This window comes from Perca flavescens, chromosome 18 (genome assembly GCF_004354835.1).
Source record: "Perca flavescens isolate YP-PL-M2 chromosome 18, PFLA_1.0, whole genome shotgun sequence".
Lineage (NCBI taxonomy): Eukaryota > Metazoa > Chordata > Actinopteri > Perciformes > Percidae > Perca > Perca flavescens.
Window position 1 is genome coordinate 1,401,086 of NC_041348.1, and position 288,358 is coordinate 1,689,443.

At 41.8% G+C, this 288,358-nt stretch overlaps 6 protein-coding genes across 7 annotated transcripts; 2 read left to right on the forward strand and 4 right to left on the reverse strand.

Moving 5' to 3' along the window:
- Nucleotides 1–14,264: 14,264 nt before the first annotated feature.
- gpr63 (G protein-coupled receptor 63) lies at nt 14,265–21,906 on the reverse strand. Its single transcript, XM_028605519.1, has 2 exons — nt 21,407–21,906; nt 14,265–15,921 (listed from the first exon to the last, which is right to left on the reverse strand). The coding sequence occupies exon 2, from the start codon at nt 15,804–15,806 to the stop codon at nt 14,607–14,609; it is 1,200 nt and encodes a 399-aa protein (XP_028461320.1). The 5' UTR covers nt 15,807–15,921; nt 21,407–21,906; the 3' UTR covers nt 14,265–14,606.
- Nucleotides 21,907–25,491: 3,585 nt separating this feature from the next.
- On the reverse strand, nt 25,492–32,732 carry ndufaf4 (NADH:ubiquinone oxidoreductase complex assembly factor 4). The gene is made up of 3 exons (XM_028605238.1): nt 32,525–32,732; nt 32,242–32,339; nt 25,492–26,529 (listed from the first exon to the last, which is right to left on the reverse strand). Exons 1-3 carry the CDS (start codon nt 32,667–32,669, stop codon nt 26,224–26,226), a joined length of 549 nt encoding a protein of 182 aa, XP_028461039.1. The 5' UTR covers nt 32,670–32,732; the 3' UTR covers nt 25,492–26,223.
- A 6,224-nt stretch (nt 32,733–38,956) lies between these two features.
- Nucleotides 38,957–65,851, reverse strand: dse (dermatan sulfate epimerase). 2 transcript variants are annotated; one of them, XM_028605219.1, is made up of 6 exons: nt 65,545–65,851; nt 61,371–61,833; nt 53,441–53,694; nt 45,545–45,784; nt 42,080–42,287; nt 38,957–40,912 (listed from the first exon to the last, which is right to left on the reverse strand). In XM_028605219.1, the coding sequence occupies exons 2-6, from the start codon at nt 61,787–61,789 to the stop codon at nt 39,163–39,165; spliced, it is 2,871 nt and encodes a 956-aa protein (XP_028461020.1). In that variant the 5' UTR covers nt 61,790–61,833; nt 65,545–65,851; the 3' UTR covers nt 38,957–39,162. The 2 variants fall into 2 exon arrangements, with proteins under 2 accessions (XP_028461020.1, XP_028461021.1); XM_028605220.1 differs by lacking the exon at nt 65,545–65,851 and having other exon boundaries at nt 61,375–61,457.
- A 5,644-nt stretch (nt 65,852–71,495) lies between these two features.
- On the reverse strand, nt 71,496–187,771 carry nt5dc1 (5'-nucleotidase domain containing 1). Its single transcript, XM_028604809.1, has 12 exons — nt 187,402–187,771; nt 181,465–181,556; nt 175,347–175,418; nt 175,150–175,259; nt 174,936–175,015; nt 174,758–174,839; nt 121,167–121,341; nt 115,641–115,738; nt 109,674–109,795; nt 94,673–94,846; nt 78,830–78,995; nt 71,496–73,476 (listed from the first exon to the last, which is right to left on the reverse strand). Exons 1-12 carry the CDS (start codon nt 187,531–187,533, stop codon nt 73,364–73,366), a joined length of 1,416 nt encoding a protein of 471 aa, XP_028460610.1. The 5' UTR covers nt 187,534–187,771; the 3' UTR covers nt 71,496–73,363.
- col10a1b (collagen, type X, alpha 1b) lies at nt 167,983–174,562 on the forward strand. The gene is made up of 3 exons (XM_028604808.1): nt 167,983–168,065; nt 168,681–168,807; nt 172,077–174,562. The coding sequence occupies exons 2-3, from the start codon at nt 168,696–168,698 to the stop codon at nt 173,930–173,932; spliced, it is 1,968 nt and encodes a 655-aa protein (XP_028460609.1). The 5' UTR covers nt 167,983–168,065; nt 168,681–168,695; the 3' UTR covers nt 173,933–174,562.
- Nucleotides 187,772–190,761: 2,990 nt separating the features above from the next.
- frk (fyn-related Src family tyrosine kinase) lies at nt 190,762–211,323 on the forward strand. The gene is made up of 8 exons (XM_028605222.1): nt 190,762–191,433; nt 193,407–193,528; nt 198,722–198,885; nt 199,413–199,581; nt 201,780–201,938; nt 207,659–207,840; nt 209,079–209,244; nt 209,453–211,323. Exons 1-8 carry the CDS (start codon nt 191,018–191,020, stop codon nt 209,659–209,661), a joined length of 1,587 nt encoding a protein of 528 aa, XP_028461023.1. The 5' UTR covers nt 190,762–191,017; the 3' UTR covers nt 209,662–211,323.
- Nucleotides 211,324–288,358: the final 77,035 nt, after the last annotated feature.

Consider the following 288,358-nt stretch of genomic DNA (forward strand, 5'->3'; position numbering starts at 1 on the left):
AAAAAGTTATAGTATAGTATGTTGATAAAAGTCTTTTTTTCTACTTTTTTTGACATACTATACTATGACTTTTTTGACATACTGTACTGACATGACTTTCTGATGATTTTTTTTGACATACTATACTATGACTTTTTTCGACATACTATACTATGACTTTTTATAACTTTTTTCAACATACTGTACTATACTATGACTTCTTTTATGTGCTATATTACGACATTTTTCCGACTTTTGTCGACACACTATACTATAACTTTTTTCAACATACTATACTATGACTTTTTGATGATTTATTTCAACATACTATACTATGACACACTAAATGCTTGCTCTTGAGGGAATTATGCCGCCTTCACACTGGCAGTTGAAATCAGCTCCGATACGGCTTCAAAATGACCGGAAGTCATTCATTTCCTCTGGAGATTCGCAGACCGCATGCGAATGGGTCCGAACCGGGTCCGAACGAGTGCGGTGCGAAAAAAATTGTGTCAGTTGGTCATCCGGATTGCGTTGCTATGGTATTGATAAACAAACCTGCTAATGCTAATTGGTTAGCTAGCAACAGACATCTAACTATTGACATTATGCCGCTATATCACATTTAACCGACGTGACATGTCAACGTCCTGGGCAACTTTACTCCACGCAGCAGCCTTTCTATTTATAGCTGTATAAGAGAGGTCAGAGAGAATCGGACATTCAGACACTTATCAGTCCTTCTAGTTGTTCTGCCATTTTTGTAAATCGCTTCCGAAGATTTCAACGGTGTAGTACGACGTCCGCTGGGGGCGTATTGCGTATTACGGAGCTGATTTCAACTGCCAGTGTGAAGGCGGCGTTACTGTAATTGTTGGGGCTTTGGAAATAATAGAGTGTGGTCTAGACTTACTCTATCTGTAAAGTGTCTCGAGATAACTCTTGTTATGATTTAATACTATAAATAAAATTGAATTGAATTGAATTGACATACTATACTATGACATTTTTCGACTACTATACTATGACTTATTATGACATGCTATACTATGACTTTTTGTCGACTATGACTTTTTTTCTACTTTTTTTGACATACTATACTATGACTTTTTTCGACATTTTTCAACATTCTATACTATGACTTTTGTATCACTTTTTTTGGCATACTATCCTATGACTTTTCCCACATACTATACTATGACTTTTTTCGACATACTATACTATGACTTTTTTTGATATGCTATACTATGACTTTTTTTTGACATTTTCGACATAATATACTATGACTTTTTTATCACTTTTTTGGGCATACTATACTATGACTATTTTTCACTTTTTTCGACATACTAAGACTTTTCTCAACATACTATGACTTTTTTGACATACATTCATCATACTATACTATTCAATTCAATTCAATTTTATTTATAGTATCAAATCATAACAAGAGTTATCTCAAGACACTTTACAGATAGAGTAGGTCTAGACCACACATACTATTTATTTGCATTTATGGCTTTTTTCAACGTAATATACTATGCCTTTTTTAACATACTATACTATAACTTTTTTAACATACTATACTAAGTCAGCTAGCTCAGGGTGATAAGAGAATGATTGGGAGACTAAAAGTTTTGTTTTCAAACCTTTTGTCGCAAGTGTGAGTTTTTAGGTCCAACATATTAAGTGAAAAAGACTATACTATGACTTTTTTATGAATTTATTCGACATGCTCTACTAGGATTTTTCTCTTCACCAACTGCTCCAAACAGCTCTATTGTAGTCCAGCCTTTACTTCAGAGACCAACGTGGTCACTTTGTAACACACGTTATAATGCTCGCCTAGCTGCTAGCGTGGCATGCCCTCATACTCTGCGCCTGACTGGCTAATAGTCCTTACCTAGGTACTGTCAGGGCACGCCCTCATACTCTGCTTCTGACTGGCTAGTAGTCCTTACCTAGTTACTGTCAGGGCACGCCCTCATACTCTGCTTCTGACTGGCTAGTAGTCCTTACCTAGGTACTGTCAGGGCACGCCCTCATACTCTGCTTCTGACTGGCTAGTAGTCCTTACCTAGGTACTGTCAGGGCACGCCCTCATACTCTGCTTCTGACTGGCTAGTAGTCCTTACCTAGGTACTGTCAGGGCACGCCCTCATACTCTGCTTCTGACTGGCTAGTAGTCCTTACCTAGGTACTGAGCATGTGCGACTCCCAACAAAGATGGAACAGAAGTGAGATGTCTCACTCTGTAGCTAAAACAGAGAGCTCAACACATGCTGGAATGGGTAGTTACAAACTGGGACCGCTGATTGTGTTTTTTTGTGTGATTTACCCACGTTGTGTTGAGCACACACAAGACATCTTTAGCAAATGTTTTCAGGCATTGTGCTGGTACCAATGGAGTCTCAGTGCTGAGCAACAAAATCAATCGTACCCATCTTTGAAACACGGTCTGGCCCATGTGAGAGTTTAACCACCTAAAGGTAAACAAGGCTTACCTCGTAGACCCCTCCAAACACCTTCTGGGTCATGTTTTGACCATGCAAACGTTTCAGCAGAGCTTGCCATAAGCTGGATGTCGTTGAGAGATATATGTGGATCAAAAGGTGTCTGTAACATCTAGGGATGCAGGCTTGGACCCAAAGTGCAGAGACGAGGAGGCAGTGGAAGATTTAGAAGATTTATTAAATAATACGGCTTACAACAAAGGAAGTCCTAAGGCAGGCAGTCAGGCAAAAACACTCCAAAAACTAAAGTCAGGAATCAGAAACACTAGGAACTGCGAGACATAGGGAGTAACAAACACAATGATCTGACAACAGACAAAGACAGCACAGAAACTAAATACACGAGGTAATGAGGGACAGGTGACATGAGGGCTGAAGAACAGGTGAAACGCATCAGAACAGGGCAGACAATCACAGAGGGCGGGAAAATACAAGGCAGGAAGTTAGATAAGACATGACACAGGAGAAACAGACACCACAAAGTAAAACAGGAAACTGAAGCATGGAACATCCACACGGATGGAACTAGGAAAACATAACAGAGAACACAGAAAGAACACGGGTAAAACCTAACTATGAACAAATAACAGGGATACAGTAACACACAGGGAATGAACTGACAAAATAAAATAGGAAAAACCACAACTGAAAACCACAACCATGACAGTATTACATAGAGAAATATCCAACACCAGAAGGTAATACCAGGCTTTTGTGTTTGGGTCAGTCAAACTGGATTTTTTTGGCCTGAATAAGTGATGATCACTGGTTTGAGTTAGTTTTTTTTGGGTTTCTGTCTTTGGGGAGAATGTATTCACGCTCCAAAACAATGAACAACGACCACGGACCATGAAACCAAGTGATACCCAATGAATAGTAACAACGCCAGGCTGGTACACACAGTTGGATAACCATAAGTGCCTCTTTGACTTTACCTCATCTCCTTAGGTGAACATCACTCCACCCACCGTCCCCACGCATCCTTCTGAGACATCTGCAAGTTCCTGTTGCTTAGTAATAGTCTTCAGGGCTATGATTAAAGTGAGCTTCAAAGCTCTGGGGACGCTTATTACTCACTGCTGGCTGCATAATGAATCCCAGGAAGGATGCTGATTAAGAACGCCATCCTTTATAATAACAAGCGTGGAGCGAATCAAACTCGACTGGTCTCAGCACTCGGTGGAAGTGCCTGTACCTGACCACGCTCCAGAGGCTCACACAGGTCACTGGAGGTCTCGCCAGTTTGTTAAAAACAACCTTGACCTGACCTTTCCTGGACGCCGGCGTTTTCCACGTGACGCTCCAAGCTGCCAGCAGCCTCATTTGCTCCGCTTTCATGTCTCACGGTCCCCACAGATTAGCTTCTCTTTGATGTGTGGGGTGGGCTGCTTTCAAAAGCATTCTCTTTCAAATGAAATGTTAACTTACAGCCATATTCATTACACAGGCAACACAACATGGGCAGGCAGTAGGGCCAGCAGGTAGCATTAACAAGCAATAAACAGATATTAAAGTGTTCTCAGTTTTCAGTATTCTTCTAAAATACAACAAATTACTTACTACTAAAACAAATGAAAGGAAATCATTTCCAACTTTCTTTTACTGAACAAATTGAACATTGATTTGAATATAAAAGTCAGCATTAAAAACAGTTTTCTACTGGTATTCTCTATTAAATAACACAAAAATAGATTTTGCTGATGTGTTTATTGTGCCAGTTGATATCGCGATGACAAAAAAACAATATATTGTGCAGCCCTTATATATATAATATACAGTTATTATATTATTTAAATATATATATATATACTGCGACAATGTTGCTGTTTTTTCTAACTCCTGAACTATTCTAACAAATTGGAGGTGTGGTATGTGGTATGTAATGTGGTATTTGCTCTGCTCATCTTTAAAAAAAAAAAAGGACCACGGGTCTGGGTAGGACTCAATCCCCGGCCGCTGCCGAAGACTCAGCCTACATGGGGCGCACACTCTACTGGGTGAGCTAAAGGTCACCCCACTCTCCTCATTTTTAAAATGTATGGTTTCATTTCTATAAAGTGGGAGTTACTCAAGAGGCTCAAATGTAACTGTACACGATTAGCAAGAGTGCATGTGTTCCAGAGTCTAACTCAGCGCTCTGAACAGGCACAAATGCTGAGTGCAGAGCTCAGACACAAACCCGTCGCTGACTGGCCCAGTGTTTCTGATCACAGACCTCCATCATACCGCAGCACAAATCTCACACACATTGATCCCAACCTGGACAAGTAAAGCCAGACGGGTCGATATAGACTACTTGCATGCATAGGAAAATAGGGTCCAGGTTGAAAAACCAAACGAAATTACTCTTTAACTCTTGTTATTCTGGATAAGTAAATATGTGTCTAAACTCATGCTCCTACAAGCTGCAATACTGAGGCACGTTCATCCTTCACTTCATCCTGTTTATGATCCATATTTGTGTTTCAACGTTATCATGAGGCACTAAAATGTGATCACAGTAGAACATAAGACCGTGGAGTCCCATACCCTTAAATCTGTATGTATGACAAGTCATCTTTAGAGACTAAATGCCAAGTGTATCCAGTGTAATTCATCCACTCCCAATCAAGCGTGTGGGTATGATAGCATATGCATTGCTCTGTGTGTGGAAATACATTTGATGTGTAAGGTGTTACGTCTGGGAGCCGGGTGTGTTTATGTAATGCCTCGGTGTAAGCTCTGCGTTAATTACCATCCTTCCAGTGTGTCACCCGTGTCTGTTCTTACCACCCAGGGACTCTGCTTCCTGTCACAGTCTCAGCTGAGTGCTCTGCGAGGGCGACATACGCCCGCTGTGCATTCATGCATTGCTCCTCCATACAGTGATTTTCCCCAAGCCTGCTTTTATTTAGAACGGGCCTGCCAGTCATAGGCTTCACAGTCGAGTGGTCAGCGTGTTGTGCCATGCAGCTGATTATGGAAAATGCCAGGAAACTGTATTAGCGGCCGTGCCTGACGACCCCGCCTCAAGTCTGTTCCCAGTCTCACACTTCAGTTTGCTGTTGCCAAAAGCGTCAGCTCACATTTCTGTTTGCACCACAGAGTTAGAAAGCAGTGTTCAAAATTCACTTTTCGTCCACCAGCCAAACGACTAGTGAATGTTCAAATTTTACCAGCCACTCTAAATTAACATTGTTGTTTTCGGCAGGTGAGTGAAGCAACTCTACCAGCCACTTGCATATTTTACCAGCATTTGGCTGGTGGATGGGGCTAAATTCGGACGCTTAGAAGTGGATAAAAGTGAATGTGTATTATATATTTTCAGCCAGGCAAGCAACTGCCCCCGGGATAGTCTGTATGCACTTTCCTCCGGATGTCCCTCTTTTCGGCTGTATGTCCGTCCCCTTCCTCTTTCTCTGTGGTGGCGTTCTAACCTCCGGTGGATTTGTGAGGACTATGGTTAACTGCTCCTCAGATCTCTGCAGGGTAAATCCAGACAGCTAGCTAGACTATCTGTCCAATCGGAGTTTTCTGTTGGTGGAACATACACCATCCATCCATCCATCTTCATCCGCTTATCCGGTATCGGGTCGCGGGGGGAGCAGCTCCAGCAGGGGACCCCAAACTTCCCTTTCCCGAGCAAAATTAACCAGCTCCGACTGGGGGATCCCGAGGCGTTCCCAGGCCAGGTTGGAGATATAATCCCTCCACCTAGTCCTGGGTCTTCCCCGAGGCCTCCTCCCAGCTGGACGTGCCTGGAACACCTCCCTAAGGAGGCGCCCAGGGGGCATCCTTACCAGATGCCCGAACCACCTCAACTGGCTCCTTTCGACGCAAAGGAGCAGCGGCTCTACTCCGAGCTCCTCACGGATGACTGAGCTTCTCACCCTATCTCTAAGGGAGACGCCAGCCACCCTCCTGAGGAAACCCATTTTGGCCGTACCCTGGATCTCGTTCTTTCGGTCATGACCCAGCCTTCATGACCATAGGTGAGGGTAGGAACGAAAACTGACCGGTAGATCGAGAGCTTTGCCTTCTGGCTCAGCTCTCTTTTCGTCTGGCGGTGCGATAGATTGAATGCAATACCGCACCCGCTGTGCCGATTCTCCGACCAATCTCCCGCTCCATTGTCCCCTCACTCGCGAACAAAACCTCAAGGTACTTGAACTCCTTCACTTATGGTTAAAGACTCATTCCCTACCTGGAGTAGGCACTCCATCGGTTTCCTGCTGAGAACCATGGCCTCAGATTTAGAGGTGCTGATCCTCATCCCAACCGCTTCACACTCGGCTGCGAACCGATCCAGTGAGTGCTGAAGGTCGCAGGCCGATGATGCCATCAGGACCACATCATCTGCAAAGAGCAGCGATGAGATCGCCAGCCCACCGAACCGCAACCCCTCCCCACCCCGACTACGCCTCGATATCCTGTCCATAAATGTTACGAACAGGATTGTTGACAAAGCGCAGCCCTGGCGGAGGCCAACCCTCACCTGAAACGAGTCCGACTTACTGCCGAGAACCCGGACACAGTTCTCACTTTGGTTGTACAGAGATTGGATGACCCTGAGAAGAGACCCCCTCACCCCATACTCCCGCAGCACCTCCCACAGTATCTCCCGGGGGACCCGGTCATACGCCTTTTCCAGATCCACAAAACACATGTAGACCGGTTGGGCATACTCCCAGGCTCCCTCCAAGATCCTTGCGAGAGTGAAGAGCTGGTCCGTTGTTCCACGACCAGGACGGAATCCGCATTGTTCCTCTTCAATCTGAGGTTCGACTATCTGCTGAACCCTCCTTTCCAGCACCTCGGAGTAGACTTTACCAGGGAGGCTGAGAAGTGTGATACCCCTGTAATTGGCACACACCCTCTGGTCCCCCTTTTTAAAAAGGGGAACCACCACCCCGGTCTGCCACTCCTTTGGCACTGTCCCAGACTTCCACGCAATGTTGAAGAGGCGTGTCAACCAGGACAGCCCCTCCACACCCAGAGCCTTGAGCATTTCTGGACGGATCTCATCAATCCCCGGGGCTTTGCCACTGTGGAGTTGTTTGACTACATCAGTGACTTCCGCCTGGGAAATCGACGACAATCCCCCGTTATCTTCCAGCTCTGCCTCTAACATAGAGGGCATATTAGTCGGATTCAGGAGTTCCTCAAAGTGCTCCTTCCACCGCCCTATTACCTCATCAGTTGAGGTCAACAGTGTCCCATCCTTACTGTACACAGCTTGGATGGTTCCCCGCTTCCCACTCCTGAGGTGGCGAACAGTTTTCCAGAAGCACTTTGGTGCCGACCGAAAGTCCTTCTCCATGTCTTCTCCAAACTTCTCCCACACCCGCTGCTTTGCCTCTTTCACGGCAGAGGCTGCAGCCCTTCGGGCCCTTTGGTACCCTGCAACCGCCTCCGGAGTCCTCTGGGATAACATATCCCAGAAAGACTCCTTCAGTCGGACGGCTTCCCTGACCACCGGTGTCCACCACGGTGTTCGTGGGTTACCGCCCCTTGAGGCACCTAAGACCCTAAGACCACAGCTCCTCGCCGCAGCTTCAGCAATGGAAACTTTGAACATTGTCCACTCGGGTTCAATGCCCCCAGCTTCCACAGGGATGCACGAAAAGCTCCGCCGGAGGTGTGAGTTGAAAGTAGTCACTACCCGTTTGGGCTTACCAGGTCTGTCCAGAGTCTTCCCCCACCCCCTGACCCAACTCACCACCAGATGGTGATCAGTTGACAGCTCCCCCCCTCTCTTCACCCGTGTCCAAAACACAACAGCTTCTCCATGTGTCTCCATCATTGCCCACGTGCGCGTTGAAGTCCCCCGGCAGAACAATGGAGTCCCCCACTGGAGCCCCATGCAGGACTCCAGTCAAGGTCTCCAAGAAGGCCGAATACTCCGAACTCTTGTTTGGTGCATATGCACAAACAACAGTCAGAGTTTTCCCCCCCCACAACCCGCAGGCGTAGAGAGGCGACCCTCTCGTCCACCGGGGTAAACTCCAACGTAGCAGCGCTCAGCCGGGGGCTTGTGAGTATCCCCACACCCGCCCGGCGCCTCACACCCTGGGCAACTCCGGAGAAGAAAAGAGTCCAACCCCTATCCAGGAGTATGGTTCCAGAACCGAGACTGTGCGTAGAGGTAAGCCCCACCAGATCTAACCGGTAGCGCTCCACCTCCCGCACCAGTTCTGGCTCCTTTCCCCACAGAGAGGTGACATTCAACGTCCCCAGAGCCAGCGTCTGCTGCCCGGGTCTGGTCCGTCGAGCCCCCTGACCTTCACTGCCACCCGTGTAGCAGCGCACCCGACCCCAGCGGTTCCTCCCACAGGTGGTGGGCCCATGGGATAGAGAGGGAGTTGCCACGTTGCTTCTTCGGGCTCTGCCCGACCGGGTTCATAGGGACACACAAACCTCTTCACCACGATAAGGAAGTGGAGAGGTAACATAAACGTTCCACCAAAAAAAGTTCCTTCCTGAGACTATTTAGCGGAGGCACCGTGGCTCCGTCTGGCGCTTAGCACCGCCCAAGACGATTGTGATTGGTTTAAAGAAATGCCAATAAACCAGAGCACGTTTTTCTCCCATCCAAGAATGCTGTGTGGACTAGCCAGACCCTCCTCCACAGCGCTCTGGAGGAAGGTCTAGCTATGCGAAACTAGTGACTAAATGTCTATGCTAACAAAAATATTTCATATTGGTCCAGTATTGAGGAATAACTCTGTAAGCAGCAGCCATGAACCGGGCTGGAATGTAATCATATAGACCACGGGTCTATATGAACCCCTTAACGAGAGACAGAGCACGGACCCCTACTACATATATTGTATAAAATTAAGTTGCATATTAAACTGGGCCAAAAAACTTGCATAGAATACTAAGCTATTAAATTAATAATTGTTGGAATGATTTCATAAATCATGTTTTAATGTTAAACATACATGTGGCACAGTGAGTCCTTAGGATGAACTGGGTCTGATGGCTACATTAGTGACTACCTCACCTTAAGCCAGTTAGCCTATCATCAGTGGGAATTTAGATTTGCTGGTAATATGTCGGATTCATTTCAGGACTTTTCTAATTTTTGAAATAAACTGATAAAAAAATGTAACCATAATTTGGAGGCCCCCCTGCATTGACTCTGAGGACCCCCTAGGGGTCACGGACCCCCTTTGACGATCCCTAATATTGGGCAAATGTGCATCGTGCATGCTGTTTTTACCACTGACAGGCTCAGATTAATATTCAATTTTATTAATATTAAGTGTCAGACAACATTATGGAATGGATCCCTACACAGTGTGAAAGAGCAAAACGGCTCTGAGAGCACTATAGCCAAACTTACTATAACTGAACATCCAACACGTCATTCTAGCAAGCTTCAAAAGAAGCTGTGTCTCTTTAATGTCACCGATGTTTAAGGTCACGTCACAATGTCTCCTGTGCTTTTTTTTTGTAAATTATCAAATGAATGATGGCTGAATTCCATTTAGCTACTTCAGTTTCAGGGTCCTCACATTGCACACGCTGGCTCACTGTCATGGGTTACTGGGACACTGAATTACCCATTGTTAATGGGATTAGTAAAACATGGATTTCCAAAATGGCAATGTCTGTGTTTGACCAATTTAGTGAATATCTGAAAGCCTCAGTTTATTTAATGTTTTTTTTTTTTTTATAAAACACTTTCTCACTGACATCCAGTGGTATATAACTGCAAATAGTGTAATATGTGTGCAGGTATTTAAGTTGTTATGAGTCATATTAAGTTGTTTCTAGCGGAAGCTTTGGCGCCTCTGGGACCTCATCTCCCAGAGTTCCTTTTGAAAACAATCAGTGACTACTGTACGACGTCAGTGATTGGCAGCCCTCAGCTGCAAAGAGTCAATCTATAGATTTTTTTTTTTGCTTATTTGCCCTTCATCAGTTTGTTTAGTTTTTTGTTTCTTTTTCTTTGGACTTGAAGTTGAACAGTCTTCTTTCTCTGTCTCAACAATCGGAAATGTCAATATCTGTATGCTAAGTAAAATCTTAATTGTTTAACTTTGTTAAAATTACGTTTTTAAATTCCAAGAGCCGTTGTAGATATTAATTTATCTGAGAATATGGATAGTAAACCACAGGGAAATGTGTTTGCACTGAGTGACAGATGCCAGTGGAATGGCAGCCCACCCATCAGGCCTTGTATAGTCTCCCGGTACACATGTGAGCCTACCAGCCTCACCAATGACCTCGACAAGGGATGACCGAGTGACCCACAACCGAAAAAGCCACTTAAGACTGTTTACCAAGGTAAGAAATTCCTATTTCTTTATTACATTCAACAGTACAGTACACTGAAATTGCACATTTTCACCAGATATAGCAGCATTCTGACTGGCAAATGGACTAATCAATAGGCACATCCAAAACATTTAAATAGAAATACACGCGTACAGATGTGTCGGGGCCACTTTCTGACCATATTCAAATTCCATTTAAGCTATTAATTTACATGCCTCATTAAAACACATCCTACACAGCTAAAACACACGGTCCTTTCCCCAAGGACAGACGTATGGTCAAGTCAAACCCAGCAGCGCCTGTCTTCAACAAATAGAACAATATGAAAGGAAAAAAAACAACTCACCCGTTTAAACCCTCAGACAGTACGTGCCAGTCAGTGCATTCCACAAGTTCTAAAAGCCTTCGTTTGCTTTCATGGTTTCCTTCAGTCGACTACTTCACTTCAAATGTTTCCTTTATTACCCAAAATGAGAATGCATCACCCTCAGAGAAGAAGTCATATTTTGGGTTGAGCAGGTGGAGAAAGAGCCATAGCCATAGCTACAGCCCTGTCTAATAAAAATTATATTCCCATACAACCAAACTGCATTCTTAATTATGTTTTAAGGGAAATGTATTTTGTCTAGGATTGTGTTTGTTTTGGACGAATCACATTTCTTTTTAAAGTCTGAGTTCGACAAAGCAAGTTCATCCACGGTTGGATTCTGAGCTGGAAAGGTCTCGCTGCTGCACTGCATTCTGGTCTACCGAGTAGAGCTGGGTATCAAATTGAAATACATTTGACACCGAAAGCAATGGGTTGGTAGAATCAAAATCTAAAAACTGTCAAGTATCAAAAGGTGGCATAAGGTAGTTTTGTATTCTTGATAACTCCTGACTTGAACAATAATTCGGACAGTTTTTCACTGTATTTAGGCAAAGATCTTGTGCGGTTGCTTGGGTTTAGACAACATGCAACTTGAGAGAAAAAAAAAAGAACATTCTGTAAAAAGGTACCAAGTCTATTAAGCCCAGTTCAGACCAAAGATTCGAGACGAGTTAAAGCTTGCAACTTCTTGCAACACGTCGGTCTGCAGCGTTGTGAAAGCTGCCAGGTCACACCAATGTGACGACACCAGACGGCGTATCCTCTCCAGAGCAACAACTCTTTGAACTTTTTGTAGATAAATATATCTTTTGTTGCCTCTAAATGTGAATGTGGATAACGTCAGTGATAGTGAGATGCTTGATACAGTTACTGTACATCTCTAGTGAGGAATCAGCAAAAACAGGTTTTATTTCTGCGATTCCCTGATTTGTCCTAAGCGCTCCCTCGCTCTAGCTCGCTCCACCGTACGTGCTTGTTGGCGCACATGGAGCCTCCGTTAACAGTTTGACAGAAATAAAATGGATTATGGATCATTTTATTGTAGAAGATTACAAGCTGACTTCTCTATTGGCTGTAGAAACAGGAGACGTCTCTTACGTTCTAAAACCAGCCTCTGGAGACTCCACCAGCTGAGTCGCAGCGACGCCATCAGCTGGTGTGAGTCGAGCTGAGCCGGGCCGGTTCAGACCGCTGAAACTTTCCTCTCATCGCGAATCTTTGGTCTGAACTGGGCTTTAAAGAGATACATGATTGTTTATCTCCAATTACTTAATCAAAAGGCCAACGTACCGGTGGTTTGGTCTGCTATTTGAGACAGAGACAAAACAGCCAGCTGCCTCAGTTGGTACTTTGTGAAATTCAATAAACTGAATGAAAGAATCTGCACAGACTTTAGGGCAACTGGACTTCCAGTGTACAAGACAAGCAAATATGTTGCATCAGGATTCAAGTCCCAAACCTATCAATTCCCATATTATAGAAAACGAAGCACGGCACGGCAACTACTTTCAGTACAGCCACCACGTTTTCCCCTTTGCAAATGTCTTTTATACTTGGCCACAATTAGAGAAATTAAAGCTGGAGGTTTCAGCAGTGATGAAGCCTCTTTGGTTAGATAAAAAAAAAAAAAACGTCTTCCACACGGTGAGTCCAGCTGCCTTGACCAATCTGACATCCCATGGCCGATTGAGGATCCACACACACACACACACACACACACACACACACACACACACACACACACACACACACACACACACACACACACACACACACACACACACACACACACAGTTGTTGAACCTCAGAGTGAATCTGTAAGTCAGAACGCCATCAGCACTGCGTTAAAAACACTGCGGGGGTGTCGATGCACGGAGCACCAGCAAGGAAATTAAAGGCTGTCCGGTTATAAAGACAAAAGATTGACCCTGACTCAACTCTTGGAATGCCATCTGGCAACGCAGTGAACTGGCCAATCAAAGCGCACACTAGGGCTGAGCAATATCAGGGTTCTTCCTACATAGAGAGTTTTGGCGCCCTCCCAAAGAAGTTTTAGCCAGCGCAAAAGGAAATTCGTGGCAAAAACATTCCTTCTTAGTAAAAACGCCGTTCATATTTTATTTATTTAGAATTTTGTGTTCTCCTTGACATAAATTAAGATGTTTTCACCATAAAGTTGTGCTGAAAATGTATCAAAATGCAGGAAATTAAGTCTTTGACACTCAAAATTTCCTGGGGGAGGACCCCCCCAATTTTAGATATTGTAATATCATGATATGAGCCTTTTCCTGGTTTTAAAGGCTGCATTACAGTAAAGTGATGTCATTTTCTAAACTTATCAGACTTACTAGCTGTTCTATTATTTGTCTTTACCCACCTAGTCATGGTATCCACATTATTGGTGATTATTTATCAAAAATCTTTTGTTAATATTTTATGAAATCACAAATAGTCAACCCTACAATATCGCCGCAATATCAACATCCATGTACTGTAATTGGTCAATAATAATAATAATAATAATAATTTTAGCTACTACTGTATCTGTAGTACATTTCTGTCAAATACCAAAAGCTTTTTGAAGAAACAATTCGCACATCCAACAATTCTTCTGCGCAGGTTGGAAAAGTCACAAACTTGGAAATAAGGAAAATCCTGCACTCTGCTCTTGCTTATAGCAAGACTATTTATTAAACCACCTAAACATTAGATCTCTTTAATAAATTGTGATGTTATAAGCAAGAGCAGAGTGCAGGATTTTCCTTTTTATCAAGTACACAACGCTGACATCCAATGTCTAGTAAGTGAAACTTGAGTTTAGATTATTTTATCACAGACATATAGTATCCCAATTTACATTAACATCTTTCTAATTTTAAGCTGTATTTTATTTAGGCAAAGTTGTGTTTAGCTGTTTAGATTTAACACTTGACAACTTTGGCTTCTTTTGTAAAATAAAAAAAAGAAGGATTTTGTAGAAAAGAATGTTTATGTTCCTAAAGTAAGGGATCAAGAATGTACCGTTTCAGCACGGAAGCTCGGGTAGCAAGCTCAGTGGTTGAGTAGGCATACACATGTTTAGAGGTTTATGCCTCGACGCAGCGGTCCAGGGTCTCCCCCCCTCTCTCTCCCCCCTTTGTCCCCTGTCCTGTCCATTAAAGGCGGAAAAGCCCCAAAAAATAATCTTAAAAAAAAAACAATATTCAAACAATACAGAGGTATAAAAATCTAATAATATCATAAACCATGGTGCACAGGTGTTTCAGTATCTGATGAGCCTTTAAACTCCCGGATGCATTTCATTTTCTCACTGGTACCTGTAGCAGCAGCAGCCCCTTGCCTATTTTGTAACGCAGTGCTGTTTTTTTTTGCTTCTGAACACATGCCGAGAGAAGTATATCACCAAACAACAAAACGGGCCTGGAACTGCATGGTACATTATGTAAAGATGCGTTTTAACAGTGTGAAGGTGGACTTTTCCTTCAGACCACAGAGCGATGCTCTCCGCACACGTACACGGCGCTCGGCTGGATGCGCCTCTTGGTGTTGCCCGGCAGCTGAGGAAGAAACTTGAAGTACTTGGGCATCAGGTCGAGGCAGGCATCGCGGAACTTCTTGATCCGCCAGTAGTAAATGAGAGGGTTGAGGGCTGACTTGAGGTAGCACAACCACAGGACCCATGTGCTGATTTGGAAAAAGCTGTCTTTGTGGTAGAAGCTGTCACTGAAGGTAGCTACCAGACTGTAGGCAGTGAAAGGCGCCCAGCACACTGTAAACACAGAGAAGAGGATGAGGATGGTGGTGAAGGCACGGGTCTTGAAGCTCATGTCGATGTTCATTTGGAAGGGCCTCTGGAGGCTCAGCAGGCCCAGTTTGCTGGCCTGGCTCAGACAGATGCTGTCCGTGTGGCTGTGGATGCGGATGGCGTTGTGGCGGATGGTGTTCAGGATCCCCATAAACGTGTACAGCATGACCATGAAAGGTACGAAGAAGAAGACTAGCAGTAGGATCAATACGTAAGTGTGGTAACCAGGCTCAACGCTGTAGCCAAACACACACTGAGGGGCCCTGGGAGGGATCTGTAGGGGAGGGGAACCAACAGCCAGCGGGAAACAGAAAACCAAAGAGAGTCCCCATGTGACCACTATGAGCACTTTAGCTCTCTGCGGGCTCAGCTTATCTTGCTTCTGGACAATAATAAGAAAACGGTCTATGCTTATTATAAGCAGTATGGCCACGCCCTCCATCACAAAGAACCAGAAGAGCATGGCCGAAACTCGACAGAAAACATCTCCGAAAATCCACTGGGTGGTCATGACGGTGACCAGGGCGAAGGGCATGTTCAGGATGGCCAGCATCATGTCCGCAAACGCCAAGCTCGCCAAGAGGATGTTGATGGCCGAGCGCATGGCCGATCTCTGGTACACCATCAAGCACACCACCATGTTTCCCAACAGGGCCAGAAGCAGGATGGCGACCATGGCGAAGCAGAAGAAGACCTGCAGTGGTAGGCCGACGCCTCGCAGGCTCGCCGGGGCCTTCGCCGTCGGCGTGGCCGGCTCCGCGGAGACGTTCTCCATCGGCGGCCTCTCGGAAAGGTTCAGCAGCCCCGTAACGAGGCGGGAGAGACTGGCATTAGTGTCCCCTGCCTCTGGAAGGGGAACAGTAGTGGAGTGAACCATTCTTCCCCAGGGTGAACCGGCATCGTTGCTGCTGAGCTCACGCTAACCATGATGCCATAGGTGCAGGTATCCCCAGCTCAAGGCAACATGGCAGCGTCCTCATGGCTGTGAGACCCTAAGACACAAAAATGTAGTTAATGCCAAGGAGACGAAAAAAAAATGTGAAACCACATTACACGCTAGCATCATTTTAATTACAATTCCCTTGGAGTTGTAATGGCAGGGACAGTGAGTCTGTAATCCAGTCAGGGTTATATGCCTGCATCTCCCCAATTAATTCACACGGCCATCTCTCTCACACCTGCAGAGTCTACCAGAATATGACCAATTATTAGTTTTTGACACTGAAAGCAGTGTTTAGATGCTAAATATAGTTTCAAAGTGTTTGAATTTGCTTTACAACCATTTCCAACTGATTTCTATGCGGACTACTTGCCTTCCTTTTTACAGAAGCTGATCACAATTTGTTCAACTTGTATCAAAGCACGACAAACTCAATTATAGTGTCATGACGACTAAAGCTAAAATGAACCGTGGAACTTGGCACACCGAAGTCTTCCCTTGGTTTTTGTAGTCTTCTCTACAATCGAGTACATAACAAAATGTGTGTAGGGTAAGCTGAAAGAGTTTGATGACCTTCAGGCAAATTAATTCAGAATTTGACATTAATCTGAATGCTTTACACATCCGAAGTAAATAAAGTCAAACTAATAGTTCAACATTTTGGGAAACACACAGATTCACTTTGAAAGTGAGTGAGATAGATGAAAAGATCTATACCAATCCCATGTCTGTGTATTAGGTAGCGCTTTGCAACTCATTTGTTTAATCTAGAAGAACCACAAGTTGTCATTTTACGAGGGATGTGTGGACAGGAACTGTATCTCGGCGCTTCTTAGGCTGGGATGCCACCGGGCGCAGATGCGCCGTGTTTTCATTCCCTCATACCACACGGGGAGCGTTTCAGAAGCGCAGGGATTTGCCTGCCCGACTTGCAGATTTGGTTCTTTCTCCTGGATCTTTGTGCTTCTACCATAAAAGGTAAGGAAGTCTTCGCAGTTGAATGGTTTCTTCCATTTAGTGCAGTTATGAACGACATGGATCAAAGATGTATGGCTGTTTCAGTTGTTCAAATATAGAATGCGTAAGGGCAACCTCTAGCTCAACCAGTAGGGTATGCGCCCCATGTAGGCAGAGTCCCTGGCAGTGCCCCAGGTTCAAATCATCCAATATTATAATGATAAAAATGATAACTTTGTAATTAAAGATGTAAAAAGGTATGGACATTTCAAAAAGGGTAGGACAAGAAAAGCATTTTGCTTCTTCATCCTACTCCCTTTCGGACTAGAGTATTTATTTGTTTAGCTTATTCTTACTTTTTTTTATAGTGAAATACATTTTATACTTGTATTTTAAGTTGTGTTTTTCATTCATAGTGAAGTGGTGTGATATAAAGTACCATTGAGGGTCTGTACAGGGTGTTTATTTTGAAAATTGACCGGATGCTCTTGCCGTTCTACTTCCTGTCCTGCCTGTGCAGCTCTGTCTAAAATGGACCTAGTGCGTATTATCGCGATCGCTCCGATGGCCGTGGTCGGCCGGAGCGTGACGCAGACACACCGGGGATTTGGGGGTTAAGAGTGTTGTGGTCACGGCGAGGTTGCCAGGTTTGTACCATCAAGATGGACGCCAGAAAGATCTGGAAAACCACACTGTAGCCAGTGGACCACCAGAAGATGAATACACTGCTGTTACTTTGCACAACTGCCTCTGAAAATACAAATAGTCATTTTTACATCTCTGTTTGTATACGAATTAAACAAACAAGATGCAACACAGTATTTATTGATAAATTGAAAATAAAAGTTAAAAGAGAAAAAGCATAAGGGGAAATGTCACAGTTCAAGCTGTTTTCACTGTTGATTTGTTTAACGGTTTAGGTTAAATAATTGAAACATCTTTCTAACAGTCACATCATGTTGAATAATCGTGATTTCAATGTTGACCAAAATAATCGTAATTATGATTCATTTCCATAATGGAGCAGCTCTACTTAACACACAGACTATCAGTGCTGTTAATCTTCTCATTGCATCCCAGAAAAAAGGGTATTTCCCAAAATGTTGAAGTATATTATAAACAAAAAAGCGACTGGAAAACGTGCCTAAAAAGAAGTAAAACATCTCTTCTGTTTGCCTGAAATGTGTTCCTACCTGCTGCCGGTAACCAACAGCCAGTGTTCAGCTGGGGACAATAAAACCCCTTATCACTTGTATAAACATTGGACAGTTATTTCAGGCTGCCTGGCATCATTTACAATGGCTAAGCCAAATGCCAAATAATAAACGTGCTGCAGAAAAGAGTCCATTTTCATTTGCACATACATTAAGTTTTCTTTCATAATTTGTAGTCCTGTGTGGGTTTAAAAATCAAGCAAATACAATGATAGGCCATTATTATGAGAAGAGTGCACGTCAGCCCTTTATGTGGTGTTAAAACACAGGTTGGATTCTGCTTTGATATGTAGCCATTCAACAGATAGCGTTATCTCGTGTCACAAAGCCAGCGGAGAGAGAACAGGCTGTAGTCAGGAGATAAACCGGCTGGCAGCTGGGAGGAGGGGAAGACTTTGCTTTATTCATACGACGACGACGACGACAAGCCTATTATCTGCTGCAGTTTGCTACTGCTCCATCACATACTGGTTTAATGTCGGCCTACTTCCTGCTCCATTCACCTCACATCCATATACAGACATGGGTCAGGGCATCATTTGGATGGGAACAATTCTGATTCCAATTCCAATTCTTCCTTTCGATTCTGGTTTTTATTGATCCTCAATTCCGATTCTTTGAGGGGTGGAGTTGAAACGGGTCACATGCTTATTTCACAGATACAAGGAACATTTTAATTCAATGGTGATTCCCAGTTTTACAATGTAAAATAAAGCTTTGGTTCTTGATGCCCGATCCTAATTACAGCACTGACCGTACTGTGCAGCAGTCTAACTCTTCGTGGAAGGTAATACTACATCGCTTTCCCTTCCTTTAGGGGTTGGAGTGACCTAAAATGTTAAAATAGCCACTTCAGCTTCCAAGCAATGAAGTAAACCTGCAGATAAAAAAATAAAATGAATGATTGGGCATTCTAAAAGACTGGGCGGGAATTGTTCAAATACCGTATGTGGCAATGCAATTATGCAACGGAGGTTTGCAGAGATTTTCAGCCACATCTTGTAACCTTGAGTCACTAGGAAGTATAATAAGGAGACAATGTGTACTGGAAACCTGCCTATTGTTAGGGGTCAACCTAACCCTAACCCATGATGGTAAGATTTGCTAGTTTATGGCAATAACAACCTGTCAGAGTGGACCTTATTGGTTTCAGGTGGCATTGATCAACACTGATGAGGTTACTGTGGTGGAAATGATTTCTGCATATTTGCCAACTTAAGAGCTGCTGGAGATGAATAGTTACAGCAGACTATAATATAGTATCTGTGGAAAGAAACGCATTTGTAAAATTTAAATTTAAATTAATAAATCTACCTTAACACATTTTAAGGTATGGATTGAGATAAGTCTGAGTACATAGACCAGAGTTCCTGCAGGTTTCCCCAAGTCAAATTTAAAGCTTTTAAAGACCATTATGAATGATATTTAAGACCTTTATCACAACACCAACTGAGCCCTAACTTTCAAGCAAAGTACTGCCCATAGCTGAAGAATAAAATCGGTTTTATGTTTGTGGTACAATCTGAAAGAGACTCGCACCAATAACACCAAAGCTGATTGGCTGCGACAGAAGTTACATGTTGGTCTCATTTGGAGTTATAATACAGTGAAATTATATTTGGACCAGTGACAGAAAGAACCACAACACCATGGAATCAACACTAAACATTAGAGGCGTTGCATGGATGTAGAAAAATCAGACTTTTTAAAGCCTAACAATTTTATTTTGAAATTTTAGACTTTTAAAGCCCCCTGCAGAAACCCTGATAGATATAGAAGCAAAGAAAGGCCGTAAGAAATATATTTTCTATAAACAACTGAATAGGTAATTGTAGCAATGTCCATTTTTATTCACAATTTCAAATACTGCACAAAAAGAAAATAATGTAATATTCTAATAATGGGGATTTGTTTGAATTCAAAATTATGTTCAATTTTGCTGTCAAAATTTAATAAATCCAATATCACTTGATTACGTGATGAATTTGAGTGACTCGATGTTCTTTCACCCAAAAGATAAGTATGTAATTTGTGGACCCTATTCAGATATACTTTGTTTCTGAATGTGCAAAACTTTGAGCAGAATTCAAACTTGGGCTGCACCTAGCGTTATTTTCATTGCTGATTAATCTAATAGTTGTTTGATCTATAAAACGTTAAAAATGAAAATGGTGAAAAATGGCGATCAGTGTTTCCCAAAGCCCAAGATGACGTCCTCAAATGTCTTGTTTTGTCCACAACTCAAAGATATTCACTTTACTGTCCCAGAGGAGAGAAGAAACTAGAACATATTCACATTTAAGAAGCTAGATTCATAGATTATTTACATTTTTTCATATATAATAGCTCAAACCGATTGTCAAAATAGTGATTAATTTAATAGTTGACAACTAATCGATTCATCTTTTGCAGCTCTAATTCAAACCACCTCTAATTCAAACTACCTCTTCATTTTCTAAGGGTTTTGTAAGCTGCTGGAAATCTAATTTCCTTGCGGGAGTCATCCCAAAAGGATCAATAAAGAGAAGTCTAAGTCTAAACCATTAGAAAGATCTAAACATTTAAAATCATATTTCAGTGGCATTTAAACCTCAACATCTATTATTCAGCAGTGATACAATATCACCATTAGGTACTCCGATGCTCATAGGATCTTTACAGTGTAAAGAGTAAAAGGATGTCTTTGCTTGAATAACAAGGCCAGTTTTGTTCACTTTTTGTATTCAGTTTGGTGTGTGTTGTTATAATGTGCATGCCGTAGACTATAGCCTATAAATCAGTGCAGCATTCGGACCATAACTAATTCCTATAAGCTAGCCAGTGGCTATTTGTAGACGCACGATGCTGGTGTCCCTGGAGGACAGAATAGATCAGATTTAAAACTATATTCACAAGACAAATCTCATCCGAGCCTTTTAACAGCTGTTGGCGGTGCAAAATCTGGGAGAGACAGAGCTCAGGTGTCTGGGTAATTGACTCAAATGTCGGGCAAATCCAAAGCAAAAACAAATTACACCTCATTCCCACCGCGCCTTCACTTCATCGATAACCAATAAGATCAATAGAGGCCAGCCCCAGCAGCTCTTTACTCGGACAGCCTGGCTGCCTGGAGCTCCTTTAGTAACCGAGGAGGTGTTTGGAACGTTTACAGCCTCGGCTGCGTCCTTGTTGCCACCAAAATGGTTGAGACGACGAACAAGAGTCTGCGGAGAGTTTCCCTCCCGAGAGCAGCGGCTGTTTGGAACTAACGTACATTTTGCGTCTTCATTTTCGGGATTTAGCCACCATATTTGAGAAATAATGTTTGGTTTTTTTTGTTTAATCGTGTCGTCGACAGACCTCTGGTTGGGTTCAAACGGATATTACCTGCTTCCTTCTCCCATGTCGGTCGCTCAGGAGCGGGCGAAGTGCCTCGAGCTCAGTCCTCCATATGGTGCATCTCCTCGCCCCCAAAAACTGCCGTCTCCTCCTCGTTGTAGTCAAGACAGCAAACAGTTGTTCTACCAAACGAGCAGGCCTTTTCAGTATGTAACGTTAGGCCCTGGAGCTGTGGAGTTTTAACAGTGCGACAGCCGCCCGGCGACGCCACTATAACGTTATACAGACACAGTTGAAGTCGTAGTTAAAGTCAAATCCGCGTTCGGTTAGTCTCGCTTTGTTTCCAGGGGAGTGCGAGAGAGGCAGCGCTGTTTATAAAGCGAGTCAATATTATGCTTCTTTTCATCCTTTTCCTTCATACAGATGTGATATGTAGGCGGCCCCTCATCCATCACCGAGCGCATCAGCCTATGTAGCCCAAATTATCAGCACACTGTTACAAACTACACTCCCAAATATCGGATAGTCCGGCAAGGCAACGAGCCTAAACAAACAGCTCTTCTTGTCTGGACTTTCAAAATAAGGAGTAGAGTTTATATATTTATTAAGTTAAGTTCATGTACAATAGCCCCTCAGACAGTTGCATAGTCAGCATGAAAAAGGCCAGTGTAGCAAGAATGTAGAATAATTCTGTGCAATGCAAGTGAAGACTATTAGACCACAATGTTTCGTCATATCTGTTAAAGATAAAGTACATTAACTCAGGTTGTATAATGCAGTAAAAAAACAGAAGATGTATATCAGCAAGTGCTTCAGTTTAAATGACTTCCAGCTACATTGTTTTCGAGTAACATATACCACCATATCATTTTTTTTTAAATATAGCCTAGCTGCAGCTTCATTTTGTACTAAGTGCCATGATTCCCCTCAGCATGTTTATATAATTACATTTTCCAGAGAAGCTTTTTTTTAAACATTTTTTAATAGTTTGCTTTACTCTTATTTTGAAGGCAGAACAGCCGAGCGTCGGGCAGCACTCGCGCCCCCTCAGTGACATTGACGCAGCTTTGTATTCACAGATAACTGACAGCAGCAGCAGCCAGTTGCATGGGCAGAACAGACTTCTCACGGTGTACGCCCTATTTTCAGCTTCGTCCAATAGAAACGACAAACTGTCTAAAAGGGCGTGGCTTGGTTGGAGGAAGGACTTTTTTTGGGCACGTGCGGATGTGTGGTGGGAAAGACGACAAATGGACCGGACTGCAAAAGTCAGCTCAGCGCTATCACAATGTTGTTTACCGTGTGGTTGAGCTATGAACATTATTTTAAAATGACTTCAACACAACACTGATTGTTACTGGTTACAGGGCAGAAACATGTGGGACCTGTTGACCCGAGCTGAAGGTAAAACATATTGCTAATTCCCACAACCCATAAGACAACTATAAATTAGGGATACAACACTTAAAATAAACAAAAGAATCTTTTATTTTTTTAAGTGCCAAGTTCATTCTTCAATTAGTTTATTCCTGTTAACGGTTTGTAAAAACAGCTCCCAAAGTAAAAACTGAATCAAGCATAAACTGGTCTTTGATCAAGTCAAGTCTAGTCTCGCTTTGCCAGACCTTCCTCCAAAGCGCTGTACAGAAAGGTCTGGCTAGTCCACACACAGCATTCCTGGATGGGAGAAAAACGTGTTCTGGTTTATTGGCATTTCTTTAAACCAATCACAATCGTCTTGGGCGGTGCTAAGCTCTGGACGGAGCCATGGTGCCTCTGCTAAATAGTCTCAGGAAGGAACTTGTTTTGGTGGAACATGTGTACGTTCAAAAGTGGTTTTAGTCGTGGAACAGAAAACTCAGATTGGACAGATAGTCTAGCTAGCTGTCTGGATTTACCCTGCAGAGATCTGAGGATCAATTGCCCCTCTAGGGACTAATAAAGTTCGACGACGTTCCACTTCCAGAATTGCTCTGGTGCCGACGGAAATTCTGCCTCTCAAGGGTCACTTGCTTATTTCACAGGTAGTGGATAAGAGGAAAATTGTATTTTTATTCAATGGTGATTTACAGTTTTACCGGGCTTTTTCAACATCAATAAGGCCACACTACCGCTCCATGGCTGCAACACAACAGTTAGTTACTTGTGTTAAATTTGGAACAAATGATCGTATTCTAATCCAAATTTTCCGAACAATTCCAATAAACAAATGATTCCATTGCATTTTTTTTTTTTTTTTTTTTTTTTTTTTAAGATTCCAAGTTGGAACTGGTTCTCGATGGCCAATCCTAGTTGTAGGCTACAGGTGCTCCATGGTTAGGCTCACAGCCATGTACTCTCATTCTGTACTTGGCAAACACCCAAATATTAAAATGGATTGGATCACAAACCTCTGTAGCAACAAGACAAATTAATAACTGATAAAACAAACATGCTTCAAACAAAGAATCTTTTACATATCATATTGAATTTAAAGACTATGTATTATGCTATGTTGTTTTTGCTGGACAGATGTGCGTGCTATATAGTCTACAGTCTTCTACACCACTGGTTCTCAAGCTTATTCAATAATGTTCCCCCTTTGAACAGTTTTTTTTAAGCCATATAACAATACAGCGATGTCAGCGATAGATTTACTAAACAACAGCCTTGTACCTGGAAAACATTTAAATGCTGATGGAACAAGGCGACAAAATCTTAAAAAAAAAAAAAAACGACAAAGGGGTGGGTGGTGGGAGAGAGAACTGTTCTGTGCACCGTCGGTCTGCTACTACCGGTCACACGTGAAATTTATTTGTATGTTTGAAGGTGCCAATAAAAAAGTTGATCACAAAAAACGCGACAAAACCTTGGAAAAAGACTGTAGAAAGAAGGAAGTCGAAAATAGTAATAAAAACGACGAAATAAAACACAGTAGAAAGAAGGAAGGCAATACTAGGGTGACAAAAGTGACAAAAAATTTAAATAAGCGACAAACTTTGAAAAAAAGCGACAAATTTTGAGAAAAAAAAAAGACAATAGAAGTAAAACATTTTGCAAAAAATGTCATGTACCCCTGCAGTTCTCCAGAGTACCCCTAGGGGGACACGTACCCCCTGCAGTCCTCCAGAGTACCCCTAGGGGGACACGTACCCCCTGCAGTCCTCCAGAGTACCCCTAGGGGGACACGTACCCCCTGCAGTCCTCCAGAGAAACACTGCTCTACACAGTTAGGCAATAGGTCAACAGTTTGGGAAGTAGGCTGTGCTGATTTGCTTTCTTTCAGAGAGTGAGCTGTGAAGAGTACGACTGTCCAGCGCTGGGTTTAGGACATGGTTAGCCTAGCTTAGCATGAAGACTGGAACCAGGGGGAAACAGCTAGCCTGTTCTGTCCAAAGTGAATAAATACACTTACCAAACACCCCTAATGGTGGGTGTCCATATACGCCTTGTTTTCACGGACGGGATCGCACGACCAGAATTGCACACTAGTGGGCTCGCAACCAGTTTCTCTTCACTGAAACGTACCATAATGGCGGCTCGTTCGGAACGCGATCCCGTATTTTAGGAAAATAGTTCACCGAAACGCGTTTCTGAAAACATTTTAAGCGAGAAATAGGCCGTGCAGTTGCTGAATCGGTCTTCATTTCAGATCCATGAAGCGGAGTTTAAGAGATTTTCGTCAGCTTTTCAGAGGCGGCGAGCCTCATTGGCATAAAGTTGGCTAGATTGAACTTTATGCAAATTAAGGGGGCGGGCAACTTGCCCCCCCGCTTCTCCAAAGTCCCCCACGATGCTACCAGAATGCATTACACGGCTGCTCCCATAGAGATGAATGGGAAGCGGGGAAATAACACACACCATAAAGCTAACTGATTAACATGGTAGCTCCTTTGTTTGATCGGCTTACAAAGAGAAATGTAAAAACTATTTGTAGTTTAAGAGGAAGTTATGTGTTGGAAGAATTTATATTCCAACCCATCGTTATGCTAAGCTAGGCTCCAGCACAGACATGAGATTTCCTTCTCTCAGTCTCGGAAGGAAAGCTCAAGTGAGGAACCAGGGTTCCAAAAGTCTCATCAGAAATTGTGCATGAATTGTATTGTACTAGAAGAGAAGAATCTTCGAAAGGATTATAAAGACAATGATAACGATTAAATATTTGTACTTCTTTATTAATTTGATTATTTTCATTTGCTATATATTAATCTCTACAAACAGATATCTGCATCTGAAGGCAACGGGACAAGATTTTGGTATTGGAAGCGTTCTAGTTTGGGCTTGGAGCCCGAGTAGTAGTGACCAATCACGTTTGAGCGAGCTTTGGTTGCATGCAGGTAAACCGTCCACGTGGAGAGCAAAGGAGGCGGAACGCATTTGCCGAAATGCAATCTGGTAACCCATCAGCTAGGATTTGGCTTTTTTTATATGCAGATATCTGTTCATAGAGACATTGTCTCTCAATTTCAACTAGGGCTGGGAAATATATCAATATTATAATCGACAATGATACGTGAGGCTAGGTATCTTACATTTTGAATAGAGTGATATGACACGTGTTGTCTTTCCCTGGTTTTAAAGGCTGCTTTACAGTAAAGTGATGTATATTCTGAACTTACCAGACCTACTAGCTGTTATTTACCTTTGCCCACTTAGTCTGAATCATCATTTGACCAATAGCTGACGGGTTCCAAGATTGACTATATATCAGTAAAACGTAAGACACATCCCATGAGTCCATCTACATATCTAGAAACCCCATATTGGGTCCAGACCCCAGGCTTGAGAAACTTGAGTGACTCTCCCACTGCGATGAATTTATGTACATAAATAAGTGGAGTGAGTCATATTTTGTTGATTGTCTACCATTCTTCTACAGTGCAGTCCTACGAAGCCTTGATCTGCTTGGCATTTTCAGACTTGGGTGGTATGATCTGAATCTGGAAGGGGATGAAGAACTCTAGAAGAGCTTTTGTGTCCTTCAAGTCCAGAGAATATTCCTGAGCGATCTTATGCGGTGTCCATGTCTGGGGCTGGCGGCGGTGGCTGCTCAGGGCCTTCAGAGCCTCAGCGATGGTCAGCTTGCCTTTAGGAACGTCTGTGAGCTCCACCAGGCCGTAAACGTCCCCCGGTAAACTGAACCTTAGCGGCCGCCGCTCCGCTGCTTTATCCGCCGCCACTTCCTTTGGTGCCTGTGAAAAGATTAAGCACAAGGAAATTAGCCGAAAATACGGTTTTGCAAAATACACACAACATTTAAATCAAACCACACTGCTATTTGTAATTACATTTTAGATTTCAGATAGCAACTGTTCGTTAGCATGCTAGCGGTATCAATTTTCGAGGCCATAATGTCAAATGAGTGAGTTTTTAAAAAGGTGCCCTGCCACAAGTATTTCCTGACTTTGTGGTGACGTCTGAAGGTCTACCATGGACTCTGTAACTTGGTTACCTTGTTTCAAGCCATTCTAGCGTGGTATAGAAAGCCTGCAGGAAACCACAGCTCGATTTCTGCCAGTTCTCATTAATATTCAACAAGCTAAGCTGTTTGAATCTGATTGGCCAACAGCTAGCCAATGAGAGCCTGGCTATCAGCATCCTTTACCCAGCCCAACTGGGCGAGCTCATGAATAGTAATGAGCTCAGGCAATATGATGTCAGACTGACCAGCTGTTTTTTTTTTTTTAAACCTATATTTAACCAGGAAGAAACTTGTTGAGATTAAAAATCTCTTTTTCAAGAGTGTCCTGGGCTGTTGTGATTGGCCTGATTTCTCTGCTTATTTCTTTTCAGTGCTAGAGCTGACAGAGGAGGTAGCAGTTCATTTTCACATTCACCACATAACACAAATACATATGGACCGAACAGATTTTAAAAAATGTAAGTAAAAACGGTTTTGTATGGCAGGGCACCTTTAAGCTTGTTATTGAGGGTTGTCCGCAAATGGCCAAAATAGTTAAAGCAGCTTTTAATAACACATTTAAACGTTAAAGTACATTTTTTTCTTAAAAGGTCCCATGACATGGTGCTCTTTGGATGCTTTTATATAGACCTTAGTGGTCCCCTAATACTGTATCTGAAGTCTCTTTTATATAGACCTTAGTGGTCCCCTAATACTGTATCTGAAGTCTCTTTTATATAGACCTTAGTGGACTGTATCTGAAGTCTCTTTTATATAGACCTTAGTGGTCCCCTAATACTGTATCTGAAGTCTCTTTTATATAGACCTTAGTGGTCCCCTAATACTGTATCTGAAGTCTCTTTTATATAGACCTTAGTGGTCCCCTAATACTGTATCTGAAGTCTCTTTTATATAGACCTTAGTGGTCCCCTAATACTGTATCTGAACTTTTTATATAGACCTTAGTGGTCCCCTAATACTGTATCTGAAGTCTCTTTTATATAGGCCTTAGTGGTCCCCTAATACTGTATCTGAAGTCTCTTTCCCGAAATTCAGCTTTGGTGCAGAACTACAGCCACTACCGCAATGAGTTTTCCTTAGGATGTGCCATTTCTGTGTCTGAAGCTACAGTGGGGGAAATAAGTATTTGACCCCTTGCTGATTTTGCAGGTTTGCCCACTTACAAAGAATGCAAAAATCTACAATTTTAATCATATGTACATTCTAACAGGGAAAGACAGAATCCCAAAGAAAATTCCAGAAAATCACATCATATGAATTTATTAAAATTGAAAACCATCTGATGAGGAAAAACAAGTATTTGACCCCCTGGACAAACAGCAAGTATTCTGGCTCCTACAAGCCCTTTCTTTAAGACACAGCCCCAATGAACCAATTATCTACATCAAATACACCTGCCTCACCTCGTTACCTGTATTTCAACACCCAAACAACCAAAATCCAACATCACCACCATGGGCAAGACCAAAGAGCCTACGGACATCAGGGACAAGATTGTTGATCTGCACAAGGCTGGGATGGGCTACAAGAGAATCGGAAAGCAACTTGGAGAGAAAAGATCAACTGTCGGTGCAGTTATCAGGAAATGGAAGAAGCACCACACCACTGCCAACCTCCCTCGGTCTGGGCCTCCACACAAGATCTTGCCTCGTGGGGTGTCCCTGATCATGCGAACGGTGAGGAATCATCCCAAAACCACAAGGGGGGGGAACTGATGAATCAACTGAAGGCAGCTGGGACCACAGTTACAAAAGAAACGGTTGGTTTCATGGATTGAAATACGCAAGGTCCCCCTGCTCAAGAAGAAACATGTACAGGCCCGCATGAAGTTCCCTCACCACCTGGATGACTCAGAAGAGGCCTGGAAGAAGGTGATGTGGTCAGATGAGACCAAAATAGAACTTTTGGCCTCAACTCAACTCGTCGTGTTTGGAGGGCAAAGAACACCGAGTACAACCCAAAGAACACCATCCCCACCGTCAAAACGGTGGTGGCAACATCATGCTTTGGGGGTGCTTTTCAGCCAAGGGACGGGACAACTCCATCGTATTGAGGGGAGGATGGACGGGGCCATGTATCGTGGAATTCTGGACCGACATCTCCTTCCCTCAGTGAGAGAGCTGAAGATTCGAGGATGGGTGTTTCAGCACATGAACCCCTAAGCACACCCAACAAAAGAGTGGCTGAAGAAGAAGCACATCAAGGTTTTTGGCCTAGCCAGTCTCCAGATGATTGAAAATCTTTGGATTTGAGTTGCCAGGCGACAACCTCGGAACCTGAATGATTTGGAGGCTGTCTGCAGGGAGGAGGGCCAACATCCCTGCCGAAATGTGCACAAACCTTGTCACCAACTATAAAAACCGTTTGACATCTGTGTTGGCCAATAATGGCTTTTCTACAAAATATTTACATGCTGTTTTGTCCAGGGGGTCAAATACTTGTTTTTCCTCATCAGATGGTTATCAATTTTAATAAATTCATATGATGTGATTTTCTGGAATTTTCTTTGGGATTCTGTCTTTCCCTGTTAGAATGTACATATGATTAAAATTGTAGATTTTTGCATTCTTTGTAAGTGGGCAAACCTGCAAAATCAGCAAGGGGTCAAATACTTATTTCCCCCACTGTATTGAGGAGGAGAGTGGGGAGGGGCAAGGTGGAGGGTGGGGGTGTGGCCTTGACCAACTGCCACTTTGCTCGTTTGAAAGCCTCTCTCTCTCTCTCTCTCTCTCTCTCTCTCTCTCTCTCTCTCTCTCTCTCTCTCTCTCTCTCTCTCTCTCTCTCTCTCTCTCTCTCTCTCTCTCTCTCTCTCTCTCTCTCTCTCTCTCTCTCTCTCTCTCTCTCCAAATGACCTGAAATGGTTTTTACTTCACAGGTGTGCCTTGTCAGGGTTAATTAGGGGAATTTTTTCCCTTATTAATGGGGTTGGGACCATCAGTTGTGTTGTGCAGAAGTCAGGTTGATACACAGCAGACAGCCCTATTGGACAACTGTTAGAATTCATATTATGGCAAGAACCAATCAGCGAGAAACGAGTGGCCATCATTACTTTAACAAATGAAAATTGCGAAAACTTTGAATGTGTCCCCAAGTGCAGTCGCAAAAACCATCAAGCGCTACAACAAAACTGGCTCACATGAGGACCGCCCCAGGAAAGGAAGACCAAGAGTCACCTCTGCTGCTGAGGATAAGTTCATCCGAGTCACCGGCCTCAGAAATCGCAAGTTAACAGCAGCTCAGATTAGAGACCAGATGAATGCCACACAGAGTTCTAGCAGCAGACACATCTCTAGAACAACTGTTAAGAGGAGACTGCGCGAATCAGGCCTTCATGGTCAAGTAGCTGCTAGGAAACCACTGCTAAGGAGAGGCAACAAGCAGAAGAGATTTGTTTGGGCCAAGAAACACAAGGAATGGACATTAGACCAGTGGAAATCTGTGCTTTGGTTGGATGAGTCCAAATTTGAGATCATTGGTTCCAACCACCGTGTCTTTGTGCGACACAGAAAAGGTGAACGGATGGATTCTACATGCCTGGTTCCCACCGTGAAGCATGGAGGAGGAGGTGGGATGGTGTGGGGGTGCTTTGCTGGTGACACTGTTGGGGATTTATTCAAAATCGAAGTTATACAGAACCATCATGGCTACCACAGCATCCTGCAGCGACATGCCATCCCATCCGGTTTGTGTTTAGTTGGACCATCATTTATTTTACAACAGGACAATGACCCCAAACACACCTCCAGGCTGTGTAAGGGCTATTTGACCAAGAAGGAGAGTGATGGAGTGCTGCGCCAGATGACCTGGCCTCCACAGTCACCGGACCTGAACCCAATCCAGATGGTTTGGGGTGAGCTGGACCGCAGAGTGAAGGCAAAAGGGCCAACAAGTGCTAAGCATCTCTGGGAACTCCTTCAAGACTGTTGGAAAACCATTTCAGGTGACTACCTCTTGAAGCTCATCAAGAGAATGCCAAGAGTGTGCAAAGCAGTAATCAAAGCAAAGGGTGGCTACTTTGAAGAATCTAAAATATAAGACATGTTTTCAGATAGATAGATAGATAGATAGATAGATAGATAGATAGATACATACACACACACAGGGCTGTGCAATAATAAGAACATGCTAACTCAATTTTCTCAGAAAATTTGTTATGAAACATTTTGAGGGATTATCATTTGAAGAATTGCAGATTTGTTTTAACGTCAAACTATTTTTGTGTGGTTTATAACAGAATAAATATTTATTTTTTCTCTATAAATTTCACTTGAAACAGTTTACCACATTATTGATGATTATTTATCTAAAATGTCATTGTGTTAATATTTTGTGAAAGCACCAGTTGTCAACCCTACAATATCGTCGCAATATCGATAGCGATGCATTTGGAAAAGGGGGGGAAAGGGCTCAGCAAAGAGACTAGAGATGACTGACCAACGTATAATGTCACTAATCAAACAGCCGTACAACGCGATGGATCTCTAATTAAATCAAATAAAGCCTCATCCATTAGGACTGGGACCATATGCTTTTGTCCCCGATTTGATTCCATCCCGATATCTGGGTGCTGATTGGATTTGTATTGCTATTTTTATTTATTGTGATTCTATAAGTATTATTATCAATATTATTGAGTATTTCGATTTTTGTTTTCCTTCTTTGACAAACACAAACGTTTAATAATACAGTTCTAGAGACAGTATATCATGAGACATTTCTAAAAACTGATAGTTTTCTGAAGAATGAACATCACATGTCAGTCTGTCAGTCTGACATTTATTTACTGTGTAAAGAAGAACATAAGATGGATTTTCTGCTTTCCGTCTTTTTTGCTGGAAACGGGTATGATGTAGTCGCCGTCAGCAGTACCTTATAAACAGAAATATTTAAGTAAATAATTGGTAAAAATTAAAACTATTTTTAAGATTTTAAGAATTGTCGTAAAAACAAAATCACCATATATACAATTTTTTCCCACCCCTGTCATCCATCATTAGAGCCATTCAAAAGAGACTGAACTAGGATAACAAAAACCAAACTATACACAAATGGAAATTTCATATCCATAAGGCGAAGTTTTCTAAATCTCGGCCAGCTTTTACTCACTTCGGAATTGAATTTCGGAATTATTTTTGGAGTCTATCCAAATTATTAATGAGAAAAGTATTTATATAGCTGATGTACTGCAAGATTGTTTCAAGGAAATACATTCCATTTCACCTTTTCTTTGTATTATATTTTCTGTATTTCGTAATGTTTTCTGTCTTTTTTTCTCTTTGTGTATTGAAGTGCCTTTCTTCTTGAGTTTTTTTTTTTTTTAAACCATAAAGTAAGGTTGTAATGTTCTTTGGATGGAAATTAATATCTTTTTTGCTATTTTTGTAAGTACGATGTTAAATTGTTCAAACACTGTATAACATATTTGTAAAGTTTGCAAATAATAATAATAATCAAAAAAAAAAACTAGCGTCCCCGGCCTGACCTCTGCTGCTGCCGGGTCTGTAGACTCCACATAGACGGACCGCAGCAAGGTCAGCAGAGACTCGTTCCTCCGGTTCACGGTCTCCGCCGTCTCCGCGGCTGAAACACACAACATGCTAGTTACATGACATTCCGTTCCGTTCCATGTCATTTAGCTGACGCTTTTATCCAAAGCGACTTCCAACAGGGGAACTTCATCCCACAGCTTAAATCGTTAGGGTTAGCTACGTCAGAAGCTGTCCCTAACGTCATACAGAATATATATTTGATAAAGGCTAACTCACCTTCAGAGCTGGCGGCGGAGGGCGGGAGGCCGGTCTCGTGTCGGGGTGCTACTTGCGGCTTCTCCTTGGAGATTTCTCGGTGTACCCGGTTTTCTAGGTTGAAATTTCTGAACATACGTGCAACTCGTGCCCCCATGTTTGACATGTTACGCCAAGGACCGCTACCAATAAAGTTTATTCAAACTGTCGACGGTGAGCGAGCAGGTCCAGTTCCCACTGGAAAGGCGAACACAGAGCTGAGCAGCGACACCGTGTGGTCGGAATAGTCTATTAGTTCTCCATTCCAAAAACCGGTTGGTGTGTAGTCTATTTATCTATTATTGAAACACATTTAGACAGGGGGAGAAAACAAAGAGGAATAGTATGGTAATACAAAATAAAAAATATGGTAAAACTAAATAAAATACTCAAAACGTTAAGGTACTAAGTCAAAACATGCAAATCACAAGTCATCATGAATTACAAATTTGAGGAAGTTAGTCTCACACACACACACACACACACACATATATATATATATATATATATATATATATATATATATATATATATATATATATATATATATATATATGTATATATATTTACATTCTAAGTAAAACTTAGGAGATAGTTATGTTTCTACCTGCTATTTCATCATTTGAATTGGTTTATCTATCTATCTATCTATCTATCTATCTATCTATCTATTTATCTATCTATCTATCAGTACTATGGCAGTTGGATGTAGGTTATTTCAGGTAATTTGGGTAATTTTGGATAATTTGATTCACTGTTTATGACTTATAAGATAAATAATAAATAACCACATTCTTAAACAGACAAAAATTAGATTCCAACTGGGAATGCTATTTAAGTGCTAAAATACAAAAGAATATACATATAAAGTAAAATAACTACCCATGTCACAGTTTCAGTGTCTAGAACCTGTATAACCGACTTGATTGAGGTTACTGGACTTGGACTTACTTGGTAATAAAGCCTTTTCTGATTCTGAATTGCGTGTTATTAAGATGTATTTCCTTCAGGATGTTGAAAGGAAATGACTTAAGACTTAGGCTACTAATTGAAATGCTGACATTCAGGCCCTGACCTGTGGAACAGAGGATTCTTCTTTCTTCTAGTTTAACCCTTGTGTTGTCTTGTCTTCCCATCGACCATCAACTTGTCTTCCTTCCAGGTCAAAATTTTGGGGCCTTTTCCGACGCTTTTGTTGCTTTTTTTCTACGTTTAAAAAAAAAACATTCACGGTCAATAAACCTATTTTAAATGACATTACACCTAATTTTGGAGTTTAAAAAAAGCAGAAATGATGAATTATTTTTGACTAATAGTTGACACCAGTGGATGTTGAGTGGATCACAAACTGTTTTATGTCAAAGTTTAGTCAGGAGACTAAACTGTTTTTTTTGCTATAAAATTGAATAAAACACCCCATATTCAATGGAAGAAATCATTAATTTCACCTGCGAAGAATGTTGTATGGGTTCCATACAACGTACATCCATGTTATTTTTGAAAGAAACCCATATTTCTGATATAAATAAACTTTGAAAATGGTTCAAACCCAAGGGTTAAAAGGAGATGAGCCGACAAATGGCCAGCAGATGGCAGCATCATACACTCTAACATAGTGCCCTAAATATAGGTACTACTCTAACATAGTGCCCTATATCTAAATAAAGGGTACTACTCTAACACATGTAAGCCTCCTGTTGTCCTCATGTCTAATAGACCTTCTTCACGGAAGACATGTTGACATGTCATAGTAGGAAAAGCACAGGTGTATACCATTAATGATGGCTGCATTCCACTTAGGAGAGGCCCTGGTATTAAACCATTAATGATGGCTGCATTCCACTTAGGAGAGGTCCTGGTATTGGGCATGCTGACTCACTGAAATATCTTACTGGGACACTTGATGGAACTGAGCCATCATTAAGGTTATGAATTTCAGCTGTGCTTTTCCTACTATGACAAGTCAACATGTCTGCTGTGAAAAAGGTCCATTTGACCCATTTTTAAAAAAAGTTTCCATATCACAATTTTGGGTTTCTTTCCACCAAATTGTCAAAGAAACTAACGTGGATGGTTCCATACAACCATTCTCTTCACAGGTAAAATAAATGATCAGTTCAGTACTTTTATTGAATGTGGGTGTTTTATTGAATTTTATAGCATTTGAAGAAAAAAAATGAAAAATGAGCGTTGAAAAAAGTGCCAAAAATGTTGGAACAAGCTTCAAACACGCTGGGGGGAAAAATCGATAAAAACAGAAAGAAAAATCGCTGAAACAAATTGACAAAAACGTCAAATAGTGACAACAAACGTGGAAGAAAATCAACAAAAACATCAGGAAAAGTGACAAGTGTCGAACAAGAACAACAAAAGGTTGAAAACAGTTTTCATTTCAAATTTAGACCCAGAAAAAAAACGAGGAAGACAACCCAAGGGTTAAAAGGAGATGATCAGACGAATGGCCAGCAGACGGCAGCATCGTACATCCTGACTCCTCATCAACCTGAGGGCCACGTCTCATCAGGGCCGCTTTCAAATGCAAAGCCAACATCTGCCCGTTTGTCACGGTGAGATTTCATTTGTTAGTGAGAAGTTAATAAATCCGTTTTCACTTCCATCCCCCGAGTGTTCTGACCTGGCCAGGCAGACAGACAGAGGTCACTTTTTCTATAAGGGAAGCCATATGGAGCACATCTGGAAGCCATTCTCTACCCAATCACAACACAGCCCCACAGCAGAAGAATGGAAAGAAATTCTTTTCATTTCACTCACTAACGGCCCCCGAGTTAAAGGAGCTGATGAGAGTCAATAAAAGGCCCGAGGATCTCAGCCAATGAGGATCTCAGGATCCCCGGAGCTGTGCACACACTCAAAACACTGACCCAGAAGACACAACAGTGGCTCACACAAACCATTTTTCCTTAAAAAAAAAATCAAGTGCTGTGACAATGAATTTATTCGATTGATGATAAGATACAGTAGTGGCCCCTGATGGGTTCTTCGCTTGGGAGAGTTTTTCAGGATTTCTACAGGTTTGACCAGGTCAAATTGAAGAGTTTTTAAGACCTTTTTAAGACCATTATGAATGAAATTTAAGACTTTTATCAAAAACAAAATCAGAAACATCGTCTGAAACAATTCTCTGATTTCCTCATTGGCATTATATTATTGGACTGGTGTCTGGATTGGCTGCAATAGAAGTTGCATGTTGGTCTCATTTGTAGTCTCAATACAGCGAATTATATTTGGACTAGCGACAGAAAGAACTACAACACCACGGGATTATTAAAACAAACATACAGCGCTGCAAGAACATTTCAATGAGCATTAGAGCTCACGTAGTCACGCATAGCCAGACCCTCCTCCACAGCACTGCGGAGGAAGGTCTGGCTGGTCCACACAGCATTCCTGGATGGGAGAAAAACATGCTCTGGTTTATTGGCATTTCTTTAAACCAATCACAATTGTCTTGGGTGGTGCTAAGCACCAGACAGAGCCACAGTGCCGCTTCAAAAATATATATATATATATATATATATATAGAGAGAGAGAGAGAGAGAGAGAGAGAGAGAGAGAGAGAGAGAGAGATTGTTTATAGTATTATATATTATATTATATTTCAGAGCCAGTATAGCTACTGAATGACTGATAACCATATCAGCTTGTAGTAATCATACTATGGTGCCCAAGACACGCTACAACTTCAAAGGAAAGGCTGGTGATATTCTATATTTTTCCTATTTTCAACAAATGAAATGTGCAGATCTGAACCATCAATGAATGTATCTTCTAACCCGTGGTGGAATGTAACTAAGTACATTTACTCCAGCACAAATGTTGAGGTACTTGTACTTTACTTGAGTCTTTTCTTTTCATGCCACTTTCTACGTCTACTCCGCTACATTTCAGAGAGAAATATTGTACTTTCTACTCCACTACATTCATCTGTTGCAGCTTTAGTTACTAGTTACTTTACACATTAAGACTCCTGCACACAGAACACATGTAGTTTATAAAATCTGATGTTTGATTCTAAAGTAAACCAGCCGACTATATAACGGCTACAAGTCCAGCTGAGATGATGAGACCAATAAACACACAGCTGGATCCTTTACACTTTCTACAATGGTTTCATACTTTAACTACATGTTCCTGATGATACTTACACACTTTTACTGCAGTAAAATTTACAATGCAGGACTTTTACTGTAACAGAGTTAAAAGTTTTTTTTACAGTGTGGTATTAGTACTTTTACTGCAGTAAAGGATCTGAATACTTCTTCCACCACTGCTACTAACAATATTGTGTGTGTATCACAGTCTGATGTATCATAAAAACACACCAGTGAGCCTCACTGTTGGCTGACATGTTCCTTCATCACCATGAATACACACACACACACACACACACACACACACTCACACACATAAACACACACAGACAGAGTTAGAAAAAGAGGCGTTCTTTACTTTATAGGCTGTGTATTTGTGTTGTTACATTATCTGGGTCACATAACAGTGAATTACCCAAAAGATGTATCCTGGAATTCATTCAAAACTTTAATTTGCTTAAAAAAGTAACAAATAAATACATACTTTTAAATTTGACTGTTAATCACAATTATTTCCGAGACGATTAAAGGTGCACTATGAGTTCCTGCACGGTTTCATTTTTGTCTCAAATGGTAGTCATCTCTCCTTGATCCGCTAGTTGCCTGTCCCCTGAACACACCGTGTTGTATTTTGGTGCACAGCCTGTGCCCCTAGTGTTTGTTTGACGTTTACGTGTGTTGTCTCCCGAGACCGGGCTTTTTCACGGTGTGTTCAGGGGACAGGCAGCTAGCGGATCAAGGAGAGATGCCTACAATTTGAGACAAAAATGAAACCATGCAGGAACTCATAGTGCACCTTTAATCGTACAGCAACATTTGGAATTGTTCCAGCTCTACGTATAACATACTGTAGAACTTTTACCCCCATTTTGGAGTTCACATGTTCACTTGACACAACACACGATGAATGCATACTTATGCATGTAGTAATTTTATTTACAAATGGTAAAAAAAAAAGAAAAAAAAAACATAAAAATATATCTTGCTTTCACATATATACATTTAAATGTATTTCCTATGAATTGTGTAGACAGGACAGATGTCAGGTCCAGATGTGGCTGTGACTGGATCATAGTGGCTAAAGTGGAGGCCGGACCGGACCTCTGACCTTCACACAGACGCAGACTTCCAAAGCTCCACAGAAGCTTTTCACATCGGAGGGGGTCTGGTTGCATCAATTCCTATTTGGAATCAGTTGTTTGGTTTTCCTGAACACCCATTAAGTCAATCTTACAAGTATTTGGGCCACAGTTATAAAAAAATAAATAATCAGAGTTTCAGGAATACACTCATAATATTCTGGGGGAACTCTTTTATGAGAATACGGTTGAAATTTCTAGAAAAAGTCATAACATTATGAGAATAAAGTTTATAGAATAATATCCTGAAGCCCCCTAAGGCAAATTTATGATTTTGGGCTATATAAATAAAATAAAAGAAGTCATATTAGGAGAGTGAAGTTGTAATCTCTAGAAAGAAATATTATGAGAACCAAAATCCCAATATTGTGAAAATGAACTCATAATAAAAAAAAGTCATAAAACTACAAAAAATAAAAGTCAAAATTCAGGGAATAAAAATCATAATACTGTATTATGAGAAGAAAATTCATATTGAGGAAATAAAACTCTAATCTATGTAAGTAGTTTTTGGGAGGAAAAAGTCATAAAATTAGGAGAATCATCAGAGAAGTCATCATTTCTAGAAAAGGTTATATTAGGAGATAAGATTGTCATTTTACAACATAATATCCTGTTACATTGTTTTCATTTTATTCCGTGTCCTAAAATCTACGCTTATAGATATAAACCAATAACTTGATAACATTCACATCCCTCGTCTGACAGACTGGACCAGACTACGACACAAGCACATACAAGAATCTCATAACATTATGACTTTGTTCCATCGTTGAAATATTGCAACTTTTTTCTCAATATTGTATTTTTTATCCTGGAAATCTCTGATTTTTTTTTTATTTTCTAAAAGTGTCCCTAATACTGTGTTCTAAGATGTGGCTCACACTGAGGTGTGGGGGTGCAGAACAACAGCTCGATGGATCTCTAGTTAGGGCTGGGTAGCGTTCGATACTGGTACCAATGCCAATACTGTGACTTTGGTACCGGTTCCTAAACAATACTTTTTTCGTTACCAAATTTACACATTTACACACAATTACACATTACGGCACAAATCTTTTTATATGTTTCCAGCTCCTACTACGTGAGCCGTCTCTGTCTAACGTAGAGTTTTTCCTGCGTGTCTCTACGACGTGTAACATTAGACAGCCAATCACAAGCGTTATTAGATTTTGGTAGAAGCATGCTGCGTGCTTATTGGCTCCCTGACGCTGATGAGATTTACTCCTTAGGTGTTGTAATTGGGTAAGAATGGCGAGGCATTTTCCGATACTCGATACTAAGGAGGCAATTTGGTCGCTGCCTAAAAAGTACTGAATTTGGTACCCAGCCCTACCTGCAGCTGGACGCCCCTGGCTCGCTCCTGGCGTTAACACTGCGTGTGAGAGCAGGAGGAGTACAGGTACAGTAAGATGAAGCAGTCGATCAGGAGGATGGTGTAGAAACATCTCTGTGTGTGCAAACTCCGACCTCTCTGGAAGCGAGTCAGTAAGACGGCCAGCAGCAGGAAGAAGGTGGCGGTGTTCAGGAGCAGGAAGAGTCGGATGTAGGAGGCGGTGCTGTTGAGACCCTCGCTGCCTGCCGTGGCCACCATGTGAACCTCGTTGAATTTGCGGCCCTTGACAAAGGCCCCCTTTCTGTTTTTGCGACCGTCTGTATAATCCATAAAGGCCCGCGACTCTCCCTCTCCCTCCTCCGGACTGTCCTCGTATGTACGTTTTGAAGTCCTCTGTCTTACCTTTTTCTCATTCACCTCGACCTGTGCAAAAATGTCAGGTAGACTCTCCGAAAGCTTCTCCCCAAGGTTCACTCTCTTCCCCCCTTTGCCCTTGCCCTGTTTCTTGGACATGGCAAACATCTTCTCGATGACCTCCTCCGTCTTCTTCTTGTCGGAGAACTGGAGGAGGCGCTCCGCAGTCTTACGGAAGCTGGCGGTGTTGAGAACCCGCCCGAGGATGTGTCTCTCCATCTGCTGGAAGACAGGCTTGACGTGCAGGAGGTTGTCCTCCATCACGTTGACGTATTCCTCTACCTCCTCAGGCGAGCTGTCATCCGCCGTCGCCGCCCCCTTCTCGAACACAATCTTTTTGTTGTCCAGCAGCACCATGGCGAACAGAGGCTTGCTGCTGACCTCTCCGGTCAGCAGGTAGATAGTGTAGGTGTGATCCTTGGTGGCCAGGTAAATATCCACTCTCTGGTCGTCGCCACGCAAGCTGAAGCTCTGCACGTCCACGCCTGGTCCAAAGAAAATGTAGGCCACCCTGGTGTGTGGGTACCTCAATGGCATTGTGACGTTCACATAGTTGGAGCCATTGTACGGGTACCCTCGAGGGTAATTCCAGTAACCTACCACTCCTTTGTTACTGTAACCTGTGTCATCCATCCAGAACATCTTATAACGATCCTCACCGTGTGATACAAACGCTCCGTGAACACCGTCCACCTTTGTACCCTGGAATGGGAGTTCCGTGTTGTGGAAGAAGGCTGTCATGGCTCTGGTTGGGCTGTCTGGATCCAGGTGGATGTGGTCCACGAGGAGCAGGAGCTGTGGGTGAAGAAGGAGCAGGTTTCTCTGGAAGTTTCGGATCTTCAGCTCTGGATTATAAGCTGAATGGCCCTCACCACGGATGAAGACCATTCCCTGTCTCTCCATGGCGGCTTCCACTCTGCCCTGGGCGTCCGCCGCCAGCCCCACCTTGTACTTCAGCCACTTGGAATCACAGGCTTCCGTAACCTGTCCAGCCCACGGCTTAAAGCAACTCCCTGAGGCGGCGGAGCGAAACAACACCGCATTGTTTAGCAGAGTGTACTTGGGTCCGTACAGTGCCTCGGTGATGAATGAGACACCATTGGGCGCAAAGGTGAAAGTGTTCTGATCCGGGTGCTCGTGGCCGGCGTTAAAGTTCCTCCACCCTTTGATCCACTCCTTGTACTTGTTCCTGTGAACGATGTCGAAGATGGCGCGCCCCCCCAGCTTCCCTGACTTGAAGGAGAGGAAGGTGCGGTTGGTGTCTGCGGGCAAAGCGCTGCCGTACGTCACCACGCCCCAGTCTTCAAAGTAGTGGAGTTGGGACGTTCCGAAATCTGACGGAGGCTTTGGAAACAGTCCTGGGTCATACCTGCAGAATACCACGAGAGGAGGGATATCAGATGGATAATATACCAATAAGGGCATCAATAATCAAAAGCAACCAGGGGGTTATTTTGTGATGATATATTGCAATTTACACTTTTGGTCAACCTGCTTTATTTACGTGTACCGTACATATGTGATTCCATTTGTTTTCCCAGAATGCCTTTTGGCAACCCAAAGGAAACAGCTGTGACGCTGTTGCTTTCAAGGAACATTTCAGATCATTAGTAGATATCAAGACCAATACCACTCGCATGTCTGTCGGCTAAACAAGACGCTAGAGCCAGCAGGCGATTAGCATAGCTTAACCTACGGACTGGAAGCAGCTAGTCTGCTTTGTCTGTAGAAAACCAAAACGTAAAAACCCCAAATTGTAGTTGTACAGGGACTTAAGTGCTGGAATTGTGTCTTGGCCAGGCCAGTGGCAGGGCCAAGAAAAAGTTCCACCACGCCACACCCTGCAGTGCAGTTTGCAACATTGTGGTAATTTGCAGTTTTTACATTTTGGTTTTTGTATGTATTAAACAAAGGAGATACAGCATGTTAAGTAGTAAGCCTTAGATGTGTTGGTAGGAGGATTCTTTATACTTCGAACGGAGGCAGGCAAGCCGTTTTCTTTTGCTTCCAGTCTTCAGAGGATTCTAATAAAGCTGAGACAATTAGTCAGGTAATCAATTTGTCGAGAATCGATGATGTCATTTCAAGGAAAATGCCAAGCATGGCCGGTTACAGAGGATTTGCTGCTTTTTCTCTGTTTTCTTTCATAAAATCTTTGGGTTTGTTATTGACTGTTGAACAGATACAATTTCTAGACATCGGGCTGGGGTCTGGGAAATTGTGATCCCTATTTTTTTTTTCTTTTTTCTGACAATTTCTAGATTTTAAATGACTAATCAAAAAAATAATTTACCATTCAATGAATTAATCAATCAGAAAATAATCACTAGGTGCAGCCCTAGATTCAAATATCTCGACCAAGGCAAAGTCATCAGATACAAGAAATGTTGCACAAAATGCGAAGTACGTATGCAAAAAATACAAGGTACTTTACTTTAGACAGAGGGGTTTTTGGATGAATTTCCCCTTTAATAATACAGTTGCTCTAAACAGAAAAAATAACTTTCCTTTGTATCATAAAAATTCAGCAGCTCACCAGATGAACTCTGTGTGGAGAGTACACCACCGCTGGCCTTTCCCAGCCTGCCCTGGCCCCTCCATCACCCTGTTCTGATGAATCAGCTCTGCCAGCCAGTTTCCACTGCCATTACGTAACACATAGCGGTCCAAGAAGACCAGCTGGCTCTCCGGCCCGTAGAACCAGTTGTAGTTGGAATCTGCAATGGCTACAGTCCGCTGAAATCCTGATGAGATGGTGAAGACACAGCGGACAACTTCAGTGGTGTCATGCAGAAATATTTAAGTATCATAAATCTAGGGCAAACATGACAAATAAAATGCTGACGTTGACTGATGTTGAAGTTTATGGTGCCAACAATGCATGAAAATATCACTTCAAACGATACGTTTGTTCTTTGTAAATTCCAGCACACTACCGCACACAGCTCAGTACAAAATATTTGGCCTGTGATAACGGATCTGAAACAAAAGTGCCCACCCAGCGTGAACCTCAGTCCCGTCTGCTGTGACCCAGCTCAGTCCCAAACCAAGCACAAATGGTTCATACTGTTTTGTTGTCTGCAATTATGTAAGGCAAGCCTTGCACTCTGGCGGTCAGAGGGTTCTTAGAAACCAGCGATCCTAACTACAGCATGTAATCACAGTCAATCATTTGTCAACCAACAACAATCGTAAACAAAAATTGCAGAAACAGAAACACTCGGTCAAGTAAAGTCTCTTTTCGATATCCCTATAAGCATGGCTAAACAATAAACTAATTCTTCAAGATAGTAATTACAGGAATTGAGCTAATGCGATCGCAAGTTAGGCATGGATTATTTGCAATGATCAAGTCGGAATGAAGAGAAATGCTAACGTTTAATACTGTCTTGGATCTATGATGTTAACACACACAGACACATGCAGTGAGAGGACAGAGACCAACTGACACTCTCCACTCACTGCTTAGAATTCAACTGACACTTCAACTCCTTTCAGGGCTCTTAACTATGTAAGTACCGCTCTTCATGCCAACACACAAGCATCCCAACACACATGAACAGCGATAGGGGAGCAATCATCCAACTGTCACTTCAGCTCCTTTCAGTGCTTAACGTTAAAGAGACACTGCTTTCACTTCAACTGACACTTGACCTGACAGTCATTTATTTCCGCACTTCCACTTATTACTCCTTTTGTCCCTCACAACTGGCGTTTCATCTCTTTTCCATGCTTGAACATCATCTGATTTTTCAGTTCCACCACTATATCATACAGCTGACACTTTGACTCCTTTCAGGCCTTGATACTGACTGATATGTGTTCTTGTGCATTTTTACTGAATGGTTTTGAGTGAAGAGGCAGATAGGAAACGGGAACAACTCAATGGGAACGGCAACAACGCAGGTTTGCTTGGAGGGAATGATTGTAGAGATTTACAACGAATGTGTTTAGATCATTTCCTCTCTAATTGGGAGGTTTTGGGACTGATTGGTGGGGTTGGTGTGGATGAAGTACACACGGAGAAACACTGGTGAGAGCCAATGAGGTTTAACCATGTATCAGCTCATTTAAATAGCTCATGTTACTGTGTTGTGTCAACAGTTAACTTCATAATAAATAAAATTATGTCTGTGGCGTTTTCTTTTGCGGGGTACAAAGGTTCCACCAAATCAAGTTCCCTCCTGAGACCAATTTGCAGACACCGTCGCTGCTACCGGAGTTCAGTGCCGCCCAAGACGATTGTGATAGGTTTAAAGAAATTCAAACAACCTAAGTGTTTTTTGTGTGGAGGGGCCATACCTTTACTCCGAACAGATCTGGGGGGGAGGTCTGCAGGTTTGTGATGGCTGAATTTGAGTTGCTAGAAGGGGGCTGATGTCAGTGTGTCTAACACTGCATGCTTCATGTACGTCATCATATATTTTTTCCATTGCATTTTGCTTTTATCGAAACACAAACTTTTCCACCTCAGCCAAGCGTAAAAACACTTTTTTCGAAGTTATATGCAAAAATTAAAAATGTGCATGAAAACAGATGGCTGGAAACACACCTAGTAATGCTTACACTCAAGTCTTTAGCCTCTCTCAGATCACTCATGCTGCTACTGTGGATCCAGATCCAAGACTCTCCTGGCTGAGGTAATTAGAGGTGCTTTCTGAGTGCAGTAGTGCTGCTCAGCCGCAACACACAAACTGTTGGCAGGGGGCTGTGAAATGACCTAGGGGCCCCCTCCTCGGCTGCTGGCCTCCCCCTGACCTGCAGACCAAACTTCCAGGACACCACATATCCCTGCAGATCTCCGCTCAGCCTTGAAAGGCATCCAGGAAGGTAATAACTACACGCATGCATACCCCATATTGGCTCAGAGGAGAAGCTACTCTCCAATGTTATTTTCAGTCTAATCTAATATATCCAACTTTTGGAATAGAGCATTCTCATAAGGACTGACCTGATGTGTCAGCCACTCATAGCTAAGTCAACCTTTACTCACAGATTGTTGACCTGTTCTATATTTGGGTGGCTTTTAGGGCTGCACACTATATAGATTTTTTTTATCGTCATCGCAATATTAGCTGGCGCAATACACATACCGTGAAAGACACGCCAAGATTTTTTGTGTTAATGAAAGAAAATATCAGTAGAAAACTACCTTTTAAAATGTAACTGTCATTATTTTTTTAGTGGTGCCTTTTATATTCAAATCAATGTTTAATTTGTAAATTTTGTTGATTTCCTTTCATTTTTTTTTTAAAATCAACAATTGTGGGGCAGCCTCAGCTCACCCAGTAAGAGTGTGCGCCCCACGTAGGCTGAGTGGCTTTATACACTGATTCCCAACCAGGGAGTAAAAGAATATATCCAAATATAAATATTAAGTCAACTGTAACACCTGAACACTACATGTTGCAGTTATGTAAGAGTGTGTGAAAACTAGTTAGCAATCTAGCACTGAAGTTTACAGGTAGCCAAAAGTAATGACTGAACAGTTGATTAGCTAAAATGAATGGAGAAATGGTTACAACAGTTAGCTTATAGTAATGTTAGGATAAATGGTTAAAGCATTCGGCTTCACTCCACGTAGCAGTAGCCTAGTAGGCTAGCATTAGCATGATTGCTGACCAAAGTGACTAACAATGTGGCATTTGTATTTATCTTTTATACTTATTTAGTTTTTACTTAAGGCAGTATTTATGAGCCGGTGGAAAAAAGAATTGTTCATATATGCACTCTGTTTGTACAGCTGAATGACCATAAAAGCATTGACAGTATAATTGTATGAAAAAAATAACTTTTATATAATTTATATAACAGGTTTACATTTGGAACATACATTAGGAATCGATGACAGGGTACGTGAGGACTGTGGGGGTACCTTGGACCAAAAAGGATGGGAACCACGGACTTAATACATCCATCGCAGTAAAAATGGTATCACATACATTTCACAGCTTTTCAGAAAGTAAACTGTGCTGGCTGTGACAGGTGAAGTGACAAGTACCTGGCAGGATGGTCCTGTACAGGAAGGCAAAGTGTTTCAGCAGCCAGGGGTGGTCGAAGTGGCTGATGGCAAAGTGGCGCTGCACCAGGAACATGTACTGGAACAGAGAGCGGGTGGTGTAAGTCCCGTAGGCCACTCCTTCATACAGGGAGCCATCCGTCACATCCTGCAGAAGGACCATGGACTTCTCCATGATGGACAGGACCTGCTTGGTCCACAGGTAGGCCTCCTGGAGGTAACCTGGAACACAGGAAGTGGAGACGGTTTCACAGGGTAAATACTAGGGCTGGATTTGAAACATGGGTGCCGATTGGATATGTATTGCGATTTTCTTTTCCCTCTTTAAAAAAAGTTAAAGTTAAAAGTTAAAGTTGAATAATACACTTCTAAAGACAATATATCATGAGACATTTCTAAAAACGGATTGTTTTCTAAGAAGAATGACATCACATGTGTATATGTTTATACTTATATTGTTTATATTCTTTTTATCCTTATATTTAGAGAATGTGTGACATGCACCAATAACACCATGACAAATTCCTTGTATGTATAAAAAACGTACTTGCCAATAAATTGAAATAGTTCTGATTCTGATGTCAGTCAGTCAGTCTGACGTTTACTTTGTAAAAAAGAACATAAGATGAACTTTCTGCTTTTTCTGCTTTCGCTCTGTTTTACTGGAAATAGATACAATGTAGTCGCCGTCGGCGGTACCGTATAAACAAGAAATATTTAGCTCAATCATTGGTAAAAAATAAATAAATAAAACATATTGATTCTAGGGAAAATAATTGATTGTAAAAATCACCATAAATACGATTTTCAATTCCCCCCCCAACCCCACCCCTAGTAAATGCAATCTGAGATCCCCTGTCCCTCAATTATTAAACTGTATTTCTGTTTTTGTTCAGTTTTTGCCCATATACTGCACATATCGCAGTGTTTTCGACTTTTTTAAACAGTCTTTAGTTAATCATGGCAGATTCCTGTGAAATTTTACAGTTATTCAAAATCCACATTTGCACATCATTTGGTCCGGATAAGCCTTTGATAACTTTACAAAACTGTGACTAATATAACAATAAAAGGCAATAGCAGAAAAAGCAAATGCAGTTTCTATCTAAAACTGTTAATCTGTGCCAGAAATCACACTAACTAAACACAACCACATTCTTTAAAAAGCAGTATATGTAATTTGTAATGCACATGACTACTCCAAATGACAGCTACAGGAGCAGGAGGATGGGAAATGCCCCAAACACTTTAAGTTCAGCTATCTTTAGACAGAACACTTCTGTATTGTCCGTGTGGGAAAGGAGAATTACATTTTTGGCACAAAAGGGAACTACATTGTTTCTATGTGGATATATTTAATCAGATTAAAGAGCTATTTTTACATACATACGTACAAAACTATTTTCTCATTAAAAACTTACTTAAAAGTGCCCTGACCTACAATCACTGCAGACACGTATTCGGGCCAATAATAGATTTCTACTGTGAAGTAATCCTCTTTTTCATGAAAGTGCTTCACTTATTGAGAATATATATGCAACAGGACTTAAAATGAGAGAGCCTGCATTACAAAGTGACTCGGGCCCCGTGTTTTGTAGTATTTTAGAGTGTGTGTGTGTGTGTGTTATGTCACTAATGGAATGAATGAAACAGCATTCCAGCCAACAACGTCTTAGTCTGTTACCTGGAGAAACCTTCCACACACACCATTTAGCTGTGGGGATGGAAAGCATGACTCCACTATGGCACACCACAGCGTGTATATCTCTGACACACACCAGATCACACACATAGCCTTTACTATGAGAACGAGTGACCACATAAACACTCCAGCTACAGTTGGTTGAGAAATCCTGGGGCCATCGCCGGTAACTGACCAGCACCCGCCCACTGGAGTCGTCCCCAACACTGTTTGGTTTTGGGGCTGGTCTACACAGAGCAGGTATTTACCATCAAACAGGAACTCTTGGCATGCACAAAAACCATATTTGCACAAACAGAGCTTCACACAGTCCAGGGCCGCACTTTCAGACTCTTCAGTACTTTCCTCAAAAGTAAAAACATATTTAATTCTTATTAAAAGCTTTCTGGGAAAAACACACACAACTTTGTGAGTGCCCTGGACTACCACAGCCTGAGAAACAACCGGGGTCAAGTTAACTGAACTGTGGACCATCTACAACTGGTCCAGATTTAGTGTTGTGCACCGTTTTGATTTCAACAATTCTGATTCCAATTCCGATTCTTCCTTTCGATTCTGGATTTGATCAATTCTTGCTTACGATTCTTTGATGGGTGGAGTTGAAACGGTTCACATGCTTATTTCACAGATAAGAGGAACATTTTATTTTGACTCATTGGTGATTTACAGTTTCACAGGGCTTTTTCAACGTGAAATAAAACCCCACAACACAACAAGCCATTGGAAGGACGGTGGCCGCTATGGAAGCGAAAATTTGCACGTGTCAAATTTGGAACCGAGGATCGGATTTTTGCAATGATTCCAAGTTGGAACCGGTTCTCGATGCCCAATCCTATCCAGATTGCTGTTGCACAGCTGTTGACTAGGTCCAGCAGGACTACTCCCATCACTCCTCTCTTACCCTCTTTACAGTGGCTTCCTATCAAGTTCTGGATTCATTTTAAGGTTCTTGTTCTGACATATAGAGCCCTGCATGGTCAGGCACCATGTGTAGATCTCTGAGCTGCTCCATCCTTAAATTACCAGTAGGTCACTCAGATCTTCTGACCAGTGTTACTGGTTGTCCCTCGCACTCGATTAAAAACTAAAAGTGCCCGTGCCTTTGAAGTGGTTGCTCTGACTCTGTGGAACGCCGTCCCTATTCTTTTACGTTTTGGATTCTCTGTTGATGCTTTTAGAGCATCAACTCTTTTTCCACAAACATAAAAACCACCTCAAGAAAGCTGGAAAACCTTTCAGCGCAACTAAGGACGTTTTATCAAAATGTTGCCGTTTCCATCCAGCTTTTCTAGTGCAATGCTTCAAAATGCACCAAAAAATAGGTGCATGAAAACACAACTATAGAGTATGCATTTTAGATTTTCAGCAGTAGCATCAGCAGCTTGTTATTTAAATAAAAATATAAAAATAAAAAAACAGAACTGAAAGTGGCCAGTTAGCAGGAGCAATGTCAGTCACCATAACTGAACAAAAAAAAAGGAAGTACCATGTACTGAAACTCTAATGTCACCAACACAAAATCCAAGGAAAGTGATGACACAGTGCTGAACATACGATTACAATTACTGAAACACGTTAACAAGAAAGGAGAAATAAAAAGAGAGAATCATCACCACATTAAAAGGAAAAACACATACCAGATAAACTCCATCATACATGCACTTAGTGTACAGTAACTCTCAGCTCTAATTTCCCCCCAGTCTAATGATGTGGCTAGCCTGCCTAATGACTAGCAGAGGGGATAATGCTGCTGTCAGACCCGACTGTCTCCCATGCTGTTAGCCAGGGCGCTGGCTCTGGACACCTACATCCCTCCCTCAGCACACATTATGTCCACAGGAATGTGAAAGGTCAAGGGGTCTCTGCCTTCAGTTTGTCTGCACATCAGAGCACACGGCAAGCATCTTGTGTAGAACTGACCACGGTGCTGGCCATTTGTTTTCTCATCTGTTTTATATCAGGGGCAGGACCGAGTCAATAATGAAATACTATGTTTCAGTCTGACTGCTCAATTGTGGGGGAGGTGCATTCAGGTGATGTGGTATAGGGTCGCGCTTCAAATGAAAAGCAGTGATAGAGGAAAGGAGAGGAGCCAGGAGTTTGGGGGAGTAGCTAATTAAGCTAAATGCTACATTTGTAACAATGGAACGGCCAGCGCAGAGCGGTTTTACCGCAGATCATGTGTCGGCCGCTTTGACTCTGTGGCTGGCCCTTGGGAAGGATGTGACAGACGGGGGAGGTGGGGTTTACTATGAACTGTGGGTAAACTGCACAGCGCTGTCCAATTGAACTTTCAGCTTCATGCACCAACAAGCAAACACCCGTATCTGGAATGTGCTGCTCCTTCCTATGTGCTTATCTACACCAAAGTCTGTCACTGCTCTCACAGACAGCATGCATATTTCTAATTTCAGTGAGTGGCACATGAATTGCTCATTGTAATAACATGTTATTTTAGGGCACAATAATAACACCTTGTCTAAAAAGTCAGCAATGGGGCCTAAAGCTTGTGTCAGATAACCAATAAAGAAGAAGACAGAGCTAGTTATTCCTTCTGGTAGTGCTTACTGGAAACTTTCCATTTATACACAGGCATCTTGGCGGAATAATATTTGGACGTAATGTCATCCCTTTGCACAGGAAATAAATGATACATATACGAAAATGGAATGCAGTCAGGCCTCTGCACAGTGTTCGGCCAGACACTTGAGTGAGACTGCTAAATGAAGCAGTTAAATGAGAGTATTGCAAATACATTATGTGTGAGCAATCTTCTAAGAAGCTATTGTTCTTACCCCTGCTAGGTATTAACTATCATCTCCACATGAGGGCTGCTGTGAAGCACACTGTTAACGAATCAAACCGTCGTAAAAAACAGAGCAGGTAACTGGCTGAGCTGCAGCAAACTCCCTTTTTCCTGAGCTCAACACAAAATGAACTGAAGCCAAAACAGGTCCATTCCATTAGGAGTGTCAAGATACCAAAAATTCAGTAGTCGGTGCCAATGCCAGTAAAATAACACGATTCTCAATGCTGATTTCAATACCACGGTAAAAGAAATAAATAGATTTTCTAAGATTCCATGAAACATGAACTTCTTTATTAAAATATTTGAAAAATATCAAAATATCATAACAACAGAGCATAGAACAACATAATAAAGTGCAATGAATGGTCATATTGCAACAACTGGTGTCCCCAGACACATTCCAGACTTCCAGGTATCTTTTCAAAAGGCACTGTGCAAAAACAACACCAGTGTTTCTAACAGTTGTGACCAGAGACGTAACAAAACCCGGTTAAATATTGGATATGTATTTGAAAGATGGAGACAGATTAGATCCCAAAAGGACGCCGAGTTGGCTAATTTCCTCCTGAACAGGTAGCTAAGCATTAGCTTCAGGGAAAAAATGTTTTAACAGATAATTGATCACTATAAATATACATATGTATACATATTGCAAACTTGTTATCTTCTGCACATAGGCTGAAGAATTTCCAAACAGCTGACATGTTGCAGGTTAATTCACGAGGTTCCCTACATGTGTGACACGCGCTTCACACCGCGAGCGGGTACGCGCGACACACGGCGGAAAAGTTGAGAGAAAGGAAAAAGAGACCGTGCTGTGGCGTCCGTGTGTGCGTGCGTCCTTAAGAACTGTAACTCGTATAACGTATGTTGTCAGTTAATTGTAGCGTTGACCGGCATGAAATCGGCATATGTCACATGGACCTGCTGGTCCCCAGTCATGGCTGAGCACGTGAAAACTGGCCAATTCCGGTCACCGGCCGGTCTATCGGTGCATCTCTAATCCAGACAGCTAGCTAGACTATCTGTTTAATCTGAGTTTTCTATTACACAACTAAAACTACTTTTGAACGTACACATGTTCCACCAAAACAAGTTATATACAAAACGATTGTGATTGGTTTAAAGAAATGCCAATATACCAGAGCACGTTTTTCTCCCATTCCGGAATGCTGTGTGGACTAGCCAGGCCCTCCTTAGCGGCGCTGTAGAGGAAGGTCTGGCAATGCGAGACTAATCAGGCCATAACTCTCCTGAGTGTCCACAGAGCGTTGCGCCTGTTGTTGCCCTCTACAAAAAGCCTCAGATCAAACCACTGAGACCACAGCGGCTCTCTGTAAGCCAGCTGCCATTTAGTTCACATCAGGGCTGGATCTTTTCTACCAGAAATCAAGATCCCTGTATGCAAAGCAAGCTGCACTGCAGGCAGTTACCTTCTGAAGACCTTTCTCTGTTGCCACTTTGAATATGTAGTGCATGACATTGGTGCAAAAAGACACAATCATGTCGGAGCTCACAAAGGAAATGCTGCCGAGAATAAGGCCCGGACCTGAATGCACAATGTGGAAAAGCTCATCTGCAGAACCGTTACAAAGGATTAGTATGATGGATAGAAAATGAATCTATGAAAACTATTCATATGATAAACAATGAATCATTTTACTCATGTTTGTGTTTGGGTTTGTGTTTTAACAAAATTAAGTTAAAGTGACCTTTAGAGCGGAAATAATGACTTCATTCATTAGATGATCGATGGAAAATGAATCAACAACTTCAACATGATAAACAATGAGTCAGTTTTCAAGTTCCAGCTTCTCAAATGTGAAGACAACATGATTGTCTGATTAAGTGAGAAACATATTGGGAGATTAATCAATAATGACAATACTAGTAAATTATTGTGAGCTACAGTCTGAGGGGTGGGGAAAATTTAAAATCTTTTTTTTTAAATCAATTATTTTCCCTAGAATCCTTTTTTTTTTCTTTTAACCAATGATTCAACTAAATATTTCCTGTTTATACGGTACCGCCAACAGTGACTACATCATATCTGTTTCCAGTAAAACAGACAGCAGAAAGTCCATGTTATGTTCTTCTTTACAAAGTAAATAAATGTCAGACTGACTGACATGTGATGTCATTCTTCTTAGAAAATATTCAGTTTTTAGAAATGCCTCATGATATATTGTCTCTAGAAGTGTTTATTCAACTTTTGATTTTGTTCCAGAAGGAAAAGAAAATCGCAATACATAATACTTCTAGAATCACAATAAATTGAAATCCCAATTCAAATCCAATCAGCACCCATGTATCGGGAAAGAATCGAATCGGGATAAAAGTATATCGTCCCAGCCCTAATATTTAATATTTCAAAATCTGGAGTGCTATGTCAAAAATGAAATTTTTTACTGTAATCCCTTTACAACAGTACCTTAGTCGGGTGTAAATCCTCTAAATCAGCCTTGAGACCATGTGAGACTAAACCCAGACTAATGAAATTCCTTTAGTTGAGTTGAAGCTTGTTAATGCTGAGCAAAGTAAAGCAGGTTTCTAAAGCTGCACACAGAGCTGCCGAGAGAAGGAGGAAATCGTTTGTCGTTTCATGTCAGAGCCAATGATTAACAGTTTTTGATTGAAGATATAAAGGAAATACAAGGAGATATTCATATTCCCCAATCCTCCTTTGGTGGATGTGAATCTCTCTCTACCAAATCTCATCCCAATCTTGGCCACTGGTTGTAAAGGACCAAAGTGTTGACACACAGTACAAACTGACCAACGTGCTCATCTTTAGGCTCTGGGCCTGGGCGGGTGCTCCAGCCCTAAAACGTTTTCTCAAAAGCCCAGAATCTTTGAGGTTTTTAAAATAACTTCAACTTTCTGTCAATTCCCCTCAGACTGGCTGTCAAATCAATGGAGCCATTACTGGGGAAATATCACCTTCGTTTCAAGATTAGTAATGCAGTTTACGCCAAAATCTAACCCTACCAATCTTATGTAACTGTAAAATAATAACATTAGATAATTCTTGCCTCATTTAAGGTGCCAGGAACGAAAAAAAGTCATCCTCAACATTGCTTGTGTTCTGGTTTCGGAAGGATGTAGAGCTACATCCAAAAAAAACAGGATGTAGCTCTACAAGATGATTCTTTCCTTGGCAACTACTGTCTATGCTTTGCCCAAATGATTTGCAGATTTTTAGGCTTTACATAATCAAATGGCTTGAAAAATAATGCATGTAGCTGCCGTAAATGAAGCATGCCCCCTCGGACCCCTAGGTCTGGGCTCGACCCTGGATGTTTACAACGTCTGGCTCCAGCCCTGCTCTAAAAACACATTACAAAGACATGACTCCTGATCCGCTAACCTTGGGTCATGTACACCAGGCTTCCTGTGAGCAACGCCACGCAGTTGGTGGGCTGGTGGTTGTGCAGGTACTGGAACCCCCAGCCTCGGACGTAGGACTTCTCGTACATCAGGCGGGACGCGTTGCCGATCACCTGGAGGAATCGCTCCTGCTGGCCCTTGTTCAAGTACTCGTACAGGAAGTCGTAAGCGGTGGCGAACCCGACCAAAGAGTGTGCCAGAGGAACTTCATCCCAGGGGGCATCTTTAACCAACCTGCAACACAAACACCAACACATAGGCTAAAGGAGAGGCGTCAAGACATATGCAGAGTAGAGTCCGACCGATATATCGGCGGGACGATATTATCAGCTGATATTAGACATTTTCCAAAGTATCGGTATCAGCATTTATTTTACCCCACAACCATGTTCTGAGTGTTGGCGTTGTATAGTTTGTCCACCAGATCTACAACGTCCCTGTTGGCTACACTCGTGTTGAAACCCTTTAAGTTTCATATCTTAAGTTTTCTTATACATTTTATTTATCAGAACTTTAATATATTTTGATGTAATAACTAATGTTAGGGAAATCTGTTGTTTTTTTTATATATATATCGGCCGATATATCGGAATATCTGATTTTTAAATCACCAAATATTTGTATCGATATCAGCCTTAAAAATCCTTTATCGGTCAGTAGGGGTGTGACGAGACGCTTATTCCACGAGACGAGACACATCACGAGATTGGGTTCACGAGAACGAGACGAGATTTCTCGTCGAGGTGAAAAGTTGTCTCATGAGGCGATGTGATGTCAGCGTGATGGAGCGTGGAATTACTATTGAAGATCCCCCTGCCACTTTTAAATCATTTGTGTGGCAACATTTTGGTTTTCCTGCGGAAATAATAAACGGCGAAAGAGTGACAGACAAGACAAACACAATATGTAAACATTGTAAGCAAAAAAATGCCGTATACCGCGGCTAACACGAGCACTATGCAAAAACACTTACAGCACCACCACAGCTCTCCAGTAGTTAGTAGAGATTATTTTCTTACAATGTTTACATATTGTGTTCGTCTCGTCTGTCACTCTTTTGCCGTTTATTATTTCCGCAGGAAAACCAAAATGTTGCCACACAAATGATTTAAAAGCGGCAGGGGGATCTTCAATAGTAATTCCACGCTCCATCACGCTGACATCACATCGCCTCACGAGACAACTTTTCACCTCGACGAGAAATCTCGTCACGCTTTAATCTCGCGAGATCTCGTACAACGAGATCTCGTCACACCCCTATCGGTCGGGCTCTAATGCAGAGCAGGTGGAAAATAAACACTGGATGGTAACCAGGTGTGAAATGTTAAAGAAAACTCTTTAGATGAAACCCTGGAAAATGTTTGTCATCAACAAGAAGCCTTTTAATTATCCCCACCACAGCTGTAAAACAGTGATTCACTTTGAAAGCAAAAATAAAGATGCTAAGTCGCATTTTACACCACAACTGCTGCTCCATTGCTTACCAATAAAGAGACAGTAAAAGTGTAGTGTTTGCGAATTGTCTCCTGGTTAACCGGCGCTAGGATCTGAGAAGGCTGACTTCTGAGTGCTGACGTTTGTAAAAGAGAGAAAGGTGTTCTGTAATCATCCTGCTCGCTGTAGTTAAAGAGAAGGGAACTTCAGATGTGGTGATGAAACTACATGCTAAACTGACTCAATAAATCACGCTGGAATATACACAAGGATTCTGTTGAAATCTAACAGAACACAGACGCCATGGTGTCTGGCCACGTTTCAGTGACGCTTTCATTCTAATAAATTTATTTAACAGTGAAACAATCAAAACAAAATTACATAAAATCTAAGCAGCTCTGCGAGCAGGCGGCAGTTTATAGCCATGGTTATACTATCTGTTTACAGAGCATGTCTGATTCATTTTCTTTGTTAACTGTTAGCCCATTTGCCAATAATAATAAAGGATATGGATACAGATACACTGAATGTCTATTTAATTTGGGATTTAATGGTTATCGTTTAGTTATACAGCATGCAGTGTCCAAAATTTGCATTGTCTACTAGCCAAATGCTGATAAAATATGCAAGTGGCTGGTAGATTTTCTTCACCCACCAGCCAAAAAACAATGGTTATCTTTTGAGGAGCATTCAGTAGCCATTTGGCGGGAGGACAAAAAAGTAAATTTTGTATCCTGACAGCATGTATTTCCTAGTACTTTAAATCATTTTGGAACCACATCCATCGATGCATCAACATACTGTGGATAATTAAGAAGTCACAATTGTTTGGTTCTTATCAGAGCCCCTTCAGTGGACCCGGGTTCACTACTAATCAGTCAGTTATTGGTACATTGTGCACTCGTTTTTTCAAGCTTGTTTTCATTATCATTGAAATGATCATCATCATTTTGTACTGCATTAGTCTACACAGTGGTGTCTGTGTCTGAATATATTACTATAAGGGAATGAATTCAGTGTTTTTAGGCTTTTCAATTACAAAACACAGCTGTTAACCTGTGGCTGACAGGGTGTTTCTCTAACTGTAAACATTAATGCAGTGCAAAATGAACAGTGACACCCATCTGACCATAGAGTTGATCTAAAGCCCCTTTCACACATGCACTGCAACCCTGAATGTATCTAGGCACAAGAGTTGTGATGTGAGAACGCAAATGTCCCAATCAGTTGGACTGGACATTAAAGGGTCTTTACCCTTCCAGCTCCCGAGTACAAAGTCTGTGTGATGTCATATTGACTGTGAGAATTTACAGCGAGCGGGTTGGGCGTGTTGACGTTGGACGTGCAGCTGTAAGAACGGGAAGAAAACAAACATCCGAGGGTGAAAAAAAAATGGGTGATTTACACGAAGACACACAAGTAAAATGTCTGTTCTGTCTGTAAGGGCCGACGCCAAAATCATCAGACAAGAGACTCGGTTGTTTATTACCAAATTACAAACGGTTCTGTGGCCGCGGTGTAATCCACATCATGTCCTAATGTCTAAACCAAACGGAGGATTTGACGATCTACCGTTGCTGATTCCTTGGACATTGTCCGGAGTTAATATGAGAAACTGGCTTCAGGGAGCCGTTCTGATTACTACAGATTAGCTTTATTTATACATGGATATACAGTCATTTGAATTTGACTTGTTGAACAATGCTGTGTTTTTCTTTGACATCTGTTAAAGGCAGGATTGGTAAGGTTGAAAAGCTAGCAAGATTTGAAATTAGCATCTCCTCAGGGCTCCGACCAACCCCTCCCCCTGCCATCGGGGCTCAGACACTTGAAAACGGGGGTCTCAGTTTGCTTCCAAGTGCACTAGTTTTCAGTTCACTTTAGGTAAGAAAAGGGCATTTGCTAGCATGCAAAATCTGATTTAAGGAATGATAACTTTCAGATCAATAAATTATTCTGAGCACACATGGTTGGTCGTCTGTGACATCACATCATAATCTCTCTTTCATCAGGGCCGCCCTCTCCTTCACTCGCTGTCTGTCAGCTGTCAGCTGCTCACATCGTTCGCCCTCTTCTAAAATATAAGAAACACTAAAGCAGAACCAGAAAACCCGAGACGTTATACGTTTGAGACCAGAAGTGTCAGCGAGTTTCACTCGAACATTCAGTCCAATAAACAAACAATCGTTTTGACCGTGTGACATTTGTTTAGAGCTGTGGCTCCGGTGGCAGAGTGGTCGCCTACCAATCATAAGGTTGGTGGTTTGATCCCTGGCCCTGCAGTCCCATGTCGCAGTGTCCTTGGGCAAGACAGTGAACCCTGAATTGCTCCTGATACTGCGCCATCGGAGTGTAAATGTTAATCTGAAGAGCAGGTGTGCCTCGGCCACAGTGTCTGAATGCGTGTGTGCCTGTACAATGTAAAAGCGCTTTGAGTAGTCGTTAAGACTAGAAAAGCGCTGTATAAATACAGGGCATTTACATAGTTTGGCGTTTGACAAAGTGCAGCGCAAACAGAACCAAATGAAAAATGCAACTTCACACTATAGGTGTGAAAGTGCCCTTAAAGTGTGTCGGAAATAAAGCATGAACTGGCAAAAAAAATAAAAAATAAAAATCCATTTGGTGTTGGTAATACATGGTTTCCACATGTTAAGTGCCAGCTGATTTTTTTTAAATGACTTCCTGTCAGCTTATTGATTGCTCTTTATGTTGCAATTTGCCCATATAGCAAAAGGGAAGACTATAATAACATGTATGCCAAGTCACAGTTGGGCTGTATATTGAATTATGCCAAAGCACACAGAATCTCCCTTCTGTATGTTTGCACAGACTGTGTAAAAAGAAAAAAAATGAAGCAGGCACCATTATGCCACAAAGTAGAAGTTCCCCGTTGGAACATGGTTCCTGGAGTTGACGGAGACTTAATTGAAGGATGTGAATACCACAGCTGACTGACTCCTGGAGCCACTCTGCACAAGCCTTCAGAGGTTCAGTGACCATAATAAAAGTGTGGCCAAGGAGAAAACTCACACTGGGTTGTTAAGATGTGAAAACACATGCTCAGTGGCTTCTTGCTTCCACTCTGTGGCACACATACTGATACTGTGAAAAAATGTCCTGCAAATTGCATTAATACCAAACCGTGTAAAGCCCCGCCCACCTGTTCAACGGCTGGAGGCAACACAGCAGCCATGCAGCCAAATGAGAAGGATTGAGCTGGTTGAGCAATAATTGAAAATGATGCTGAGTTGATAGAATATTACAAAATACTAAAATATATAACCTTCGATGACAAAAAAATAAATCTTGCAATCAGGATTTAGGGAGTAAAAATGTTGGGTCAAGGGAAGGAATTGTTGGAATAGAATACTGTAAAGTAGTCACACTACAAAGAATGTATGTAGTCAGTGGATATCTGCATTTAATCAAATGTGGATATGTTGTTATTAAAACAAGAACAGGATAATGGTGAGTGCTAAAATGTATGTAACTTAAATAGCACAGAGAGAAGATTTGTAAAGGCAAAGAACAGACTGATAGAGCAATATGTATCTAAAGTGTGCTGACCTTAGCACATTAACACCAGCCACTATGAGCTACTGGTCCTACCAGAGAACAAGCGGTGTTTTACTGCCTACAATTCAACTTTGCCTTTGTGAGATGAAGACTGTTCTGTGTCTTAGTTAAAGTCCTTCCTGTCTCAATCTGCACTCTTGTCTGGACTGTGTTATTCTGGACATCAGTCATCAGTCACAGCGCAACGACAGTACTGTTGCAATTCAAAGTCCACATAAGTACAGTCCAAATGACTGCAAGTGTTCTTGCTCTGCCTGTTTTATTCAGGATACTTTGGGAGCTGACTTGTGTCGACTTGGGGTAGCCAAGTATGCCAGAATTAATTTTGCATCAATCATCGGCAATGGTGGAGAATTACAGCCAGGCTCATATTGTTTTCATACTGGGCATTTTTAGGCCTTTATTGACAGGTCTGTAAATGGGGCGCACATTCTCAACACTCAGTATGAAGGTAGAGTTAAGGTTTATGTTTTTAATGGACAGCTGGCATACACTTGATCTGACTCTGTGGACTTTTGGTGTCTTATGTCTAGAGATCCCACCACACTGCAATAAAAATAATACATATATATATTAATGCAGCGTAATGTTTTGTAAGTAAACATTAGAACAAGGTAACGTGTCTCTACATTTTGGGATTGGATGACTTTGATACTTGTTTTTTTACATATACATTTGAACTAAAAGAAAGATGGTTAATGTTAACCAATCCCCATAGGTAGCTAGTGAGCACTAATTGTGTGAGAGGATGTGAATGAACAAGAGAAGGTTACCATGGTCCCCAACACCTTCTACAAGCATCATTATCTGAGACCTTCCTTCCTTTAGTCTTTGAAATTAAAGCTGTGGAGAAGGAAGCTGTGGGACGTAGTGAATGGCTGTACTTCTCAGCCACTTTGCACTTGCAGGAGGAACTAACTTCACTAACTTAATTACATTGTTAGGGAATAAGGAAGCATCGTTGAAGGCTGATGCCTGCATGGCGTTCAGCCATGGCTGACTTTGAAAAGCCAGCGGATAGACCAAAAATGGGCTGAATGGATGGATTCAGCTAATTATCATGGTGTGAAGTATGTCAAGGATTGTTTACTGATTCCTACACAATCTTATTTCTTAGGGTTGGGGGGAAAAAAATCGAAAATTGTATTTATCGGGATATTTTTTTTGCGACGATTTTTTAAATCGATTCTTTTCGCTATAATCTATTTTTCATTTATATATTTTGTATACGTTAGAAAACAGTTTTTAGTAATGTCTCATTATTCAACTTTAGTTTTTGTTAAAGCAGGAAAAGAAAATCGCAATACTCAATACTATCAGATCGCAATACTTGAAAATGGCAAAACAAATCCAGTCGGCACCCTGTTATTGTTAAAGAATCGGATCGAGAACAAAAGCATATCGTCCCAGCACTAGTATTTTTTGTACATACAGTACAGGCCAAAAGTTTGGACACACCTTCTCATTCAATGAGTTTCCTTTTTATTTTTATGACTATTTACATTGTAGATTCTCACTGAAGGCATCAAAACTATGAATGAACACATATGGAATTATGTACTTAACCAAAATAGTGTGAAATAACTGAAAACATGTCTTATATTTTAGATTCTTCAAAGTAGCCACCCTTTGCTTTTTTACCTCATGAAGCTCATTGAGAGAACACCAAGGGTTTGCAGAGTTATCAAAAAAAGCAAAGGGTGGCTACTTTGAAAAATCTAAAATATAAGACATGTTTTCAGTTATTTCACACTTTTTTGTTAAGTACATAATTCCATATGTGTTCATTCATAGTTTTGATGCCTTCAGTGAGAATCTACGATGCAAATAGTCATGAAAATAAAGGAAACGCATTGAATGAGAAGGTGTGTCCAAACTTTTGGCCTGTACTGTATGTATCTGTGATTAAAATCTATGGAACTGTGTATTATTTAGAGCATTAGAGGGAAATACAATAAATCTTGACATACAATATTCTTTCCTGTTAACTACTTTATTTACGTACGTAACGGAAGGAGATCTTAGGGTTAGTGCTAATATGATCAATAGTACCTTTGATTGGGAATATTCACTACGACAACACAATATCAAAGGAGATGATAAGGACCAAACTGGACCCTGCTTCATTACCTGATGTTGAGCAACTTGCTTTAGATTTTCATTATTTTAGCTAATTTTGTGCTTACATTGTGCACTCTTTTTAAATTAATTTGTTTTTAATCTATGGCCTCAGTAATCCTAGGGCCATTTCATATTCCATCGTAGCAATACTGTAAACCAGCAGTTTAAAGGGCAAAGTCTTTGCTCTTTCCTTTTAAATTACTGGATCATTTCAGCTCATTTTATTTTAAATCTAATGTCTTCCTCCAAAAAAATCCAGGCATTTTTAGACAATAATCCATTTTTAAAAAAGGGATCTGTTGGAACCCTGGTTTAAATCATTTTGACAATTAGAGCCGAGTGGAGTCCATCCCTGTCTGGTCACCTGGACCCTGAGCTTCGGGGCCCCTGCACTGGGCTATTCAGCGCACATCTGAACATTTCATTTCCTTTCATGTTCAGCAAACAGCTGCTAAACATATTTCCTGGACCACAGACTTATCAGACTACAATGCATCTTTACCAGAGCTCTGCCCACGGAGTAAAAGTGAGAACGCCCCGGAGATGGGGCGGACTAGAAAGCCTCTGAGGGGAGGATTTAGCATTAATACCCAGCCGATGCACACATGGGGGTGGAAACAGATATCAAGCACCATCTGTAAACTCTGACCAGAGTGAAAAATGGTGGTTTGAATTTCTTACGTTGAATATTTCACAGTGAACAGACTGCTGCACATGGCCTCAAATCACTGTGTCAAATTAAAGAGATGAAATAATAAAAAAGACAGAAAATCTACCAACTAGGCTGAGCCGCCATCCTCTCCATGTAGTCCTTGACCAGGTCGAGGGCCCCGGCCCTGTGTGGGTACAGCACGCAGAACATGGACAGCACGCCCAGGTTGTTTCCGTACACCTCGTTCCAGCGGGCGCTGAACTCTGCGGGGCTCCAGGGGGGCAGGTACATCTCGGGATGCTCCAGCATGGTTTCCCCAGCCTCGCGGATCCTCCTGGCCATGTCCCGATGAGTGCCGGTGGCCGCGTACTGCAGCTCCTCCACATCGCCCCGATTGAAGTACAGCATGGGATGGCCATTGTAGTTACCTCCCATGAAGGGGATTCCTCCGCTGGGGTCCACTTCCGCCGACGCCGGGGCAAGCAGGGGCCACAGCAGACTTATGAAGAAGACTGTGGGGGCCCCGCGGGTGTGGGTTCTCATCGTCTCATCAGAGAGGGGACTGTGGCATTGCCGAAGGAGCACAGCTGAGAGGGAACAGTGGGGGGAAGAGAAGGATTTGAGAAAGCCAGCCCATATTCTGCACAGCCTTTTCTTACAAAAAGCCCTGCATTCCTTGAATAATTAGATACAGCTGTAGTCCCGATGATGCAGGCTTTCCATAGTAATGTAGACCATTATAGAGAGGCACAGTCATAACCAATCACACTACTGTGCCATAATGTAGGAGTCACTGTCGTTTAAACTTGCTCCAAATCTAATTTATTTATAGTTCACAAGAATGCATGATACCCTTCTGCTATAAAATCTGCACTTACTACAGCCACGTGACAGTCAAATCCACTGCACACCGTGTTACCTAATATGCACTTCCCAAAGTTTATTTATGAGTTGGTATTATCAGACAACCAGGGTTCAAAATTAGCACCATCCATCAGCCAAATGCTGGTAAAATATGCAAGTGGCTGGTAGATTTGCTTCACTCACCAGCCAAAAATAAAACACAATGGCAATCTATTGAGTGGCTGGTAAAATTTGAACATTAACTAGCTATTTGGCTGGTGGACAAAATAAAGTTAATTTTGAACCGTGCAGACGAGTCGAGCCATTCACACCCAGACGGCCAGCCGAGCAGGCCTGGAGGTCATAAATGGCCCGTTACTGCAGTAACATTACTCTGGGCTGCTAAAACCATGTCTAAAAACAAAGTGCTGTGCTTTACGGAAGGACAAGAGTTGGCCCAGCATCTCTGCTCTGAACATGAGAGTAAATTCCATGACCTTTGTGGAGCACTTGGCAATGGCCGGCTGGAAAACCCTTTGGTAGTGATTTCAGCAGCGTCTAGACTGGGCTCCATCCTAATGCACTGAGCTGTCTTATGTGTTGTGTTTGATTAACAAGGAACGGTCAAGGTGGTGTATTCAAATTAGGGGTCGACCCATACTGGTTTTTCCGGGCTGATATCGATTATTACTAGTTGATGAAACCGATAACAGATATTTACAACCGATATGCATTTACAGTGAAAAATGAAAATCTTTTAGTCAAAATTAACATTTTGGAATGTTACAAACTCAAACACAAAAGTTTGTTAAATGCTTTTAAGCAATTATTTAATCAAACCGGAACTTTAAACATAATACACAGTCAAGAGAAATGAATAAATCCAAACTAAAATAGCTTCCTGGAGTTTTAAAGTGTTTGTTTAAACAGTTTGTTTGCAAGTGCTGCAGACTGTCTACAGAGCTGTGGCGGAGCCAAAGTAGCACACTTTTTTAATAAATTAACTTAAAAAACGATATAGATAATCAGCAAATTGCCAAAGATCGGCCCCGATAATCGGCCAGGCCAATAATAGCTCGACCCCTAATAAAAATGCTGTGGTGAACATGAGGATGGTGGACTTGTAGCCAAGAAAAAAGCATCAAGACAACTCCAGACTCATTTCTCACACTAAAGCTGTGAAAGTGAAACTGTGTCAGGAGCCAAGGATCTACTCTTACTGCGGACGCCGGAATAAGACTGATCTTAAACTTACCTGCTTTGGGCTATTTCACTAAATTCAACTGATAATATTTTGGCAGGGACCTGTAGTGGGTCTGTGCTAGGGCTGCAACTAACGATTATTTTCTGGATGGATGGATCAGTTGTTTGGTCTCTAAAATGTCAAAACAATTGTGAAAAATGTACATCAGTGTTTCCCAAAGCCCAAGATGACGTCCTCAAATGTCTTGTTTTGTCCAAAACTCAAAGATATTCAGTTTCTGTCACAGAGGAGAGAAGACACTCAAAAATATGCCCATTTAACAGGCTGGAATTAAAAGTAAGTAAGAGTTTGACTTTTTTTCATAAAAAATAACTCAAACCGTTTATCAAAATAGTTGACGAATAATTCAATAGTTGTTGCAGCTCTTGTCACACTTGATTTTATTTTTCGTAAATGATATAATGCTGGGACAAAAGTCATTTAATATGCAGGTTCCAGCTTCTCAAATGTGAAGATTTACTGCTGATTTTACTGTTTTATATCGTAAATTAAATATCTTTGGGTTTCAGACATTTGAAGACAGGCTCTGGGAAAATGGCTCTTGTGATGGTGCTTTTTCATATCTCCTAACATTTTATAGACAGTGATTGTTTCATTAATCAGAAAAACAATGAGGCCCAATAGATGAGTGGATAAAGAAAATGATTTTTAGTTGCAGCAGCCCTAGAATTATAGATTTCTCAAAATGAACTGTTGTTTCCAAGCCATCCCCAGAATACTATAATAAGTCCTTTATAGGGTTGAGTAGCAAACCTCAATATTTCCATGTGTCAGGGCATGTGTCTGTAGCACAGAGGATCCAAGTCAGACAGTGTCAAGTATAAAGGTATAGCACGGGGACTGATGTTAATACCTACCTTTTTTTCATCTTGGCTACAAGTCCACCATCCTCATGTTCACCACACCATTTTTATTTGGGATCGACCAATTATCGGGGCCGATCTTTGGCAATTAGCAGATTATCTGTATCAGCGTTTAATTTGCCTGATAATCGATAAAGTTAATGAATTAAAAAGTGTTCTACTGTGTCTGTCCCTCTGCTTCGGTTTCACTCCCCACTGAGTCTGACTTAATGTCCCCCCCACAACACTATGTGACTCTCTGTTACTGGGGATTATGTTGATAAGTTTCTCATTTATCAAATAATTGCTGAAAGCAACAAATAGTTTTGTGTTGGAGTTTCTAACATTCCAAAATCCTAATTTTGATTTCAAGATTTTCAATTTTACTGTAAATGTAAATGTTCCAAATATCGGCTACGGGTTTCACAACTACTAATAATCGGTATCGGCCTTGATCCGGTCGATCCCTAATACTTATCCCTAGTCGTTTATTCATCTGTTTTTTGTCTAAAAGTAATAACAATGAAGTAAATGAAGTATACCAAGTAACAAACCAGAAAGAGCCAGGAAAATACCTGTGGCGTATGATTTAAATTGTAAAATATTAACGCCTCTACTGTTGGTAACAAGGCCCAAAAAATCCATGCCATAGACCTCAGGGTCCTTCATGTTAGCTACGGCTCTGCTTACACTGTTACAGACATTACTCACATTATGGTATTTTGAATCATTTTATGTAGTGATAGTAATTGTATTCTATTCTTTAATTAATTAGGTAATAATTAGACACAGCAAAAAGATAACAAAATGCAGTTGTATTGCCACTGTAAAACCAATGTTAAAAGCAATGCAATCTGTGAACCCAGATTTGAACCTTGCCTCAGGCCTGCAGCCAGTCATTTTAGTACTATTCAAATACAGTAATGACGGATTAATATCTGCCACCCAATTGTTCCACAGTTGTAAGAAGGTAAACTGCCAAACACCAGGAATTATAATTATATCCATAAAAAGCACGCCTCCCAGTCCCTCCGCAGACACTGATGCCTCTTCTGTTTCATGGGAATAAACCTACATTTAGGGTACTTTTTCAAACTTTATGCTAACTTTTCCTCCATCAAGTCTTTCCGTTTTATTTAAAAAGTCTGCTGTCATACGACTGCGGGTTATTTTAGTTTTATAAATGACTGTCCACCAAACAGTGAAGTGAACTGTAGCTACAGTAATATCAGTTATCGATGTTATTGATAATCCAAATATCCTATCCGTACAAAGCAGCCTTGTTCGTGTGTCGACCGCAGAAAGAGCCGGAGCAGCGGAGGAAAAGCCGAGAACGTTAGCCGACCTACCTGTCAGAAGCGCTGCTCACAATAACGTATTCCCGTCGGCACAACGCTCATTTCTTTCTCGTCACAGCAGTGATTTTAGAAAGATTATCAATATGGTTGTTGAGACGTTTGTTTTAGGGACGAAACAAAGTTAGAAAGAGGGGAGGGAGAGCGGAGGGAGCGTCATGCAGAGAATGAGGAGGGGCAGGGGGGAGAGAGGCTTAAAGGAGCCCTAATAAGTGAAGTGGCTCCCTCGGCCCACTAACAGCTAACTAGCTAACAGGTAGCGCTAACAGCTAGCCAGCTAACAAGTAAGCTAGTGCAGAGATCTTCAACAGGGGGTCCTTAGAGTAACTGCAGGTGAGGCCCCAAGTTAATCATTTTAAAAGTTATGTCTAAAAATATACATAAAAACGAGTCCAACATGTTATTAGCAAAAATAAATCGGCCTAATTGTGATTTGTTTTTAAATTTAAACAACATTGATGGCTACTGGCCTGTAGGGAAGGTAGCCAAAGTAATGTTAGCCATCCACAGATACAGTTACGCTTAAGGATTCACTGTGCTACATGTATGTTTAACATTAAAAAATGATGTATAAATATATGAATATGTCTACAAAATAAACCATAGTATTTGCATGCACCATAAAAAGGTATGTGTAAAGGCTTTAGGCCGCCCTACACGTTATTGTAAGCCTAGTTTATGCAACTCAATTTTAAACAATATGTAGTGAGGGGTCCCTGCTCCTTCTCTCTTTCAGCTAAGGGGCCAATTGGCCTAAAAAAAGGTTGAGGAGCACTGGGCTTATGAACAATCTGCTCACTTGTATTTAATTCAATACATTAATATACCATCATATGGCTATGTAGCTTGAGTAACGGCGCTTTGCTTGCTCTAGTTTGTACCTCAATATTTTTCACATTTGAAATTAGAGCTGGGCAATATGGAGAAAATCAAATATCACAATATTTTGACCAAATACATTGATGCCAACATTGTGACAATATTGTAGGGTTGACTATTGGTGCTTTCACAAAAATATTTACACAATGAGAATTTTGATAAATAATCACCAACAATGTGGATACAATGACTAAGGCCGCCTTCCCACTGGCAGTTGAAATCAGCTCCGATACGGCATCGAAACGACCGGAAGTCATTCATTTACTATTATATGGACATTCGCAGACCGCATGCGAATGGGTCCAAACCGGGTCCGAATGAGTGCGGTGCGGAAATAATCATGTCAGTTGGTCATCTGGATGCGTTCAAAAAATTGAACTCTTGCGACAGGCTACGGACGGTTCCTGTCCGACAATTCCAGCGGAAGTTAGCGTTATAGTACTGATAAACAAACCTGCTAATGCTAATTGGTTAGCTAGCAACAGCCATCAAACTACTGACATTATACCGCTATATATACTTTATATGCAAATCCCATGGCCATAGCCTCAACCAATGGATGGCATTCTCAGCCATTTCCCAACAAGTGGGGCTCGCGACAGGGATGCCCGCTCTCCCCCATGCTGTTTGCAATCTCTCTTGAACCGTTAGCCCAAGCCATAAAGTAAAATAAAATCTGTAATGTCCAGATTAAATCCAATAGCAGCTCAATATCATCATTTGATGATATTTTGTTGTACATTTCTGATCTTGAGGACTCTATTCCAAAAAACAAATTTGGCTCAATCTCCAACTATAAAATAAACTGGAATAAATCTGTTGTTCTTTTATTGAACAACAGGCATGTAGCTTCAGCCATTAGTGTTACAATACCAACCCAAACCAAAATACGTATTTGGGCATCATCATACATGCATCGCTACAGCGAGTTGTCCAGGACAATTATGAAACTATATTAAATAATGTTCAAAGGGATCTGGCCAATTGGTCTGCGCGACTACGGTCCAGGATTGCTGTTGTTAAAATGAACACAGTTCCCAGTGTTAATTTCTTAAGTACAATCCCCTTACCCCCACCAATAAATGTCTGCAGTATATTTGGAACAATAAACAACCTAGGTTAAACTACTCTACCCTGCAACATACCACAAACACGGGAGGCATGGCCCTCCCCAACTTTAAAATGTATCACAGAGCCTTTCAGCTACGGGCCCTCAGAATGTGGATGGACCCCTCATATACAGTTCCATGGAGAGAAATAGAGCAAAACCTCACTGGAAGTCTAAGACTGCAAGACCTCGCCTTTGCAGGTGTGTGTCCAAAAAAGTGTATGCTAGCCTATGGCCCTATTATCACCAACACATTGACCAACTTTAAACAGGTGGAGGAGCAACTAATACGCTACACCAATAAGTGGCATTTGAGCACCCCAATATGGCACAATACACACTTAATGTCTGGTAACAAACCCTTTGCTTGTAAGCAGTGGAGTGACAGAGGTATTTATACTTTAGACCAGCTATTCAATGAGAAAGGTATGTTGAGTTTTGAAGACCTGAGAGCTAGAGTTTTGAGGTCCTCAGGACATCTTTCTACTTTTATCTTCACTTAAGATCAGCCCTAAAATGTTATGGAGTACCATGGGGAAACGGTCTTGAGGCTCACCCAGTCATTAAATGGTTTGTTGATTTTCCTGTGAGAGGATTAGTGTCCAAGATTTATGCTAAACTGATGTAAGTATCCGTAGGAGAACTCCCAATAGTGGGGAAATGGGAGCAGCAGTGTAACAGTGTATGTTTAACCAAACACATTGAATGTGAAATAAATACAAAATTAGATTTAGATTAGAAAGTGGATCCAACCAGTTGTGTGTTTAATGATCTCATCATCTCAGCTGGACTTGTAGTCCGTTATATTGTTGGCTAGTTTAGAATAAAACATCAGATTTTATAAACTACATGTGTTTTGTGTGCAGAAATCTGAATGTGTAAAGTAACTAGTAACTAAAGCTGTAACAGATGAATGTAGTGGAGTAAAAAGTACAATATTTCTCTCTGAAATGTAGCGGAGTAGAAGTAGAAAGTGGCATGGAAAGATTCAAGTAAAGTACAAGAACCTCAACATATGTTAAGTACAGTACTTGAGTAATTGTACTTACGGTAGTTACATTCCACCACTGCTTTAGAGCCGTTTAGTATATTTCAGATCTGCTTTGGACACATGGGGGAAAGATGAAACAAAATACATTGTTGCTTCTTTTCTCATGTAAACAAATTAGCCGTAGCCATGAATGGGAGTAAACTAGCTCATGTCTCAGACTTTAAAACTTTAAAGGTCCCATGGTATAAAAACTTCACTTTATGAGGTTTTTTTTAACATTAATGTGCGTTCCCCCAGCCCGTCTATGGTCCCCCAGTGCCTAGAAATGGTGATAGGTGTAAAACGAGGCCCTGGGTATCCTGCTCTGCCTTTGAGAAAATGAAAGATCAGATGGGACAATCTGGAATCTTCTCCTTATGAGGTCATAAGGAGCAAGGTTACCTCCCCTTTCTCTGCTTTCCCGCCCAGAGAATTTGGCCAACCCATGACAGAGAGAGAGACATCATGGCTTTCAAACGAGCAAAGTGGCAGTTAGTCAAGGCCACACCCCCACCCTCCACCTTGCCCCCCCTCTCTCCTCCTCAAAAGCTACAGACACAAATGGCACATACTAAGGAAAGCTCATTGTGGGACTGGCTCTAGTGGCTGTAGTTCTGCACCAAGGCTGAATTTCGGGAAACAGACTTCAGATACAGTATTAGGGGACTACTAAGGCCTATATAAAAGAGACGTCAGATAGAGTATTAGGGGACCACTAAGGTCTATATAAAAGAGACTTCAGATACAGTATTAGAGGACCACTAAGGTCTATATAAAAGAGACTTCAGATACAGTATTAAGGGACCACTAAGGTCTATATAAAAGAGACTTCAGATACAGTATTGGGGACCACTAAGGTATACATAACAGAGACTTCAGATACAGTATTAGGGGACCACTAAGGTCTATATAAAAGAGACTTCAGATACAGTATTAGGGGACCACTAAGGCCTATATAAAAGAGACTTCAGATACAGTATTAGGGGACCACTAAGGTCTATATAAAAGAGACTTCAGATACAAAGGGGACCACTAAGGATAGAGACTTCAGATACAGTATTAAGGGACCACTAAGGTCTATATAAAAGAGACTTCAGATACAGTATTAGGGGACCACTAAGGTCTATATAAAAGAGACATCAGATACAGTATTAGGGGACCACTAAGGTCTAGAGACTTCAGATACAGTATTAAGGGACCACTAAGGTCTATATAAAAGAGACTTCAGATACAGTATTAGGGGACCACTAAGGTCTATATAAAAGAGAATTCAGATACAGTATTGGGGACCACTAAGGCCTATATAAAAGAAACTTCAGATACAGTATTAGGGGACCACTAAGGTCTATATAAAAGAGAATTCAGATACAGTATTGGGGACCACTAAGGTCTATATAAAAGAGAATTCAGATACAGTATTGGGGACCACTAAGGCCTATATAAAAGAAACTTCAGATACAGTATTAGGGGACCACTAAGGCCTATATAAAAGAGACTTCAGATACAGTATTAGGGGACCACTAAGGTATATATAAAAGAGACTTCAGATACAGTATTAGGGGACCACTAAGGCCTATATAAAAGAGACTTCAGATACAGTATTAGGGGACCACTAAGATATAAAAGCATCCAAAGAGCACCATGTCATGGGACCTTTAAACTCTTTAAACCTGTGGAACCGTACTGTATTTTCAGTGTGTGTATTTGCAAAACAGGGTCTTTGTTTGCTTATGTTTCCAAAGAAAACTCAGAAAGAACCTTAAGTAAGAAAATTGTAGAACATTTTATTTCATTGACAGTACTTTAACACTTGAACACAGAATTGAACTCTCCCTGTGTTTTCAAGACCACAAATGATTCCAACATAAGGCAAATGTGCATGTCAAATTTTCCAGATCAGATGAGAAAAGAAAAGTACAATCACCACAGCTGTATGCATAAAACACTTGCACACGCAGCAAAAGTAATAATTCACTTTGGATGACCAATCTCACATACATGCTGACAGCTATTTGCTGCTTATTGTCAAAATATTCTCTCTTCATTTGTCAGGTGATGGCCATCTAAAAGTAAATTTGGGAAATCTTCTTGTTTGATGACTTACTCACCAGTATCATCTCCGTGTGCTCATTGCTCCAGGATGCTTAGCCTAGCTTAGCACAAAGGCTGAAAGAATGCAGCTAGCCAAGAAGCTAGTCTGGCTCCATCAAAAGTACTACTTTTCTAGTTTTATTTACATGTTGGTGCTTGTTTATGTAAAACAATCTTTTGCCATTGTGGTTTATTAACTTAGAAGTAGCTCATTTGTGAGCAACAGCTACAGTTAGTGCAGTGACCGTACGCTGTAGAGTTGCCCCTTTTTTCAAAATTCAATCTACAGTTCAGACATGGAATAAACAGAGTGTGTAACATAAACTCAGTGCATAGGCGCAGCAGGCCTACCTTGCACTCCAATGGGAGGCATTTGTAAGATCTATCGCCTACCTCTTAGCAGACTAGCCTACTGTTGTTTTTCCTTTGCTTACGCAACATTGAGTAAACTAGCTTTGTGCTGAACCGATGACACCAAATCATCTGGAAGTACTCTATATCGACGATGTTTCATTTTCTGGGATTGTTCCGGTGCTGCCGGAGGTTCTGCCGGTTCTGCTGGATGTCCCTCATTTTCAGCCAGATGTCCGTCCCCTTCCTCTGTCTGTGTTGGCGTTCTAACCTCTGGTGGATTTGTGAGGACTATGGTTAGCTGCTCCTCAGATCTCTGCAGGGTAAATCCAGACAGCTAGCTAGACTATCTGTCCAATCGGAGTTTTCTGTTGCACAACAAAAAAAACTTTTGAACGTACACATGTTCCACCAAAACAAGTTCCTTCCCGAGGCTATTTTGCAGACGCACCGTCATTGTGTCCGGCAATTGTGACTGGTTTAAATAAATGCTAATAAACCAGGGCACGTTTTGTGGACTAGCCAGACTTTCCTTGGCAGCGCTGTGGAGGTAGGTCTGGCGATGCAAGACTAATGATTGGTTAACAAGGGTCGGCAATAGGTCAGAAAAGTACTTGCAAGTACTATCAAGAAGAAACATTTAAGAGCTGTTGCAAGTTGTATCTTTCCATGTTGGACTGAGGCTAACAGTGGTCCAGTCTTAGTGCTAAGCTAGGCTAAACACTTCCCTGAACAGAAATAAATGTGAAATCAATATTTGGTGATGTGAGAGATACAAGCAAACTTTCACAGAGTTTCTTAAATATTATGGCACAGCTTGTCTATGCACACCGACAAAATAACCATTCAGAAGTCGGTAAAGCATTTCTCAATCTGGTACTGCATATGAATGAAGCACGAGTAGTCCACGTTTTTACACAATCACCCAAAGAGCACAAAAATAATACAGAGAACACCCAGCATAGTCTTCATCATCCATTATTATTATTATTATTATTATTATTAGGTGTTTCGCAAAGTTGTGTTTTTTGAGACAGCCAACACAAAGGACGCCATAGTGCCTCTTCTTTAGCAACAATGACCTGAAGAGTAACACCTTCTACGAAACTGACACAGGGGAATCAGTGGACCTTAAACCTAATGTTAAGGTTACTAAAATGCATACAGTAAAACTATATTTAAAAAAAGAGGACTTCACAACAACAGTGTTGTACAGAAATACTGACACAATGACTGCAAAGGGTCTTTAGGGACAAACACACTGTGACCATCTGGGTACTGCGTACAGTAGATAACGTTGAGGTAAGAAGAGACAGTAAAATGTTCACTTTATTTTGGAAATGTTTGAAGAATTCAGATTTGAATCAATCTACCATAGAAAATAATAAGGGTCGCACACATGAAACAATAAAAACACTACATTTCTTATTATTACTGTATGCAGACACGCACACACACACACACACACACACTTATTTTGTGTACGGTACACTAAACCACAAAACAACGTTCAAATGTAGGCGTTATTACAGAGAGATACTGTGGCTTACATTCACATGGTTTCTCTGAATGGGTGAGGAGTGTCTGCGTCCTGTGCTCCACAGATGGCGACGGGTTGCGTTATTATGGATCTGCGACTGCAGTTCTGGGCTAGACCCGCCCCTTCAATAGCTTTCGCGCACTACGATTGGCCAGGCGTCCGCGCGAGGTAACCAAAACCGATTTGTTCAGGTCCTATCCCCTGACCAATCGGCTATCCTAACCTTAACTACTCGAGCTCAACGCCTTAAGCCCAGTTCAGACCAAACTGACGAGACGAGTTAAAACTTGCAACTTTTGGTAACGTGTCCGAGGCGTTCCCTCTCTTCAGGCACTCTCTAACTCGCTCCACCGTACGTGCTCGCAGGCGCACATTGAGCGTCGGTTAACAGTAATATGGATCATTTTATTGTAGCTGACTTAATAAGATGACTGTCGGCTGTAGAAACAGGAGACGTCTCTTACGTTGTAAAACCAGCCTCTGGAGACGCCACCAGCCGAGTCGCAGCGACGCCATCAGCTGGTCTGAGTCGAGCTGAGACGGGCCGGTTCAGACCGCTGAAACTTTTCCCTGCGACTTTCTAAAACCGTTTCCTCTCGTCGTGAATCTTTGGTCTGAACTGGGCTTAACCTCAACCAATCGGGCTGCTTCGGAGGGCGGGTCTTGCCTAGAACTGCAGTTGGATCCATAAAAACGCTGGCGGGGTCAGGTGGGAAACTACAGGCAAAAATGGAGGCACATTCCTCTCCTGAGGCAGAGGGGTAAGGGAGGACTTTTCTTTCTTTTTTTTTAAACTTTTCCCTCTCTCTTTTTTTTACGACAGACTCTCGCACCTCTTCAACAAAGAATCCGGGGGCCTGGGGTAGTAACCTGTGGTGCAGGGCTTGTCCGGAGAAAACCTGGGGAACTTGTAATCCAGAGGGAGATCTAGAAAGAAATTAAATCAAACAAAGTCAACTGCAGGCCATCTGGCCGTTTAATGCACCACTGCTGCTGAGAAGCAACAGCAAATGTTCAACAGCAATGATGCATTATTCAGTGGAAAAGTACACTTTGTTGTAAACAGCAGGTAGTAATCACTCAGGCCAGAGAAGGTTGGACTCAGTCCTGTTTGATGCCTTTGCCTCCAAAGAGACAACTCTGGCATAAAATAGAGATGGTCCGATTTCATTTTTCTCTTCCTGATACCGATTCAGATGCCTGGATTTGTGTATTGGCCGATACCGAGTACTGATCCCGATACCAGTGTGTAAAATATTTTATTATGTTTTAACAGCTGTATACTTCTATCCCTGTATGGCTTTCTTTTATTATCCAGTTTAACAGTCAATCAGCCGATACCGATGCCAGCATTTTAGGCGGTAACGGAGGCTTTTCAGATACTGGTATTGGTATTGGAACCTCTCTAGCATTAAATAATCATAAATAAATAAGGCCTGCAAAAAAGTGACTGTTCTGAAACAGAACCCCCCCTCCACTAGAAATAGTTCTTATTTCAACATTTCTGGTTCTGTTGTGGATCAGTGTCTGTCTCCCTGTCCCTGCCTGTTTTCCTGTTCCCCTTTCCGTGTGTGTGTGTGTGTGTGTGTGTGTGTGTGTGTGTGTTGTCTGTGTCTGTCTCCACCGGCTTCCATGTCACTCAAGAGGATCTAGGTCAAGGGGCGTGGCCACTCTCACCTGCTCTGCTCCAGCCAGCTGCAGCTCATTCCAATAATTAACCAACAGTTATCAACCCAGGCTGTTCACCTCTTCAGCGCCAGTTCGTTGCAACCATTGTCGTGGTAACGTGGCTCTACTCTGTGCTCGAGAGAATTATCCCTGTTTTCTCTGTTTCCAGTTTGGTTGTTGCCTCATTTATGCTCTGGCTCACGCATTCCTTCTCTGCTCAGATTCTGCCTCTGGACCCGCTGCTCATCAGCTTTCATCTGCCTCCTCGCTGCCTACTCACCTCGCCGCTCCGCTCTCAACCAGCCATTCCACCCAGCCGTCATCTTCGCTGCCTGGCCACACACCCGCCTTCTGATCTCCGGCTTCGACCCTACCTGGAGCAGCTATCCTGGCCACCTCCCTCCTCCACTATCAAACATCGTTTCTAATAAACACCGTAAACTGCTCATCTGTGTTGGTGTGCCTGTGTCTCAGTTCCGGGTCTGACTGGAGCCTAACAGGTTCCCTCTGAGATTAAAAGGGAAACCTGTTGTTGAGCTGTGGCAGCTGCTGTGGGGATCTTACAAACGTTTTAAAGAACATGACAGGCCACCCTCGTGAGCAGTCAGACAGAGTTAATAATTGTATCGAGTACGTCATTTCTTCTGTCTTTGGGCCTTGTCCAGGATTTAAAGTCCACATTGTTGCTTTCCAGCTGTGTGCCTTGTTCCAACCACTTGTCCCTGTTGCAGTACAGGAAGGCTGGCAGCGTAAAACGGGCCATGTGGTTCTCTGGAGCGCCCTGGTAGCTCACATGGTTGAGCGTTCGCCCCACGTACCAAGGCTCAGTCCCTACTGTAGTGGCCTGGGTTCAAATCCAGCCCGGTGGTCCTTTGCTGCATGTCGCCCCCCTCTCTCCCCCGTTTCCTGTCTTCAGCTGTCCTATCCATTAAAGGCCAAAAAGCCCCCCCTAAAAAAATCTTTCTGGCCTTTTTTGTATCTTTCCAAATCTGGCATCTGACATTCACACCCACTCCACGCAGTGATTGGCCAGGTGTGCGTTAAGCATGCACAATTTGAAGTTTTCCTTCAAGCTCTGTTTTATTGACACACACACAACTACTTCAGTCATTGTATGTATGTATGGATGGATGGATGGATGTATAAACAAGTCCAACACCATCAATGCCTTCAAAGGGAAGATGGTCATCAAGTGTGTGCCGCGTTGCCCATATTTCAACGACTAGTAGGGCTGGCCCTCGTTTTGATTTGAACAATTCTGATTCCAATTCTGATTCTTCCTTTTGAGTTCAGTTCTTATCGATTCTTTGAGGGGTGGAGTTGAAACGTGTCACATGCTTATTTTACAGATAAAAGGAACATTTTATTTTGAGTCAATGGGGATTTACAATATTACCAGGCTTTTTTAACATAAAATAAATCCACACTTGAGAGTGCCCCTTATTGTGCCCCATGGCTGCATTGTGTTATATTTGGAACCGATGATCAGATTCTAAACCAAAATGTCCAATAAAAAATAAATAAAAATAAATTCCATTGGAATCTTAATTTTTGAACCGGTTCTCGATGCCCAGTCCTAACGACTAGCGTGTCTTGCTCCTCTCTGTAAAGGCAGGCTGTTCGCCCGGCCTTGAGTTGTGGCCGTTTGGAACAACAATAAACCCTTTTGCCTTCAGACTTGGTTGGACAACATGTTGTACACACTAGAGCTGGGCAATACGGAGAAAACCAGATATCACGATATTGTTGACCCAATACCTCGATATCGATATTGCGGCGAAATTTTAGGGTTGACATTTGGTGCTTTCACAAAATATTTTTACAATTAGATTTTTTATAAATAATCATCAGTAACGTGGATTTAATGACTATGTGGGTAAAGACAAATAATAGAACAGTTAGGACAGTCTGGTCAGTTCACAAACTGACATCATTTTACTGTAATGCAGTTTAGAGACAACACTTGTGTCATATTACGATATCCAAAATCTAGGACGATATCTAGTCTCATATCACAATACAATATAATATTGATATATTGCCCAGCCCTAGTACGCACTAGTTTGTTTCTGGAATACTCTGTCCGTTAAATGCAGCACACACTGGACACGCCATCCAGACAGAGGAAGGAGTGCTAGCTGTCTGGATTTACCCTGCAGAGATCTGAGGAGCAGTTAACCAGAGTCGAAAAGAAGGACATCCGGCAGAATTTCCGGCGGCACCGGAACAATCCCGGAAACGAAACGTCATTGATATAGACTAAAGCATACTGAACCCTTAAAGCTGTCTGACATGAGTTCCAGTCAAACTGAGCCGTGGTTTGTGTGTACTCAATGTTACCCATCTGCACTCTTTCCACAGGTCATGATAACATCAATAGTTCTTGTTACTGTTACCAAGAAATCCAAGATATCAAAATGTTGGTTTGCAACAACAGCACACAAAAGGTAAAAGCAGACTGACACAGTAAGGTGGCGAACTCTAACTCTGGCTCCACATCTGCATCTGCTCTGTCCTCTTTGGATTCCTGGGAATGTTTCTGTGTTGAAATGATGGGGAGGGTGTTTGATGTGGAAATAGGGAGTTTTAATCGCTAAAAGTGTAATACCAGAGTGTTTTTTCCCTGTTTTTACAGCATGAGTGTTATTCTCAGTCATGTTCTGTGCACCATATGGATGCATTTCAGCCAAATACAATGGCAAACATATTCACTAGAAAATAAAATATGAGTTTTGTTTTTGTCACGTTTGTTATGTTTATAAGCTGAGGAACATCAGTGTAGTGTAAAAGCTCCTTTATTTACTGAACTGCATTTGAAACCACAGGCATAAGTGAGAGCAAAATCTTTCTTTTATAAATATATTTTACTGCTGGCCCAGTGGAGCTGCTCAGTAGCCAGCAGATCAGACTGTGGTTGGACTGGGCAGCTTCCAGGTAGGAATGTGGAACTGTGTCAATGTGATCAGGGCGTTCCTGCAAAAGAGAGGCTGCCTCTGTGTTTTTACCCTTGTCCTGATTGGTTGGGTGTTACTGGCAGTATATTTTGGGGTATTTCACACAGTTATTTTTAATTTGATGTATTATTTAAGTTTGTATATTTACTAATTTAAATTATTATATAAAATAAATTACTAAAACACATAAAGAAAGTAAAGGTGCTTCAGTGACATTTACCCACCTAAAACTAATCATAAAAACAAGCTGTTGGCTGGTCTTCAGTTTACCCAAACACTCACTCAGACGTTGGACCAACTGAAAACCCAACAGTTAACACCAATGGATGATCTTGTGCCTTAATGCTCCCATAAAGAATAAATGAAATGGGGGTATCTGTCATTTTTGCAAATATACAAAAATATATAAAAGATGACAGCGTCAAATACCCCAAAATATACTATGTGCCACACAACCAATCAGGACAAGGATCAGTGTCCAATACTTACCGAACCTTTACGTTCGGAACAGGAATTGCTGTTGTGTTGTAGCAATTTCTGGTTGTGGTTTGCACTTTAGGCGCAACCGTAATATTTGGTCAAATTGTAGTACGGATCCTTTATGTTATCTGGTCTGCTCTGGGTTTTATTTGCTGTCCCATGACAAATACTTTTCTTCATTTAAACTCAATACATACATTTTTATTATTGACCTTCGGCCTATTTCTGAATCTCCTCCAGGATTTTTTTTATCTTGCAACATCAACGTTAACCTTGCAGCTATAAACATTCATTTGCAACTTTTCAATTAAAAAATGTTATTGCTCACTGTCGAAGCTTTTAATGACCTGACACAGCTGAACTGTGAAATCAGTCTGAGCCTTCACACAGTCTCAGATCCTGGAGCAGCGGCCTCTTGGCCACCCAAGAGTCAAGCTAAGGACCAGAAGCCAACCCTCTCTCAGGGCCCTGAAAACTCTGGAAGCCTCTGCCTGAGAAGATATGCTGAACAGTCAGTGTCCACTTTATTTACATAGTTTACCCTGATTTAGGTTGATTCTACTTTCCTATTTTATAATTTGTCATTTTGTAATCATTTAACATGTCCCTTGCCTTGATTTAATCAGTCCCATTTTATTCTGTACTTATACATTTACTGTAGACTGTGTTTTTAAGTTGTAAATAGTCTGTATTGGCGATAATTCATTAAGGGGATTCTCCCCGCCAGGATGTCCGTCCCCTTCCTCTTTCTTTGTGTTGGCGTTCTAACCTCCGGTGGATTTGTGAGGACTATGGTTAACTGCTCCTCCGATCTCTGCAGGGTAAATCCAGACAGCTAGCTAGACTATCTGTCCAATCGGAGTTTTCTCTCGCACGACTAAAACTACTTTTGAACAAACACGTTCCACCAAAACAAGTTCCTTCCCGAGGCGATTTGGCAGAGACACAATGGCTCCGTCCGGTACTTATCACCGCCCAAGATGATTGTGATTGGTTTAAAGAAATGCCAATAAACCAGAGCATGTTTTTCTCCCATCCCAGGATGCTGTGTGGACTAGCCAGACCCTGGCAATGCGAGACTAGGCCAAGTCAAGTGCTCTTTAAAGTCTAGTATGATTATTAATTTTATTATTATTTCGACCTTGCTTTATCTTGTTGGGGGGACTCCTGCCACATACCTGCTATGTGCTCCACACTGGGGATGGCCATGGTGCTGTATTTGTGAATGCAGTGGCAGCACCAGGTCAATTTCTGGCTCTCCTCGTCCCCTCCGCTTCCATGTACGTCCACGAAGTAGGAGCCCCACTGCTTGGACACGTCAGAGGGGGACTTCATGCCCTGCTCCTGTTGAGACAATCCACACACAAACCAAACTATGTAACTCATTCATTCTCAGACATGTGCAGACCTGATTAAAAGGAGGTGGGAGTTCCACTCCACGGGAACACAGCAAGACTTCAAACTGGCTTTAACCAAAGCCACTTTTCGGGGTTGTTTTGATCATTATTTCCATGAAATGCCCCGCTCTGTTACTCATAATCACTCACACAACATCAAGACATATTATCAGGGCTGATGAGCAGCGATCATCACAGCAACAGGATGTGGTGTTCAAAGAAGTATGTAGTGAGATACAAACCTCACAAACCAAAATGAGATATGTTGCGCGTTGCACAATATCAGCTAATGTCATCATAATATTCAGAGAGGATAAAAAACATGCGTCACGTTGTCATGGACATTGGTGCAAAATATTTCTAAATATAATATTTGAGAAGGAACCAAAGTAGGATGGCCTAAAGGTATTTTTGAAGATGCACGCTGAAGCAGAAACCTCTGACCTAATTCAACACAGAAGAACCACTAAATATCCTGTGTATGTGTCTGCCTGCCTCCTCTGCACTATTACAGCAAGTGCATGCATGGAATTAGAGCACTGCACTGTTATTGCCATGTACCATCAGATTTGAGATTGTGCTAATACATGAGAAGAGGGCTGCAGGAAGAGGAAGTGTGTGATCTCATCACCATCAAGATTGAATCTGTCGGTAATGTTCTCATCTGGCTCCATCTGCTAACAGAACGTCCACATCCAGGGCGCTGATCTGCAAGATCGCTATCAGGAGCTGATGAAAGCATATTTGAACTCTTTTTTTTTTTTAGTTACAGACAAACATCGGCTTCATCTTTAGCTATTCTTCACCTTGTTTTACAAAACCTTTAGAGATGACCCTTTTGCTTTGTTAAAACAGTGGAAACTACTTGAACCCTTATATTGTGTTGTGGTCAAATTTGACCCGTTTTCAAGTTCAGATATATCTGATCTGACGTCTGTCCCTATAGCACGTACCCTACCAGGACTAACAAGGCTCTAAACTGCAACACAACAACACTGCTGTTGTTGCTGTCCCAGGTCTTCTGGGACATGTCCCTTTGCCTGGGACATGTAGACACATCACAAACTTCTAGCCTCAGCCTCATGTGTCCCTCGTGGACACGCAGCCTCAGATCTTAGCATATGAAGATCAGATAAGATAAACTTTATTGTTCCGTAGGAAATCTGTCTTGGGCAAGAAGCACTGACAACCGCTGCATACAAACACACGCATTCATTACCAATCATTCAGTTTGTAGACAGATCAGTACATGAAAATATATAACGTGACAACAATGTACTTTAGGACAAGAAAAATAAATAGAGATCATCCTCTAGTTGAGAGGATATTGCACAGGCTCTGATATAGTAGAATACTGCATGTGATGGGCCCTATTCTAAAATAAATTATGCATAGGATGGGAACAAATAAAAGAATGCAAATTGTGGACAGAAGAAGTTGCACATGGTGAGCAGTCATATATGTAACCATCAAGTGCATATTAGACCCTTTTACATGTTTCTTCTTTTAATAAGTCAGCTGGAAAACATTCAAAGTTAGCTCAGTAGAAAGTGTTTTCAACTAACTAATATAGACGGGTTTCCTGTTTACAACCATTACAGGGTGCGTGCGCATACCAGGGGCAGGAAGCCAGATTGGTGAGCCGGTCCGATAATGCAAACGCATTTTTGTCTCAGTGCACATTGTCTTAGTCCCTTCATTTCATCATGGCATTTATATAACACATACTCTATGGTCTTACAAAGCTAACGTTTTTGACCGATTACAATTTAATAATTTTTTGGGAGCTGGAGAGCTCTCGTTATGAGAAGCTAGCTATAGCTCTGTTTGCCATTCATTCCAATGGGTAAACCTCGCGGCTAGACTTTCGACATACATTGCATATATTTACACTTTGAATTTCGTCATGGTATTTATATAACACATACTCTGTGGTCTTACAAAGCTAACGTTTTTGACCGATTACAATTTAATCATATGTTGTGAGCTGGAGAGCTCTCGTTATGAGAAGCTAGCTATAGCTCTGTTTGCCATTCATTCCAATGGGAAAACATCGCTGCTAGAATTTCGACATGCATTCCGGTGGCGTATTCCTTTAAGCTTTCCTTATTGTTTGTATATAACTGCTGACTCAATAAAACATGATTTTAGTTGGATCTGTTTGTCTGTCTTTAATTTTGCAGTGTTACTGTGATATATATGTATGACTATAATTATCATTTTAGGCTAATGTAATAGTCCGTGTTAGCAGCAGGGTTACTCCTGAGTGTACCCTTATGGTTGGTTTATGCCTTAAAATAATGGCCAGGATTTCTGGGAAAAGGTACAATATGTTAGTTTCAAAACATCACTGCAGGTTGATTGTGGGAGAGAGGGCCATAACACTGTCTTGGTTAGCTTGCCGAAGCTCTACTGCCACTGTCTCGGCAACGTTAGCTAATGTCCGCTAGCTAATGTAGGCTAACTATAGCCAGTTAGCGTTGTATGTAACGTAACAAAAACCCCACCCATCTCAGAGGAGCGAAGCTTAATATTTCATTCAATAAAGTTATGTACAAAAGGAGCACTAACACCACAGGTCCTATGTTGGCAACGTGGACGCAGATATAGTAAACTCCGAAGGCAGTCGTAATATTTACCTAGTAGGCTAGGCTAACACTGTTGCGCTAACGTTAGCAAAACATCTGCGTAGCTTTAGCTAGCTGTCTAAACTTGTCTCGAGTCCGGACCTTTAACTGTCTATGGTCCGGACTCGAGTACCACAGCCCTGACAGGTAGATATCACTGAGCTGAACAACCAACAAGCTGCAACTTTTCTGACTGATCCAATGGGAGCCTGACTCTTGCATATGACCCCAATCTGCCCGCTTATGGCTTGAAGCCATAACCTCCGTCGGTTTTTGGCAAAAGCATGCTTCCCCCTAGGTATGTTAAACATCAGGCACCCATCACTGGCTCTGTTTGTACAATTAACTACTCAACAACTCCTTGGCATTTTGATTTACGCTATGCCGCTACTAGCTAGCTAGCTACACAAAACACGTCTTCTTTCTGCCCCCCGTTTGCGTGCGCAAGCAGTGATGACTTCTTCTTCTTCAGTTGCTTGTTTAACGGCGGATGCGGACTAACTTAGCGCACTACCGCCACCCTCCAGATAAATTGTGCATGATCATCACTATGGCTTACATCCTTGAAAATACTGTAGCCTGCAAGCTACAAAAAAATAAATAAATAAAAAACCAAATAAAATAAAGAAATAACCCTATATTCTGTCAATGAGTCCAGTGTTCTTTAAAAATTCAAGCATATACTTTATTACTCTATGATCAGAGCCCTTAGACAAAAGATCTCTAAGAATAAAACTTTCTCCACTGCCCTCTATTTTCCTTTTCATAAAAACCCTTTCTCTATTAAATTTCCTACACATCATAAAGACGTGTTCCACTGTCTCTGGCACATTACAAATCTCGCAATTTCCTGTATTATGTTTTCCTATTAACTGTAATGTTTTGTTTAGCCTGGTATGCCCTAGTCTCATTCTTGTATAAATTCCCTCTTCTTTTCGACACCTTAGTACTAGACGACCCTGACCCACCTCAGGATTTACAATGTAAAAATCCCTCCCTTTATCTTCCATGTCCCATTTATCTTGCCACAACTTTTTAACATGTTTTTTAATCATTGACTTAGCCTCTAATTTTGATATTTTACACTGAATAGATATATTTGTCGCTTTCAAAGCCTGTTTAGCAAACTTGTCTGCCAACTCATTACCAACCATACCTACATGAGCCGGAACCCAAACAAACTTTAAATGCGTCCCACCATTTTGAATACTATGCAGCAACGTCAATATCTCACACACAATATCAGACCTTTCACATGAGTTACCTGATTTAAAATGTTCTAAGGCTGACAACGAGTCTGAGCATATAGCTACTCTTAGCGGTTTACTTTGCTCTACCCACTGCAAGGCCATCACAATAGCTATCAACTCTGCTGAAAACACTGATAAATGATCCGAAACTCTTGCAGAAAACTTAATATCAAACTCTGGTATCACATATGCAATTGCCACTTTCCCTGTATCTGGTTGCTTTGACCCATCAGTAAAAATGTGCACATACCCATAATAGTTATCCACATACCTCATAGCCATTTGTCCACTATCCCCCTTATAATTTCTTATCTTTTCATGCAAAGTTATATCAGCATCTGGAACCGGTAGCAGCCACGGCGGATGCGGTGGATAGACTACAGATGGACCAAATTCGAAATGTTCTACAGCCGCTTGCTTTACCTTTTCATGTATACTTGCACTAAACGTCTCTCTTTTACTTTTTGCCTGCTCCCATGTTGAAATGAGGACACTTTTAGTTGGATGGTCTTCCACATGTCCTTTTAGATGAACAAAATATGACAGTGACATTTGCAGTCATCTCAACTCAAATGGCATTTCCCCTCCTTCAACCTGGAGCGCTGATATAGGGGAGGTTCTCATTGCTCCTGAACATATCCGGAGGGCTGAACCCTGAATAACATCAAGCTTCTTCAATTCAGACTTTGCAGCAGACCCATAAGCCACGCACCCAAAATCAACAATAGATCTAATTAATCCCACATATAATCTTTTCATTGAAGTCATATCTGCTCCCCACTCCTTATTGCACAAGCACCTAATTATATTAATGACTTTTTTACACTTGTTAACTACCTTTTCAACATGATTATGCCAGCTAAGCTTAGAATCAAAAAGCATACCTAAAAATCTCACACATTTTACTCTTTCTAAATCTCTACCATACAATTGCAACGTAAACCTTTCTTCAATTTTTTTTTTAAACGAGAAAAACACTACCTTGGTTTTCTCAACAGAGATCCTGAATCCCCATTTCCCAACCCATTCTTCTACACAGTCGATAGCATTTTGCAATTTTTTAACAATGAATTGAACATTTTTACCCCTTTTCCAGAGAGCGCCATCATCTGCAAACAATGATTTACCTATACCATAATCAAGTGTATCATATATATCATTTATCATAATAGAGAACAAAATTGGTGAGATAACACTTCCTTGGGGTACACCATTTTCCACAAAAACACAATCAGAGAAGCTACTATTTATCCTCACCTGAATTTGCCTATTGCTCAAAAAATCCTTAATCCAGCAATACATTTTCCCGTCTATTCCAAGCCTTCGGATTTTAATTAACACACCATCCTTCCAAAGCATATCATACACTTTTTCCATATCAAAAAATATAGCAGCTACTACTTCTTTACACACTTGGGCCTTTCTTATATCACTCTCTAATTTAATAACTGGATCCATAATTGACCTTCCTTTCCTGAAGCCGCTTTGGAACGACGTTATCAGATTTCGAGACTCAACAAAAAAAGTCAGTCTCTCCACAATCATTCTCTCCATTATCTTACCTAGGTGGGATGACAAAGCAATTGGTCTATAGCTAGAAGCCACAGTAGGATATTTCCCTGGCTTTCTAATTGGAATAATAACAGCCATCTTCCAGCTCTTTGGAATTTTTCCTTGTTCCCATACCTTATTGAATAACTCCAATATAGTATGAAGAACTTCGTTACCGAGATGCTTCAACATTGCATAACTTATTCGATCTTTTCCCGTAGCTGTTACCTTCGCCTTGCTCACAGCCTTCTTTAGTTCACCTAGTGAAAAACTTGCATTCAAACTATCATCTCGATCCTCTACATTTTCTAAAAGATATTGGTACTGTCTTTTTGTTGCCTCTCTTTTATTTCTTTCATCTTCAGTTAAGTTAAAACTACTATGAACATTAGCTATATCTTTGACCATTAATGCTGCTTTATCTCCATCCTCCACTGCCATAGTCTCACCATTCTTAAGAACTGGATAACTCCAAGATTGCCGCACCCCACTCATTTTTTTAACAACTCTCCACACATCATTTACGGAGGTTTGTCGTCCTATAGTATTACAATACTTTATCCAGTAATTCTTTTTTACTTTCCTAATTACTTTCCTCACCTTAGCCTGCTCTCTTTTATATTCTATATACTTTTGAAAGCTTAAACTATTTTTAAACTCTTTAAATACTTTATTTCTACTGCTTATTGCTTGCGTGCAGTCACTTGTCCACCATGGTACCAATTTCCGCCTCGTACTTCCCGGCCTCGACTCGGCAATAGAAGCTCTTGCAGCTTCCACCATAACTACACTAATATTTTCTGCAAATTCATCTACATCATCTATCACCTCAACCTAGGGCTGGGCGATATGGACCAAAAGTCATATCCCGATATATTTTGGCTGAATATCGATATACGATATATATCCCGATATTTTTTTTTTTTTTTTGAGAGCAAATGTTCAGTCAAAGCCAAAATCAAATATGACATGTCACAAGTAGTTTCATAGAGACAGTTGCAAAATCAAATAAATAATAAACCGGTTTCTTCACCTGGTTCATGATTAAATGCTCAGCTGTTCAAATAACAATAAAATGTAAACATAAATACTGTATAACAGGAGTACCTTTTTTGAAATCAAAGCTCCATATTTGTGATTCGTTCCAAAGGTCAATTAAGCTTTTGATATTAATATAATCTACTTTGTTCAAAATGTAATGCCTCATGCCTGTAAGCCTAGGTTTATAGTCCCATTCTTCCACTTGATACTGCTTCCACTTAAGTAAACTAAAAGATGAACTATCGACTACAAAACAAAGAAACTAATTAATGTGTTAATACAAAGAATATTTATTATGATCGGTTCACAGATCTGAGTCCAAACGGAAACTTCACCCTTCTGAACTAAGAGTTTCTGCTTCAAGGTGAAGTTTAAAACAGACTGAAATGTCCAGGCTCATTCCTCCACTATTTATTTCTGTATGTATTTATGCGTTACATGTAATTTTAACGAGCACTGAGCTCCAGATCCTGCAGCCGCAGCGGTCTCTGCTGCCCGCTGTAGCTTCTCTCCGTCCGCCTGCCGCCGGCAAACTTATTGGAACTTTCCGCCGATATCGACATACAGGTCGTCCTGGACTACGTGTAAGATCCTACCGATCACCACTCTGTCTTTGGCTGGTCCGATTTGGATCAGCGGGGACCCGGCGCAGCAGCGAGGCAAAGCTGTGTTTTTCCCGGGGGAAGAGACGCTGCGGCCGGCCACGGAGCTCTCAGCCTCCCGCTGCCGCCGGAGCTCAGGTTGCTGGTCGAAGGCGGCATACATAATCATAAAACACATTGTCACCTGTTGAATGTTATTCATTGCTGTTTGTTCTTTTCATTTCCTCTATCAAACATAATTAAGCAGTACAAAAGTCCGGCATCTTTAGCGTTGATCTGAATGCTTCGCACCCCTGTTCAAAGATGCGGCGGTTTTTGACGTATGTTTAGAACCTCAAGGCGACATCTGTGTATATATCTATGGGAGCAAGGATCACATTTGAACTATATCGATATATGCGATATGGTCTAATTCCATATCTCATTTAAAAATATATCGATATATTTTTAATATCGATATATCGCCCAGCCCTACCTCAACCTGACCCATATTCCTATCACTTAAAACTGTAAACATTATCCAATCAGCTTTATTAAAATTCCATCTTTCAGAGAAACTCTGATTTACATTGCAGCTCCTATTACCCATCCTACATAAAATCGGATAATGGCCGCTTCCAATCGTTGTCTCACTATAAACTTCCCATATTATTTGATCTGCAAGGGACTGAGAAACTAAAGTCAGATCCAATACAGACTGTACGCTCACCCCAACACGAGTAGGTGACCCATCATTTAAACAAACCAACCCTTTCCTATCCATAAGTTCTTCTAAAACCAAACCATTGTGATCCGTTCTATCCCCTCCCCACAGAGAACTATGTGCGTTAAAATCTCCTAACCATATTACTTTGCCACTTTCTTGACCTTCAACCAGCCCCAGTGCATCAATATAAAGTCTTTTACAGGGATTATAAAAATTTACAATATTTAAACTACCATTGTCACACCAAACCTCAGTAACTAAATACTCTAAGCCTTCACCCTTGCCTAAAACTCTGTAGGGAACCCCCACCTTAATAAAAGTAGCACAACCACCCCCACTACTGCCCCACTGTACCATAGACATGCTCTCCCCCACACCGTCCACATGTTTGAGTGCCTTTGCAATAAGCAGCTATGTGACCATATTTCTGGCATTTAAAACACCTCAACGGAGGGGGCACATACATCCTTACATTGAAGTTCATATATCCGACAGTGACATATTTAGGCAGCTCTTCCCCTTGAAACTCCACTAATACTGAAAGACTATCAACCTTCTCTCCAGACCTCCACATTTTGAGCCTCTTCAGGCTAGTCGCACGTCCTCCCTCAATGCTATCCTTCAGCTTTCCCAAATCCTCTTTTATAGGAATACCATAGATAACTCTAGCCTCATGAGACCATCTTGATCTGGCGAGCTCCAGTTTTCCACTCTCAGATCAGTCTGGCATCTTGAGGCAGAGAAAATTTGGAGCCATTAGCCAAACGACCGGGCCAATCAGCGTTGGTTTTGAGGTGGGTTAGGTGGTGATAGACAGATGGTTTATCCAATCAGCTAACCAGTATTATCAGCCAGCGGTAGCCCTAATTCTGTTAGCCGCTCGCTAATGCTTTTTTTCTCTTGGATCCTTCTTTTGGAATATGGTCCGGGAACCTGAAATGGTGTCTTTTATTCCTAAATTCTCGTTACACAAACGGCTAATATCCTTTACCGACATGTTGCTTGCATGCTGAGCTTACGAGCTATGCTTTGCCTGCAGCAGCAGGGGCGGGCTTGTGGTTGTATTTTCATACGCTTCGTGGATCTGATTGGTTGATTTGGCCCGTCTATCACCAACATAGGTGATAGACAGATGGTTCATCCAATCAAATAACCAGTATTCCGCCCCTTCCCAAAAGTTCTCCAACGGAAAGTTCCCAGATGGATATGCCGAGCAAATGCGAAGCAATCCATCTGGCGGAGTCAGGTTAAAATAACTCCCCTACACACCACTCCTGCTGCCATTTTTTCCTTCACCTCAAGAACTTCTTTTTTGTAAACATTCTTCAGCTTTAAGGCTTTCAATTGCTGGCCCTCGTCTTTACACACTATCATCAAATCACCATCAAACTGCCCTCTAGCTCTGACTATCTCACCCACCTTCTCGCGCAAAAACTTAGTGAGAGCCACAGGCCCCACTGACTTAATATCATGACCCTCTTTGAACTTTACCAGCACTTTCAGTCCTTCCTGATCCATTTTCTGCCTCACCATTTGCTCATTCACGTCGTCTGACTCGCTGAGCCCCCTCTTCCTTTGAGGATTTACCTTACTACGTTCACCCTCGTCCATACTATCTTCACTCGCCATCAACGGTCTCCCAACCCTGCCACAGTGTGATCATACACAATTTTCTTAAAGCAGCTTATTCCAAAAAACCTCGGTGTTAGTTGTTTTTGTGAGATTACTTAGCTAACTAAACACAAATATAATGTAAATCAGTTAGCCGTCAGATCAACTCCAGAATCAAACCTCTCGCAGACAGTCAAAACACAAGATTTGTTCGGTCTCACGCCCATCTCCAGCAGTGATGACGTTGCCGAGAAACCCATGTATAGCTACTGTTAGCCTAATTAGCTAGCTCCAGCTGATACAGTCTGTCAGCAACAGGACTGGCAGCGTTGGATGATTTCTTACAGACAAGGCTGGCTGCAAAGAGGAATAAAGAGGGAGGGTAGAAATGTCCACAATCATTTACTTATTCTCAATTTGTTTCGTGTTCTCCCAACCCATCACAAAATTAAGACTGTCCCATGCCTATCTGGCCCATCCAGTTCAAGAGTGTGCTCATTACAAAAACAAAAGAATGCATTCATAGCAGGACAGTCAATACCCCTTAAAAACACATGTAGACACATAAAGATACCCCCACCCAAGACGATTGTGATTGGTTTAAAGAAATGCCAATAAACCAGAGCATGTTTTGCTCCTCATCCCGGAATGCTGTGTGGACTAGCCAAGCGAGACTACTTTAGTTTACTTTAGTTCATGGTCAGTGATGCACCCTTGTCCAAGGATTTATTATCTACAAAAACACACAGCGCACCACTCACCCACTTATGAACTGTCTCTCTTAGTTACGCTGTTATAGTTACGCTGTTATAGTTCTAGACTGCCGGGGGACTTCCTTCCTTTGACACACTGAGCTGCTCTCTCCTCTCCCTTTCTATTACTATTACTATTTGTGTGTATCCAGTCCCAGAAATGCTTGTTACTAATCCTAGCTTCTGGGGAGTTTACTCCCCGGAGTCCTTATGTTTTTTCCCCCAGCGTATTTCCTTGGAGAACGTTGGCACCAAGATCCTGGTTCCGGCTCTCGCCGTGGTCCTGCTGCACTCCCTGCTGAGCTCAGCGGTGCCCTGCAATGTCATGCAGCTTCCTGTTGAACCCTGCTGCTTCCTGCTGAACCCTGCAGCTTCCCAATACATCCAGTCACTGTTCCATTATTAATGTGACTATTATCGCCACTGTTCATCACACCCCCAACTGGCCCGTCCGACACCGCCTACCAAGAGCCTGGGTCTGTCTGAGGTTTCTTCCCAAGAGGGAGTTTTTCCTCGCCACTGTCGCACTGCTTGCTCTTGAGGGAATTACTGTAATTGTTGGAATTGTTGGGGCTTTGTAAATTATAGAGTGTGGTCTAGACCTACTCTATCTGTAAAGTGTCTCGAGATAACTCTTGTTATGATTTGATACTATAAATAAAATTTAATTGAATTGAATTGAATTATGTCATGTGAGTTCATCACTGTCAGCCCGGATCGTGGGCGCGTTGCCTCTTTAAGCCAAGTGTCCTTCAAACATAAACATTGTCTTTGTCTGAAAGTGGTATCATGTTTAACCTTTGCTGTCAACTCATCCATTATATTATTCACCGAGTGCACATTAGATAAAGTCATTGTCGGCGGATGCACCAATTATTTTTGACTTTTGTTAACATTGCAAGATAGAGCACTGCCTTAGCGGAGGTCTGCGCTCTCTGAGAGCCCTTATAGTTTCCTAATTAGTTACTTTTACTAATGTACTTACAGTATGCACTGTACAGCTATTACTGAATGCAGGGAAATTAAAATATTGGAATAATGGTACTCTGTTTTGGTACACAAAGATTTCAGTACAGAGGGTTTATGTAAGATGGGGTGATCATTCTTTGCTCTTCCTCGGACAGCCCTCTCTATTTTGTAAAAAAGGTCTGATACTGGTGCTGGTGTTACTTGCCAGAGGATGCGCTGACTGGTCACTTTTTGACTGTCAGGGTCACGACATCCTGCTGCGAGGGCAGCGCTGGCTGACATATCCTCCCTCACAGCGAGAGTGTGAGATGAAGAAACAGGATAATTGAACTTTTTAGATAAAGCAGATGTTGACAAAGCTTTTCCTTTGGGAACAACATTTGAAGTTGGGAAAAAAAAAGGCAATAAATTGCAATATACTGCATAATATCGTTTAAAATCATAATAATACCATATTGTGACATAGGTATGGTAATAATATCGTATTGTGGGGCCTCTGGTGTTTCCCAGCAAGGATTGGGCATCGAGAACTGGTTCCAACTTGGAATCGTTTCAAAAATTACGATTTCCAATGGAATCGTTTTTTTTTTTTTTTTTTTTTTTTTTTAGAGGAATTGTTTTGAAAATTTGGTTTCGAATCCGATAATCGGTTCCAAATTTAAAGGTCCAATATGTAATATATTTACTGTAATTAATCCAAAAATGACCCCAATGCGTCATCAGATATTAAAGAAACATGCTAAGTTGAAATACTATCTTTTCTGACAACAATGCTAATGCCAGTATTTTCTCCTTTTGAAATTTCCGTTCTGTGACAGAATTTCTGTTGTGTGTTCTGTGTGTTGGTATCAACCGCCCAGTTTGACAGCCAGACCGGGTTGCCAGATATAACTGTAAAGACGTAAACCCAGCGCGCTACAGCTGGAACGTTAGTACAGGCATGAAAGCAGCAAACAAACCAACAGGATCAACGGAGACAGATTCTACCCGACCTAAAAAAAAACGAAAGAGACCAGAGACGTAATAAACCCGTTTGGGTAAATATTGGAGATGTATTTGAAAGATGGAGACACCTGGAGAGGCGTGATTGGGAGGAACGGCCTCCCTGATCTAAACCAGAGTGGTTGTTTGTTGTTGGACTAGTCATGGATTGTCTATAACGAACACCATGTTCAAACATAGGGATGCTCATAAGTGTACCTGGTACCAGAGCACCCTAGGCCGAAGGTCAATGATCGATTTCATAATCGTTTCATCTGATCTGAGGCCGTATGTTTTGGACACTCGGGTAAAGAGAGGGGCAGAGCTGTCAACCGATCACCATCTGGTGGTGAGTTGGGTCAGGGGGTGGGGGAAGACTCTGGACAGACCTGGTAAGCCCAAACGTGTAGTGCGGGTAAATTGGGAACGTCTGGAGGAGGCCCCTGTCCGACAAACTTTCAACTCACACCTCCGGCGGAGCTTTTCGTGCATCCCTGTGGAGGCTGGGGGCATTGAACCCGAGTGGACAATGTTCAAAGTTTCCATTGCTGAAGCTGCGGCGAGGAGCTGTGGTCTTAGGGTCTTAGGTGCCTCAAGGGGTGGTAACCCACGAACACCGGTGGTCAGGGAAGCCGTCCGACTGAAGAAGGAGTCTTTTCGGGATATGTTATCCTGGAGGACTCCAGAGGCGGTTGCAGGGTACCGAAGGGCCCGAAGGGCTGCAGCCTCTGCCGTGAAAGAGGCAAAGCAGCGGGTGTGGGAGAAGTTTGGAGAAGACATGGAGAAAGACTTTCGGTCGGCACCAAAGTGCTTCTGGAAAACTGTTCGCCACCTCAGGAGGGGGAAGCGGGGAACCATCCAAGCTGTGTACAGTAAGGATGGGACACTGTTGACCTCAACTGAGGAGGTAATAGGGCGGTGGAAGGAGCACTTTGAGGAACTCCTGAATCCGACTAATACGCCCTCTATGTTAGAGGCAGAGCTGGAGGATAACGGGGGATTGTCGTCAATTTCCCAGGCGGAAGTCACTGATGTAGTCAAACAACTCCACAGTGGCAAAGCCCTGGGGATTGATGAGATCCGTCAAGAAATGCTCAAGGCTCTGGGTGTGGAGGGGCTGTCCTGGTTGACACGCCTCTTCAACATTGCGTGGAAGTCTGGGGACGGTGCCAAAGGAGTGGCAGACTGGGGTGGTGGTTCCCTTTTAAAAAGGGGGACCAGAGGGTGTGTGCCAATTACAGGGTATCACACTTCTCAGCCTCCCTGGTAAAGTCTACTCCAAGGTGCTGGAAAGGAGGGTTCGGCCGATAGTCGAACCTCGGGTTGAGGAGGAACAATGCGGATTATGTCCTGGTCGTGGAACAACGGACCAGCTCTTCACTCTCGCAAGGATCCTGGAGGGAGCCTGGGAGTATGCCCAACCTGGTTTACATGTGTTTTGTGGATTTGGAGAAGGCGTATGACCGGGTCCCCGGGAGATACTGTGGGAGGTGCTGCGGGAGTATGGGGTGGGGGTCTCTACTCAGGGCCATCCAATCTCTGTATGACCAAAGTGAGAGCTGTGTCTGGGTTCTCGGTAGTAAGTCGGACTCGTTTCAGGTGAGGGTTGGCCTCCGCCAGGGCTGCGCTTTGTCACCAATCCTGTTTGTAATATTTATGGACAGGATATCGAGGCGTAGTCGGGGTGGGGAGGGGTTGCAGTTCGGTGGGCTGGGGATCTCATCGCTGCTCTTTGCAGATGATGTGGTCCTGATGGCATCATCGGCCTGCGACCTTCAGCACTCACTGGATCGGTTCGCAACCGAGTGTGAAGCGGTTGGGATGAGGATCAGCACCTCTAAATCTGAGGCCATGGTTCTCAGCAGGAAACCGATGGAATGCCTTCTCCAGGTAATGAGTCCTTACCCCAAGTGAAGGAGTTCAAGTACCTTGGGGTTTTGTTCGCGAGTGAGGGGACAATGGAGCGGGAGATTGGTTGGAGAATCGGGCGCAGCGGGTGCGGTATTGCATTCAATCTATCGCACGTTGCCAGGACGAAAAGAGAGCTGAGCCAGAAGGCAAAGCTCTCGATCTACCGGTCAGTTTTCGTTCCTACCCTCACCTATGGTCATGAAGGCTGGGTCATGACCGAAAGAACGAGATCCAGGGTACGGCCAAAATGGGTTTCCTCAGGAGGGTGGCTGGCGTCTCCCTTAGAGATAGGGTGAGAAGCTCAGTCATCCGTGAGGAGCTCGGAGAGAGCCGCTGCTCTTTGCGTCGAAAGGAGCCAGTTGAGGTGGTTCGGGCATCTGGTAAGGATGCCCCTGGGCGCCTCCCTAGGGAGGTGTTCCAGGCACGCCCAGCTGGGAGGAGGCCTCGGGAAGACCCAGGACTAGGTGGAGGGATTATATCTCCAACCTGGCCTGGGAACTCGGGATCCCCAGTCGGAGCTGGTTAATGTTGCTCGGGAAAGGGAAGTTTGGGGTCCCCTGCTGGAGCTGCTCCCCCCGCGACCCGACACCGGATAAGCGGACGAAGATGGATGGATGGATGGATGGTATTTGAAAGATGGAGACAGCTTAGAGCCCAAAAGGACGCCGAGTTGGCTTACTTCCTCCTGAACAGGTAGTTAAGGATTAGCTTCAGGCTAATTTATCACAGCCACTAAGGACAGGCTTTTATGTCATTTCAACATCCCAATATTTACATTGAATTATCTAGCTAGAGTACCTGAGTTGCAGCAAGCGGGCCACAGCTGTTTACAACGTGTAGCCTGTTCAGCGGCCGTAGCCGACAACAATGAGCTCTTTTAAGAGAGGGGCTGTAAATCGGGAAGAGAGGAGCGTGAGTTTGCTGTGTGTTTAGCGATTGTTGCCGTAATTCTAAGTTTGAATGAAGTGTGTTTTGGATGAGTTAAGGTGATTAATCTAGTCTTCGTTAGGTGAAGGAGAGAAACTTGAATTCAGAAGGTGTACGCTGCGTTACGGTTGTATTTTTCTGTTTAAAGTGTAACTCTCGCCAAAATGCATCCTAGGGTATTTTTGTGAATGTACGTGAGTCAAACTTTAGTTTAAAAGCATATTTAGGACCAAATTGCCACTTTTAAGATTCACCATATTCTCGTTTTTGGGTCAAATGGCCTTTTGAATGGGAGAGCTAGGGGCACTCTCATGCTAGTCTCAAAATAGCTATTTTCGAAATACTAAGAAGGCTCGACACAACATGAAACTTTGCTCCAAGTATCACAGCGGCTCTACACCTTAACACAAGCACTGACAACATTCTTTGTGTTCACAGATTTACTAAAAAGAAAGTTTTTGAGCAACTCACCGCAGCTCTTGTTGTTTCCGGCCGCAGCCATTTTAACAGTCAAAAACAATCGATTTCTGAATGCAACGTAGAGATGAAAGCTCCTAAAGCTTAGTTCCATATAAATGTGTGCACAACTGCAGTGACATAACTGTGATGTCCACCTGTAATTGGTCTATTCCCACCCCCAGCACCCCCGCAGAGGTCTGGAAAGCGAAACCGAAAAAGCTGCTTCAGTGAACTCACCTCAAACTTTCCCTTTTTCTCCAGCGGCTCCACTTGGGCCTCATTGGACATTGCTGCATCACTCTTGGGGACGCCCTCCCCCTCCATTTCCTCCACGATCATCACCGTCTCCCACTTCCCAAAGGTGCTGGCGGGGAACATGTCTGACCTCATGCTATCTCCAAAATACACAACCTGCAGGGAGGGGCGAAACAAGAGGGGGAAGGTGAAGGGGGAGGGTAAGAGCTGTAACATTTCCAATTTTTTATACAAAGAAATAATTACGATAAACAATGTAATCAGTCAAATTTAAAAATATGTATTTATTTATTTATTTATTACTTTTTTAAACAAATTAAAGTTTTGAATGAATTCCAGGATACATCTTTTGTCATATTCCTGTCATGTGACCCAGACAATATAATAACACAGGTACATAGGCTATGACGTAAACCACGCCTCTTTATTATCATAAAACATTTTTTAACTGCCCCTCCTTTTTGTTGCTATGAACGTGTATAGGGTTAACAACTAACAATTGAAATAATAATAAAAATATATAGTCCAACCAATCACTCATAACCAGGGCTTTAAATTGACACCCACCAACCCACCAAATGTTGGTAAAAATGTACTTTGGCGGGTAACGTTTTAAAATTATTTTTTAATTGGGCCGAGATGAATGAAGCGAAGCGTCTGTTTGAATTGGCCGGCTGCAGAAACCATGTGACGAGTCCGTGTCATTGGTCTGTTTTTTGCCAAGAAATTTGGGCAGTTTTGTTTGTCTTTGGCTTGGAAACGTAATCTTTATCTGGCAACACTGGTTGTAGCACTTATCCTACATTTCCCATGAACACTAACCCCTCAGTAACATTAGTGACAAAGCGGCAGGCTGCCATTCAATGGGAGTGGCCGTTTGCCAGAGACAAGAAGTCTATTTTATGCAAATGCTGAGCGATGCGACAAAGCGACCGCCAATCGGAGTGAAGGCAGCGTGAGGGCAGTGTGACATATGCACGTTGGTTGCTCGAGTCGAAGAAAATCATTCAAGATGGCGCAAATGCTTCAGGACAGGGTATTTCTGTATATAACTGATAGGTCTGGCATTTTATCTCATATATTTCGTTACCCCTATCGAGAAATAAGTAAGGGATAATCACCGAGAGGCAGGGCAATAAACAGTTTGATATGCCCGGCTTGTGGACGGTTTATTCTACTTCTTGCTTGCCAACTAAATAAAACAATTCAAATACTTTAATAATTATGCTTTTTCTTATTCGTATTGCATGCTTTTGAGTTCATCTCCCTCAAAAAAAAAAGTAGTCCCCTTTAGAACTACGGTGAATAACGTTAGCTCAGCTCAGTTTCTATAGCAACCACATCAAACATGCAATCCTTATTCCAAATAATTTTTATTTGCAGTGAATGTATAACAAAATTATTGATTCATTTATGTGTAATAAACTGGACATTCCCATTGATTGTAAAATGGGACATATTGAAGGGCATAGGGAAAGATGAATCGGACGAGGTAGGCTGAGAGGATTGACAGCTTGAGGGGGAGAGATGCTTGCTGCGGAGGCCAGCTGGGGTGAGGACAACACCCGACTTTTTTGTCTGTGTTGGATGGGGCCCAGTAGCTTTTGAGGCTGGATTCACACCTGTAAAAAAAATAATAAAAAATGTACATTTGCAGTAGGCTTCAGGTTATTATTACCACAATGAATTTATAACCTAGGCTTAGGCTCACCTGTGTCCCGTAACAGACGTGATCTGTCTGGACTCCAGCCGTGCTTCTAGACTGTGGTTGGTGTATCTGGTGGTCAGACCAGCTGCTTTGGACAATCGTGGAAGCATGTCCCCCAGGTAGTTCTTCCCCATCGGCTGTGTGGAGTACCAGAGATGTGGTTTGGGGTCCTTCAGTGGATGGAGATAGAAGGCGGTGACACCCGTCTAGCGAGATATTTTTTGAAGCTCAGGACTGGACATCCGGGATTGCCTGGCTCCGCATACATTGCGCCTCGGAGGTTTTCCTTGTTTGGGTCATTTGAATGTGTGTGGTTCTTCGTCTCCGGATTGAACGACAAACTAACGTATTCATCCCCGGCGTCATCCACTTTGATAGCGAATGAGGACGCAGTCAGCTCCCGAGTGCCCTCCCTGCCTCGCCTCGCCAAGCAAAGCTGGAGGTCAAACCAAACTTTGGAAACTAGACCTAACGGGGTGTCCGGGGAGAGAGCTGTGGATTCACGCAGCAATTTCAGGTCAGCCTGTAGGCTATTTAGAACTAGCCTACAGCGAATAATGTTAGCTCAACTGTAGCTAACGTTAATAGTTTCTATAGCAACCACACAAGGCTGCATCTGATCACTAATGTTAGTTTAATAAGGTAGTTGCTACATTGTATCTCGCTTGCAAAATTATGTATCAACTGACCCTCCAATAGATTTCAGACACATTTTAGAAACCTTTTTAAACAAGGTCTATTTTTACAATGGACCTCATGTTTGAAATTTCTGTGACAGAAAAAAAAATACAAGCTGTGTATTGATCTACTATTTGATGACGCTATGCTCAGTCAGTGGGCAATACACAGCGGGCAATATGCCGGGATAATGCCCTCCTCCCAGCCAATCAGAATCAAGCATTCTTAAACGAAGTAGAATAAATACTTATAAATCCAAAAACATTGTTCTTGTGACTTGACAATACCTCTGAAGTGACTTGTAAGACGTCTTGCAGATACTAGGCAACAGCATGCTACTATGGATACAGAAGCGCCACCACGTCAAACGTTTACAGAAATGAATAGAACAAACTTTAGTTCCGCAAAGCTGTGAGAAAATGGAGGAAAAACTTATTTTAGTGGTGTCCACGTTCCCGGTCCTGTACAATCTAACCTTAGATTCGTACAGAGACATTAACATTAAAAACGATGCATGGAGGAGAGTCTCAGAAATGATGGAAATGACTGGTATATGTACATATATATATATATATATATGAGCTGAGAACGTTAAAAATGTCGGTAGCTTGCAAGTACTGCTAGCCTACATTCACTGCCAAGTAAACAAGAGTAGGCTAGGCACGCCCAGGAATGCCCATCAAGCGAGTGCGTGTCGCTGTCTTTGGTAGCTAATATGACTGTAGGGTAAATCGTGACGCGTCAGACAACCGTTGGCTACATGCCCAGCGTGCGTGGCATCAATTACGAGCTACGCTGAAACGGAGAAGACGAACGGAACGGAGCCAAACACACCAGAGGAGCTGAAATTAAGACGTAAAGTTAGTAGGAAAACAAACAAACGTGGTTAGTGGAAAATCTGATTGGCTGGTAACTTTAAAAATCTACTAGCCGTGTTGGCTAGTGATCAAAAAAGTTTATTTAAAGCCCTGCTTATATACAGTATATATAATTACAATTTGGCATATCTAACCAAAATAAAGTCAGTCATACGCCTTAAGACTTAAAAAATTGACAATTATGTAATAATTGTTACAAGCCTACAGATGGGACAACTTGTTTAGTTGCACTTTAGAACTGAATTCTTCTCTCAGCTGGCATACATCTTACGGCCCCCCCAGGGTGAACCAGACCAGACACGACCAGTCTGCAAAACTCATCACAACCTCTTTGACCATCACATCTCTTTTGTCCTTCACATCTGGAAAGAAAAGCAAGCTGAGGCGGGCTTTACTGGGACACATGCAGACCAAATCTGAAGTGCAGGCGCACACCGGCCCACAGCTTTTCGGCTGTTGAAATTCCATTTCAACAGCCGTTTATTTCTATTCTCTTTTAAATGGGAGGGGAAATGGAGTCCAGCAGTGGAGAGTGCTGGGAGATTAAAAAGACAAGACCCAGAAGCCGGCTGACATTCTGAACACAGGAAAAAAGGCTTTAAAGTGAGAAGGGAAAGACCAGTCGACAGGAAGACTGAAGACCCACTTTAGATTTGTTTATGCAGAATGCAGTCATACTTTATTTTACAGTACATTAACAAGACATTATAAACCGTACTCGGTTTCAAATAAGTATAATCTTAACTACAATCTTAACTGATAGAACTGTAATGATGCGTTCAAATTCAATATTGATAATAATTAATATTCAGGAACCAGGGGTGATTCCAGGATTTTTTAAGTGGGGGGACCAATAATCAGTCGGGGGTGACATTTCATCAGAATGCAGATGCACATCTGCTTAGAAATAAAGGAAATATTGGATAGAACAACACAATGTAATTCTTCACATTCATTATTAGTTTCCCTTTATATTGCATCTCTGAATACAATTCACATTTTCTATAGGCTCAGTCTGCCACTTTTTAAAGATTAAAGATTGGCAAAACATGCAGCCAAGTGATAGTACTCTAGCCCAATGGATTGGGGGAATCATATTTCAGGGGGGGCTGGTGCCACCCCATAACACCCTTCTAGCCCACGCCTGTCAGGAACCTTGCTCCAGCTCAGTATAGGCCTATCTGTCTCTCCTCTCTGTAATAGAGGATTCGGATTACATGAAAGTTTGAATTAGTTTAAACAAACTGTCTTTTATGTTGGATTCGTTCAAACTTCATTTTGGGAAGAAGTGACCGCCCTGGTGTCCACCTTCAGCTGCACTCGCAAAATCAATCTACGCCACCGCAATCCCGCACCCCGGTGTTGGTGTGGATGGGGTGTGGGATGGAAATGAATGGAAACCAATGGAGGCCTGGAACGGTAAATTCAAAAAATTCTAAAAACAAAACAGCATGATGTAAGGGATTATATGATTTATAATACATATGGAAAGTCAATGGGATGGTCCTTGAAGAAGTTTGAACATCCCTCCACTTTTTACAATTATTTGATATTATTGATTTTTTTTTTTTAAGATTATTTTTTGGGGCATTTTAGGCCTTTATTTTGATAGGACAGATGGAGACATGAAAGGGGAGAGAGAGGGGGAATGACATGCAGCAAAGGGGCGCAGGCCGGAGCCGAACACACGGCCGCTGCGTTGAGGAGTAAACCTCTATATATGGGCGCGCGCTCTACCAGGTGAGCCACCCAGGCACCCGATATTATTGATTTTTATAGCATGTTTTTCGGAGTTTGTGGGCTAGAAAACCAAAATAACGACGCTCAGTGAAGCTGAGAGGAACTGTAAAGTTCTCTGTGGCTATATCACTAATAAGACATCACACACAGCCATATGAGACCATGGTACGCAAAAACTAATTTGACCAGTGCCGTTTTGGAAAAAATAATAGATAAAAAATAAACTTTAAGTATAAATAAATATAAATATGTGAAGAATTGCATGTTTAAAAGCACACCCCCATTCCTGAAAAAAGGCCTTCATGCCTGGAACTCATATTCAGGTTGTAGCTCGAAGCGGAAAATTGTAATACTTCTGTCTTCCTGTTCCCCAACCAAAGTCAATATCCCATGTAATGAAATCTGATAACCTCAACCTTGCATTTAGGCTCACTGTGTGTGAAACTTAGCTGTGTGGGGGGACCATCCAATGAAAAGCATGCTCTTTACCATCACCTGAAATCTTTAGGATGAATTTGATAACACAGAAACACTAAAGGTTTTATACAAGCTGCATCATGTAAACCGGGGGTGTCAAACTCAACTTTATTAAAATAGCGGCTGGACTGGAAAATCAGAATCACATCAAGGGCCAGACATGTATATTTTATTGACATGCTTTTATTAAAAAGAAGGAAAAGTCAGCAAAAAAGTAACCCAGCCATCATAGAAAAACATCCAAAACGACAAAAACATTGAAAAAAAGAAGCCCCAAAATGTGTATGAAAGCAACAAAAACGCTGGAAAAAGCGACCAAATTGTCAAAAAATAGCTCCAAAAAAGTTGGAACAAGTGGCAAAAACTTGTGGCCGGGTTAGCTCAGTTGGTAGAGTGGGCGCACATATGTAGAGGTTTACTCCTTGATGCAGCGGGCGCGGGTTCGACTCTGACCTGCGGCCCTTTGCTGCATGTCATTCCCCCTCATCTCACTTCTGTTCCATCTTTGTTGGGAGTCGCACATGCTCAGGAGCTAGCACTACTAGCCAGTCAGAAGCAGAGTATGAGGGCGTGCCCTGACAGTACCTAGGTAAGGACTACTAGCCAGTCAGAAGCAGAGTATGAGGGCGTGCCCTGACAGTACCTAGGTAAGGACTACTAGCCAGTCAGAAGCAGAGTATGAGGGCGTGCCCTGACAGTACCTAGGTAAGGACTACTAGCCAGTCAGAAGCAGAGTATGAGGGCGTGCCATGCTAGCAGCTAGGCGACCACGTTTGTCTCTGAAGTAAAGGCTGGACTACAATAGAGCTGTTTGGAGCAGTTTGTGAACAGGGTTTTCTGTTGGAGATGGTAAGTCCCTCCTTTCTACAGGAGTCAGAAGGCCATAAAGAGGATTTAAGGCATTCCAGTAAGCTGCGTTTCCCCCCCTCCACACCCCCCCTCACAGAGCTGTGCTTTGAGACCGGCCCTTCGACATGTAAACAAACACACAGACTAATCGGGGCTGCCACGGGCCGGGCCTGTGGGGAGGGGGCTGCAGGAGTCACATTTCCTTCAGACTTTCCCAGAACACCCACAGCTGGTCTTCGTACCCCCAAAAAGCCCTGCACTTCTCCTGGCTCTGCAGTGCCGCTGTCAGAGTCATGGGATAACTATGATAAATATTTACAGAGGCCAAGGATTGCAGCACAGAGGCAACATATCACAGAAGAGACTCATTGTGTACAGATTAACGATAGACCGATTATTGGGCCGTTTTTGGCAGTTTGCAGATTATTGGTCTCAGTGTTTTATAACTGATAAAGTTAATTTATTAAAAAGTGTGCTACTTTGGTTCGGCTCCAGCTCTGTGTCTGTCCCTCTGCTTTGGTTTCACTCCCCACTGAGTCTGATGTAATGTCCCCCCCACAACACTATCTGACTCTCTGTTACTGGGTGTTATGTTGAAAGTTTCTCATTTATTAAATAATCGCTTAAAGCATTTAAACAAAGTTTTGTGTTGGAGTTTGTAACATTCCAAAACCTTAATTTTAACTTTTCATTTTCAATGTATATGCATATCAGTTCCAAATATCGGTTATTGGTTTTATTAACTACTAATAATTGACGTTGAAAAACCAGTATGGGTGGATCCCTAGAACAGATACAGTTCCTTTAGCCTGAACAACACTGAGCTCTGCACGAGGGAAAGCACCATGGAGTGAATCCCACTGCAGGCTGCTGACGCTTCTCCTCCAAACACATCCACACAGCGTGACGCTGTTCAGTGGTTGTAGCCTTTATCCTTAACCCTGAGCATGAGTCCCTCTGCCCCAGTGCAGCTTCTACAGGCACAGACTACGGTTCAGCCCCAAAGTCTCATGCATGGCCATTGACTGAATGGATTCAAAGCAATTCCGATGCGACGGACTTTGATTAACTTGAGAATTGACATTGGCTTTCCCAAATGTTTTAAAAAGAGCTCTGCTCAATACTAAATTGAATATGTCAATATGTTGGATGGATGGATGGTAGGTGGATGGATGGATGGGTGGATGGATGGGTGGATGGATGGGTGGATGATGGATGCATGGATGGGTGGATGGGTGATGGATGGATGGATGGGTGGGTGGGTGGATGGATGTGATGGGTGGATGGATGGGTGGATGGATGGGTGGATGGATGGGTGGATGGATGGGTGGATGCGTGATGGATGGATGGGTGGATAGATATTTTTTATTATTATATAATTCATTTTGAGTGATATATCTGGGTTTTAAGGCTGATCAGACTCTAAAACACTGCAAAGGGGTTTATGAAATTATGAGGATCATCATGACAAAAATAATTGTATCCCATCACAATCACCAAGTAAACGGTGTTAGACACTAATCAACCAGGAATGCGTGCTTTACGTATTGGCCAGATGACGTCACACTGTGGTCCTGCATCAGCTCCCGTGTTGTAACTATGACATCCATCAGACACAGTCAGTGCATGTAAACGCACTGACTGTGTCTGATGGATGTCATAGTGGTGATATAGTTCAAGGCTCTCTGCCCTGACTGTGTTTCAGAGTCAAGAGTTATCCTCTTGCTATCAGAAACAGCTTATCAGCTCATCACTCAGAGGAGCAGTTAAAGCTTAAGCCAGGCCCAAGGTAAACTGAGCCACAGGCATGCAGAGGGGCCTTAATGAGCCCATTGTGCTGCAGACTGTGTGGGGCCCGGGGCACGGCGAGAGGAGGGGGCCAACAAGACAGCAGGACAAAACCTTTTTTAATTTTTTTCTGTTTTCATTCATGCCATGTTTCCACTGTATGGTACAAATCTATATCCAGGACGTTTCATTTCCGGGATTGCTACGGTGCCGCCGGGCATCCTGCAGGATGTCAGTCCTTTCGGCCGGATGTGTGTCCCCTTCCTCTGTCTTTGTGTTGGCGTTCTAACCTCCGGTGGATTTGTGAGGACTATGGTTAACTGCTCCTCAGATCTCTGCAGGGTAAATCCAGACAGCTAGCTAGACTATCTGTCCAATCTGAGTTTTCTGTTGTATGACTAAAACTACTTTTGAATGTACACATGTTCCACCAAAACAAGTTCCTTCCCGAGGCTATTTTGCAGAGACACCGTGGCTCCGTCCGGCGCTTAGTGCCGCCCGTGACAATTGTGATTGGTTTAAAGAAATGCCAATAAACCTTGACCTAGGTGGTACAAAAAAAAAGATCCAGGTACCAGGTACTATGTCAACGGAAAACTAAAAAGAGCCAGTCGGGTCGAGCCATACGGTGGAAAAGCAGAATCATTCTCATACTCAGTCCCAAAATGTTATATTCCTCTTATGTTTTAAAAGATTCTGCCAACAGAATGAGATTATTGCATGTTTTCAGTGCAGTTGACACCAAGCAGAATAAGGCAGATCTACCTGGTAGTAGGGCTGCACAATTAATCGAATTTTAATCACAATCATGATTTTGGCTTCCCACGATCAAATTCACGTGATCGAGGGATATTTAAAATATGTCATTCAGTTCATAGACTCCTCCGTATTAAAGTTTTTTTTTTTCCCCAAAGCTCCGTAAACCACTGTCTGATCACGTGCCTCCATGAGCCAATTAGAGTTGTTCCCTGCACCGCACAGCTCAGTATAGATGTAGACAGGAGGACAGAGATGGGACAACAGATAGCAGTCGGTCATAAGTCGGTCACAAGGTTTACCGTTTAGCTGTCGTTTAGCTGTTTAATCCAGTTCCTACTGTAGCTAACGTTACCTGCTGTGTAACGTGTTATTAGTGTTTACTGTAGCTAACGGTAGGCTAACGTTACCTGCTGTGTAACGTGTTATTAGTGTTTACTAGCGTGACATGCAGCCATGTTTCTGTTGCCTCTAACTTCTGTTTTGGAGCATCAGAGCATTCAAGTGGCACCGTAATCCGCTTTGCTATTTCGTCCAGTATCGCTAGACGCTGGGCTCATCGGATTTTAACATGCGCCGTTAACGTGAACAGAAAATTGCGTTGCCTGTAACTTTTCATGACAAACTGGCATGTGTGGAAATCAGTCGCACAACAACTGGAATGACTCCTGCATAGTATCCTTCAACAGAGGAGGAATGTAGCACAATATGGATGTGAAAGCAGTTATACTTAGCCTATATGTGACTACTGTAATACTTTTTTTTGTGGTTAAAATCAACAAATAATCGTGATTATTAATCGTGATCTCAATATTGATCAAAATAATCGTGATTATCATTTTGGCCATAATCGTGCAGCCCTACCTGGTAGTTTTAAGAAAATGACCCAATAGTTATTTAAATGTTGTCATAACTATGACTCAATTGGACTGTGCAATATCCTAGGCTTAATTATTAGGAAAATCATCAACCTTTTCAGCAAAGCATCACCCATTGGGTTTCAAAACATTTTCTGTCTTCAACTGATATGGTCCTGGATCCAAACTCCTCTGTAACTAATAAAAGCAGCACAGACACCTCGGAATGACCCGTACTCAGGTCTTAATGTGTCCTGTCAGGTTCAGGTCTGTGCTTAGAGGGGATTGTAATCTTCCCTGAATGCCTCTATTCAGCCCACCTGCACTAAGTCCTGTCAGGTGAAAGTGGAGAGAACTTAAAACACAGAGTGCCTCAGGTCACCCCGGAGGAGTGTTTAAAGCAGCTATAAGTGCAGGTTGACACTGAATTCCACAAGAGCTTTCTCCACGTGGCTGGGGAACAGAGAGGGCATTGAGAAGAGGGCTGGTGGGTGGGGGGGGTGGTGGTATGTGGACGATGACGAGAACTGCTGGGTGAACCTCGGTTGGGCTGATGCAGCTCTGCCTGTGCCTGATCTGTAGCGTCTTCGTGTTACCACCTTTAAGCCTGGCGTGGTTCGTGGCTGGACCAAAGTGAAGCAACGTTCACTGACATTTGCGCAAATCCCTGGTGCTGGAGGCTTGGTAGAGATGCCTTACAGGGGATAGTTGATAAGCTACATTGTATTTAGTGAAAGAAAAGAAGGGGGGAACTGAATGTGCATTTTTCAAATGATAAGTGGTAGGAAATTAATAAGTATGTATGAACTACCACTTGTCATTTTTGGAGAGAATACACATGGAAAAATTCAGATGCATTATTTCATTATACCAGGAAATAAAATAATCATCAGGAACAACTAAATGTTGGCAGGACTGTGGAGAAAGTCATACTCATCTTAGCCATAACCTCGGGTCCTGCTTAGACTTAAAGATACACAAAGGAGCTACCATTCATTATCTTTTGCATAATTAGTACCCATTATTTTGTACTTCAGTGGAAAAGCAGACTAAAGGGAAGAATTACTGTCTAGAAAACTAAGAGTGACTGTTTTGATTAATTACTAAGTAGTGGCTGCAAAAAAAAAAAAAAAAAAATGTAACATTAGCCTAAAGCTAATGTTATCTGTCCAAAACTCATTAAATCACGTCAGTAGTGCATTCACTGTCGTCAAACTGGTCTTTTAACTGTTATGACATCTTAATGGCATGTCCAAATTGTTTCACTTTACTTAAGGTCAAAGAAAAATATTCATGACACAATTACTGTATAATGGTCTCAAGACAGCCAAAGTAAAAACCAACTACTTTAATGTAATGGTAGCTGTTACGTTTTAGTCTGTGTCAGCTAATAGTGTGTGTAGTTAGCCTGATGAGAGGGGCAGACTGACAAATGACATGAGGCGGGCGTGTCGGTTGATCTGATTTAACCCTGTCATTGTCTTTGTTGTGACAACTTGACATTAACCTAGACAACATAACCTGTAACTTAAACTATTAAGCTTCATGTGTTATAATTAATTATATATAATAAAACAGTGATACCGGGGTCAAGCAATCATCCCATTCCATAAACTGTTACAAATAAGAGCCTGTTCCGAAAAGGGCACATGTCCCGAACAGGCCCGCCCCGAACAGGCACTGCACTAGTCTATCTTAACATTGCTACTGTATCTAACAAAAGCATATACAGTACAGGGTTTGTACAGGTTTCAGCAAGTCAAATTTAAGACTTTTTAAGACCATTATGAATTGAATTTAAGACCCATATCACAACATGAAAAACAAAGTCAGGTGGCCGGGTTGGCTCAGTGGGTAGAGCAGGCACACATAAACATAGGTTTATGCCTCGACGCAGAGGTCCAGGAGTCAAATCTGACCGGTGACGATTTCCTGCATGTCTTCCCCCCTCTCTTCCCCTTTTCTCACCTAGCTGTCCTATCCATTAAAGGCGGAAAAGCCCAGTCAGATGTCAGAGTCTGGAAACATCGTCTGAAACAATTCCCTGATTTCCTCATTGGCATTATATTATTGGACTAGTGTCTGGATTGGCTGCAATAGAAGTTGCATGTTGGTCTCATTTGTAGTCTCAATACAGTGAATTATATTTGGACTAGCAACAGAAAGAACTACAACACCACGGGATTATTATACAGCGCTGCGGGAACATTTGAATGAGCATTAGAGGTAGCGTTACATTGAACAAAATTATTACACAAAATTATCCCTGTTCAAAGTTATTTAAGACCTTGAACACAATACTTTTAAGACTTTTTAAAGCCTAAAGTTTGGATTTTAGACTTTTTAAGACCCTGCAGAAACCCTGATATAAATCCCTCCCAAAATAATAACCACAAGAAAAAGAAAATTGCTGTAATTAATGCTGGTTAACTGTGCCCTTACTCAGTTTTGTGTTGATAAATGGACTTTGTGCCTATGAAATGAAGTAACTAATTAATGTGTATCACTGACTGATGGCTGACCTTTATGCCCTATAAGTCCAACCCAGTCTCACGGCAGTTCATGAAATGGTCACGTTATTTAATCTATTGATACGTGCACACAGACACGTTTATCTTGAGTTTTTTTCGTGGTGGTCAGCACGTTTTTTAAACTAATGTATTTCAATGGGGAGCACCTTTCATGATTACAGCACGACTAAGGTAGCGAGTAGTATGAAATGCTGAAAATCCACGTAGGGAGGTCGGTTGGGGGGGTCAAACAACACCGCGGCAGTCTCCCGCGTGTGACCTTTCCTTTCCCCGTTCTTCTTTTCCTAAACCCAACCTCCATAGAGATGCTTTCCATTACGTGCTGACCACCATGGAAAAAACAAGATAAGTGTGTCCATATACACGAATCAATAGATTAAAAATTACATAAACATTTCACGAACTGCCGTGAGACCGTGTTGGTAAGTCAGACATGATGTCATTCCTTGGGTTTATGGAGAAGACTGTGGGCATGAGTAAACAGTATTCCAAATCAGTAGACACTTTTCTTTTTAGGGCTGTCACATGAAATTCTCATATCCAAAACTTTTGGAAACTGTGACACCACTTCGTAGTGAATTATTCACACACATTAACATAGAGTACATTTCTCTGGACCACTGCACCATCCGATAGATCTTCCCTACAGATGAGGGACAGCAAGCTTCCTCTCCCTGCAGAAAGCCAGAAGCCAAGTAGCTTTCACTACACTGTCTAATGTGCACTTTTTGTTGCTGGCTCACATTCAGACTGCTGATGGCTCAGATGACTCAGCAATTTGTAAAGGCTATTCACTATGTGTCAGTCTGTGCCTGAATAGTTGATTTAATGTGTCCATAAGCACTATACAACACATGCTTAAGGTACTGTTGGTGTGGCAGTAAAGTGTTGACTCTACTTTCAAGCACTTGTTCTACTGACTGCTATGCACATGAACACCTCTATGCCCGAAAACATTTACGTTAGTAAAGGCTTCTTTGTGCCTTTTAACCCTGGTCAGAAACCCAGTCTGTGTGGCAATTCACATGCATGATTCTCTTACTGTATAATCAAAACTGGATTGTTCCTGACAGGGTTTTATTGTTATTTGTTGGGAAAATGTCTGATTAAATCTGCTTTTAGCCCATTAATAAATTGTACACCACAACATGCCTTGATTTTGCAGTAAGCTCCTGAGGTCCTTTTTATTTTCTCAGGTATTTGTTTAACTACAGTGTGTGCGTGTGTGTTTGCAGTAAATAGAGAGTGTTAATTTTTGTGAGATGCAGTTCTGAGCATCATGTCTAACCTATTAACTCCGCTCAAGCCTAACTAACAAATGTCAGATATCATCCTTTACCAGCCATTTCCAGCAGGCGTATGAGCGGCTATTTTGAGGCTGATGTGATTGTGCGCTTCATGTCACATCTTTCCCTGCAACGCTGTACATGGTGACAACTAACAAGATTAAGTAAGAAGGCCTGTTTTTAGCTTTAGAGAAAGGTGCACTGATTGGATTTATTAGTGTGTGTGTGTGTGTGTGTGTGTGTGTGTGTGTATGAATTTGAATGGTCACACCTGTATGTCTTGTTTTTGTTGATTGTAATTTTGTGTATTCCTATTTCTGTTCATGCTTTGTTTTAATGTGTATGCTGTTTTTAATGTAAAGCACTTTGGGTTTAAGGTGCTATACAAATTAATAAATAAATTAACATTTAATGTAAATTAAATACCTGAGGTAAAGCAGAGCCATTTGATCAGTATCAAACTGTAACTGAGAAGTATGAGGGCAGTCGGCTGCACTGCGTGGCCTGTTCCATCAGACGACTCCCAACACGCTGACACACAGCGGCCCTGTCGACAGTCATGCCAAGGGCCACGCTCCTCCTCTCCATCACACCAGTGTGAATCTCCCTGAGCTGATTTATCGTGAAGCCCTCATCTCTTTCAGCCTCTGCCAAAAACCCAGAGTTGGAGTCAACCTGTTGGCGAGGCAGCCAGAGGTCTGACTACTGACTCCTGTTACTGTACATACAGCAGTGGTTCGCAGACCTCTGCGGTCTGAGCCCCCCCACAGCTCTGTCAGATGTACCCCTTCATCAATTCCCAATGTATGTTTTAAATGTATAACACTATTCATCATATAAAAGTGGATGTTGTTAATTATCCTATTTCATACAATTGAGGCATCAATATTAAGGTTGATTGGGTGAGCAATCCTACTACTATTACTAGCCTTCTAGGCTACTACTATTTGGAGTGAAGCTGAATGTTTCAGCCATTTATCCACCAACGTTACTTTTAGCTATTTCAACTTTACACTCTTAATACCGCTGGGTTAAAAAATAACCCAACTGCAATCATCTATGGGACACAACATGCGCTGGGTTGGAGTGAAAAAAGTTAGCTAGCTTTTTTAACCGTTTTTTTCATTACTTTAGCGAATTAAAGCTTTGAACAGCATTCATTCCTTTAAATAGTGTATTTATTTCTACCATTTATTCATTTATTTTAGCTAAACGTCTGTGCTCGCTTGCTGACTAGTTTTATCTTACACACAACTGTAACATGTAGTGTTCAGGTGTTACAGTTGACTTCATGTTAGTATGTGGATATATTCTTCTATCAAATCATCATTTCTATTTGTTTTTCCAAATAAGTGGCAACTGCAGAAGTACCCTCTGGGGTACACATACCCCTGGTTGGGAATCACTGACATACAGGACGGGGTGGCCGGCCTACCTTGGGCTCTGGTTTGCCCGTCATGGTCTTGACCAGCTCGTGGAGGTGTGGCCAGTTGCCCTGGGAGTACCAGCCGGGTTTGTCCAGCGCCGGCAGCCCCTCGCTCTCCTCCACGTCGTTCACTGCAGGAGAGGAAACCCAATCAGACACCAGCTGCTGTGCGGCTGCACAGCCTCAGCCAAACCTCACCACAGCAGTCACCAGTGGGCCCACAACCACACACAACAGCTTTGGCACAGTGTGAATTATATGGACTGTGAGACTGATCCCAATACTCCCAGGAAAGCAGGGCTTCCCAAAGGGGGGGGTCAGAGCCTCTCTAGTCTCGCAATGCCCGACCCATCTAATATACAGCGCTGTGGAGTAAGGTCTGGCTTCACCACAGATATATTTTGGGATAGTAGATAAAAAGGCTCTGGGTTGTTGGCATTTCTTTAAACCAATCACAATCATCTTGGGCGGCGCCCAGCTCCGGACACCGCAAGGCTGGCTCTGCAGAGTAGTCTCAGGAAGGAACTTGTTTTGGTGGAACATTTGCACCCGGCAAAACACCACATACAACATTAAATGAAGTTAACTGTTGAAACAATCCAGTAATGTGAGCTATTTAAATTAACGGATACATGGTTAAACTTCATTATCTCTTACCAGTGTATCTGTGTGTACTTCGTCCACAGCATCCAATCCCACCAATCGCTCCCAAAACATCCCAGTTAGAGAGGAAATGCTATAAACATATTCTTTGTAAATCTTTACTATCATTCCACCGAAAGAACCAAGCAGAACTGCCTTGTTGCACGATCCAAATTGTGTGTAGCTTACTACCTCAAAGGTTGCTGTTGTCGTTTCCCGTAGCAAAGGGATTTTGAGAACGGTAACACCAGAGAGCGGAAGTGGAGGGGCAAAGCCTGACATCATGTGCCGGATGTCCGTCTTTATCCTGGAAATGTACTTCTGTTGATCTAGACTAGGGCCTCTCTAAAAAAGAAATGTCAGCAGTTGTGAGATTAACAACAAGATTTAACAAGATTGTGGGGATAGGGACTTTGCTTCTTCTTGTAAATCACTGGATAACTGAAATCTGCCTGGATGCATCTGTGGAGTAACACCAGGCTTATATAAGGCTGTTTCAACATACTATTATGTGTGGGATACCGTGGGATTATGTATATGAGATGATGATAAAACAAGTGCTTTACCAATTTTAAACAGATCATTACATCTATTCACATAATTATAATGGCACTATTGGTCACTTGTGGCTGCAACTGTTGAAACATGTTGTGGTTAATAACTCAATGCTTTGTTTTAACTGAATGTCAGTGAAGTGATGACAACCGGTAACATGACTGAGCTAGGAGTTATTTATGAGGCTGGCACGGACATGTCTGCTGCTTTCTAAATAACTACAGCTTGTTTCAAAGGGCACGTCAGAGAAAACTGAGATGAGACCAGACATACACAGTGAAATCTGTGACGCAATTACACATGCAATCACTGTAATTATTACAATGGAAACTGTTGGCAGAATTAAATTTCTGACTTTGCTGAAGAATCACTTCCAAAAATGGCCCTCATTTACGAAACGAACGTACGACAGAAAACAAGCGTTTGAAGAATCTAAAATATAAGACATGTTTTCAGTTATTTCACACTTTTTTGTTAAGTACATAATTCCATATGTGTTCATTCATAGTTTTGATGCCTTCAGTGAGAATCTACAATGTAAATAGTCATGAAAATAAAGAAAACACATTGAATGAGAAGGTGTGTCCAAACTTTTGGCCTGTACTGTACATTATATATTCTAGTGTATTATCATAGTTTAACATGTGCAACCTCAAACCAGATAAAGACTTGCGCCCCCCCTGTGATCTTTGCCGCCCCCCTAAGGGGTGCCTGGACCCCAGGTTGGGAACCACTGCTTTAGGTTGTTGTTGGTCCACGTCTTTAATGTTAATCTCTGGGGGATGGCGTATCATGGGATTTCTCAAGTTTGTGGTGTTTCCAAAATACTAAACTTTCGCTTAGCCAAGCCTGCATATAGCATGATTCCTATCAAGTTCTGTCTGCCCCTCGAGGTTATAAAAGCCGAAATGTGCCCAAACTCTTGCCTTCAGTGAGGATGGAGCAGGTTGAATAATTCTTTCTGTGATGTTTGCCATTGTTTGCGCCGACTAAACTACTTCTGCTGCACTCGTTCTTCTTCTGATTATGACAAGAGTACCCAGGCGTCAGTGTGACTTTGACGCAGCGCCATCTACGCCATTAAAAAAAAAAAAAAAAAAAAAAAAAAGTGATTTTGAATCAGTAGAGCTTGAATCGCAATATGAATCGATTTTTTTGCACAGCCCTAATTGCAATATAAGACTGTATGTTACTATTAAGACTATAGTATTCATATGTCAAGGATGTATAAATTAAATAAATATCAGCTTGAGTCTGATTTACTACGGCAACGCTGTTGACTTCGGCATCAGTGATCTCTTTCCATTCCACATTCTTTCTACAGCCTTTAATACCAGTTTTCAGGCTGCCAAATAGTACACACGTACCTGAGATATCAGGGTTTCAATCTCCACCTCTGAAAAGTGCCGCTTCTCAGCCGGGTTAGGTCTCGGTTGACCCAGACTAAAGTCACGATATCGCTACAGCTCCATTATTGTTTAAATCTGTCCTGGTGTTATCCCAACTTTATGGCAGTGCAATACTAAATTGCTGGAATAACCCTTTAATTCTCTTGTCCTTCTGTGTGTTGGAATGTGCTTCCATTTTAGCCAGGACTCTCTCCAACAAGAGATTTTAATTTCAAAATATAATCCTAGTTGATTAAAAGTGTGGTAAATAATAATAGACCAAATTATTAATTTGAACAAGAAATATGAATATAAGCAACTTTGCAGACGTTGACAAAATCTAGAGCTGCAAAGATGAACTGATTAATCGATTAGTTGTCAAATATTAAATTAACCGCCAACTATTTTGATAATTAATTAATCCGTTTGAGTGAAATTCACTGATTCCAGATTGTTAAATGTGAATATTGTTCTTGTTTCTTCTCTCCTCTGGGACAGGAAACTGAAGATCTTTGAGTTGTGGACAAAACAAGACATTTGAGGACGTTATCTTGGGCTTTGGGAAACACTGATCCACATTTTTCCCCATTTTCTGACATTTCATAGACCCAAAAAACTAATCCATCCATCCAGAAAATAATCAACAGATTAATTGAGGATGAATATGATCGTTAGTTACAGCCTAATGCAATCACATATGACTTATTCATAATGTCAGCAAGTGCTGTGAAGCCTCTTTAATTAAACTGATAGATTTTTAATTGTGGTATGCTTTCACATGCTTTTCCACGTTATGTGGGGATCAATGGACCAGCGTCTTTGAAGTAGAGAATTGCTCCTCTGGGTCTGACGGCTGTTTGAGTCGTCACTGTCACTGACACAACCGTGGACCGGCCAGCACAGGTTCAGACTTGCTGGAAATATTGTGACAGGAGAGAGTGAAAGAACAGGGATGAGCACCTACACATGGGACACACACACACACACACAGTAATGGGGTTGAGTACACTGGACGGCGAGAAAGAGGAATGAGTGGTATGTGGTCTGCAGCTCAGAGGGGAGCAGCAGATTTGAAGACGTGCTGTGGCATTTTCACTGGATTATCATTGTCATTATGTTACACCTTTTTCTGACATTTTATCCGGTGATTACAACACATTTTAAAAGTTTTTTTCTTAGCCTTAGGCTAGTTTAACCTTGTTTCATATTTGTATTTATTAAGCCATGACTAACATATATTAAACCCAAGGATACATTTTCACAGCACACCATTTTTAAAGATTTAATTCCACAAGAAGTTTCAGTTATTCCCTCGATTCATACAACTTAATTTAACCGTGTGTGTTGTAGACAGTGTGGGTTGAAGTTGCACACCGACAGTAAGAAAGACACAACCTTCAGGGACCCTCCAGAGTTCTTTTCAGCGGTTAGAGGAGAGTAATATTCTGATAAAATTCAGCTGGACGTGCCTGGAACACCTCCCTAGGGAGGTGCCCAGATCCTTACCAGATGCCCAAACCACCTCCTTTCGACGTAAAGGAGCAGCTAGCAACAGCTGATCCAATCTGCTGCCGATGTTTGTACGTGCAGCTAAAGATCACTGGAAACTGCTGTGCAAGAACAGAAAGCTTGGTGGGGCAGTGAAACCCACACGAGCACGGGCAGAACATGAACGCTCCACACAGACAAGGCTCCTGGAAGATTCAATTAATATAAGTGGAAGCAAATAAATAATTTATGATTATTGGCTGTATATACTGCCAATGTATTAGCTATTAGTTCCCGACTAAAAAAAGAGAGCCAGAGGAAGTTTTGATGCTCATGTGTTTTCTGCCCACGTGGCAAAACTCAGGAACAGCTAGAGAGAGAGAGAGAGAGAGAGAAAAATATTTCACTCAGTGGATCATCCTGTCTTCACACATAATGTATCCCCAGTGTTATTGCTGGCAGGAAGACAATCCAGATGAGGGGAGCATTCCAACAGGCTGCTCCTGCCAGTGCACACCTCTAAAATGAGCATGAGGATCAGATGCCTGGGCAGGGCTAATAAGAGAGGGACGACAGCCCAGGAAGCTAGGAGTCATGTGACCTGGCTGGTCTATATCAACCACGTTTCATTTCCTGGACTGTTCAGGTGCTGCCGGAAACTCCACTCCTCTTTTCAGCCGGATGTCCGTCCCCTTCCTCTTCCTTTGTGTTAGTGTTCTAACCTCCGGTGGATTTGTGAGGACTATGGTTAACTGCTCCTCAGATCTCTGCAGGGTAAATCCAGACAGCTAGCTAGACTATCTGTCCAATCAGAGTTTTCTGTTGCATGACTAAAACTACTTTTGAACGTACACATGTTCCACCAAAACAAGTTCCTTCCAGAGGTTATTTTGTAGAGGCACTGTTGCTCCATCCGGCGCTTAGCTCCGCCCAAGACGATTGTGATTGGTTTAAAGAAATGCCAATAAACCAGGGCATGTTTTTCTCCCATCCAGGAATGCTGTGTGGGCTGAGCCAATGAAATGTTGGCAACTGATAATAATCTCACTAACACAGCTAACAGCTGTTTAAAATCCTCACATTAAATAGAACAGTTTGAGGAGATTACAGCTGGACTGACCCCTACAATATATTCCTAAAATAATGGATGTGTGATATTGTAAATGTCTAAAAAGCTTTTAAAAGGGTCAGTTCACCAGAATTAAAGTGAAAATACATAGTATTACTTACCTAAATACCTAAAGTGGTATCTAGCTATGCAGATAGTTTTGATTTCAGATTGTAACCCTTGTGTCTGTTGTCCTTCAGGGTCACAATTGAAAAGTCACTTTTTTTTGATTTTGACATTGTTTTAATGCCTTTGTCACGTTTTTTTATTCAAGCAGAAATTACTAATTATTTAAACACACCATTTAAACATTTGTTTCAAATGCTATGACATTGAATAAAACACCCAAAATTCTATGAAAGTAATCATTCATTTTACCTGTCCAAAAATAACATGGATGCATGCGTGAGCGTTCATTTATGCATCCATGTTATTTTTGGGCAATTTGGTTGAAAGAATCCCATATTTATGATATTAAAAACTTTGAAAACAGGTCAAATTTGACCCAAGGACAACACAAGGTTTAAAATATCTCAATACAATGGAGGTGAATGGAATTTAGTTTGTGTGGCTAAAAGTTTTAAATACAGAACCATTTCTCTCCAGAAATAGTTATCAAGAAATAAGCTATACCGTTGGTTGGACTAAACAAGTGATTTGAAGATGTCTGCTTGGGCTCCGGGAACTTGTAAAGGGTGTTGTTTTTTAGCTGTTTGTTGAAATTTTAGAGATTACATGATTTAAGAAATGCTAGTACAGTGCATTGGGGCATGAGAGCAGCAGGCCAGTACTCACCAAGGGTCCTGAAGGGCCTCTGCTGGGGCACCAAGGAGAAGAAACCGGGCTTCAGGGCATTTGTGATGATGACGTCAAATAGCTCTTCGAAATCCTTCCTGCGACAGACGGAGAAACAACGTTAACCTCTGTGACAGGCCGCTGTGTGAAGGACAATGCCTGGACAGCATCCAAACACACTTGAGTTACACAAACACAAATAGCTCAGCGAAGCTACACAGCCTGTACAGATGATAGGAAACATGGAGCAATAAAGAGTGTACACATACAGGGAATACTCTGAATAATAAAGTAAACACTCCCACAGAGCTACAGTCACAGGTTATGTGCAGAATATACAGTACATGTACATCTATACAATCTTCCATATAAGGTGAGAAAGCCTTCTGAAACAGGAGGCACTTCTTACTGGGAACTCAAACACATAAACACAATCAGTTTGATGCATTAAAGTATGTACAGTTGTGTTCAAAATAAGCAGTCCAACATCACTAACCTCATAAATACATTTTTTTGGTAGAAGTGATATTTCTACATGGCAAATAATTGACTAGTAAGTGTTGTAGAGTCATAGAAATGACCCAAAACACACCAGTAAGCGAGCAAAGTCTTGGTTCCAGATGAACCAGATTGAGGTTATTGAGTGGCCAGCCCAATCCCCAGACCTAAGGGATTGGTGACATCAAAAATGCTGTTTCTGAAGCCAAACCCAGTAATGCAGAGGAACTGTGGAATGTAGTTCAATGGTCCTGGGCTGGAATACCTGTTCACACGTGCCAGAAGTTGGTCGACTCCATGCAAGCAGTTCTCAGAAATAATGGTTATGCAACTAAATATTAGTGCAGTGATTCAAAGTAAAGCAAACCTTGAGACATTTTTCAGTTTATACAGTAAATACTGCTATTTTTTTGAACAGCCTAATATTCCTTTTTCTTCACTTTCCGTAAAGGCATAACACAAACTTGATAAATTTTGGTCATGTTTTGATTTGAAATTGAATGTGCAGTGTTCCCAATGCATTGATATTATGGAATTAAAAGCTATTCTAAGGATTTTGAGCATTATTCACTTTTTTCTTTCCTACCGTGTATTACGTATAGACATTTCTCCGTTCTCAGCTGAGGTAGACACATTAGCGTTACAGCTGCAGTGTTTACCATTGCACATTAGCCTAGCAGCTAGCGGAGTTTCCTTCTGTTTATAGCTTTATCCTGATAAAATGGCACAGTTGAGTTTCAGCCTGCGTGCACGTTTGGTAGCCTAAAACAGAACAGCTTATATCGGTAGAGAGAGCAACAAATTAGGGAACTGCCGGGTCGCCCTCTCTCTGTCTGCTCAACTGCTAGACGGGCTGCACTCGGCATTGTCGGCAAACTATTTTATTTATATTTTACTTCATTGACAAAAGAGCTTTCTGAACTGTCAGTGGAATGGATCAATGGAGATGAGAGAGACCAGTATGGCCCTAAATGACAGCACAACTCAGTAAAGACTCTCACACTGAGCTGAAATGGAAACAATGTGCTGCAATGTTTTTATACAGTCTATGGCTGCAACATATGTTGTAAGGTTTAAAACAATGTTTTTTTCGGGGGTGACGCCATTCACTTTACCGGGAGTAATGAAAATGGATAAAGCCACCGTGTCTTGAGAAGCTCTAGCTTGTTGTTTTATTGTTCACTTTTAACTCACTTTACATCAACTCTGCTATCTCTTTTTCCTCTCTCTTTTTCTCACTGCGGCACCCATACGCTACTCTCCGTTACCGCTCTCCCTACCACACGGGCACTGACGTCACTCACTTAAGGCACCCTGCCATTCTCGCTCTAACTTACACTACTCTCGTGGGAAATTCTTGCTTTTCAAACGCGGTAAAAAAAATCCATACCGTCCCTGCCCTAGCCCTAAATACATAAAAACATGCTTAGTTTAGTTTTGACTATCTAAACTATCTTCTGTTTTGAAGGTAGGTCTTAAGGTAACTGAAACTCAAAACTCCTCCTCTAAAGGGACTGTACAAAACGTATCAAATCTGCATCATTAAAGAGAGAACAAATACTGTTGAGTTGTGAGTGGTTGGCTCTAGGCATATAAAAATAATAATATTTGTGACATCTATAGATTTAAGGTATTAAGGATTCAAAAGTATTTAGAAAGTGGGAATGTGTTGAGAGTGTAGATCAATCAGTCTTACTGTTGAGATTGTAACTGCAGTAAGTCGAGGCTAATTTTGGGAGAAGATCCTTGGCTCTGTCTGGACTGGTATCACACGTTCAACACATCAGAGGACTTAATAACAACTAACAAATCAATAAAGTAAGCAGCATTCCAGTAATAAATGCCTTCATCTAGTGGTGCCAAACAGCAGCAGCCTCTGTGGTATTGGCCAGGAGCCCGGTGTCAGACAGCTCTGGCCTCGTTGTGCTACTTCTAACAGCTGACTGTCACAGCCCTCCAGCCGGCGGGCCACACTAAAGCGGCTGGAGGCTGGTGGGGGGGGGGGGGTTTCCTAGAAAAAGGAGATAGTGTGTAGTGACACAGGAGAGGGCTTTCTTACCAGGGGAGAAAAGTCTTTGGTCCTGTGCTGCCTGAAGAAGAGGTGTCTACACAAACTTTAGGTGTATGAAAAACAAGAAGGATCTTAAAGCACGGCAACCAAATGGGTGAATAAAGCCCACTCCTTCAACAACAAGCAGGGGTTAAAGTGGGATCCCAAACAGACGTAAAGAACAGCAGGAGCAATTGGCAGGAGTTTCATTAATACCATAGGTTTAATGAATAGACTGTATAAAGAGAGTCGGATGCAGACACTCCACATTAAACACACTACCTTTGCTTCTAGCTAACTTCATGGATAACTATTAGGGACAAACAGCATCTCTGATCTGTTCCTACCAAATACTCTTGGTCTAGCTCAACTGAAAACACCATATCTGCAACATGTTACCGTGTGGTTTGGAACCAGTAGGCTACTGACAAGGTGATCTTCACCTGTTCAACTGACTTCAGCAGATAGAACGCGACTGTCCTGCTATTATCATAGACATGTGAACTCACCACAGACACTTGCCTTGTGCATGAACTCAAGGTGTGCGCTGCTGAGAATGAATAGGGGAAACACTGGAATGGATATTTGGCCTTATCTTAAACTAACGTGACACGCCGATATATGAAACTGCCAATTAGGTTCATTTACTTATTATTCAAAGGTGCCGGGACGCCCACTTTAACCCCCTCATAACAACCTCTGGCCTAACTTCCTTGTGTAACAATCACAACATAAATCTGCATCCCCCTGATCCTTGTAAAGCATAGACTTGAACATGATGGTAGCACACACATTCACAGCTGGGGCTCGGACTGCTCAGCTCGGGAGGCGACACATGCTGCACGGTGCAGGAGGTCACAGACACAGGAGGGGGGGCGGGGGCAGTGAAACAGCAGGGGAGCAAGGGAAAGGGTGAGGAACAACAGGAATGACCCCGCCGCTTGCTGCTCTACAGGAAATGGTGAGAGGGGGGTGGGGGGGACCCGTGAGATCCAGAGCAAAAGAAAACTGCTTTACCTCGACAGGCTTTTTGCCTCTGCTGGACCACAGAGAACAATCAGCTCTGAGCGTGAAAAGTGAAAAAGCAGAGCGCCGATGCAAGGCGAGGGCAGCGTAAGATAACAACACCTTACATGGAACAAGAAGTTATGTGAATAACTGCATATGCACTTTATCCAACCTAAAGCATTTCATCAGCCAGCACTTTATCTGATCGTATTTTTAACCTCTTTTAACAGCTATTTGTGTATCATGATGTGTGAATGGGAACAGTTTTTCTTTTATGAGAGACAGAAAAATAACGTCGCATCTGAACATGCAATGACAATAAAGGCTTTCTGTTCTATTCTATTAATGCACAGCAGCAACACGGACATTGTGTTTCTTCAGGGCTCTCTTGCTGCTTGATTGTATAACAGGGCTTACGCTGCGAAAATACGCCTGTAGCACACGGTGTGCAGGGCAAACAGGGCGAGGCCGGTGAAGCACAAAGCCAGTGTTAAACTCCAAACAGCTTGCTAAAACAATAATCCTTTTCGATGAACGCCTACAATCATAAAATCAAGTGCTTGGTGTTAGTTGTGGGCTGGTAAGAAATGTGTATGAAACTGTGAGCATACAGGCCTCAGTGATCATGGGCCTTGCCAAAAAAAAATAGACATTTGAGTGAAGTGTATTTAATTGGGAGAGCCACAGGTTGTTGATTGTGCCCTTTATATTTCTTCATTTACTGTAGTAGCTTTGTTCTGAACTTTAAACCTAGCTAATTTAAAAAGTTATAATCCACTTAGCTAGGAAGTGACAAAGAACATTTTGTCAAACTCCTATTTCCAAAGTCAAGAATTAACTCACTCAATTTTGTGTGGAGCTACTGATGGGTAAAACACCACTGCCTTTACAAATGGCATTTTAGTAAAATACAAAACCAAAAAGAGGAATATGAATGATTTTTTGGCCAGAGAACAAGCTGTAAAGACATCACCTAAAATATCAAGTTATCAAGATCAAGTTTATCACGTGTAATTCACGTGTAAGTCTCCCCCAATATTCTTCACCTGTGTGAAATGAGTTGTGCTGCTTTTTCCTTAAAGTGCTCATAATCTGCTCATTTTCAGGTTCATAATTGTATTTAGAGGTTGTACAAGAATAGGTTTATGTGGTTTAATTTTCAAAAAACACCATATTTTTTGTTGTACTGCACATTGCTGCAGCTCCTCTTTTCACCCTGTGAGCTCTCTGTTTTAGCTACAGAGTGAGACATCTCACTTCTGTTCTATCTTTGTTGGGAGTCTCACATGCTCAGTACCTCGGTAAGGACTACTAGCCAGTCAGAAGCAGAGTATGAGGGCATGTCCTGACAGTACCTAGGTAAGGACTACTAGCCAGTCAGAAGCAGAGTATCACGGCGTGCCCCGACAGTACCTAGGTAAGGACTACTAGCCAGTCAGAAGCAGAGTATGAGGGCGTGTCCTGACAGTACCTAGGTAAGGACTACTAGCCAGTCAGAAGCAGAGTATGAGGGCATGCCCTGACAGTACCTAGGTAAGGACTACTAGCCAGTCAGAAGCAGAGTATGAGGGCATGCCCTGACAGTACCTAGGTAAGGACTACTAGCCAGTCAGAAGCAGAGTATGAGGGCATGCCCTGACAGTAACTAGGTAAGGACTACTAGCCAGTCAGAAGCAGAGTATGAGGGCGTGCCATGCTAGCATCTAGGCGAGCATTATAACGTGTGTTACAAAGTGACCACGTTGGTCTCTGAAGTAAAGGCTGGACTACAATAGAGCTGTTTGGAGCAGTTTGTGAACAGTGTTTTCTGTTGGAGATGGGAAGTCCCTTTGGGGTGGACTTTGGACTTTTTCACTTTTACAACCTATAACATGCATAAACAAATTATATAACACAATAAAGGAAAGGGAAAAAGCCAAAAAGCATAATATGAGCACTTTAACAAAAGGCAGGTGTGAACGCCTCCTTACCCCAGGATGTGTTCACAGATAAGCCTGCAGTAGTCGCTGTGGGAGCTGGTGATGAGGAGGAGGACCTTCCCGGCGCTCTTCATGCTGTGCAGCCAGGTCTTGACCGAGTCGGAGCAGGGCTGCAGGTACCGGCCCGGGTCCCTCTTCACACTGGGGAAGTACGTCCCTGCATCCTCTGTTCACAGACATACAAACATAGTCAGACAACCAGCTCTGGTCTTCAAGACACATTACCGATGGGACTATCATGATCTGGAACATTTATAGAAATGAATCATATGCTAAGGTCTTGGGAGTCACCAGATCTCAGCCCAGTTGAACTATGGGAGATTTTGGACCAATGTGTGACAACACTCTCCAACGCCATCATCAAAACACCAAATGAAGGACTATCTTTTGAGAGAATGCTGTTCTGAACTGATGCTACAATGCTTTACTGTACAATTACATTTCTACATCTCCAAACAAGCTGTTCACATATACAAGTCAGTGTAGTCAACATTAGACATTTAGGGGACATAAACACATTATTGAGTAGAAGGGAAATAAATTAAATTGTAATTTGACATAGGTTAATAGAAATGAGAGATTTAAGAGTTGAGAGGAAATGTAGTCTGTACAGCATTAAGTTGCATTTAAAATAAACTTTGTCAGGGGTGGCCTCTAGCTCACCCAGTAAGAGCGTGCGCCCCATGTTGGCTGAGTCCTTTGCAGCGGCGTGGATTTGAGTCCGACCTGCTGCCCTTTGCTGCGTGTCGCCCCCCCCCATCTCTCTCCCCCTTTCATGTCTATCTACTGTCGCTATATAATGAAGGGAAAAGCCCCAAAAAAACAACCTTAAAAAAAATAAAAATAACCTTTGTCAAATAATGACACTCAGGAAGTCAAGAGAAAAATCTAAACATAAAAATAAAGTGGTGCATGGAAAATGTTGAAGCACCACAATCTTTTTGATATTTCCATCTTTAACAAATGCACATTCGGGAGCTTAAGAGGAGTCTTTAGATGGGTGAAAAAAAGCCAATAACAATGGAAGAGCCTCTTCACAGAATCCTATAAAAGTTAACCCTGATGAGAGCAGACATCAAAGGACACATGCTTCCATGTCTCACTATTAAAACTAAATGTTTACAGATTGAGCCGGTGGTGAACCATGGCTAAAGGCTTTCTACATGAGCTGCTGGGTTTATATGCCAAACAGGCCAGAGTGGAGGGATTCTGCTTACAAATCACAAAATACACTGAGGTCAACATTCACAGTTAATTTAAACCATGGTTTCAACTTTCTGTTGTGTCTCTACAAGTGAGAAACCGGTTCATAGCTAATGTTTTGTTCTGCTTAATCCTCCACAGATTCATATTTACGGAGGTAAAGGGGGGCTCAGGGTCATGCTCCCCACTTCTGAGGCACCGTCAATGGGCTTTCCTCACTTTGAAGCCCCCCAGCTGCCCTTCAGTACATCCTGTCAGCATACTGTACAGAGCTAAATATAGCAGCGCGCTGATCTGTGTTACACAATCCCAGACATCACAGAATAAAACTCTTGACCTAATGTTCTCAACAAAGCCACATCAATATACAAATCCATGAACAGAACATAACATTTAAGGAAAAGAGGCACACAATGATACATCCATGTGTGAAGACTACTGTAGGTTACAAAATGTACAAGTGCAGCTTTTCTTGGAAACGGAAGGAAATGTGATAAAATGTTATCTTGACGGTTTGGAATTACAGGAAATAAGACTTTTGCAATCCTGATGGGTTCCAGAGAAAAGCACTTCCCTCTCCTCTGTTATGCAACTATGTGTGAATGGCATGACCTAATGATGTGGAGCACAGAACAAAAAATGAATTTAACCTTGAGACATGTACAACCTTATCAAAACAGAAAAAACGGAGGCGACCTGTACATGGTATTTGCTCTCGAGATTAAGAGGGTAACCAATAAGTGAGAAGTGGCGTCGCTTCTTTCACAAGCAGGAGAAAAGAGGGCTTAGGAAAACAGGGCAGGGCGTGGATGAGTGCTGTGTATTCATGAGCTTAGTGTGTTAGGTGTACTCTGGCAGAAAGGTCCGGACATCACTGCGCCCTCTGGCAGAAACAGTCAGACACTCCAAAGTTCTGTTGTTTTTTTTTTTTTTTGCCTCACACGACACAGTTCTGTTGTTTTCGTATGAGCGTGAATATCAAAAAGCCCCAATGGAGTTACATTTATGTAGCAAACCAACAACACAGATCTGAAGCTTAAAGGGTCTAGTCTCACATAGCCTAGCACATAGACCTTCCTCCACAGTGCTGTGAAGGAAGGTCTGGCTAGTCCACACAACATTCCTGGATGGGAGAAAAACGTGCTCTGGTTTATTGGCATTTCTTTAAACCAATCACAATCTTCTTGGGCGGCGATAAGCGCTGAATGGAGCCACGGTGCCTCTGCAAAATAAATAGCCTCTGGAAAGAACTTGTTTTGGTGGAATGTGTACGTTCAGCATCAATGTGCACAGCAAATCTCACTCACTTTTGATATTGCTTCTTTTTGATCCGATGGTAGCACTCGACAAAAGGTCAGGAGATCACCAAAATCATTAGAAAACCTCCACTGGAGACCATGCACATTCATACCACAATTCATAGCAGCCCCTCCAACTGGGAATGCTAATTTAGATTTGTTTTTCAAACCAATCATTAACCCTTAATGGGCAGACAGGCAACTGTGTCTCAGTTCACCTGTCCGGAAAGCTCGGAGAGATTTTGCCGATTGGAATTGTACCGGTTGCGCAGCTGCTAGTTAACTTGCACCAGCAAGTTAACTAGCAGTTAGGAAATAGATTGTAAAGCCTATTTTTCTTTCTTAAATACTTTTTAAATATTTGTTTTAATACTGTTTTTAACTGTTTAAATGATAGCATTAATTGGTTAAAATTTGTGTAGATATCTTACTGTGTGAAAAGAGTTAACAACATTGTTGCCATCCCTAGGCCCTATTGCCAATACGGCACAACAGTAGAGCCTGCAGTAACATATTCGTTGTTCATGTTATATAGTACAGACGATGATTACAAGCAGAGGGAGAAGATGGCCTCCTAGCTGTAATTCCACGTCAAGTGCTTCTATCTGACCAATGCTCCCAAGCCATAAGACTAGGAGGACTTCCCTTAGTTCCTATTCTGTTAACATGGCACGGATGAATGAATTATTTGCTAATTAACACACAACATGCTTTATCAACCTGGCTGTCAGCTCATATGGGCATAGGAAGTGGGCAACATCCTGAACTTGTAGAAATATACAGTATGCACATAGCATCTTTGATGACATCTGTAGATTCTAAATGGGACCTTTTGAAGGCTATCAATCAAGCTAAAACATGGTTTCTCTTTAAACCTTCAAATCTTCCTAAAGAGACCATGTTTCTCCAAGTTTGTTAAGCAAGTGAAGACATGAGATTAACCATTGGGCCCTGAGTTCATGTGGGAAAACTTTGGGTCTTCAGGTTGGGCCTTTTCAAGTAGAGTTCTATACATTTTGAGATTTGTTTGAAGTCTGTATTGACAGTCCATTAGTGGGATTGTATTTTTTAGCACCTCTGGTTAATAAGCTTTCACTCTTTTTGATGACCATTTTGATTGTGAAGTAAAAAGCTCTGCGTTGTTAACCCAGCACAGAGAAATGGAACAGACACTGATTGTGTCTTTTTCCTACTTTCTGGAGCGGAGAACAAATCCCTCGAATCCTCTGACATCAGAAATAACTGGCACCGACTTGTGTCTTCTTTGAAATTGCTAAATAACAACCACTCAGTTGTTGTGCGTGAGCCTACAATGTGGATGATGGATTTACAGAGCTCATGAAAATCCTGCAGTGAGAGTTTGAAATGCTTGGACATGCTGCCCTCCTGTGGTGGAACACGGGGCTAGCTTGAGGGAGGAAAAGGCTCTTCTAAGTTTCGACAGCAGTAGAGGGCTCTAACCAGAGAAGATGACGACAAACACAAACAAGCTAAAGCGAAGATCCTTATTAGGAGCCCAAAATTCACACCTTTGAAAATGTCTCAGATGTAAACATTTGATTCTGATTTTCACCAAATGACTTCAGAAGTATTCATTGTATCCACAGACCATTACACCTTCAGTTAAACAGAAAAGGCGGGTTGGCACATCAAGGTTTTTGCCCTCAGTGAGTGGGGCTGTTCCTCCTCTGGGACCCTGCAGAAAATCCTTTCCTGCCTCATTACCCACAACCAGGGGTAAACAACTGACCTCGCCACCATCTTTTGTGTTATTTGATCAAATACCATGCTACAGAGATACGGTGCAGAAGCTGTTTTATTCCACTGGGACCTGAAATGTACCACCCAAGTACACAGCTGAAACAAGGTCCCGGGAAAGGGTCCACCCATGCCATGTCCAAGCAGGACGCCAAAATTGCATCCACTTCTCATTTTAATAAGACTTCATTGGTTTTTAAAACACCTTCCCTGAAAATCCTGTCTTCCTTCCCTCAGTACTTGTACATTTCGAATTCTGATTTGTGTCTTGGTGGTAATTATTATATAATCCTGTAAATTAAGGGTTACAGAAAAGTATTTTGAGGGCATTTGCTTTTATCTAGAGGTAGGATACAGGACTGTAAAGACGGATAAGAAACATGAGGAGAAGATAGGGAGAATTTTGCAACTTCAGTCTTTGGCCTCACTTGAAACCGGCTGTGGTTACCTGGGATACAGTACCTTCTAGATCAGTGTTTTCCAAACTTTTACAGTCCTGCACCCCTTCAGACTGTAACCCTCTGAGGACGACTGACGCCTGGGCCCGTCAAAACAATGTTTTTTCAATGTCTCTATTAATATTACGGCGATAATACAGGGAAGAACTGTGGTTGGCTATTGTTGGCATCAGCAGAATCTCTGCTTCCGTGTCCCTTTTATTGCAAGATCATACGTCACTCACTCGGTGAATTAGGAGACAGGAAAGATAGCTTGTGACCATCTGCCTCTCTGTGTATAATCGGTGGACTCACATGTGTGTCACCCGCTTTATGAACCCAAGACTTTGGCAAACTCCTTTCAAGCACCAAAACAATTTCATCCACATTGTAAGTTTGTTTTCACAAAAGATTTAAAGAAAATTATCTTTTTACACAATGCTCTACGACAAATCTGGGCCTCACTATACATAAATCCAAGTCTGTTATGGACATTTTAATATGAGCTATGTACACTGCACCCCTGCACTCCTATATGATTAATATGATTTTTTATTTCTTCGCATACCCACTCCTTCACTTTGCGTACCCCTAGTGGAACATGTACCTCAGTTTGGGAACCAATGTTCTTTAGGACACCCTGAAGTATGTTTTAATGATGTATGGCTGATGGACAGGTCTCTCAGCAGTTAAAAAAAAACCAACACAATGTTTTTTCTATATTTCTGTATTGACTGGCCTTTAAAGAGCATCTTAACACCAACAAAATTTGAATAAAACAATACTGGTCATTTTAGACAGTTAATCACATTGGTATGTGCTGGCAGATGTATTTACCTCAAAATATCAATGCCCCACCTAAAGGATGAAACAAGCTAAATATGTTGATTTTTAAATGCTTGTGTGTACAAGAACAATTGTTCTACGACACGTCATCAGTGAAGAAAAGTTAAATGCTCAGAATAATTACAGATGTGGCAATCACTTTAACATCAATTTGGAGTGGCTTTAGCATTGTGGCTTTGAACTGTGGATGGAGGCCTCTGTAACTAAGCTAATGAATTAGCGGGCTAGTTATTGTATCCTTCATGTCACGCAGGTGGAGAGACATTGTCAGTCTTTGGACGAAAGATTTCTCTTCTGTGCCAGGAAACACAACACGTGGGCCTGCGGACAACTGGGCTATCTTTAGCTTCACTAGATGTTCATTCCAGTTGAACGGTAATGTTAACTCTACCACGGTAAACAGCAGGGCTGTGACTATGTTCTGGTTCTCCCACGAACTCATTGGGAGCGCCTCTCATTGTAGAGCTGCTAGCTCAGCAACATCGCAGGTACCCACACAATAGGGCTGGGACGATGTGCTTTTGTCCCGATTTGATTCTTTCACGATATATGGGTGCCGATTTGATTCATATTGCCATTTTCATTGTGTTTTGATAGTATTGATAATTGCGATTTTCTTTTTCTTCTTTAACAAAACCAAAAGTTACACAAAAAAATAATAAACATATTATATCATGGTATATCATAATAGGCATTTCTAAAAACAATGCACATCACGTCAGTCAGTCTGACATTTATTGCGTTTGCAAAAAAAGGTACATTAAATAAAATTTCAGCATTTTCTGCTATCCGTCTGTTTAGCTGGAAAAGGATATGATGTAGTCGCCGTCGGCGGTACCGTATAAACAGAAAATATTAAGGTGAATCATTGGTTAAAATAAATAAGTATCGATTTCAGGGAAAAGAACTAGTTTTAAAAATCGTCGCCAAAAAAAATGACATTTATGATTTCTTTTCCCCACCCCTACTGTACCAGACAGCCATTCTTTAGAAGGGACGTGCTTCTAGTGATGACCAAAGCACCATAGACTCCCTGTCTGTCCAGTGGAGACACCGAGTCTGACAGTAGCTATTCATAGCTGAATCTATTATAGTCACTATGCATCCAGGAGCCGTGGTCAGTCAGTGTCCCCTCATCGCCCACGTGCCGTACCTCATACAGTGGGGGAAATAAGTATTTGACCCCTTGCTGATTTTGAATGTAAAAATCTACAATTGTAATCATATGTACATTCTAACAGTGAAAGACAGAATCCCAAAGAAAATTCCAGAAAATCACATCATATGAATTTATTAAAATTGATAACCATCTGATGAGGAAAAACAAGTATTTGACCCCCTGGACAAACAGCAAGTATTCTGGCTCCTACAAGCCAGTTAGTCTTTCTTTAAGACACAGCCCCAATCCGAACCAATTATCTACATCAAATACACCTGCCTCACCTCGTTACCTGTATAAAAGACACCTGTCAACACCCAAACAACCAGCATCCAACATCACCACCATGGGCAAGACCAAAGAGCTTTCTACGGACATCAGGGACAAGATTGTTGATCTGCACAAGGCTGGGATGGGCTACAAGAGAATCGGAAAGCAACTTGGAGAGAAAAGATCAACTGTCGGTGCAGTTATCAGGAAATGGAAGAAGCACCACACCACCGCCAACCTCCCTCGGTCTGGGCCTCCACACAAGATCTTGCCTCGTGGGGTGTCCCTGATCATGCGAACGGTGAGGAATCATCCCAAAACCACAAGGGGGGAACTGATGAATCAACTGAAGGCAGCTGGGACCACAGTTACAAAAGAAACGGTTGGTAACACACTACGCCGTCATGGATTGAAATCCTGCAGCGCACGCAAGGTCCCCCTGCTCAAGAAGAAACATGTACAGGCCCGCATGAAGTTCGCCATTCACCACCTGGACGACTCAGAAGAGGCCTGGAAGAAGGTGATGTGGTCAGATGAGCCCAAAATAGAACTTTTTGGCCTCAACTCAACTCGTCGTGTTTGGAAGGCAAAGAACACCGAGTACAACCCAAAGAACACCATCCCCACCGTCAAGCATGGTGGTGGCAACATCATGCTTTGGGGGTGCTTTTCAGCCAAGGGGACGGGACAACTCCATCGTATTGAGGGGAGGATGGACGGGGCCATGTATCGTGGAATTCTGGACCGACATCTCCTTCCCTCAGTGAGAGAGCTGAAGATGGGTCGAGGATGGGTGTTTCAGCACGACAACGACCCTAAGCACACCGCCAAAGCAACAAAAGAGTGGCTGAAGAAGAAGCACATCAAGGTTCTGGAGTGGCCTAGCCAGTCTCCAGACCTGAATCCGATTGAAAATCTTTGGAGGGAGCTTAAAATTTGAGTTGCCAGGTGACAACCTCGGAACCTGAATGATTTGGAGGCTGTCTGCAGGGAGGAGGGCCAACATCCCTGCCGAAATGTGCACAAACCTTGTCACCAACTATAAAAACCGTTTGACATCTGTGCTGGCCAATAATGGCTTTTCTACAAAATATTAACATGCTGTTGGTCCAGGGGGTCAAATACTTGTTTTTCCTCATCAGATGGTTATCAATTTTAATAAATTCATATGATGTGATTTTCTGGAATTTTCTTTGGGATTCTGTCTTTCACTGTTAGAATGTACATATGATTAAAATTGTAGATTTTTGCATTCTTTGTAAGTGGGCAAACCTGCAAAATCAGCAAGGGGTCAAATACTTATTTCCCCCACTGTACATGTTAAACACCCTACGCCTCTGTTGCATTTTTTGAATTTGAGGCTTGACTTTACCAAAACACCAGTTTCCACAAGCACCAGGCCTTCATGGGTAAATGTGAACAACTTGACAGAAGCATGAAAATGGACTTGTCCACCCCGTTTTTATCATTCCGGTGGGCTTTCAGAGCCAAAATCAGGTCTTCAGATGATGGTTGTTGAGAGGACACTTGGTACGCCTTCTTCAAGCAGACTGAACCTTTGAGAGGTACCATGTGTAATTTGCTCATTATTATGTTAAATATCTGTTATAGGTTTATGTTAAAGGTTGTGTTGTGTTTTTTTATAGGGCTGTCAATCGATTAAAATAGTCGATTGATCGTATGATTGTCCAAAGTTGACTCGCGATTAATCGCAAATTAATCGCACATTTTTTATCTGTTCTAACTGTACTGTATTTTAATGTTGTTTTTTTAGGTTTGTAAAGCTCTTATCAACATTGGAACTGACAAATATACCTGCTTTGGGTGAATCTTTAGTAGCAGTCAACAAGTTTAGACAGGAAGTGACATCAGGACTGAATTCCGATTTTCTGGATCCAGTAACTTGAGACCGGTACCTCTGGTTCTTCTATGATCCATTACTTCCTGCTTAAAGCATGGTCTGGGTGAATACTCAATTCTGATTTCCTGCAGGGTGGCTGCAAAGTGATGTAGGACACCTACTAAAGGAGTTCAGGTGTTATTGACTGTTTAAAATGTTATAAATGAATGTGCTACATTAAAACAAAAAGGAAATGTGAATCTGTGATTTCCAACACTGTGAGGTGCTTCAGTGCCTCGTCTTCTGAACACCACAGGATGGCGCTAACGCACACGCTGCAGGAAGTAAGCTACACTGCCCCTCTGAACCAAGGGGGTAAGCGAGCATCCACAAAACCGTAGCTCCTATGGAGCCATTTTGTTGCCAATAAGCCATCACCTCCCGTTAGCATCCCATTGACTGCCATTCATTTTGACGTCACTTTGACAGCAAATAACTTTACATCTGAAGCGTTTAAAGACTCTATTTGTAACACGACAATGTATAAAAGGCTCCATTACCTTGTACCTCAAGTTATGGCTCCATAGCAGACGGTTTTATAAAAATACGCTAACGATTGTCATAACCACGCGACTTACTGTCACACAGTAGAGGAATTACCGTTTAGTACAGGAGAAGCTCGCAGGCAGTTTGGACTTACATTAGCTGTTTAAGTTTAATTACTAATGTTAACTAGCATTTTAGTTAGCAATAATTAGCCTGTGCCTATGTTATCTCCTTACATATACCTACGCTCTCCGTCTCTGTAAGATTGGGAATGATTGAGATTTCTCTTGACACAGCTACCAGAAGACTTCACACTTTCAGACAGGTTGCTCACGTCACATCTACGTCTTCAAGCTCAGTTGGAGGCTGCAAATTAACTGACTTTTTTTCACAGCAAATAACGTTATCTCACATCCCGTTCACTGTTCAGGTCACTACATGGCTGATAGCCAGCTTGTCTTGTTGTTCAACATACTGTCAAATCATTTTTACTGATTGCCAACTGTACACAATGTTATGGACTTATTTTGCTAGCATAGCGTTAACTTTCTGGCTCGTAGTTAATCTGAAAGGTTCTATGAACTGAGGGGACTATAAATATCTCCCTGTTATGGTTTCGGCGTTTTGCTTGCTATTTTGTTTCCTTTCTAGTTTTCTGTATTTATCCTGTTTGCTTTATTCTGGACTTTGTAGTTACGTTCCCTGTGTCTTCCTGTGTTCTCTGCTCTCCCTTGTGTTTAGTGTTAAGTTTCTGTATTTAGTAGATTCCATGTGTTCTGTTAGTGTTCCCGTTTCCTGTTTTATTTTGATAGTCTGTTTTCTGTCATGTCTAGTTCTACTTCCTGTGTTTTCCCTCCTTTGTGATTGTCCTGCCCCGCCCTGATGTGCTTCACCTGTTGTCTCACCTGTTTATCATTTGCCTGTCACCTCATGTATTTAGCCTCTGTGTTCCCTTTGTCTCTTGTCAGATCGTCTTGTGTGCTTGCCCATGTCTGGTGTTTGTTCCTTTGTATGTTCTGTTTGCTCCTGCCGTCAGTGTTCGATTTTGTATGTTTCCAGTCCTTGTACTGCCGCCCTTTGTTATATTAAATACCTCAGTTTGACCGCCTCCTGCCTGCCTGCCTCCTCTCTGCATTTGGGTCCGAATTCCTTGCTCCCTCGTCACAGAACGATCTGACCACCATGGACCCAGCGGAGAGACGTCTGTTTACAGACAAAGTGGCCCAGTTCGACCAAACAGTGGCAAAACTGATCCGCTCAAAACCAAGCCAGCGATCGCCAATCCTGGAGAGGGTCACCACCCAGCAGCTCTGGTTCGAGGAACGACCGTGGGTGAGTCATTTTGTTCCCCACCTGGATGATGTTAAGAAGAAGCTAGAGTGTTTTCGTCAAGCCCATCTCAACAACTCACCCACCAGCCCGCCTGCTCACCAGCCAACTAACACCGTGGCTATTGGGGCATTGTTTGTCGCTCCGTCTATCTCCTCGCCTGTTCCTCTGAGTCGAGCCCCCTCTCCACCCGGAGAGGAACCAAGGCCCTGCACGTCTTTGTTTGGACAATTTTCCATGTGGCTTAAACGGACCGAAGAAGCTGAAAGAGCCAGCCGGCAAGCTGCTAGTCAGAGACCCAGTGCTTCAACTAGCAGCCCCTCCGACGCAACCTGGTCAGCATGCACCCCCAACCACCAGCAGTCCTATGAAGGAACCCGCCTGGCCGTCTTCACAGGGACCCGTGGAGGCCGTGGACGGAGGAAGGGACGTCTTGGCTCTCGGCGCCTTGTCCCTGATCAGCCTCTCTTTGGACCCGAGCCCAAGCTGCCCAGCGGACCTGAGCCTGACCTAACCTGGGTACCTGAGCCTGGGCCGACCTGTGTGCCAGATCCGCCGCTGACGTGCAGCCGCCTGGATCCGCCGCTGACGTGCAGCCGCCCGGATCCGCCGCTGACGTGCACCCGCCCGGATCCGCCGCTGACGTGCGGCCGCCCAGAGTCGCCGCTGACGTGCGACTCTCCTGACTCTGAGCCGACGTGCGGCTCTCCTGGCTCTGAGCCGACGTGCGGCTCTCCTGACCCCGGGCCGACGTGCGGCTCTCCTGACCCCGGGCCGACGTGCGGCTCTTCTGACCCCGGGCCGACGTGCGGCTCTCCTGACCCCGGGCCGACGTGCGGCTCTCCTGACCCCGGGCCCACGTGCGGCTCTCCTGACCCCGGGCCGACGTGCGGCTCTCCTGACCCAGGGCCGACGTGCGGCTCTCCTGACCCAGGGCCGACGTGCAGGTCCTCTGTCCCTGGGCTGGCGCGCAGTCCTCCTGCCTCTGGGCTGACGTACAGCTCTTTCCCTGCCTCCCGGCCTGCTAGCGGCCTCTCCCCAGACTCCCGGCCTGCTAGCGGCCTCTTCCCTGCCTCCCAGCTGGCTAGCAGCCCCACAGAATCCCAGCTAGCTAGCATCTCCCCTGAGTCCAGGCCAGCTAGCATCTCCCCTGAGTCCAGGCCAGCTAGCATCTCCCCTGAGTCCAGGCCAGCTAGCGGCCTCTCCCCTGAGTCCAGGCCAGCTAGCGGCCTCTCCCCTGAGTCCAGGCCAGCTAGCGGCCTCTCCCCTGAGTCCAGGCCAGCTAGCGGCCCTCCCCTGAGTCCAGGCCAGCCAGCGGCCCTCCCTGACTCCCGGCCAGCTAGCGGCCTCTCCCCTGACTCCCGGCCTGCTAGCGGCCTCTCCCCTGACTCCCGGCCTGCTAGCGGCCTCTCCCCTGACTCCCGGCCTGCTAGCGGCCTCTCCCCTGACTCCCGGCCTGCTAGCGGCCTCTCCCCTGATTCCCCGCTAGCTAGCGATCTCTCTGAGCCCCAGCTAGCTAGCAACCCCCTTGGATCCAGGCTAGCTAGCAACCTCGTTGATGACCCGCTAGCTAGCAAGCTCCTTGACTCCAGGCTAGCTAGCAGCCTTCATGAGCCCCGGCTACCTGGCACCCTCCCAGATCCCAGGCAAGCTAGCAATTTCCCCGAATCCAGGCCAGCTAGCAACCCTCTTGACTCCCGGCTAGCTAGCAACCTCCCAGATCCCCGGCTGGCTAGCAGCCTCCCTACTTTCCCGCTAGCTAGCGGCTCCCCTGACTCCCAGCTAGCTAGCGGCTCCCCTGACTCCCTGACTCCCAGCTAGCTAGCGGCTCCCCTGACTCCCAGCTAGCTAGCGGCTCCCCTGACTCCCAGCTAGCTAGCGGCTCCCCCGAGTCCCAGCCAGCTAGCGGCTCCCCCGAGTCCCAGCCAGCTAGCGGCTCCCCCGAGTCCCAGCCAGCTAGCGGCTCCCCCGAGTCCCAGCCAGCTAGCGGCTCCCCCGCACAAGGCTGGTAGTCTCTCTAGCGTCCCCGAGTCCTCTGGTGTCCCCGAGCTCTCTAGTGTCCCCAAGCTGCCCAGTGTCCCAGCACTGCCCAGCACCCCTGTGACTTCGCCGGTCTCCGGCTCCCATGAGACCGCCTCTGGGACTTTGCCGGTCTCTGGGACCACCTCTGGGACTTTGCCGGTCACTGGGACCACCTCTGGGACTTTGCCAGTCTCTGGGACCACCTCTGGGACTTTGCCGGCCTCTGGGACTATGCCGGTCTCTGGCGTCCCGGAGACCGCCCCTAAGACTGTGCCCGTCACTGTGCCTGTCTTCGTCCCTGTCTCTGTACCTGTCCCCATTCCTGTCACTGTGCTCGTCTCCGTCCCCGTCACCGTGCCCATCCTTGTCACCGTGCCCATCCTTGTCCCTGTCACCGTGCCAATCCTTGTCCCCGTCACGTGCCCGTCTCTGTCCCCTTCAATATCTGTGTCCCTATTACTTTCCCTGTGTCTGTCCCTGTCCCGTCTGTCCCTGTCCCTTCTGAGTCTGTCCCTGTCCCGTCTGAGTCCGTCCCTGTTCTGTCCGAGTCGGTCTTGTCTGAGTCCGAGTCTGTCCCTGTTCTGTCCGGGTCTGCCTTGTCTGAGTCTGAGTCTGTCCCTGTTCTGCCCGGGTCTGTCTTGTCTGAGTCCGAGTCTGTTTTGTCGAAGTCTGCACGTTTCCGTGTTCCCTCGGTCCCCAGTTCCCTGTCCCTAGTGGTGCTCTGTGTTCTCTGTGCCCCCAGTGTTCTGTGTTCTCTGTGCCCCCAGTGTTCTGTGTTCTCTGTGCCCCCAGTGCTCTGTGTTCTCTGTGCCCCCAGTGCTCTGTGTTCTCTGTGCCCCCAGTGCTCTGTGTTCTCTGTGCCCCCGGGGCTCTCTCTCTGTTCCCCGTGCCCCAGGGCTCTCTATTCCCGGTGCCCCAGTGACTGTTTCCCCCCCATGGACCCTCCTCCGGACTCTCTCGCCCTGCGTGGGTTGTTTTTGTGTTTTGCTGGGTCGTCTGGAATCCGCCCCTTGAGGAGGGGGTTCTGTTATGGTTTCGGCGTTTTGCTTGCTATTTTGTTTCCTTTCTAGTTTTCTGTATTTATCCTGTTTGCTTTATTCTGGACTTTGTAGTTACGTTCCCTGTGTCTTCCTGTGTTCTCTGCTCTCCCTTGTGTTTAGTGTTAAGTTTCTGTATTTAGTAGATTCCATGTGTTCTGTTAGTGTTCCCGTTTCCTGTTTTATTTTGATAGTCTGTTTTCTGTCATGTCTAGTTCTACTTCCTGTGTTTTCCCTCCTTTGTGATTGTCCTGCCCCGCCCTGATGTGCTTCACCTGTTGTCTCACCTGTTTATCATTTGCCTGTCACCTCATGTATTTAGCCTCTGTGTTCCCTTTTGTCTCTTGTCAGATCGTCTTGTGTGCTTGCCCATGTCTGGTGTTTGTTCCTTTGTATGTTCTGTTTGCTCCTGCCGTCAGTGTTCGATTTTGTATGTTTCCAGTCCTTGTACTGCCGCCCTTTGTTATATTAAATACCTCAGTTTGACCGCCTCCTGCCTGCCTGCCTCCTCTCTGCATTTGGGTCCGAATTCCTTGCTCCCTCGTCACACTCCCGTTGCTAAGGGAGGCAAGTTGTATCTAAGGTCTTTCCTATTTCCTGGAGGAGTGAACAACGTTTGCATTGCATAAAAACCTTATAGGATGGGAATGCTTGTTCCAGGTATTAGTCCAACCCTCAGGCGTAACCAGGGAAACAGAGCTATTGTTTGGATAAACTTTAGATTTTGATTGTAAAACAAATTAAAATATAAACTAATGTTTTAAAAAGATGTTATTTGGCAAGTGACCATGGTATAAGTGGGTTAATGCCCTTCGAGGTGTCCATTGTCAGGAATCAATTGGTGGAGGCAACCGTCCGACGCGCATCGCCGTTGTCCATTAATACCTGACAATGGACACCTTGTCGGGCATTAACCCTTACATAATTCTCCAACACCTATGAAAAATTATTCTAGCTAGAAGTTCCCGTTGTTACCACATTTGACTTCTGTTGAAACTGTCTTTTAACTGTTCTTACCCTAACCCCAACCCTTTGTAAAACAGCTTCAGTTTGTTGGTCGGGTAACTCCAGGCTTGGCACTCAGTGTAACCTCCCAAAGAAAAACTTCCTATTTACATAAATCCTGTCCGGTCTTCTCTGCCTAGCATTAGACTCAGGGTAATACTGTGGTGCATTGTGGGAGAGAGAAACATGTGATTATACTATAAGTCCCACAGAGAAAAGCATATTTAAAACTCTGCTTGGGCCACCATCACCAATGCCAGCGTACTACAGCTTGTGGAGTAAAATGCGACTCTGCAGGCTCTGGCTGTGAATGTAGGACTGAAGTGCCCTGAGCGCCCGCAGGCCTGTGGCTGGGCGGCTGTGGAGCTGCCCAGCGTCACAGAGAGAACCACAACTGGCAGCAGCTCAATCTCTCTCACACATCAAAGGGGGCTGACAGGATACGTAAATCAACAGTTGCAGTGCCAATTAGGGCCGAGCACGGGAGCGTTTCACAAACAGCCACACCAAATGTGATGAGGAGACAGAATCTGGAGGCTTAGTTAATGAGCAAGGAAGGTAAAGGCTATCAAAACAAAGCTACATTTATCCATTTCCTCATTCTAGTTAATGAGCATCAAGCTCCGTACATATAAAGCACATGCAGACGATCTCTGAAGGGAAGTTATAATCTCAAGTTTTCTGTTAAAAAAGGCATCCAGACGAGTTGTGTTTCCCAGCACCTGTTGGAACTACGTGGAAAACAGTGGCCGGGCCATAATGTCTGTGGACTTTCCATTTTTAGCAGACTGACCGCAAATTGCTGCATCATGTCCATCGTGGTGCACACAGTTATTTTACGTCTTTGGCCTGTGACTGAGGAGGAGACTCTTGAAATGATAACAAAAATGCAATAAAACTAAATAATAACCCTGGCCAAAGGGGGCGTTGTAAGTCTATGAAATTGTTGTCTTATTATATAATATATACAGAGTATTACATTTTCATATGTGTGTGTGTGTGTTTGTGTAATACACAGTGGATTTGGCATCTTTCTCTTAAACAGTACATAAGTATATTAAACTGCAATATCAAATGTTTAAAACTAAATTCACACAAATGTTGACATCATGACATCAGGTGTTTTCTGTTGAGGTGGGGTGAGGTGGGCCCTAAACAATCAGAAGTGAGCTGTGTTGTAGATTATGTGTTACAATTATAGCCAAATATATAATCATGATTGTGTTGATTAATATTAAGATCATAAGAAAGATTATTTACCACATGTATATATTGATTTTAATCTAAATTAAATCTGACATGTTGGCATCAATTCAGATTTCTGGATCCAAGCTAACATCTTCACCAAATGAACTAATAATGTGGTCTCTGTTTGAGCTGTTGTAATGTGTTGGGAGTCTCATCTTGATGACGTGGTACTAACTGAGTTGGATAGATTGCCAGTTTCACCAGTGCAGTCCGGTATTTGGAGCATCAAAGACATTCTGATACATTTTCAGGGACACATTTATGGTGATTGATGTCAAGGAAAATACAAAATTCTGGTGGCAGGTAACAATTGAAAATATAAAATATAATGGAATATAGGCCTAATGCTGTTAGGGAAGGGGGCTTTTGCATCTGACTACACTTGACCACAAAGTCCAGTTCATTTGTAGCCTGACAAGCTAGACCCACATCCAGATGTTGGGTCTGGGAACTTACCATTGGCAGGGCTCAATCCGAGGGGCGGGATAAACGGTTGTCTTTTAAATTCCCTCTGCACGCAACAGGATAGCGCTACAACCAGGCAGAGCAACGCTAGTTGATAGATTAAAAATCCGTCGGCAAAACTTAGTCCTTTTTAGATTGCCGTTCTTTGTTCTTTTCTGCTGAACTCCAAGTCTTCCATCAAAGCCGGTTCCAAAGACCACTGTTCCCAGCAGCAGCAGCCATCTTCTTTGTTTTCAAGTAGCAGGGACCAAACCGTAGTAACTCTGTTGTCATCATGTTAAACCCCGCCCACCGACTCTATACACGATGAGATTGGCCTGACCAGAGTTTGGTTTTTCCAGCTTGCAAGCCGATGGAGAGTTGCTAGACGACCCTGGCTGCAAATTCATTTTTTTAAGAATGAACTTCAGTGTCTTTTCTCCCAAGGAGCACATTTTGCGCCCAAGTTAGTTCTTCCTAGTTGCCACTGACCATTGTTTTTCAAGGTGCAATTTCCCTGAACGTACAAATCCTGTGTTGCCACTGACCTTTCAAGGTGCAACCAATTCCTGAACGTTCCTGTGCTGCGCTTTGCCTCTTTGCTCTGCGCCCTACCTCGCGGTTTTGCCGCGGATCTTGTGTAGGCATCTTAAAAGATGCATTACAGCCACCAAGTGGTCTGGAGCCTTGGCTGTCATTATGGGCTCTCTCATCAATCCCACTCTGGAACGGCTGAGACAAGTGCGACACCTAGTGGTAAAATTCCATGTACTGATGCGCTACGGTTTATGGCTTGGTATCAAACGGCCCAAGCCTACTTAGCACCACCTCCATAAGCGAGTGTGACTCTTAAAATTAGTTCACTGATGGCAAGTTTTGCCTAAATGATTTCTATTTACAAAGGCTTCCTTCCATGTGAAGAAATACTACTGAAGCAGAGCAAAAAGGCGACACAAACAACAAAGGCAGCTGAGAAAAAAAGGGACAGTGGTTTTTGGACATCCGTGTGCAGATCACTGTGGGGGACAGTGACGCCAGTCGCACAGTCACTCTGAGGGAAAGTGCAATCTGTCATTACACTAAACCAGAGCTATATTTAGCCAGAGCTATCTTAAGAAAACTGTGAGGATTTATACCTCAAGGTCTGATCTTTGGAGGATCACAACTTGAAAGTTTGCATCCAAAATACACACGAAAGAAATCACTGATAGAAAGATATCCCTATACACTTGAAACAAAAGTTAAATGCAGTTCAAAAATAAAGTTCAATTACCCACTACCATATATATTTTTAAGTATACTGTATGTATCTGGGCTGAATCTTGCTGACTCACAGAAAAACAATAAAGCACAAAAAGCGAAAAGTGGAAAACCCTAAACAAGTCCAGCCAGGTTCCTTTTAATCATAGGGGGTTTATGGCACTTCAGTGATGAATGATCCTCCCATCTCAAGGTGCAATCTCCATAAACAATAGCTGCAGGCCACCAGGGGCATGCTGGGAGTCATCTTGATACAGGAGTCTTAGCAGACAACATGTGGGAAACAAGGAATATTACATTTCTACATCCCAACAGTGCTGTTTTGTTCTTTTTATTCAGGCCATGTCAGCAGAATCCCACATCTTCCTTCTTGATTTGTCTCATTTTTGGTTGTTTGAGCCAAACATATTTTTGGAGAAATGGCTTTCTGAATCCCTGTGCAAAATACCCTAACAGACACATCCATATCCAGTCCACAATAGTTTATAGCCCTTTCACGGTCACCGTGAGTACGTGTCTTCATGTGATGTAGCATACGGCTGTAGGATGTGATTAACAGAGAGAGTGCTCTCACACGCTGCATGTGGGGTTACTTACAGTAACTCCAACAAAGGCATCATCACAGCTGTTTATAACTGCTTTTCTTAAATGATATCAGAAAGCACTGACCAAAGCATTCAGCGATCCAAAGATTAACACTGAAGTACACTGTTGGATATTATGACTGTGACTAGTTTTAGTAGAGAAGACTCCTTAATGTTGGAACTAGGTTCTAGGTCTAGGTCCAGGCTACTTCATGGAAATCAAGGGCGTCTAGCTCGGCTCGCCGTCTCTCAAAAACTCACAAAAATCTTTTAAACTGACCGTTGTCGATCTAAAATGAAGACATATTGGTAATATGTTCATGGCAGGTGTCATAGTCTTTATGAATGTTCATGACTGTTGTCATTAAGTGTCATTCAGTAAATTATGACACTTTTAGTCATTGAGATATCATAACAGTTAAAAGACCAGTTTGGTGACAAGGGCCCTCATTTATGAAACGTGCTTACGACCTAAAACAGGCGTACGCCGATTCCTACGCAAAGCTCGGCATTTATCAATTTGAAAGTGAGCGTAGGCTGCGATCAAATCTCACGTCTGGTCTGAACTCGTGTACACAAGTTTCTGAGTCAGCGTGGCCTTGTAGTGCAGCATATAATCAGTTTAACAGGAGAAGGAGAAGTCAGCAGTTGATCACTTATCAGCAATGGCAGATCTGGCTCTTTTAGAAGACCTCTATGAGCCGGTACAATAGTGCACACGTACGCACACGTGCCACGGTGGAGCGCTCCATCGGATTGTTTAAGGGCAAATGGCTCGCATCAGTGGGGGGGGGGGGGACCCTATACATGGCAGAAAAAGTCTGCAACATTGTTTTAGCCTGTGGGGCGGAGGACATGCGCTCTCCCTCAGCTGTTGCCTCGTTCTGACTTATGAAAAAAAACACAAGTAAAATAAAAGACACTGCATAAACTCCGTTACCGTGTGTTTATTTAAATATAGGTACACCATTTAGGCCTAATAGATTGCAATAGAAGCCTGTATATTACTATTAGGACTATAGAAAATGCGTCAAGGATGTATAAATTAAATAGGCTAAACTTCAGCTGGAATCCGATTTACTACGGCAACACTGTTGACCGCATCAGTGATCTCTTTCCATCCTGCATTCTTTCTACAGCCTTTAATACCAGTTTTCAGGCTGCCAAATAGTACACACGTTAGTGCAAATGAACCGGAGATATCAGGGTTTCAATCTCCACCTATGAAAAGTTCCGCTTCTCAGCCGGATTACGTCTCGCCATGTCGTAAATTGTAGGGGCGAGGCCTCAAAACCGAGAATATATTGGGGCGTGATATTTAAATTACGATCGTTTCCAGCCGCTGCATTTATCAATGTACGACCATTCTTACGCTCTGATTGGTGTGATACGAACGTTTCATAAATCACATGTGAAGCCTGTCGTAAGATGATTTCTGCGCTCATATCTGCGCTGGTTTCTACGTTAGGTTGATAAATGAGGGCCAGTGATTGCAGTACCGAGGTGATTTAATGAGTTTTGGACAGATAACTTTAGCTATAGGCTAACGTTACTTGTTGCTTAAGTAACCACTAATTGTAGTTAGCTGCCATTAGCTAGCGTGGAATGGAACCCATCTCAGTAGTGTATTCCCTGTCGTAAAACTGGCCTCCTCTGTGTTGTTGTGTTGTCCTTCCACAGCTAAAATCCCAACTAGGGAGGTCAATTTAATCAGAAGGAGAAAGTAAAAAATATACAAACAAACAAAGGACTTTCACCCAAGTGAATGGGGTTTGAGTCTCGTTGGACAATAAAAGTAAACGTCAAGACGACTTGCAATTGGTCAACGACACAAGTTAGCATATCAAAGTTCAACTCCCGCAAGCGAGCCACTGATCGACGCAATTACACTGAAATGAATTGACTTCAGTCTGAATCAGGTGTGATGAGCCTTTAGTGCCACAAGTGGAAGGAGGAAAAAAGACGAGAAGAATACTGCCTTGTGCTTTGACTTCTTAGAAATTATGAACTTGCCCTCATCTTGGCATGAATACATGTGCATCCTTACAGTACAATGCAATGTTTTTTCATGTTGCCCGGATCTGGTTCAACATGGCAACTACCGCACAAATTTACAAGTTGTTCACAACCACAACACAGTGAGGTGGACTATTAAAGACTATTTAAACTTACTGCAACCATTGTTGTCTCAGAATAAAGGCACATTAAATGTGATATTTGGCGTTACCAGCTTTCATTATGCTCCAAATGCTACTTCACACTCCAGTCTTAGACATGATGATGACTCTCTAACAAGGAGAGAGATTCCCTCTTTTTAGTCTGTTCTCCCACCAGGCCAATGTCTCTCTGCAGCCCTATAGTTCTTACATCATCCCTGTGTTACCACATGACATTTATTTTAAGTACAGTGAGTATTTATGTCATAAAGACTGAAATCTACCGATACATCATCTATAACATCCAATCATGTGATTAACTATGGTTGCATCAGTGTATCCTTGTGTGTGATACAACACTACCACACATACTTCACAGGGCAAATCTGATGCAACCAACGCACCAGTTAATTATTGTGGAGGGTTTGCTTTTTTAATACTTTACAGAATGTGCTCCAACTGTTATTGTTGCATGCAAAACCGAAATTTAGCTTATCTGAGAGCAAACATAGGCCAGATCAAAGCATGAGCGTTGCCGAGACGTAATTTAGCAAGTCAGACATAACAGTGTACATCCCCACCCTGATGGGTGACGTCTTACCATGGGACATAAGTATACATTTGTTACAAAGCTGTAAAGGAATAAAAAATGGACTTGATTACCAAACAGATCATTTGATACATGAAAATAGGTTGACAGTGCCATTTAAATCTCACTTGTGGATTTGTGGTGTTTACGTGTAGCCCTGTCCTCCGAGACAGAAGGCAGAGACAGGAGGGGTGAACGTAAACGTTGCTTTTCCTGAACACACATATTGTAAACAGAAAAACATCTAGCTCCATAGTCTCACCATTCATCAAACAGATGGATGGTGTGCAAAGCTGGCCTGATATTACGTTGCACTGCTTTTGTTTTACACGTCTCACTTGTCTAAGGCCTTAAAGGGTTGATTCACCCAAAGTTTTAAATGTTTCCTACTTACCTCTTCTGGTATCTAGAGAAGCAGATTGGAAGTTTAAATTGCCCAGGTGTTAAGATATACAGTATGTCTTTATAATTCTTGTCCCCACCATAATACAATGGGAGGTGAATGGATTTGGATTTGTGGTGCTCAAAATATTCAACAGCAACGGTGTCCATGTTACTCTGGATAATCCACAAAGCTCACTGTAGGCAGCTTTGAACTAAACAAATAGTCCCAATGAAAACTGATCACAGTGAGGTCTGTGGATTTTCCAATCAGCTGTTTGTTCATTTCCTCTAAAGTCCACACTAAACGATACGTTGAAACTAGTTAGTTTGATAACAAAGTTGTGTCGATGTTTGCTTGCACCACAGAGAAGTAAAGTTAATCTCAGTTTCAGACTAACAATGATATTGTCGCAGAAAATTACGTTTCACTTCCCGTAGCCAATCAGTAAAAAGCACTAATCTTGATGCATTATTATTATTATTATTATTATATTACTGTTTTGTCTCTTGCCCAGCTGTCTTTGAACACTTTGCAAAAGCAAAGAGGCTAATGGCTAAAAATAACTAAAGTTTGTTAGTGAAGTTGTAACATTATGACAAACTGATCTGCTACACTGGCATGAAGTTAAAAATTAGAAGTTGTTCATTAGAAGACAGTCTCGCGTAGCCAGACCTTCCTCCACATCGCTGCTCGGGAAGGTCTGGCTAGTCCACACAGCATTCCGGGATGGGAGAATAACAAGCTTTATTGACGTTTCTTTAAACCAATCACAATCGTCTTTAGCGGCGCTAAGCTCGGAGCCATGGTGCCCTTTACAAAATAGAACGCCAACACAAAGAAAGAGGAAGGTAACAGACATCCGGCTGAAAATGAGGGACATTTGTCGGAAATTCAGGCGGCACCTGAACAATCCCAGAAGTGGAATGTCATCCATGTAGACTAATTAGAAGGTTATCTAACCCAAGTCTTTTGTCAGCAGGTCGGTAATCCTCTGGATTCCCACTCGTGGAATATGAAAGCGTGAGTAATAATCAAAATCATCATAGATATCCAAGGGGTGTAATCTATCACGGAGACTGGTTGCCAACGCAAAACAGCCGCTCACACGTCGTCATTCTCCAAGTTATCTGTCAAATGATGCGCCATGACAACGGATTTTACGGAGGACTTTACACGTACTAAGGGCGAGGTGTAAGATTTAAGTTGTAAGACTTATGCCTATGTTAGAACTATTTTAACTGGTGCAACCCTTCAAATGCAGTAACACGTAAACTCCATCCTAAGTCAGAACTTACTTATTAGTCTACATTTGAACACATAGCTGTGCAACCCAGTGCAGAAGAGCTTCTGGGTGGACTTTGAGGTGTGATCATTTTGTCAATTAATTTGTCATTGCTGTGAGCATAACAAATGAAATTCCAGCACTTTCATTGCATGGGGGGAAGGGGCAGAACCCTCAGACACAGACACCTCAAAACATGGACGGATAAAAACAAAGAATCTGCACGGACAGATGTCAGTTTTGTTGTCCTTTCTGTAATTTAAGTGAATTCCTCTGGTTAACAGAGATGATGAAAAGAACCTATTTATCATTTTTACTCACTCACTGCCAAACAACTAAATAACAACTATGGTAATGAAATGCAGTACATGGAAGAGAATGTGACACAGAAAACTTGGAAGGTGACCAAATATTTCAGATAATATCACTTATAGACATTGATCGTTCATTCGCCTATACATGTTCCTCATGATGAGAATGTTCATCCGATTACAGTACATTTACAATGCAAACAAAGACATCAAATTAACTCAACTTGCCACTTTCCAGACTACATTAGGTCAAAGGCTTGTGGCATAGATGACTTCATCGTCTCTCATCGTCTACTTAAATCTTTATTAAGCTGTAAAAACATGGATACAGTTGCTATGTCAACAAACTAGTGGCACATGCACATGGTCCCTTCTTGACAAGGTCATTTAACACAACTGCGTGTTTAATGTAGAGAAAAACATTGACTGTGACAAAACAAGAATCACCATGGAGAGTTTCAAAGTAACGAATTTGAAAATGCGTGACTGGTTTCAATAATGGACTGTTAGGGTATAGAACAGTGCAGAATGCCGGTTGGTAAGCAGGTTGTCTTAAGACAGGGATTTTGGGAAGACGTTGCAAAATTGCAAAAGGGATTTTCCTGTGCAGGAGGAGAATCAAACAACAAACCACAGCTCTGTAGTTAAAGGAGACTTCAGTGCATCCAGAAAGCAGCCAGGCTATCAGACAGGAAGCTGAAAACAATTACTCTCCACGGAGCTAAACAAATTCAGCAGTCAATTTAGCAGTGGACACTGAGGGGAATGAGTGGTCAGAGACGTGGTGGATTTGATGAGAGCATTTTGGTATTTTTGCAGCTTAATACCATGTTTAAATGAAACTGCTGACTTTAAGGCCGTCTAATTTTGGATTACCATAAAAACCAGTGCACATGTCCCTTTACCAAAGCTGTCCTCCGGTTTACTGAGAAAATTAGGCATTACTTTTCTTCAGTGGTTCCACCTATGCTGGGAGATACAGCGCTGAATCTGTCAGAATCACACATGTGCACATTGCAAAAACTGAAAAGTATAAACGCATTTTATTAGCAAATAAAATGCTTTTAAACTTTCATTTTTGCAAGAAAACCAAATCCAGTGGTTTAAATTAAATGTTCATTATAAAAATCCCTATCACTCCAAACAGCAGCTAGTTCGTCTTCTGCTTCAAGCGTACATCACATAAAATGTGTGTTGTCCACATACACAAAGCCAATGACCCAAAAGAGAATGTGGCTTTAATGTCCTCCCAGTAATTATAGTGTAGAGGAGGGGTGGTTGAGGGCACCTAACCAGTGGTCATTACAGCTGTGCAGGCAGCCCCCTATGATATGATGCATGGGACTGAGTCAAATCCTCCATGGGATTGATCTGCTATTTTCCAAATGATGCAGGAATAATGTTGTATAGGTTGTAGTTGAATGACCTCCACATAAACTGAAGAAAGTTTCAAAGACCTGCATGTCCTTCAAAGAAGTTTTAGCTTAACGCTTTGTGACGTAATTACTATTTGTGGGCTAGTTTGCAAGCTTCAGTGGTAACAGGCTAGCTAAGTGGTAGTCTATATCGATGACGTTTCATTTCCAGGATTGTTCAGGTGCCGCCGGAAGTTCTGCCGGATTTCTCTCATTTCACCCGGATGTCCGTCACCTTCCTCTTTCTTTGTTGTAAGGCTGAACGATTAATTGCATTTGCGATAATATCTCGATATGTTAAAACGCGATTTCCTAATCGCAAAGGCTGCGATTTGGTCTCGATTTGATGACTCGCGAGAGCAAATCAGTCTGCACTCCGCAGAGAAAGCATCAACTTAGCACGCTAACGCTACACTGTACCTTGAGCTGATCTCTGTCATTCAAACATTTCTGAGTTGAAGTTTAAATCTTTTACAGCCAGTTTAATAAAATGAAGGGTTTTGTTCGGGCTCGAGTCCATACATGCAGTTAATGGACACAGGCACACAGAACTGAAGGCTCGGTTGGCAACAAGCTAGCTCTGATTAGCGGTTAGCTCCGGTTAGCGGTTAGCTCCGTTATAAAGATATGGGTGGAGGAGCTGCCACTGAGAGGGGTAACAACCAGACTGATAAATGACGGTTCGGGAAGCGGTGTTTCAACGGGTTTTATTAGTACAGTTAATCCCACGGCAAGACCAGCAGCAGCTAACGTAACGATAGCCTCTCTGAGCTAGTGCAGTGTTGACGGTGTCGGCACGCAACTTCACGAGGGGGAGGGGCTGGAGGCAGCTCCTCTCTGTGCACTGTAAAAAAATGTGTGTATGTATATATGTGTGTGTGTGTATGTATGTATGTATATGTGTGTGTGTGTATGTATGTATGTATGTATGTATATGTGTGTGTATGTCTATATATATATATATATATATGTTTGTGTGTGTGTGTGTGTGTGTGTATATATATATATATGTATATATATATATATATATATATATATATATATATATATATATATATATATATATATATATATATATATATATATATGTATATGTGTGTGTGTATATATATATATATATATATATATATATATATATATATATATATATATATGTGTGTGTGTGTGTGTATATATGTATGTATGGGTTTTTACTTATTTAACTGTCTAGTGTGTAATTGTGTGTTGTTCATACTATACAATGTATTATTCAACAAAGACAAACAATAAATCAGAAGACAAAGAGCTTAAAAAAATAATCGAATATCGAATCGCAATCGCAATATTTGGGGAAAAAATCGCAATTAGATTATTTTCAAAAATCGTTCAGCCCTACTTTGTTGGTGTTCTAACCTCTGGTGGATTCATGAGGACTATGGTTAACTGCTCCTCAGATCTCTGCAGGGTAAATCCAGACAGCTAGCTAGACTATCTGTCCAATCTGAGTTATTTTGCAAAGGCACCTTTGCACAACCCAAGACAATTCTACAACATTCTAGCACCAGCTAGCTACAATACTTCCCCCAGCTAGCTGTCTTGCTAACTGCCAGCAAGCTAGTCAGTTGTACTTGCACTGATTCAGTGCACTCAAGCAGCTTTCAACTACTTCCATAATTTTTCTAAGTACAAAACCGTGAATGCCTTTGAAGAGTACCTAAGAGTGTGTGCCCGTAAAATTCATTGTTTTGAGAGTGACATGATCTCAAAGACATGCATATGACAGAGTTCTTGGAGACCTCTTGAAAAGACAGAGCCATTCAGAAGCTATCACCTGGCCACATCTTGAAATGTAGCCATTCAGAAGAGTGCGCTGTTTTTTAGTTTTCTTAATCAATCCATTTTTGCACATTTCATCTTTGTTCCCTTTCCACTGTTTTCCACAAAAGTGTAGCACATAGAGAATATGTGGATTTAGACACAATACCCTGTAAATTACACCACTCAGTTGGTGTCAACAGTGTCACATTCAAGGCCATAAAACTCTCGGTAACTTGGCAGCAACTTTTGGAAATATGCAGTCCCCATTTTTGGGAGAGCGGAACCATTCAGACTGTTTGCATGCCTCAGCACAGCTGAAAGACTGCGGTGCTTGTGCTTTGTGTCATTCTTCCACAGCCTCACTGTGTTCTTTCTCAAGTCTCCCTATAAACAACACACACTTTGATGTTTTTTTTCTCCATTTTTTAACAGTTTAAATGACTACAGCTGAAAGCTACAGAGGGATTATGGAACTATTTGAAATATTACACAAAAATGCTTAAATCCATTTAGATGCTGATCTAAATCCAGATGTTGCCTTTTCTGTCATGCACGACCGACCTTAAACATAAAGAAAAACGCTATTCAGCTAATTTCGCACTAAGAATATTTACTCTGGGAGTACATATTAAGTCTTATTTAAGCCACTTTCATGGGTATAATAGATTTTTCTACATCTAAATTCATGTTCATTTGCCCTATCTATTCATCAGCTGTGGTAAAAATCAAACCAAAGATATTTATACAGCTCGTGAGATAAATGCTATTCGTGACTTGCTCCTTATTCATTTCCACGGAGTGATGCAGGGTTTCTTTGGATTGGAGGGGGAAAAAAAGAGCCACGGGCTTCTGACCTTTCTTACGCATTCTTCCCACCGTACTAAGAATGGTTCTCAGGGATCCTTCCCAGCCCAACACCTAAAATAAAATCTAAACCGACAAAAACAACAACAGACCTGAGCTAGGAGGAAAATCCACACAGATTCCAGTATATTTAGGACATGGGCCACCGAGGCTGATAAGCACTGGGTTTACAATGCCATAAAGCACATGCCAGGACCTGAGTTCATTGGTAGTACGTTAATTAAAAATAAAATCCAACAGGTGAAGGGTTTGGGTGAGCCTATTTATGGCTATGAGAAGGTTCAGTCATATATTAAAAAGATTCCTTGCAGCCACAATAAATATCAATATAAAAGTCAAGTCAATTTTATTCATCAAAATCACAGATTAGTCTCAGAGGGCTTTAAGAGATACAATATATGACACCCTCATCCCTAAACCCTAGACCCTCAATCCGGAAAAGGAAGAACTCTACATAAAAAATCCTGTCAAGCCCTGATTCTATCTGGACCACTTCATCATCAGAGGCTCCTCTGGATTTAATTCATTGACCAGAATATAAGACGACCCTGATTATAAAACGACCCGATCTATTTCAAGATTGATTTTTAAAACCAAATCTTTTTATTTAAAAAATAATAATACAATACAACTTTATTGTCAGTCTACACTGAAATTCATTTTGCGTTCCCGAGCAGCTCCGCTTAAAAAGAAGAAATAAAAAGAAATACACACAGAGTTAGACAACAATTACACATATAGTACAAAGATGAAGACAAATCAACAGCAATGACAAAGAAACATGTTTCGTGATATCCTCGGGTCCAGATCTTAATCGCCAGCACACAGATTTTGGTTCAGCAACAGGATAGATTGATGTATAAAAGAGTTCTTAAGCCTGTTGTGTCTAAATGAAGGGAGTCGAAATTGGCTGTTAGAAGGCAATAGTTGGTATTCATAATTTAAAACACGCATGGAGTCAGAAGAGATGTTGTTAGCAAGTCTGAGTATGCTCTTCTTGTGGATTGTATATATGTAGGAGTTTGCAACAGGTTGACCAATAATCTTAGCACAAACTTTGAGTTGATTACATAATAAATATGAACAGGTTTATGTAGAGCTAATCTGGCTCAACGGACGTAGATTGCTGGGATTAGATCTGATGTCCCTCCCCTTCCGCTTTCTCCGCTATCTATTTTTTATAGGGCACGGTTAATGCATCTGGTGCTTAGCACCGCCCAGGATGGTTTTGATTGGTTTATAGGGAATACAAACAAGTCAGAGCAGTTTTTCATATATACCAGAATGCACAAGCGGTTTAGCCAGACCATACTCCAGCCTGACACAATGCTATGCAGATAGTAGGGTTGGGCAATAAATCAATACAAATCAATATCGTGATATGAGACTAGATATCGTCTTAGATTTTGGATATCGTAATATCGTGATATGACATAAGTGTTCTCTTTTCCTGGTTTTTAAAGGCTGCATTACAGTAAAGTGATGTGAATTTTTGAACTTTCCAGACTGTTCTCGCAGTTCTATTATTTGCCTTTTACCCACTTAGTCATTATATCCACATTACTGATGATTATTTATCACAGATCTCATTATGTAAACATTTTGTGAAAGCACCAATTGTCCACCATACAATATTGATATCGTGGTATTTGATAAAAAATATCAAGATATTTGATTTTCTCCATATCGCCCAGCCCTAGGAGATAGGTCTGGCAATGCGAGACTAATGTAGAGTAAAGCTGATGAGCACGGCATGGGCAGATGTGTCTATCAGTCACTTGGTCTGTTCAAAGCATCATAATTATGAATGCTTAGCTGTCACTGTTTTTCTATTCCATCAATCACAACAGTGTCTTCCTGTTTCTGAATGAAGCAATTGCATTGGTGTCTCAGCCTGCATGGGAAAAACACACACGGCCGAGCCAACACTCTTCTCGGAGCAGAAAAGACAATCAGCATGGCCAACAGGTAATCACTGGGTTTGAGATTGTGTTGTTTGGAAAATCGTGAAGTTCATGGCATCCTATCCCTGAATATTGTCAATGATTTTGTTAGAAACAGTTAGCTGCTGAACAAGATATTCCTGTCTGTTTATTCTGCTTTGATCAAAATGTTTCTCATTCTTTCTGAAATGACAAATAAAATAGAATAGAATTGAATGCCTTTTAATTGTCAATATACACAATGAGATTAAAAGCAACTCCTTTCTCAGTGCCAACATATACGTAAAAAATATAACATGAAATAAATGGGGGGAGGGGGGGTTGAGACACCATATACATATTAAAAAATAAAATATACAGTGTGATATGCAGTTGGGAGAATTTGAATATTCCAATTTGATCATATTCAATGACCTAGATATTGGACAGTAATGATATTGCACACTATACAGGTATTGCACAGTAATGGAATTGCACAATAATTATCAATTATATTAAATATTGCATAAAAGCATTATGCATAAATGCATAAATATTAAATAAATGCTCCCAATACAAAATCAACATTTACCACTATTTTAGTAGACTATTGGCCTATTGTACTATTGGCCTGGAAGTTTCAAAATGTGTATGATAGAGCCATTTGAGCATCCATATAGCAGTGGTTGGTTGTTTTGGTCTGCTGCAATCAATTTTTTTATTTAACCTTTATTTATCCAGGTAAGTCGATTGAGAACATATTCTCATTTGCAACAACGACCTGTCACAGTGACACAGTTCCACATTCCTACCTGGAAGCTGGGCACCTCTGATCTGTGGCCACTGAGCAGTGATGAGTTAAGGGCCTTGCTCAAGGGCACCTCAGTGGTGGTGATGAGGTAGGGACAAGCGCTGTTCTTTCACTTTCCCCACCCAGATTTTATCCAATGTAGGCTTCACTCTGACACATTAAAGAACATTGTGGACCACAAAAGCCTGGTTCAAATGTCAATGTGTGTGTGGATGCACAATTCGTGTCGATTACTATATCTGCTTTCAAGTTTGAAAAGTACAAACTTCCTCTACAAAAGGATTAGGGTTAGGTTTTCACTTAACCATTAGTGTGTCTCCATTTGGATACTTCTGTGAGTAGTGAGTACACTTACATGTTTCAACAGAGTAGTGCTGTCTCAAATCGCGCACGGCCAACTGATGGCACTATAGTGGTACATATCAAAATAAAGAAGGTATATATTACATTTGTATAGTTCGTGTTTCGCCGTTTCAATAACAACCGCCACAGCTTCCTTGGCGGCCACTTTCACAAGTTTGAAAATACGTTGGTAGTAAATGTACTCAAACTAGCTAGTGTACCTACAGAAGTGCCCGATCTTCACTGTCTATGTTTTAATGGCTGGTTTAATGAATTTCACCTTCAGGAATTCAACAAGGACTGAACTGACTTTGTCCTGCATGTGTGAGTTATTGCTGTAATGAATACAACTTTGCTGTGAGATCTGAGATTTTAGTTGCGAGGCATTTAAACATGAAGTACAATGTGAATGGTATACTTGTATCACTACATTTTTTTTCATTGATTTCAATGAGGATTGTACATTTGTGGTACACGGCTGATGAGCCATTGGCTTCACCAATTCAGTGAAAGGTCTGGAGACAGTGAACTGTTTAACTGGAGGAACTTATCTTAAAGGAATTTGAAAACAACAATAGCACTGTCAAATAACTCCCTTCAGTGATGGGTCAGTACGGCTCCACCAGAGATTGGCTCCCATCACATGTTCCTCTTGTGTGTCTCACTTTAAGTTTCCATAGTGTCTCAAAAAATAAAAACAGTAGTACAGATGAATCCTAAATAGGTTTGCCTATGCTGTCTGCAGGAGCTGCCAGCACCCCTCTTTCTATTTTTGTCTTCATGCACCATAATTATTTTGATCTCTGCGTAATTTGGTAAACACCGGCGCTCTATCCAGAAAAACAGAAACATAATAGCGTTGGAGCTGTTTAAGACGTTGGGTTTGGCCTCCAACACCTTTTCTCACCACTAACACCAGCTCCACAGTCAGTCGGCAGGCCTCAGAGTCCTCTGTGCTACCCAGAGACGTTGGAGGACCATGGGAAAGGATGAGAGGAGGGATATAACATGACAACTACAAATGTCTGATGCAACAGACACAACAGGAGTTGAAGAGCAATGGCTGAATCTCTGCAGCAGTAAAAAGTGGCATTCCCTCATTGAGTGTTAGAGGACTATGAAATATGAACTATGAAATATAAACTATGAAATGCCATACACTGGATAAGTTCCCAGTGTAGAAACCATAGAAGCAGATGGTAAAGGCATTATGATGACCGTTAATGAAAGATGTGGGATCTTTAACGTAAAGCATGTAGAATACACACATTGTAACATGGACTTGTTTCCGATCCCGGAGCGGGCCAACGGGATGTGGCGGTCAACAACCCTTCAGTTTGCAAGCATGTCACTTCTCGTTGTAAAACTGCAAGATAAGAAATGTGCCAATCATCTCAGAATACACAATACAAGTAGGCTACTGGGCTGTGGAGCCGGAAAACTTAAATTCTGTGAAAATCAATATATATATATATATTGCTAGACAATCCTATGATGATACATCTCGATATCATTTTAACTATGAATACAAAATGCCCAAGAAAAGGTTAAGTAAATTAAAATTACACAAGTTTTTTTTTTTTTATACATTTCTTAATAAAAGGCGCACACAAATGCAAATTCAAGTTCTTTACTGCAAAACCAAAGTAGGAGCAGGGAAATCCATTTAGAGTGGCTTATTTTATTAATTAAAATATCGAAATTTGGCGCCAGCGTATATATTCTCGTATCACACGAAGAAGGACAACAACATATTGCCGCGAAAATAATGTGACATTTACACGTAAAAAACGAGAAAAATAACGTGACATTTACACGTAAAAAACGAGAAAAACGTCTCTGTGAACACGTATCAATAGATTAAGAATAACGTTGATATTTACAGGAAATGCCGTGAGACCGGGTTGATTTATCATAGTTATTTATCTCTCATTTTATTTTTAAACTCTTTCAATTTGGCACACTGGATGTAGACTGTATGTATATGTATTATTGATGATGATAAATGTCATTGTGTGTCAGTGTCATAGGCCGCATATTTCATGAAGCATTCTCCCCCTCTTCCACTAAAGGCGTGTTACCATTTTCAAAATCCTTTGCTACAAGATACAACAACCTCCAAGCTAGCAAGCTACATGCTGAAAATGTTTTATGAAGCTTTGGATTATGCAATTAGGCAGGCCTGCTTGGTTCTTAAGATGAATGGTTGTAAAGATTTACAAAGAATATGTAAAGTATGTATTCGTTATGAAGGATTTAACAATTTTAATTAGAGATGTTCAGTATCGGTATCGGCTCCAATACTGCCTAAAACGCTGGTATCGGGAAGAACTGGAGTTTATGCACCGATCTGATACCAAGTAATAAAGCCCTAAAGAAAATCTACGTTAAAGTAGTTTATTTATGTTCTTCTTCCGTTATAACTGACTGTCAAACTGGACAATAAAAGAAAGTTCTGTGGCATTCATTGTTTGTGTTTGTTCATGTTTCACAAAGATAGAAATAATATCACATCCATACAGGGGTAGTGGAATACAGTTGTTAAAACATAATAAAATATATGACACACTGGTATCGGATCGGTACTTGGTATCGGGCGATACACAATTTCAGGTATCGGAATCGGTATCGGGAAGCAAAAAATGGTATCGGGCCATCTCTAATTTTAATGCCAGGGCTCGCATTCCCACATGCATATGTTTGCAATTATTATAACATATATTTTAGGGATGCACCGAAACCAGGGTTCAGGTTCTGATTCGGCCGAACTTTGGGCTTATTGACGGGGTTCGGTTTCGGCCGAACCTTAGAATGTTTTTCCACCAAACCGAACGCTTACGCTGCATGCGCTACGCTGGTCGATGTAATGTAGGTAGACCGTTCAGTGCAGTAGGCTGTGAGAAAGTGAAAATGGAACTTGCGAGCAGAAAATGTGCCGCCTGGCAGCACCCCCAGCCCACTCTGCCCCAGCCAAAAGAAAGCGATCCAAACCGAGCCACATGCCTAACCCGCAATGCCGACCTGTCCCGCCACGGCAATGATCCCAAACAACACACTACATCGCCGCTGCCAAAACACCTGTGCATGAAACATCCGAAAGAATACGAGCCGTGCATGAAGGAATCTCCAGACAGCAGCCAAAATGCAGCAACCCCATGGCTGTATTAAGAGAACACAACCCCAGGTACGGCAAAGGAAAGACAGTCACAGCTAAAAACTGGTGTTAACCAGACAGTGCCTCTCCCGGGCTGTCAGCTGTTCTCTCAGAGTCTGCCTACAATGGGAGCGGAGCGGCTGCTGCTCGTTAGCTAACGTTAGCTTTCTAATTTTACCCACCCAACATGCCTTCATCATACACTGGTTAGCAAAAATGTGCCAAACTAAATTGTCACTCATCTGGCGATAGTGATGTGAAAATTTGTAAGGTATTTTATTGTGTAACCTTTCAGTTGAAGGTTAAGAGGAAGTTGCAGTAAACATAGAGCTTTTATTGTGACAGAAAAAACGGAAGTAAATAAAGTGTTGTATTTTCTGACGGTTGACTGTGTTGGGGTGGAATAAAGTGAGAGTGAGAACGTGTGCAGTGCCATCTTGGTTCCGGCATTGGAAGCGAGTGTCTTTATTTTAAAGCCAAACCGGAGTCCAGACGATATAAGAAACCCTCGGTTACACATATCCACAGACTTAGAGTCTGTGGATGTTGTTTACTTCATTAATGTATTTACTGTGTTAATGGACTGAGGATGAGAGGAGGATTCGGTTCAGTTACGGGTTCGCCAGAATCTTAACCAGTGGATTCGGCATTTGGCCGAACCCCAAAAATCTGGGTTCAGGGCATCCCTAATATATTTAAATGTATTGGTTCTAGGTTTGACTCATCTGATAATGTTTTACTGCCTTTTGTCAGTTTTGGGCCCCCACACTATCCACCCACAGACAAAATTAAATATATGTGCAACATATAACTATTTAAAGACCAAGATGTGCGATTGTGTTAGACAATTAGAGATCTTCTTCAGCTGCTGAATAGACAGATTGCAACACCATCCCTGTAAAAACTGCTGATTATGAGCTGGTGTGGGAGGCACAGTGAAAATGAAGTGCTTGTCATTATAGCACATATATAACTGGCTTTGCAGTAACCCATTACCTGCTCCTAAAATAAATCCTAAAATGAGAGCAAAATCTGTTTAGGTAACCAAGAAAGTCAGTGTCTCTGGCTTTAATTCCTCTCTTTCTCATGAGACCAACCTTTCCATAATTTCTTAATGACTTGGGCAAGATTATGTCAAGATTAAAATAAAAAAAAGTAGAAAATCCAGAAGGATGCAGTGAAAGCTTTTGGTTGCTGTTCTAAAATTACAGTAAGCCTCAGGTTGGTGAAACTTCCAACCAGGATTTTTGTCTTTGGGTCTCTGTAATTGCAGCAAACACTCAGGCAGGAGGTCCAGCTTCAGTCCTTCCATTCATAAAGCTCTATGTGCCTCTTAGTGGCATTTGGATATTAAAACATTAAATCTGAACCACCGTCACTCACTCCCAGCTCAAACACTCTGGGCTAGATTTATCAAGCCGTTTGCGCCTGTTTCCAGGCGCTAATTGGTCGCAAAGACAGACGTAACCGATGCGAGCTGTTTACAAACAGGGCGCACTTGGGTAAAATCGCAGATTGTCCTCCACATGAGCGAGAAGAGACAAGTTGCGCTTTCAATATGCGTTCGTGGGAGGGTCATGGGGAAAGTGGGAGTTCCACCCAAAAAGGTGGGAGGATAAGCGCAAAGTGCGCCTAATTATATATTCCGTGGTATTTACAAAGACTGTCAGTAAGAGCGCGTCTCTATTCTGCGGGCGAAATTCTCCGCCTCTTAAAAGCAGGTCAAAACCAGCCGCAATTGACCAAATGGGGACATCCCAAATATAATCCCAAATCCCAAAATACATACACAAATTATATAAATATAACTATTAATAACTATATTGAAAACAAACCAGTGATGTTGGAACAATACCAAGATATACTGTGAATCTGTCAGGGGTTAGTGAACAACATTCATTTTGTATCAGAATTATGTCAATGTTGACCTATAACATCGTCACGATCAGCCACAAGATTCCCTGAGCAAGACACTGAACCCAGGTTGCTCCCCAGATACTATATGTAGAGCTTACCACTGCTCCTAATACTTAAGGCCAATGTATGCTTCTGTGTTAAATCGTACATACAACGTTGGTACGTGTAGATAAGGACCCTATGCCGGACCCTACAATGTAGCCTGATGTGCACCTCTCAAAAAATTTAACTACGCAGACCGCAACAACTGTGATTGGTCTGCATGGTTGTGGCTTCGTGGTGTTTAATTTCCCCCGACTCATTTCCAGGATCTCCTTCTCCATAAACCATATGAAATCAAGAAGAGCGATAACTTTTCCTGCTCCAGATTTCCCACCGTGGTCAGAAAGCACAGGGGGGACTCCATTTACGCCTCTAGATTCGGTGCTTTCTCCGAAGCTAATCCCTGTCACTCTCTCACTCGCTCTACACACACTCCCCATGCACACACACATGGTGCTCGACGCACACACCAACGCACAAGTATAAACTTCAGGCCACTTACGTAGGCTATGGCGAAAGCTCTGTGTGGAGCCTCCACAGGACCATGAATCCCGCTTTAGGATGGGTTAAGGGCAGTAATTGAATTTTACTACATTGTACTGTCAAATTGTATGTGACCAATTTAAGGTGATTTAGAAACACTGTTCTCTAGTTGACTAAATGTAATAGGTCCTGCTCAGTATACATCTTGGTCAAATTTCCTTAATAACCAAATTTGAAGTTCCAGGAAGGTAATAGGTATTGCTCGTAGTGAAAATAATTATCAACGACTCTTTAGATCCCCTCAGCTCGATGGAGCTTTTTGAAATCGTTCAGCTAATTGTTCTCCTCAATCTTGTTTCCAGACGCGACAGACAGCTGTTTCCAGTCAAAAGACTTTGATAAACCCACTGTACATTATCTGCCCAGCAACAAACAGCAGACAAAGTTAGCAACTAGCTGGTGAATATAGCGGAACATTTAGCAGCTAAAGAGCCAGATATTATTCTCAGGAAGTGGCCAAAAAAAGAGCTAAAAAAAACACGAATAAAAAACTCTGTTGAAAAAAGGAATATAGTTCCGATAAAATAAAAAGTCTCAAATGTTTAAATATGTATTGGCCTCAACAATCCCCTATCAGTTGGGCTCTAGATTTAGCAGTTGCAAAGTTTAGCCCAGTGGTTCTAAAACTTTTTGGCTCTCCAAGTACCACCGTTATGGCCGACAGTAGCGTAGGCCAACCCAGAGGTGGAAAAAGTACTAAAATATTGTACTCAAGTAAAAGTACCAATACTTTAATGAAATATTACTCAAGTAAATGTGAAATTACCTATCTGAAAAATTATTCAAGTAAAAGTACTAAGTTGTCATGGTTTGGCTTGCTGCCTCCCCAATCCTAGTGGGTTCTGCCTGTTTTCCCTCTCCCTTGTCTTTTCGTTTTGTCATCTGTCTGTCCTGGGTTGAGTGGATGTGGCGCTCCTGGTTCGCTCTCCCTCCTCGTCGGGACACCTGTGGCTTCCTACTCACCTGAAGCAGATCCAGCAATCACCGCTCCAGTCTTAAACCCTGCTTCCCAACCAGTCTCTGCCAGATCGTCCGTTCACCCGAGTGGTAACACTCGCTACGGCCAGTCTAAGTGGGTTTTGACAGTCTGCCTTTAGTATTTCCTGTTTTAAGCTTAGTTTGACTTTGTGTGTTTTTTTTTTGCTCTTGCTCCAGATATCCGCTTCAGTCTTGGAAGCCCATTCTGCCTGCCTGAACTTTTCTTTTTTTTTTTGGACCTGCCTCTCGCCTGTCTGCCTGCTCTCAGCCCCAGAGGATTTCAGAGCACCATCATTACCTCGGTGCTCAATAAACCTCTATACCTGTTTCCAACCTTTCCTCCGTGTCTGCTCCTAAATCTGGACAGCCCAGCCTAACATAAGTAGTGAAAATAGGACAAGGAGACATAAATCCAAAACTATTTTGTTTTTAATTAAAGAAAAATCTATCCAAATGTATAAACATCTATACACATGTAATAACAACATAACACATGTCACACATGACATTTAAGACCCTTAGAAAGGTATAATGTGCAATTTTAGTTCAGACTATCCTATAAAACGTTTTCACGATTTCAAGTGAACAATCAAGTGAAAGTGCCACATTATTGGTTATGAGGACCATCCTTTTCTTCACAAACATAAACAACAGTTAATAAGCCGCCGAGCGTAGGGACTTGCCTTAAATGATTACAATCTCCTCTTGGAAAGTGGAAGTGCCGAGTGACCTAGAATGCTAACCTACTATGATTAATGTCACAGCAGGCAAAGGGCCTCATGCTACAATCCTCTCCAAAAAAACAGAGCTCTCCCTTTACCATTCACACTGCTGATACATCTGATGTGACTGTAAATGCAAAGGCTCGTTTACATTCAAACCGGTGACAATTTCGGTGGGGCTCAGCCTATTGGTTCAACTGAGACTAATGTTCACAGCCCAGACTAGCAGCTAGCTTCTACAGATGTATGTGAATTCATTTAGCCAGTGTCCTACATACGTCGTCCTATGGGTTGCTATTGCTAGACAAAAATTAGCAACGCCACAAAACATGTTGTTTTGCTAATTGGCAATTTGCTATTAGTCATGAAAACTTTGTTTGAAGTACCAATGCACAAATACTTACCAAAACATGCTTCTGCAGATTAGTTGAGGAGTTATCGAATGCTGCCAGTTCAGTCACCTTTGGCAGGCACATCTGGCATTGCATGATGATACTATTGGCCTTCTTGAATTTAAATGAAAAACATTCTTTCAAATGGGGCCAAGGATTTTTGTCGTTTGGGGCAGCAGAATTCAATGTTTCAGCTAGCATTTCTACTGAAACAGTCTCTGAACCTGATCCACCTCCATCTCGTTCTCAATCTCCTCCAGAAAGACTTGGAGCCTGGTAGGCAGCCTAGATGCTGATCATTCCTCACTTTAGTGGTTCCGGGTACAATTTTTTTTCTTCCTTTCGGTTTTCGTTAGTCAGTAAGTACGATTTTTTTTTTTTTTTTACTCAGTAACAGATGGGATTTGTAATGTAGCGAAATACAATCCTTCACTCAAAACGTAATCAAGTACATTTTAAATTACCGATTTTAAAAACTACTTGAAAAATACAAAATACGCAACAAAACTACTCGATACAGTAATGAGGTAGCCTGACAAGCCAGACCCACATCCAGATGTAGGGTCTGGGAACTCACCATTGACGGAGCTCGATCCGAGGGGCGGGATAAACGGTTGTCTTTCAAATTCCCTCTGCACGTAATAGGATAGCACTACAACCAGACAGAGCAACGAGGAAGGTAGCGGAGCTAGATGATAGATTAAACTTTTGCCGTATCCGGTCGGCAAAACTCCGAACACATCTTCCTTTTTTAAGAATGATTTCTGTGCCGTTCTTTGTTCTTTTATCAAAGAAAAGCTGAACTCCAAGTCTTCCAGAAGACCGCTGTTCCCAGCAGCAGCAGCAGCCATAAGCCCCGCCCACCGACTCTATACACAATGTGATTGGCCTGACCAAAATTTGGTTTTTGCAGCTTGAAAGTCAACGGAGAGTGCCTAGACCCCCCCCCTGGCTGCCAAATAAATTTGCTGCCACTAGGGGGAGTTTAGATTTCTAGGTTAGTAACAAGGGTAAATGTATTTCGTTACTTTACACCTCTGGGCCTACACTATTCAGCAATGTACAGTTGACACAGGAGGCAGATTTATTCCTAATAACATTATTTATTGTCAAGTGTTGTCAGCCACAGCCAAGCTGTACTTCCTCCGTCCCGCTCAAACTGAATCCAAAATTTGTGGAAACTCGGGTCATATGTTCTTACTATTTAGCACCGTTTGATGCTAGCAGGTGCTGTGGAGACTTCACCACCTCTGCTTAAGTAGCAACTAACCTAGCACTCGGTTCACTGTCTGTCATTCACTATAATTTTCACAGGGCTGCTCAAAATATTCTCTTCCTGATCTACACTAGTTCCGGTTTGGAGCCACCATTGCAAATTAGAACCATTTTGAATCATTCCTTTTACCTTTGTTTACTATCTTGCACATATCTTGTAACTAATTATGACAGTTCGTGAACGTGACTACGTAGAAGGCTGATATCGAAACAAAAATATTAACCTACAGGTAAGGCAATAACTTAAAAATAATTATTAAATTACATTTCACTGATCATAGTTTAAGTATTTTCAGTTGAAATGTTGTAGTCTTTCTATAGTATTATGTTTTTAAATTATTTAATAATAATTTATTTCATTTACCATATATCAGAGATTCCATATGCGTACCACTAGAGGGAGCGCGTGTACCACCAGTGGTACATGTACCATAGTTTGAGAACCAGTGGTTTAGCCTCTTTTGCTGAATAAATAATCTCCAAAGTGAGGTGTTAAAAATTATAATTTTGTTTCAGTCTTGGTACCAAAACTAAGGTACCAAATAATCCTGAGTCACACGATCATAATACCAGCCCCAGTCAAATGGCCACCATTACTCATTGACAACTTAATATATATAAAAATATATAAAATGCAGTTACTGTATGCTCAGAAAAACTACAGTTTGAACCAGAAAATAAAAAGGTCATGTTGATCTTCTCTCCAAGGATGACCAGGGTGCAAAAACACATTTCATCACCATTTAACAAAAACCTGTGTATTAACAGTTGTGTGTCTGTATATTTTAATATAAAGTGTCCATAGAACATGATTCACTATTTCTGTTTATTTACATTTCTAATTGCATTATTTGTGCTCCGATAGTCTAGCTTTGCCAGACCTTCCTCCACAGCGCTGCGAAGGAAGGTCTGGCCAGTCCACACAGCATTCCGGGATGGCAGAAAAACCTACTCTGGTTTATTGGCATTTCTTTAAACCAATCACAATCGTCTTGGGCGGCGCTAAGTGCTGCTAAAAGTGGTTACACACCAACCAGACGGCCGACCCTCGGCAGAAAAGCCAGTGGAAATGATCAGTCGCGTCCCCGAGGCCCAAAAACCTGCCTTGGGACACACTGAGGCGACACCGACATGAGAAACGTAATACGTCTTCATAGCAGCAGGCGGCGCTACTCTGTATTGTTGCCCAAGAAATGACAACCGGCAGCTGACTGGACGAACGCGTCACATGGGTTTGTTTTCTCCGGAAATTCAAAGCCAGACTGTCATGGTGGCTCGTTCAGAATACGATCTCATATTGTACTAAAATAGTTCACTGAAACATGTTTTTGAAAACATTTTAAGCGAGAAATAGGCCATGCAGTTGCTGAATCTGTCTTCATTTCAGCTCAACAAAGGTCAGTTTAAAAGATTTTCGTCAGATTTTGAGAGATTCTAGTCACCTCATTCCGCTCGCCATTTCCGGGTGAGTCCCGACTGCCCTGCCGCCGACCGAACATGTCAGGTTGGCCAAAATGAACGCCGACAGCCCCCCCAGACACACCGAACAGATTTGAGTCACTGACCTCGCCAGACTGTCCAACGGCCAATAATCGGCCCCGTGTGTCCCGGGCTTAAGAGCCACAGTGCTTCTGCTAAACAGTTTCAGGAAGGAACTTGTTTTGGTGGAACATGTGTACGTTCAAAAGTAGTTTTAGTCGTGCAACAGAAAACTCTGATTGGACAGATAGTCTAGCTAGCTGTCTGGATTTACCCTGCAGAGATCTGAGGAGCAGCTAACCATAGTCCTCACAAATCCACCGGAGGTTAGAACGCCAACACAAAGAAAGAGGAAGGGGATGGACATCCGGACGAAAAGAGAGACATCCAGCAGAATTTCCAGAGGCAACGTCACAATCCCAGATGTGGAATGTCGTGAATATAGACTAGTGCTCCAACAACCTTTGTCGACCGCGGAGGTTGGTTTTAAGAGATTACCGTATTTTCCGGACTATAAGTCGCACTTTTTTTCCTACTTTGGCTGGTCCTGCAACTTATAGTCAGGTGCGACTTATATATCAAAATATATATAATTTAACATGTTTTTACATGTTAATTCATACTGAAAACATTACCGTCTACAGCCGCGAGAGGGCGCTCTAGGCTTGTGACAACTAGAACGCTCCTCCTAAAGACAACTGAGAAAGAAAAGAGATAACAAACTGCAGGTAGTAAAATATGCAGCCGAAAACGGTAAGCTGCCACAACTTTTTTTTACTGCAATGAAGAAAACAAAGAAAGCTAATCGGCTAATCGCGGGCTGAAAGCAAGACGGCCAGAGGTGGAGGAACGAGTCGGGAGGGGCTCATTCACGGTGCAGTTACGTCTCCACGCCTTTTAATACCTCCATGCTCCACGCCCTGCTAGCTAGTTGTTCTGTGTGCTATTGTATAGTTCAATAACTGTTAATGTGTTACGTTAACATACCGGACACCTACCGTATTCAGCGTATTGTTCTGTGTGCTATTGTGTAGTTGAATAACTCTTGTATTTATAATCTAAATAAATGTGACTTATAGTCCGGTGCGACTTATATATGTTTTTTTTCTCTTCATGACGCATTTTTTGACTGATGCGACTTATACTCCGGAGCGACTTATAGTCCGAAAAATACGGTAAATAAAGTCCACGTTGTCACTGAGTTTTTCCAATTTTTTGTCACTTTTTTCTACGTTCTTTTTTCCGACGGTTATGTCATTTTTTTCGACCCTGGTGAAACTTTTATCGACTATGTTTTTTTGCTTTTTAGGAACTTGTTCTCACGCCATTTCTGAAGTTGTTTTTCAAGATTTTCGGAAGCTTACTAAATGAGCAGCTTCGTATGAGAGAATTTTGAATAACAGAAAATGTTCTGTATTCTAACTGAAGCTGCACACATCATTTCTGTTTTTAATTACGGGACAAAGTCTGGGTAATGAGCTGCCACAACTTTTTTCTGTTATTTTACGGATTTATTTCTTAGAGTGTATGCATATGGAAAACGGAGGCTGTGCATGTTGGGAGGCAACCCCTGTCATCAGTGGAGTTAATTAGAGCCAGATGGAGTGCAGCAGCATGCTAAGATGTTTGGAGGGGCAAAACAATAGTTACAGCAGACCCTTCCCAGATATGCCAACCACCCTCCTGTCAGAATGTGTCTGAAAGCACTCCATATCATGCTCGGTCTCTACTGCTTTCCATTCAGTACATCTCCCATCCTAATTACATGTTTATGTACTGTGACTGCCTTTTACCATACACAGCATAAGCTTACCCAGAAACCTAAGGAATCTAAGTAGCCATCTACATTAAACCTCACAGTGGCCAGATTTAGATAGGGAGGCATTAATTCTGACACACCAAAAAAAAAAGATCCATTTGAAATAAAAAAGCAGCCATGGCTCAGTGTGGTCAAAGCCACTTTCATGATGAGATGCAGTGGCATATCTGCAGCTTAGAAAGTTGTTAAATGTCGACTATACACAAACACAAACAACACACACACACACACACACACACACTACTCTGTCATTTCATTATAAGAGCTTACCAAAGATGCCCACGGCTCACTGAGCTATGCTAAATTATATACATTTTTGGGAAGCAAAAAAACGTTCTCACATTCAGCTAGCAAGATAGCAGAAGCAGAGATCCCAGGAAGTCACTGCTCCCCTGCAAAGACATCGTAGCTGTTTTCCACTCTTCCCAGTCTTTGTGCTAAGCTAAGGTGAACAGCTGCTGGCTACGGCCATGTACTCACTGCACGTGAGATAAGCAATACACAGTCCTGCCGTTGGTTTCATGCTATTCCTCTGATCGACACTTGGTTGTGATAACGTGCCAAGAAACACAGCAACACGCCAACTAGGATTGGGCATTGAGAACCGGTTCCAACTTGGAATCGTTTCAAAAATTAGGATTCAAATGGAATTGTTTTTTTTATTGGAATTGTTTGGAGAATTTGGTTTGGAATGCAATCATTGGTTCCAAAATTAACACAGCCAAGTTTTGATTTTCCGTAGCGGCCGCCGTACTTCCAGCCATGTAGTAAGCGGCGCTCTAAAGTGTGGCTTAAAAAGCCCGGTAAAACTGGGAATCACCATTGAATCAAAATAAAATGTTCCTCTTATCTGTGAAATAAGCATGTGACCCGTTTCAACTCCACCCCTCAAAGAATCGGAATCGAGAATTGATAAGAACCGGAATCAAAAGGAAGATTCGGAGTTTGAATCAGAATTGTTAAAATCAAAACGATGCCCAACCCTAACGCCAACACAGCCAAGGAGAAGGAAAATGACTAGCATGAACAATGGAAACAATGCAGTAGAGCTGCAAAGATTAATCAATTAGTTGTCAACTATTAAAGGTCCCATGACATGGTGCTCTTTGGATGCTTTTATATAGACCTTAGTGGTCCCATAATACTGTATCTGAAGTCTCTTTTATATAGACCTTAGTGGTCCCCTAATACTGTATCTGAAGTCTCTTTTATATAGACCTTAGTGGTCCCCTAATACTGTATCTGAAGTCTCTTTTATATAGACCTTAGTGGTCCCCTAATACTGTATCTGAAGTCTCTTTTATATAGACCTTAGTGGTCCCCTAATACTGTATCTGAAGTCTCTTTTATATAGACCTTAGTGGTCCCCTAATACTGTATCTGAAGTCTCTTTTATATAGACCTTAGTGGTCCCCTAATACTGTATCTGAAGTCTCTTTTATATAGACCTTAGTGGTCCCCTAATACTGTATCTGAAGTCTCTTTTATATAGACCTTAGTGGTCCCCTAATACTGTATCTGAAGTCTCTTTCCCGAAATTCAGCCTTGGTGCAGAACTACAGCCACTAGAGCCAGTCCCACAATGAGCTTTCCTTAGTATGTGCCATTTCTGTGTCTGAAGCTATTGAGGAGGAGAGAGGGGGGGCAAGTTGGAGGGTGGGGGTGTGGCCTTGACCAACTGCCACTTTTCACGTTTGAAAGCCATGATGTCTCTCTCTCATGGGTTGGCAAAAATTCTCTGGGCGGGCAAAGCAGAGAAAGGGGAGGTAACCTTGCTTGTTATGACCTCATAAGGAGAAGATTCCTGATTGGTCCATCTGAGCTTTCATTTTCTCAAAAGCAGAGCAGGATACCCAGGGCTCGGTTTACACCTATCACCATTTCTATCCACTGGGGGACCATAGACAGGCTGGGGGAACTCATATTAATGTTGAAAAACCTCATAAAGTGAAATTTTCATGCCATGGGACCTTTAAACTAATCGCCAACTATTTTGATAATCAATTAATCAATTTGAGTTTTGGTAAACATTCTCCGATTCCAGCTTGTTAAATGTGAATCTTTTGAATATCTTTGAGTTGTGGACAAAAGATTTCGATCCAGCCCACATACAGTATCAATTTAGGTTCACAATCACTTTTGGCCCACCTAGTTATTTATTTTTTTAAAGATTAGTTTTTGAGGCTTTTCCACCTTTAATTTGACAGGACAGCTAGGTGAGAAAGGGAAGAGAGAGGGGGAAGACATGCAGAAAATTGTCACAGGTCGGACTCTAACCCTGGACCTCTGCGTCGAGGCATAAAGCTCACAGTACATGTGCGTCTGCTCTACCCACTGAGCCAACCCGGCCACGGCCCACCTAGTTTTTGTGGCTTTTTAAATGTTTTGTCACTTTTTTCTTTGCTGGCTAAGTTACTTTAGTAACTGAGAAGGCTATATGAGACATGCAATAGTACATTCAAAGATGTTTGACTTTTTCAATAATAAAAAAAGCATGTTAATAAACTAAACATGTCTGGCCCTTGATGGGATTCTTATTTTCCAGTGCGGCCCTTAGTGAAGTAGAGTTTGACACCCCTGGGTCAGAGGATGACATGGATGCACGCATTCACAACTGTTCCTCCACTGCTGCAGCTCAGTGAATCGGAGCTCCCAGGATGGAGCAGATAGCCACTGCTGCCTCCTGGTGTCTGAAAGCTGCACTGCAGATCCCTGCAGCAAACCACACACCAAATCACTGAGATAGACAGGCAGAAACCTGCCAGCATCATGATAGGCTGCACTACACTAAGAAATATCTGTGTAGTAACAGTTGTAGGTCTGTATATTTTTAAATTTTTTAATATTCACAGTTGGATTTCTGTTTTTTACATTTCAAATTGCAACTTTTGTCAGCCACGGAGGTTGGTTTTCGGAGATTAAAGAAAGTCCAAGTTTTTTGACATTTTGGGGCTTTTTGTCGATCTCTTTGACGCTTAGTCGGTTTCTTTAGAAGTTTTCAGAGGTTTACTAACTGAGATAATTGTATACTTTGGCTTAACATGAAATGTTATGTATTTTAACTGTAGCTACACATAATTTCAAAATCACTGTAAAAAGTCTGGTTAATGAGCTGCCAGAACTTATTTTACAGATTAATTTCTTAGGGTGTATGTGAAATTGTAATTTGAACTAAATCTAAATTAGTGAACACCAGACCTGCTGTCTGTCAAACACAGAAATGTCAGATAAAAATAGAATTTCACAGCAGCCCTTAAAACCTGGTTGTCATTTTAGATTAAACCAAAACTGACTGATGAAATATTGTCAGACTTGCACGGTCTTTACTTTTCCAGAAGAACATCCTGTCACAAGCCACTTAGTCAATACCTTGACGTTTTTAACAATACTCAACCTGTTTGTGAAGTTAAAAATGCAAATCCGGGATAAGAAAAGGACACTAAGACAGGGAGTTTAATACTCCTGACTCATCTGTCAAAAAGTGCTAACACAGTGATTAATGGCTGTGTTTGACTGCAACCCTTGACTAAGACTGGTCATTAATCTGTCCATTATTTTCTGGATAAAGCGATTAGTTGTTTTGTGTATAAAAAGTCAGAAAATTGTGAAAAATTTGGATCAGTGTTTCCCAAGATGACGTCCTCAAATGTATTGTTTTGTCCACAACTCAAAGATTTTCATAAATCAAGGGCCCATCTCTTAAAATGGTTTTGAAAAACTGTCCTTTCTGTAAAAAAATGGTTTAAAAAAAAAAAAAAAACTCAAAGATATTCAGTTTCCAGTCACAGAGGAGTGAAGAAACTAGAAAATATTCACATTTAAGAAGCTGGAATCAGAGAATGTTTACATTTTTCATAAAAAAAATGACTCAAAGTGATTAATCGCTTTTTTTTTTTTTAAAAACAGTTGCCGATTAACTTAATAGTTGACAACTAATCAATCAATCTTTGCAGCTCTGTGTATGACTGAATAAAGGATGTTACCTTTAAGATCTGCACAACCGGGTGCCACAAATCACCCAAGGGAGATAAATCAAGAAACTGATTTATGAAAATGTCACCCAAAGGGAAATTAGACAGGAATCCACTGAATCTCTGCTGCTCTGTGCAGACAGAGAGAGATCCAGATGAAGAGAGAGTCTCAGGGAGGAGAGGCAAGGGATGGTCCTCCCTCTCAGGACACGGAACCAGTCATTAAAGATGACATCAGAGCAGGGAGGGCCTTCCACGCGAGGTAGATCATCCACGATGCTGGAGACCACGCTCCGTATAAATACCTTGAGCCCAGTGCCCTGGGAAGAGCAGCTGCCGCTTAGACAGACAGACTCCACAACTAAGGATATAACAGCGCAGTGCCGGGACAGCAGCCTCCCGACCCCCCCACCGTTTCTCTGGAGCGTAAACCTTAAGGTAAGGTGGATATTTTTCTTGATTTCAGGTTAGTGCTCTGCAACCTGGCTCTCACTGAGGGGAGGGTCGCGCTGATGCCAATGCATTACATTAGTGTAATGAGCCATGCTACTGTGTGGCTGGGTTTACACTGAGAGATTGTGTTCCTGTGATGCAAGTTTTGATCACATGGTAAACATAAATGTGTTAAAAGTGCATACTTTTTACAGTAGCTGCTCACTTCAGAAGAGTAAAAACTTTTAAAAAGTCTGGTCGATTTAGAAATGAAACATTCTGACATTTATTTGCATTGTGCTCAATCAATCAATCAGACTTTATTTATCACATTTCATACATGTAAATGTAGCACAGTGCTTCATATTCATATACAATCTTATTCTTCTAAATTACCTGATGCACCAACCACACTGCACTTCACGAATCACTTTCACTGTCAAGTGTCAGTGAAGTGGAACAACGCAGGTTCCGTGCCAATCAGAGATGATCTTACATGTTTGTTTTGTTAGTTTGTTTGTTTGTTTGTGGGGGGGAGGGGGGAAGGGGGAAGGGGTTCTGATTGTCATAAGAGACAAAGAAGTGTTTCCTCTTCACATGAACGGTTTTCTGTCTTTGCAGGTTTAGCTTCCCAAGATGGACCTGAGGGTAACGAGCGTTCTCCTTGTCCTCCTAGCTCTGGCTGAGGCGACCCCTTCGAGGCACTACCCAAAAGTCAGTAAGACTCCCTACCCCGTCAAGAGTCATGGTGAGTCACATAGGTCTTTTTCTCACCACGGTTGTTCATTTGAACACAATTTGACTAAAACAACAATCATAACAAACTAGTGTTAAAGGGATATGCTGAAATTCACACAAAAATAGAGGGTTCCAAATCAACTGGGGGGTGGGGAGGAAATAAGCAGGAATAGCATCTACTTATGTTTAGTATAATAATTAAACTCCAGCCAAGCCCATTGTTCATTTCACATCATTGCAGGCTGCCCAGTGAGACTGCCTAGGGACTGCATCAGCTGTATTTTTATTCAACTTGCAATATAGCACCAGATGACACTTCAAGTTACACTTCTGGTAGAATTTAAAAGACATATGCTTAGAGAATTTGAATTATAACTTGTGATACTGAAAAACAGGGGAGCAAGCATACGCTGGAGATGTGTAAAAGCAATCCACAGGTGAAATATAGAGTTACAGCCTACAATTGCATGTAACTCCACTTTTTGAAAATCCAATTATCCAATCCAAAATCCAATCCAATTAGGTCAAAAAAAATGTTGTGCACATCCATGTAGTTGCTGGTGCAGGACAAAAAAGTAAAATACTTTAATAGTGCAAATAAGGCACACAGCGTTTCAACGTTTTTCCGGAGCAATTAGACTTGTATCCAAATACGGCCATAACATTAACCACTGATCTGAAAATGACGATAACGTGAACCCTGGAAACGTTGCAGCTTACTGCACCAGTTACAGAATCAAATGAGACTCATTTCATAATTGCCTGCAGATTCAAGTCATTATCCTAATCCTAATCGTTATCGTCACCACTACTTTGACCTCTCAGTAAGATCCTCTCTTGTGCAACCTGGCAAACTGTTTGCTCATACAGTTAACGAGGCTGCCTTCATTAACTCAGTAAGGTGCACACCCACCAGCTCTAGCACGAACGGCTCATTGGCTAAGAGCAGAAGGCTGTGGTTGAACTGGCTGAACTGATGAATGTGTATAACTGCATATAACTGAGGTGGGGTATAGCTTAAAAGAGCACTTGTGCTCTGGATAAATAAAGACACATTGCTTTTGCATGTGTCATAAAAACAAAAAACTAAAGAAGTGGTAATGATTTAACTGCCAGGATGATGTATAACACTATATTTTATATCCCAGCTAAACAATGATTTAAATTATGCACTTGCCAGTTAGAATTTATTTATCCAGTTTTGTTTTTTATCAGGTTCTGATGTGGTTTGACTGTGTGCCTCAATACAAAAATAGAATAGAAAAAGGACAAAAAGAGCACAAATTTGACAAATCTCCAAAACAGATGTTGTGACCACGTTGCAGGCACACCCTAACAAGCTGCTTTGTGGTATCAAATTCACGCCACATAATTAGAAAGAAAGAAAAAGAAAACAAAAATGCTCACAAGTTCAAACTGTAAATCTAACAAACGAACCACAACAAAGGACAATGAGTGAGAGAAGAATTACATAATAAGACTCTGACTAAGATGACGTTTATTGAAGGCAACCAAATCCAGAGTGGATATAGATGCTACACTGAATGTAAGCATAGTAGCACTTTGCAGTGTTAACAGGCCGTACATGGTTCAGCTACTGTGGCCAGTATCATCACCTTTAGTTTGTGGTGTTTCTGGCTGCCAAAAAGTCCACTTCTGGCACAAATATCCTCTGTGAGGTTTCAGGCACGGCCTTATGTGGCTTGAAATAACAGCCCTGTCAAAGCATTCTTTAAACAAATAAAAACACTAGTGGATTTGATTCTTTGACAGGCAATGATACATCTAGAATTATGGTGTATAAAGGAATGCAGTGTGATAACTGTATCAGAGATGCTCTTTGTGCATAGTTCCTGGACTCTATTGTTCATGCCTTTTTAAAAGGTAAAGCCCTGGTAGATGAGATAATATATATATATATATATATATATATATAAATAAATAAGATTTCCTTTGTGAATTTAAACATATTTAATGTCACATTTGTGCTAAGTAAATTATATTTAAGCTAACTAAAACAATACATCAGATGTCAACATGTATGTTTCATTTTGTTAGCTGTTCCTCACAAATAAAATAAGATCAAATCGAATCTTGAGGAACAACCTCTTGGCCCATGGGTTCACTGGAGTCTGACCAGGAAACCTTGCATGTTATTCCTGATCTCTCTGTCCCCTCATTTCCTGTCATCTCTCGGTTTACTGTCAAATAAAACAAAAACTAAATAAAAGAAGAGAGAAAAGCAGAAGAAAAGCATCTCCCCTGCCTCATTATAGGGTGCACAGGGTTATTCTTATGTTGATGTGCCCAATGTACATTAGTGACTAATAATAATAACCTTCAGTAGAACAACAATCAGATGTTGTACACTTTATATACAATTTAGTGCATATATATATATATATATACATACATACATACATACATACATACATATATATATATATATATATATATATATATATATATATATATATATATATATATATATATATATATATATATATATATACATATATATATATATATATATATACACACACATATACACATACACATACATGCACTCATTTGACCTTGCCCTTAAACTATACACTATGTGGCAGGAAATGCATCAAGGTGATGTTGACAAGTTGCAGACCACTAACTATACATCCACGGCCATGGACAGTACAGGAAATTAAGGGGTGCGGTATAGTGTGGGCAAGTTGAACTGAAATGCACAGGAGCTGGTGTGTTGGGTCCCATGCCAGCAGACACATGGTGAGGACATCACCTCAGACCAGTGGTGCTGTGAACACTATCCTGGGAAAAAGGAGTGCCGTCCTCCCAACCCACCCTACAATCATAGGGAGCAGTGTTTCAAGTCAGGTTGCAGTCTTATGGAGTAGAATGCCAAACCTAGGGTCATTCAACGACCAAGAAGGCATCTTACGTAATGCATTGAAAAGGTACAAGTTGCTTGAAAATGAAGCCATTTCCTGATCATATGCACTATTTCAGTTTTTATTTCCTTGGGGAAAACTAAGGGTGCTTTTTATGTCTATCATTTGTTGTATGCTTGCATGTGTATTTTATATATTCACCAATAACATCATGTGGAACACTGTGCATTTTCCTTTTTACATCAAAGACAATGATTCAGTACAACGGTTTACTAAATCAAATTATAAACACCAAACTGAACCAAAATGACCAAAGTAAGATATAGACGTTATGATGTATGGATCATATTACCTGAATAATAACACTGCATGTTTTTTTTTATTTGTTCCCCAGCTGTTGCAGGCCAGCCAGGTCCTCCAGGTCCTCCAGGTGAGCCAGGACCAATGGGACCATCTGGACATCCTGGAAAGAATGGCGTAGGACATACTGGACCACCAGGTCCAGCAGGACCCCCCGGACCCCCCGGCTACTCTCAAGCAGGTAAACCAGGTGCCCCAGGTGGTCATGGAAAACCAGGAAACCCTGGAGCCCCTGGTGAGAGAGGTCCACCTGGTGCAACTGGAGCAATGGGTCCCAGAGGTGCACCTGGTCCACATGGAACACCTGGGCCTGCTGGAATTTCTTCTGCTGGAAAACCTGGACCAGCTGGCATCCCTGGGCAAATGGGACCAAGAGGAGAGCCTGGTTTGAAGGGACATCCTGGTATTCCTGGCATTCCTGGCGAAAAAGGAGAGAAAGGCATTGGAGTTCCTGGGGTCCAGGGACCACCAGGTGCAATCGGACCAATGGGCCCAACTGGAATGCCTGGCAAACCTGGAGTTGGCATACCTGGTCACACTGGCTATCCTGGAGAACCTGGCAAGAGTGGCGAGCCAGGAAGAGATGGCGCTCCTGGGCCAATGGGCGCTCCAGGACCAAAGGGTCACACTGGGCCTCCAGGCACAGGAGCACCTGGGAAAGCAGGCCAGAATGGTACGCCAGGAATGCCTGGACCTATGGGTGCTAAAGGTCCACAGGGTCCAGCTGGTCAGCCAGGCGCCCCTGGTATGCCAGGTGTTGGCAAAACGGGCGAACCTGGAATACCAGGTAGCAGAGGAGCCCCCGGTACTTCAGGAACCACTGGTCAAAAAGGAGAGCCAGGCCCAACTGGTTATACTGGTCAGCCAGGTGCTGTTGGTCCTATCGGCCCAGCTGGTCCACAGGGTGCAAGAGGATTCCAGGGTGAGGCAGGCCCACAGGGACCCAAAGGTGACACTGGTATGGTAGGTGCACCAGGCCCAAGGGGAACCAAGGGTGAACAGGGAGCTCAGGGTTTCAGTGGAAAACCAGGTGTCCCAGGGGCAGTAGGTCCTCCAGGAATTCCAGGGCATAATGGTCCTCAGGGTCAAAAGGGTGCACAAGGCCATGCTGGTAGCCCAGGACTTCCAGGTTCAAATGGTGCCCCAGGACCAAAAGGCCACACAGGCCCACCAGGAGGAAATGGAAAAAGTGGTGAGAACGGAATGCCAGGACCCATGGGACCAGTTGGGCCACCTGGTCCAGCAGGTCCCGCTGGACTTAAGGGCCATCCAGGTCTTCCAGGCCCACCTGGCCCAGCTGGCATGACAGCTAAGGGAATTTCTGGTCCTCAGGGTCCACCTGGAATTCCAGGTGCCAGAGGTCATGATGGTCAACCAGGCCCTGCCGGTCCTCCTGGTCGACCTGGCCCACCAGGAGAGGTGGTCTACCATCATGAAAAGAGCATGCCAATCAAGTCCCACGAGGTTGTGATGCCTCATGAGATGATGAAGGCCCCCATGTCCGCCTTCAGTGCTGTGCTGACCAGAGCCTACCCCCCAGCTGCAACCCCTATTCAGTTCAACCAGATTCTGTACAATGGGGAGCAACATTATGATGAGCACAGTGGTGTGTTTACCTGCCAGATCCCAGGCCTCTACTATTTCAGCTATCATATGCATGTCAATGGTGCCAATGCATTAGTGGCCCTCTACAGAAATGATGAGCCAGTTATTTTCACCTATGATGAGTACAACAAAGGCTTCCTGGATCAGATGTCAGGCAGTACTGTCCTTATGCTGCATGCCGGTGACAGAATCTATGTCCAGGTCCCTGATGAGGAGAGTAACGGCATATTTGCAGCAGATAATGTTCACTGCTCTTTCTCTGGGTTCTTGATTGCCTCAACGTGATTTCACAAATCAAAATAAACCTCAAACCCTTACAAAACATTGAACTACTCGGAGAAATAGATCCGTTTATAAAATTCCAAATTGAGACTGTAGATTACAAAATATATATGGTTGTTATTTTAACTAGTTCAACTGTCAGATTCAAATCTTACAACAATAAAATGTCTTTAATTTGCTAACAATTGATTCGGCTGACAAAGGTATTCATGCTGAGCAAAAAAAAGTATATCGTTCAGATTGATCCCTTTCCGCCAGTCCACCATGTGTGTGCCTTTGCAATTTTAAACATTTTTTAAACATTAAACAATATTGGAAGATATCTTAAGTGGTGCTTTACAACTGCCTGTAACATTTACAGCACGTCTTTTATTTGTGTTTGTTTTTATAATGTCTGTTGTTTAAGAATTTTCCTGTAATATACATACAAAAGACACTCAAAACTGTTGTACTATATGTATTAGAGATCAGCACATTCTCATAAGCACTGTGATCAGTAAAACAACACAGAATGAGAAATTCAAACTGCATTTTTTTTTCAAAATAACTAGGCCTATGTCCCATGGATGTGTTAAGTTATGTACCACTTACTGACCAAAACACAGAATAAAAGTTCTAGTTTAAAAAGGAAAATATCCTGTTTATTGTGTGTGTGTGTGTGTGTGTGTGTGTGTGTGTGTGTGTGTGTGTGTGTGTGTGTGTGTGTGTGTGTGTGTGTGTGTGTGTGTGTGTGTGTGTTGTTCTTATTTACATTATGGGTCCTTAACAAGAAGACATTAGAAATAAGCAATAAAATAAATGTGTGCTGCTTTGAAATAAAAGGCCTACCTTTGAATGCAGATGTGTTGTAATTGTGGTCGATGGCAGCAACCATGTCTTTCCAAAAGTCGGAATTCACCTCATTTCCTCGCTGATTACAAAAACATAAAGTTACAATCTACAATACATCTTTTTCCACATGTAAGTCTCAACTATTAATTTAAAACCATAACTTATCAAATAATACCTTATGCAACATGTCCACAACTCTTCCACAGAGGAGAGCCCCAGGCAAATCAAAGTAGTTGTCATAGAAATAATATTTTGCTGCAAAGACCAAAACAAAAGTCATATAACTCCAGTGACAGGTGATGTGAAAGAATACCAGATAATGCACTTCAACCTACTTAAGTGTACAGCGTGTAGCTATTAGGTAATGAAGATGGATGTAAATATCCTACCAGATCTTGTGAAAGAAGTATTGAGGCTGTTGAAGTGCTTCCACTCCCTTTTTGGACCATAATGTTTGATGATGTCTTCTGTGCTGAGGTCAATGCTTCCATGGGTCGCTCTAATCAATCAAAGAATACAACTTTTCTATTATCTCACTTTTAAAAAGGTCAGTGAAAGCAACAACAACTTTGACAAAACAACATACCGCAAGACAGTTCCATCTTCAGCCAGCTTCACAAGGTTTCCATCCTCCAGATCCACTACTAGTCCTTTAAAACTAGACACAAAATTCAGCATGTTAGAAATACAGTATGAAGACAGGAATCCAGATCAGCACTGCTGTCCTCTACTCAGCATGGACAACTCGGTGCATACCGTTCCAGAGAACAGCAAAACAGATTACTGAGCCACTACAGCCACATAATAACTCAGGATACATGCAACAAAGGTCCCGGTGGGAGTCTAGTACTCTTAATTATCAAATTTCTTTTTGTTGTGAATACTAGATAGCTTTACCTTTTTGCTTTTAACTTTCAGATGAAACAATAAGAGAAGCAAAACATATTCTCTGATTGATGTTCTCACAGCTTATGTCCTCACAAAGACCATAACCTGTGGCCAGGGTAGGGTCACGAGTTGAAATTGCTTAATTTTGAAGGGTCACAAGCCAAAAAGGTTGGGAACCATTTAATAAAAAACTGAAAGCATGGGTGAACTACTTGCCAACAGGTAGCTCAGTTAAAAGCCTCCAAAACAACTTGAAGCTGTTATATTGGCATGGCTTTTTTTGATGATGATTTAACTAAAGTAGGCAAGTCCCCAATCCGTGGTCACCATATTCCGCCACAGCTCGTGTGATGATGCCATTATTTGTAAGGAGGATTTGCATTTTGCTTTAGAAGTCAGCTGTTTTTTGTTTTGGTGATAACTCTTACTCTCCCTGTGCGGTTTGCCCGTTACATCGCTAAGGCTAGACTAATGTCTTAATTGTTTTTTCAGAGCTGGAATTATAATGAGTAACATTTGCAGTAGTATAGGAGGGGACACAATATGCTAGGCTGGTAGTTTGCTTCCCCCCCCTGCATTTCTTTAAAGCAATCACAATCGTCTTGGGCGGCGCTAAGCTCCGGACGCAGTGACGGTGCCTCTGCAAAACTGGAATACAGAGAGCTTTCGCTGGAGGTCATAGACATGAACTTCTTTGGCGAGACCTTGAATGCAACGGCCGTTCATTTACCAGCGTTTCCCCTATCATTGTGCAACAGGGAACCCCGCCAAAAATAACACCAAATACCCATTGTGTTTCCCATATTTTCATTTAGCCGTGAATGGCAGTGACGCATTGCCATGAGTGCGTGAAGGAGGCAACTATCTGTGGTTAGTTCAGGTCTGTTAACAGCAGGATAGTCGAGTGTGTGACATAAACTGCTAGTCAGCTGAATAGTTGAAGCGAAAAAGATGACGTTGATGGTAGCCTACCGCAGGGGTTTTCAAATTGGGTGAATGTGAGCCTCCCCTTAGAATAGGTAAGGACAGCCGAGCCCAAATTCCCATCCGCCTGCCCTAACCCACACACGCCTCTGCAGTAAATGCCATCTTTTGTGTGTTCCAGGCAATGATGAGTTTCAATAACAACTGATAAAATGTAAATATTTAAGACATTTTATTTCCACAACTTTTTTAAAAGTGCATTCATAAACAATTCTTTGCAACAGCAAATACTTTCCAACTTCATGCAGGCCGAATTGAGGCTACTTTTAAAATCATTCATCACAAAATCAGTGGGCCTATCCACAAGTCAACAAGACATGCTTAACATGTGTTATGATGTGGGGAGTCTTGGGGTTCACTCCCCGGAAATTTTGAGCATTAAATACTTATTCACACGCATTTCTACCTTTTTCTGAATCAATATGCTGGAAATATCGTTATGTAAAGAAACACATAGATTACAATACAAATATAAAAACATAATGGAATATATTGCAGTAAGGCTCTCAGGCATTCTGTATTATTTTCATCTATTTATTCTCCTGTAGATCTGTTTAACTAAATAGATCTGAGTCAGCACACATGTAGCCCAGGCATCATTTACTCTTCCCTCCTCTTTTGCATCTTTTTTTGAAGAAGTAACCTCAATGATACATTATTCATTTTAATTCATTAATAAACCCCTGGATTGTAATATTTCAGATGTTTGAGCAAGATTTCTGCTCATGTCCAAAACTTTGTGCACATTCTAAATATAACTCATCTCATCTATATTCTCTGAGATTTGGAGGAGTCGGGATATTTTGTGAAAAATAAAGTTATAATAGACTATTACAAGAATAAAGTCACTATATTTCAGAAAATAATCTACCTGCACCATAGTCTGCTGTGCATTACGTGATTGATCTGCTGATATAGTAGATCTCAGACCTTCTGACAGACTCAGAGCCCCGTTTGGGTCTCTGGTCTCTGAATGAGACAACATTTAGTAAGGGTGTGACGAGATCTCGTTTTACGAGATCTCGCGAGATTAAAACGTGACGAGACTTCTCGTCGAGGTGAAAAGTTGTCTCGTGAGGCGATGTGATGTCAGCGTGATGGAGCGTGAAATTACTATTGAAGATCCCCCTGCCACTTTTAAATCATTTGTGTGCAAACATTTTGGTTTTCCTGCGGGAATAATAAACGGGGGAAAGAGTGACAGACAAGACGAACACAATATGTAAATATTGTAAGAAAAAAATGCCGTATACCGCGGCTAACACGAGCACTATGCAAAAACACTTACAGCACCACCACAGCTCTCTACCAACTACAGCACCCGCGACAAAAACATTAAAAGGCCAAACAACTCTAGAAGCCTTTGCATCTCTGCCACCGGTAAGTGCAAGAGCCACGGCAATAACGAGGGACATAGGCGTTTTCATTGCAGCTGATATGAGGCCATTTTCTGTGGTGGAAAATGTCGGATTTCGGCAACTCCTAAATATCCTTTGCTGTCTCCACTTGCCAAAGCATACCTTTCCATCCCTGCTACCTCAGTTCCAAGTGAGTGTGTTTTTTCTACTGCAGGAGACATAGTTACTGCCCAAAGGTCTCAACTGCTGCCAGAAATAGTCGACATGCTTATATTCTTGAAAAATAACATGACCATATCTTAGGCTGTTCTGTGTAGTTTATCTTATAGAAAAAAATTGTTTCTGTTTGCACTTGTAGTTTTGAGAGAGCAGTACTTTGGTTATTGATACACTTACTGTTTGCATTTAAACATTTTCTGTTGTTTACACATTTATTTTATTTATACTGTTTATTTTTTTATGTTCGATTTGTGGAAAGGAGTTAGATTTCACAGGTTGAATAAAAAAACTATTTTCCATTCATATATTTCATCATTGAGGATTTCTTTAAAAAAAAAAATTTAAATCTCGTCTCGTCTCGTTCTCGTGAACCCAATCTCGTGATGTGTGTCGTCTCGTGGAGTAAGCGTCTCGTCACACCCCTAACATTTAGGGAAGTGGCTGTATGCTGCTCTACATCGGAGGTGGAAAACCGAAACTAGCCTACAGCAGGAATACACGGAGCTCAAACGGGACACATCTGCCGCAGCATGCCGACAGCAGGGCGCATCCATAAACCTGAAGCTGCACAGCTTTTTACAGCGAGAGTGGACACTAAGCGACATCCGGTTTTATATTTGTCAGTCATCTTTTCAAAATACATTCAGGGTTACACTCAAAACATTCGGGGCTGAAGCCCCGGCAAAATCAGCTGACGCCATTGCTTACATGATGCTGTTCAACCCTCCTGTTGTCCTCGGGGGGCAAATTGGACCCGTTATCAAAATGCATACCTGCAAACTAAGAAGGGCTGAATAAGAAAAAACACCACTGAACATAAAACAACCTTAAAACTGGTCTAGTGGAGAGTAAAAAAAAATATTTTTTTAAATCTCTTTTGGCCTGCAAGCCTGTCAAGGGCCCGTTTTCCCTTAGCATTAGTCAACGTCACATGATCCGCCAGCAGGCGTTTCCATCACTCCTCAACGTTAAACCAGACACCAATGGGTCTAGTTTCATTACGTGTTCGTTTTCATTTCGCTCATATCTCACGACAAGATATACATAAAAATCAGGTAACAGTACTAATGCAGTGGAGGAGATAGCCTTGCCCAAATCCTTCACATTGGACTAACATTGTAGGTTAACAACACAATTTGCTGATCTTACATTAGCCGACTAGCCGATAAGCTTGCTTTCCATTAGAACGTTAACGTTAAACATGTTAACAACGTTAGAGAAAAGCCAGGGGCTTTTCAAAGAAGACGCTGCCGTTATCTTAACCCTTGTGTTGACATTTTAAATTTTTGTTTTATATCATAAAATATGCAACATAGAAATAAGCGCTAAAAATGTGTAGAACAAAAATTTTACAATTTAAAACATTGGAGAAAAAAAAATTGATTTTTTTCAAGACGGGAAGACAACACAAGGGTTAAAAAAGAGACAAAAAAAATCAGAAAAAAGGGTCAAAAAGGGATAAAAACATCAGAAAAAGGGTAAAAAAAAAAGGGACAAAAACAGTAGAAAAAAGGGTAAAAATCCCTGGGAAAAAAAGCGTCACAACAGTGTTCATTTTCTATTTTGACCCGGAGGACAACAAGTGCACGGTCAGCGGGGAAGACAACACAAGGGTTAAATCAGTCTGAAATTAAAACTAGAACAGTTGGAGAATTCCTTTTTTTCCCCAACAGAAAGCTAATAAGGCTTCGGTCTTTCGCGCCATTACATCGTACACTCGCAATGACGCCATCGTGTTTTGTGATGTCCGGTCGAAAATGGGCTGATAACTGTGATGACATCATCACGTCACATGTGACGTGCTAAACAGCAGGCGGACCATTTCTATTGCATATTAAACTATCAAAATGCCTTTACAGTCTGCTCATAAACCAGAAAATGTACATACTTTAAATAACAATAATTATTATTATTGTTTATCGCGTTTAATAACCGTTTAGTCAGGTTGTACTGATTTAAGGGATATGAAAGATTTGAAGATCCTCCAAGAAATGACATCACAATAAACAAGCAAACCTTTTCTATTGCAGAGTTCAAAGGGTTAAAAGTGAAATATTTTCTTCCCAATAAGTGCGTTGTTGATCTGAAAAAATCCCCTTTTCTGGGATTTGGGGTGTTATTTTGTGAGATACAGTTTCTGAATGATTCCTGCCTTCAGTCTCCGGGTGAGCTGTTCAAAATCTGCACGGCTTTCTACGTCACTAGACGCTAACCGTAGCATGCTAGCGCTAGCTCGTTCTCAATGGCAAAACACTGCTACAACACACACAAGTTCACCATAATCTACAAAAGAACTACTTCCATGTCTCTGTTTTGCAGGGATTCCATGCTAAGTGTGAAGTGCGCCCTCGTTTAAAAGAAGTCTCCCGGCTAATCCTGCCTTGTACCAACTGAAGTTGGAGAAACAGCTAGCTAGCTCATGTGATCCTTACCTAGGTACTGAGCATGTGCGACTCCCAACAAAGATGTTACAGCAGTGAGAGGTCTCACTCTGTAGCTAAAACAGAGACCTGAACACAGGGTGAAAAGAGGGGCTGCAGCAATGTGCAGTACAACAAAATTGTGGTGTTTTTTGAAAATTAAACCATGTGAACCTATTCTGGTACAACCTCTAAATACAATTATGAACCTGAAAATGAGCATAATATGGGCGCTTTAAAGTGTTAAATTGAGAACGAAATTTGGTGTGGGGTGGTGATAGCTGTTTGTCAAACTCATCTTCACCACGGGCCACACTGGAAAATTAGAATCACATCAAGGGCCAGACATGTTTAGTTCATTGACATGCTTTTATTTCAAAGAAAAGTAGAATATTTGTGACGGCATTGTATATGTCTCACAATGCCTATTTGGTCAACATAAAGCCCTAAATAAATAGCAAAAAAAGTTTCTTAGCCATCATAAAATTTAGTAAATCAAGCAAAACAATGTATTCTGGTTACATTTGTAATAGGCTACCCGACTAACAACAACCTGTTTCACAGGCTGGGTGGGAATTTCTATGTCTCAAAGTTGCTTTGAGGGATTACAATTTGGTAAAACAGTTTCCCGTCTTTTTGGTTAGGCGCACAACTTGGTAGGCCAACATCTATTGTGAACCTAAATTGATATGCAGGCCGGATCAAAATTTGCTACGTAAAAGTTCTACACTCTACAGTAGCTTTAACACTCCAAAAAGACGATCATCATTCATTTTACTTGATGACCTCACAGTTTAAGCTTAAACTGTGGAAACTGGTGCTGTTGCTGACTCACCAGAAATCCCAGGTAGCAGGGGTTAGGTTCAGCAGGTCCTTGTCATAGCCTTTATGCTCCACCAGATACCTGGCAAAACTCTCATAGATCAGCTGCAAAAACAAGGAGAAAAGAGCATCACATTGTAATATCACGAAAACAAGCAGCACAGTCAGAATGCAAATATGTGTCACTGAATTCCAAGAATATACAGGTTTTTATTAAATTAGTATTTAATACAAATTAATTCATTGTATATATTATTATGTATTCATTATTTACTAAACACTGATTTATCTGGTTGAATACTTAAAAGGAAATTTTGTGCAATCTTTGACATTGGTCCAGTATTGAGCGTGAACGCTGTAACCGGCAGCCACAGATCGAGCTGCAATGTAACCCTATGGGGCAAATGTTAGCGTCAGTTAGAGTCCACTAAAAGTTCTGTTGTTGCCGCTGACAGACTCAGATTATTATTCTAAGTGTCTGACAACATTATGGATCCCTACAGAGATAGATCTTTGTAATACCTATTTAAAAACTTTCTGTTAAACCAGAAACAGCTCTGAGGTCGCTAGCTCTGAACCCACCAGACTCCATTTAAAAAAACAATACTTTTAGCATGTATAGAGCCAACATATTTTCACATATAAATCTGTGTTTATTTCAACCAAAACTAGAGTTGTGATGGTTGGAAAAGTGGAAAGACGACCCAAAACGGCTTTTCATAGTTTTATTTAGTTTCTTTGTCAAAGATTATTTTTTGGGCCATTTTAGGCCTTTATTTGACAGGACAGATGAAGACATGAAAGGAGGAATGACACGCACCAAAGGGCCGAGGTCAGAGTCGAACCCTGCACCGCTCTGTTGACGACTAAACCTCTATATATGTGCGCCCGCTCTACCAACTGAGCTATCTGGGAACACTGTTTCTATCAACTTTGAACAAAGTGTATTTCACGATGCTAAAATGATTGGTGGCTTTAGCAACCGCAATTTTGCGGATGTTTTTATTTTCTTTAAAAAGATCTTACTCTTTAACAGAAAGGTCGACCTCCTTAGAAATCCTTTCCATAATGTTGTCAGACACTTAGAATAATAATCTGAGTCTGTCAGTGGCAAAATGAGCACTTTAGTGAAGGTAAATACAAGCTGGACAATTATCTTACATTACAGCTTGTTTCACCATCTCTCTTAATACCAGGCCAATGTCAAAGATTGTTGTTGCCATCAGTCACTTAGACACAAGAACATAGGAACATACAGTCCAGGTTAAGAAAAAAAAATGGCAGGTACCTGTGATGGTCTAAGCCACACAGGTTAAACAGCCAGCAATGGTAATATGGTACACAATTTCACCCCAAGCTTTTTAGTACACATATTAATTTATTATGCAGGCAGCCACACCCCAAACAATTTCGACATTAAAACAAACACATTACACTGTTCGGTCAATTCATAATCCACGTTTATTTCCTTTAACTTTATATGGTTGAAATTGAATGCACTCTTTTCTACATTGTAAGGTTTTTGTTATATCCATCATTCTTTTCTATCTTTGTTACCATGCTGGTGGTGAGGTCCATCCCGGTGCAGAAAAGGCTGGGCCAAGGGTGAAGGACTGTTATATACTATGGCCTGCCAATTGGGCCGTACCATCAGATGTCATGCTGGAGGGGGGATTTATAGGTTTAGGTTGGGGTTATTTGTATTAGTTGCAATTATGTCCATTTTGGTTTTCCCCTGTGTGTTATTTGGTTTGGCCAAGTTAGTATATATATGTTCCCTTTTTGTCTTATTCAGCAGGTCAGTTCTGTTGAGTTCACATCTATTTTTGGTTAAAGTTATATTGGGTTGACCTATTTTAGAGGCCTAGATATTAAGTTCTTGGTTTATATTGTTTTGTGCCTTTTTTGGGGTAAATAAAAACCCACTTTTTCAACAGCCTCCTGTTTTCCTCGTTGTGTTACTGCTTGGTCCCTGACAGTACCCTCTAATGATCAGTGAAAACTTCCCTTCCAGCTCACTAATGTTTTGACACTCAACAGTTCAAAGTTTATCATGAACTTGTAATGGTGAACGTTTTAGTTCACAACTTCCTATTCAGATATCCAACAGACACAAAAACATTCATTTGGAGTCATGTTTGTCTACACCTGTTTCAACCTTTCCAACTCCTTATGAAAAAACAGCTTACCTACATTAGGTTTATCAGAGCTTACTCACTACAAACTGCTGCCTTAGGAAACGGCATATATGAGACTGTGAGGGCTGTAAACCCTCAACAATGAGCTAAAAAGCTCCAGGGGGATGAGAGTAACTACAGAATTGGGTGTTAATTAACTGTGGGTTCGTCATAAGGGATGTTATACGAGACATGACATTAGACATAGTCATTCCATCCATCGTTAATGTCAAAATGATTGAGATTGTTGCAGCTTTAAGTTATTTCAGTTATTTGTGGGTTCAAGCAACTCATTACTGGAAAGTTAGCATCTCAGTGATGACAATCAGCGTCGGAAGAAGTATTCAGATCCTTGACTTAAGTAAAAGTACTAATACCACACTGTAAAAATACTCTGTTACAAGTAAAAGTCCTACATTGAAAATGTTACTCAAAAGGTGCTGTAGGTAGGATTGTGAAGACCCAGGACTTGGGCAAAGAAAATGTAAAATCGACAACTTCTCAGTCCCTCCCCCCTTTCTGTTAAAGCCCAAAACAGTCTCCTAAGCCCCTCCCCCACAAGGGAGAATGAATGCGTGTGCATGAGCAGTGATTGACACGCAGTTAAACACCCCAGTAAAAGTACTCAATGTAAAATCAAAAATCAAAAATCCTCCCATTGTAGAAAGAGTAAAGGATCCAACCAGTTGTGTGTTTAATGGTCTAATCATCTCAGCGTGACTTGTAGCCGTTATATTGTTGGCTAGTTTGTGTTTGTGTGCAGGAATCTTAATATGTAAAGTAACTACTAACTAAAGCTGTAACAGATGAATGTAGTGGAGTAAAAAGTACAATATTTCTCTCTGAAATGTAGCGGAGTAGAAGTAGAAAGTGGCATGAAAAGAAAAGACTCAAGTAAAGTACAAGTACCTCAACATTTGTACTGGAGTAAATCTACTTACATACTTACTTACATTCCACCACTGATGACAATAATACTCATCATGCAATATGCATTGGTCTTTAATAAACACTGGATTTAAAGAGGCATCTTTTGTACGACTGCTTCTGCACAGGGACATGTGCTTCAATTAAATCAAACAATTAGTCAAAGAAATCTCATCAGTGGTAGTCAGAGGCACATTTCTCTATTGGGCAACCGTTTTAGGGTTCCCTACGCTGGGCTACTGCACCGACAGGACCAGTAGACATACCCGGTGTTTTCCCTAGGTTTGTGGAAGACTTAGGTGTGCATATTTGCCAGGGGTTTAGGGGTCTTTCCTCAAAAAAAATGTGGTGAAATGTGAAATGTGACCTGATTTCGGACAGTGATTATCACCATGTCTGTGTCTAAAACGTTGGAAAAGCTAGAGCAGATAATAGATAACACTCAAAAAACTTAGACAAAACTTGCTCAAAAAGTCCAACTACAATGATTAGATCTTTCTTTTAGTTGGTTTGATGCTTTTGTCACCGTTTTTGGCGCTTTTTTTGCCGCATTGATACCTGTCCCATGCATGGGGACCAGAGCTGTATAGTAACAAAGTAGAACTACTTCACTACTCTACTTAAGTACTAAAAGGCTGTATCTGTACTCTACTGGAATATTATTTGTTTCTCCTACTTCCACTTTTACTTGAGTACATATTTTCGATGAGTTTAATACTTTTACTCCGATAAATTTTTTATGTGTTGCATCTTTACTCGTTACTGTTGTGAATTCCTCACGCTACGGAGACTGTGGAGGTTACAGTGGGTGTACGTTAGTTGCGTACGCTAATTATGTAAGATCCCCGAGATCGCGTTGTGTTTCTTTTCATTACAGTTGCCCGTTCAGAAGTCAGAGACAATGTAAGTTTGTATTCTTTCTATTTAGTTATTGTTGCAGCAGATGAAGCTATTCCTGAGTTGTTTCAGTCTGCAGTGAGTGTTAACCTTTTGACCCTGTGATGTGAAGCTGATCTAGTTTATCTGGATGTTTGACCCTGTGATGTGAAGCTGATCTAGTTTATCTGGATGTTTGACCCTGTGATGTGAAGCTGATCTAGTTTATCTGGATGTTTGACCCTGTGATGTGAAGCTGATCTAGTTTATCTGGATGTTTGACCCTGTGATGTGAAGCTGATCTAGTTTATCTGGATGTTTGACCCTGTGATGTGAAGCTGATCTAGTTTATCTGGATGTTTGACCCTGTGATGTGAAGCTGATCTAGTTTATCTGGATGTTTGACCCTGTGATGTGAAGCTGATCTAGTTTATCTGGATGTTTGACCCTGTGATGTGAAGCTGATCTAGTTTATCTGGATGTTGCTAACTTCCTAACTTTCCTGTAGCTACATCACACATGTTACTAGCTAGTGTGCGTTATACGTTTTGGGGGCTTTAATCGTTACTGTGCTAGAGAGGATGTTCATTTTACTTGCACAGTGTGATAATTGTACATTTTATTTCAGTATTTGTTAATATTTGTTATTTTTAATATAATTAATATTTGTTAATTCCTTTGGCCACAGCCTTAGGCTAAACATTTGACATAATATAAACAATATGATATTCAAACTTTTGACTGCTTTCTTTAATAACTAAATAACACAATACTTGTACTTTTACTTTCAGTACTTGAGTAGTACATTTTAAAATAAACTACTGGCAATACTTAAGTACATTTTTGGAATACTTTAGTACTTCACTTAAGTGTTGTGCTTAAAGAGCACTTCTACTTAAGTCACTTTTTTGATAGAGCATTTGCACAAAATAATTAAGTTTTTTTCAAAAACAAGTGTATCTTAACATAAATTCAACATATTATTAGCAAATATAAATAAGCCTATTTGTGATGTATGTATAAATGCTGTAGGCCGCTCACACGTTATATGCAACTTAAATGTATACAATAGCCAATAGTATTAGGGGGTCCTCATCATCCTTCTCTCTCAGTTAAGGGCAGTGGTGTAGTCTACGTGATACGCAGGTATATGCAGTATACCCACTAGGAAAGCTCCAGGATTTCCATATACAAACTTAAAAATGCCCAATGACACGCAACAACATACTTTCCATTATATTTTTGACATATTTTGAATTGTCATCTATGTTCTTTTTCTTCACATAGGCTAAATAAAGGGATTTCCACCGTAAATTGGTGCATTAAAGCGTATCCACATGCAACAAAAATCAAGTTGCTGACGCTCAAAACTTCCCTGGGGGAGGACACCCAGACCCCGCACTATGATATGCCCCCCCCATATATATATATATATACATACACACACACAGTACAGTATACCCGCTACAATACATTAGACTACACCACTGGTTAAGGGGTCTGTGGTCTGTCCTTGGCTTAAAAACGTTGAAGACCCCTGGTTTAGGTTTTGTAACTCAGTGTCACGACATCCAGTTGTACAATGTGCGTCTAGCTTTAGCTTCTAATAAAAGCACATGGAGGATGATGATGATGATGATGATATGAGAAGCTGTTGCCAAGAGGCCTCAGAGAGGATTCACAGACATGATGATCATCATCATCGCCGCCGACGTTCAACCTGTGAGTCACGCCGAGTGAGTGACTGCAGCACAATGGAGCATTTCGCATCGCATCACCGCGGCTGCACACACCTCTCCATGCCACCACTGACCGTCTTGAAAACACCTTCTTTTTCAACACAGCAAAGACAGAACTGACTAGTGACCGTGGAGCGTATTGGCGCAGATGTGTTGCGGACCGAAGCGTCACGGCCACCGTATGGTTATGTATCGGGACTACAGCTGCACGGACTTCGCACACACACTCACCCTGGAGGTCTCCTTCAGGCGGTAGCGGCACAGCGTGTGGTCCAGGTCGAAGCCGATAACGTCGCTGTCCGACAGGCTGAAGTATTCGCTCATTGTGGCAGACGCTGGGGGGGACCGCAGGCGGGAGACCATCCGCTCGTCAAACACCGCTACCGTTACTGCTGGGTCAACGTCACTGACTGACGGTCTGACTCTGGACACGCTACTGAGGTCTTCGCTCACGGTACCGCGAAAAACAATTCACCGAAGACGTTTTCCTAAAGCCCCCCCGAACCGATTTGTCCCTGAACGGGTAACACTCGGAGCCGGGAGTTAGACTCCTGTGCGCCAGAAGAAGGCGGCAGAGAGGCGAGTGCGGGAGCGTGCAGTGCTTCCGGTTGTGGAACGAAAACCGTAACACACAGTGTGCGTGCGCAACATGAATTTGGAAAGCGCATTCAATTCTGCAGGGCTCGATGGAACCACAGTCTCTGGATGGAACTAGATAGATACAGTAGAGAGATACTGTATTGATCCCCAACTGGAAATTCAAGGTCCCAGGAGCTTAAAGACATCACACACAACATACACATACATCATCAACAGGATGATAAAATAACAAATCCACATGAATAATATGGACAATAAAAGAAAAGCTACTAAATAAAAAATCCATATGAATGTACTCAGGGATGTATAAGCATGAGAGGCTTGCAGTGACAGGGCAGGGACTAACCCTGTGATTCAGTCTGCATGGTAAGGTGCTCTATGAGAGGGGGTGTCATGGTGATATAGTGCAAATAAGTCCAATAGTGCAAGGAAAAGGTCTAGAGAACAGCATATGTGGACAATATGTAGGGTGACCAGACGTCCCGAAAAATTCGGGACAGTCCCGAAATCCAAGCAGTTGTCCCGAATCCCGAATCCTGCCCTAATTGTCCCGAAAATTAGAGCAAAGTCTCAAAAGCAGACTCTCAATTCGGACTGCTGCTAGCATGGACTTCAGGCTCCATGCTAGCAGCAAACTACATAATTATAGCCACGTATATAGCCACGCTTTCCAAAAAACAATTCTTCATCTTGTTTAACACACAACTTTAATGAAACCTAGATTTTTTTAATGGTAGGCCTATGTGTTGTTGTTTTTTTACTTTCAAGTAGTTATAGTCAGATAGAACATTAAGAAGACCAATACCAAAAAAAAAAAAAAATCACCACATTATGACGACTATTATGCTGTGTTGTACAATATATTGAGATAATGAGTCAATATTTTGAGATATTAAGTCAATATATTAGATAATACATGTAAGTCAATATATTGACATTACAAATCAATATATTAAAGTTTCTCATTACTTTGAGATTCTTAGTCAATATTCTGAGTTACTAAGTCAATATATATATCTAGATAATAAGTCAACATTCTGAGATACAGTATTAAGTCTGTATTGTATTGTATCTCTTTTCGGTGTTGTAGTTTGTAGGCGGCCCCTAAGTCTTGCCAGCTCAACACTGGAACTAAACAGAGCTGAATTAGCTAAACTTTTGTACATTTCTTTCACATCTACTGCAGTCAGATTCACTGTGTTCACTCAGAAGGAATCACTTCACATAGGTAGCCACTTGTAATAACATCTCCAACATGTTAAGAGGCATGTATATTGACTTAGTATCTCAAAGGAACGATACATTTTAAGATATTGACTTAATATCTGAAAATATTGACTTAGTATCTCAATATATTGACTTAGAATCACAATGTTTTGACTTAGTTTCTCAGAATATTGACTAAAAATCTCAAAGTAATGAGAAACGTTAAAGTATTGACTTATAATCCCAAAATATTGACTTAGTATCTCAATATATTGGCTAAGAATCTCAAAATAATTAGACTTAACAATATTGACTTAGTATCTTAATGTATTGACTTAGTATCGCAGACAATTGACTAAGAATCTCAAAATAATTAGAAACTTTTAAATATTGACTTGGAATCTCAACATAATGATTTACTATATCAGAATATAAACTTAGAATCTCAATATATTGACTTAGTATCTCAATATACTGACTTAATATCACAGAATATTGATTAAGAATTTCAAAGTAATGAGAAACTGTAAAATATTGACTTAGGTTGAGCACCATGCAGTTTCTCTCTCTGGAGGGCACATTTTTTTCGTTTGTTTTTATTCTGAATACAAAAATTAAAAAACTATATCCAAATCCTCTGTATAGTTTCAATTTTATTATAGCTCATGTAGGCTATATTATTTAGCCTATTTCTGTTACTTTCTTTACTTATCTGTAGCCCATTTACTTCTGTTCTTTCTCTACTGCTGCAGAAACAGAATGTCCCAGCTGGGGATCAATAAAGGTGTAAAAAGTAAAAATGTAACTTCTTATGTCAGGTAGGTATTAGTTCCTGACATGAAACAGCTTCTATGATCTCATAGTTATGAGAACAATATTTAAAAAAAGATATGATAAGGGAAAAGTATGCGTGATGCATTTCTTCCAAACCTGACTGAGTAATCAGCAGCTGTTCTCCCAGCTGTTCCACCACCTGTAGGGGTGGATGCTAGATCGGATCCGCTAGACGTCAAAGGCCGTGCATCATGTGGCCCGCAGTACTCTGCCTCTGATTGGCTTACCCTGGTATTGTTACCCTAACCCTAGTCTATATCTACGATGTTCCACCTCTGGGATTGCTCCGTTGATGCTGGAAATTCCACCGGATGTCCTTCTTTTGTCCGGATGTCCGTCCCCTTCCTCTTCCTTTGTGTTAGCGTTCTAACCTCCGGCGGATTTATGAGGACTATGGTTAACTGCTCCTCAGATCTCTCCAGGGTAAATCCAGACAGCTAGCTAGACTATCTGTCCAATCTGAGTTTTCTGTTGCACGACTAAAACTACTTTTGAACGTATACATGTTCCACAAAAAAAAGTTCTTTCGATATTTTGCAGAGAAACCGTTGCACCGCCCAAGAGGATTGTGATTGGTTTAAAGAAATGCCGATAGACCAGAGCACGTTTTTCTCCCATCTTGGAATGCTGTGTGGACTAGCCAGACCTTCGTCCGCAGCGCTGTGGAGGAACTAACCCTAACCACTCCCCATTCCCCAGGTTAAACCTAACCACGTCGACACGTTTAGCGGATCTAGCATCATTAATTTATATTTTGTTGAAATTATAATTTGCCTATTTTACCTTTTTATTATGTCATTTGTTTTTGTATATGCATAATGTAGGTTTATGAACTGAGATGAATGACTGTAAATTTAATTCTAATAAAACAAACAAACATAAAAGTATTTAACCCACCTGTGCTGTCCTCCAATATGGCTGCCAGGGCGCACATGACGTCACCGAAAGTGAGCCGCACCCCATTCCTCAGCAGGTGCAGCTGATTGGAACATGAACACGTGAACTGGACCAGGAAACGGTTCGCTTCAAAGTGGCACTGGTTCACCTCCCTTTGCCCCAGTGTTGTGTTGCTGTAGCTGCGTGTGTACCGCTGTCCGCTCCGGGGATTTCTCTCATCACCCTGGATGTTATTATGGGATGTGGATCGTGAGCGACGAGAGAGGATTCCTGACACGGAATGAGTCGCAGTGATTGACGCGGCCACACCATGGAGATCCAGGAGAGGTTTTCTTCGTGCGGGCAGAGTTGTCTGGCATGTTTTAACAAACCCAACCAGCCCGGAGACGAGCCCAGGCGCGGGGACAAAACGGACATAGTTATCGTTAATCCCGTTACTGATGATAAAACCACAAATGCGGACTTAATTTCAAAGCGAGCTTTACCGGCAGTGCCTCCCCCAGAGAAAGCAGCAGCAGCAGCGGCGGGGCTTTATATCGCCCAGTATGACTACTCGGCCCGCACCGAGCAGGACCTGAGCTTTAACGCCGGGGACACTTTAGAGGCTCTGGATAAAAGTCCCGGGGAGTGGTGGTTTGCGAAAGCCCTCACCGGGGTCTCGGCCACCAAACAGGGATACATCCCGGCCAATTATGTGGCACCTGTGGAGAGTATTGACGCAGAACCGTAAGTGTCCTTTGCTGTCATATTAATATAATAAGAAAATGATTCATGAATTCAAATACCTACATATAAGTCCATGGCCTATTTTCTAAATGACGATCCCCTTTTCATAACCTATATTCTTATCTGTATTGTTATCTTATTTCCCTTGCAGTTGTGGAATGTAACTTTAAGTACATTCACTCCAGTACTGTACTTCAGTACACTTGTACTTTACTTGAGTCTTTTTTTTTCATGCCACTTTCTACTCCGCTACATCTCAGAGAGAAATATTGTACTTTTTACTCCACGACATTCATCTATTACAGCTTTAGTTACTAGTTACTTTACACATTAAGATTTCTGCACACAGAACCCATGTAATTTATAAAATCTGATGTTTGATTCTAAAGTAAATTAGCCAACAATATAACGGCTACAAGTCACAGACTATTAAACACACAACTGGTTGGGTCCTTTACACTTTCTACAATGGGTATTATTGGTATTTGTATTAGGGGCATTTGTACTTTAACTTAAGTAAAGGATCTGAATACTTATTCCACCACTGATAATAAGCATAAATATGTCAAATACTACATAAATTCATGTAGTATTTTCCAAATAGCCCTCCCCTTTTCATAACCTAACATAGGCCTATTCCAAACTGGGATGTGTTTTTTTTTTTTTTTTTTTTTTTCCCTCTCTCTTCAATTTGTCCAAGATGATAATCCATTTGGAGATCTGAAGTCCTCTTTAAGAACCCTAACTGTCTTTGTATGGCATCTCACAGAGGGAAATCCCTCCAGCATGTCCTTCTGTCTTTAGTGTAGAATACTGCCTACAGATTAAAGTCTTGGGTTGACCTAGTTAATGAATGTCTAGAACCAGGAAGCACAGGCCACAGGTTAGTTATTCCCATCAAGTCAAGATTCCAAAACAAGAATGTCACAAGTGCATTAAAATGCCTTGGCATTTCCTGGATCATTGTAGCTAAAGTTTAACCAACAGTGATATTGTCATATGATACTGTACCGGGATTTACAACAAGCTCATGTTTTGGCTGCAGGTAGCCACGTCTCCATGCCACACCAAAACGTCCTGTCAGATACTACGGTACTGTATGAGGTAATCTCACTCATTAAAATAAAGGAGTACTTTTTTTCTTTGTTGTTGGAGAGAATAACTTCCCAGAAAAGTCCGACCCATATTTGTGATGTAATAACCTATTTGCCTTCTCGGTGAAACCAGTTTCTTCTCAGCTGTTATCTGGTTTTTCCTGTTTTCCTGTTTTGTTTCACAGAGATACACATAGTTATGATTCCCTGCAGCAGTCTAGGCAGCATTTGTGTCATGGTTTCACTAAAGCCCAAACCTGATAGGCATGGTGTGAGACTAGGAGGAATTTAGTTTCGGACATATCCAGGAACAGAAGCAAAGGTGAAGTTCAAGATCCTGGACTAGTGGCCAAAACTTGTGGTTAAATGTCCGGCTCCTTTTTAGTTATTCTCCGTTTAATCAGAGCCAAATTAAGGGATATTCTACCAGAAAGGTACATTTCCATTTCTAAAAAAATTGAGTTTTTTTAATTTATTTTTAAACTCAACATTAAGCCATATGAAGGACATGTTAAACTATGAGAAACACATATGGAGCCATCTCAGCATGTTGTTACACCTGAATAAAACCCATTTCACCCCTATACTGTCAGGCCCTGTCAAAGACCCATTTGGAAATGTCAGAAAGGTTTCCTAATGACTTTCTTTAATACAAAGTGTGTGTGTGTGTGTGTGTGTGTGTGTGTGTGTGTGTGTGTGTGGTGTGTGTGTGTGTGTGTGTGTGTGTGTGTGTGTGTGTGTGTGTGTGTGTGTGTGTGTGTGTGTGTGTGTGTGTGTGTGTGTGTGTGTGTGTGTGTGTGTGTGTGTGTGTGTGTAAGTAATGATTTCCATTGTTATGTCTGACCTGCTCTCAATCTTGTCTTAAATTGTGATTTGCAGATGGTATTTCCCCGACACTAAGAGGCTGGACGCAGAGAAGCTGCTGTTGGCCGGAGGGAACCACCAGGGCGCCTTCCTCATCCGAAACTGTGAAAGTCAGACAGGGGAGCGCTCGCTCTCAGGTGAGCTCAGATCACGTAATACAGGAGCAGCTCGAGCTTTAAATACATTCTCTAAAACCATTTGCCATTTACCTTTTGCCCAAATTTGTACTGGCCCTCATTCAAAAAGCAGTCGGGGGTGCAATGGCTTGCACACACTAATACATTTTTTTGAGTTTTTGTGGGGACATTTCCATAAAAGGGAGTCCATTGTGTCTTAAAGGTCTAATATGTAATATTTACTGTAATAAATGACCCCAACTAGACAAACATGTAATTAACATGATGTATTTTCAATGTCCTGTATGCATTTTGTAGTCAGCGGTGTCCCTTTGGGTCAATTTGACCCCCAGCTATTTTAGTGGCAAATATGATTATTTACACACATTTGTTTAGATTGTTTTGGCTGATGTTGAGGTCACTATCACATGCAATTTTGTAATCTTTAGGGCCCTAATCTGCCATAACCATACCTGTAGTAGCCTAGTGCGAGAACCCCTGATATGTCCCACATAGGGAGGGAGGGGAAAAATGTTATATGCTGCGAGGACATCGATACTTCACACTGGAGGGACAAACAAAACCGTTTGTACTGCAGCCCTGAAACCATTTCTCTTAGTGCTGGGGGCTTTCTCTTTATATCACTTTTACATGTTATTCCTTGGATCCTTTTGTCTTTTTATATCCATAAATAAACCAAACCAAATCAATACTCTCTCCGTTGAAAATGACCTCTAATGGCGACCTTACACCAACTGACTCCACTGTCGCAGACTATTTTCCAATATCGAAATGAAATCCTGAGAGTCTTGCTAGAGTTGGGGCGCTCCCGTCGCCTCAATCAATCGGTGTAAGGTGGTCCTAAAACTCAGTCCCAGTCAGTCTTTTTCCTGTCTTGACGTTCCAACAAAATCAAACGTGTTTAATATTATCCTTTTATGTTTTAAGTCTTGGTAGTGAAGTGAAATCCCGTGAACATTGTCAACAACCAATGGGTGTGCTCCCTCCAGCACCAAACAGGAAGCAACAAATGGCTAGGGACTTTATGGTTTATGGCCATGCTAAGCTAAATGGTAAAAAGGGAAAGTTGCTGAGTCAAAGTCCAACACCAAAAGCAATATATGACATTCCATGTTTCCAACTGCGTCATACACTTCGTGACAAACTCACAGCGATACAGGATGTATGGTACAAGTGTGTCTCAATTACCCTCTCATTACCATCCAGGCCCCGATGTAACTGTGGATGAATACATACTGAACACCTGGACAAATACGGTATCAAAATATGGGCAGCATGAACAGTCCAGCTATGCCTGGAGTATGCAAGTGTAAACTGGGAAAGCTCCTTAAGAGAGAATTCGGGCATGAGGGTGATACTAGACATGGCAGAAGGACTTAATTGTCATAGAATTACATGTGAACTTTTTTTTTCCCCCACTGGACGCCTTGGGTAAGGAACTGCTAAAAAGGAAGCTTACCATGTTGAGGACAGTGAGGGGGAAAAAAACAAGCCAAAGCTTCTGTAAGAAGATATTAATTCACCAAGAAAACGTCTCTATCATTTTAGGTCAATCATTGATTTTATGGAAATTGGCATATTTTTGATAGTAAAGGGTATTCTGGATGTATAAGGGGGTGGAGGGGGTTAATGTTTTATCTAAAGGGGTATTTAGGTAGTCAACAAAGAGACATGAAGTACCTGACACATAAAATTCGGTGATCATTTTAATTTCAATCATTTTCTGAAGGTTTAAATTGCTGGGCTCAAATTGCCCCCAAGGATAAGGGGATATTGGTCAATTAGAGAATAACAGGAGGGATAATCATTAGGACTGGGTATTGCCTAGTCAGAGTTCCTGAATTGATTAGATTCCTTGTCTCAAGGTCCCGATTTGATTTGGTTCAATATCTATTCTATTAGGTACAATACCAATTTTACTTGGATATGAAAGAGATTCTCAGAGAACCAATGTTATAAATTGTACAAGGAACCCTCTAACCTGCTGCATTATTAAATATATATATAATATTAATGTTGACGTTAAATAGTAATGTTTTTTCCAACCTGGACCTTATTTGCCTATGCATTTGTGTCTAATAGACTGATGTAAAAAAAATCTTTGAAATTGTTCCAGTATTAAACGAGATCACAGTGACCGGGCTGCAATGTAACCTAATGAGGGGTCCAGGTTGAAGAAAACAAAATTGCCCTTTTTAAGAATTTCCCTCAAAGAAGGTACAACATTCATGCACTTTTTATTTAACATGAACACACTACAGCAGTCAACACAACAAAGTGCAACTCTACAGACTCCACAGGTGGTTTTGAGTGGCCAGAGAAAGAGCCGGTATACCTAATGCCATACATGCTTATTTCGCCTGCCTTTTGGAGTGTTATTTAGCATGACATGGATAAATCATCTAATTTCATATTATACCAATATCTTCACTCCAGCTTTAAAACAGGAGCCTCTTAAAAGATCAATCTCGGAACTTAATGAATCAGTATCGTATAATTCAAATGCAGATTAATTACAACCGGGGAAAAAAAAAACTATTTTTATAAAACCCAGCCAATTAATCAAAAGACTTGGGGGTTTTGCTGCTACTGGTGTGAGTAGTGTCTTATAAGTAGCTTATTTACTGTATGCATTAGTGGTAGGGAAATGAATCAAATCGTATGTATCGTTATTTTCTTGGTGATGATTTTAGAATCTATTCTTTTCCCTAGAATCGTGATTTTTTTATTTATTTTTTTATTTTCTTTTATTTAAATTTGTTCTACTTTTAATTTTTTTTAAAACCAATGACTGACCTAAACAGTTTGTTTCTACGGTACTGCCGACAGCAACTACTTCATATCAGTTTCCAGAAAAACAGAGCAAAAGCAGAACACGCAGAAATGTTATGTTCTTCTTTACAAAATAAATAAATGTCAAACTGACTGACTTATGATATTCATTCTTCTTAAACTATCAGTTTTTAGAAATATCTCATGATACATATATTGTCTCTAGAATTGTGCTATTCAACTTCTTGTTTTTGTTGAAGGAAAAGAAAATCAATCACAACTCAATACTTTTGAATTGCAGTACTTCTAGAATCGCATTAATCGCCAGCCATTCATCACGAAAGAATCGATTGGGGACAAAGGCGTATCGTCCCAGCCCTAGTATGCATGCATGTAAGAACAGAACATTGTGGTTTTATCTAACAGAATAATTATTCATCTATTAACTTTAAGAACCTGTTTTGTGAAGTGATGTCTGAATAACGTTTCTAAAGCAAACCGACTGCCAACACATTTAAATTGTACTTGTATTATTCCACCTAATAGTTAATATCTCTCAGAAGATGAAGTCTGTTTTTTGTGTACCTCTTTGTCACAAAACACACCCTTCCCAACAGCCCGAGCTTTGTTCAGTGACTCACTCTTATCCTCAGTTGACTCGAATGATTAATGGTTTCATGGTCATCCAGTGAAATAAACAAGCGGTCTGTGCTTCCATAATGCAGTGATTTGATAACTTAATCTCTGTCCGCTCTAATCAGTCTTTACTCTGGCCTTGCTCTTTCCATTATTACCAAATTCCTTCCATGTTCATTCAATATAGCCAAATTTCACAAAATTAATTTCATAGCCGGGTTCATCACTCAGTTTGTGTGTGGTCAGGTGAAAACCATTTGATTAGATGGATGAATCAAAGGAACAAATGACGGCAATATTAGCTTTTTTTTTTTTTTTTATAATACTTGTGTGTAAACGGAGAAATTATTAATGTTCCAACATTGGCCACTATCCAACGGCAGCCTTTGAAACTGTATCTGTGTTCAACACACGGTAAACGCTGATAGGAGCACAGCTGATCTCAGACAGGCTCGCAACCAGTTATGAAAAGAGTCGTTGTTCCATTACAGCACCAACGTTCAGCATTTAAAAAAAAAAAAAAGATTTTGAGCATTTGAAACAGATTTGTCATGCTTATTTTCTCCATCTGCTATTTCTGCATGATGTAAAAAAGAGATGTAAAAAAAAACGCATACAGTACTGTAGTAACATAACATGTTTTCAATATTAAACACAAGTTGGTGTGATGTTTGGCTATTAATGAAGGATTATTGAAAGTAATTTTTTCTTCATACTGAAGCACATTTATAGGGATCATAATATATTTTGATGCATCCTAAATTAGAAACCTAATGGTACTTTAGAAGGTTCAATGTGCAACAATATACTTCATGACCTCATGACTTCTCCCATCACTACAAGGTTCCAAGGTTTAAATAATATGGCCATGGATTGTTCTTTTATTATATCAATCCATTTCAATCAATTTTATTTGTCACATGAAATCAAACCAATACAACAAATATTACCATTTGATTTTAGTTTTGTCTGCATTTATCGTACCTCTGTACAATTAAACAGAAAAACATGCAAAACAAAATGCAGAAAGGTGCCAATCCAAGGAAGTTTGTCTGATTTCTTAATTTACTTCTGCATAGCTAAAGCAAGAACTTTGCACCTATTGAAATTTCACACAGTAATGGGTTAGTTATTGGCGTTGTGTTTTTATATCTGTATCTCTGTAATGGACATCCATAGTCAATCCTTAATCTAAAAACCTGCACGATCAATATTCTCTTAAAGCAACACTAGAGAACTTTTCATGCTTCAGTCCCCCTACAAGTTTGAGGCGGAATTGTCCATTACATTACATTGTGAAAGTTTGCCAGATCGGGTAGCACGAGCTGTAGTTCCAATGAGACGACCTGTAGGGGGACCGAAGCGGAAAAAGTTCTCTAGTGTTGCTTCAAAGAATGGATCAAATGACTGTATTGTGAAAGATTGCAGTGATGAACCTACAGAGAGTTATTCCAGAACTCTTTAGCTCCACGGAGCGTTTTAGCCTCTTCAGCTATGTTCCAGCAGCTGTTTTCAGGGAAAAAAGGCACTTAACCTACTGAGCAGCAAAACAGCAGACAGACACAGTTTGAGACTAGCTGGTGAACATAGTGGAGTGATGTCAGTCTTTTTTGGTTTACAGCTTGTTGCGTTACTACCAAGTGGCTACAAATAACTCTACTAAAAACCTGGGTACCCAGGGCCTGAGGAGGGCCAAAAATATGCCCATAGAGAATGCCTTTCGACAAGGCCCAGAATTTTGTGCTAGTCTCTTTAGTACATCACTGATGTTGACCTGTCTTTCAGTGCTGGACAGTGGGAAGGTGAAGCATTACAAGCTGAAAAAACTGGAGAATGGTCACTACTATGTGTCGAGAATCAGATCCTTTGCAACGCTGGAGGAGTTGGTGGAACATTACTCCAAAATGGCCGATGGCCTCTGTACGCGTCTGGGGGAACCATGCAAAAAGGTAAAACCCACTGTGAACTAAACACATCCCATTGGTAAGCCTTTAACAATTATCACATGATTGTCTAATCACAATTTCTATTTTTATTTTTTACATAATTTTTGTTTCTTTGTTTGAACGCAATTAAGCTAAGGTCCTAAGGGGTAAAACTGTTAATTGCAATGGTCGATTATAAAAATGTTAGCAAAAAAATATTAATTTATTAATAAATATTAAATGAAATATTAAAGAGGCAATGTTTACTTTATAGGCTGTGTACTTACATTATCTGAGTCACATAACTGATATGTATTCTGGGTTTCATTCAAAACTTTATACGTTTGGAAAAAGTAAATATTTATATTTATATTTGATTGAAAGAAATCATTATGTTAATCACAATTATTTCTTAGACAATTAATTGTACAGCAACATTTGGAATTGTTACAGCTCTACCCATTGGGTCTATTCCTTAAATTAACTTTTTCTTTACCGTTTTTAAAGTGACATTGTCATCCCAGTAAACGGTGACTCTTCTGTCTGTGTAGATGGAGGCTCCACAGACTCACGGCCTGTCCTACAACACTGTGGACCAATGGGAGATTGACCGCAACTCCATCAAATTACTGAGGAAACTCGGAGCCGGCCAGTTTGGAGAAGTGTTCGAGGGCCTGTGGAACGAAACCACAGCAGTCGCAGTGAAGACCCTCAAACCTGGTACACTAACGCCTCCTTTTCAGAGAAATGTACTTGCCCCACTGGACAAATTAAAACAAAATAAAATGCCATGTTACTTCACATTATGTGCCACTCATTACGTCTGTTACAGATTTGAAACAAATACATTTTTTTTCCCACAATCTGGGGCAGCGGACCACTAACGTTAGACCCAGCAGCAGTGGGTCAGACGGAGCGCTAACGTCAGACGGACCGCTCGCTAGCTGTTCAGCTCATTCTCTGTAAGCGATGCAGCATAAAAGCACGGCGCAACCAAGGGCGTAAGCTTCTCCTCGGAATGCGTAGCTCCTATGGCGCCATTTTGATGCTAACAAGCCATCACCTCCCGTTAGCATTCCATTGACTGCCATTCATTTTGACGTCACTTTGACAGCACCGGGAAAGAGACTTCTAATATTAGGGTGATCAGATTTCCTGGGACTAAGGTCAGACATGGATACAGACAGATTAAACACAATTTTGCCTACTGCTCACAACATAATGGGGTATCTCAGTTAATATTCATTAATTCTGTTGGTATGTAGGCTACATATCTAAGAAATAATATTAAAAGACATTGAGTGGGGGACTAACTTTATTTTTCAAAATTAAAGCATTCTTTTGGAAAATGCACCCACTGAACTTGTGAAAAACTTTGTGAAAAGGTATGTTTCATTGCATGGCACTAAACTGAATATTTGAAACTGCTGCCACAGGCTTGAACTAAAGTTATGGTAAGGATGCATGAATTATGAATGAATGCATGAATTAATTCATGATTTGTGCATTACTTCATTCCTTTATGAATCATCAGGAATGAGTTCATAGCCTCTCATTCATGACCTCATGCATGAACAACACATCAACTAAAGCATTAGGTAAGGTGGGTAGCCTACATCATTATGCACAAGTTGTGTTCTAATCAGGATTTGCGTACGTCGCCAAATTAATTTCCTTGTTTATGTTATGAAGACGAGACGTGTGTGTGACTCAAACATTTCACATTTACCAACAAAACGTACAGCGAAAGATTTTATTTTTTTTTTCACTCTAGAAGTTGGTGAAAGCTGCTGCTGTTTGAATCCTGTCGGCTCTCTGCAGCGGGCGGGGCTGCTCAAAAGTTCCCCCCGCGACTGAAGCGCACACACACAAACGCACACGGTGGATGCAGGAAAAACCGGCAATGAGACGACACAATGCCCTAAATTGAGGGCCGCTCCCGCAAAATGGGGCATTTTGGGCCGCAACAATCTCAAAAAAAGGCAGCGGAATCCTGGAGGGGCTGGTTAAAACGGGACCGATAAGAAGAGGCGTTGCAACAACGTTTACAAATATTGTAATGCTGGCTGGACAGATTATGCAGACCACTACGATTGACACACACTTAAAATCATACGCTGAAAACTGTCTTTCTACATGGGTTTAGTTAATGATCGGGCTATGATAGGACTAGCCTCGTGAGACCGTCCTGATCTGGCGAGCTCCAGTTTTCCACTCTCAGATCAGTCTGGCATCTTGAGGCCGAGAAAATTTGGAGCCGTTAGCCAAACGACCGGGCCAATCAGCGTTGGTTTTGAGGTGGGTTAGGTGGTGATAGACCGATGGTTTATCCAATCAGCTAACCAGTATTATCAGCCAGCGGTAGCCCTAATTCTGTTAGCCGCTCACTAATGCTTTTTTTCTCTTGGATCCTTCTTTTGGAATATGGTCCGTGAACCTGAAATGGTTCCTTTTTTATTCCTAAATTCTCGTTACACAAACGGCAAATCTCCTTTACTGACATGTTGCTTGCATGCTGAGCTAACGAGCTTTGCTTTGCCTGCAGCAGCAGGGGCGGGCTTGTGGTTGTATTTTCATACGCTTCGTGGATCTGATTGGTTGATTTGGCCCGTCTATCACCAACATAGGTGATAGACAGATGGTTCATCCAATCAGCTAACCAGTATTTCCGCCCCTTCCCAAAAGTTCTCCAACGGAAAGTTCCCAGATGGATATGCCGAGCAAATGCGAAGCAATCCATCTGGCGGAGTCAGGTTATAATAAGACCACGTCGGCTATGTAATCTGCGACAACCGGGACAATTTCATAGTGGTTGGTGTAAACCGGGACATTTTAGCGCCCCAACAAGTTTTGTGTGTGTAAATGATTATATATCAAAGTTGCACTCCTAATGTAGCATCCCTGAACACCTGTGGCAGGTACCATGGACACGGAGGACTTCCTGAGGGAAGCTCAGATCATGAAGAGGCTGCGGCACGCCAAGCTGATCCAGCTGTACGCCGTGTGTACCATGGAGGAGCCCATCTATATCATCACAGAGCTGATGAAGAATGGCAGCCTGCTGGAGTACCTACAAAGTAAGACAAGCTCACTTCTATGTGATCATGAGCTACTGGTACTTTATGACAGGATCAGAGTCCAATGTGAGTGTGCATAGGGCAGGCTACAGTAGAGATGTATCCCAGAGCAGCAAAACCAATATAGATCCTCCAGTTTATTAATCTACTTTGTACCCAGCTGGACACATTACACGTCATAAATTGTATTTAGTCTCGGCCGGAGGGCAGTCCAGTGGCCTAAAAACTTAAAATTTCCTTGTATACAAAATCCATTCCAGGTTCCATGTCCACCCACTGGGTTTGTAGCTAAAATAGTCCAATGAAATAATAGCCATGTATCATACAGATGTCTTTTGATAATTCATTTTATCTGTCTGTCTGTCTGTCGTATACAATCAGGAAAGGATGGACTTAAACTGAGGGCCGTGGTAGCGTTTTTAAACACTGGATGAGACCTGGTTTTCAGTGTGCTGTAAACACAATGTAACCCTAACACCGGAGGCCTGTACTATGAAGCAAGATCAACCGTTACCTGGCTTCACTAACCTAACAACCACGGCCCTGCATAACCTGTCACGACGCTGGTTATCAACTAGTTCAATCAACCCAGGATTTCCCAATCCAGCATTCACATAAGAGGCGGGGTTTGCACAGCATGACCAATCAAACATCTGCCAGAGCTGCATATTTTACATAAGAAGTACAAACTATAATTCTACATAAATATGAAAAACAGACTCTGTTTTACAGGCAAAACGCAATACAGTCGCTGCTTCCTAAAACGGAAGGAAAGCTGGCAAAAATAATAGATGCTGTAAACCCATAAATCACGCTTATCAATATCACTTCCCCATCAGTTGTGGCCCAAGATCTGACCATAATTACACTGGTGTTTTCCATAAACTGTCGTTGCTGTAGCCTATTATTTCAGTTGCAACCCTTGCAGTGGGAAGCGATCGTGAGAGCAAATAAAAAATATATAAAAACATAATTCGACACATGGCTCAAGAAGCCGACAAATAGCCGATATGTAATTCCCTCCCGTTAAAATCTATATTTCATAAAAATACCCATCAGGGAATGTTAACGGGGTTGTTGGTCTATAAATGTTAACCTCTCTCTCTCTCTCTCTCTCTCTCTCTCTCTCTCTCTCTCTCTCTCTCTCTCTCTCTCTCTCTCTCTCTCTCTCTCTCTCTCTCTCTCTCTCTCTCTCTCTCTCTCTCTCTCTCTCTCTCTCTCTGTGTGTGTGTGTACCAAGCTCTGCCTGATCTTCTAAGAACGGTGACGCCGTTATCAATCGAGTATTGATTGGTCAGTAGGCGGGGCTTTTACACCTGTTGATCTCTGATCTCCAACTTAACCTGCTCCCAACCAGGTTAGGCGTTCAGCATAAGTTACCACGGCGATTGAACCCGGTAACAAGTGATCCACCGTCGTGATACACAAAACCCTGAGTTGAACCTGAAGTTACCTCGTTAAAGCCAAATCTTGCTTCATAGTGCAGGCCTCGGAAGTAGATATATGATGCTGATTTAGTATTTTGATAAAAGACCTTTTTGGTTTGCTTTACTTTGGAGCTTGTACTTGCTGGGACATGTGTCGTGCTGCATGTTCAAAGGTTCAAAGTAAAGATGTTCCGATACTGCCTAAAATGCTGGCATTGGCGAGGACTGGAGTTTATGCAATGATCGGATACCACGTAATGTAGCCCAGAAGACTTGTTTATGTTCTTTTTCCTTCATTGTTTGTTCATGGTTCACAAAGAGTTTAACCTGAGCCAGGCCATACAACAATGATAGAAATCCTATCACATCCATACAAGGATAGTAGTTTACAGTTGTTAAAACATAGCAAAAGATGTATTTTTTTAACACTCTGGTATCGGAACGGTATTCAGTAATTAGCATAGGTAAGAGAAAAATGGTATCGGAACATCTCTACTTCAAAGTCCCAAGAAGAATTTCATTTTAATGCATTTTAATCTAAGTTTCGGAGGACCGATTATACTGGAGCACCAACTAGCGTTCATGACTTCAGACCTTTTATATATGTCAATGCTTCAGACCTTTTATATATGTCAATGCTTCAGACAACAACAAACCACAGTGAACATGAACGAAGAAGCTGACGAGACAGCTTTGGTTGGCTCTGTGGATGGGACATTTTGTTATAAAAAACGAACGGATGGAAGCGTCGATTAGAGCATGGTTGTGTGCATGCTATGCAACAAGGAATTTGCATATCCCCGCAGCACATCGAGCCTCAAGTATCACCTCGACGCAAAACATTTAGCAGCTAGCGTGGCCGTTAGCCCGACTCAGAGTACAAGGACCCACACCCAACCTACACTCCACCAGATGACTGGTTTAAGGACCAGGGTAACTAAGTCTGAATGTACTTGAAAGTATTGTGTTTTACTTAAAAAAAAAAACCTAGTTTACAGAAGGTCTACCTACCTATAGGCTACCTGAATTTCTGAAATGTACTATATTTCTAAATATGCTATTGCTACATTTAATGGCAAAAATTGCACTGGTCTGCTGGACTTGGTTGAACAAAAATAAACAATATTTTGTTGCTTATGTATTCAGTCATTATTCAATGGTATACTAAAAATCCATGTGAAAAAAATTACTTATCACTGTTCTCAGGTCAAATATTTATGCAATTAAAATACGATTAATTAATTACAAAGCCTCTAATTAATTAGATTAATTTTTTTTAATCGAGTCCCAGCCCTATTAAAAACGCATGCAGGTGGACCGAGTGCGTAGAGCGCCAAAGTCCACAGATGGAAGAGGTCTGCATGATGGATGTGTCAAACAAACCCAGGACTGTCCCCCCAGGAGACCGCTGTTAAACCGGAATTCAACGTTGACTTGTTTTAACTTGCGTAGGCATGTTAACTTGTGTGTTAAGTTAAGCACGTAGCTATGTTACATGGTTACGTAACAATAATACTTGATTTACCCCGACTTTATCTTTTCCTAAACCTAACCAAACCACAACAGTGTATTTTGAACCGCAACAGTTACGTTAAGGTATGAAGACTTGTTGATCTGCTGACTCCAGTGGGGGGTAATTTAGGAAACGCTCCCATAGGTCATATTAGAGGGTAGGAACAAACGACCAATGTCAATGTATGGGTTGGAGGACTTGTTGGAGTAAACACTTTAAAGGTCCAATGTGTGTGAATTTCTCCCATCTAGCGTTGAGATCATATATCACAATCAACTCTCTGGCACCACACACTTCACAGTAGATATTACAGCTACGGTAGCCTTCAAAAGCTGGTCTCTTGCTCTTTTCAATCTCCTTTTTCTTTTTCTGGGCGAAGCAGAAGACTCCTGTTCCTGAAATTTGGATTTTGATTACGTGTGGTACTCCATGTTTCCTTCTTCAAACTCGCCGGGGCCGGGAAGCTACGATACCCGTTAGCAGCATTAGCAGCACCTGTGAGTTTATCATGTGACCGCAAAAACCCAAAAAGCGGAGCAGTATGTCCTGTATGTCCCTTACCGGCTAACGTAGTTCAAGATGGTGCATGAATATGGAGCGTGTACCCCAGTTCATGCAAACGTAAAATTTCAAGCCAATAGGAATACTTGGAAATGATGGTGGTGATAAATAAATCTTCATGAAAAAGGACAAGTTGGTGAACGGGCAACACAAATGTTTTGATAATTAACAACTGAAAACATTACACACTGAATCTATAAGTATAAAAGTCAAGCCAATGGGAAAAAAAAAAGCACTGTATATCAGGTTTCAAAGTAATGGGTAAAAAAACACCATATAATTAAATGAAATGCTTGGAGTTGAAACTTTTATATGAACAATGGATAAAAGAAGCATTTTACCCTGTTAATTTTTACCAGAGGCTGAGCGATTTGAGAAACATTGTTTTGCAATTTTTCTGGCCGATGTTGCGATTTGAATTGCAATAATAAGAGATTAAGGTATGATCTACGAAAGGGTACTCTATACAAAGTTTATTAGCAACACAAACTCCCCTCATGAAGGTTCAGATGTGTTGATTCGACCTGAATTGTTTTGCATTATACAGAGAGGTGTTTCTGTTATTTAGCCTACCCTCGTTATAAATGGGGTGGGCAAAATAATTTAAACACCTGCCGGTGTGACCCACAATCCAATGTACACAGTAAAAGAACCAACAGCTCTCTAAAACATCTTTCAACAAAAACTGAGCATTATATCCTTAATCCATTATATCATTTCAAACCTTTAAGTAATAGTGGTGTTCTGGAGATTTAACAGTGCATTAAGCCCAAAGTTTTATCTCCATACGAGATAATATCTCTTAGGTAGCCTATAAACTTTTAGATATGATCCCCTACATAAAACATCACATCTCCTACGTAGGTGATAAACTTAGTTTTTCCCTTTTCAGGGCTTCCGTAAGCATGCAGCAGCCAAGAGTTACATTTTCTCAGCCTAAATAAGCCTAAAAGTTTATAAAGCAATAATAACTCCTACGTAGGAATTAAACATTAAGATAACATCTCATACGTTGGAGATAAACTTCCAAGAGTCACATTTTCTAGCACCAGAGAACCCAATGATGGTGAATGTGCCAAACGTGTGCTGTCAGTTGTCATTTTATTTGACAAAGTTGATGGTCGCAGAAATGTTTTTCACCTTGCCTATCATGCTGTATTATTGTAAATTAGATTTCCAATTCAAAAAGTGATGAGTCGTTCAGCCTTGATTTGATTTGTCCAAGTTCCATGATTGGGGCGAAGGGTAGAGGAGTCACCTGCTGACAGTCATAAACGTTGAGGTGGGACGAAGTCACTGTTTCTGCACATCGCAGGGAAGTCGAGACTAACGAGTCCCGAGTCAATTTTATAGTCGTGCATAAAATCGACAGACCCCCCGCAGACCCCTCTGCGTCTACGCCGTAGCCTGACGCGCACCTCTCGAAAAATGTAACTACACGTCGCAGCGCCGCACGTCTCTCGACCATGGTTTGGTAGCGTTTCCCCCCGACTCATTTCCTGGTTCTCCTTCTCCATCAGCAACATGAGATCAAGGAGAGGTTTTTTTTTTTTTTTTTTTTTTTTTTTTTAAATCCTTGAAAACCTACAGCACTTTATTTTTCTTTTCTTTTTTGAAGTATCAAAAGTAATTTTATAATATTAAATTATCTTAATTATGAGAAGTAAAAGTAAAGAAAAACCTTTTGTCGTCGGTTACCATAGCGGCAGAGCCTGCAGCAGGTAATTCCATGACTATCAGTTATTATGCTTCCTCTTCTTCTTTAGTTTTGCCGCTTGGCAACAAACAGGCATTAGGTCACCAACTGGAATGTAGCGTGCATTAACTTGCAATCTAGGAGCAATGACTCGCCAAATCTGCTTTTTGCTGTGTAACAAATTTCTTCTGATTTTATTTTGTAGCAACGACTAATGAAGATGATTAGGGGAAATGTAGTGGAGTAAAATTCCAAGTTCACAGAAATATAAATAACAAAGTAAAGTATAGATGCGTGAAAATTCTACTTAAGTACAGTAACAAGTATTGTACTTTGTTTCATTACAACTCTGAAGTCATGTGACTCGAATCCACACCTCTGCCATATAATGCAACTATTTTTACAGTTAAATAACATCTCGTCTCCTGATTAAAAGCAATAGGCAGAATTATGTTCTTCCTTCTTTGTATGGTTCCTTTAACATGGTGGGATTGGTTCTGTGTGTGTGTCTCCTTGATTGCAGAGGATAAGGGCGCCACGCTGCGGATCTCTGACCAGATCGAGATGGCGGCCCAGGTGGCGTCGGGCATGGCTTTCCTGGAGCTGCAGAACTACATCCACAGAGACCTGGCCGCCAGGAACGTCCTGGTGGGAGAGAACAACATCTGCAAGGTGGCGGACTTCGGCCTCACCAGGGTCTTCATGGTGGGTCTGACATTTAAAGTGGTGCTGCATACTGGATGTGGAAAGTGTCCGTTCAGATGAGATAAGAGAGATTTTCTGTCCTGAAGATAATTTGTCTTGGACACAAACTATCTGCTGTTTGGAGAATTCAACACAACATAGTACATACATGCTTACAGTGGTGGAATGTAACAAAGTACATTTACTGCTGTGCTGTACTTGAGTACAAATGTTAAAGTACTTGTACTTGAGTCTTTTCTTTTCATGCCACTTTCTACTTCTACTCCACTACATTTCAGAGAGAAATATTGTACTTTTTACTCCACTACATTCATCTGTTACAGCTTTAGTTACTAGTTACTTTAAACATTAAGATTTCTGGACACAAAACCAATGTAGTTCATAACATATGTCTGATTCTAAAGTAAACTAACCATCAATATAACGGCTACAAGTCACGCTGAGATGATGAGACCATTAAACACACAACTGGTTGGATCCTTTACACTTCCTAAAATGGGAGGATTTTTCTGCATTGAGTACTTTTTTAATACTTTAACCACATTTTCCTGATAATACTTACATACTTTTTACTGAAATGTAATTTTAAATGCAGGACTTTTGTAACAGAGTATTTTAGTACCTTTACTGCAGTAAAGAATCTGAATACTTCCACTACATACATAGACTGTTATCACTCAGCATGTACAGACTGCCACTAGCCAACCAAATTGCACACTGCCTGTTGTACAACACATCATAATAGTCATCATAATACTATACATGACAAAAAAAAAAGTATTAATGTACACGTGTGTCTGAGATAAAAGCAGCGTTTCAGGGATTAGGGTCCAGCTGGCTTGCCATTCAGGACTTTGATGGACAAGGGGGACAACTGTCTTCTCACTTATCACGACAAAGAGTACACTAAAGAAAAGTTTTGTGTAAACTAAAGAAAGTGAACATTTTAGGAACTTGTTGATCAAGTTACAAGTACAAGTTGTACAATGGAGCTTGGTAGCTGTTGGCCCAGTACTGTAATTGCGGTGTACTTTACATATATGAAACTAAAGCCAGCCCGCATTCTCCACTTGAGACTGGCATGCATTATGAAAGCTAATAAATACTCTACAACCCACATCAGGTATTGTCCCATCAGGTGTTTTGTGATGTGTCAAACACTTGTTGAATCAATCCAAATCCAGCTGACGCCTGACTGACAGTTAAAATCTATATTGTGTGCCTTGTTTTGTTTCCAGAAAGAGAATGAAAATGTGTATGAAGCCAGAGAGGGAACAAAATTCCCTGTGAAGTGGACCGCTCTAGAGGCCATCCACGAAAACAAGTTCAGCATCAAATCGGACGTTTGGTCTTTTGGAATTTTGCTGTATGAGATCATGACGTTTGGACAGATGCCTTACCCAGGTGACCCTTTCATCAACCTTGACACAAATGATTCTCTGAACAGATTTACGGGAAAAAATAGGACTGATGTATTTAGAATTTTCTGAAGTCGAAAATTATTCTATGATTTCAAGTAGCTTTCAAGAAGTCTCTGAATGTTCGGGTAAACCTTCAATGCTGAAGTAATGGTCTCTTGTAAGTTCTAATGTCCTTTCTGTGGTTTCTTCAGCCATGACGAACTACCAGGTGGTGCAGAAGCTTCCCCAGGGCTACAGGATGCCGTGCCCCGCCAACTGCCCCAAAGTAATGCACGACATCATGATGGACTGCTGGAAGGAGAACGAGCAGGACCGGCCCACGTTCGAGACCCTGCAGTGGAAGCTGGAGGACTACTTCGACCTGGACGTCACCTCCTACGACGACGCCGGCCGCTACTAGCACAGCGATCAGGCTGCCACACGTGCAAAGAAAAAGCAAACCTATTCTTTCTGCACAGATGCAAAATCCAAATCACCTGAATCCAAACATAAACGTAGATGAATGACCAAACAGATTCAAATGTAATTCAAAATTCCACTCATTGCGGTCAACCGAAGGATTTAAAATGTATGAAGCATGGGATGGAAGATTGGACTTAATCTAACATGCCGTGAGGAGGCTTTTACCACAGCTCCCGGTGGTTGCGACACTCCTGTGTTGGACAGCTGAATGTACTGTCACACCGGCTGTATGTGGATTGCCTAACTCTTAAAGCACTTTGACTCAAAGAGTTTTTTTATTATTTTTTTTTTTTAATAGAAAGCTGCTATCTGTCCATCTCGATGAACTGGTTCTTCTCCTTCGAGAATGGGTGCGATGCATGCTCACCATTGCCTGTGGAGCTTTTACCAGAAGGTACCTGGCAGGATTGATGAGTCATTATGAGTCATTTTCCTGTTTGGCTTTGTGTCTTAAGTTAGTCATAGCGAGATAGTGATTGAGAGGTGCTATCCTCTCCGTGCACATGTACGAATAGCTACCAGAAGTGATTTAAACATTATTCAAAGATACTGTAGGAGACTGTTTTTGGTTCCAGCAGCCAGACGGGCTAAAGAACAATAAACCCCCCCCGTCCCCCCTTAACAAACTACATACAAACTATTTCACTCTAGAGTTAAATCCATGCCCAAAATAATCATTACATAATGAAAACTGCTTCCCTTCAAGCTACTATATCTGTGCCACTGGAATAATAAAACTAAAAGGACATTGGCAGGTCTGTTCAGAGCCCTGCAGGTGTCCTGGGGGGAAACCAAACTAATCTGCACACATTTTAAAAATGTGGTTCTTAAATTCCCTTATTTGTGCACACAAATGAGTGGAACGTAACATTAAATTACATTTTAACCAATATTTATTATAGCGGCATTCATAGATTTGGATTTTTTTGGCCCATTTTGCCTTATTATCTTGAAGTTGATCTGTAATCTGTGGCTTATTTGGACATCCAGCAGACACCGAACAACAGCTGCATTTCCAGCCTTGTGATGAATCTAAATCTTGTATTCGCTCCCCTTTTGGTCTCCAGCAACTCCTGACAAACATGTCTGCCTTTTTAGCTGCTAAATCCTCCACTGTGTTCACCAGCCAGTTTCCAATGTTGCTGCCGTTCAGTGCTCAACAGTTTATTAGAGCTGGGGTTTTGTTTGCTGAAAAGGGCTGCTTGCCGCATCTGAAAAATGGTGCTGATAAGAGCTATGAGTGAATTGCTAATGCAGTTTGGATTTGTTTGCCCATTAAAAGTGATAGTGTTATCTTTCACATCCATTAACCATGTGATAAAGATTATTTTATGTTATGTTCTGTTCATCTGTGTGTGTGTGTGTGTGTGTGTGTGTGTGTGTGTGTGTGTACAAATAAAGTAATTTAAGAGCACAAATGATTATTTTAGGTGCCACAGGAATAAGTTATTTCTCCTTCATACTAGGGCTGCAAGATATAAGGAAAATATCTAATTGCAGTTATTTTGACTGATATTGTGATTGCACTATGATTCATGATATTAGAGCGAATGATCATTTGTATCACTCATTTTCATTAAATAAAAAATTCAAACAATGAGATGTCCATGCAGCACCACAATACTTTCATATCCTTCAGGATGGTTTAACACCTATTGATTAATTGTGAAGCCCTTCTTCATACCTGCAGCACAGTACTTTTTCTAGGACCCCCAATATCCTGTAATCTGCCCCTGGTAGCTCCCCTGTCACTACACCCACAGATCTGCAGCGCACTCAACCCTATCTGCTTTCATAATGGGGCACACTTGCAGTAGGCAAATGTATTTTTTGTTGGACTTGCAGTGTAATTGCTCAATGACTGAACAATGCGACGCTGTAATTCTTCCTTCTGAATGTTTTGTTGTTGAAAGCTGTCGAGCTGCTCTCAGATCTGTGGCCACATTCTTCCTGACCATCAGTGACACCTAGTGGATTATATAATGCTGTGATGATTTTGTATTTCTTTAGTGTCATGAACCAACTCTTGTTAATTGTACATTATAAATATGGCAATGTTTTATATAATCCTACTGTATTTTAACATGATCCTTTATACATAACATAATTAAATGACTTATTTACTATGATCTTGGTTTGGTTATGTTTTCTAATTTGGAGCTAAACTGCAATTGTAAAACTTGTTTTTTGAATGAAGTACACCAAATGGATACAGATTGTAAAGCCCCCAGAGACATAAGATAATAACATTGTTACGGTCTGTCACAAGTGACAAATGTCTTTGACAGGGCAGGCTCAAATGACATAAGCTAACATGCGAGACTGCTTCTCTCTCCACTACACTATCAACGATCACATGATAGTGATCTCGAGGCTCTCAAACGGCTACAATAACAAGTTCCTTGGATTTATTAAATGAAGCAATATAAACTCACATAAAGGATTATTAGGAACACCATACTAATACTGTGTTTGACCCTGTCCTATCAATATGGGCCAATATTTCTAAAGAATGCTTCCAGCACCTTGTTGAATCAATGCCACAAAGAATTAAGGCAGTTCTGAAGGCGAAACCACCACCACCAGCCTGCCCAGTGGTAACAAGGCATGACGGATCCATGTTCTCATACTACTACCATCTGAATGTCTCAACAGAAATCAATACTCATCAGACCAGGCAACATTATTTCAGTCTTCAACTGTCCAATTTTGGTGAGCTTGTGCAAATTGTAGCCTCATTTTCCTATTTTTCAGTGTAGATGAGTGGTACCCAGTGGGCAGTGTTGTGCCTGAATGCGTTCAATGAAAGATAGTTCATGAACTCGTTCATATTTTGGGCGAACGTGAACTGAATGTACCGTATTACTGCCTGATAAACGTTACTGTGAACTCGTTCATTCTGGTGTCTGTGAACGGCACGCTCTCTCAGTTTAACTTCGTTCAATAGGGTGCCAGATTTATATAGAGCCTTCCAGGCGAAAACCCGGCTTAAACACACCATAAACAGGCCTTAATATGTAGCGGAAAAACACCCATTCTGGCAACACCAGCCACTAGTGTCGCACTGCCAGATGCGTCATCAAAACAAAAAGCAGCATGGAGGCGTCATATGATCATTAAACAAGTTTTATGACAAGGTCGGTGAGGATGGGAAAAATCTGACATTTCTGTGCAAACTTTGCCTGCCAGCTTTCAAAAAGAAAATCCGAACTTCAGTCACATCTACAGCAAACCTGAAACGGCACATTGAACTGATTGGATATGAAGATGAAATCTGATGCATAGTCTGTGTTAAAATTATGAACTAGTTCATTTTTGGAACTGTGACCTTAGTTTAAAATTTTGAAGTATGAACTATGAACTGAACTTTGAACTAGTTCATGTAGAAAGTGAACTTTCCCAACACTGCCGGTGGGGTCTTCTGCTGGTGTAGCCCATCCGCCTCAAGGTTGTGCGTGTTGTGGCTTCACAAATGCTTTGCTGCATACCTCAGTTGTAACGAGTGGTTATTTGACTCAAAGTTGATCTTCTATCAGCTGGAATCTGTCGGCCCATTCTCCTCTGACCTCTAGCATCAACGAGGCATTTTCGCCCCCCAGGACTGCAGCATACTGGATGTTTTTCCTTTTTCAGGCCATTCTTTGTAAACCCTAGAAATGGTTGTGCATGAAAATCCCAGTAACTGAGCAGATTGTGAAATACTCAGACCAGCCCGTCTGGCACCAACAACCATGCCACGCTCAAAGTTGCTTAGATCACCTTTCTTTCCCATTCTGACATTCAGTTTGGAGTTCAGGAGATTGTCTAGACGTGGACCACACCCCTAAATGCATTGAAGCAGCTGCCATGTGATTGGTTGATTAGATAATTGCATTAACGAGAAATTTAACAGGTGTTCCTAATAATCCCTTAGGTGAGTGTATTTCTATTAACATGGCTTAAATGGAGTGCAGTGCAAATTCTTTCAGGAAGACTTCTAAATAACTTCAATCGCCACTATCTCTTCCTAAAACTATTCAGCTGTTAAGAGGCATTCACTTTTCAGTAAACCAACCAAAATTGGCCACAAAATTCACGATCCAATCACAGCATGACATCCTGCTTTAAATGTCTTCTCTCCTTGCTATCAGCTATCTTTTTAGGCATATGTGCAACCCTCCTCCTCCCCTTCCACCTCTGGTCATCATCAACCACAGCAACCTGAGTCCCTTTCCAGCAGACAGCTCCTTCGTTCGATCTCTGGGTTCCTTCTTCACCATCACCAGTGTCTAGGCTCCATCGGGGGGAATATGTCTGGCTTTTATACCCCTTTAAAATATTTTTAATGATGGAGTCTAATCCCCAAAGACTCTGTACATTTCACATTATGCTTATGTACAATACATTTTTGCATATCTGCAACAATGTCTCTCCTGATTGAAATGCCTACATCTACGTTTCCAAAGTTATACAACACCATGTTTATGATAAGACAATTGGAGACAAATATATAACCAGTAAAGGATTTGAAACCCCTGCTTTTCATTTTATGACATTACGCCTTACCGTACACCTTACACACGTTTCTAAAGTTATGTTAACAATATAGCCTAAGACAAGTTGAAAGTAAAAAAATGTATATATATTTGAGAATAAGAAACACACACCCTGCAATATGGCTAAGTCTATATTATGGGAGGTGGTCTGGATGCTCCATCTATGCCATAATTGGACTGAAACAATTGGTTACCTTTTCCTCAATAGCCTAAGCATGATCAAATCTTATGAAATTACCTGAACATTGCTAAATGGTTTAGATGTCTACACACAGTTACCTTTACACTTAAGATAAATGTGTAAAAGTGCAAATTTTGCAACACGTATTAAACACTGCTCCAAACGTGTTATTGAGATTTACTTTCTGCACTGCCTTCATAACATTTTGTATTGAGTTGGTGTGAAACAACTTTGGACTTGATCTAAAACCACATACAGTGGGGAGAACAAGTATTTGATAATTGATTTTGCAGGTTTTCCTACTTATAAAGCATGTAGAGGTCTGTAATATTTATCATAGGTACACTTCAACTATGAGAGACGGAATCTAAAACAAAAATCCAGAAAATCACATTGTATGATTTTTAAATAATTTGCATTTTATTGCATGACATAAGTATTTGATCACCTACCAACGAGTAAGAATTCCGGCTCTCACAGACCTGTTAGTTGTTCTTTAAGAAGCCCTCCTGTTCTCCACTCATTCCCTTTATTAACTGCACTTGTTTGAACTCGTTACCTGTATAAAAGACACCTGTCCACACACTCAAACAACCTCTCCACAATGGCCATGACCAGAGAGCTGTGTAAGGACATCAGGGATAAAATTGTAGACCTGCACAAGGCTGGGATGGGCTACAGGACAATAGGCAAGCAGCTTGGTGAGAAAGCAACAACTGTTGGCGCAATTATTAGAAAATGGAAGAAGTTCAAGATGACGGTCAATCTCCCTCGGTCTGGGGCTCCACACAAGATCTCACCATGTGGGGCATCAGTGATCATGATGAAGGTGAGGGATCAGCCCAGAACTACACGGCAGGACCTGGTCAATGACCTGAAGAGAGCTGGTACCACAGTCTCAATGAAAACCATTAGTAACACACTACGCTGTCATGGATTCAAATCCTGCAGCGCACGCAAGGTCCCCCTGCTCAAGCCAGCGCATGTCCAGGCCCGTCTGAAGTTTGCCAATGACCATCTGGATGATCCAGAGGAGGAATGGGAGAAGGTCATGTGGTCTGATGAGACAAAAATAGAGCTTTTTGGTCTAAACTCCACTCGCCGTGTTTGGAGGAAGAAGAAAGATGAGTATAGGCCCAAGAACACCATCCCAACCGTAAAGCTTGGAGGTGGAAACATCATTCTTTGGGGATGCTTTTCTGCAAAGGGGACAGGACGACTGCTCCGTATTGAGGGGAGGATGGATGGGGCCATGTCTCGCGAGATCTTGGCCAACAACCTCCTTCCCTCAGTAAGAGCATTGAAGATGGGTCGTGGCTGGGTCTGCCAGCATGACAACAACCCGGAACACACAGCCAGGGCAACTAAGGAGTGGCTCTGTAAGAAGCATCTCAAGGTCCTGGAGTGGCCTAGCCAGTCTCCAGACCTGAACCCAATAGAAAATCTTTGGAGGGAGCTGAAAGTCCGTATTGCCCAGCGACAGCCCCAAAACCTGAAGGATCTGGAGAAGGTCTGTATGGAGGAGTGGGCCAAAATCCCTGCTGCAGTATGCGCAAACCTGGTCAAGAACTAGAGGAAACATATGATCTCTGTAATTGCAAACAAATGTTTCTGTACCAAATATTAAGTTCTGTTTTTCTGATGTATCAAATACTTTTGTCATGCAATAAAATGCAAATTACTTAAAAAATACAATGTGATTTTTGTTTTAGATTCCATCACTCACAGTTGAAGAGTACCTATGATAAAAAATTAAAGACTTCTACATGCTTTGTAAGTGGGAAAACCTGCAAAATCAGCAGTGTATCAAATACTTGTTCTCCCCACTGTATAAGAAAAGAACTAAACATTATAGGTATATTCAAATGTCTTGAAACGTGATCTTCAGTCTATCAGGATATCAATCAATCAGTCAATTAATACATTATGGATAGCACAGGACAGCAAGTATAAAAGGGGCCAGAAACCATAAAGATGTGTAGTGATAGTAGGAGATGAAGGTTGTTCAGAGAAATTCAGAGAAGTTGTACATTGTTTGGACCCCCGAAAAGCTGAAGAAATTTTGAACTTGAAGCTGAAGAATGTATACCCCCCTGGTTTTACCAAGGAAGAACGGAGAGCCACGAAGTAAGAGGTAAGGCAAACAGCACTTTATTTCATTATGTCAATGTTTCAAATGCTATTTCCGATGTTAATGCAATGCACCCCCTAGATGGGGAACTCTATTACTTTTGTTGGAGGAAACAAGATGAGCAGCAGCATCATTATGCCAAAGTTGTTTCCAGTCCAGAAGAGGCAAACAGGCTATTTATTTATTTTCATGCCAGTCCTCATGGGGCTCACTGTGGGGTTTAAATTAGATCCTGCAGAGATTTTGGTGGTGTGGCATTAAAGAGGAGATTTGCAAATGGGTAAGTGTTATTGGTCCAGATGTCTGTGAATGTTATGGATTATGTAACATGTCCTATGTGACTGCTGACTTAATTTCTTTGTTAGATTGCCCAGTGTGAGGATTGTCAGATGAAAAGGGCCTATACCATTAAGGACAAAACCCAGTATAATCCCATAGAGGTGAATGCTTGCATCCACTCATCTCCAAATCCTGCTGAGACATGAGTCCTTTAACCCTTGATATGTTCTTAAGGTGATAATAAGCTAACTTTGTTATTGTCTTAATATGGCTGTTGAAATTCAGGTCTGAGTCCAGAATTACACCAAGATTTCTGGCTTTGTCTGTTGTTTTTAACATTGTCATTTGAAGTTGAGCGCTGACTTTTAATCGTTTAAACAAGCACCTCAGTTTTTGCTTCATTTAATTTAAGAAAATTCTGGCACATCCAGTCATTAATTTGATCAATGCACTTAGTCAATTTTTCTACTGGACTATAGTCCCCAGGTGTTAAGGTTATGTAAATTTGTCTGTCATCTGCATAACTATGGTAACTAATCTTGTTATTTTCCATAATCTGAGCCAGTGGAAGCATGTAGATGTTAAACAGAAGAGGCCCCAGAAAAGAGCCTTGTGGAACTCCGCACATCATATTTGTATGCTCAGATGCATAATTACCCATAGATACAAAGTAGTCCCTATTCTTTAAGTAGGATTCAAGCCAGTTTAGTACTAAGCAGGGGCGCTAGTTAGTTTTACAATCACAATCACAGCTGATGTTGTTCCCCATAGAGGAAGGCGCATTTTTATTTTTAAAGGCCAGTTATTTCATGGATCCAGGATACTATGCATCCTGATAAAGTTCCCTTGGCCTTTGGAATTAAAATAGCCCCACATCATCACATACCCTTCACCATATCTCACGATTGGCATGGTTTTATTTCAGTTAGCCTAATAGCTAACTGAGATAAGATCCATATCAATGCAAATCAAACCAGCTATTAGGCTAACTGAAATAAAAACATGCCAATCGTGAGATATGGTGAAGGGTATGTGATGATGTGGGGGGGCTATTTTAATTCCAAAGGCCAAGGGAACTTTATCAGGATGCATAGTATCCTGGATCCATGAAATAACTGGCCTTTAAAAATAAAAAATCTGCCTTCCTCTATGGGAATTTAACAAGGAGTATGTATAATTATGGCCCTTGTATTTTAAGGAAGAACATTTATTTATTTACAATACATTATTCATTCACAAAAAAATTGGTGTTCTTAAAAGGTCGGATTTTTCCTAATTTTTTTAATTAAGGCATTAAGATCAATTTCCAAAAGATGATTTTTTTATTCCTCTTTTTACTCAACTTTAGCATGGGTATGAATACTTATGAGCAGCACTGTATGTACATATACACATTTTTCTTGTCCTGTATATTCATTACAATAAATAAATCATTGATGGCATTTGAGCATACAAAACTGGTCAAAAGTTTTAGAACACCCCAATCTTTCCAGGTTTTTATTGAAATTCATGCAATCCAATGTCTTATTGTACTCTGAAATGAAAGAATAGAACAAATAAATAATTGAAGTTAAAAAAGAAATCATGAAATCAATTTATAAACCAAAATGTATTCTAAATTTTTGACTCATCAAAGTAGCCCCCTTTGGCAGATATAACAGCTGAACACACTCGTGGCATTCTTTCTACAATGGAAATCAAATATTCTTCAGAAAGTTCTTCCCAACTCTATTGCAGAAGTTCCCATAAATGTGTGGCACTTGTAGGTTGCTTTGCTTTCACTTTTCTGTCCAGTTCATCCCAAACCAGCTCAATGGGGTTTAAGTCTGGGGACTGTGCTGCCCACTCCATGTTTTTAAGCTTACCATCTTGTTCTTTTTTGCTAAGGTAGTTCTGGCATAGCTTGGACTCATGTTTTGGGTCATTATCTTGTTGTAGGATGAACCCGTGACCAAGTAGGCGCATACCAGAGGGTACTGCATGGCACTGCAAAATGCTGTGGTAGCCGTTTTGGTTCAGGGTGCCTTTCACTCTGTACAAATCACCGACCCTGGATCCAGCAAAACAGCCCTAGACCATCACGCTTCCTCCTCCATGTTTGACAGTTGATATCACAAACTGAGGAACCATCCTTTCGCCTACTCAACGGCGTACAAAAATCCTGCGTGATGAACCGAAGAGTTCAAATTTTGATTTATCAGTCCATAACACCTTCTTCCCGTCTCCAGTAGTCCATTGACGATGTTTCTTGGCTTTTTCTTATTCTGACGGCTTAGCAATGGCTTTCTTGCTGCAACTCGACCTATCAAACCTGCAGCTCCAAGTCTTCTCTTTCCAGTTGAAACTGAGACTTCTTATTACGACCACTATTAAGCTATGCTTGAAGCTGTTGTCCTGTGAGCCACCTATCACGCAAGCTTTTGACTCTCAGAAACTTGTCTTCTGATTCTGTTGTGGCTTTGGGTCTGCCAGACCTCTTCCTGTCAGAGTTTCCCCCAGTTTCTAAGTGCCTTTTGATGGTGAAGAATACTGTACTCACGGACACCTTGACTTTCTTCGCAACTTCTCTGTAGGAAAGACCAACATTCTTAAGTGTTAAGATGGTCTGTCTCTCTTCCATTGTTAATTGCCTTTTTCCCGCCATCTTTTTGACAACACACTATTTTCTGCAGTACAATACTGTTCAAATAATGCTCACGAGGGTATGGTACCACAGTATGTTCCAACAATACTTTTATTCAAACAGAGGGGTTTGTAAGTAATCCAGACAAGTTGGAACACCTGTGGGAATTGGTAGCGCCAAATTTCAAAGCTTGATCAACCTCCATTGCTGCAGAACAGCTTTATGTTGTTAACCATTTCTTGTTCCCTGAAAAAGGCCTTTTTGTAAAATTCTGAAATGTACATTATTTTTCAGTTTTGGGTAACCTTACTTTTTTTTTTAACCTCAGGCAGTTCACCATTTACCTTTTGTACCATTTCAAGCTATTCATTGGACTTGGAACTGCTAAAATTTCAATAAAAAACTAGAAAATTTGGGGTGTTTTAAAACTTTTGACCAGTAGTGTATGCATTGCGGATGTTTAAATTAAAGTTCCGATTTGTTTACTACGTCCCCGCTGTCAGACATAGGCTAATTGTTATATTTTCCATCTCTGTCTGCACTATTTTTTTGCCCAAAAAGGACACAGTGAATACGTTGGTCAACAGAACTTCAAACCATACTGGACATTTAGTTTTGTGTGGTCTAACTAATATAACTCCTACCTGATGTCGTCACTGGTCTCATCTCTACTTGATGTTATTGCCGACCTTTTACAGAAATGTGAATAAATGGATCACCGCATCTAAAGTTATACAGCGCACTGGACATCGGTTTATTTTTAGCTCAGAAAACGTGTTTGCCCTCAGTTGCTTAGTTAGATATATTAAGTCACTACAGATATGACTACAGTATTTTGACTATACGTGCCAGTGTGAAAACTGTGTGAGGATACATGCACGTGTGTTTTTATGTGTGTGCTTGGCTATGGGTGGTGTATTTGGCCTGCTGCATTAATCTTCTGAGCCAATGTATGAGAGCTGCAGTAATAATTGTTTGAACCCTGCTTGTTGGCTGGTATTTGAAATATGTTTGGTGGGCTAATCAGAGTTCTATGGTGCAGTTGCATGAGAGTTCTATGGTGCTGTTCTATCTGCAACTTTAAATCAATCTCTCTCGTTCGCTCGCTTAGTAAACCGCAGCGGAGGTGGGTGGGCATGTGTGCGAGTGTGTGTAACGTTAGGCTATTTGTGTCAAGGGAAAGTCAAAATTTCAGAGCACCCTCACTGAAATGTCCAGCAACCCCAAAGCACCAGCAAAAGAACATCTCTGGTGCCGCCACTGAAAAGGTCCATAGTGCCTCCCTTGCAATGCAACAGAAAAATCTTTCGGCATGACGCCACCATCCCCCTACAATAATATGCTGTGATATCCTCACAACCAGCATGCATTGCACCTAGAAGACGGTAATCAACTTTTACAACAATAACCTATAACTATTACGTATAATATACTGTATGTGTTGGTTTGTAAATTTAATGGATGGTGTTGTAGGAAAAAAAGCGACCGATTCTACTCTGGCTCAAAAAGCCAGAGTCTTTTAAGAACCACCGGTCACTTCTCAAAGTTTCCCCTTTACTTATTGTGTTCATTGAAAGGCACACCAAGAAATAAATACTCAGGATTCGTTCAGTTAAACTATAACAATCTTTAGTAGAATGATATTGCAAACAGATCTTTCATATGCATATGGATCAGCCGCTCCTTCGAGACTTTCTCTCCCTAACCACCAACAAAGTCTCTCCGGGTCTGACACCGGACCTTCCTTTTCCCTATTCTTTTATTCATCTTCAGGTTCCTCCTTCCGCCATTGCGTGTGGGCCGCCAATTGGTTGGATATCACTCAGACTTTCTGTCTCCGAGAAGATAGAGAAGTTGCGCGCTAGAGATTGTCTGTTCCTTTAAGAGATTTCATTAGGTGCATTCTGTTCCAATTTTTTATTAAACAAATGAGGAGCACTTTTGCTCCACTAAATTTGAACCCGTCTTATCTTACACATGCCAGACAGGAGGAGACAGCGAGGCCATCCCAGGCTACAGGACATTCTTATTCTAAACCAAATATATTTCTACAGTGTTAAAGCTAGAATGTCCCCAAAAAGGCAGCAGTAGAGCAAAAGGTGGTAATGTTATCTTGATGAAAGTAATAATTATTATGATTATTATTACTACTACTACTACTACTACTACTACTACTACTACTACTACTACAAGCTACACAAAAAATAAAAAATTAGAGGATCCTTTGCATGTTAAATAGTGGTAAGAAACACCCCCAGGCTTACAGAAATGGTTTAACCCTACTGCTCAGCAGCCAATGGGAACTTAGGACACTCATCCATTCAAACTGGAGAAGTAACCAAGTGGCTCAAAAATCACGTGAAATTAATACGTAAACAATGCACTGTCCACGCGTTGTTTACGCATTGTTTATGCGTTGTTTACGCATTGTTTACGTGTTGTCAATGTGTTGTTAACGCGTTGTCTACGTGTGAAAAATCAATGTGTTTACGTATTGTTTACATGTGAGGAATTTGAACAGTCTGGCTTTCCATAGACTAGCTAGCGTTTGCCAACACTAGGAATGTAGCAGCCAAATGGGGATTTATGGCTAGCTTAGAATATGCAAAACTGAGGTTGCTGAGCTGAAAACTGGTAAATATAAGGTACCATGTACAATAAATGACAATAATCTGGAAAACATAACTAATGCAATAACTCTGGTTTACCATGGAATCATTAATAGATTTTGTTTTACCATTAGCTGTCAGACATACAAGCTATAGTTAAATATGTTGGATGACATGGAAACTGTAAAACAGGGTCACCTCTCTCTCTCTCTCTCTCTCTCTCTCTCTCTCTCTCTCTCTCTCTAAAGGTCTGTGCTAAGTGACTCTCCATATTTGTCCAAAATGTGATAGTAATTTCAACAGCAGCACAACCTTAATTCAATTCAATTTTATTTATAGTATAAAATCATAACAAGAGTTATCTCGAGAGACTTTACAGATATAGTAGGTCTAGACCGCACTCTATAATTTCCAAATCCCCAACAATTCCAGTAATTCCCTCAAGAGCAAGCATTAGCAGTGGCTATTGCGACAGTGGCGAGGAAAAACTCCCTTTTAGGAAGAAACCTCGGCAGACCCAGACTCTTGATAGGCGGTGTCTGATGGGGCCGGTTGGGGGTGTGATGAACAGTGGCAGTCATAATAAAGATAATGGAACACTGACTACAAGGTAGTCGTTGTAGTTCATGTCATAGCAGGGCACAGGAGGGCGTTTCGGGATGTAACGTGGCACCGCAGAGCATGGGTGGACGCAGCAGGACGCAGCAGGACGCGGCCAGACATTGCAGGGAATCGCAGAGCATAACTAAGAGAGGCAGGTTAGGTTAGAGATAGGTGCCGGATCGGGCTTGAACTCTCCCCTGCCGGATCGGGCTGTACTGGCCTGCCTCCCTCTACTCTCACTATATTATTGATTATATGATAAATAAATCTAATGACTACGAAGAGCAGCAGGTGGGCCAGGTTAGGCTGATGGTGCAACTCCTCATTCCCCAAATATAAGCTTTATCAAAGAGGAGAGTTTTCAGTTTATTCTTAAATGTGGTAACGATTTGAGGTTCTAAGAGCTCTTCTAGGTATGATGGTGCTTGACCATTTAGAGATTTGTAGGTCAGGAGGAGGATTTTAAATTCGATCCTAGATTTCACAGGAAGCCAATGCAGAGATGCTAGTACAGGAGAAATATTATCTCTTTTGTTAGTTCTTGTCAGAACACAGGATGCAGCATTGTGGATCAGCTGGAGAGTGTTAAGGGACTTATTTGAGCAACCTGATAGTAAGGAATTACAGTAGTCCAGCCTGGAAGTAACGAATGCATGGACTAGTTTTTCAGCGTCGTTTTGAGACAGGATGTTCCTAATTTTGCCAATGTTACGAAGATGGAAAAAGGCTGTTCTTGAGGTTTCTTTTAAGTGGGCGTTGAAGGATATATCCTGATAAAAAATAACTCCTAGATTTCTGACAGTAGTGGTGGAGGCCAGGGCAATACCAACCAGAGTAGCTATATCCTTAGATAATGAAGTTTGGAAGTGCTTGGGTCCCATCACAATAACTTGTGTTTTGTTTAAGTTTAACATCAAGAAATTGTAGGTCATCCAGGATTTTATATCTTTAACGCACGCTTAAAGTTTAGCTAACTGACCACTTTCGTCTGGCTTAATTGACAGATATAATTGGGTGTTGTCTGCGTAACAGTGAAAGTTAATTGAGTGTTTCCTAATAATATTGCCTATAGGAAGCATATATAAGGAGAATAGAATTGGTCCAAGCACTGAGCCTTGAGAAACGCCATGGCTAACTTTAGCGTACTTGGAGGGTTTATCATTAATGTTAACAAATTGGGATCGCTCAGAGAAATAGGACTTAAACCAACTTAGTGCGTAGTGTATTGGGATGGATCCCATCCCTGCTGAACAGGGAGCCACGTTTCCAAAACAGATTCAAATTGTCAATAAAACCTATCTTGTGAATGCTGCATGTAAGCTGGAGCCAGGTGTTAAGGGAGAGTATCCTGCTAAAAAAGCATGATCCGCGACCTAGAGATGGAAGTGTGTAGCTGGGGAAGTTTCATGTTAATCTGTTTTTTATTTTTACCCTATCACATAATGTCATGCAAAATGTGTGGGAATTTGTAATATTTAAAGATACTACTAGAGTCAGAAAACTCAACTGCAGTAGCACTTACACATACATGTCCGCTTAAGCATTATCCACACAAATACGACACATACTGTATGAATGGGGAAAAAAATCAAACGAAAAAACGCTGGGATCTAGCTGGGATTCGAACCTTGGATGTCATGGACAAAAAAATTGGCAGACTAACTTACACATCATCTATACCACTACACTACACATCACTGAAATGGTTTTATGATTTCTATCAATATATTGGACTTTTAGTCTAAATTAACACAGGTTAACATATGAGAGAACTATACGCCCATGTTAACTGGTGATATCACAATTTAACATGGGCAAATGCAAACCTAGAAACTGTAAAGTATAGTTCACATTTTCCTCACATACCGAAAACTAACTGATGTACAACAAACTGGCATGACCCCATTTAACACTTTATTCTGTTTTGGGGGTAAAAATGAAACACGTCAGTCATGCGTTAACTGATTATAGTTGTGTTTAATTTATGTCTGTGTCGACCCAGAATCGTGCTTTTTGTCTTATGATAGCCTATACACTATTGTTATGACCATATGGCCATTGAATGTTTTGTAGCAAAGTGTTGATCCTCATTTTCTCTCGGGCCACTTAGTGTTATCTTAGTCTCGGTTAAGTTATGAAGTGAGTTGCAGCAAAAGTCTACTGATCTGAAGTGAAGAACATATGAAGTTTGACTTTTATTTATCCCACACGTAATTTGTTGGCCTACTTTGACGACACAAAATGGTCATTATGGTATGTGATTACAAAACTTTGATAATATTCAGATGTTGCCAGAGGTGGGTAGTAACGAGTTACATTTACTCCGTTTTGAAAAAATTATACTTCTTGGAGTAGTTTTAAATCACTTTTACTTTTTACTTTTACTTGAGTAGATTTGTGAAGAAGAAACTGTACTCTTACTCCGCTACATTAGACTACAATGAGCTCATTACTTTTCTTTTTACCTCTTTGGTATTCTAAGCATCATTGTTTTTATACTCCCTGCGTACGCCTCATTTTTTTTTTTTTATGTTTTATGTTGACAGAGAGAGAGAGAGAGAGACTTCCGCTAAAGGCTCTACCACGTGACTGTGTTTCACCAATCAAACGTAGTTGTGCAGTCTCGTCTCGTCACCATACTCAAACTCAGCGGCGGGACGGGTTAGCTTACAGTCGCAACAAAACAAAAATGACAATGTCAGAATCAACCGTCAGACATGCAGACATAGATCTGGAGGAACACGCCAGAGGCCAGATCAACTTGTCCTGGATTTATTTCAGTTACCCGGCTTCACCTAACCTAACCACCGCGGTCCCGCAAGCTGTGTCACGACGGTGGTTAACTAGTTCAATCAACCCAGGGTTTCCCAATCCAGCGGCGCGTGTTCACATAAAAGAGGTGATTTTTGCACAACATGACCAATAGCCACATATTTTACATAAGAAGAGCAAACTATAATTCTACATAAATATGAAGAACACAGACACGGTTTTACAGGCAAAACGCAGTCGCTGCTTCCTAAAACAGGAGGACAGCTGGCAAAATAGCCGACGCTGTAGATACGCACAACTCTTATCAATATCACTTCCCCATCAGTCAGGACCAAGATGTGACCATAATTACACTTGTGCTTTCCATAAACTGCCGTTGCTTTAGCCTTTTATTTCAGTTGCAACCCCGGCAGAGGTAGCGATCGTGAGAGCAAATAAAAAAATATAAAAAACATAATTCAAACCGCTGAAGCCGAGAAATACCCGATATGTAATACAGAAAACCTCGTTAACCCCAAATCTTGCTTCGTAGTACAGGCCTCTGGCCTCATATTGAACGCATGTTTACCTTAGTAAAAGTGCCAAACAGCAGCTCCATTACCTTGTTCTAGTTCTGCCTGAGGGGCCTGGTAAAAAAAGTGTAAAGGTTTGGAAATTTGTGTTACTTGTGCTTATTTATTTTTTATGTATTATTTTATTGATTTTATTTTTAAGTACTTGAATTTACCTGGATTATTTTAATTTAAGCTATTTTGTAATTAATTAATTAATTTTAATTTATTTAATTGATTGGATGAACTATAATTTGCCTAAAGATGATTATTTTGTATTTTTGTCTGTCTGATTGAATGCTTGTGTTAAAAAATAAATCAGACGTTACACAACAGTTACTCAGTACTTCAGTAGTTTTTTCACCAAGTACTTTTTTACTCTTACTCAAGTAATTATTTGGATGACTACTTTTTACTTTTACTTGAGTCATATTATTCTGAAGTAACAGTACTTTTACTTACTCGTACTTACGTACTCTACCCACCTCTGGATGTTGCTGTTTCAGTTTCCTAATATGGGTCATATGAAATTAAACAACTATAATCAGTTGACTTGCGGCCCAGGATGAAGAGACCGTTTGTGCTGAGATAGGCCTACACATTAATAACAATGATAAATGGTCACGTTTGCGCATGACTGACATGTTTCGTTTTTACCCCCAAAACGGAATAAAGTGTTAATGAGTACAGGCATAATGAATATTAAAAAATGTGGTTGTGAAGAGGCTGTAGCTTAACATAACACATCTACGTAGCCTACAGAAATATAATTTCATTGCTATTTTATATGCCTACGGATGATTCACAATTACCGTTGGTCATGCGCTATCTCATATTGTTTCATTTAGACCTACAAAGATCTAATATGTAACATGGGCAACACAACAGCTGTGGCGTAAAAAACAAAACCATAGTTTCCACACGTCAACATGGTGCACCAAATCAAGCTCAAAATGCAATGCAAGATCTACATCGTGTTTCTTAAGGAAATACTTTGACCCAATACTATGTCTGAAGGAAAGAACAATTTGCTGCATGTCATCCCTTCTCTCTCTTATTCCCGCATTCACTGGCTCTCTTCAGCTGTTCCTACGAAAGTTTGAACAATTGTGAATGGTTTGGTTCATGTGACAATATAATAACTTAAGACTTTGAACTTGAATTAATTAAAGGCAAAAAGTGTAATGAAAAACTATTATTTCCCGGACAGTACTATATTACTCTATAATTTCTTAAGATTGATCTATACACACTTTCATCCAAATAAAACACAAGTGTAATTGATTTTGCACCAAGTGGATGCACAGCTGTAGCAACTACAATCAGAGCACAAATAAGTAGTCAAGAGAGTGATAGTGTGTGACTGAGTGTTTAGTGTAAGAGTGGTAGTCTTGGGAGTGATAGTGGGTGAGTAATTGAAGTGTGTTTGTGAGAAAGGCTGCTCTTGTAGGTTTGTTGTGCGTGTTTGTCTCTGTGTATTGTCTTGTATTTGCTTGTTTGTGTGTTAGTGAAGAGTTTAGGGTGAGCAGGAGGTAGGTCAGACAGATGGAGGGAGGTCAGACCGGTGGAGGGAGGGGAGACCGGTGGAGGGAGGTCAGACAGGTGGATGGAGGTCAGACAGGTGGAGGCAGGTCAGACAGGTGGAGGCAGGTCAGACAGGTGGAGGTAGGGCCACAAAGATGGATCCGAAAATTGTTCAAGAGGTGCTGGATCTCAAACTCCATAACAAGTATCCTGAAGGATTATCCAGCACGGAGAAGTATGTCATCAAGAGAAGAACTGAAACCTTCAGGATAAAGGGTGAGGAAACATGCATTATGCACTGCAGAACTTCATAATAATCTGTTATGCTACAACTCCAAGTAAATCTAATATTATGACATTTAAACACCAGATGGAGACCTGTACTATATATGCAAGCGAAAAAGAAACCAGTCACAGCACCTGGCCAAGGTTGTACTAAACTGCGGAAGAGGCCAATTCCATTTTTGAGGAGTTTCATTGTAGCAAGATTGGTGGGCACTGTGGAGTAGAGAAAACTCACAGTGCTATAATACTACTGGCCTGGAATGGAGGAGGACGTTCGCAAGTGGGTGAGTTGGTATCCTCAAAATGTTGAGGTGGAATACACACTCAACTGTATCGTGTACGTTACACATAATTATTAGTGATAGTTTTCTGCCTACGCACATTCCTGTCATACAGCACCAGGGATTGTACTGTGTATTAAATTGCAAATGTACAAGGCCTGTCTGTAATGATGTAACCCTAAAATGTTTTCAATGATCATCATCATTCTTAAATATCTGTGTATTTTAGGTTTCGCAGTGTCATCAGTGCCAGTTAAAGAGGGCACATATTGTCACCTTCCTAAAATAATTGCATTGCAGTCATTTTTTCAGGTTTTTCAGAAAACACAAAAAATAAAACTGCCTAAGTCACATGCTTGACATACGCAATTTTACTAAAGGTGTAGAATCACATGACCTGTTCAACTGAGGATGTAGGCAATTTTACCAGAGGTGGCCAGCACCATGATGAGATGATTTAGGCAACAAAATCATTTTTGTTAAAAAATGACTTAGGCAATTATTTTAGGAAGGTGACGATATGAAAGAAAAGACCCAATACAATCTAATAGAGGTAAAGGAAATGATGCTATACACTCACTTTTTAAAACCTTTATTGATAGATTCTCATTTCTTCATTTTATAATTTTTCTCAGGTTTCACAGCCTCTGGAACTTGTTGGGATGGATCTGGTGGGTAAACTTACACTAACAGATGGTGGTAATCAGTACATATGTGTCATGGTTGATTATTTCACCAAATGGGCAGAAGCCTACCCACTCAAAAGCAAAACTGCAGTCGAGTTGTCAAATTGTATTGTTGATTTATTTTACAAATTTGGTGCACCAGCTAGACTGCTAACAGATCAGGGCTCAGAGTTTTGCAACAAGGTACAGTAACGATGCTTTATGTGTCCCCTAGTATGTAATAACACTTAGTGCTGTGCTGACTTCATGTGTGTCCAACTAATCATTTTCAAGGTCACCTATGTGTTGTGCCAGAAGCTGGGCATCAAAAGAAGCCTCTGCTCCCCTTACCATCCACAGACAGGCCATGTGGAAACATTGAATGGCACAATAGAGGTTTCCCTTTTTTTCTTTTAATACCTGAATACATTTGTGCTGTCATTACACAACATGTTTTAGCAGTTCCCAGCAGAGCATCTTTATTGTAAAATTGAACCCAAATTCTCTTCTACCTTCTCATGCCTGAATTTGAATTCTGCATTTTCAGGTCCCTGAACAAAATGGCAGCTGACCACCCCCAAGATTGGGACCAGTATTTGCAGGCCACAATGTTTGCACTTCAGACGAAGAAACAGCTCCCCACGAAGTATAGCCCATACTTTTTGATGTTTGGGAGGGAGGAGAGGTACCCCTCAGAGGTGAATGAAGAATATGAAGTAAGATTCTCTAATGTTCCTCTTTTTAAAACATATCTATAAGTCTACATCTGTATATCTACCCTCTACTTTCTGTGATTTGTGGCAGGTCACACATGACAAAGTACACAGGCTGCTCTGTATGGAGGCGACCTCAGAAGGCATACGCAACCAAGACTCAACATATGAAGAAGTAAAGCACTATGTAAAAAAAAAAAGCCAAGACAAGGTTCGAAAAAAGGAAACACGAGAGAGGACAGGAGGACCACTTTAAAGTGGGAGATTTAGTTCTCCTGAGGAATATGAAACAGGAGCTAAGGAAAGGGGGCAAGCAAGAATCAAATATAGGCTGGGGCCCTTCAAAATTGCTAAACTGCAGGGAAAGATTGCTGACCTTGTGACATTTAAGGGAAAGAAAACGGTTTGCAGCAACATAGACCTTTTTTTGGCACCTTATGTCCTCCCAGAGGAGAGGATCCCTGCGAAACTAACAATTGGATCCTTCAACCGTGGCTGGCCCATCACAACATGCACACATACACAGCACACAAACATGCACTTCACAACATGCACATGTCACGGGGCGGAAGTGGATGTTTTTATTTTGAGCATGCTTTTATTGGACTGCTGTGTTTTTTATTGTTTGCTGTGGTTTTTATCTTCTTTTTATTGCATGCTTTTATTCTGAAAAGTGAGTGTTTTTAATGTTGGTCACTTCCACCACTGAACATTTTTAGCAGGCCTAATCAGGCAAATGACTTTCACCTGGGGGTGAGAGGGGGTTGATTGGCCCTAGTATAAAAGGGCAGGACCTTAGTGGAGTCAGAAAAAAAGGAAAGAAAGAGAGGCACATGGGAAAAGCAGAGGCCATGGTGAACATGAGCAAGGCCTGAGAGACATCCAGGAAGACGTGGAGATACGCCAGAACACTCGGAACGAGCCGCGAAGCAGACGGGAGATCAGACAAAGACACAAAGGGAAACAACCTTAGAGGCCTATAGCTACAGTGAAGCAACCCAAACACCGAATGCTAGCGGAGAAAGTGGGAGAGTGTGGAACTCTCCCTTCCGCTTAAGTCCCGTTTTGAGACCGGTGTTAGGTGGGGATGAACGTGAAGAAGTGATAACAGTTGCTGAGGACGTGTTACTGGCCGGAGTGTTTTCTGTTGCAGGTTATACCCGAGGAGGGCCGCGTAAGGAGAGGAAACTGGTTGTAAGCAGAACCCTGTGGACTTTGTGAAGTCAAGACTCCCGTTCTGTTTGGACTGTTTTAGTTAGTTGGTTTTAGTTTTTTTTTTTTTTTTTTTTTAAATCCCTTTTTTAGTACATTTTATTTTATCTTTGTTAAAATAAATGTGGTTTCTTAACTTGTTGTTTTGTTCATTGTTTTGAATGCACCATTTTTACTGCTCTCTCCCGGAACAAAGAACCTGTTTTTAACCTTTTTTATTGGTTGTAGTTTTAAAGCGGTCCTAGGCCTCAACAAAACCTAGGACCTTCTGAAACATGATGTGGCTGCTGGAGCCGTTTGCCACCAGGGACACTGGACACTCATTGTAAGCTATCTTGAATGTTAACCGATTCAGATAAAAACTATGACAACAGCTGGTGTACAAGGGGTTGTTATAATTGGTAACTACACTTCCATAGATCATGTATCTCAAGGAGAAGAGGCGCTTGTACTTGGACCCATTTGGGGCCACGCAGCAACAAATGGATCATTGCAGGGATGTGACAAGGTGGGTAAAGTACCAGCTTTAATAATAAAGTTCTCACTTTGGATAATATTGGAGGGACAAAGCATTTGTGATTGTTTACCTAGGCTAACATTAGCTTGTCCCAGTGTAGTAGTTTTAGTAGTAGTTTTTTTTTTTTTTTTTTTTTTTTATGTAGAGCCTGGGCCGGAAACATTGTCCGGCTATTGGGAAATGGACATGCTCCACTGTTGCCCATCCCAAACAGCAGGACACCACATCATGTGGAGTGTTTGTGTGCAAGGTAACAATGTGAATCTAATGTGGCCATGAAGCCTCAAAATCATACTTAACAGTGTTTTTAGCTTGCAGAGCTGATCTTAAAAAGTGAGACTGTGCAGTACCCTGTGGACCAGGAGGGTGTTACAAAATTGAGACTAGACATGGCAATGTCCTTGTTGAATGACCCAGGTATACTTAAATGTGTTTTAGAGTTACACTACATCCTTGCCTGTATCATATTTTACAGATTACTTGTCCCAGCTGTGTCGGGCTTGTGGGGAGGAGAGCTCAGCGGCTGACACTGATGACTGGGTAAGTAGCATATTTCAGATGCATGCCAACGGTTGACTGGAAGACTGGGATCCACCATGTTTAGGTTACCTTCCAAATCACTGGGTGAACTCTCAGAATAACAAAGTTATTGAACATTTGTAGTGTTTCTTTCAGATTGAGTGCACCAACTGCAGTAAATGGTACCACAGTGTGTGTTGGGCATCCTTCCACAGAGGGAGATTATTTTTGTAAGGGCTGTATATTTTAAAATGTTTTTTTCCATCATTGCAAGTAGGCTATGGACTAAGGAAATGTACATGTTTACAAAGAGAAGATTAAAACAAATGTCAAACAAAGATGTATATCTGCAAAAGGAGTAAACTTGTGGAATCTTTTAGAGGAAGTAAAAATGTGTTACCTTACAAAGATTTAAAAACCAATACTAAAGTAGGATGATTAACAAATATGAAAGCAAGGCATGAATGGCAGTGTGTATATGAATGGGAATGTGTTTGGTTTATTTTGCACGTGATGTATATCATACAGAAATTAATAATACATTCTTTAAATTGATATCCTGAGGGACCTAAAGAATAAAATGGAATGTTAAAAGGGGTCTGTGTAATAAGCAAATGCTTCAGCCTACACCTTTTCGATCAGTATTTCTTATGAACGAGTTAAGATTACAAGGTGTGTTGGTTTTTTTTTTTTTTTTTTTTTTTACCCCATTCATGTAATGTAAGTGATGTGTATTTATGTGATTGAAATAAACTAAATTGATTCCTTCAGACACAAAGGTCAGGTCAAAGTATTTCCTTATGAAACACGATTTAGATCTTTCATTGCATATTGAGCTTTATTAGGTGCACCATGTTGACGTGTGGAAACTACAGTTGTTTTTTACGCCACAGCTGTTGTGTTGCCCATGTTACATATTAGATCTTTGTAGGTCTAAATGAAACTATGAGATGGCGTATGACCGACGGTAATTGTGACAAGTTAATGGGTGCACTGTGCTCAGTTTTGCTAATTTCAGCGGTCTTCACTGTGTTCGAGCTGCGGCGTCAAACATCTCAGACTGTTTAATGTGTTTGTAATTAGGTTCATTTAAACAGGATGACAACATGAACATTTGAATGATCTTATGTTGACGTTTGCAGTATTTCAAACAGGCTTCGATACAGCCACCTACGTGATCATTCCTGCAGGGTTTCTCATTGCACGCCTACGTCTCATCTGGAGGATCACCAGTTAATTCAAAAAACCGTTAAACTGAAACACTGGCAAAGCAACAGAGCTAGCCCAAGGTCTATTATGATCAATCTTCTCAACTTCCAGGATAAGGTCAAAATCCTTCGCCTTGCCAGGATGAAAAACAATCTGGAGTACAACAAGTCCAACATCTCTATCTATCCTGACTTCAGTGCTGACCTGATGAGAAGGCACTGGAGCTTTGATCCTGTCCAACACAAGCAAGGAACTCAATATGAAGTTCTTCATCCGTTATCCTTGCACGCTGTGTGTTACTGTTGATGGCAAACAGCGGCGTTTCAGCTGCTACAAAGAAGTTGAAGCTACCTTCATGTCCCCTTCGACTTCTCCTGGATAACTATTATTGGAGGTGAGGCTTATGATTGAGGCTTCAGCTAATGGCTTGTACCTCACAAGTTTAATTTAACGATATGAAGTCCAATAAACTGCCTTTTTCTTTCCCTTTCATGGTTAAGGTGCTTATTCTATAGTGTTGGTAACACTCTTTTTGAGTTTTTTATTACATGCAACAAGTATATAGTTGCAGTTGTCATTGTTTACATCTTGCTTCTGCAAAGATGACTGCGTACTTCTGCTTTGGTATGTTACAGCCATAAATGGTATTACTAATTTGAAATGCTGCATTTATATTATACAACTTTATTTTTGTTTCTGTTCTTGAAGTCCTGAGTTCAATAGATGGACTTTACCATCATATTTTGGTTTACTCATGTAAATGCTCCAGAATATGGTGTCTGGGGCAGCTGGGTTGTCGTGACAGGTGGTGCTGTTTTGTGTTTTTTGGATGTCTGTGCTGTGTGTATCTGCACTGAATCATGGAACCTTTACAACCCTGTATTGCATCAGTGTATTCAATCACTGTCATTTATGTTTGGAAAGTGACAGAAGGCCTATTACTAATTATCTTTGCACTTTCAATGGATGATGCTAAAATATTAAAAATCATTAATTTAAACGGGAGTCTTTTGCCAAAAATGTATTTAATTCATGCATGGGTTGCTCTCCATAAACCTAATATATTACACTATTGGAATCATGGCTTAACAGTAATATCTCGGATAACGAAATAAACCTTACAAATTATGTCTTATATAGATGACAGGTGCTCCAGGGGTGGAGGTGTGGCGATTTATGTTTCCTCTGATCTCGTTAATTATACCCACAATTGAGCCTCTACATTTTGAATGTGTTTTTGTTAAGGTAATCTTTCATGTGAATAAATGTTTATCTATCGGTAGTATCTATAGGCCACCCTCTTCACCAGTAGAGTCTTTCAGTTGTCTGACCGCTACTATTAATTCCATTTCCTGTAGAAATGAACTTATAATACTGGGTGATTTTAATATAAATTGGTTAGATAAGTCTTATAACAAAGAAAAACATACTTAATAGTTAAAATTTTACTCAATTAATTAATGAGCCTACTTGAATCACCCCTAGAACCCAATCTTTGCTGGACTGGATACTAGTTACACACCCGAACAGAATCATAAGGTCTGGTGTTATGTCTGACTGCTTTAGTGATCACTCAATTGTCTACTGCATATGGAAAATCAAACTTCCTAAATTGCCACCAAGACTTATCAAAATTAGACAACATAGGAAATTAAATTTAGATGTATTTATTAATGATTTGATTGCTATTGATTGTATTTTCTGTATTCTGAGTTTATTGATGTTGTGAACAAACATGCTCCCTGGAGAATTACAAAGGTCAAGGGTAAACATCTTCCTTGGATCAGCCCCAAAGTTATTAGTCTGTTTAGGCAGAGGGACAAAGTGTGGTCAACATTTCGGCAGACAAGGGATGGTGCTGATTGGGAAATATACAGTTGATAAATTTGAGCAAGACAAAAACTCGTAATGCTAAATCAAACTACTACAGAGAATGTCTCGCTAGTGATTTTAAGAATCCTAAGCAATTTTGAAAAAAAATCAAAACCATTAATACATCAGATAAACACTGTATTAATCAAATAAAAGTGGCTGATACAATACTTCATGACTCTTTATCTATTGCCCAAGCATTTAATCTGCATTTCTCCTCGGTCTGTTCTAACTTATTACCTAGCTCCAATTGGACTACAAGTTCCTTTGGTAATACATCACCCTTCTGCAGTTCTTTTAGGAAAATTTTACCAACTGAGGTTCAGAATGCAATTAATTATCTAAATGTTAAAAGTGGTGCTGGTCTTGATGGAATAGAAAACAGGTTTATTAAACTAGCTTCCCATATTCTTATGTACCCACTTGCTGATTTATTCAACATGTCTTTGTCCGTGAACCATCACCTTATCGTGGTGGAGAGGTTTGTGTGTCTCTGTGAACCTGAGGGCTGTGTTGTCTGGAGCTTTGTGCTCCTGGTAGGGTCTCCCAAGGCAAAGTGGTCTCAGGTGAGGGGCCAGACAAAGAATGGTTCAAAAACCCCAATGAATAAGCTAGGCAGAGATGGAGTGACCCTGCCCGGAGGAAGCCCGGGGCCCCCGTCTGGAGCCAGGCCCAGACGGCGGGCTCGTCGGCGAGCGCCTGGTGGCCGGGTTTGCCACGGAGCCCGGCCGGGCACAGCCCGAACAAGCTACGTGGATCCCATCTTTCCAGCCCATGGGCCCACCACCTGTGGGAGGAACCGTTGGGGTCGGGTGCGATGCCACATGGGTGGCAGTGAAGGTCAGGGGCCTCGACGGACCAGACCCGGGCGGCAGACGCTGGCTCTGGGGACGTGGAATGTCACCTCTCTGTGGGGGAAGGAGCCGGAACTGGTGCGGGAGGTGGAGCGCTACCGGTTAGATCTGGTGGGGCTTACCTCTACGCACAGTCTTGGTTCTGGAACCATACTCCTGGATAGGGGTTGCCCAGGGTGTGAGGCGCCGGGCGGGTGTGGGGATACTCACAAGCCCCCGGCTGTGTTGGAGTTTACCCCGGTGGACGAGAGGGTCGCCTCCCTACGCCTGCGGGTTGTGGGGGGGAAAACTCTGACTGTTGTTTGTGCATATGCACCAAACAGGAGTTCGGAGTATTCGGCCTTCTTGAGACCTTGACTGGAGTCCTGCATGGGGCTCCAGTGGGGGACTCCATTGTTCTGCTAGGGGACTTCAACGCACACGTGGGCAATGATGGAGACACCTGGAGAGGCGTGATTGGGAGGAACGGCCTCCCTGATCTAAACCAGAGTGGTTGTTTGTTGTTGGACTTCTGTGCTAGTCATGGATTGTCTATAACGAACACCATGTTCGAACATAGGGATGCTCATAAGTGTACCTGGTACCAGAGCACCCTAGGCCGAAGGTCAATGATCGATTTCATAATCGTTTCATCTGATCTGAGGCCGTATGTTTTGGACACTCGGGTGAAGAGAGGGGCAGAGCTGTCAACCGATCACCATCTGGTGGTGAGTTGGGTCAGAGGGTGGGGGAAGACTCTGGACAGACCTGGTAAGCCCAAACGTGTAGTGCGGGTAAATTGGGAACGTCTGGAGGAGGCCCCTGTCCGACAGACTTTCAACTCACACCTCCGGCGGAGCTTTTCGTGCATCCATGTGGAGGCTGGGGGCATTGAACCCGAGTGGACAATGTTCAAAGTTTCCATTGCTGAAGCTGCGGCGAGGAGCTGTGGTCTTAGGGTCTTAGGTGCCTCAAGGGGCGGTAACCCACGAACACCGTGGTGGACACCGGTGGTCAGGGAAGCCGTCCGACTGAAGGAGTCTTTCCGGGATATGTTATCCCAGAGGACTCCGGAGACAGTTGCAGGGTACCGAAGGGCCCGAAGGGCTGCAGCCTCTGCCGTGAAAGAGGCAAAGCAGCGGGTGAGGGAGAAGTTTGGAGAAGACATGGAGAAGGACTTTCGGTCGGCACCAAAGTGCTTCTGGAAAACTGTTCGCCACCTCAGGAGGGGGGGGGGAACCATCCAAGCTGTGTACAGTAAGGATGGGACACTGTTGACCTCAACTGAGGAGGTAATAGGGCGATGGAAGGAGCACTTTGAGGAACTCCTGAATCCGACTAATATGCCCTCTATGTTAGAGGCAGAGCTGGAAGATAATGGGGGATTGTCGTCGATTTCCCAGGCGGAAGTCACTGATGTAGTCAAACAACTACACAGTGGCAAAGCCCCGGGGATTGATGAGATCCGTCCAGAAATGCTCAAGGCTCTGGGTGTGGAGGGGCTGTCCTGGTTGACACGCCTCTTCAACATTGCGTGGAAGTCTGGGGACGGTGCCAAGGAGGGGGAGGACTGGGGGGGTGGTTCCCCTTTTAAAAAGGGGGACCAGAGGGTGTGTGCCAATTATAGGGGTATCACACTTCTCAGCCTCCCTGGTAAAGTCTACTCCAAGGTGCTGGAAAGGAGGGTTCGGCCGATAGTCGAACCTCGGGTTGAGGAGGAACAATGCGGATTCCGTCCTGGTCGTGGAACAACGGACCAGCTCTTCACTCGCAAGGATCCTGGAGGGAGCCTGGGAGTATGCCCAACCGGTCTACATGTGTTTTGTGGATTTGGAGAAGGCGTATGACCGGGTCCCCCGGGAGATACTGTGGGAGGTGCTGCGGGAGTATGGGATGAGGGGGTCTCTACTCAGGGCCATCCAATCTCTGTATGACCAAAGTGAGAGCTGTGTCCGGGTTCTCGGTAGTAAGTCAGACTCTTTTCAGGTGAGGGTTGGCCTCCGCCAGGGCTGCGCTTTGTCACCAATCCTGTTTGTAATATTTATGGACAGGATATCGAGGCGTAGTCGGGGTGGGGAGGGGTTGCAGTTCGGTGGGCTGGGGATCTCATCGCTGCTCTTTGCAGATGATGTGGTCCTGTTGGCATCATCGGCCTGCAACCTTCAACACTCACTGGATCGGTTCGCAACCGAGTGTGAAGCGGTTGGGATGACGATCAGCACCTCTAAATCTGAGGCCATGGTTCTCAGCAGGAAACCGATGGAATGCCTTCTCCAGGTAGGGAATGAGTCCTTACCCCAAGTGAAGGAGTTCAAGTACCTTGGGGTTGTGTTCGCGAGTGAGGGGACAATGGAGCGGGAGATTGGTCGGAGAATCGGCGCAGCGGGTGCGGTATTGCATTCAATCTATCGCACCGTTGTGACAAAAAGAGAGCTGAGCCAGAAGGCGAAGCTCTCGATCTACCGGTCAGTTTTCGTTCCTACCCTCACCTATGGTCATGAAGGCTGGGTCATGACCGAAAGAACGAGATCCAGGGTACAAGCGGCCGAAATGGGTTTCCTCAGGAGGGTGGCTGGCGTCTCCCTTAGAGATAGGGTGAGAAGCTCAGTCATCCGTGAGGAGCTCGGAGTAGAGCCACTGCTCCTTTGCGTCGAAAGGAGCCAGTTGAGGTGGTTCGGGCATCTGGTAAGGATGCCCCCTGGGCGCCTCCCTAGGGAGGTGTTCCAGGCACGTCCAGCTGGGAGGAGGCCTCGGGGAAGACCCAGGACTAGGTGGAGGGATTATATCTCCAACCTGGCCTGGGAACGCCTCGGGATCCCCCAGTCGGAGCTGGTTAATGTTGCTCGGGAAAGGGAAGTTTGGGGTCCCCTGCTGGAGCTGCTCCCCCCGCGACCCGACACCGGATAAGCGGACGAAGATGGATGGATGGATGGTCTTTGTCGACATGTGAGTTACCAGCTATCTGGAAATGTGCACGCATCACACCACTCCATAAAACTGGAGATGTACTTGACCCAAACAATTATAGACCTATATCCATTATATGTTCTATTGCTAAAGTTTTTGAAAAATTAATTTATAATCAACTTTCGCACTCTCACTAATAATAATATTCTATCACAATTTCAATCTGGCTTCAGGTCTAATCACTCCACAACTACTGCCCTACTTAAATTCACCAATGATGTGTTTTCAATTCAATTTTATCTATAGTATAAAATCATAACATAGGTTATCTCGAGACACTTTACAGATAGAGTAGGTCTAGACCACACTCTAAAATTTACAAAGCCCCAACAATTCCAACAATTACAGTAATTCCCTCAAGAGCAAGCAGTGCGACAGTGGTGAGGAAAAACTCCCTCTTGGGAAGAAACCTCAGACAGACCCAGGCTCTTGGCAGGCGGTGTCTGACAGGCCGGTTGGGGGTGTGATGAGCAGTGGCAATAGTAGTCACATTAATAATGGAACAGTGACTGGATGTAGCGGGAAGCTGCAGGGTTCAGCAGGAAGCAGCATGACATTGCAGGGCACCGCTGAGCTCAGCAGGGAGTGCAGCAGGACCACGGCGACAGCTGGAACCAGGATCTTGGTGCCAACGTTCTCCAAGGAAATACGCTGGGGGAAAAAACATAAGGACTCCGGGGAGTAAACTCCCCAGAAGCTAGGATTAGTAACAAGCATTTCTGGGACGGAATACACACAAATAGTAATAGTAATAGAAAGGGAGAGGAGAGAGCAGCTCAGTGTGTCAAAGGAAGGAAGGAAGTCCCCCGGCAGTCTAGAACTATAACAGCGTAACTATAACAGCGTAACTAAGAGAGACAGGTCATAAGGAGAGGTAGCTTTTTCGGGCTTAGAACTCTCCCCCGGCCGGATCGGGCTTGGCTGGCCTGCCTCCCTCTACTTTGTTATGTATTATTAATCTAACAATTATGAAGAGAAGCAGGTGGGCCAGTTAGGTGAACACTGCAACTCCTCACTCCCTAACTATATAACTTTTGTGCTTCAGATAATGGTGAACTCACAGGTGCTATCTTTATTGATTTAACTAAAGTTTTTGATTTTGTTGATCATTATCTTCTATTAGATAAGCTCTATGATATTGGCCTCTCTGGAAATGCAGTTTTGTGGTTTAACAATGTGTAGTCCTACAGGGGAAGTAAATCTGATTTTTTGATTCAAGACAGAGGAGTGCCTCAGGGCTCAACATTGGGACCACTTCTTTTTTCTATTTATATAAATGATTTACCTTCAATTTTTAATAACTGTTCTGTTCAACTTTATGCTGATGACACTGTCATATATATCTAAACATAATCTACCACAAATTCAAGCTTCTCTTCAGTCTGACTTCATTATCCTTCAAGATTGGCTTTTACATAATAAATTACTGCTTAACAAAACAAAATCCTATTATATTATCTTTGGTACCAGACAAAAACTCAAATCTAAATCTGGTTCCTGGGTGATACCTGTAATGATGGCTCTTCTCTGCATAAAGTTGATACAATTAAATATCTGGGTGTATGGCTTGATACTGAACTCTCATTCAAATTACACATCGAGCAAGTGTTACATAAGGTAAACTTTGGAATCAATGTTTTATATCGAGCTCGGAATTGCTTTACGCACAATGTTCGTTTAAAACTTGCCTCTCAACTTATACTTCCAATGATTGACTATTGTGGTGTTGTATATCAAAATGCATTTCACTCAGACCTTGTTCCACTTAACACAGTATATAATACTTGTTCTTGGATGTCCTTATCTCACTCATCACTGTATAATGTATAATTCACTTAATTGGCCATCCTTAAGTAATAGACACACTCACTGGCTCCAACTTATATTTAAATGTATTTATTTCAATTATCCTCCTTATTTAAAACAGTATATTGAACCTTATACGTCAAACTATGAAGTTCGGCACTCTACTCAACTTCTCTGTCCCGCGAGTTAAAAAAACAATTGGCAAAGGAGCTTTTAAGTTTAAGGCTCCAGCCGATTGGAATAATTTATCTGTGGAAACAAGATCAATTTCTTTACTTGGTTTGTTTAAACATGCCCTGTCTGCTCACTTTAAGATAAACTGTTATTAAAGATGCATGCTATTTTTTATATCTACTGGTTATACCTAATGTTTATATTTGACTGTAGTTTGATATTTACTCCTACTCTGTTTACTTATTTACTTACTATTGGCGATCTTGGCCTTTTGGTGGTTGTAATGTATTGATGAATATATGCAGGTGTTGGTGATGTTTTTTTTTGTTTGTTTTGTATTGTTTTTTGTTTTGTTTAGATTTTTCACTTCTATGTTGTTATGTAATTATTATGTTATATGTTGGGACCCCCTCGAAAACGAGATTATACATCTCAAGGGGTTTATCCTAATGAACACATTTGAACACATAGAAACCTGAATTTATTATGTAATTGTAACACAGAATAAATTAATACATTTTGTTGGTTTCATTTTTAGGTGGAGAATAGTGATTCCTTGAAAATGAAGGAATCATTGACTGTACAAATGAGCTGCACTTGTGGGCATTGCATTATGTTTACCTGCCACGGATTAACTGGGACCTGGATGTTTTCAGGAAACAATGGAACAACTGTGGCCCTGCATTGGCCACCATACACCATGTCAGATATTTGTCCGAGGTTGTCGACAAACACAACCACTCACAGCCATGGCATAGATTTTTGGATCCAACACTGCTCAACAAGGTGAAGCTGCTACAATTCCTGCTCTGAATTGGCAAGAAGTAGTAACAGTTCCTGCTAACAAATTCAGTCCAAGCCATGCACAGATGCAACAACTCCAGGATGTGGACACTCTGGCAGCACATTATTTTCCAGAAGAAACACTACTTTTCCTCATTCAATGCATGTTCCTTGATCAACTTTAGCTTGTGGGAGCAGCTTGAGATTAAAAAGGAGTCTGTGTTCACCGTATCCATCCACAAACCAATGCCTTGGTGGAGAAGGTGAATGGAACCATTCAAGGGTGAATATGGACTTATTTCATTTGATATCATGTCATATATTGTGTGTGCATTTTATGATTGTTTTCAGGGGCCTTGAGGAAAATGGTCCAATGAATTGGGACCTGTACATCAAGCCGACGGTTTTTGGTCTTTGCACAAAAAAGCAGTGCACAACAAAATACTCTCCGTTTTATTTGCTTTATGGGAGGGAGGCTTGCTATCCTCCTGAGATACTGGACAAGTGGCATGTAGGAGCTTTTTTTTCTTTCTTGCACTTGGAATAGCTTTGGCAACCAGTTTGTTTTTCACAATATTATTCTCATACTTTTGCAGATAAGCCACGACAAAGTGGAGGCAGTAGCAGCTATAGAGAAACCTTTTTTTTTTTTTTTTAAGATTATTTTTTTGGGCATTTTAGGCCTTTAATTATAGGACAGCTGAAGAAGTGAAAGGGGAGAGAGAGGGGGAATGACATGCAGCAAAGGTCCGCAGGCTGGAATCGAACCCGGGTCCCTCCGAGGTGTAAACCCTACACTGGCTCTACCAACTGAGCTACAGTGGGGAAATAAGTATTTGACCCCTTGCTGATTTTGCAGGTTTGCCCACTTACAAAGAATGCAAAAATCTACAATTTTAATCATATGTACATTCTAACAGTGAAAGACAGAATCCCAAAGAAAATTCCAGAAAATCACATCATATGAATTTATTAAAATTGATAACCATCTGATAAGAAAAACAAGTATTTGACCCCCTGGACAAACAGCAAGTATTCTGGCTCCTACAAGCCAGTTAGTCTTTCTTTAAGACACAGCCCCAATCCGAACCAATTATCTACATCAAATACACCTGCCTCAGTTACCTGTATAAAAGACACCTGTCAACACCCAAACAACCAGCATCCAACATCACCACCATGGGCAAGACCTACGGACATCAGGGACAAGATTGTTGATCTGCACAAGGCTGGGATGGGCTACAAGAGAATCGGAAAGCAACTTGAGAGAAAAGATCAACTGTCGGTGCAGTTATCAGGAAATGGAAGAAGCACCACACCACCGCCAACCTCCCTCGGTCTGGGCCTCCACACAAGATCTTGCCTCGTGGGGTGTTGATCATGCGAACGGTGAGGAATCATCCCAAAACCACAAGGGGAACTGATGAATCAACTGAAGGCAGCTGGGACCACAGTTACAAAAAGAAACGGTTGGTAACACACTACGTCGTCATGGATTGAAATCCTGCAGCGCACGCAAGGTCCCCCTGCTCAAGAAGAAACATGTACAGGCCCGCATGAAGTTCGCCATTCACCACCTGGACGACTCAGAAGAGGCCTGGAAGAAGGGATGTGGTCAGATGAGACCAAAATAGAACTTTTTGGCCTCAACTCAACTCGTCGTGTTTGGAGGGCAAAGAACACAGAGTACAACCCAAAGAACACCATCCCCACCGTCAAGCATGGTGGTGGCAACATCATGCTTTGGGGTGCTTTTTTTTTTTGGACCGACATCTCCTTCCCTCAGTGAGAGATTGAAGATTTTCGAGGGGCATTAAGCACACCGCCAAAGCAACTTTGGCTGAAGAAGAAGCACATCAAGGTTCTGGAGTGGAAGCCAGTCTGAGACCTGAAGAGATTGAAAATCTTTGGAGGGAGCTTAAAATTCGAGTTGCCAGGGACAACCTCGAACCTGAATGATTTGGAGGCTGTCTGCAGGGAGGGTGGGCCAACATCCCTGCTTTAAAATGTGCACAAACCTTGTCACCAACTATAAAAACCGTTTGACATCTGTGTTGGCCAATAATGGCTTTTCTACAAAATATTAACATGCTGTTTGTCCAGGGGGTCAAATACTTGTTTTTCCTCATCAGATGGTTATCAATTTTAATAAATTCATATGATGTGATTTTCTGGAATTTTCTTTGGGATTCTGTCTTTCACTGTTAGAATGTACATATGATTAAAATTGTAGATTTTTGCATTCTTTGTAAGTGGGCAAACCTGCAAAATCAGCAAGGGGTCAAATACTTATTTCCCCCACTGTATCTGGGCACCCAGAGAAACCTTGTCCTCACATTTCAGTCGTTCAAAGGGAGGTGTATCCCAAGGTGAGGGAAAACATGAAGACTGCTCAAGAAAGAGTGAGGAAGAGGAAATTGTCTCTGGGCATGGATGACCATTTTAAGGGTGGAGACAAAGTCCTCCACAAGAACATTAGAGAAGAGCAGCGGAAGGGAGGGAAGATGGAGAGGGAGCTCCTGGGGCCGTACACAGTAAAAAGGATTGAGGGCAAGAGTGTTGACCAGCTGGCTGCCAATGGGAAGGAAATAAAAAAAATCAATCTGGACCAGCTGAAAAAGTTTGCTGAGCCCCAGCCACGGATCCCCCGCAAGTGGGTCTCCAGTCCTCAGCCTGACCCCATTCCTCCATCCACTAGTCCTCAGTCCCTCTCATCTGCCAGTCCTCAGCCTGAACCCATCCCCATGACCCCCCTCTCCCCCCATCTGCCGTTCCTCAGTTCCTCTCAGCCCTCAGTGTCTACCCAGAGGAATGCAAGTATTAGTTGTATATGAATTTGTGTTAACTCGCCATGCCAAATGCATAACCCCTTCTAAATGTCAGTGATAGATGAGATCTGGTCCGGGAAACAGCAAGGCGTGCTGTGGAGCAAGGTGCAGGAAAAGAGGTTGAAAGTGCAGTAAATGCATGTGTCAAAACTCCTTGAATGCTTACATATTGCTGATGCCAAAACATAATTCCACACGTGTTCTTTAAGGTGATGAATGCTTTTATCCATTGCACTTTGGAGAAAGTCAGAGGGCGACTGGAGAACTGTTATATGTGGACTCGTTCCAGATGACTACTATATGGCAGGGCTCATCGAGGGACTAAACAAGGCCATTATTGTCAAAATTTGTTAGAATAAATGGGTGATTGCAATGCACAGGTGCTCATGTGTATATGCTCATCTTTTCAGCTCAGTCCCATGGCCTATGATGTCCTCATTGGACCTGTCTGTGACCAACACCGCTGGACACTTGTGCTGAGCATTCCTTTACACTGCCATTGCAGTTAAGAGAGCTACGTGTAAGAGTCTGGAACTTAGTTACTTAAGTATGATTTGATGATCTGTCCTTCTCACTACTGTGAAGGTCATGTATCCTAAGGAAAAACGGGCCCTTTACCTGGATCCATTGGGTGAAACCCCTGATAACATTAAAACATGCCCGGATGTCACAAGGTGAGTTGGAGGTTAATAGTAATGGCATAGACCATTTTTGGTTCCAAACAGCAAAAATGCTTTTCTATTCCAAAGATCTTTCACGAGACATAGAAACTTGCACTTTTCGAGATGGGCCTGGAGCACAGACCATCCCCGGCAGCCAGATGCTACATCATGTGGGGCATTTGTCTGCAAGGTATGAGTGAATCTGACTTTATCTGATACAGCTAATGGATGGATATTACTGATTGTACTCTAATATGTAGTTTGCACAGCTTCTCCTGAGAGGTGAAGTGCTGAATTTTGCCACAGATCAGGCAGCAATCACACATTTGAGGAGCGAGATTGCCTGCACACTGGTGACAAAATCAGGTGTGTGTGTCCTCCTCTTTGAGATGTAGACTATGTGAGAATAATGTGAATATAATCGGTTAGAAAATTTAGAACACCTCTGCAGACTGTGTGGGAATGAATGCCAAAGTCCTGGGAGAGAGGATGTGGAGGAGGATGACTGGGTAAGAATGAACTGTTCCTTTATGCATTCAAATGTATAGGCCCATTACTAATCAATGGTCATGCTTTTCTTTAGATCGAGTGTTCAGCATGCATGTTATGGTTCCACTGGGGTTGTGCTGGGCGACCCCCAGTACACCTAAATTGTTATTGTGCTGCATGCGGTTTGTGATTCTTTCATTTGCATTTGTATGCTTTTCTTTGCCCTTTTTTGTAAGGCCCATGTATGGGACTTTGCCATGTTAGCCCTTTTATGTAAGCCAAAATGATTTTTTCTTTGTGTGTAAGGGCAATTTTTCTCTGCCCATTTATGTCTTATAGGACTTTCTAGGTTTCTTTTTTTAGCAAATAAAAAAAGAAAAGTCCTTATATACAAGTGCTCCAACTAGGGCAGCTCTTTTCCTATTCAAGTGAATGGCATACAGGAAAGGGCGGGATATGTGGCTACTGGCGTTACAAACTAACCATGCATTTCTATGGATTCTTTGAGTGCTGTGTCTCCTCATTAGACAGTCTCTGTTAAAATACACAGACTCATTAGTTACTGAATGTGACTGATTTTTAAAAGTCTTTGTCCAGTTATTGGGCTCTTCATTGCCTTATATGTGTAATAGGGCTTTTCACTGGAATTTATTCATGGGTTATTATTATCTGTGGGCATTTTCGCGTTTGTTTTTATTTCTTAACCTATTTTTGTGTAGTTTTGCCTACCTAGTTGACAATTAAAAAAAATTGAATCTCACTTCATTGTGTTTGCATTTTTGTCCAAAGGTTACTTGAAGGAAAAGATTCTGTCTGTGTGAAGTATCACCTTTCAACTTACACCAATTTCAAAACTGATTTTCTGATATCCAGGTGCATAGGTGACATAAGGCTAGGCCTAGGCTACAATGAAAACGATTATTCAAATTTCTTAAACATAACTTTGGAAATGTGGGTGTAAGAATTAACTAGGCTAGTTGGCATCTATGCGTAAGCAGCGGTTTGTATTGAGGGATCATGTCTGTAATTGAGGCCAAGGCAACCAGTTGTTTCAGCCCAATTTAGAACAAGCTCTGTGTGCTTAAGCTAGGCTTACGTGATGAGAGAAATGAGGTTGGCCTAAGTCTTAACATGAAAAGCATTGTAGTGGTTTCAAATACTTAGTGGTCTTCTGTCGAAAACATAACGTTGTAGGCTATTGGAAATGTAGATGTAGGCATTTGAGCCATGTCAATAGAAATATTGCTTATTTTCATAAATCCAAGGAACTTATTCTAGCTGTTTGAGAGCCCTGAGATCATGAGTTTCTAGGCCAGGGTAACCAATTGTTTTAGACCCATTGTTTCAGAATCTGTGTGCTGTCTGGTAGAATTCATGATATAGCCTTAAACGGATAGCGCAGAGGTGTAGCAGAAGGTTAGAGTGCACGATGTACACTCAACAAAATTATAAACGCAACACTTTTGTTTCTGCCCCCATTTTTTTATGAGCTGAACTCAAAGATCTAAGACTTTTTCTATGTACACAAAAGAACAATTTCTCTCAAATATTGTTCACAAATTTATTTATTTGTAGTTTATTTAAATAGGGACAGATACAAAAAAACATAGATTATTACATAAATAACAATCCGATGCTTGTATCACAGTGTTCGTAGCCATGGCTAATTTGCAACACCTGTCCCTAAATCTGTCTAAATCTGTGTTAGTGAGCACTTCTCCTTTGCCGAGAAAATCCATCCACCTCCCAGGTGTGGCATATCAAGATGCTGATTAGACAGCAGGATTATTGCTCAGGTGTGCCTCATGGCCGCAATAAAAGACCACTCTAAAATATGCAGTTTTATTGTATTGGGGGGGGAGGGTCCAAAAAACAATCCGTAAAAATAAAAATAAAAATAACTGCCTCCAAGGCACCTAACCTTAAGTCCGTGGAAGGCTCTGGTGACTAGTTTAAAAAGTCAACTTATATACAGCTGTATCTTTGTATCATTTAATAATTTGACTCTCACGTCTGGATCATGCACATTTTAGCGCAGTTTATTATCAAAAAATGATATATACATTATATTGGAATATACGCATTTACTCTAGCAGCAATTTTCTCCCACGCAAATTCTCTTTTGCAGCAGCCGCTGTGTTGCTTCTTTTTTTTTTTTTTTTTTACTAGCCGTTTGTGCGCATGAGTATTTCTGCCGACCCGTTTGTTTGTGGTTGTTACCATGGTGAATCGTAGAATCATGGCTCCATTCATGCTGCCTTTTTATTGTGATGGTGCACGCGCATGAACCAACTCATATCAGCTGTTCTGGAGTTTCCATCTCAGCGTAAATCAGCTCAGAGATCAGAGTTTGTTAAACCTTCTACCTGAAATAGGGCCCTGGTCCTGCCAATATTCGGACTCCCCCAATACAGTAAAACTGCACATTTTAGAGTGGTCTTTTATTGTGGCCAGCCTAAGGCACACCTGTGAAATAATCATGCTGTCTAATCAGCATCTTGATATGCCACACCTGTGAGGTGGATGGATTATCTTGGCAAAGGAGAAGTGCTTACGAAAAGATTTAGACAGATTTGTGAACAATATGAGAGAAAGTTATCTTGTATACATAGAAAAGTCTTAGATCTTTGAGTTCAGCTCATAAAAAATGGGGGCAAAAACAAAAGTGTTGCGTTTATAATTTTGTTGAGTGTAGTTATGTTTTTAAGCCTAAATCAAGGTAACCAGTTGTTTCGGAGTACTCAGATAAACAGTGATTCATGGCCTACTGAGAGAAAAAGTAATGTCCTGAAAGTCAATGTGATCGTTGATAGTATAGTGGAGAGAGAAGCTGTCTTGCATGTTGTTATTTTTGCTGAGGAGGGTTCGACTCCAGCGTGCCATAACGATGGCTCAGTTCCATCAAGTGTCCCAGTAAGATATTTCAATGAGTCAGCATGCCCAATACCAGGGCCTCTCCTAAGTGGAATGCAGCCATCAGTAATGGTTTTGAACACACCTGTGCTTTTCCTACTATGACATGTCAACATGTCTGCAGTGAAAAAAGGTCTATTACTTTTAAAACAAAATTTTCCCGCTGTAGAATGTAATAGTAATGTAGTGTTCACATATTCAGTTCAGTACAGTTTATATTGAGGTGCGACATGCAAAGGCCAGTAAAATGTTTATGAATATGTAGCAAATCTGTTGACGTGGGTAGCAGTCATTTGCTGTTGATAGGTGATACACGGCATCTGGACAGGCTCGGAAACAGCTAGGAAACCAGTAGGTGGAACAACCAACCAGCACGCAGCCCATTGCTCACAAGGTTTAAACAAAGAACCAACAAACGTCTCTTATCTCTAACAGCCCAGTGTCATGTCTCCGTGGTGTGAGGCAGTCATCTGAAGCTCCTGCACGCTACTGCATATAAAGTTTAATTAGTACAACTACAGTCAGCTGAGACAATTAACTCACCTGGCACTGCTCTCGTGAACTATCCCCACACCTCTCTCCACTGCAGCTGATTGCAGACCACGCCCACCTCCACAATATTTTATATAACAGGAGTTTTCAAACTTTTTGTGTGTGTGGACCACTATTTGTAATCAAGAATTTCCGCGGACCACCTCATAATACACATAATAAAATATGTCCACAGTCCTACCTGAACTAATCCACACCTCTTAATAAGCCTACTAGCACTAAAACTATAACTGGTCATCGCATCAGTACAGGCTTGTTGAAAGAAAATTTACTGCACACAACCGCTGCCACATATTTAATTTATTTATTTACTCCAGTGGTCCAGGGCATACATATTTGAACAACAGGCTTATTTCCATAGCAATGGACTATTACATCTATACAGTAATAAGAACACTTAGATATAGTCAAAATTTCAAAACCTTTGGCGAATTTAGGGGATTATTAATCTTCAGAGTTTGACAAATCACAAGTTACATATTCTTCATTTTTATGGGAATTTCCTGGTAAAATGAAGGTTAAAAAACTATTATTTTATATTTTATTTTGCTTTTCCACGGACCACCTGCAGTACCCTCACAGACCACAGTTTGGGAATGACTGTATATAAAACATTATATATGTATATGTTATATAAATGAATGGTTGTGGACTATAGAACATACAGCTGCAGGGTGCAGTGGTAGTCTAGTGCAGGGGTCTTTAAAATTTTTTAGGCCAGGGACCCCTTAGCTGAAAGAGAGACTGAGTAGGGACCCCATACACTACCACACACACACACATATATATATATATATATATATATATATATATATATATATATATATATATATATGTGTGTATATATATATATATATATATATATAGCGCTTTTAAAAGTATTCAAAGACGCGTTACAGCAGGTGTGTCAAACTCAGTTTCACTAAGAGCCACACTGGAAAATAAGAATCACATCCAGGGCCAGATGTGTAGTTCATTAACATGCTTTTATTTAATCTAAAAAGTAAAATATCTTTGACTCTGTTATTGCATGTCTCATATAGTCTTCGGAAAAAGCCTCAAAAAACAGGTGGGCCAAAATATATTGTGAACCTAAATTGATATGCAGGCCGGATCAAAATCTGCGAGGGGCTGGCTTTGGCCGCGGGCCTTGAGTTTGACACGTGCTTTACAGTAAAATCATGGTAAGTACAATAAAAGAAGGTGAAGCAATAAAACAGCATATTAACACAAGTAAAGCGATAAAACCAGCAGCTAACAGTAGATTAGATATATTGTATACAACTGAGTTGTATGTTAAACTGGGCTGAATGGATAAAAATAAATTAAATTATTTATACATCATGTTTTAATGTTAAACATACATGTGGAAGACACAGTGATTCCTTAAGCTTAACTGTATGGCTACCATACTAACCTATAGAAAGCTTGTAAATAAATAAATAAAAATCTCACAAATAGGCAAATTTATCTTTACCTATTAATATGTTGGATTCAAATTAATGTATATTTTCAAATAAGTAATATTGTAAAAATGAACATTAAAAAAACATTAACTTTTTAACATAATTTGGCAGCCCCCCTCCACTAACTCTGAGGACGCCCTAAGTGCCATGGACCCCCTGTTGAAGGTCTCTGGTCTAATGGACACGGTGCATACCATAGTTGCAGTGTCCACAGTTGGGTTGTGTCCGGGGAGCTTTGTTGCATGTCATGCCCATCTCTCTCTCCACATGCATGTTTCCTGTCTCTCTACACCGCTGACTGTCAAATGAATGCAAACATGCCCAAATTATAAATAAAATACTACAATGTTCCTGTATTAAGGTATTGAAGATGGCTGGGCCTCGAATGTTACATAAAAATATGCCTTCATGTCATTTGTGACTTTGGCCACACAGTGGTGCTGACACGCTGCTGCTGCTTCTCCTCCTGATCTCATCTACACTCTTAACTGAAAGCTGTCATCTGTGACACTTTCACCTGCAAGCCCTTTTGCCAACGTAACTGTTCAATTTTCAGTGTGTCCCTCTGATTGGTAATCCTGCCAGCCTCTCTCTCTCTCTCTCTCTCTCTCTCTCTCTCTCTCTCTCTCGGTCCGTCAGAGAGCAGTGTGTGAGTGTGAGCAGCATGAAATCAGGAAGCTGTGAACGCAGGGATATTTCCCATGAATACCTTGGTCGATAACTTTCAGCTGTAAACAGATAGACATGTGTTGTACATTTGATCGTTTGGGTCAAAATCAACAAGTCTTGAATTTACAGCGGGATTTCAGATTATACGGATAGTTGAGACATACCGTAGTTGTGTCATTTAAATATAATCCAACACAATTTTTTTTTTAAATCACTATATAAATTTAGTTATTCTAGTTTGAGGCATGGAAGCTAAGCAATGTCCTGCTGTGGACGGGGGCAGCAGCTAAACCTATTTTAGCCACCTAGAAAAAAGGTAAAGCGGTGAAAATATTTGAAATATACACTTAAACTGACATAGATTTTCTTAGGTGTCTAAATGCATTTAGCTGCTCCCCCCTGTCCAGAGCTGGATTAAAAGGAACACGCCGACTTATTGGGACTTTAGCTTATTCACCGTATAAGTCCATACATAGCGCAACACCTGAAAAGCACCGTTGTTACTTTCTGCTCCTCACCACGGGGCTTCTCAGGTGCTGCGAGCAAATCACTCCGCCCAACTAGCAGAGAGTAGCAGTGCTTCACCTTTCTGAGAATATAGTTCCCAGTATGTATACGGTTAGAAGATGGCTGTGTCTCATGTGACCTTGTTATTTGTATATGCTGTGACTATACAAATCACAAAGTGTAAATAGGAAAATGTTGGCGTTATTTTGTCACTTATTGGGAGCAGTAGGCTAGATGGAGCCGGTTACCTCCAGGATCTGTGCTAAGCTAGGCTAGATGGAGCCGGTTACCTCCAGGATCTGTGCTAAGCTAGGCTAGATGGAGCCGGTTACCTCCAGGATCTGTGCTAAGCTAGGCTAGCGGTGGGGGCGTCAGACAGAGTTATGACACGCACAGAGATGAGAAGGGTATGTATGGACTTATCTAACTCTGGGGGATACGGTGAATCTTTCTTGAGTGATAGTATGTATTACATATTGCGTTCAGGGTTTTTACTACAAAATGCGGCAGATTATTACATACCGGGGTTGTTACAGGCCTCTCCAGAGTCGGACGAAGCACGCCGACCAAATTTAAAATGAATTGTCCTGGCAGTGGATATGCTGTATAGCCATTAATGCGTGGTCCGGGAAATTTTAAAGCATCGTCATTTAGGTTTCAGTAGCTTTTCAATCATTATATTTCAACGATGTTCGTGTTGTTCCATATCTTCATTGTCTTTGCCATACACACCTGACATCAGTGCTTCTGCCATTTTTGGCAGACATTTTGAATTTAGATAACGGTCTCAGAAAACAGAATTATACAGGCTGATTGTCAGGTTCACATCAAGACTGTGAAGACACTTATGTTTGTATATTACAGGTGAAGATGGCTGACCTTGTTGTGAATTTATATGAGATGTACTATAGAGTATATTTATTTCTATATATATCGTCTTTTTATTGTACTGTACTATGGCATTGTGTCATGCAGTGTTGTAGTCGAGACCACCTAAATCGAGACAACCCGTTCTCACTCTGAACTCTTAAAATACCTAAGTTTGGACAGTGGCTGTCAACGCCATTCAGTGTGTTTGTATAACGTACCAGGGAGAGCAGCAGCTACACAGGGTTTGAAGATGACGTAACACTAAGAGCGACTATGGTAGTGAGTAGTATGTAAAGCCAAAATTCCGTGTAGGGTAGTTAGTTGGGGTGCAGGATGGGTCAAATACAGGTCTTTAACCCAGGAGACCGGGGTTCCTGTCCCGCGTGTCACATTTCCTAAAGTCGCTTTCTTATTTTCCTAAGCCCAACTGCCCCGTTATTCCCGTGTGACACGAAGACGTAAGCCCACCCACGACCTTTTCCTAAACATAACTGCGTCAAAAGGGACTCCAATAGTCCTGACCAAGCATGTTTAGTTAAAGCGCGTTATACTGTATGAAACTAAAAGGAGACTTTTAGCGTCAATAACAACGACAAAGGACCTGACCGTCGGTATTTTACGAGATGGGAGTGAGAATCTGTTGACCGAGACCAAGTCATCACCAAGACCAGAGTGTATCGAGATCGAGACAAGACCGAGACTATGAGGAGTTGAGACTGCGACATGACCAAGACCAAGACCAGACCAGACCAGTGCCAGACAGCCAGAGCTTCTTCTCCTATCTCCTGCATTCACTTTCTTGGGAGTTTGTGTTAAGGGGGGTGGGGAGAGCGGGTTAACAGTAACACATTTCAAATTTGAAATGAGTCAAGTTATTGGTTGCATTTGAAGCAGCAAAGTTTGACATCCAATCACAGTAATGATCTTAACACATACAATTAGACAATGTAGAGGCAATTTAGTGATATCCCTGCAGTTGTGGTCTTGACCGGTCTTGAAATATAATCCAGAGTCCTCTTTATCCGAGACCGAGTAAAAATGCAGTCGATTCCGAGACCTTCAAAAAGTGGTCTTGAGACTGGTTTTAAGACCAATACTGATCTGGAGTACAACACTGGTGTCATAATTAAAGTCATTAATATTATGTATTATTAGGACAGGGTGCCATCCTCTACTGCATTGCCTATTTCTCTCCTCAAATCTTTTCAAATACATATTTTCTACTTCTTGGCTCTGATTGGTTGTTTTCCGTTGGGTGCGGTGGAAACTTGCAGATGCCATTAGGAGCAGAAGGAACATGCTTTTGTTTTCACAGTTAATCTGTCTAATTAGGTTGTTATTGTGACAGTTTCAGCCATGAACTCCGGCGGAGGCCTCCTCGTTGTCCATTAATTCCTGGTAATAGACTCCTCGTTTGGCATTAACCCTTACTTAACCACATGCAGCACTGTAAACGCCCTAACTTGATAATCAAGTTATTTAGAGAGCCACAGTACAACAAACCGGCAGTTTGTCCAGCGGCATCTTAATTCAGTGGAGAGATTGTGCTGGAATGCTCAAAAGCTTTTTTTTTAAAACATCTCACAGTGATACTATTTGCATAATTTGGATAATGAATATGTAGCAATGCAAACTAATCCATCTTCCTTTAAGTGTCTTAGAAATGCATAAGGCTGAGGATCCACCTTGGAAAGCACCTGTCTTTTTCCATTAAAAAGTGTATTTTTCCCCATTTACCATAATGCTTCACAAAAACAAGAGTGTTCTAATGCAACCCTGTAAAACCACGGCAGATTTGCTTGTGGTCATAAATTACAAGCAGACAACGGGTGATTGCCTCTCAAAGGGAAAACAAGTGGATGAGACAGGTTTAGAGAGAATTATTCAAATGAATTGCTCTTGTTTGCATAGAGAAAAGGAGATTTTTGAAAAGATGGGCTGCTTAGAATGGGATGGTTAATTCCTTTTGCAGCCAACATATTTATGAGCACAGAGTTAATTCCCTTATTCAAAGAGACATGTCAAGACTCTGGATGTGCTTCTCCTCCTCTTCCTCATGTCTACAGGCATCAATGTTTGATTTACTGTGACTGTTGGGTGTGTTGGGAGCACTGTTTAATTCAAACTGTGTGATTTGCATGTTGCGCGTCAGCGTTATGATGCCTTTATATCATAAACGCTATGTGAAAGACAATAAAACTGTATTGAAGTAAAGATCCCTTCCATGGGGCTTTGGGGTTATTAACATGACAGATTGCTTGTTATTTTGTTTGCCATTTGTAAAGAGCTACTCTCTGTTAGTGTTAAGGAAGAAAACTCAGGAGCAGCACAACTCATTTCACATACGTGAAGAAGATTCGAGAGACCTTGATGAATTACACAGAAGCATTTAATGAACACTCAATTGAGGTAAGAATTTAGGCAGGCAGTACAGTTTAACCACCGTGTGTTATCGCGTCATGCCTTATCAACTCTCCTAAGTTCCTGTCTTCCTGAAGGTGTATTTAAACTCGTGCTGGAGGCATTAAGTTTAGCTGAATCTTCACTGAAAAAAAAGATATTGCGGGCACCCAAATGTCTCAGCACCAGTCTTGCATTGCCAGACCATCCTTCACAGAGCTGCAGAGGAAGGTCTGTCTAGTCCACACAGCATTCCAGGAAGAGAGAAAAACGTGCTCTGGTTCATTGCTATTTCTTTAAACCAATCACAGTTGACATGGCAGTGCTAAGCTCCGCACAGAGCCAAGGCGCCTCTGCTCAGGAAGGAACTTGTTTTGGTACTATGGTACTGCAGGACCCAGAATTGAACCACCAACCTTCCAATTGCAAGGCGACCGCTTTACCACCTGAGCCACAGCAGGAGACGTAACAGCTGTATGATAACACAGTGCTGTCTCACCCGGCCAAGGTCATGGAGGAAATAAACCCATGGCCGCCAGAAATTCCGCAGGATGTCCTTCTTTTCGGCCGGATGTCCGTCCCCTTCCTCTTCCTTTGTGTTGGCGTTCTAACCTCCGGTGGATTTGTGAGGACTATGGTTAACTTCTCCTCAGATCTCTGCAGGGTAAATCCAGACAGCTAGCTAGACTATCTGTCCAATCTGAGTTTTCTCTTGCACGACTAAAACTACTTTGAATGTACACATGTTCCACCAAAACAAGTTCCTTCCAGAGACTATTTTGCAGAAGCACCGTCATAGAGTCCTGCGCTTAGCGCAATTGTGATTGGTTTAAAGAAATGTTAATAAACCAGAGCACGTTTTTCTCCCATCCAGGAATGCTATGTGGACTAGCCAGACCTTCCTTTGCAGCACTGTGGAGGAAGGTCTGACAATGCAAGACTATATGCCTATATGCAGACTGCAGGACCTTGAGTCCCACTTGTGGTTAGGCTAAGGCAAAAAACACAAAGAAAACTCTGGTTTTGGTGAATGAAGTCAATATGTCTAAATCACAGGAGGCTCCTGGATAATTCTAACAAAACTTTAGGTTTACTATATGTTATTGCCGTCAGTTGAGATGATGTTCTTTCTGTCAGTTTGGTTCTAAATACCACAATCTATTATGCATATATGTAGATATAATAATCTTTAGCTACCGCTCGTCATGTGTGGTGCCTGTAACATGATTCTCTGAATGATGACCTCTGTGATTGGATGCTTCTTACTGAAATGCACCATGGGAGTCATAATTAACTTCACTACTTATACTTCTATGTACACAGGTTTGTGCTTTTGCCCTTTTGGCAAAGAACCATATATCTTTTGATGAACTGATAAAACAGTTTTTATCAAACCGGTCAATTGGCTCAGTCTGAGACATTTCTGAATAAATTCAATTCAAACATAACCAAACCCAAACCAGCAGTAACTTATCCCAAAACCCAATACTTTGTCACAACTTACCAAATTTGGATTTTAGAGCAGAGTGTGCACATAAAAATCACAGTTGTCGCTGTACAGACTGTAAGCAGGGGAAAGCATCTGAGGAAGAGAAGAAATCAAATCCTGGCCTTTCCTTCTCAGCGAACAAAAAGTCAGACAGGCTAATTCTTCTTGCTAAGTGTTAAGTGTAGCATCTTAAAAGGAATATGCTGTGATCTATAGCTTTAATGCAGTGTGAGTGATGTGGCAGCCTACTTACGGACAGGAATGCTGTCTGTACGTGTATCTGGTAATGTCTTACATTGCATTCTGGTAGAAATCACAGGTGGTGTTGACATGCAGTGGAAATCTATCATCATCATCATCATCATGATCATGCTTCACAGTCCTGAGCTGTCCTACTGAGAGTGTACTCAACAAATGTGCAGGCCAATACATAATATGCTGTACATGTGCACATCCAGTATTTGATTGAGTTGGAGATGGCTCTGAACAGCCTGGGAACAATCAATCAAAGCTCTTGGATCGTGAGAATTATTTTGTATATATCAGTTTGAAGCAGAGATTCCCAACGACTTGAACTCTGAGGGGTCCTGCAGCTGCCAGGGAGTAGCCTACTTGAAAAGATTGTAGTGTCGCTCCATTAATTAAAATACATAGAAATTACAGTATGATTAAAAAAAAAACATTCTACATAATTAGTCAACTGTAACGCCTGAACACTACATGTTGCAATTGAGAGTGTGAAACTTGTTAGCAAGCAGGCAGAGAAGTCTAAGCAGTTAGCTTCAAGTAATGGATTAATGATTGAATTAGAAAACTACAGTAAAAGTAATGAACAAATGGTTGAATAGTCAGTAAAGGCAGTGATTCTCAAAGTGGGGTCCGTGAAAAATGTTTATCCAATATTTTAGTTTTTTTACCAAAGGCTTCATAGTTCCACAAATGTTTCCATTTTTAAATCCCAAAAAGTTAATAGATTACTTTATAATATAATAAATCTATAACTCTTAGAATATGCAAACATGTCTAATACTTTAATTTCTCTAGTGTGGTTGTGTTACATAATTATGACTATAGAAATATAGACTAAAAAATAGGTGTCGCATTTTTCCAAGGGACATAAATGAGGGGGATCCTCAGTATATTTTCTATCTTGTAATGAGTCCTTGGCTAAAAAAAGATATTTAATATTGTTTTCATGTAAAGCTAAAATGGACAGATACATGGTAAAAATAGATTCAAGTAATAAATAAAATGTTAAAGTGTCCAGTTTGTGCTCTGCAGTAGTAGTATGAATGTACTTGACCAAACTGACCTACACATTAACTGTTCCATTGTGTGGGAAAATTTTTTACAATATCCACGTTTATATAATTGGTAGTGTTTAATAGCCTTTGGTCGATGAAGGGGTACTTGAGTTTACCTGACAGGGCTGTGGGGATTCATGAAACACAGAAAACACAAAATCACTTAGGAACCACTAATCTGAAAGAGCTACAGGGGCGGCTATGGCTCAGCTGGTAGAGCGGTCGGTCGCCTGCCAATTGGAAGGTCAGTAGTTTGATCCCTGGCAATGCAGTCCCATGTCGAAGTGTCCTTAGGCAAGACACTGGACCCTGAATGTGTGTGAGTGTTTATCTGATAAGTAGGTGGCACCTTGTATGGCAGCCTCGGTCACAGCGTATGAGTGTGTGTAAATGGTTCCTGTGCTATGTAAAAGTGATTTGAGTAGTTGTTAAGACTAGAAAAGCGCTATATAAATACAATCCATTTACATACAGTAGAGACGATTGTATGCAGAACATTTCAAGTCTTTAGCTCGCCTTCCTTTGTCCTTGCGGAGGCAACCTGTGAGTATGCTCGGATCCCTGCTGGCTGGGAGATGAGGATGTCTTTAGGGTCAGTTTAGCGCATGGAGGCTGAAGCAGAGTGTAATTAGATTTGTGATGTAGGGTTAGGTGAGGTTCAGGAAGCCAGCTCCATTGGGGTTGGAGCATGCTGCTGTGTGGGGTGACATGATGGATGGACTCCTCCACGGCTGCTTCCATTGATCCCTCAAACTCTAATGGCCCAGGGAGAGGGGCCAGTATGGGAGCATCTTCTCAGAGATGAATGACCCAGACCTGGAGTCCTGAGCACCTTCTTACCAGGCCCGGACCATAACATCTTCATCACGCATCGATTGGCAGCGGCGATAAATGCCTCACTGTGGTTGCTGGTAGATGAGCGTGGAAAACTGTGCGGGCTCCTTTCTAGCAGAAACCTGGAATTCATTAGCAAAGCCACAATAGCGCTGACCTGACATTCATACCTCTATATTTAATTATCTGCTCTGTAGGGGTGCAGAATTGGCTAAAGCATGTGCTGCATTTTGTTAAGGTAAAACAAGGAAGACAGAACAGGACAGTACACGGCCTGGTACAATCAAAAGGTAAAAAAAAAAAAGCTAAGCATCTGTGTTGCAGTTTGTCTGGAACTTTACAGAATTACAGAAATACATATTTCATGTAAGGGCTCAGTCAGTGGTGGAAGAAGAACTCCACTAAAGTCAAAGTAGTACCCAAGTTAACGTCCTACATTTCAAATTTAACTTAAAGATTTGTAAATTATGGTCCCATTTATTTTAAAATGGCGGTATTCATGGGGTATTCTGATGAATAGAAAAAATGTAGTGAGTTGAAGTATCGACAATTAAAGGTCAAAGTAGGCTACCAAAAAATTGTACCGACAGAGTCAATTTAGTTACTTCCCACTTTTGAACACTAAACACACACTCCCTCTGCAGTATTCCTGTTGCACAACCATGCTTTATAATTTATGCATAGCTTTAAAGATCCATGCTCTGATTGATAAATGTAGATAAAGGCGTAATAAGCCTAAAGTATAATTTAATTATTTCCACAATTCCACTTCACACAATCCCTCTCTGTTTAAACATTTAGAGAATCTGTTCCTTTCACTCACCTTTTCCATTAAAGATCAAAACCTTTGCATTTTAATTTGAATTATATTAGCCCATTTAATGCCTTGTGTCATCAAAGTTTCATCCATAATTTAAAAATAGGACTTATCTTGATGAAAATGTGTCTGGATGACACTCGGGTGAAATGGGGGCCAATGACATTGGGGCTGAACAGTGAAGTGTAATTTGTCAAGGCAGCAATGCATTCTCATGAACGGGTCCGTAAGATATTGTATAAAAATTAATGCACACCAAAACGTAAGATATCATATGAAAGTCGGTGGACATTGCGCTTAACTAGAAGTAGAATATTTTATATTTTATTCACAAAATGTGCATATGTGTTCGTTGCAAACAAGCTTTGAAATGTCCCTGATGCACAGAAAGTTAAGCTGAAGTCATAAAAATAGTTTAGGCCTTTTAATGCATAAGCATGCAGACCGATAAGCAGAAACACAGGAAAGGTAGTTAAAGTTGCAGAACAGACACCACAGGGTTGCAACCTTATATGTGTGTGTGTGTGTGTGTGTGTGTGTGTGTGTGTGTGTGTGTGTGTGTGTGTGTGTGTGTGTGTGTGTGTTAGTAAAGATAACAGTGTCTGTCTAGAAACTAGGAGACACCCCCCTGTGAGGAGAAAATAAACTCAGATCATGGTTCACTTCAGACAAGATCTTGATGGAACAGCTCTGATTTAATATCTATTGCCAGGGAAATTAAGATGCTGTTTTTGAACCCACAGCTGTGTTTGCAGTAACTCTTATGCTGGGAATTTATTAATAGGAGTCAGATTTGACAGGCCTTAGGGCCTCATTTTGGACAAAATTCCTCTACAACGGCTACAAGTGTAGGCACCAAAACGACTAGTTAAGTTTAATAAAAAGATCGTGGTTTGGATTAAAACACGCCCAAGGAACACACATTTCCTGGGTGAAATTCTTTTGTTCTTTCCCGAGAAGCGAACTCTGCCCCCTGGCTTGAAAGTCCTGTTGTTGTTTAGTTGGTATGCCCTATGCCATGCACGTCAAGATATGGCTACACGTACATGGTCACGGCATTGATTTTTTACTCTGTTGTTACAGTTGCAGTTACACACATTACACAGGCCCGAAATACACACACATGAACAAACAGGACCTCTACATGCACTGATGGAGAGATGTCAGTGAGGGGGCTGCACATGGATGAGGGCACCGAGCAGTTGGGGGTTCAGTGCCTTGCTCAAGAGCACCTTGGCAGTTCTCAGGAGGTGAACAGGCACCTCCACATTCCGTACTTTGGTTCGTACGGTGACTTGAAACAGCAACCCTCCGGTTCACCACCCCAATTCCCTACGGACTGAGCTACTACCACCACTTTATTAGTGTTAATAAATGGTTTGTATGTTGTAAATAATTATTTTATCATTAGATACAATTTATAAATCCTTGACAAAGAGTTTTTATTAGTATGAAAGTGGTACCCACATGGACAAATATTGATCTTATAGGCCAATGAGAGGCATGCTCGCTGTGTGTTCAATGACGGCCTGTTGGACTAACACGAGTCTGCGCTTAGCCGCGTTTCCTCACCTCTTCTGTCAAGGCTCCATTCTCCTGCAGAGCAATCGTTGTGTGAAGGGGGCTAAATTACCCAGAATCCCACTGTGTTACCATATGCTTCACCCATTTTGTCAGGCTCACGTTGAGGAGCAGTCTGCTGCTAACTGTCTGAGATCAAAGGCAAACGTCCTGCAGATAAAAGTCGATTAGTGCTGAGAAAGAGACGGGCGATGGAGCTTTGTTTTGTCAGAGGCCCAGATTGAGCGTAACCTGGAGAAAATGGTGTAAATCCTATTTCTATTTCTTACCCACCTTTCAACTTCAAAGTCACATCCTTCCTCTCTCCTTTTCTGATTCACATCAAAGTAATTATTAACATTACTGAAACAAATCTCGACTGAAAACTCAAAGCCTGCATCCCTGCATCCCCCATGGAGCTCTGACTGCACCAGCTCTCTATAAAGTGCTAATCAGCTTCTACCAATTTGAAAAATGAACTTAACAACAGATGCTTGTGTTTCTCCTAGAAATTAAATGCCTGAACAACAGCCAGAAATGTCCCTTTTCACCTCTGGACAATAAAGTATCTGTCTTGCCAAGTACTCTTTGACATTGGTCCAGATGTCCAAGTCTATCAAAAATAGTGTTCACCGACCGCCGTGGCCATTGGCAAAGCGCGCCAAGAAAGCACTTGGATTTTCTAATCTGCCCTGGGTCTTTGTGACTTTGTAAATATATAAAAGAACTCGCCCTTCGACTAAGCTGTCCTCTTCTCTTCTGCTTGAACGAGCAGAACGTGACATTGTCAGAAGCAGGGGTCGATAACTGCTTTCTGCTTTTAACAGACCTGCTACTGTTTCAAATCATCCGTTTGTGCTTTGATGTTAAATATCTGTTTGTCATTAAACAGTGGACATTTTCCATATCATGCACGCGCTGTAGGGACTCAAGGCTGACCTGATCAAAGATCAAATCAAATCAAATATTGTAACCTTGTTACTTGTTTGGTGTTTTGAGTGAGATATAACACAGTATTGGCGAGATGAAAGCGTATTTATGACAAAATCCCATCTTATGTGTCTCTGTCTGCATATGAAAAGATTGAACAAGTCAGTTCAAGTAATCTCCGCCACGAGCATGACTAAAAAAAGAAACATTCAACAATCTGTATTCGGAGTTTGTCAGAGCCTCCGCCTCGCCCTGAAAGCAGAGAGGAAAATGATCGATTACGTTCTGCGGCGGACCTTTGTCTTTCTAGCTCCTAGAAATGAAGTTAGGCAATCATCCATCAGACCAGAGCCAGCGACTGCTTCCCAGGGCGTGAATATATGATTCCATTGCTTTGACTCCATTTATCTGCATACCTCCTATTCAGCAGTGTGGACTGGAGTGTGTTACTTCACCCCAAAAAAACTGCAGCCCAGAAAATTCTTCACAAGCTGTCCCAAAACCTCCTAATGCTATCAATCCTGCTTTCACTCATTCCACTTCATTGTCTCTTTATTTCGGCACTTTCCTGCATGGGGAAGCTTGATTGATTTGGCTTTCAAGGATGGGAGACAGGGGAGTTGGGGGGGCTAGGCAAAGTGTTTGGGAGCATCGTATAAACTCTGACACAGACAAATGGCCCGGGCCGGATCGGATGAATTATTTGACTCTTGGAATATAGCCGAGGCTTCCTTTCAGACGAGTGGCCTCGTCATGCCTTTTCTCCTGCTTGATAATATGGTGACAAGCACATCTGTTTTCCTCTGGCCTGTATCACTTAGCTGCAGCGCATGATGGGTAAACCCACAGGCTGATTTTAAAATAAGCAGGAGAAAAGAAAGCTTTTTCATGGTTGAAAGAAATAAAAAGCTTAGTTTTATTGAATTTAAGTAGTCTAATGTTTCTCGCTCACAATCAGATAAGAAGATCAGTATCAATTTCATAACGTTGACCAGTGCAGTGCATGATGTTGATTTCCAAAAAGGACTGAAAGCAGGTAGAATCTGCTTGACTAACTCAAGCTGTCTAACACTCGCTGCTGAAATAACAGCAGATCGTATTCAATTCATTCCCTATGAGAAGAGCAGTCCGCAGACTGCAGCGAAAGTGCCCGGAAGTTCACCGCTCTCCCTAAGTTGACTCTGACTAAACTGTTGTAGAGTGCTAGCCAATGAGAGGCCAGACTCGCAAAGTACCTCCTATATATTCTCCCGCATATACGCACAATTTAAACTATATATATATATATATATATATATATATATATATATATATATATATATATAACTGATATGAATGATTCAGAACAAATCAACACCAACAACGAGGTGTCTGCAAAACGTATACCCAAGTCTGCATGGAAATCGCTGCGGGTGACCGATACAGCGGAGATGCAGTTGCGGCCTGTGGAAACCCAGCATCACGCCAAAAACACACTCGCCGCCGAAGCACCGCAAAGTGCCGTGCAGCGTAGCTATTTTTATTTCAGCATCCATTTTACCCAATCAGTCACTTCACCCCAGCTGCAATCAGAAGGCCGCCCAGCACGCTGCAGCAATCGTTTCGGCGTCTCCTCATTTCTTTCGCGAGCTGCAAGCGAATGTGTCAAGCTAGGTAGGTGATCAATCACAGGAAGGCCCCAGCACAGCCGGATGCTTCAAAAAATAAAACAAATTCCAAAAAGAGCAGAATAAGCTTTGTGACCGGTGCGTAGAAATGCACGTCTGGTGTGAACAGCCAGGCGCCTCATCGGGCACAAACGCTTTGCGGGCTGTGTGCTCCTGGTGTCAGGGCTCTTTTACACCTTCCTCATTTGGTCCAGATTTTTGGACTTTTCAGTTTGAAGTGAACCAAAATGAAAGGTGCTCCAACGGAAAGAGGCGGTCTCGGTCCATATCAAATTAAACCAATGGTCCGTTTTGTTTCTAGTGCAACAGCATTTTTTGGATGGTTCAGACTTTCGGACCATTTACAGATAATTCTAATAATTCTAATTCAAAACAAAGTCTTCCCCACCACGGTCTGGAAGCTGAAGCAGGAATGGTTAAAGGTGATGGATAAAAATTAACGAACAAATAGTTTGGACAATTCTCCTTAGTGTTGTACTAGGTCCAGAGAGTCCTAATTTCCCCATTGTTGCGTCCCCCAGAGCAGGTTAAAAAAATTTGAACGTGTTTTGAACGTGTACAGGTCAGGATTTTCGTGACCTGTACTCCGGGTTGGGCTCACATCATTGCAATGTGAAAGCAAAACTAACCGGATCAAATGTACCGTAACAAAAACACAACCCTTAGTTCGGACCTCGGTTCAGACTTTCAGGTGTGAAAGGCCCTTAGTTTCACTTCTATCTCGTGTAATAAATGTTGACATAACAATGTAACAATGAGCAGTTATCATTGGATAATTTTCTGTGTCCATGTTGTTTAAGCCTAGCTTAGCAGACTGAAAGCAGGGGAACTGCCAGCATAGCACTAACAATACAACGCATTCTCATGAACGGTTCCGTGTGATAACGTATGGTAATGTAAACGTATGATATCCTACCAAATTAGGAGACCGCTGGCTACGAGCTCCATGACATCGAGTGGCAGTTGCTAGATGTTTAAGCCACTACAGAGCTTTGTGACGCTCTGTTGAGTGGGAGCCGGGTACAGAGCACCGCGAGCTGGCCGTCGTTTCGGCGGATATTACGCTTAAATTTAGTCCATGAAATATGAGCGTTTTGATTAGGAAATAGATTGTGGTTTGGATTAAAATACTCCTAAGGAACACACATTTCCTGGGTGAAAGGCTTTGGTTTCCCCCGGAAAGTGAAAAAAGAAAGTCCTGTATGTTAACAACCCACCCATCTACCCCCCGACCTCCTTCATATGCGGCCAGCCACGTTCTTAGACAGTGGTCGTCAATGTATTGAATACAGCAAAAAACTGGAATGTTTACGAATTATAGTGCTTAACTTTTCATAGCTTTTTGAACGAATGGTTGAACAGGCTGAACAATATGTCCTCCAAGAACACCTAACCATCTATGATAATCTTGTTTTTTGTTTCATACGTGTAGAAATATGAGAATGAGATATTGTGGATTTAGAGGCAGTTAGCCTGGCCAATAGATGTTTGCATACTGCAACACTGTAACTGTACAGAATCCAGGTTGGATGTATTGGTGACTAATATATTCTCGGACGATACTTCTGGAGTCATATTTTTGGAAGGCATATTAGTTTCTCTGTGTTCTAATCTTGGTTTAACAAATCCTGAATATGTACACTGGATGCACAGAGATGGAATTGACTCTGATTAAGACCCAGAAACAAGTACATACAAATATAGAACTGCTCCTGTAAAACATTATCGAGAACCTAAAGTGGATTACAGACCTGTTTCTTACTCTGCAGTAAAAGTATATTATATTTTCTTTAACTGTGGTCCAAAATCAACACTGGATTTACTCTTTAGGTACCTCACTGACGCGACAGCACATTTTCAGCCTCAGCCAGTGTATGAAGGAATAGAGGAAACAAATAAAATCCTCTTTGCAAACACAGTTACAGAGTTGGCCTTGTTATGGAAATCGCAGTGGCATTGATTAACACCATGTGCAGATTAGACAGGCAGAGCTGCGAGGCAGCTGAGCGCCACGCTGTGGGACAGGGACTTGGGGGCAACTAACAGCATTGACACCATTTTGTGTGTTGATCCTGAGCAGCAGAGAAGTCCCACCACCGCCGAGCGGCTCTCCCTCACTAATCCTCTGCAAGATTTCCATTTTTAATGAACTTCATTTATTTTTGTTACAACCGCTTAAAATGTTTAACCGTTTTTTTTTGTTGTTGTTGCCTATTGGAAGAGGCTTAACTTGATGTATTTCAAATAATTGATGGAACAGAGGCTTAGCCAAAATGAGCATGAAATCATTTCTGACCCCATCAAGAAATGAGGCGGAGAGGGGATTCAGAGACAGACAACACTGTAATGAAGACATCACCCAGCTGCACACATAACAATTTCAATCAGGAGAGACTTCGTTGCAGATATGCAAAGATTTATTGAACATATGCATATGAAATTTACAGAGTATATTAGAGTAGACTCCATCATTATAAAATATTTTTTTAGAGGGGTAGAGAAACAAAACATATACCCCCGATGTCCGAGTCTAGACACTGGTGGTGGTGGCGAAGGAGCCTGAAGACCGGACCGAAGTAGTCGACGAGCGTTCTGCTGGAGGAAGACCCGGGGTGCCTCAGGTGCTGGTGACTGGAGGTGGAAGGGGAGGAGGAGGGTTGCACACTTTGCCTGAAATGACAGCTAACAGCAGCAGAGAGAGAAACAGATTTAAAGCAGGGATGTAATGCTGTGATTGGATCGTGAATTTCGTGGTGAATTCTGGTTGGTTTACTGAAAAGTGAAAAGTTTTAGGAAGAGTTTTAGGAAGAGAGAGAGCGGTGATTGCAGATGTTAGAAGTCTTCATGTGTGTGTCTCTATGGCCATACTTACACCTGTCATTTAAACATCTTCTGACCTTGCTGGCCATTTTAACTGACATTCAACTCCTCCCTGATCGGATTTTGAATTTAAAGAGCCAAGTTACACAATAATTGGATCAGACAAGAACAGAATGTGAGATACAACCTGCTTCTCAAACTCTGTGAATTGACTGAACTGTAAGTAAAACAAATTCCAGGCAAAGAACTCTCAAATCCCCCCTATTGTATATATCAAATGCAGGTACATGTCAAGTGTTGCAGGTGGTGGGTCTGTGGGTCACTTCATTAATGCTAAGTTTTAGAAATATGCAGCAAGTAGAGTGGGAGAAACCTGATTATCTAAAGTAATGCTAATGGATTTGGAAGCAACAATTGGCTAACCTTTGCATCTTGATTCATTTGTTACTCCCGCACTTAGAGACCTGACTGACACTCTCTGAATGACTAAATGCCTGTAGTTAAATGCATACAAGTTTTGTTTAAAGTACTTATTAGATAACTGAAGTTAAATGGTTTGACTCAATGCTTACAGTATGTGCCTCTATATTATGCAGCCTGTACTTGTTTTTAGGATTGTCTGGCCACATTTTCTTATTTTACAGGAAGGTATTGGTTGTTCTTTTTAAAAGAATAGTTTTTACTCTCTTGCTGAGAGGAATATGAGAAGAGACGTCTGTATGCTAAATATGTAGCTGGAGCCAGCAGGTGGTTAGGAAACATAGCACAAAAACTGGAAACAGCCTTCAACTTCAGAGGTAACAAAATCATCATTATCCACACAGACTTTCGCACTGTTATAACTTTGTCTAAAAATCCATCCTTGGATTGCTGCCCACATATTTATCCATTTACAAGTCACACCCATAAGCTCTCAGGCCTTTATTACCTTCAACGTCTCATTGGTTTGTACCGAGCTTGGCAAAAAGGCTTTCTCTTTTTCCGCCCCCTCAACCTGGAATACACTGCAGCAGGACCTAAAACTGTCCAGCTTGACATCACCTCGTGAGTCTGTGTGTGTGCCATCAAAGCAATATGTGGTCCTGGAAACACCTACTGTAGCAGGAGCAACCACAGAGGCAGTTTTTAGTAGGTTTCTGTCGGATTTTGTCACCACGCTAGTGTCACAACTAGGGCTGGGTATCGTTCAAAAATCTTCGATACTGGTATCGATAACAAAACTGTGATTTTGATACCGGTTCCTGAACGTTCCTTTTTCCGGTATCAATATTATAAAATCCATTGTAACAAAAAGAAATTACAACATTACACATCACGGCACAAATCTTTTCATTTATTTTCCAGCTCCTACTACGTGAGCCGTCTCTGTGTAACGTAGAGTTTTTCCTGTGTGTCTCTTCGACGTGTAACATTAGACAGCCAATCACAGACATTATTAGATCTTGGTAGAAGCATGCTGCGTACTTATTGGCTCACTGATGCTGATAAGATTCACTCCTAAGGGTTTAAAATTTTGTATTGAATAATGAGGCTTTTTTTGATGGAGGCAATTCAGTCGGTGCCTAAAAAGTATTGAAATCGGTACCCAGCCCTAGTCACAACCCTGCCAGATGCATTCATGAAACTTTACAGGTGTGTAGTTGAGATCAAAATGAAGGCAAGTTCAAAGATGGGTGTGGTTTGAGCAAGGGCGCCCCCCCCCGACCTTACGTCCCTGGCCCAATTGGACGTTGCGGCTGGTGTGATCCCATCGCAAGATGGTCTCTAGTTCAATCTGTAAAAGCATTTTTGTCGGACTATTTCTTGGAGTGTCCTGGCTAGCAGTTTCCAGTATTTGTGCTAAGCTACGGTAACTGCTTCACTAGTAACTGTATTCACATCTCATGATGGCTGGTGTACTCTACTTTCTACATGCGAACTTAATACGCATGTTTGGAAGGAAAAAAATACAGCATGAAGCTCATATTTGCTCTACCCTCTCATCAACAAAGTAAAAAAAGTGATGCATTTTATGTTTGTGGCCACATGAAATTGTTGTATGTAGTATTGCAACTGAATTAAGATATTGATTGCCTGAATGAATGTGAAATGTTGCACAAGTGATACGTTTGTTGATTGAGTGATACTCCCATTGATAAGTGATTGTGATATTGTCCCACACTTGGGGACACAGAATGGGACGGGCGAAATGTATTGTGTATCCATCCATGTATTTTAGTTTTCTGTACATAAACGGTAATGCTATAGCAAGAGCAGAGTGTGGGATTTGTTTTCCTTTGTTCCAAGTTGATAATCATTTCCAACGCACCTGCACAGAAGCATTTTTGGAACAGCTCAAACTGGGTTCTAATGAAAGGAGTGGCACATCCCAGTTCTGACTGCACTGGTTTGACATCTCGCAGTATCTTGTTCCCAGTGTCTGAGGTGCAGCTTTCAAGATGTACTAACATCTGTTGACTGCCACCGGTGCTTACAAATCAACCTGTTTGTTTCAAGGTAGGCCTGCAGTGCAATGCAATATTTATTGAACCTTATGCTCCCCTTGTCTCGCCTTGCTCAAGGACAGAGGCGGAGATGTTTTGATGTTTACGAGCAGGAAAGCCAGAGCCTCTCACTAATGATCTGGCCAGCTGATAGGAGCCTCAGGGTGCTCTCTCAGACTGTTGCAGCAAAATGCATACTAGGAGGGTCACCAGTTAACTAATGAAGCCATATTAGTTAATGTTGGCAACCGGGCCTAGTGAAATGGGAGAAAGGCAGACTTTTTACATATTTTGAGCTACCTCAATAGTGCTGAAACAATCAGTTCATAAGTCAGTTTCCATAACTTATAAGTGTTGAAAGGAGAACTGATTTAACACATTAAGGACAGTTTACTAGTCTACCGTGAAAACAGTTTGTCTCTGTGACTCTGGAGAAGCTTAGCATTGAAAGACGTGGGCACTTATCAGGTAGGGTCTTATGAATGATTTGCATTATGGGAAATAAAGGACCAAACATTTTCACATTGCAGTCTCTGCTGCTTGGATTTTGAATGCTGGGTCAAATTGCTGGGCTAGTAATTATTCAGGAAAATGCCAAACATACCTGCTTGTTAAATGTGAGGATTTTCGGGGTGCCCTGGTAGCTCACCTGGATGAGCATGCGCCCCATGTACTAATGCTCAGCTGCCTGGGTTCAAGTCTGTCCCGCGCCCCTCTGCTGCATGCCATAAAATATTAAAAGCCCCTGAAAAAGTGTGGTAATTACTTCAGGAAGCTTGACTAAAATGATCTTTTCAAACATCTGCGGGTACATTACATTTATTTTGTTAGGCAGGATAAAAAAAGTTCCTTTTGGATATGATAAATCCTAAAAATCCTGACAATAGTGTATCTTTCCATTGCATACTGTTGTCCAATACCCTGTCCAGTCCTAGTCTCGCATTGCCAGACCTTCCTCCACAGCGCCGCGGAGGAGGGTCTGGCTAGTCCACACAGCATTCCAGGATGGAAGAAAAATGTGCTCTGGTTTATTGGCATTTCTTTTAACCAATCACAATCGCCATGTGCGGCGCTAAACACCGGACGGAGCCACGGTGCCTCTGCAAAATATCCTCGGGAAGGAACTTTTTTTGGTGGAACAAGTACGTTCAAAAGTTGCTTTAGTCATGCAACAGAAAACTCAGAAATCCACTGGAGTTTAGAACGCCAACACAAAGAAAGAGGAAGGTAACAGACAGTGGCGAAAAGACATGCATCCGGCGAAATATTCGGCAGAACCGGAGCAATCCTGGAAGTGGAACGTCGTGGATATAGACTAGTCCAGTCCTAACCGTGCTGCAGCTGGGGCAGTGCTGCATCACTGTCACTGTCTCAAATAAGAGCAAAAGTAATTGAGCTTGATTAACCTGGCCCTTTGCCACATCATTAGATTGATAGATGGAAGTGGAAGATCAGACAGGAGAAGGCGGGAAGCACTTAAGTCATAAAGCAAGGTCGTTCTTACCATGCCACTGACTCATTTGCAGTGTTTGTTTCCACCTGCCTTGGCGCGCTACTCGCAATGTCAATTGCATGAACGAGGGGCAGACATTTCACTTTCCTGGGTGACCATCTACTTGACGGTTGCATTGTAAATGCAAATTGAAAACAGGAGACCATGAATCACTATACATATACACATATATATATATATATATATATATATATATATATATATATATACATACAGTACAGGCCAAAAGTTTGGACATACCTTTTCATTCAATGTGTTTCTTTATTTTCATGACTATTTACATTGTAGATTCTCACTGAAGGCATCAAAACTATGAATGAACACATATGGAATTATGTACTTAACAAAAAAGTGTGAAATAACTGAAAACATGTCTTATATTTTAGATTTTTCAAAGTAGCCACCCTTTGCTTTTTTTGATAACTCTGCAAACCCTTGGTGTTCTCTCAATGAGCTTCATGAGGTAGTCACCTGAAATGGTTTTACCTTCACAGGTGTGCTTTGAGGAGGAGCTGGGAGGAGGGCCTTTAGGTGGAGGGATTATATCTCCAACCTGGCCTGGGTTAGGATCCCCAGTCGGAGCTGGTTAATGTTGCTCGGGAAAGGGAAGTTTTCCCCTGCTGGAGCTGCTACGGATAAAAATGGATGGATGGATGGAGGTGTGCTTTGTCAGGGTTAATTAGTGGAATTTTTTCCCTTATTAATAAAAAAGCAAAGGGTGGCTACTTTCAAGAATCTAAAATATAAGACATGTTTTCAGTTATTTCACACTTTTTTGTTAAGAACATAATTCCATATGTGTTCATTTATAGTTCTGATGCCTTCAGTGAGAATCTACAATCTAAATAGTCATGAAAATAAAAAAGAAACACATTGAATGAGAAGGTGTGGCCTGTACTTTATATATATATATTTTTTTTTTTATTTTTATTTTCACGCTGTTTGGATGGCTGCAGTCACTATCTGTTTCAGTGCCAAGAAAGCTGCCACAGTATGTCATTATCACATTTATTCTGTGCTATCTGATGAGCCCAAAGCAAGTCAAATTTATCTAGGAAGTGGTTAAAAAAAAGAACAAATAATGCATGCATATAAAAATAAGACCTAAGTACTTCTCACCGTGAAGCTATTGTCATCTTTATCCACACAGTACCACTGCTTTATAAATACTATGGGGTTTTTAAATGTTCCGTTCAGAGCCTGCATTTATAAAGCATTGATCCTACTCTGGGGTAGGATTCTATTTACCCAGTGGTTAAATGTAACTAAAAATACTTTTACTCAAGAATTGTATTCAAGTACTAATGTAAGGTACTTGTACTTTAAGTGAGAAACCAAATTATTTGGTAAATGTTGACCTTATGATGGAGGTAGATGACAAATCCTCTTGAAAAACCATTTGTCTTCTGGGACCCGTGAATGTCTGTACCAAACTTCAATCCATCCATCAAAGATTTTCTGTCTGGACCAAATTGGTGGACAAACGGACCTTTGCTATCACTAGAGCCATGCTGTTAGTAATGAATAAATACATGAACCTGCACATTATCTGTGGCACTGTAAAAGCAATCAAAGAAAGATTAATTACTTACAAAATTGTTGGTTGTATCTGAAATCATTATCTTCAAAAAGCTGCATTTTCTGTCAAAAAGGGGAAATGCAATTTCTGCATGTATGCATTCTTGTATCCCGCCAAACAATCTTTTGATAAACTCATCAACCACTTCCAAAAAGTCCTCCCTCCCCAGAGGATATGCCACTTTTGGAGATCTCTGAAATATTATTATCATTTTCTTGTGTCACTGAGCATCTTTGTCCAGTTCAGAGTAGTCTATATCCACAACGTTCCACTTCCGGGATTGCTCCGGTGCTGCTAAAAATTCCACCGGATGTCCCTCTTTTCGTTCAGATGTCCGTTACCTTCTGCTTTCTTTGTGATGGAATTTTAAACTCAGGTGGATTTGTGAGGACTATGGTTAACTGCTCCTCAGATCTCTGCAGGGTAAATCCAGACAGCTAGCTAGACTATCTGTCCAATCTGAGTTTTCTGTTGCACGACTAAAACTACTTTTGAACGTACACATGTTCCACCAAAACAAGTTCCTTCCTGAGGCTATTTAGCAGAAGCGCTGTGGCTCCATCCAGCGCTTAGTGCCGCCCATGGCGATTGTGACTGGTTTAAAATGCTAATAAACCAGAGTTTTTCTCCCATTAAGGAATGCTGTGTGGACCAGCCAGACCTTCCTTCGCACCGCTGAGGAGGAAGGTCTGGCAAAGCGAGACAAAGTTACACCGCCTTCATACTGGCACTTGAAATCAGCTCCGTAATAAGCAATGTGCCCCCAGTGGAAGTCGTACTACACCGTTGAAAGTGTTGGAATAGTAGAAATCGGGAGTAGAAAAAAAATGGCAGAGAGAATGACTCATTCTGTCAGTGTCCGAATGTGCAATTCTCTCTGAGCTCTCATCTGAGGGCTATAGAGATATAAACAGAAAGGCTGCTGCGTGGAGAAAAGTATTGCTCTGAATGCTGTCTGAATGAATAACGTCAATTCACTTGAGCTAGCGAGCTCAGGCTAGCTGACGTTAGCTAACGCCCCCGACCCCCCTGTGAATTACGCCTGTGACTAAGCAGGCTGTGTCTGGTGCTCTAAGTAGATCATTTGAATTAAAATGCATATAGAGACATCAGGTAATTGGTCTGTGAAAAACTCCAGCAGTTGGAAATCCTCCATGTCCTCCCTGCCTACATTTAGGGAGAGAGCTTTGTCCAGGGAGTACACCATTACTGCTTTTCATGATGTGCCGGGCCACGCCGTTCAGTGCTTATGGTTTTCGTGTGGGAAGAATTTTGGGAGAACATTACACTAATCTAATTAATTACAATCGTAAAAACGGCAAACATCATTAAAGTGTACTTTGCATTAGAGCTCCTCATCCCACCAGTATTCATTAGCTGACAAGAGTGGGAAACAGGAGACACTGAGGGAGGGAACGTGCACACATCCAAGCCCACGCACACTCATGCACGCGTACACACACACACACACACACACACACACACACACACACACACACACACGCTGGGTGTGAGTGCAGCATTCAGCTCACTGTTCTGCTGTTCTAGAGAGAGATGGAGACGGAGGGAGAAGAAAGTCAAATTCACAGGTGTCTTTTATAATTCTATATCAGTGCTGTGTAAGGATTCTGTGGGATCTTGCAAAGACTATCCCAGCATGCAATAGATGAAAAGCACGGAAATAGGCAGCGCAGGTAGGTTGCAGTCATTCTGTATTTTTTCACAGAAAATGTGCCTCAACTTGTTGCATTCAGCTGTGGATTCTGCATTTGTTAGGTTAAGGGTAGTCTCGCATTGCCAGACCTATCTCCACAGCGCTGTGGAGTAAGGTCGGGCTAGTCTACACAGAATTCCAGGATAGGAGAAAATACCTTAAGGGAAAGCTGAGAACTTTGAAGAGAGAGTTCAAGAGTGCGTGAAAACGTGATTGGTTTAAAGAAATGCAAACAACCCAGAGCGTTCTTTCTCCTTTCCCAAAATGTATGTGTTCACAGCACTGAACCCACAAGATGGGTCTGGCAATGCCAGACTAGTGCCGCAGTGACTGGACGGTGGAGCAGCACCATCAAAGTTCTGCCCATACAATCGCCCGACCAATCATAACATTGCACCCCATTTTTATATCATCAAATGAATACATAAAACCTAGTCTAGAACACTAGACCTTCACAGTGCTGTGGAAAAACGCTCCGGCTTGTTTGTATTTCTTTAATCCTGGGCAGAGTAAGCCCAGATAGAGATAGTGAGAGGGGAGGGACATCTCACGCTTTATCCCAGGAATGTATATCCGTTGAGCCAGACTCCACATAACCAAAAACTTTCAGAAAAAATGAACACTTCAACATAGATCAGTGTCAAGAACTACCTGAAATTTGGAAACCATCTTTGGGAGACATTTATTTGTCATGTACACCTGCCTCAGCAAGTTGTCCCGGGACCATGTACAACTGGTCCAGATTGCTGCTGGACAGCTGTTGACCAGGTCCAGCAGGATGAATCCCATCACTCCTATCTTTGTCATGATTGTGAGTTCTGTTATGTTCTGTTACCTGTTTTATTTTGAAGTCCGTCTTGTCTCCCTTGTCTTGTCTAGCTTACTTCCTGTCCTTGGTTTTCCCTCCCTTGTGATTGTCTGATTCGTTACACCTGTTGTGCCTCCTGTTCCTTGTTAGTCCTCGTTACCCTGTGTATTTAGTCTCTCTGTTTCCTTTTGTGTCTTGTCGGTTCGTCATTCCCTGTCTGTCCTGTGTGAAACCTGGTTATTTGCAGTTTTGAGTTTGTTAGTTGTGTGAGTCAAAATAAAGAGTTTATTCTGCACATTCGCTGGATGAGTCTTGCATTTGGATCCACCAGCTGCAACCCTGACAGTACGAACCGACCAAAGTATGGATCCAGCAGACTCTGATGTCCACATGGAGGAGCTACACCAGGTGGAGTACACTCTCAGCAGGCTTTATGCAGAACTCCTGAGATCTACAGATTGGGAGCGCCAGCATGCTGTTTGCTCTCTCATGAAACGGGCCATTTTGGCAAAGCCCTGGACGATGGAGGTGCTGGAAATTGCTGCATTAGCTGACGAGCTCTCTAATCTGGATGGAAAGCTGCAGTCCCTCCATGTTCCCACCGGTGACTCTGTTTGTGAGGCTGCTAGCCTCCAGCCTGACCCAATCCCTGCATCTACTGGCTTCAGGCCTGTGTGCCAGGGGCTTAGGGTGGGTCTGCTTCACATCCAGCCAGCTACTCCTAGTCCTGAACCCCAGCCTGCTAAGTCACTGTCTCCTGGTCCTACCACTGGCCAGGAATCACAGGAGTCTCCGTTCTGGGGAACACGGTTGGCCTTTAAACCGGCTGGAAAGAAGCGAGGTTCCCATCCTGTGCCCGCTCCTGCGCCTGCAGCCCAGTCGCCCGACGCCACGCCTGCCTCTCCTGACCCTGGGCTGGCAGCCCCTTCCCAGCCTCCCGGCCTGCTAGCAGCCTCTCCCCTGACTCCCAGCTGGCTAGCAGCCCCCCTGATTCCAGGTTAGCTAGCAGCCTCTCAGAGCCCCAGCTAGCTAGCAGCCTCTCAGAGCCCCAGCTAGCTAGCAGCCACTAGTGCCCCCGAGCTCTCCAGTGTCTCTAGTGCCCCCGAGCTCTCCAGTGTCTCTAGTGCCCCCGAGCTCTCTAGTGTCCCCGAGCTCTCCAGTGCCTCTAGTGTCCCAGCACTATCCAGTGCCCCGGATCCCCGGCTGGCTAGCAGCCCTCCAGTTCCCCGGCGGGCTAGCTGCCCCCCTGAATCCCGTCTTGAGACCGCCTCTGGGACCGCCTCTGGGACTTTGCCGGTCCCTGGGACAGTCCCTGGGACGTTGCCGGTCTCCGGCACCCATGAGACCGCCCAGGAACCTCTGCCGGCCTCCGGTGCCCCTGGGTCCGCCCCTAAGACTTTGCCGGTCTCAGGCGCCCCCAACTCCATCCATTTCTGTGCCTGTCTCTATCCCTGTCATTGTGCGTGTCTCCATCCCTGTCACCGTGCCCGTCTCTGTCCCTGTGACTGTTCCTGTCTTTGTCTCTTCTCTGTCCCGTCCCTGTGCCAGTTATTGTTCCTGTCATCATCCCTGTTGTTGTCCTAGTCACATCCCAGTTTCTGTGCCTGTGACCACCTTGGCTCCTATCCCGTCCACTGCCCCCAAACTTGTGTCTGAGTCTGTCAGTCTGTTTTGTCCCAGTCCGTCCCGTCCGTGTCTGCATGTGTTCCATCTGAGGCTTCCCCCTCTGTCTGTGTTGTTTGAGTCCGTCCGAGTCTGTCCAGTTCCGTAAGCGTGCAGTCCCTATTCCGTGGTTTCCTGTCCCTAGCAGCCTCCCTCTCTGTTTCCCCCCCGGAGACTCTCCGGCCCCTCTCTGTGTGCCCCCAGTGCTCTCTGTGCCCCAGTGCTCTCTCTGTTCCCTGTGCCCCTGGGGCTCTGTCCCTTGTTCCCTGTGTCCCAGGACTCTCAGTTCCCTGAGGCCCTTCTCTGTCCCCTGGCACGCGTGGCCTCTCCGTTCCCTGGCTCAGTTTGGCTTTCTTGGTTTTTCGTCCGTTCGTCCCTCCTCCGGTCCCCCTCCGCCCTCCCGGGGTTGGGTTTTGTTTTGTGGGATTTTGGGACATCTGGGATCTGTCCCGGGGGTTCTGTCATGATTGTGAGTTCTGTTATGTTCTATTACCTGTTTTATTTTGAAGTCCGTCTTGTCTCCCTTGTCTTGTCTAGCTTACTTCCTGTCCTTGGTTTTCCCTCCCTTGTGATTGTCTGATTTGTTTCACCTGTTGTGCCTCCTGTTCCTCGTTACCCTGTGTAGTCTGTTTCCTTTTGTCTCTTGTCGGTTCGTCATTCCCTGTCTGTCCTGTGTGAGACCTGGTTATTTGTAGTTTTGAGTTTGTTAGTTGTGTGAGTCAAAATAAAGTTTATTCTGCACATTCGCTGGACGAGTCTTGCATTTGGATCCACCTGCTGCAACCCTGACAATCTTACCCTCTTTACAGTGGCTTCCTATCAAGTTCAAGATTCATATTAAGGTTCTTGTTCTGACATATAGAGCCCTGCATAGTCGGGCACCATGTGTAGATCTCTGACCTGCTCCGTCCTTAAATTACCAGTAGGTATTAAGAGAGACAACGGTAAAGAATAGTATGAAAGACCGAAAATCTGCATAAGGAGGTTGGTTGGGGTGCCGGATGGGTCAATCAACACAGGACTTTCACCCAGTAGACATTCATGTGCCGTTCCTGTCCAGTGTGTGACTAAAATGTACATTTTGTAACCCCACCCACCATCTTTTCCTAAACCTAACTGTCCCGTTCTTGTGCCGCATGTCAGTTAAACATGCGTCCCGACCCAGAACATCAAAAAGTGATGCCAAGAGTCCCGACCAAGCACGTTTAAATATGATGCTTTTTGCGTCATAATAAACGCCAAAGGCACCTGACCAAGCGTCACTTTTGGACGCAATAGGAGTGAGACTGTGTTGACTTGACAGGCTTTAAGGTAGGAGCTCTTGATGGTAGGAGCCTTGAAAGAGCTTTTGATCTCAGCTGTAAGATCACCTGCGGCTTCACTGAGGATTTCATGAAGGAGATTGTAATTGGTAGACACTCTCAACCCCCTTGCAGAATCAAGTCTTATCAGCTGACCTTTGGGATAATCTGGATCACGCTCATTTGGGTGCCTGTCTGTCTTCCAGAGGGACTCCGAAAAAGGTCGCAAGAAGACAAGGCCTCCACCCCAAGTATATTGCTTTTGTGTAGTTGGCTTCTTTCTCATCAGACTTTATCACTTACTCCATCTACTTGACCTTTCGCAAAGTCTCAAACTATTTCTTTTAACAGATTTTGCATTGAGCCCCGTCAGATCCTCGAGGACAGCGCGAGCCATTTCTGAATGATTAGTGCCCCGCTTTGTTCTGCCTGAATGGAGCTTGTGAGAAAAGCTTTTTCAGCTGGAGATTGTGGAGGGGAGAGATACTGACAATGTCACAGGAATAAATAACATCCTCACAGCCCATAGTCATATTTCACTGGCTACTGACAATACAAAAAAATGAGTCTTTGAATGTATGATTCATTACTGGGAGAGTGGAATGCAGATTGCCTGCAAGGTACTCCTACTTACTTCAATACAGTGAGTTGCAAAGAAAGTGTCAGCAAGCTGAATTTCTTTCCACCTTTGTCTTTCTTTACACATCAGTAAGACTAATGATCACAAGCTGCAGAGGATGTCACAGAGCGGTGTTTTTCAAAGAAAGCTAGATCACAGAAATGTATATAAAAAGCAGCTACCGTGTCTGAATACAAATACCACCATAGGGTGACAATGCCCTACTTAATTCCACCCTTTGCCGTGGACCATTATAAATCCAATCTGTAGTGATGGAGCAGAGTGGCCACTCCTCACGTCCATCTGGTCAAGTGTTGATTGTGTGAGGAATGAGAGAGCCAAAGTGGCAGTGGACACCCTGTAGTTAACGCCAATGGTGCAGGGGAGGTGGGTAAGGGATCCAAATGTGAAGATTTCAATGCTTTTCAAGTGTTTTGTGTAATTCAAGCTGCAACTTCTGTGCCTGAAAAGTGAAGCCAATGCTGAAGTGCCTTAAAGCTGCTTTCTATCTAATTTCCAGCAGGGGGCAACTCCACTTGCTCAAAAAAAAAAAAAGTCTGTTTCTATAAAAGTCTATGAGAAAATGACCCTACTTCTCACCTCATTTATTACCTCAGTAAACATTTTCATATATTGTTTAAACTAGTACTTCTTCAATGCAGCATGATGTCCATTTAGTAAAGTATGGTCCGTTTATTTTAAAATAGAAGATTAAGCAGGCTCAGCACTGTAAAACTAAACAATGAGCTATAAGACACAAAAATGCTGATTAAAGCTGGTGGGGAGTTAAAAAGGTGGTGTACATTGTCACTATGATCAATCCCTACTCTTTAGCCAAGTATCCATTGATGTATTTTTATGCACATTTTGAATTATTACATTAGAAAAGCTGTATGGAAAGTGCTCTTTCAATAAAACCTCATCAATTTTTGCAAATTAAAGCGTTACCTTTAGCGTATCATCAGACAGCTCCAACCAGGGTCCGACAACTATACTGCTCTGCTCCATAGACTCTCATGCAATTGTCTCAGATTTCCTTCATTATTAGGCTGGTTTTGTGGATTTAGAGCTATGGTTGAACGTTGTGCCTGGGGCACGTGTAATCATGATACTCATTACCCAGAGAGGTTGAAAGAAGATATTAAAACCCGTAGAGCAAACATTAGCGAACAGCACATAATTAACTAGCACTATGCTACGCTACTGAGGTATACTGAATGTATACACATGCTGAAAGCTTTTGCTTTTTAATGATTGTAACAAGTAAAACCAAATTTCCAAAGAGCCTTCTATTGTTTTTCTCGTGGATGGTTTCGATGGCCAAGGTGACTTGTTCCGTTTCCAGTTAGCAACTTCTACTTTTACCTCCTACTTTTGCTGGAGGATTTAGCTATGCATAGCCTATAGCACAAATTCTGACCAAACAAACGCTGTAGCCTAGTGTGTTTGCTCCAAACCAGTTTAACGAAACAATCAAAATTTGTATTTTTTGCGACATTTCAAAAGTTTGCTTAAAATTTGCTTGCAATTGAATGGAAACACACCTAGTCATTTGATCCATTGTTAATATGAAACTATTGGTAAGTGCAAGGTTTTTTTCTGCCCTTTCGTGTCTTTAGACTTTACAACACTTTAACGCCCTAACGGGGCAATTGTACAACAAGACTATTTGCAAATTTTTTTATTCATGCTTAAGTGAACATTCTAAATATGAGAAAATTGGTGAATGCAACACGTTTTCTTAAATTACTTGTCACTAAAGATCAATGGCCCATTGTCTTTTGATTGAAAAATTAACAAAACCCCTCAAATACCAGATCTCCTCCTGTCTCACTCTCTGCACATCTGTGCTGGCCAAGCTAGTCAAAGTCTTCTCTCATTAGTCAGCCAGCTGAGGTGTGCAATATCTTTAGCAAGAAGTCTGTATGGACAGTGAGCGGGCTGGAGTGTCTGAGATCACTGGGCTGCTGCCAGTACAACAGTCCGTTTGGCACAGGCCTGAGGAGCTGATAAGGTGTGCTGACTTCACTTCATATTCAGATGTAAATGCCAGAGGGATATTGTACATGCTGAAAATTTACTGGGATTGTGATTGCATACAGAGGTGCTTAGTCAATATTTTAAGACATTAAAAGACTAAATTGACAGTGTGGAAAGTGCAGGGTCCTATTGATTAAGACAATTTAAAACTGGTACATTTGAAAGCTATATCATATGCAACCTCCTGTCCTGGGATTTTGTATGTGTATCTTTTTTTTTTTTTTTACAACTTAATCTTGCCTTTGTTGTGTTGGAATGTTCATTATTTATGACAGGAAATGTTGGACAAACCAAGGACAATTGTCTTATCAAAGGCACTTCTCATACGGCATCACATAATAGTTCAAAGCCATATTCCTTTATTTAATTTGTCTCCTGTAGCAACAATCTTATCTGTTGAAGGTCTGCACTTAAACGTCTGTGTAATCAGATAAAGGCATTGATCAAAAGGAAGTGGGTCTATCCTAAAATGAGATATGGGTTATCGAGAGATGTAGGTTTACAATCAGATATTTGCCTGAGATGTATCAAAGTATGTTTCCATCACCACAAAGGATTGTACTTTAAAAGCAAAGGTAATTTTTTTATATAATAGCCCTACAAGTATTAAATAATGATTCTGAATATCATTTTATTAACAAATAGTTGATTATATATGTCGATAGAGTATGACCTTGTTCAACTCATATCTTTCCTATCAGGCATGTATCAATAATTCTTTGGTTACACATCTATTTCTGGTCCTCTTTTCTGGTGATTTAGAACGTGGCCCTCCCACAAGTGCATGCTGGGATGGACATGCCGAGTGTATGGATAAATCCCAGACTTTTGGAATAACAGCTACACACAGGCGACACTGTTTCGATCTCTAGGAAGTGAGATCCAAAAACACACCTGCAATTACGGCTAATCGCCATAGGTGTCTTTGAAATTGTAACCTTAACAACTGACCCACCAGACTTTGCTTTCTCCTTACAGTGCCGATACTTGGCTGAGAGAGCATCGTTGAAACCAACACAAGGCACAGGTGCTCAGTTCAGTGATGGGAAAGGTCTTGTTTAAAGATGCAATGTGGGTGTGTGGTCTGGCAGAGGACACACTGTAATTCAATACATGTGGAGAAGAGAAGTGTGGACTGCCTTCATATTTCAGTTTGATTGACACACATGAACCAGTGGGGAGGTACTGTCGGACAGGGCAAGAGGAAGTGGCACGTGAGTGGAGGGTGTATCCACTGGCGGGTAAGTTCCAGTCTGGTTGACTGTCACCCGAGTATTAAAGAGTCCAGATGCAGCTTCATCTATTTCTTTCGATTTTTGATCTTTGAAAAAGATTTTTTTCTTTTTCCATGTACCTCATGCTGACAAAAGAGAACATAATAAACAAATAAATTGACACCTAGGCACAGACATGTAAGTCCCCCACACTCTTTGTAGTTTTGAGCCTCTTTATGGTCATTGTATGTGTTTGTAGTCATTTTGCATCACTTTGTGATCATTGTTTCTCCTTGTAGTGTTGATTTTGTTGCCTTGTAGTAGGCTTTTTTTGCATCTCTTTTAAGGCTGGGCAATGTATCAATATTATATCAATATTGTGATATGATATTGGATATCATCTTAGATTTTGGATATCCTGATATCCTAAGGGTTGTCTTTTCCTGGTTTATTAGGCTGCATTACAAGTGATGTGATTTTCTAAACTTACCAGACTGTTCTAGCTGTTCTATTATTTGCCATAAACCACTTAGTATTTATAGCCACATTATTAATTATTATTTATAAAAATCTTCAGAGGCCAAAGCACAGGCCCCGGAGCCCATTGGGCCCATTCAGTAATCTATCCACATTCCTTCTGTCTGCCTGCTCTATTGGTCTGAATGTCCTGATGAGCTAAATGTCTGGGAGTTGTGTCACTGTACCTATTCTAACCAGCCAACTATTAGTCCTCCCCCTGTTTATTTGAGTCATTGAGCCCACCATATAAAAAAGGACACGCAAGGCATTCCAGACATATGAACTCTGGCAGACAAGATGGAGGAGAGCATTTGACCTTGGCAGTGCTCCGCCTTTCCTTCTTTCAAATTGCCCTCCATCATCCTCCTCTTCTGAGAGTTTATGCAGGGGGGTCACTTGCCCATGCATCTCTGAAATCCAGCTCATTTACACAGAAAGGCAGGGTGGGATTCCACTCTCAATCATAGCAGCTGGCAGCATCTCGGCGACATTTCAGAAATCCGCAAAAAAGAAAAGAAAACTTCCGCCCCTCCCGGAGCAGCGGGGTCACGTCTGTCAGCTCCATCTTCTCATGTCCAACCTTGGGGGAGGCCTCGACCTGCTGTCCCAGAGGCAGACGCAGACTTACAAACAGAGAGGAGACAGACAGAGAGGCAGAGAAACCTGTCGCTATGTTAATGCAGCAGCAGCTGCATTAACATAGCGACACAGGCGCCACAGTGACACTACCCTCCCCGCCCGGCTCAGCGGGCTCAGGGGACAGCCAGAGGATTTTTCTCACTTCCACAGGCAGCTTTCATTTTCCACACTACTGGAAACTGGACACTGTCATCTGTTATTGAGTTTCTGGGCTGCAGAGCCTATCTCTGTGTGGGAAATTCAATGCAAGGGCTTTCTGTTATGAGCAGTTACAGTGATGGGCCATTGAGTCACACCTCAAGACTGGCTGGTGGCAAAAAGAAGCAATCATTCATCCATTTGTATTCCATGTGTTGTTTTAATAGAAAGAGGCTTAACACAGAGGTCTACAGACCCTATTAATACTAATTCCACCCCATTGGAGACTTACATGTTAAGGACCTGGACCTATTAACTAATGGCGTTTTTCCATTACATGGTACCTGCTTGACTCGCCTCGACTCTACTCGACTCTACTCGCCTCGACGTGCGTCCGTTTTCCATTGCAGATTTTAGTATCGCCTCAGCGTGGCTGGTCGTCATAGCGACTGCCGTGGGCGTGGCTTAGTGGCGTCGCATTTCCCCCGACTCATTTCCTGGTTCTCCTTCTCCATAAACAACATGATATCAAAGAGATAGTTAGCGTTTACTGCTCCAGATTTCCCACCGTGGTCACATATATATGACTCTAGAGTTGCTACTCGCTGCGGAGATAATCGCCGTCACTCTCTCACTTCTCCCTCGCTCACTAGCTCCCCACACACACACATACGGCAACTCGACACACACACATCACACATGCACACACCAGCGCACCAGTATAACCATCAGGCCACTTGTATGCTACGAAGAAAGCTCTGCGTGGAGCCTCCGGCAGCAAAAAAACACAGCTGGCTAAACTATTTAAAAATGCCGTCTCTCGCTAGCAATGCAGTGATCAGTGACGCTTCTTTCCGACCAATCAGCAGCCTGCAGGGTTTCACGTCACCTTCTTGGCTCGCCTCAGCTCGCTTGGAACCTTGACTGAGGAGGTACTAAAAAAAGTACCTGTTAGCAGGTACCAGGTACTTTTTTTTGTAATGGAAAACCAAAAAAGGCGAGTAGAGTAGAGTCGAGGCGAGGCGAGTAGGTACCATGTAATGGAAAAGCGCCATAAGTCTAGTATGGATGTGTTATTATTTGATTTACTATAGATAGACAGAAAGGAAGAAGATAGATAGAAAAGAAAGAGCATAAAAAAAATAAAATGTAAGTGTGTGTGTATGCATGTATGTATGCATCTGTGCCTGTGTATGCATGGGTATATGTGTGCTGTAGGTAGGTAGATATACGGTGTACGTGTATGTAAAGAAGAATTGTATTGAATTGTTTTGTATTTAACTGAAGGATAAAAATAGAGAAAGGGGGTAGGACTAGTGCTGAGAAGTACATGTCCTTATTTATCTGTCATTTTAATTTTATATATGTATGTATGTATATATATTACATGTTATACTGCAGGAAAATACCCTCTAATGGCCAAGTGAAAACAGGATCTCTCACCAGATTCACAATAATTACAAATAATAAAATACTTGTTTGGAGTATTCACCCCCGTGAACTCAGTATTTAGTAGAGTCTCCTTTGGCAGCAGTTCTAGCCTTGAGCCTACGTGGACAGGTCCCTGTCAGCGTTGCTACAATTACACTCCATTCTTCTTTTTGCAGAACGGCTGAGCTCTGTCAGGATGCATGGGGATTGTGAGTAAAGCGCCAGATGGTTTGTTAACACAGAACCATCTGAAAAGTTGTCATTGGAAACTGTTTGGAAAAGGCCACGCACTTTCAAAATGTAGCTGGCAGGTGATTGGATGAACCATCTGTCTAACACGTCTGCCATCTTTGTTTTGACCGAAGAGTCACTGCCGTCACAAACATCTACACCACGCCTGGAGCTGCCAGTAGCTCCAGGCTAGACGCAGATTGGTTCGGTCCGTTGCTGATCGGACACAAACTGATTACTTGAAGCCTAGTCTTGCATTACCAGACCTTCCTCCACAACACTGTGGAGGAGGGTCTGGCTAGTCTACACAGCATTCCGGGATGGGAGAAAAACGTGCTCTGGTTTATTGGCATTTCTTTAAACCAATCACAATTGTCATGGGTGCTAAGTGCCGGAGGGGGGGTTAAAGGGTTAAACACCAAACATATACGTATATAAACCTTGTGGAAAAACTGCTCAGAAGTAGAAATGATTAAAAAGTCAAAAAGAATAGTGACACAACCTCACCAGCAAAGTTCATTGCAAAACTAAAATAAGTGTTTTTTTTTTCTTGTTTGGAGCTTGTATGCTTCCTCTTCATTAATAATCTATATGCTGTGTGCAGAGACTACAGATTCCAGATGATTCATCTTCCCGCATCCCACACATCTTTAACTCTTCTCTCTCTGCTTGTTGTGCACAATTCAATGTTCTGGAGAGCAGAGGTAGAAGAGTGGAGTGGAGAAGGCTGGCCGGGAGCAAACCAGACAGATGGCAAAAAGTCAGGAGAGAGTGAGATGAGGGGAAGGAGAGGGGGGGAAGGAAGAAGAGGCAAATGTATTTTGGGGAATCTGGGCAGAATCACGCTGAGAGACAAGAGAATCTGGCTGCTGTAGCTTTCTTCTCCTCAACATCTTTTATCATTCTCAGGGGTTGGATAGGAGGCTTAGCAAGGTGAGAAGCAAGCTGCTCTCGTTCTGTTTTTACGAAAGCTATTGGGCACAGAGAGCCGTCTGCAACCACATTGGAATTACAAACAATGGGTTGTTTCTTATAGAAAAGAAACCAGGTCATAGCCAAAGCAATAGCACTTTAACATACGTACTATCTGTATCAATGCAGGCAATCTTGACAATACTTAAAGTGCCCATATTATGAAAAAAAACACTTTTTCTGGGATTTGGGGTGTTATTTTGTGTCTCTGGTGCTTCCACATGCATAAAAACTTGGAAAAAACAACAACATCCTGTTTTGAGTGAGATACGGGTTTCTGAATGATGCTTGCCTTCAGTCTCCGGGTGAGTTTTTCAAAAGGGTGAGGCTATTTGCACCCCTGGTACAATTAGCAGTGTATGCTATTTGTACCCTGGTGCAATTAGAAGTGTATGCTATTTGTACCCTGGTGCGATTAGAAGTGCTATTTGTACCCTGGTGCAATTAGAAATGAATGCTATTAGTACCCCGCCGGTGCACACAGCAATGTGTTCTATTAATACCCCGTCTGGTACAAATATCAATGTATGCTATTTGCACCCCTGTGCATTTGAAGTACCTTGACATATATTTACACACAGTTATCCATACTACTCATGTATTACACCTTTTTGGAATATTATCGCCCTGACATTCTTACCCTAACCATAACCAATCCCACTCCTCTTGCCTAAACCAACCCAACCAGAGCAGGCATATTCATGAGTCTTCCCCTACCACCCTGCAAAAAAAATAAAAATAATTCGCGTTCGCGGGTCCTGACTTGCGCAATTGCATGCAAATTATCCAATCCAAATTTAAAAAGATAAGATCACCACACAGGGGAATCAAACTCCAAACTCCCATACCAAAGGTAAGCGTACTAACCACTCACCTAGCAGTTCTTTCAGGACATAGAATAACTGTTTACCAATTGGTTTCTTCAAGCCTCGGTTGCTAGGTAACCATACTGTATACAAAAAAATAGGTACTAACTAACAAACCAACGGTTGTATGCTTTCACTGAAGACAGAAAGCGCAACTGTAGTATCCATTTTCCGCTAGAAATTCAATTGTTATAAACTTTAGAGACAAAACTTCCCTAATATGCCAGTTTCTGCGGTCATGGAAGATGAACATCCGCCATGATTTCGGTGCACGCGAGCAACGTTTTTTTGTTGTTACGTCACAGGGTGTAAATAGCTCAGCTGTGTGGCCGAGGCTATTCGTACCGGGGGTGCAAATAGACACTCCGTTTTCAAAATCGGCAGGGCTTTCTACGTCACTAGCACCCGCATGCACCCTAACATTCTGCAGCCACGCAACAGCTTTAGGAGGCTGGGAGAAATGCATTAAGTGCAGTAGGTCAAACATGAAGCAGCAAATATGTCTGTGAAGTGTGATTGATGTTTATCAGGAACAGTTTGTGTTATAATTTTACTGGGTCTGTTGAGTTTAAACTTAGATAAGATAAACTACTCAAATAACAGAATATATAGAAACTTTGAGAACGCGTCAAATTTGACCCAAGGAAAACTGGAGGGTTAACGGCTAATTGAAATGTTCTGAACAATGTGAGTGGAGTGAGACAGGAGGACATCTTGGCTAGGGTCTGATCACGGCACCTGCTGTAGCCCTGTGAGTGCATTCCCATGTCCAACACCTTGGATTACAGCCGTCCGGGTTATTAGCAGAGCTACCGCAGGACTGTTTGAATTGGAAATCTATTCATTTGCTTTTCTCATATTGATTTGTGGTGGCTGCCTACCCCGCCCCCTCCCCCCCCACCCCTACTCTTCTCTTTCAGCAGCAGAATACTGTTTCTGATCAGTAATAGAACATGAAGCGACACGGCAAGTCTCAACAGTGCTCTGTAAGCCCCTTTAGCTCGCATAAACTCCCTCTCTTTCTCTACTTGTGCGGCAACTAAACTTCACACACTTTGAGAACAAAGCGCTGTCATTCGTCTGCGTCAACACATTCCGGTATGAGGAGCCGTCTGGGACATTCACAATTACCTCACACACATATATAAGTGAAATGCTCATGTCAAGTTGCTGGCAGTCAGCTGCTCCGCCATGCTTCAGTGCACAGTGAGTGTAGAGAGGCTGGAAGCCATTTCCAGCCATCTCTGAGAGCGTAACAGAGACTCAGTCCCAGTAATGAGACTATAAATGGACCTGCTGACTGCATTCACCTCCTCCTAAATACATTTCTTCCCTTAATATCTCAGGATGATGATAGTAGCACTTTCTGGTCTGAGCCAGCTCTACAGTATTAAAGTATTTTTCAGGGGGCTGATGCAGTAATAACACTGCTGCTATTTGACCGGATGTGATGAGTGTTTGTTCCAGGGACGTATTAGAAGTATTTTTGTTTAGATTTGTTTACATGATGCTGGGGGAGGCCGCCTCCGTCACACAAATAACCAGCGCATCTACTGACGCAACAAGGTTTTCTGGTTTTGTAGTTTACTTTTTAATAATAATAACACATCCTTAAGTTTGCCATGTCAGAGGTTTTCAGCATAGCGAGTCAGGTTTCGCTGTCACAATCATTGTCGGGACGTTAGTAACAGATTGTTTTTACTAACTTGTTCAGTTGGTGTGTGTTTGCTTTGTTTTTCTGGATTTACTTTTTGATTAGCTGTGTATTGAGAATTTGTGAATCTGTAAATAAATGTACCTAATTTATTTATTTTACTTTGACATATCTGACTCTCATTGGAAGAACCCATGCTGTTAGAGTTTGAAACACAGCTGTTGGGGAGTAAAAATGTTAATTTCTGCCAGGTCCATTAAAGTCAAGAACAACGCAGACAATAAAAATGATTTAGGAAATTTTATTGAATAAATTACGAATTAAATTTGGTGCTATGGCTCTGTTCAGAGGAGTCCCCTGACCTTTTGTGAGCTCTGTGAAAAAACAGAGAGTCAGGGGACAGCAGCAGTATTAGGGGACGCTCACACAGTTTAAGACTGGGAGAGCTAAACTATTCCCCCATATGAACAGAGCAGCAACTCTCTCAGTTAAGTGGTCCTTAAAAAACATTGAAGATCCCTGATTTAGAGACCTCAGCATCTTGCCTATATTATTATGTTTCGGAAGTTCATTCATTCATTCAACCTTTATTTATACTTGAGAGATCTTTCAAGAACAATGACATCAAGTCATATTGCAAAGATAAAAACAGAACAACAACACAGAAAACACCATCGTAAGCCAAATAGAATTCATTCTGAATAGGAAAAACAATTTCCTAAATAAATAAGGATGCAAAAGAAAGTACAATTATGTATAGCAAGTACAAGTAGAAGTTTGTGGCGAGAGAATTCATCTGCACTGAACTTTCAGATCCGAGCGGCCACACAC

Bases quoted from the DNA above. Each gene is read 5' to 3' on its own strand.
- gpr63 (XM_028605519.1), bottom strand. From the start codon at position 15,806: ATGGTTCACTCCACTACTGTTCCCCTTCCAGAGGCAGGGGACACTAAT.
- ndufaf4 (XM_028605238.1), bottom strand. From the start codon at position 32,669: ATGTCAAACATGGGGGCACGAGTTGCACGTATGTTCAGAAATTTCAAC. The intron at 32,340-32,524 runs GTGAGTTAGCCT...TGTGTGTTTCAG, and splicing joins CTCCGCCGCCAGCTCTGAAG to CCGCGGAGACGGCGGAGACC. The intron at 26,530-32,241 runs GTCAGGCCGGGG...ATCTTTTCACAG, and splicing joins CAGACCCGGCAGCAGCAGAG to GCACCAAAGGAAGTGGCGGC.
- dse (XM_028605219.1), bottom strand. From the start codon at position 61,789: ATGAGAACCCACACCCGCGGGGCCCCCACAGTCTTCTTCATAAGTCTG. The intron at 42,288-45,544 runs GTACTTGTCACT...CCATCTCATCAG, and splicing joins GTACAGGACCATCCTGCCAG to GATTTCAGCGGACTGTAGCC. The intron at 40,913-42,079 runs GTGAGCTGCTGA...GGTATTCTGCAG, and splicing joins CTCCACACAGAGTTCATCTG to GTATGACCCAGGACTGTTTC.
- col10a1b (XM_028604808.1), top strand. From the start codon at position 168,696: ATGGACCTGAGGGTAACGAGCGTTCTCCTTGTCCTCCTAGCTCTGGCT. The intron at 168,808-172,076 runs GTGAGTCACATA...TTTGTTCCCCAG, and splicing joins CTACCCCGTCAAGAGTCATG to CTGTTGCAGGCCAGCCAGGT.
- nt5dc1 (XM_028604809.1), bottom strand. From the start codon at position 187,533: ATGGTCTCCCGCCTGCGGTCCCCCCCAGCGTCTGCCACAATGAGCGAA. The intron at 174,840-174,935 runs GTATTATTTGAT...TTTTGTAATCAG, and splicing joins TTGTGGACATGTTGCATAAG to CGAGGAAATGAGGTGAATTC. The intron at 109,796-115,640 runs GTGAGTACTGGC...CCTCTCCTGCAG, and splicing joins GAGGCCCTTCAGGACCCTTG to TGAACGACGTGGAGGAGAGC.
- frk (XM_028605222.1), top strand. From the start codon at position 191,018: ATGGAGATCCAGGAGAGGTTTTCTTCGTGCGGGCAGAGTTGTCTGGCA. The intron at 207,841-209,078 runs GTGGGTCTGACA...TTTTGTTTCCAG, and splicing joins GCCTCACCAGGGTCTTCATG to AAAGAGAATGAAAATGTGTA. The intron at 209,245-209,452 runs GTGACCCTTTCA...TGGTTTCTTCAG, and splicing joins TGGACAGATGCCTTACCCAG to CCATGACGAACTACCAGGTG.